This window comes from Notolepis coatsorum (genome assembly GCF_963971535.1).
Source record: "Notolepis coatsorum genome assembly, chromosome: 12".
Taxonomy (NCBI): domain Eukaryota; kingdom Metazoa; phylum Chordata; class Actinopteri; order Aulopiformes; family Paralepididae; genus Notolepis; species Notolepis coatsorum.
In genome coordinates, this window is record NC_140176.1 from 95,506,565 (window position 1) to 95,772,173 (window position 265,609).

At 43.8% G+C, this 265,609-nt stretch overlaps 4 protein-coding genes across 4 annotated transcripts in view; 1 reads left to right on the forward strand and 3 right to left on the reverse strand.

Moving 5' to 3' along the window:
• The window catches only part of ca9 (carbonic anhydrase IX), a gene marked incomplete at its 5' end in the record, with an annotated part of 48,670 nt that extends 48,634 nt beyond the window's left edge, over window positions 1-36 (reverse strand). The window contains one exon of the mRNA XM_084325951.1: window positions 1-36. This exon is cut by the window's left edge and continues 111 nt beyond it. Within this exon, the coding sequence (XP_084182077.1) occupies window positions 1-36 (36 nt within the window).
• A 67,036-nt stretch (window positions 37-67,072) lies between these two features.
• On the reverse strand, window positions 67,073-121,960 carry dcp2 (decapping mRNA 2). Its single transcript, XM_084326518.1, has 11 exons — window positions 121,620-121,960; window positions 120,186-120,333; window positions 117,917-118,048; window positions 117,005-117,103; window positions 110,194-110,346; window positions 108,836-108,948; window positions 92,261-92,365; window positions 82,943-83,123; window positions 72,177-72,290; window positions 71,987-72,038; window positions 67,073-71,181 (listed from the first exon to the last, which is right to left on the reverse strand). Exons 1-11 carry the CDS (start codon window positions 121,670-121,672, stop codon window positions 71,048-71,050), a joined length of 1,284 nt encoding a protein of 427 aa, XP_084182644.1. The 5' UTR covers window positions 121,673-121,960; the 3' UTR covers window positions 67,073-71,047.
• Window positions 121,961-126,961: 5,001 nt separating this feature from the next.
• On the forward strand, window positions 126,962-139,740 carry reep5 (receptor accessory protein 5). The gene is made up of 5 exons (XM_084326608.1): window positions 126,962-127,149; window positions 127,510-127,603; window positions 129,499-129,637; window positions 130,454-130,622; window positions 139,368-139,740. Exons 1-5 carry the CDS (start codon window positions 127,029-127,031, stop codon window positions 139,415-139,417), a joined length of 573 nt encoding a protein of 190 aa, XP_084182734.1. The 5' UTR covers window positions 126,962-127,028; the 3' UTR covers window positions 139,418-139,740.
• Window positions 139,741-141,925: 2,185 nt separating this feature from the next.
• chd1 (chromodomain helicase DNA binding protein 1) lies at window positions 141,926-226,796 on the reverse strand. Its single transcript, XM_084326650.1, has 37 exons — window positions 226,627-226,796; window positions 224,013-224,137; window positions 218,857-219,058; window positions 213,248-213,385; window positions 210,805-210,995; window positions 208,904-209,190; window positions 206,873-207,098; window positions 202,147-202,247; window positions 197,572-197,750; window positions 193,919-194,043; window positions 192,739-192,955; window positions 188,852-188,941; window positions 187,922-188,112; window positions 186,922-187,110; window positions 186,297-186,456; window positions 184,621-184,773; window positions 179,522-179,593; window positions 179,280-179,429; window positions 178,678-178,826; window positions 177,520-177,616; window positions 177,249-177,344; window positions 175,464-175,643; window positions 171,136-171,296; window positions 170,815-170,856; window positions 170,129-170,262; window positions 168,485-168,623; window positions 167,895-168,045; window positions 165,203-165,325; window positions 158,928-159,071; window positions 156,120-156,374; window positions 154,080-154,211; window positions 151,535-151,713; window positions 148,381-148,480; window positions 148,148-148,199; window positions 147,387-147,557; window positions 147,140-147,248; window positions 141,926-143,344 (listed from the first exon to the last, which is right to left on the reverse strand). The coding sequence occupies exons 2-37, from the start codon at window positions 224,063-224,065 to the stop codon at window positions 142,996-142,998; spliced, it is 5,487 nt and encodes a 1,828-aa protein (XP_084182776.1). The 5' UTR covers window positions 224,066-224,137; window positions 226,627-226,796; the 3' UTR covers window positions 141,926-142,995.
• Window positions 226,797-265,609: the final 38,813 nt, after the last annotated feature.

The following is a 265,609-nucleotide window of genomic DNA, read 5'->3' on the forward strand; positions in this document are numbered from 1 at the left end:
GAGGAGGGTGAAGAAGGTCTCCGGTATCACCGTCATGGCAAAGATTCAGGTCTACTGTATAAACTCTTGAGATGAACGGTGTCTTGTAAAGTAAGGGCAGTCTAGTGTGAACTTGAAGTCGCCTGGTCAATATGTCTGACGGTCAGTATACCTCAGAGATCCTCAGTGACGGAGTAGCCAGCTGGAGCAACAGACAAGTTGTCAATATAGAAATATACACTCTTTATAGTCCAAAACAGTTTTGAATCGTCAGTGTGTGTGTGTGTCTCTCTCTCTCTCTCTTGAGTGTGTCGAAGCTGCTCAGTGCTCCAGGTTTGAAAGAGCCAGGCCACCTGGGAAGGGCTTTTATAAAAAAACATGTCTGTGAGGACAGCCCTTCAGCGTCCAATCAGGGCCGTCGGGGCTGCTCAAGGTGCCGGGCACAGAACAGCCCCGCCCCTCTCCCTCCTCAAACCCCCCCCTCCCTCATCAGTACTCCGTGAGAGGAAATTCCCTGTCCCTGTTAACCCTTTCACTACCACCACACTACCAAATGGTTAACCCATTTCACTGCGACAATACAGAAAGGTTAACCCTTTCACTGCCACACGACACAAATGGTTAACCCTTTCACTGCGGCAATGCAGAAAGGTTAACCCTTTCACTGCCACACCACACAAATGTTTAACCCTTTCACTGCCACACCACACAGGAGGTTAACCCTTTCACTACCACACTACAGACGGTTGGGTTAACTGAGGTCTCTCTAATATATATCTAATAGTGCTATTTAATCTAGATCCCTGTTAACTCAGATCTCTCTAATATATACTGTATCTAATAGTGCTATTTAATCTAGATCCCTGTTAACTGAGGTTTCTATAATATATATATATAATATTACTATTTAATGTAGTCCAGTTAACTGAGGTCTCTCTAATATATACTGTATCTAATAGTGTTATTTAATCTAGATCCCTGTTAAGTGAGGTCTCTATAATATATATATAATAGTACTATTTAATGTAGTCCCGTTAACTGAGGTCTCTATAATATATACTGTATCTAATAGTGCTATGTAATCTAGATCCCTGTTAACTGAGGTCTCTATAATATATATAATAGTACTATTTAATGTAGTCCTGTTAACTGAGGTCTCTATAATATATATAATAGTACTATTTAATGTAGTCCTGTTAACTGAGGTCTCTATAATATATATATAATAGTACTATTTAATGTAGTCCTGTTAACTGAGGTCTCTATAATATATATATAATAGTACTATTTAATGTAGTCCTGTTAACTGAGGTCTCTATAATATATATATATATAATAGTACTATTTAATGTAGTCCTGTTAACTGAGGTCTCTATAATATATATATAATAGTACTATTTAATGTAGTCCTGTTAACTGAGGTCTCTATAATATATATATATATAATAGTACTATTTAATGTGGTCCTGTTAACTGAGGTCTCTATAATATATATATCATATATCTAATTGTGCTATTTAATCTAGATCCCTGTTAACGTAAGGTTATGTATATAACCAAGTTCTATGAATACTGGTGACACTCAGCGTCATTCTGCACTAACCTCACTTTGTGCACAGCACTGAATAAAAAACTCCACAATGTACCTTTACATACCGACATCCGTCTGGCCACACCCCATATCCGCTTACCTTCATAAGCAGGTGTGTGGTCACCTACTCGCCTCCTTCCCAAACTTTCACCACAAGGCGAGGTCAAGGGCCGCAGTGGCGTCCTGACGCTGAGCGTCACCAGTATTCATAGAACTTGGTTATATACATAACCTTACGTTCTATTTCATACTGGTTTCCGCTCAGCGTCATTCTGCACAACAGGAGCTGAGCGGAAGCCAGAAGCTCGACAAATGTACCCCGCTGAGGCCCCCCACAACCATCAGACCGGAGAGGACCGAGCCCCCCGACCCTCCCTGATGGAGGGATACCCTCCATATTGGAGGACGGGAGGGAGACGGATCCGACCGTGCGAAGAGGAACTCGAGCAACTCAACGCACAGGGTGAGCAGACCGCGGCTTTACCCCACGACTACGCACACGCACAACCCGCATGCCACCAGGGAACGAACGGAAGGAACAAACCTCGTTACTGCCCCCCAAATCACGGGGTCAAGAGCAAACTCAACCCCGCGGCAAGACCGTAGCAGCGGAGCGCGAAGGAAGACCCAGACCCGCTGAAGGGACTGGATCCCCTGGAAAAAGGGGGGCCCGGAGAGGTCAATGACGCCAAGCATCAAGACCTCACCAGGCGGTCACTTAGTGACACCGCCCCCCACATCGCCAGCATATTCGGACAGGGCCCCTCCAAGAGCGGGCCCTTCCTCCCACTAGTACGCCGCCTGGCACACTGACCCTGCAACACAGGCAGTCAGCATGGCCGTAACTTGAAGCACTCAAAAGGCTAACCATAACGGAAGCAGGCAGCGCACCGGGGAGACGACCCCAGAGGGGTCGATCCCTTAAACCAGGCAGCAGGCTTTAGACCCGAGCCTGGAGCACTGCGGACGAGACAGGCGCCAAAGGGGTCAACTGAAAACAGCACCGGGCGGAAGGGGCATATGCTGGCATTGTTGCGCACCATGACAAAGCCTCCACCAAAAAAAAACCACCCAGAGGGGTCGAGGCAGAGAAGGCTGACACAATTGGCAGACGTCATGAACGTGCAGGGGCACACTCAACCGGGTAACCCGGGAGTTGACTCTGCTCCAACACACCAGGGAATCAACTACCCTCTTGGTACCACATGCGGTGGTTGTTCCTATAAACCTCCAAAACACACCTGCGGGTATATCACCGCAGTACAAGTGTTTCAGTTTTCAAAAAAGGGTTATTCCAGGCCTACAAGTCGACGAAACACAACTTCGGACCGGGCCCGGCGGCTCGGGAAGCACACAGGGCTACCAGAGGAGGTCCAGAAGACCACCCCAACAGCCCCCTCTTCGCCATGCGTGAGAGAAGAGCGAAAAGAATGGAGAACCAGCCCCTTTATGATAGTGCAGAGTACAACATGTACCCAACAAAGGGTCTCCATAACGCCTAACCCTGTGACACCCGGGCCGACCCGGCATTTTCCCCCCGAAAAAAGCACAAGTCCCTCAGGGTACCAGAACAGCAGATCTGCGTCCCCGGTGGACAACGGGTTAACTGACCTGGACCAGTGCGACCAGAACCAGTCCTGTGCCCTAACCACGCCGACATGCCCACTCCAGGAGAGGGGGTAGGTATGCGTGTCGATCTAAAACATGAAAAGAGGGCGCCACCCAGACGGTCCCATTTGTACCGCGCTCAGTGGCCCACCCCAAGGGCGTGAGACCCCTCTACCTATGTTCTGATCTATTCCGTTAACATCCCCCAGATATGAACGAGAATCCGTCGAGACCCAGTAACAGGCGCTCGGAAGAGGAAAAAATCCCCCATCCCAGTTGCCCTATAAAAATGCTGTTTTAATAACGAGCAACCAAGGCGTACTAGCCTCCTGCATGATTCTTATCAGAAAACACCCCGAGCCAGCACTATGTACGCGTCGAGACCTAAACACATCAATGGATAGTCTAACCAGACACCAGACATTGGTCCTTCAAGTCGCCTGGGAGAACGACAAGAAGTTGTCGTGCTTCATATTCTTCACTCTTTTTATTATTAAAAAGAAAGAAACACCGACTGACATGAATCCCACGTGACGCGGCCGAGGGTAAACATTTTTTACATTCTTACATCCCGCCACTCTCACCACAGAGAGGAGACGGGAATCCTCAGAGAGACTTCCCACGTGAGCCATAGATTGAAAAGTCACGGTAACATTGAGTCATGTGACCAACAGACTCAAGTCACACGTATATCGAGCGTAGTAGAACAGTAAGTTCCTACGCTCTGCCCCGACAACTTGACAATAACAGACCCTACATACGGGTCTGAAAAAATTCACGGAAGCCGTCATCCAATAGAAACGTGCCTAGTGACGTTTGCTATGACGGGGGAAACCCCCTGACCAATCAGAAGAGGGAAGGAGGGGTTTATCCGGTACCCCCTCGCAAGCCCAACCCTTGCATACGACAACAACAAACAGCCATATGATACCTTAAGTAGCCAATATGCTAATGAACAGCGCAAGCTAATTCAATGCACGCTAGCCACAGACACATCTGTGAACAGGGTTTATAACAAGGCCAAGTTATATATGTGTGAACCCGACACCCGTATCTATGTTGTAAGACACAGAAAATCTGATAGAGAGAGAGCGGCATGAGCCGCGGTACTTTTTCATACGAGCATTACTGCAGACCAACACAATAGTGTTGCGGCTCAATATCACTGTTTAAGCAACAGAGCACACAACTAACCTCTACCTTTATGTGAAGATTCAGGTCGAGGCAGAAAAAAATACTTTTTCAACCGAGTGAAAGCTGCAGGCCTTGCTTAAGCTCTAACATGAATGTAGCGTCTAGCCCTCCTATCAAACCCATACTAGCGAAAGATTCACACGTCGTATCCCCATCATATGTTTGGTGAATAAACACACAGTTTGTAACAAAAAATACAGTTTTTAGGAGGGACTCTTTATTTTCTATAAACAAATCATATTTGGGCCGGGAAGGGAACAGGGGGGGACCACAGAGGGAAAAAGTCAACTTTTTTCAGCGACGCCTGCCACGAGCCGCTCGGGACTTGCCACCTCGGGGAGCCCCGGAGGGACGGTAAACGATCGGAGGCTGGTCATGACGATCCCTACCGTCACCTCCGGACGTAGATGGGTCGGCTGCAGTGGCGGAGGCGCCCTCTCTCCTCCTGGCCTTCTTTGCCGAAGGTCCAGCAGTGGCGGTGGTAGCAGTGGCGGTGGTAGCAGCGGCGGCTACGGCGGCGGAACCCCCGACGACGAGCCTGCCGTCTGACTCCACCGGCGACATCGGGCGGGGGGAAATGAGGCTGGAGCACGGAACGCTCCTCCTGCATCTCCCTGCAGGTTGAGGTCATCAATTGCATCGGAGAGGGGTGTCGTCAGAAGTGGAGTCCTCTTCTTCTCCGGCACACGCGCCTGCTCCAGCCAAAGGTGGCGCTGTACTAGAGTGGCCAGGGCGCGTACTTTCCCAGCGGCTATGGCCTGCGGCTGGATCAGATGCAGGATGGCTCCTGCCGACTGGGCGAGCTGATCATGTTGCAAATCAGTCAGCTCCGTACCGCCCGTCAGTATCCCGGGCATGAATCTCGCCAGCTGCACGATGTTAGAAGTGGCAGCCAAAAATTGCGTCACGGAGATAAATGACTGGTCATCCAGAAAGCCAACCGCCTCGCCGATTTCCCTTGGGGAACCGGCTTCCGTAACGGCTCCCACACCACCTCAGGACAAAGGAGCGCCGCCATCAGCCTATCAAGCCGAGGCACGCCCTCCTTCATGCCTTCTACCAAACCCACCACCCTCGTGACTTGCACATAGGCGGGGGTAAGGCCCATGATGTGGGAGACCACCTGTCCCTGACGGACGTAGACCTCCATTGAGGGGAAAAATGGACAGACAACGTCCACCCCTCTCACCGGACGGCGTTGCCATAGATGACCTATGAGATCGTCAGGAATAGGAACAGGCAGTGGCAGCGGCACGCCGTTTGCGACTGCCGCCCCCGCCATGAGCTCGGGGAACAAAGCACGCAGTTCCCCCTGCATACTTTCCCCCACCAAGCTCGCGTCCCTCACATGCAGCAGACTACTGGTTAAAGAACCACATTCTGATGTGGCTGATAGCAGGGCATCCCGCCGCCGAGTCGGAGGTTCTAACCCAACATCCGCGTACGAGAAATCCCAAGGAGACATCTCACCCCCCTCCAGTGTTACCTGGACGGGCGGCGGACATGTCTCCACCGGGGCTTCGAACAAGAACCTGTCCGCTTCTACCATGTAGTCCTCTGTTTCCATCGGCCATGGAGAATCAGACGCATCCTCATCCGGCTCCAGCAACTCACCAAAACCAGGCCGTTCGCGTCTACAAGCCACCATCTTGCGACGGGAGCGAGCCGGCGCAAAACGTTTGCGTCTCAAATCCCCCGCAACCAGAGGAGCCGGCCGCCCAACAGCGGACGACTCCCCGGAGGCAGAGGAACCAGAGCCGGAACCAGGCCATCGCACAGGAGACGGCGCTGGTGCACCAGCTCCTTGGAGAGGCAAACTATCCATTGGACGCCTACCGGGCGTGGCTGCCAACCACGAAAGAGGCCTCAACCACGCTCCAAGACGCACGACAGAGGAGGCAATGGAGAACCGCTGGTGAAGGGTGACGTTGCTAGCACGACCCTCCGAGGTAAACATTATGACTTCGCTTTTTTCTTTTTAAATATATGAGAGAAGAAAAAAGCAAGAAAAAATGTAAACACTTTCTTCGCTAAACAACTTCGTCAAGTGGGGTATATACCAAGGCACTTCCTTGTGGTGAAAGTGAAGAAGGAGGCGAGTAGGTGACCACACACCTGCTTATGAAGGTAAGCGGATAGGGGTGTGGCCAGACGGATGTCGGTATGTAAAGGTACATTGTGGAGTTTTTTATTCAGTGCTGTGCACGAAGTGAGGTTAGTGCAGAATGACGCTGAGCGGAAACCAGTATGAAATAGAACTGAGGCCTCTCTTTGCTGACTGTCTCTCTGCACTCTTTCCTTTCCTGTCTTTCTCACACAGACATCCTCACTGGTGTCTCTCTGCGTCTATAGGGACACTGGACAAAGTCCACCTCTGCCAGAGTATAGGAGAAGTGTGCAAGCATTATGTCATACAGCAGATTCGCCACAGTATAGGGAGGTGTAGTGGTTACGTCATTGCTGTTTCCGGCCGGTACACCTTGCCAAATCGCAATGTATTTCCCCATTGCCCATTTCTAAATCGTCTCGTTTAAAACAAATAAAGCATGAACATTTGCATGGTGTACCTTTCTGTGCGTATTCATCCACAATCTATAGATTAGCTCATATGACGCACCAGAGGTTTATCACATAAAGGGAGTCAACACACGTGATAACAATTTAACAAAGAATTTATTTAATCCTATCTAAACAAATAATAATCTAATTAAACAACAATGGTATATATCAGAACTGACAAAGGATCCCAAAGTTGGTTCACTTGGTGGCTGATACAACCTGTCCTGTTTGGTGGGGTAAGCAGATGGGAGAAGCAGATGGGAGAAGCAGACAGAGGGGATTAGACAGGGGAACATATATACTGGTGCTGCAGGCAGCTCTCTGCACTGCCCAGGTGATTCAAATTGGGGTAACGACCTACCCACTCCACCCTGCTCTTTGAGTCAGAAGACTCCCCATTTGCAGGTAGAGTGGGGGTCGTCACACTCAACATGAAAATATTCGCAATTAACACATTCGGGGCCAACCACGTGTTTCGGATCCAATGCTTGACGGCCAATGACGTATATATACGTGGTAAGGTTTTTTGGCTTTTATTCCATTGTAATATCCTACTCAATGTCACAGAGCGGCACTGCAGATTTACCCTACTCTTGGAATTCGGAAAAGTGCATTACCGGCCAGATCCTCGTAGGGGAGCTGTCTCGATAATGCAGTGTTCCCTGTTACTGACCGGTGTTTGTTTTTTTTATTAGTATGAATGGACTTTTCTGTTAGCCTAAAGCTATGCGTGTAGCCGATGGCCTGGAATCGTTTTTGGGACGCTGAATTCAGTATGCAGTAAAGCTATATATCATCAGCCAATGGACATATGGATCCACCAGATGGCGATGGATAACTGGGAAATCCTTTTTGCATTCCAACCGGCCACAGGTAAGAGCTTTTTCATGTAAATTACATGCTGATCAGGCCTTGTTATCATACCCAACCAGCCGATCAGCGAATAAGGCTACTGAGGCTAATGCCGTTATTGGTAATCAATAATCAGAAACGACGTCCCCCCCCCCCTTTCATGCATTCATGGTGGACCATGATACCGACAATATGCATTTTGAGTTTTAGCTCTAGCTTGTCTATAGCCGAAACGCCATTCGATTTAACTAGCTTAGCACCCTATATCTCGCGTTCCAGGAAATACCCCAGAACATTCTGCTATAACGTTCATATTCACAACGCTATAAAATGGGAACGTATTGATGACATTTTTTTTTATTTAAAACATATTGAAGGGACGGTTTATAGTGTCAATTGACAATGAGAATGGACAGATAGCAATAATATAAAGTATAGATTTAGCTCTACAAACAGCCTCACGCACAATGAAAGTTTGTTTTGATATGGTGGCCGTATAGAGTGGGCCCTGTCTAATCCCAATGGCCCCGAATGTGTTAATCGTAAAAAAATTACGTCAAATTTTATTTCAACCAAAAATGCAAATAATGTTAGTGATAGAAGGGAACTCATTTTGTGCAAAAATGGAAAGCTTGCCAATGTTCATGAGGCAGAATTGTTACAATAGCCGATAATACATTTTCCCAATGATAAATCCCTATACGGGTGGACCTCGCGGGCAGTCCAAAGCGACGTCAGACTACACCTCCCTATAGGAGAAGTGTGCAAGCATTATGTCATACAGCAGATTCCACAGAATTGTCAGTCTATGAAAACATGAAACGAAAAAGAGAACTTGCCACAGTGGGCGAGATCAGACCAGGCTGCAGAAACAAATTAGTGGGGGGGCATAAAATGTTCTCGGGGGGGCACAATGGTTTTTCAACACAGGTTCCCTTTTATACGTTTCAGCGGCGCTGTGGCTTGCTTGGCGCTGCCCACGGTGCTGAACTAAACAGCAGAGAGGCAATTGAAAAATCTAATTTCTCTCTATCTTAAGAACATTCACTTATACAAAAACAGACTGAACAGATATATATAACAGACCTGCTGGGGCAGCGGACTGAGAGCAGGGGACACAAACAGGCTGGATAAGATGGTCAGGAAGGCCAGTAGCGTGGTTGGGGTGGAGCTGGACTCCCTAGCGAGGGTGGCGGAGAGGAGGAACCTTGCTAAGCTCCAGGCCATCAGGGAAAACCCCTCCCACCCACTATACACAGACTTGGCTGACAGGAGGAGCATGTTATAGGCTCACACTACCTAAATGCAGCACTGAACGGCACAGGAAGTCCTTCATTCCGACAGCCATCAGACTATACAATGTATCACTGAGCCTCACTGCATCACTGAGCACAGAGTGACAGTTACCATCTTCCTGGACTCTTACTTTTTAAACAGCACTGTGCAATATTACACCTACTGTAGACTTCAGTATATTTTTACTGTATTTATTTACTGTATCTTTTATTCAATTTTTATTCTATTTCATTTTATTCTATTCTTAGGCCATTTGTTTTGTTATTCTTATTCGTGACTTGTTCTGTCTAAATGTATGTTGAGTGATTTGCAGTGTCAAATTTCCCTCAGGATAATACATTTCTATTCTATTCTATTCTATATCTTTGAAAAGTCTCCATTTATTCAACACTTATGAATTCACTGACAAACTGAACTGAACTGACAAAAATAAGGTGCATAAAAAAGCAAATAAAATTCCTCCACAGGCTACTCACCACCATTAGTAGAGCGGCAAGCGGCGTTTGGGGACAGAGTGAAATCTTTTTAAAACACTGCCCCTCCACTCATTCCTGAACTTTTTTGTTAAGTCCTTCTCAAATGCCAACTGAATTAAATTGGCCTTGTGTCGATGAAGCATACATTTACATTTACATTTAGTCATTTAGCTGACGCTTTTATCCAAAGCGACTTACAAGTTCTGTACGACAAGCCATCAGGAAGGGCACAACTCTATCAGCTGGGGTAGAAAACGAATTCTCACAGAGTGCCGTGCTAGCTTCAGTAGTGTTGTTGTTGACATCAGTGCCCACTAGGGCTGTCCCCGACTAAGGATTTGAATAGTCGACTTTGATTGACCAAAAAAGTTTTTTTCTTTTTTTTTTCGTTTTTTTTTTTTTTTTTTAACCAGGGTGGGCACAGCTGACTCAGTGGGCGGGCCCGGCCCCCTAATGCCCGCCCATGGCGCTGGGTCTGGGCGAGATATCACTTCTGTTATATTATATTATACACCATGATACCATGTGAAGGATATGAAAACTAGAAAGATGCGCTCAGTGGAGAGCAAATCTCCGTCAGGTGGCATGCCCTAACAACAAATCGGCAATTCCTGGGATCAAGCCAAAACAGATCATTAAGATTTAAAAATAATTTCCCACACATGGTTCCACAGTGTTATGAAACACATCAGAGTTTTGTAATGATTGGACAAACAATTTTTTATTTATAGTCTGATTTGTGTTATGCCACTACCCTTTTCTTTGAATTCGTAGTGCCCCCAATTTTGAAAGCATTTTGGGGACATGTTTTTCAACAGTTTAATAAAAAATATCCACCAAGTTTGGGGACATTTGGACAGACTGTCATTTAGGGCCAAATTTGCGCCAGGCCCATGTTTGGAACTGGTGGCGCCCCCTATAGGGAGGTGTAGTCTGACGTCGCTTTGGACTGCCCGCGAGGTCCACCCGTATAGGGATTTATCATTGAGGAAATGGATTATCGGCTATTGTAACAATTCTGCCTCATGAACATTGAAAAGCTTTCCATTTCCGACAGGGGGGGGGGGGTACACTTTCAATTAGAGTTAGAGAAGATAATCTCCCAATTCAGGATTTAAAGCAAGACTTTATCATAAACAGTTCCAAAGATATTTAATGTTTTGCAAAACATTGCCACTGCGACAATACACAGAAGGTTAACCCTTTCACTGCCACGCTACAGAAGGTTAACCCTTTACTATCACACTACCGACGGTTACCGTTGGTAGTGTGATAGTAAAGGGTTAACCTTCTGTAGTGTGGCAGTGAAAGGGTTAAGCAGTGTTAAGGGTTAAGCAGGCCCTGTGGCCTTTTCAGGGCGTTTCGCCAACACCAGGGGCCCGGGACCCTCCCTGCACCTCTCCTCAGAGGCCCTCTCTTCCATCACACCAGGGGCCCTTCCTGCACCTCTCCTCAGAGGGCCTCTCTTCCATCACACCAGGGGCCCTGCCTGCACCTCTCCTCAGAGGGCCTCTCTTCCATCAGACCAGGGGCCCTGCCTGCACCTCTCCTCAGAGGGCCTCTCTTCCATCACACCAGGGGCCCTGCCTGCACCTCTCCTCAGAGGGCCTCTCTTCCATCACACCAGGGGCCCTGCCTGCACCTCTCCTCAGAGGGCCTCTCTTCCATCACACCAGGGGCCCTTCCTGCACCTCTCCTCAGAGGGCCTCTCTTCCATCACACCAGGGGCCCTGCCTGCACCTCTCCTCAGAGGGCCTCTCTTCCATCACACCAGGGGCCCTGCCTGCACATCTCCTCAGAGGGCCTCTCTTCCATCACACCAGGGGCCCTGCCTGCACCTCTCCTCAGAGGGCCCTCTCCTCCATCACACCAGGGGCCCTGCCTGCACCTCTCCTCAGAGGGCCTCTCCTCCATCACACCAGGGGCCCTGCCTGCACCTCTCCTCAGAGGGCCTCTCCTCCATCACACCAGGGACCCTGCCTGCACCTCTCCTCAGAGGGCCTCTCTTCCATCACACCAGGGGCCCTGCCTGCACCTCTCCTCAGAGGGCCCTCTCTTCCATCACACCAGGGGCCCTGCCTGCACCTCTCCTCAGAGGGCCCTCTCTTCCATCACACCAGGGGCCCTGCCTGCACCTCTCCTCAGAGGGCCTCTCTTCCATCACACCAGGGGCCCTGCCTGCACCTCTCCTCAGAGGGCCTCTCTTCCATCACACCAGGGGCCCTGCCTGCACCTCTCCTCAGAGGGCCTCTCTTCCATCACACCAGGGGCCCTGCCTGCACCTCTCCTCAGAGGGCCTCTCTTCCATCACACCAGGGGCCCTGCCTGCACCTCTCCTCAGAGGGCCTCTCTTCCATCACACCAGGGGCCCTGCCTGCACCTCTCCTCAGAGGGCCCTCTCTACCATCTAGCAGGCACAAGAAGCGCCCAGCTCTGGGTCTCGGGAGGGGAGGCTACGATCGCCCTGCCTCCACTCTCCGCGCGGAGGGCAACAAGGCCCTCCTCTACAGCGTGGCTCCTCCTCTACAGCGTGGCTCCTCCTCTACAGCGTGGCCCCTCCTCTACAGCGTGGCTCCTCCTCTACAGCGTGGCCCCTCCTCTACAGCGTGGCCCCTCCTCTACAGCGTGGCTCCTCCTCTACAGCGTGGCCCCTCCTCTACAGCGTGGCCCCTCCTCTACACCATGGCCCCTCCTCTACAGCGTGGCCCCTCCTCTACAGCGTGGCCCCTCCTCTACAGCGTGGCTCCTCCTCTACAGCGTGGCCCCTCCTCTACAGCGTGGCTCCTCCTCTACAGCGTGGCTCCTCCTCTACAGCGTGGCCCCTCCTCTACAGCGTGGCTCCTCCTCTACAGCGTGGCCCCTCCTCTACAGCGTGGCTCCTCCTCTACAGCGTGGCCCCTCCTCTACAGCGTGGCCCCTCCTCTACAGCGTGGCTCCTCCTCTACAGCGTGGCCCCTCCTCTACAGCGTGGCTCCTCCTCTACAGCGTGGCCCCTCCTCTACAGCGTGGCCCCTCCTCTACAGCGTGGCTCCTCCTCTACAGCGTGGCCCCTCCTCTACAGCGTGGCCCCTCCTCTACAGCGTGGCTCCTCCTCTACAGCGTGGCCCCTCCTCTACAGCGTGGCTCCTCCTCTACAGCGTGGCCCCTCCTCTACAGCGTGGCTCCTCCTCTACAGCGTGGCCCCTCCTCTACAGCGTGGCTCCTCCTCTACAGCGTGGCTCCTCCTCTACAGCGTGGCCCCTCCTCTACAGCGTGGCTCCTCCTCTACAGCGTGGCCCCTCCTCTACAGCGTGGCCCCTCCTCTACAGCGTGGCCCCTCCTCTACAGCGTGGCTCCTCCTCTACAGCGTGGCTCCTCCTCTACACCGTGGCTCCTCCTCTACAGCGTGGCCCCTCCTCTACAGCGTGGCTCCTCCTCTACAGCGTGGCCCCTCCTCTACAGGAGGCATTGCCCTAAAGCTGGGGTGTCAAACTCAATTATCATGGGGGCTGAAAGGAAAAATGCAGATTGTTTTGCAGGCCGGACACATAATAATACCTCCTGAGGTAACTAGCGCCTGTGCATGTGTGCATACCAGCTCAATAGGTTATTGTAAATGCACTTCTATTCATTCTCTGGTGACTCAATGAATACAAGGATGGCTATTTGTTTCATTAATAGGTGGGTAAGGAGGGGCCATTTTCTGGATATGTTCTTATTATAGATACATTTGTTCAGATTACATTACATATTGGAGAACAAAGTAGAATACACACACACATGCACACAAAACATGTCTCACCTCAGCTTTCACTGGTCTCACGCAAAACCAATTATTTCCACAGCTTTGATTTCAGAGTAGGCATGTGAAATTAATTAAAAATAATGATGCATTTGCAGGCTAATCGTACATATTGGGTTTCAATGAATTATTCACCCACAAGAGGTTGTAAGATTAGCAATTCTAGGTTAAACTGATCCTGGACTTGGAGAACTACAGTAAGTGGAACACACATTCACATGCACGCAACACACACAACGTATTTCTCACCTCGGCATCTCTTTCTATTGAAGCTTTCACTTATCTTGTGCAAAACCAATTATTTCCACAGTTTTGATTTCAGAGTAGGTTTGCTGAATTAGGAATAAAGTCAATTGGATGCAAGCGAAAAATACCACGGCTTGAGTCGAGTGAAAACAGATGATTGATGAGCCTTTAAAAGCAAAAGTAAATACAAACACAAGGTACAACTGAAGGCTACTGGGTCCTTCTCCAATGGCCCAAGAAAGCAGGGTTAGGCTATTGACACAATGCCGGTGCAGATAACACTCATTTGTATTGCAGCACAGTGAGACAGAGGTGCATTTGATTTGTATCACAGGCCAGTTTAATTGTGGCCAGGAGAGACAGTGGGCCAAAATGAATTGATAAGAGAATTCAATCTGGGGGCTGGATGAAAATGCCAGGCAGGTTTTGAGTTTGACACATGTGCCCTAAAGGAACCTGGGCTTGTGGGTCAACTCGTCCGAGCAACACCTTAAAGTGAGAGGGCTCTGAACGGCATGACCAGTGTGTGGAAATCCAACCTCCCCCGACAAATCAAGCTCAGCTTCTTTTATGCAACAGTGGAGTCTGTTCCTCTGTATAGCAGTGAATGCTGGACCCTGAAGCCCACCCTGCAGAAGTCCCTAATGCAAACTTGTATGGAGGGTGCTAAGGGTGAGCGAGAAAGTGGCAGTCAGGAGAATGAGGCTGGCAGGTCACTGCCAGAGACACCATGAGCTGCCAACCAGAAAACTTGTGCTGTGGGAGCCAACACACAGGCATCGATCACGAGGACGTCCCACATTAACATACGTGGACGTACTGAGGAGAGATGCGGGAGCAGAAAGCACCGGCGAGCTAGCCAGATGCATGGAGGATCGGGATGACTGGAAGCACCGATGGAGGGCCCGTCCGAGGACGACCTAGAGCGGTGTGACAGGCAGAAATCCCCAGCAGGTATTACACACACCTGTAGTACATCTTATTAGTCAAAGATTTTAATAATAAAAATCCTTGCAGTTACCTTTGTAATGCACATGGTGCTAATTAGTCACAAGGGGGTGTATATCCTAATTTATCATGTTTAACTGTTTATAAGCGTTACTACATTCTTACATTGCTCTGACCTGTGATTACGTAACAGTATGTTACATCATACTGTCTTCCCACAGATTTCTCATACTTTTGAGATGTCGATTTGAGTCGTGTTACTCGTGTACACCTGACAGTTACTCGTCATGTCTCCAGGTCTGTAAGACGTCATTAAAGTTACTCTCCAGGTCTGTAAGACGTCATTAAAGTTACTCTCCAGGTCTGTAAGACGTCATTAAAGTTACTCTCCAGGTCTGTAAGACGTCATTAAAGTTACTCTCCAGGTCTGTAAGACGTCATTAAAGTTACTCTCCAGGTCTGTAAGACATCACTAAAGTTACTCTCCAGGTATGTAAGACGTCATTAAAGTTACTCTCCAGGTATGTAAGACGTCATTAAAGTTACTCTCCAGGTATGTAAGACATCATTAAAGTTACTCTCCAGGTCTGTAAGACATCATTAAAGTTACTCTCCAGGTATGTAAGACGTCATTAAAGTTACTCTCCAGGTCTGTAAGACATCATTAAAGTTACTCTCCAGGTCTGTAAGACATCATTAAAGTTACTCTCCAGGTCTGTAAGACATCACTAAAGTTACTCTCCAGGTATGTAAGACGTCATTAAAGTTACTCTCCAGGTATGTAAGACGTCATTAAAGTTACTCTCCAGGTATGTAAGACATCATTAAAGTTACTCTCCAGGTCTGTAAGACATCATTAAAGTTACTCTCCAGGTATGTAAGACGTCATTAAAGTTACTCTCCAGGTATGTAAGACATCATTAAAGTTACTCTCCAGGTATGTAAGACATCATTGAAGTTACTCTCCAGGTCTGTAAGACATCATTAAAGTTACTCTCCTGGGCCCTCATTCATCAACGTGTTCTACGCACAGATCTGTGCTTACCCTGTGCGTACGATCATTTCTAAGCAAAGAGTGGGATTCATCAATTTCGATTTGAACTTGACTCCGTGCTTACATCTACGCACAGGTCAGACCAGGCGTACCTGGCGCCCAGTGGTAGAATATCGTTACTACGCATAAGCACTCCTCAGTCCTGCATTAGTTTCAAGGCGGAAATAAGCTTCCGTGCATTAGTGTTCAACTTCTGTATGACCCGTAATTCATTATAGTTCATTGTAAAATAGCGACAGTAGTGTAATTATAACGGGCTCACACGCGAACAAGAGGTTGGCCTGCTTGTTTGGCACGGGGGGCAGACGCAAAACACCAACCTCCAAACGTGATTAGACATTGTTTCAAATAAAAAGCAAATTATTTTGTGTGTCATGTTTCCAAATAAGATTGGTCACGAAATGCTTTCTACTTCAATTTGTTGGTTAGAATAGATGACCTCCGTTGAAACTTCACTGAGACTAACAGTCTATTTGTGAGCTCCCGCACAGATGTGATGATAATAATAATAATAACAATAATAATAATAATAGCTTCATTTTATATAGCGCCTTTCAAGAGACCCAAGGTCGCTTTACATAGATAGGGGGGGGGGGGGGGAATAACAAAGTAACAAACATAGTGGACAGACACACAACATATATATATGATGATGGAATTCATTCAAGATCCTCTCCACCCTCGGGTCTTTGCCACCGCGGCACGGTCCATCGTGATATTGGAGATGGATCGACCAATAGACTGTTACTGTAGCTGTCAAAGCTCCATCACAAATGCAGTTATGTGAATAGAAAGGGATTCCACTCAGTCAATGTTGCGATGCGCATTTGCCTGATACATGTTATTGCTGGATGCCGGGAGGAAGGCGATGCTGAATGTTTTCAATTCATTAAATAAAACTGATACTTTTTGCAAGGGTTTACTGACTGTCATACAAATGATCAACCATGCAACTACATACTGTAACTTTTCAGTGCACGTCCTTATTTACATTGTGACAACAGCCTTGTGAGTTCCCGCAGTGACCCGCACACAGACATGATGGAATTCAAGTTCATGTTTGTATTGATCACATATAGGCAGGCTACACATGGCGTATCTGCTACATCATACATGGCAGTAAGATTCATTGTTCTTGTATAGCTCTCGTATTATTGTTTATGTAGGCTACCCAATACTGACATCAAAATGGATTGTAGTATGCCTCTAGAAATCATATGCAGCAGGTAGAAAATTGACGGGAGATCCATCGCGATTTGGAATCAAATTGAGGAGAACTTTAATCCCTGGGTATTAATCAAACAACACGGGAAAAGGCAGTCATATTCCAGCGCGGTCTTTATTAGCCGACAACAAAATAGATGCCTCTAAAAATCATATAGCCAATCGAACACAACTAATAAAGGCATTCATATTACAGCACGGTTATAATGACACACAACCAACGCCAAACAGTGGTCAACGAACGGTCTTTATTAGTATTTTGAGCTGTCCAGGCAGAATTGCAGCAATGGTCTTAGGGAGCCGTTGATATCTGACATCACCGTTTACAAATCCGCCTTTTATTTATCCCATAATACGCGATAGTGTCTTCTTGATTCGACAGCAGTGAATTCTCCGTGGAGTTTCTCAGAGTACCGCTCGGGTCAGTCCATTATTTCACATCCCATGGGGGGTGTTTCCTCACTTTCATGACCATATATGGATAATCATGCACGAGCATTGACGGTAGAACAAAGTTCTACGGAGGAGCGTAGAGCCTGCGTACGCACCGTGTGATGAATCCCGACTTCCCTGTGCGTACACTAGTTCTACATTCCGTGCTTACGTGTGGAAATAGAACATATTCTACGTCCACGTTGATGAATGAGGGCCCTGGGCCCTCATTCATCAACGTGTTCTACGCACAGATCTGTGCTTACCCTGTGCGTACGATCATTTCTAAGCAAAGAGTGGGATTCATCAATTTCGATTTGAACTTGACTCCGTGCTTACATCTACGCACAGGTCAGACCAGGCGTACCTCGCGCCCAGTGGTAGAATATCGTTACTACGCATAAGCACTCCTCAGTCCTGCATTAGTTTCAAGGCGGAAATAAGCTTCCGTGCATTAGTGTTCAACTTCTGTATGACCCGTAATTCATTATAGTTCATTGTAAAATAGCGACAGTAGTGTAATTATAACGGGCTCACACGCGAACAAGAGGTTGGCCTGCTTGTTTGGCACGGGGGGGCAGACGCAAAACACCAACCTCCAAACGCGATTAGATATTGTTTCAAATAAAAAGCAAATTATTTTGTGTGTCATGTTTCCAAATAAGATTGGTCACGAAATGCTTTCTACTTCAATTTGTTGGTTAGAATAGATGACCTCCGTTGAAACTTCACTGAGACTAACAGTCTATTTGTGAGCTCCCGCACAGATGTGATGATAATAATAATAATAACAATAATAATAATAGCTTCATTTTATATAGCGCCTTTCAAGAGACCCAAGGTCGCTTTACATAGATAGGGGGGGGGGAATAACAAAGTAACAAACATAGTGGACAGACACACAACATATATATATGATGATGGAATTCATTCAAGATCCTCTCCACCCTCGGGTCTTTGCCACCGCGGCACGGTCCATCGTGATATTGGAGATGGATCGACCAATAGACTGTTACTGTAGCTGTCAAAGCTCCATCACAAATGCAGTTATGTGAATAGAAAGGGATTCCACTCAGTCAATGTTGCGATGCGCATTTGCCTGATACATGTTATTGCTGGATGCCGGGAGGAAGGCGATGCTGAATGTTTTCAATTCATTAAATAAAACGGATACTTTTTGCAAGGGTTTACTGACTGTCATACAAATGATCAACCAACTACATACTGTAACTTTTCAGTGCACGTTCTTATTTACATTGTGACAACAGCCTTGTGAGTTCCCGCAGTGACCCGCACACAGACATGATGGAATTCAAGTTCATGTTTGTATTGATCACATATAGGCAGGCTACACATGGCGTATCTGCTACATCATACATGGCAGTAAGATTCATTGTTCTTGTATAGCTCTCGTATTATTGTTTATGTAGGCTACCCAATACTGACATCAAAATGGATTGTAGTATGCCTCTAGAAATCATATGCAGCAGGTAGAAAATTGACGGGAGATCCATCGCGATTTGGAATCAAATTGAGGAGAACTTTAATCCCTGGGTATTAATCAAACAACACGGGAAAAGGCAGTCATATTCCAGCGCTGTCTTTATTAGCCGACAACAAAATAGATGCCTCTAAAAATCATATAGCCAATCGAACACAACTAATAAAGGCATTCATATTACAGCACGGTTATAATGACACACAACCAACGCCAAACAGTGGTCAACGAACGGTCTTTATTAGTATTTTGAGCTGTCCAGGTAGAATTGCAGCAATGGTCTTAGGGAGCCGTTGATATCTGACATCACCGTTTACAAATCCGCCTTTTATTTATCCCATAATACGCGATAGTGTCTTCTTGGTTCGACAGCAGTGAATTCTCCGTGGAGTTTCTCAGAGTACCGCTCGGGTCAGTCCATTATTTCACATCCCATGGGGGGTGTTTCCTCACTTTCATGACCATATATGGATAATCATGCACGAGCATTGACGGTAGAACAAAGTTCTACGGAGGAGCGTAGAGCCTGCGTACGCACCGTGTGATGAATCCCGACTTCCCTGTGCGTACACTAGTTCTACATTCCGTGCTTACGTGTGGAAATAGAACATATTCTACGTCCACGTTGATGAATGAGGGCCCAGGGCCCTCATGCATCAACGTGGACGTAGAACTTGACCTACTTCCACACGTAAGCACGGAATGTAGAACTAGCGTACGCACAGGGAAGTCGGCATTCATCACACGTGCGTACGCAGGCTCTATGCCCTGCCGTGTTGATGAATACCACTTTGTTCTACCGTCAATGCTCGTGCATGATTATCCATATATGGTCATGAAAATGAGGAAACACCCCCCATGGGATGTGAAATAATGGACCGACCCGAGCGGGACTCCGAGAAACTCCACGGAGAATTCACTGCTGTCGAACCAAGAAGACACTATCGCGTATTATGATTTATGGGATAAATAAAAGGCGGACTTGTAAACGGTGATGTCAGATATCAACGGCTCCCTAAGACCATTGCTGCAATTCTGCATGGACAGCTCAAAATACTAATAAAGACCGTTCGTTGACCACTGTTTGGCGTTGGTTGTGTGTCATTATAACCGTGCTGTAATATGAATGCCTTTATTAGTTGTGTTCGATTGGCTATATGATTTTTAGAGGCATCTATTTTGTTGTCGGCTAATAAAGACCGCGCTGGAATATGACTGCCTTTTCCCGTGTTGTTTGATTAATACCCACGGATTAAAGTTCTCCTCAATTCTATTCCAAATCGCGATGGATCTCCCGTCAATTTTCTACCTGCTGCATATGATTTCTAGAGGCATACTACAATCTATTTTGATGTCAGTATTGGGTAGCCTATATAAACAATATAATACGAGAGCATATACAAGAACAATGAATCTCACTGCATGTATGATGTATCCTGCCTTTCAATACATGAACTTGAATTCCATCATGTTTGTGTGCGGGACTCAAGGCTGCTGTCACAATGGGTGGTACCGCCGTACAGTAATAATAACAGTCCACACAATATCACAATCCATGCCATAGCCTATGTTCCATTAGGACATGATCTGTGACGACAAATGTTCTAGAATGTTTGATTAAGATATCATACTCTGACAGCATGCCTATGAGCAACAAAAACGCGAACTTGAATCCCATCATATAGTCTGTCCACTATCTGCATGGTGTCATTGCAATGCGTTTTCTATTCTTTCTTGTACAGTAAAAAGGGGGAAGAACACTATATTCATATGACTTATTCTGCTTACAGCTTCGAAATTCCACTTGTTTCGTTTAACGTAAAGCCTTTTAAATATAATCAAAACGTTCCCGTGTTTCGGCGGTCTGTGCGCAAAATAATAACGAGTTGAGCTTTATGATTTATGATGAATTGAAAATGGGGGACCCTGATGTAAACAGGACGAAAGTTGGTCTGCATCCCCAATTAACAATTGTATGTACTGAGCTGTACTGTACTGTACCCATTCTGCAATCTGTTAATAAACTTTTCAATCAATCAATCAATCAAGCTACGCGGAGCGCAGTCAGTCAGTAGCCTACACCCCGTATATTCCGATAACGCTATATAAACCATGCTGCATTCATTCTGAGAGAAAGATCTATTATTCCAAATGCTATTTATAGGGTTTTGACCATAATTACACTACTGTTGCTATCTTACAATGAACTATAATGAACTACGGTTCATACAGAACATCCAGTGTTATTATGCACAGAAGCTCATTTCCTTGTTGTAATAATATATTCTACCACTGGGAGCTAGGTACGCCAGGTCTGACCTGTGCGTAGATGTACGCACGAAGTCAAGTTCAAGTTCAAATTGATGAATCCCACTCTTTGCTTAGAAATGATCGTACGCACGGGTTACGCACAGATCTGTGCGTAGAACACGTTGATGCATGAGGGCCCAGGTCTGTAAGACACCATTGAAGTTACTCTCTGTCATTAAAGAGGGAAAAAAGATGATATCCATTTGTCATCCTCTTATTTTCAGGTTTTATCGAATTTCATGTTTTTTACTTGAAAGTTCCTATTTTCCACTCCGTTGTGAGCAGGTTTCAGGCCATGATGTTGAACCCCAGCGTAGAATTTATAATAATAATACATGGCTCTGAAAACAAGTTTATTTATTTTATTCCTGAAAGGTTGACCACCCAACAGCATGGATTCCTTCAGCGATGTAAATACTTGAGTAATTGTACTTCATTACAATACTTAAGAACTGTTTTGGGGGATTTCTACTTTACTCTAGTATTATTAGGTTTGTATACTTGTACTTTTACTCAATTACATTTCAGAGAAAAATTTCATTACATTTAATAATAATTACTCCTTACATTTAAAATGCAGACCTACAAAGTACAAAGTACAAATCTCGCAGGTCCAACCATTTTAATTAGTATATTTGTTTCTCTGGCCGAACTAACGTTAACGTTATTAATCCTGCGGCCACTCTTTATTTAAAAACAGCCAATCAAATCCCCATCAATGGAAAATTAACTTAATCAGAAGAATAGACAGTCAGAGTGACAAGCTACAGAAGATGGCCACAAACGATAGTACGAGTGACGAAGAGGATGAAACGGTCTGTCTGGACAAGACGAGCACCCATGGCCCTATCTCCATGAAAAGTTTTTACTTTTACTTTTTAGTACTTAAGTCAAGTGTGTTTTTAGCCAGATACTCTGACTTTTACTTGAGTACGATTTTGAGACGGTACCCATACTTTCACTTAAGTATAATTTCTGGGTACTTTATACACCCCTGTGTATATGTGTATATCTTGTATGGCCATAAATGTCTGGATGTAACAGTACTGTGTACATCTGTATGTCATGTATGTCATAAATGTTATGAATTGAAAATGGGGATCCCTGATGTAAACAAGACGAAAATCTTTTTCTGGTCTGCATCCCCTTAACAATTGTGTGTATTGAGCCGTACTGTATTGTACCCATTCTGCAATCTGTTAATAAAAATGTCAATCAATCAATCAATCAATCAATCAATCAATCAATCAATCAATCAATCAATCAATCAATCAATCAATCAATCAATCAATCAATCAACCCCTTGACTGGTGGCCTCCAAGGTGGGGTTCTGCAGGGGGCGGGGACCCAGACGGGTTCTGCAGGGGGCGGGGGGGGACCCAGACGGGTTCTGCAGGGGGCGGGGGGGGAGGGGGGGGGTCCCAGACGGGTTCTGCAGGGGGCGGGGGGGGGGGGGGGGGGGGGGGGGGGTTCGGCGAGGGTTCAACTGAACAGTTCAATTTGACTACAATTTATTGTGCTTGAAGTTAGTGCTGTGAGAATATGTTTCATTCTGATTGCAGGGTTCACTTTCTCCACTATTATCAACCCATGTAAAGTAGACAGTTGTGCAATTCTGTACCGATTCATATCTCAAAAAAGAAATCTTTGAAACTTAACAAAAAAGGTTTGTGGGTCCTTCTACTGAAGACTTTGTTATATTACGCTCTATTGACTGAACTAAACAGAAGGATTTGTACCAGCGATAACATTTTACACAAAGCTAGTTAAATAGCCTCTGCTGTTTCTCCAGCAGCAGCAGTTTGGAGGAAAGATGCGGTTAGCTGAGCCTGCTATGAACAGGACTAACGGCTACGTTTGACCCTGCGACCTCTCATTAACTTCACACTTTCCTGCAGGAAGTCTTAATGAACAACTCCTGTCTGTTCAATTACACATGGGCTGATAAAGACTCCTGCTTCAGTGAGCAAAGAGCAAATACTGACGCTGGTTATCGTGGTTAATGATCATGAAATAATTGTCATAAATGTGCCGGTAGCCGTCGGCTGCAGCGTCAGTGGCAGGAGATGCCCTTCCAGTTCACACAACCATGAGAGAGATATGAGGCATGTTTAATACTATGCATTAGTAAAAAATATATATATATATCTGCGGGAAAAAGAAAGCAGAAAGGGTACAACTGAACAGGTTTCATGTTTTCAAAAGTTAGTGTTATGGAAAGTGTGGTTTAAGTTTCAAGATAACAAAAATAATATGAATTTATTAAATTGTTGTTTATTATTATTGTTCAAACGATTTATATAATAAAATATCCTTGCAGTTAACTTTGTAATGCACATGGTAACGATAGGTTATGTAGATAACCTAGTTATATTAGTATAGGCTAAGCTCCCGCTCTGAGCCTTACGAGATACTCTATATCGCCTGTGATACCTAATGTATCTCCCACGAACAAAAAACACATGCACCCCACCTGTATGGGGCCCCGCCCCTTATGGTGGCACCACCCATATAATCATGACTCTGGTCATGACACACCCTTCCTCGCCAAAAACCCGTCCCAGGAAAAGATCCCTCAAGAGGGAACTCAGGGCGCGCAGAGCGGGAGCTTAGCCTATACTAATATAACTAGGTTATCTACATAACCTATCGTTATATTTCGTATGGCATCGCTCCCGCTCTGAGCCTTACGAGATAATGGGGAAGAGCGGGTGCGAGACCCGACAGATGTACCCCCTGAGGACCCGTAAGCCCACATCAAGGGGTGCGGGGAGCCCTGTCACCCCATCCTTCCTAACGAAGGGGGGGCGCAGTCAACTCCACCTGAATGCGAACAAGAGGGAGCCAGAACCCCTTGAACACACCGTACAGGCGGAACCACGTGTGACTCAACACACTGCGGCCCATACCCATACACTCCCGCTACCCGACCAAAGGACGGGAAGCAGGAAAGGCCACAGACCCCAGAACCGCCTGGGAGACAGAACCCCCGGTCATGTCCATGAGGTAAAACCTTACAAAGGAGCCCGGGGAGGACCATGAAGCTGCAGCACAGATGTCCTCCACCGAGGCCCCACCCAGGAGAGCGGCAGAGGCAGCCACCCCACGAGTGGAGTGCGCCCTGACGCCCCCAGGGGGATCCTGCCCAGCCAGCGTGTAGCAGAGGGTAACACCCTCGCACAACCAATGGGACAGGCGCTGCTCCGACAGTGCCTTACCAGCACGAGCCCCACCGTAACAGACAAAAAGCTGGTCGGTAACCCTGAAATCCTGAGTACGGCTGAGGTAAATCCCCAAGCACGGACTGGACATGACAGGTGAAGGCCCGCATCTAACTCACCAGTGTGAGGAGGAGGACGAAACGCCTGAACCACAATATCCCGGGAGCGGAAGGAACTCCGGATATTCTCAGGCACGAAAGCAGGATTAGGTCGCAGAGTGACACCGCAATCGGTCCGAAAAGACAGGCACTCTGGACGTACCGAGAGAGCACAGAGCTCACCTACGCGTTTAGCGGAAGTGACAGCCAGAAGGAACGCGGTCCTGAAGGACAGCTGTCCCAACGGCGCCCGCTCGAGCGGCTCAAACGGGGCCAAGGACAACCGACCGAGGACCAATTGAAGACCCCAAGTCGGAGCCAAGGAGCGTTGCACCGGCTTAACGCCGTAAGCGCGACAGTGGAGGGAGCATGCGCATTCCAGATGGTAACACCATCAGGATCAAGAACCTGCACCCCTCAACGTACCCGTCCCAACAACTGACCTAACAGATGTATGGGGAAGAATCCCTGGCGGCACGGCATCGGTCCCAGACCTGCCTGGCCATGTCCAGACGCAATCCTCACCCGTCAGGATGAGGGCCGCCCCGCGACAGTACACCTGCACCCACATTCTCCCTGCCGGGGATGTGGGGAGCCCTTAGGCCGCGCAGATGGAGGACGCCCATAGCCAGCCGCCCGCCGCCTGGTGCAGACAGGGGGAGCGTACTCCTCCCTGTCTGTCGATACACGACACTGACGTCGTATCGTCCGTCCTGATCAACACCATTTGTGGACCAGAAGGACCGCTTTCAACACCAACACATTGAACGTAGCGCAGATCGGGCAGCATGGTTTGCCAGCTGCCCCCTACTGCGTTGGCCCGACGCATCACCAGCGAGGGAGGCGTCGGTGAAAACGCGACGTGAGACAGCGCCGTAACCGTCCTAGGACGGAACCTCCCGAGCGTGTTGACAACACGCTCCGAGATGGATGCCCATAGCCCTCCAACCGTTGACTGGGAAGAGGAATACTCTACATCCAGTCTACAGCAACCCCAGGCTGGTAGAGACCTGCCTGGTACGAGACCTGACGATCCACCTTGACCGCGAAGGACCAGAACGTCATCAGGGCAGAACACTCCGTAACCCCGGATGACGCAGAGGCCCCAGTGCGGCCTCCACGCACTTGGTGAAGATGCGGGGAGCCAGAGAAAACCGAACGGCAGCCTCTGGTACTCATACGCTAACCCTGCAAAGGAAGCGTAGGTAAGCCCTAGGATGGAAGATCGGGGATGCGCATACGCATCCTACAGGTCTATGGAGGAGAACCAGACCCCCACCTGACAGTGTTCAACAGGTAGGAGACGATCCAAAAAATGCTGAACCTTCCCATGGGACAGGTCCAGCCTGGGTCTTACACCCCTCCCTCCCGACTTCTCGGGCAGAGAACACCGGGAGGAGAACGCCACGACGATGGCTTGCTTCGTCCACAGAGATTGGATCTCGTCGACCAGAGCTGTCCCTGCTGGAGACCCCGACAACAGGGTCTGTACCAAACCTGAAAACGGGTGGGGTTGTGTAAACACAAGTCCCCGCCTCACCATTCTCTCCATCTACCTCGACATATGGTACTGCCGTAGTCATATGTGACGACACTCCCAACGCACCCGCCGTCACGTGGCGCAGGTCCGCCAGGAACTGTAGATAGTTGGCCCGGTCCCCCCCGCTGTGCGAAGACAACCCTGGAATCGTGCGAGGAGCGCGTTCCGTGTCGGAACACCTGACCCTGACACCACCCATGAGGCAATCGCACCCAAGGGGGAACCCCGACAGAAAAGGGCCTGTCTGATACGGGGGGCTTCCGATCAAAAAAGCCCCCCCACTGAACACCCCTCCAGAACATGCTGAAGGAGTTGTTCCGCAGCCGGACATGCAAGGTGTAAGGCCCCCATGGGTTCCTACACACCGTAGCCCTGCAGTGATATCACTACCACCCCAAACCATGTGAGCTGCGACCACCTGCCAATATTCCAGGAGTGGGAGCACCAACATGATACCTGGCCTGGCGAAGGCGAGGCCGGGGAAGCCCGCACTGTGTGCCTCAAAAGGTTTCGAGCCCCCCTGCTGACAACACTTAAGTTGACAGACGTAACACCAGGCTCAACCAACACAGTTCAAGGTGTGGGAGCCGCTTGACAGCACAACATTCTCACGGACAGACCCAGGCTCAGCCATCAACTGGGTGTCAGCCCCTGTCTCCATGAGAAGCGAAGAATGGGGCCGCATACGCTTCAATGAAGGTTCGCAGCCCGCAGCCAAAGGAGAATGCTCAGAGCCCCGCCTCTGGGGATACCAGAGAGAGGATTGAACGGGGAGCGGGCTGCTCGCGGCAAAATGACGACGGAGTGGTTTACCAACACCGAAATCACCCAAAATGGCCGATCCCTCGGCCGCCAAGACTGTCGGCCTCGCGATACCCTGTCGATTCTCCAACCAGGGCACCACTGGCGGGGGAAACATGGCCGCCTGTCGAGGGCCCCGTCATCGCCGCTGACGAGGCCGTGCTCTCTCTTCTTCCGGCTGCGCGGTGTGAGGCGGTGTAGGGCCTAGGACAATACCGCCCGCGCTCCAGCAGAAGACCAAAATCCCCTGCGGAGAGGGGAACCCTGAGCGGTTATAGCTTGCGGCTGGGTCAAAGCTAATAACGTCAACATCCTCGACGGAGTGGTTTACCAACACCGTGCGCGATGTGTCGACGTCGGCCGGCCCTCAAGGCCCCTCCACCAGACACCATCTCGCCAGGCCGACCCATGGTGTCGGCCGGGCGGGGCATTGTTTCAATATATCAAAAACAAAGGACTGACGTTAACATGGAGCACCAGTGGTGATTGCAAACAGCACCCTCCACCGTGGTGTGGACCATGAAAAGGTTAAATGAATAAAAAGAGCTAAACCACAAAAACTGTAGAATGAGCAAACCCATACACACAAAGTTTAAGGGGAGACGGACCAGACCCGTCTTCATTCAAAATATTCACAACAGAACACCAGCCCTAGTTTAGCCCATTTACCAAAAAAGGTAAACAAAGCCCCCCCCCCGCACTACTCCCCCAGTATACCGATTGACCGTCAGTATGAATGGTTTGAGAGGAGAGAAAGCTGTAGCAAGACAGACCTTCTCATAGCAGAGTGACAAAATGAAACAATAGCCCCCTACACAGGGCCGCCCCAGGAGATGGGGGGCCTCGCGTCTAAAAACGCACAGGGCCTCACATTTCTCCCAAGCGGCCCTGCCCTTATACTACTGCAGCCTAACGCCAGGCAATGTGGAACCCAAGACAACAATTGCCTGTGCACAGACACGCAACATGTTTACCATGTCGGCTGGACCCATAGCCCCACTACCCGACGCCAACCCAGATGGGAACACCGTTCAACAAACCCCGCCGGAACACAAGGTAATACCTGGCTAGAACCTAGCCACGACCTACCCCGTTGTCAACCCATTTACCCGAAAAAGGTAAATAGAACTCAAAACCCCACAACAGCTACCGACTGACCTTCATTGATGAACCGGGCAAGAGGCGGGAGAGTGACAACATCTCACGGCGGAGACATTAAAACAGCATAGCAATTAGCAGTAGTGATAGCATGCGGCAGTAGCGATAGCATGTTAGCATAGCTTTAGATGTTTTAGCAGCACGCCCAAGACAGCTTGGAAACCGTTCCCTGCAGAGAACGTTCACCAAACCATCTTGCCCCTGGCGCCAACACACAACAAGGTTGTGTTAACAACACAAACCAGCATTACTAACACTAATACCCATGCCTGAAGACACAGGGCCTACCTGAGTACAAGCTGGCCCGACAGCCAGCCTTGTACAGCTGAACCTCGATGTGCAGTCATCAACCGAGGAACATCACAGGCCCGTCGTGTCGCCGAAAACATGCGTCGAAGATGCCAGGGGCCAGCAACCTCCGGTAAGCTTCCAACATTATTAATCTTCCTTAATCTTTTACATTCCGCTAGCTCGCATGGTGCAAGCATCCAGTGCGCTGGGACGAAAATAGAGGAAGGGTGTGTCATGACCAGAGTCATGATTATATGGGTGGTGCCACCATAAGGGGCGGGGCCCCATACAGGTGGGGTGCATGTGTTTTTTGTTCGTGGGAGATACATTAGGTATCACAGGCGATATAGAGTATCTCGTAAGGCTCAGAGCGGGAGCGATGCCATACGAAATATAACTGCCACTAGGGGGGTAGGCCTACATCCTAATTCATCATGCTCAAGTGTGCTGTTGGGTGTTACTACATTCTTACATTGCTTTGACCTGTGATTACACAACATTAAAGTATGTCCCTTAATGTTAACTTAATGATGTCCCTGACAGTGTTGTCATCCCATAGATCCACTAGTGGGTGATGCTTAATGATGTCCCTGACAGTGTTGTCATCCCATAGATCCACTAGTGGGTGATGCTTAATGCTGTCCCTGACAGTGTTGTCATCCCATAGATCCACTAGTGGGTGATGCTTAATGATGTCCCTGACAGTGTTGTCATCCCATAGATCCACTAGTGGGTGATGCTTAATGCTGTCCCTGACAGTGTTGTCATCCCATAGATCCACTAGTGGGTGATGCTTAATGCTGTCCCTGACAGTGTTGTCATCCCATAGATCCACTAGTGGGTGATGCTTAATGCTGTCCCTGACAGTGTTGTCATCCCATAGATCCACTAGTGGGTGATGCTTAATGATGTCCCTGACAGTGTTGTCATCCCATAGATCCACTGGTGGGTGATGCTTAATGATGTCCCTGACAGTGTTGTCATCCCATAGATCCACTGGTGGGTGATGCTTAATGATGTCCCTGACAGTGTTGTCATCCCATAGATCCACTGGTGGGTGATGCTTAATGATGTCCCTGACAGTGTTGTCATCCCATAGATCCACTGGTGGGTGATGCTTATATGTGAGTAAAAAGGGGCCTAAGAAGAATAAATCTAAAAGGCCAGGGTTCACAAACTTTATTGCAGTTGCATAATAGTTCCAAGTTCAAAATGTACATGTGCAAAGTTAAATTGATGTTCTACTTCACTAAAAAAAATTGTAAAAATCCCATTCCGATTTTAGTTTTTCTTGTCTATTAACAGTTTTATACACACCCAAAACATACAGTAAGTTCAAACAATAACAGATATTGAAAGCTGAAGTAGTTCTGAAAAAAGGGTGAAAAGCACTTATACTCACAGCACATTCTCTGACAATTACACAGCAATAACAAGTACATGTACCCAGGCGGACTGTTTCAGGCTTAGGTTTAAAAGGCTAATGATGTTCCTGATTGGAATCTCTCAACATACACATGTCTCACTCCCACAGCAGCCACATGCATGCAGGCCACTTCCTCACTTACGACATTTTAACGTTTGTGGTGATCTATATGGCATTGTTATGTTTGGAGTATATGGTCCATATCAAGGATGCACTATGGCGCCATGACAGCAGCGTGTGTATGTATGGGTACCGTGGGGTCTATATTGGGTTTCTCAGATGTAGTGACTGGGGAGTCTGGGAGAGGTCTGATGGACTTCGTCGAGACATTTCCTGTTATTTAAGCACTTGTGTGCAGACTCCAAGGCAGCCATTTTAATGTGCGGTTTCCTTTCAACTGAAGATTTAACACAAAAGTGACAAATGACCAGGCATTAAGCGTAGATAGGGTCCAAAGGGGCCCCAGCGCCACGGCCCTGCTATACAGGAAGTGTCTTTCATGTTTGTTTGTTTTTGCATAATATATATATTTTTAGCTTTACCATCTTCTCCACTTAAAAGAACACGCCAACATTATAGGAAATGCGCTTACCGTCTTCTCCAGAAGATAGATACCAATTTCCTCTCTGTGCGTTCAGTAGAAAGCTATCCGGCTTAGCCTTGATTGATTGATTGATTGATTTAACAGATTGCAGAATGGGTACAGTACGGCTCAATACACACAATTGTTAAGGGGATGCAGACCAGAGAAAGACTTTCGTCTTGTTTACATCAGGGTCCCCCATTTTCAATTCATCATGACATTTATGACATACACGACATACAGATATACAGTACTGTTACATCCAGAAATGTATGACATACAAGATATACAAATATACAGTACTATTTAAGAGACAGAGATCCTAAAAGAAAATATATACATTTGAGGGGGAAGAAACTGTACAACTGTACGTTTTAGGATTGATTTTAAGGTTTTACTGTTTGCTTTTAAATGTTTGAACGGCTTGGCACCGGGTTACCTCTCGGACCTGCTGGAACCTTATGTTCCTCCAAGGTCCCTCAGGTCCTCTGACCAGCTCCTCTTGGCTGTTCCCAAGTCCAGGCTGAAGCTTAGGGGGGACCGTGCTTTTGCAGTGGCAGCCCCAAAGCTCTGGAATGAGCTGCCACTGCATGTTAGGCAGGCCCCCACTCTGCAGGTGTTCAAATCACGCCTCAAGACACATCTATTTGCTCTGGCTTTCGGTGTTTAAACAGTTTTTGAGAGACCTGCCTTTTTTATGTGACATATTGTATTTGTTTTTATTGTGTGTTTTTATTCAATTTTTTATGTTTTTATGTTTTTATCTTATGTTGTGGGACTTGTACAGCACTTTGGTCAACTTTGTTGTTTTTAAATATGCTCTATAAATAAAGTGGATTGGATTGGATTGGATTGAAGGGGGTTCGGTGGGTGGATGGTGGGGGGGGGGGGTTGGACATTTATCGGGGCCCGTTTCGAATCGCAGCCTCCCGTAGGTGCTCTTTTGAGGGAGCGTTTTAGAGCTTAGAACAAATGGATGGAAGCGGATACGGACCATTAGCCTAGTTCAAAACTCCGGGAGAGGTGTGAGGACAGCTAGCCTAGCTGGTCTGCATCCACTTCCATTCATTTGTTCAAGTCAAGTCAAGAGTCAAGTCAAGAGTTTTATTATCTCTCTACAGCTCCGGAGTAGAAGGAGTGGAGTATCTTCCCAGATACTCTGAACTTCCTTAACTGTCTCAGGTGGTAGAGGCGCTGCTTCGCCTTTTTTACGACTGAGTCTATGTGTGTTGTCCATGTCAGGTCTTCTGAGATGTGGACCCCCAGGTACTTGAAGCTGCTCATCCTGTCCACGGTAGCCCCGTTTATCCTCAGTGGTGTGTGTGTCCCCTGCTGTTTTCTCCTAAAATCCACGATCAGCTCCTTAGTTTTACCAATGTTCAGGAGCAGGCTGTTGTCCTGGCACCAGCGTTCCAGTACCTCAACCTCCTCCCGGTAGGCCTTCTCGTTGTTGTCCGAGATCAGCCCCACCACCACTGTGTCGTCCGCAAACTTCACTATGGAGTTGGAGCTGAACTTGGCCACACAGTCATGTGTGTATAGTGAGTACAGCAGGGGGCTCAGAACACAGCCCTGGGGGGACCCGATGCTCAGGGTGATGGTGTTGGAGGTCTGACCCCCCACCCTGACCGCCTGGGGCCTTTCACTCACACTTGTTCTAAGCTAAGCTAAGCTAAGCTAAGCGCATTTTCCATAATGTTGGCATGTTCCTTGAAATGTGGGCACAATATCCATCAGAAACTGCAAAACTGTTCAGGGGATGTTTGACTTTAAAACATTGCCGGACTGTGTTGAATGTGTGGATTCAATCACTAAAAGCTCCAATGGAACTGATTGGTTAGTAGGGAGAGGCTTGCTGTGAAACTTTAGACAGGATTCTCGCTGCACTGCTCTCACACTGGTCAATGAAACTCACTCTCGGTAGACTGAGATCCAATTAAATTAAATAAAAAGAATCGATGACCGAAAAGCTTACACATTGTATCTTTAGGAAGTATGATATTGAGACTGGGCCTCCAAAATGAATGGATGTGAATGAGGAGTCTGACATCTGGGTGAATGGTGATGTTGACAACAGGGACAGCAGAGGTCGTTAGCTTCTTTGTAGATTAGATAGAAGTGGCGCAGTGGGAAAGGCGCTCGCCACTAACGCAGGAGATGCTTCTCGGCGTTGCTTCCGGCTTGGCTGGTCGTTCATACTAACACAATTGGCAGTATTAGGGGGTGGGAAAGCCGGTGGGTGGGGATTGGACGTTGTGGACAGCGACTCCTACAGGTCGGTTGGTGCGCCTGTACAGCAGAATCAGGAAGTATCGGGGGCAGCGTGAGCCTCCCACGCGTTACTCCTCGCCACTGAGAGATCGTGCTGTACAGGTGAAAAGATGTGACAGTACCGGAGGGGACACGTGATGCAAGGCTTCGTCCACATTGCAGCCGACCAGTGGGAGGCATGGTCTAGCAACGTTCGAGACAGGGGAGGGGAGAAAAATGGGGAGAAAAAGTAGATAAAAAAAGATAGAGGTAAGCATTGTGGGATATTTGTAGATATCCTGATGAAGAATGTGCTCAGTCAACCGAGGCTTGGGTAATAACAAGGGTTTATTAACCAAACAGATAGATTACATAGAGAGAATGGCTGAGGGGCTCTCCCCAGGTAGTCAGCTGAAATGACCCAGGTAAAGCGACCTTGATTGTGGTCGGGAGGAGCCCTTTATAGTTCAACAAAGGGGGTGTGTGGTCCCATTTGATAGGTCAGATGGGGGGGAGGGGGTACAGGTTTGGGGACACAGGGGAGGGGGGTGATTCCACAGAGAGGGGGGGGGGCACAGGTAAGGGGAACATATTTACATGAGGACATATTATACCACAATACTCACTTTTCTTTCTTATAATGTGGGTGAGATTAATGTATAATATACCAGGATTGTTTGGAACAGGTAAAAGTGGGGACCGATGTAATCCATCGGTTATCAGATAATGAAAAAAATAGAAAATAATTAAAATAATGAAAATGTTGGCCAATGTGTTCTGTTGGTTGGCCTAATAATTTAAACTAGTATTATTTATATACATGATTCATGACATGATCGACTGGACTGCGGTCTGTGTTATTTTGATATCAGAGATGTGGGAATAGATGTCACCCTTTTCTTTTATTAATCGCTCAAAATACCTATATCAATGAGTGGTCCTCATCTCTGATATCAAACAACAATTAACATAATCATTTGAAGCTATCGCTGTGCAAATATCTTGGCATACCTTCAGTCGTTCATGTCGTGACTCTGGGGAGCTAATGTGATCGTTGTGCATACAGGCATCGTAATAAACCAATTAAATACATGCACTGTCTGTGTGGTCAGAGTGCACAGGGTGAAAAAACAAAATTGTGTGCATAATTATTAGGAATAGGATTTACACATAAGGCTAATGTGTACAAAAACATTTTAACAACCGTTAACCTGGTGGTTAATAAAACTAACATGATTGATTATGGGAAACTGTTCAAAAATATATATATATATTTTTGCACGTTTTATGATGATTCTTGATGAAATTACTTAGGATCCAGTTGTATTTACCCTGAGTTTGAGTGTCACTTTCATCTGTGATTGCCTCAGTTTTGTTGGTCTTTACTTAGAATCAGGCAATTTTCTCCATTTCTTCTCTATAAATGAGGAGATAAAACGTCTTATGCATCGCTTCTGTATGTAATTCTAGTGCATATACTATCAATGGTTCACCATACAGGTGCAAAACAACGTTACATGTCCTCTTCTATGAGAGAATAAAACAACTGATTCTTTCTTGTCTGACAATACAATTTTGTAACCTAAGCGATTCAAATGTGATGTAATGTGATCATGTGGTCACTTCTTCCTTCAGCAATACATTTTAGCTCATTATTACTAACCATTGTTAATGCTTTCTCATTGATTTCTTTTCATCACATCCCTAGTTCATCGTTTTGCAGATACATACAATTGTGTGAAAAGTTTCCTGCTTGTGAAGGTATTAATCTGAATGATGTTGCGTCGTTGTTGACAAGGTGTTCTCTGTCGGTCGTGTGGCAGGGCCAAACAGTAACACATAAAAATTAAATAAATACATACAATAGACATTACCTTAGTGGCTAATGTGTCAAAATAAAATTGAAAACCGTTAACCTAGTGGTTAATATAAAAGGTGATTATGATAATCGTTATGCATTGTTCTGTGGTGCATACTATCAATGGTCAAAACAAACTTGGTGTCTTGGAACAATCCAACTGGTTCTGCCCTGTTTAACAATACCATTTTGCAATGTGACTCTGTGATCATTTCTCATTGTCATTATAAAATTGGTTAATGCAATCTTACTGATTGTATTTCATCATATTCCTAGTCAATAATTTTCCAGATACATATGAACTCTGTGAAACAGTTCTTGTTTGTGAATCTGACAGTTGCTGTGAAGTGTTGATCATCTGTTCTCGGTCTGTCGTGTGGCAGGGCCAATACATACATAACAATGTGGACAATGTGTGTTCAGAAGTATCTTGTTCCACAGGTCTCTAATGATGTCTCTTCTTGACGATGCAGTCGGGAACATTCACTGGTCGTCGTTCATTCAGAGGGGGCCTACAGGAGGTCGCCGTCCGCTCCCTGTGTACCTTGTCAAGGGTCACCGGTAGCAGTCAACTATAGTGGTCTTTTCCAGCAGCCTATGTTGTTCTCCACCACCATCACATGTCTGCCACTGTGCTCACGCTTGGCCCCTATCAGGCCTAGAGACATGGTGGTCAGGGCGTTCTTGAACGTGCTGTGTGGTGGTTGGTCCCCCCCATTCCTCGTCATTGCGGTACCACTTGATGGAGGGCGAGGGCCCGCCGGTGTAGTGGCTAGTCAGTAGGACGCTCTCTCTCACACGGATGACAATCTTGTCATGGGAATCCACCTTGATGGTCGGGGACTTCAGTTCTCTTTTGCAGATGGTCTGCCGCGGGTCGCTGGGTTGTGTTCCTCCTTGCCTGGTTGCACCGTCGTTCGTGGTTCAGGTCACGCGTCATCTCACTCGTCCTGTCCTCTCACCAATTTATGATCTGAGGATGATGAAAACTGCCTTAGAAAACCTCCTCACATAAATGATTCAACGCCTTTTTGCTAAAGAAGAAAATCATTTAGGGTTAATTCAATTCATAGTTTTTTTATTGTGTAATACCATTATGCATGTTTTTTTATTTTACTTACCATTGAGTCGATGCATCTTCGTACTAACCTGTCCTTAACGGTGTTTGGGTCGTGACCTCTCTGGTTCTCTTTGCAATTTTCTCGCCGCTCTGTAAGCATAGAGAAAAACACACAACAAAAACCTCTAGGCAGCCAGGTATTTTGCATGGAATATACTCATTCATTGTCTCGTCTATCTAAGTAGTATTAATTAATTTAACCTCTAATACACCAAGAATAAAAATCTACCTCTAACTAATCTTATTGTCATGCATTTATCCTAATAAACTAACCTACACTGTGGCACTCAACCTAATAAAACTAACCTACACTGTGGCACTCAACACTTTGATGACCATTGTTACTCAGCTGATAGAGTTGTGCTCTTTTTGATGTCCTGTCATACAGTGTCAGCTAAATGATCAATGTACGTGTATACCTTGTACATTTAGATAATTGTGTTTCAATTTTGTGGTTGATATTTTGCAGTCATGGAAATGTATTAGTTGTTAAAAGAATAGTCTAAGGAATAGTCATGCATGTTATTGGTTATAAACAGAGAATAGAAGGAGGGGATTGTAAGTAGTTGTTTTCATCATTAATATTTCATCTCGGGCACTTCTCTAATTCATGTGCCTCTTGAAAAGAGATGATGAAAACGACTGGTTAGTTATTGTTAGTATGGGAGTTAGGTAGATTTTCATAACTGCAAATTCATCACCGGTGTCTAATTCATGTTAATTAAGTGGTTCTCTGTTGCCATCCACCGCCAGGTGAGTTCATCAAGTCTGTGGTCACGAGTGTAGGCATTTGCATTGCTTTGTCTCCCAAGTGTAAATCTGCATCTAAAGCGATACTTCCTACTATACTAAGTGGAGATACTAAGTTGAGTCTCTATAGGTGTGGTCAGACTGGCTATTTGCATTGTCTTTCACTCCACATCGTCCTCAGCTGGTTTGAGTGTTCAAATGTAGATTACTTTGGGGTCTCAATTTAAATGATTGTAGCTGGTCTCACTTTGTGTCTTGTCTGTGTTCAGATGCAAATCACTGGAGTTTCAACTTTTGTGATACAATGTGTTTACACCCATTCTGCATCTTGACCCAGAGCCAGATCTGTAAATACAAACACATGTTAATTTTCCACTCTTTTCTAAGACCATCTGAGTGGGTTCTCCTTGATTGTCTGTGAGCTTAACAAAACATCAGCTATTTCTCATCCATCCCGTCCTAGGATGTAATGATAGTGTTATCATTTATCAATCATATCGCATATGTACACAAGCATCATATGAATGTGGACCCACACATTTTGAATCATGTTTAAAATGTCTTACAATGGAAAGGGCTAGTTATCTTTCATTGGTTCTTTAGATAAACACATTAACTCAAGTGAATATAACCTAAACATCTTACTTTTAAACATGATTTATGTTGTTTGTGCCCAAATTTTTCAACATTGAAAGCTTATAAAGTCTAATCTAACGCTGTTTATGTGGACAATTCCTGTACTGCCATATACTGGGAACCGGAAGTGTTTGTTTAGCTCCCATGGTCAGTATGACCGGTACGCCCACAGATGTATTATAATTCTGAAACAGACATTGTAATTAGCTTTATGTGACTTATAATATGTAAATTAAAGCACATAAACACTCAAGTGATCTGAGATAGTTGTAATTTACTGTAACTGAGATGATAGTTGTGTATGTACAGTTTCTACGTCAAATGACTCCCTTTTCTTGACTCCTTTTTTATCACAAACAGTACTGAATTTGCAAATCTGGTATGTCATAAATGTATAGTTTAAGGAGTAGCAGTACTGACTATCTGATGAATTGAAAATGGGGGACCCTGATGTAAACAAGACAAAAGTCTTCCTCTGGTCTGCATCCCCTTAACAATTGTGTGTATTGAGCTGTACAGTATTGTACCCATTCTGCAATCTGTTAATAAAGTTTTCAATCAATCAATCAAAGCATCCATATTTATGATTTTCATACTCACCGGGGAAAGCTGCAATGTTCGGTTCGTTTCTCCGGTGGTCTGGGATAATGCAACTCGCATCTCGCCACCGCAGCTCAACATTTTCCAATGGCAGCGCGCACATACATATACAAATAAAACATATACTATACGTGGATTTCATATACCTTCGGCCTTGGGCATATTAAACTTTACGTTTGCCTATGGATAGTTTAATATAAAATCATAGCTTCACGGCGCGCATAGCGTGACGTCATCGCTCCATGCAACGTTTGTGCGTTCTCATTCGCCTCGGAAATAACGCTTTGCAATTCATACAGTATTTTTCCAACGAGCTCTCAATAGCCTGGAATTCCTATACCAGCGTTTTGTTACCGAATGAACGCGCCTGTGCATATGTGAAACGTAAACAAACTGAAACGATAAAACTATACTTCCCCAAATGGTTGTTCCCGTGGGCCGGTTCCGGAAATTACTATCCTAGTTTGTTCCCGTGAACTGCACTTCAATGTTATTATTTGTATAACGGTAACTCGTCTCTCAATGCTCGTCGCGCTATCCGCAGCCGGTTCTTGACTCAATAAAGCAACGCGACGGGTCCTATAATACTTGTGCACATACAAACGAGACTTAAACAGACAAACAAACATTAATACATATAAGTTAACGTGTGTGTATATCTGACTGTATTGGATCGCTGTACGTTTAGTCGGCCAACATCTGTTGCGACAAGGCATTTATACCCTTGATATATAACTACACATCGTTATTAAAATCATAACGACCGAACCTGACTTCGAAATTTACCAGCGATATATTAGATTATATATACCTTTTAATCATACTCTCGGCCTCTTAACCCGCGACTAACGTCCTGTTTAATGTACTTTCCGCGACTGATGTCCCGTTTAATGTACATTTACGTACTCCCGGGACATCGCGTAATCATGTACTAACTAGGACATCGCGTGATCATCTTCCCGCTATCTGTATTGATCAATTGGTTAATTTAATCCAAAATACATCGTTTTCAGGAATGGAAGAGATTGTGAGCTTAGTTTGAGGTTGAAACAATGAATATTATGACGCTACTCTGGTAATTTCTAATTATGATTCCATCAGCTTCTCGGTCCTACTTCCCGCCTCTTTGCAAAGGAATCACAGAACGTTTTTAACAGAGTAGCGTTTTCAAGGATATCACATCATAATAAGCTCACGTATCTTCTTTTGTTGTACTGTGTGCTTTTGGTCGGCTCCGACTCGACCTGGAATAGCACTTCAACCTTTGTGCCTAAACTTTTGGGACTAGCACATATAACCCATCCTTTCAGAACCGCCTGATAAGGACCCAGGTGCACGCACGCCCTGGTAACGATTCTCAATACAGATCAGATATATTAATGCACATTATTCTTACTCAGCCATGATCTCAATATTTGACAACATTCTGTAATGTTCACCTGGCACAGAGAAAAGCGGGAAGATTTTAATTCCTTTCCATACATTTTTGGTCGACCAGTCTATATACTCACTTTTCTCTGTATAGATGAAACGATACAGCATGCCGGGAGGACGCAAAAAGTCCGTCACAAGTTCGTAGACGCCAATTGTGGGATATTTGTAGATATCCTGATGAAGAATGTGCTCAGTCAACCGAGGCTTGGGTAATAACAAGGGTTTATTAACCAAACAGATAGATTACATAGAGAGAATGGCTGAGGGGCTCTCCCCAGGTAGTCAGCTGAAATGACCCAGGTAAAGCGACCTTGATTGTGGTCGGGAGGAGCCCTTTATAGTTCAACAAAGGGGGTGTGTGGTCCCATTTGATAGGTCAGATGGGGGGGAGGGGGTACAGGTTTGGGGACACAGGGGAGGGGGATGATTCCACAGAGAGGGGGGGGGCACAGGTAAGGGGAACATATTTACATGAGGACATATTATACCACAGCATTATACTAAGTGAAATATCCCTTTCAGTCAACTATTATAAAAGTATTCCTGTGTTTCTGTTGTGCACACTATAGAGATTAGCAACAGAAGTACTGTAGTGATTCATAGTAGACTATTCTTGTGCTTTCTTTTCATTTAGAATTTACGACAGAATTACTGTAGTGAGAGAGGGGAGTTCCGGTGTCATGGAGTGAGGACATACAACGCTCTCTCAACTTTTGTACACTTCACGCTTTTATAACCCTCATAACTTTTAGATACCGATTTTCACTTTTTAAAGGAACAGGCCAGTAAAAATATAACTAGGCAGTGTAAACAATATAACAAACTCTTGAGTATGTGCATATGAGCAAGTAGGCAGTGCAAATAAGTCAAGGTGCAGATGAGGGTATGTATGCCCTCTCAGTTATATTTGCATTACAATAAATATATATGCTATGATTAAGTAAGTATACAGTATACACAGGTGCAGTATGCATATTGTACGTATGGCGTGATATACATCATATGTTATACGTTGTCCGTTTAGGTAGTCCATTTAGGTGAGAGTCAGACACACTCAGTGATAGAAGTTTCTAGTAGTTGAATGTAAAGTTGTGATTTATCTAGATACTATTAGCTAGTCTATCTGATGATATCCACTTGTGGGGTTTCTTGATTCAGAACAATTTGATCATGGATGAACAAAACATTCAATGCGAATGGTTGATTTGAATTTCAATTACTTTTTAAGCACCTTGTTAAAAAAAATTCTGTTTTCAAGGAATTCCAGGCCTTGACTTTATTATAATTTTTTTGGTAACACTTTATAATAACACTCAGTTATAAGACCTTTATAAGGTATTTGTAGATAATGAACTAATCATGAACAAATCATTTATATACATTCGTAATTTATTATTAAATAATTTATAACTATATTTGTATAACATTTACAAATTAGTTCTACATTATTTATAACTCATTATCAACATTGTTTGTACTTGATTTGTTCATCATTAAATAATGTTGTTTAATGTGTAGTAACACATTTGTAGCTGCTTTGAAATGGATATGAAAAAACTTCTATACTGTACCTCCATTTATTTGTTCATGTTCAACAAATTATTTGTTAAGACATTCATAAAACATCTATAAATCATTTGCAGATGCTATTGTGCCCTAATCTGAAGTGAAGCCTATTCATCATTAACCCTTTCTCCGCCGATGACGTGTTAAGACGTCATTCCTCGCCATGCGTAATCTGCCAATGACGTTTTACAGCGTCTTTGAGATCAATATTTCAAATTTCTGTCATGGTATTCATATTTCACCCACGGATCCTTGACTGGTGCTGTAGGACTCCGCTCAACTCTCCAACGCTTCAATACCGCCACCTGGTGGCCGATCGGCGAGTTGCCAAACCGGAAGTGGGGCCGGAAGTGCTTGGTGTCCCCCCTATTCCGTCCGCCACTCGCTATCGCTCGCGGGACTCCATCTTGACACACTGGATAATCGATCCGTTGCCCTAACTCAATAAACAACATTATTTGGACGTATATATAGTATTATACAACCTGGAAATGGATCGCATAGATCAACATCCCATAATAGCGATCCTTTTGCTCCAGTATCATCCCCCATCGCTACGAGGAAGCTGCGGTGAGTTTCAGCATTTTTGATTATTATTATCCATACAAACTGCTATGATCTATACTGTATATCACCCATACTACATGAATCATTTAACGTCGGTCATTGCATTATAAACGACCCCCCCCCCCCCCTCCGGTCACCAGCAGATGATGAGTCATGACGTTTAGGACCTTGTACAATAGAAATGTTTTATCTGGCGTCAATCGCTATCAAACTGCATTTGATGATCTAATACCACCGCCTCGCACCACCGCCTACAACCTGGGTAGAGAGTCAGGAAACATGGAGGAGTATAAGGCTTCAGTCTATACTCTACGCAAGGCTGTTAAACTTGCTAAGAGGACATATGCTGACAAACTGGAGACACAAATGGCACAAAACGACACAAGAGGATTATGGCAGGAAGACAATAACTGACTATAAAGTCAGCGCCCCCTCAATGGGGAGCGACGACGCCTCCCTCGCGGACAAGCTCAACACCTTCTACGCTCGGTTTGGTGTAGACAGTGGCGCTGCTGGCTCTCCGGCTAGTGACGTCACTGGCGCGCCGGCTGTTGTGGAGGGGGGGGGGCAACCGCGGGGGGGCGGGGACGCTCTCTCGTTGTCGGAACACAGTGTGAGAAGAGCATTTATGCAGGTGAACACCAGGAAGGCTGCTGGCCCAGATGGCATAACAGGACGCATACTCAAGTCCTGTGCCAACCAGCTTGCCCCGGTGTTCACCGCCATATTTTATCAATCCCTGGCGGAGTCAGTGGTGCCTGCCTGCTTCAAGATGTCTACCATCATCCCTGTACCGAAGAAACCCTCCCCAACATGTCCAAATGACTACAGACCGGTGGCACTCACCTCTGTGGTCATGAAATGTTTCGAGAGGCTGGTCAAGGACCACATTTGTGCCTCCCTCCCCAGTGATATGGACCCTATGCAATTTGCATACAGGACAAACAGGTCCACCGACGACGCGGTCTCCCAGGTACTGCACAGCACCCTCTCGCACCTTGACCGTCAGAAGGGGGGCTATGTGAGACTGTTGTTCATTGACTACAGCTCAGCGTTCAACACCATAGTCCCCACCAGACTGGTGGACAAGCTGATCGAGCTAGGTCTGAGCTCCGCCCTGAGCGCCTGGGTACTGGACTTTCTGAGCGAAAGACCCCAGGCGGTCAGGGTGGGGGGTCAGACCTCCAACACCATCACCCTGAGCATCGGGTCCCCCCAGGGCTGTGTTCTGAGCCCCCTGCTGTACTCACTCTACACACACGATTGTGTGGCCAAGTTCAGCTCCAACTCCATAGTGAAGTTTGCAGACGACACGGTGGTGGTGGGGCTGATCTCGGACAACGACGAGAAGGCCTACCGGGAGGAGGTTGAGGTACTGGAACGCTGGTGCCAGGACAACAGCCTGCTCCTGAACATTGGTAAAACCAAGGAGCTGATCGTGGATTATAGGAGAGGACAGCAGGAGACGCACACACCACTGATGATTAACGGGGCTACCGTGGACAGGGTGAGCAGCTTTAAGTACCTGGGGGTCCACATCTCAGAGGACCTGACATGGTCAACACACATAGACACAGTAGTAAAGAAGGCGAAACAGCGCCTCTACCACCTGAGACAGTTAAGGAAGTTCAGAGTATCGGGGAAGATACTCCAGTCCTTCTACTCAGGAGCTGTAGAGAGCATCCTGACCGGAAACATCACTGCCTGGTATGGAAACAGCACGGCACAGGACAAGAAGGCCCTATAGAGAGTGGTGCGCTCAGCCGAGCGTACCACGGGTATTGCACTACCCCCCCTGCAGGTTCTATACAACAAGAGGTGCAAATCCAGAGCCTGCAGGATAATGAAAGACCCTCACCACCCCAATAACAGCCTGTTCCAGCTGCTGAGGTCAGGCAGACGCCTGCGAACCCCAGCTACTAGGACAGAGCGGCTTAGGCTCAGCTTCTTCCCCCAGGCCATCAGAGCCCTGAACAATGAACATTGAGTGCTCAGAACATTGAACTATCCACACACAAGCACACATGAACACACACACGACACGCACGCTGTGCACGCTCACACACGAGCAGACACTTAACACTTTAACATGAGCGGGCACACACTCATGTCGCACACACGCACACTTATGGCCAAAAGGAAAGGACACTTTAAATTAGAATAACAGGAACAGTGTATTGCACTACCAAAGCTAACTAGCATGTCCCATATGCTCTGTAAATAACTATGTACAGATACCGAGATGTCACTCCATGTTACCTGTTACCTGTTCACTGCACAATGTTCTTATTTTTTTATTTTTTTATTCTATTATATGTTGTACCACTGTATTGCACATCGTTGCGGGCGAGACCACCCGCATTTCATTGTATACCTGTATGCCGTGACAATTAAAACTCTTGACTTGACTTGAATATATGCATAAATGGCTATAACTCACGTTCTATGAAATACTGCAGAAAACGATAAAAACATATTTATACTCTAGACCGTATTTTTGTATGAATGTGTGAATGAAAAAGTAAAACGTTCCTACATCCTGAACGATAGATAATTGATGTTGAATGGGCCATAGTAATGTCAATTTAGCAATACAATTTAAAAAGTTATAGCCCTGAAGAAGAATACAGCCTGAAAATACAAATAATTATTACCCTTGTGTGTCGTGTCATCATCACATACCGCAATATACTGAGCACACATTAGGAACAAACACATAATTCAAATGAAACGTTAGCGCCCACCACATCAAGTATGTCTACACAACATATAAGAGTTGTTTGTAGGTCGGAAATGATGGAATAGATTTACCTGCTTTAACCTGCTCATACCTTATTAAAAGCGTGGGGCAGCACGAATAACTTGGCTCTGCTAGTGTATCGTGCTTCCATTCAAACAGACGGCAACACACGTCGAAGTCAAGTCTCACCTCATGTGAGGAGTAGGGTATATCTGCAGTGCCGCAACCCCATATGTTTGGGCGGGGCTTCGGGGCTTGTACTGTGTGTGAGGCGGGGCTTCGGGGCTTGTACTGTGAGACTTCCTCTAGATACTCTTCGATACCTGGCCAGGGTACTCCTGGGTCCTAGTGCCCCCCAAGTTACACTATATGTCATGCACATGCATTTTATATGTTAATAAAATTGCATTTATCTATAGTCCTAATTCTGTCACTGTTTGATGTCACAAAGAAGGGTGTATCCGAAAGCTGTCTACAACATTTGTAACAGGTGATGAAAAAGCTTTAGCAGAACTTACAAGTTCTGTACGACAAGTCATCAGGAAGGGCACAACTCTATCAGCTGAGTAACAATGTTCATAAAGTGTTGAGTGCTACAGTGTAGGTTAGTTTATTAGGACAAGTGCATGACAGTAAGGTTAGTTAGGGTTAGATTCTTTTTTATTTTTATTTTTTTTATTCAGATAATGGTTGAAGAAGTGCGTCTTTAGTCGACGGCGAAAGATTGGACGGGTTTCGGCTGTCCTAACTGGGGTGGGTAGTTCATTCCACCATTGTGGGGCAAGGACTGAGAATAGGCGACTTCTCTTTGATGACCCTCCCGGAGCTTGGATAGGAGTAGGTCTGAGGCGGCCAGAAGATGCAGAGCGTAGGGGTCTTGCGGGTGTGTAGTTAGAGACCATTGACCGGAGGTAGGTGGGAGCGGTTCCCTTTGCCGCACGGTATGCCAGGTCGAGGGCCTTGAAGCGGATTTGTGCAGCAATGGGGAGCCAGTGCAGGTCCCTAAGAAGTGGGGTGACATGGGCCGACTTCGGTAGGTTTGAGATCAGACGGGCCGCTGCGTTCTGAATGAGTTGAAGAGGCTTAGTGGCAGTGGCCGGGAGGCCAGCGAGCAGTGCGTTGCAGTAGTCGAGGTGGGAGATGACTGTTGATGGACGAGGAGTTGGGTGGCTTCTTTTGTCAGGAAGGGGCGGATCCTTCTGACGTTGCTCAGGAGGAAGAGACTGTTAGAGACTGTGCTAGACAAGATAAGTATGAAATAAAATAGTATAGCATAAAATCTACGCTCTCTCATCCTGCTTTCCACAACGCGACAATATTATTAAACAGCAGCTCTGTCATTGAAGTGGGAAAAGTGAGCCGTATTGTATATTAGTACATTGCATAGTATATTGTATATTGTATGGTAACTCAGTTACTGCTATTCTGCATCGAACATTGTACATATGTCTATACTGAACAGCGTGACCTCTATTTTTACTTCTATTTTACATGCTATACTATTTTATTTCATACTTATCTTGTCTAGCACAGTCTCTAACAGTAACAGTTAGAAGCATTTTGGATAAAAGTATTCTGTACTTCTGTATGACAACAATGTATGTCTTTCAAATGTTAAATGATAAATGATTAAATGATACACACTGAAATCTACGCTCTCTCATCCTGCTTTCCACAACGCGACAATATTATTAAACAGCAGCTCTGTCATTGAAGTGGGAAAAGTGAGCCGTATTGTATATTAGTACATTGCATAGTATATTGTAGCGTAACTCAGTGAGCACTCAGAAGATGGCGCGACAATATTGCTCTGGCGTTGAAGTGGGAAAGCGGCAGTGAAGTCTGCCGCTGCCGCGGGGGCGTGCCACGGCGTGTCACGTGGCCGTCGCGGCCAATCAGGCGAACCCGGAAACCGAAATCCGACTAAATCCGTTGCGGAAGTGATACACGCCTCCAATTCAGCCATTGGGTGGGACGGTCACGTGACCCAAATCAGCCAATGGGAGCGAGGGTCTGGAGAGTGTGGGTCCGCTAAGTGTTGCGGTCCTGAGAGTGTCGGTGCTGTGGTCCTGCAGCTGGATACTATTGCTCGGCTGCGCAATGCATTGGTTTGTGACGTCGCCCGATTTTTTTATTTTAAATATAAGAGGGTATTGGAACGAGGCATTCAATTAACAACATTTAAAAAAAAAATTAATAATAATCTTTGAAAAATTTTAAATTTAAAATTTAAAATTTAAAATAATAATATATTTTTTTTTTATCCTTGAATTGCGGGACATTGTTTTGTTGTAGCGAATCGCGGGACAGGTGGGCACCCTAGTCATGGATCAGCTTCATACCGTCTTCTGTCCGACCTACAATGTCTAAACCATGCCTGTTCTAGTTCATTGCTGGGTTAAGTACTTCTATTCTATTCAGATATATGCTTACTACATGTATCTATTCTATTCACATATATGCTTATTACATGTATCTATTGCTATGTCCACCCATCACAAACACGCAAACTGTCTAACGCCTGTCCCGTCTCCCTGTGAGTGGCTGTCTCGTGGTGATGCGATCCTCTCTACGTCGCCCCCATACCTTAAATGGATCCGTCATAAGCTCTATTCTATTCTCAATCTTTCAAAATGTTCTTATGTACCCCAGTTGCTATTGCATGTCCATATTTGTGTTTCATTACACGTATATGTACATACTTACCAACTGTTTCGCCTGTTTTATAGCTATCACCGACATCTAAGAAGGGAGATCCCCCCTTGAACGGCTCTTCTAAGGTTTCTCCCCTGGTGCTTTTTTTCCTATTGCTAGGTTTTAGTGAGTTTTTCCTTACCTTCGTGTGGGGTATGTCTGGGAGTGTTGCATTTATTTATTTTACATTTTATTTTGGACTTCATGGTGTTTTTTGTTTTGTTCTTGATTTATTGTGATGTTTCTTCTTGACTTGTTTAAAGAGGCCCATGGGGACATTAACGTGTGTTGTCAGGCCTTAAAGAAGACGTCTCCAGCCCATGGGGACATTAACGTGTGTTGTCGGGCCTTAAAGAAGACGTGTCCGGCCCATGCGGACATTAACGTGTGTTGTCGGGCCTTAAAGAAGACGTGTCTGGCCCATGGGGACATTAACGTGTGTTGTCGGGCCTTAAAGAAGACGTGTCCGGCCCATGGGGACATTAACGTGTGTTGTCGGGCCTTAAAGAAGACGTGTCCGGCCCATGGGGACATTAACGTGTGTTGTCGGACCTTAAAGAAGACGTCTCCAGCCCATGGGGACATTAACGTGTGTTGTCGGGCCTTAAAAAAGACGTGTCCAGCCCATGGGGACATTAACGTGTGTTGTCGGGCCTTAAAGAAGACGTGTCCGGCCCATGGGGACATTAACGTGTGTTGTCGGGCCTTAAAGAAGACGTGTCCGGCCCATGGGGACATTAACGTGTGTTGTCGGGCCTTAAAGAAGACGTGTCCGGCCCATGCGGACATTAACGTGTGTTGTCGGGCCTTAAAGAAGACGTGTCCGGCCCATGCGGACATTAACGTGTGTTGTCGGGGCCTTAAAGAAGACGTGTCTGGCCCATGGGGACATTAACGTGTGTTGTCGGGCCTTAAAGAAGACGTGTCCGGCCCATGGGGACATTAACGTGTGTTGTCGGTCCTTAAAGAAGACGTGTCCGGCCCATGGGGACATTAACGAGATCACGAGAAAAGTCGGGTTTTAATCGTTATTTATTTTATTAGCTATATCCATTCATTTTCATCCATCCAGCCTGATGTTATCATTGGGAATGGGTCTGAGCTTGCAAAAGGGCAAATACCGCCGCCTACGCCTTCCAGCCGGTATTGCACTCTATTATAAATGGTGTAGTTTCTTTTCTGGGCCGATCTGAGCTGTGCGGGCGGGGTTTAAATACTCCGGCAGGACTAGCGTTTACAACGTTACATCTGCGATTTGGATTTGCACCTCTTGTTGTATAGAACCTGCAGGGGTGGTAGTGCAATACCCGTGATACGCTCGGCTGAGCGCACCACTCTCTGTAGGGCATTCTTGTCCTGTGCCGTGCTGTTTCCATACCAGGCAGTGATGTTTCCAGTCAATATGCTCTCTACAGCTCCGGAGTAGAAGGACTGGAGTATCTTCCCAGATACTCTGAACTTCCTTAACTGTCTCAGGTGGTAGAGGCGTTGCTTCGCCTTTTTTACGACTGAGTCTATGTGTGTTGTCCATGTCAGATCCTCTGCGATATGGACCCCCAGGTACTTAAAACTGCTCACCCTGTCCACGGTAGCCCCGTTAATCCTCAGTGGTGTGTGTGTCTCCTGCTGTCCTCTCCTATAATCCATGATCAGCTCCTTGGTTTTACCAATGTTCAGGAGCAGGCTGTTGTCCTGGCACCAGCGTTCCAGTACCTCAACCTCCTCCCGGTAGGCCTTCTCGTCGTTGTCCAAGATTAGCCCCACCACCACTGTGTCGTCCGCAAACTTCACTATGGAGTTGGAGCTGAACTTGGCCACACAGTCATGTGTGTATAGTGAGTACAGCAGGGGGCTCAGAACACAGCCCTGGGGGGACCCGATGCTCAGGGTGAAGGTCTGACCCCCCACCCTGACCGCATGGGACCTTTCACTCAGAAAGTCCAGTATCCAGGCGCTCAGAGCGGAGCTCAGACCCAGCTCGATCAGCTTGTCCACCAGTCTGGTGGGGACTATGGTGTTGAACGCTGAGCTGTAGTCAATGAACAACAATCTCACATAGCCCCCCTTCTGACGGTCCAGGTGAGAGAGGGTGCTGTGCAGTACTTGGGAGACCGCATCGTCAGTGGACCTGTTTGGCCTGTATGCAAATTGCATAGGGTACATATCACTGGGGAGGGAGGCACAAATGTGATCCTTGACCAGCCTCTCGAAACATTTCATGGCCACAGAGGTGAGTGCCACCGGTCTGTAGTCATTGAGACCTGCTGGGGAGGGTTTCTTTGGTACCGGGATAATGGTAGACATCTTGAAGCAGGCAGGGACCACTGACTCCTTCAGGGATCAATTAAATATGGTGGAACACAGGGGCTAGCTGGTTAGCACAGGACTTAAGTATGCGTCCTGTTATTCCATCTGGGCCAGCCTCCTTTCTGGTGTTCACCTGCATAAATGCTCTTCTCACACTGTGTACCGTCAATGAGAGAGCGTCCTCGCCCCCCCGCGGATGCCCCCCCCCCCTCCACAACAGGCGGCGCGCCAGTGACGTCACTAGCCGTTGAGCTAGCAGCGCCACTGTTTGCACCAAACCGCGCGTAGAAGGTGTTGAGCTGGTCCGCGAGGGAGGCGTCGTCGCTCCCCATTGAGGGGGCGCTGACTTTGTAGTCAGTTATTGTCTTCAGTCCCTGCCATAAGCCTCTTGTGTCATTCTGTGCCATTTGTGCCTCCATCTTGTCAGCATACGTCCTCTTAGCAAGTTTAACAGCTTTGCGCAGAGTGTAGACTGTTGTCTTGTACTCTTCCATGTTTCCTGACTCTCTGCCAAGGTTATAAGCAGTGGTGCGAGAGTTCAGAGCTGCTCTGATAGTACTGTCCACCCATGGTTTCTGGTTCGGGAACACCCTCGCCTTCTTTGTGGGGACAATACTGTCAGCGAGTGTTGTTATGAAGCTCACAACGGTGTCTGTGAACTCGCTGACGTCACTGGTGCTTTCCTTGAACATTCCCCAGTCGACGTCATCGAGTGCGTCCTGAAGCGTGGCCTCTGATTGGTCGGTCCATCTTTTTACCTCACGTGACACGACGGCGTCACGTGATCTTTGTTTGTAAGCAGGGACCAACAAGATGGCGGCATGATCCGACGTGTTCGTCGTGTTTAGTAGGGGTGTAAAGGTACACGTATCCGTACCGAACCGAATAGTTTCAGTGTGTACCGTACCGAACGGCTGTGTAGTGTACCGAACAAATACAACGGTATGTTAACCACTAACGACCGCCCACCGGGGGCTGTTTTTTTCACAATCTAATATAATTATTATAATTTTTTCTTTTCTTTACAAGTCGATTATTAATTTCAATATAGAATATTCGTTGACAGCCCTACAAGTACAATTAGTTACTGCACACTACATCACCCCTGAGTGGAATATGGAAAGCCAAACTTTCCCCCACTGTACCGAAAACCTGTACCGTGACTTCAAAACAGAGGTACATACCGAACCGTGGTTTTTGTGTCCCGTTACACCCCCAGTGTTTAGTGTATTCCACTAAAGGGCTATTATCGCGTATTTTCCTGGGATTACTAAGAATCACCAAAACTATACTCATATTCAAAACGGTATAAAACGGAAATGTACGGATGAAAAAACAATCTGTTTTGTGCATGTTGACTGGAAGCAACTCACTGACAATCGACGGGTGTATTAGACCCATAGCTATAATATAAGATATATTTTAAGCACTCGCAAATCTCGCAGTCTCCCCATTGATTAAAGCGATGGCATTCTAGCGCCCCATGGCTCATTATGTGAGGATGCTGTGAGGATTGGCCCATTCCCCGCCACACGCTTCTTCAAGGTACTGTGTTGATTGGTGCATTCCCCGCCACACGCTTCAGGAGCGATTACCAATTCCTTCATGCACCTGTCGTAGGTTGTAATTAGCGCTCCAGAGGCTTCATATACTCGGACCTTCTTTTAATCGTGGTCGGGTCGTTTTGATTACTACTGCTACTGCCTGTCTTCCCCCCGTTGTTGTGCCTCGTCTACTTTCCCTCCAGGACATCTTTGGATCGCCGCTGGTGAATATCTTGATCATCCGTTTGGAGCTGCGCCTCGTTGCCCGCTTTACGCGTTTGCGCTTTGGTGAGTTTTGGAAACAAACCTTTTTGGATTATCTGTTTTTGTGTGTTTGGATAACACTGAAGAAATACCATTTTTGTTTTGTACTGGACTCAGCTAAATTGTGTGTTTGGATAACACTGAAGAAGTACCGTTTTGTTTTGTACTGGACTCAGCTAAATTGTGTGTTTGGATAACACTGAAGAAGTACCGTTTTGTTTTGTACTGGACTCAGCTAACTTGTGTGTAGTTTACACCGAAGATCAAGTCACTTGTATTTCATACTGGACTCAGCTAAGGGAGGACTGAACTGCACTGCCTCTGTGTACTGTTGGACTATTGTTGATCTCTCTCTCTCTCCGTTTCCACTCCGAGTTGGATCTGGGAGTATCTGCAGAGCCGCAGCGGCGCCTACGCCGATTCCCCACCTCTAACACCGGGAGGATCTGCAGAGCCGCAGACAACTCTGCCGAAGGCATTCTCCTTTTTGTTGATTCAGATTTGTTATTTGGCTCTTTTTGATTCTGTAATAAATACGCCCTAGTGTTTGGCTAACTCTGAACTACCTGTCTGTGCCGTGCTGTTGAGGTCGGTTTCAAACCCTAACACATTAAGCGATGGCGCTGGATGAGTTAAAGAAGACGTGTCCGGCCCATGGGGCATTAACATGTGTTGTCTGGCCTTAAAGAAGACGTGTCCGGCCCATGGGGACATTAAAGTGTGTTGTCAGGCCTTACAAATAAATTTGATTTGATTTACAATCAAGTCAAAAACGTCTCGTCTCTACAGTGAGCAGCACCTGATTACCTGTGTCTGACTTCCTGATCTCACGGCTGCCACCCAGTGTGCAAAATAGATGCTGCTAGACAAGTGTACCAATAGTAAATCCAAAAACAAATAGACGGCAGGTACAAATGGCTCCAACAACTAGGCTTAAGGCCTAAATTGTATCTGTGAAATTATCTCACAATGTAAGATTTGACCAATTAGGCTCTTTTTCAAGATACAGTACAACAATCCGAGGGGGGAGATCCTGAATTGAAAAGATGCCCCAAACACTGCAAGGACCTCCACTGCCCGTCCTGGAATAGTTCTGCTCGACTCTGTTCCACCTACCAGAGCAGAGCATGGGTCAGAAGAACCCCTTGAGAAAGCCAGCTCACTGTGCAGTTCTCCACGAAGGTTTGCAAACATTCTCTTGGGAAATGCAGATGGGGCTAAAACCTGTTTGTGCATCAAAGGCCTGAATGTTATGATGAATTCAATTTAAGCGATGAATCAAAACGAGTCCCCCCGGCCCCCTCTGATCCGTTTGCGGTGACCGGATACTTGATGCAGATGTTTTGGGTATTCATAATTAATCTCAACATTTTCTGGATTTTCTAGATTAAAAATAGCATTTTTCTACTTAAAACCGAAGCTTGTAACAGATATTTACTTGAGTAAAATCATGGAATTAATGTAAAATCAACACAAAGAAAGTATATTTAGATTCAAAGACTATTTTTTCAAAGACTATTTTAATAGCTTTCTTTGAATAGTTTCTCTCCTGTGAAATACAAATGTTCAACAAAACCATCAACATTGACTCAGCTAGACCTCTTTCTTATATCCGCGGCATTAAGATTGGAGATTTTTCACTCCATAGATTAATCTAGATAAATTTATTTGAATGCTTTAAATAATTTTTATTAATCTTAAAGCATACATTTTGACAGCCCTAAAAATAACACAATATTTGACTACTTCTGTGTTCTTGTGTTTTAGGGTATATAAGAATCTAATTCCCACAACATAGTTGTTTGTGTACCTTGGTTTGCTCACAGGGGGTTCTCCACAGGACGCGTGGCTGCATCAGAAGTCACCTCCCAGGTGGGCGTCCACCTCCACAGTGAGGAACAACAGGACCTCTTTCACGCCTGATTTGAACAGCAACACAACCAGGCTTCATGATGAATAGTTTATTTGATGAATGTTTATTTTCGGTCTTTGTTTACAGATAAATCAAAAACACACATGTGTGGACTTTCAAAAAAAATATTAAAAATAAATAAATATATATATAAATCACAAATACCGGTAAACTCACACACAAAATCCAAACTCAATGACCGAAAAAAGGAATAGGCTGAAGCACATGCTTATTTTTGCCTATCCTTTACAATTCTTAAAAACTAAATATACTTTAATATAAGAAAGAAAAACTTAAAATATGCTGCAAGATATAATTTTTTCTTTTTTTAAGAGGGAAAAAAAGAAGAAAAAAAGTTTGATGTTTTACTCAAAACTGTACTCCCGAATTATTTTATCCTTCAGGGCCTTTTTAAATCTCCCCTGAGAAGTACACAACTTCAACCCGTCACTAAGACTATTCCACAATTTAACTCCCAAAATTGAAACACATCTAGCTTTTACATTAGTTCTTACCTTTTTACATGTTTTAAGAATACATAACCCTCTTAAATTATACTTTCCTTCTCTTGGTTGAAAGTGCAGCTTCATGGAGGAAGTGCAGTTCATCTCTCGTGTTCCATTTCAGGAGGAAGTATCAATGTAATGTGTGTGTGTGTGTGTTCCTGCTCTTTCAAAGCCTATATAAACAGCATGCGTGTGTAACTGTGTATATGGATCCAATGGCTTGTTGTTGATTTAAATTATATTAAAGATGAACCATGTTCTTTTGGTCAGCCATCATGGCCTGGCTGTGCTGTAGAGTTTGTCTTCCTCTCTGGTCCAGTTAAAAACAGATAAAGATGTTATGACATTGTGTATTTTTTTAATACACAATGCCATAACATCTTTATCAACTATTTACTAATATTAGTTAATAGAAATAATGGGGCGGCTAAGTGGCGCAGTGGGCAAGGCGCTCGCCACTAACGCAGGAGATGCTGGGTTCGAGCCCAGCTCTCTGCGTTGCTACCAGCTTGGCTGGTCGTCATACTAACACAATTGGCAGTGTTAGGGGTGGGAAGCTGGTGGGGTGGGGATCGGACGTTGTGGACAGCGACTCCTACAGGTCGGTTGGTGCGCCTGTACAGCAGAGTCAGGAAGTATTGGGGGCAGCGTGAGCCTCCCACGCGTTACTCCTCGCCATTGAGAGATCGCGCTGTACAGGTGAAAAGATGCGACAGCTGCCTCCTCGTGTACCGGAGGGGACACGTGATGCAAGGCTTGGTCCTCACTGCAGCCGACCAGTGGGAGGCATGGTCTAGCAACGTTCAAGACAGGGGAGGGTAGAATTGAAGGGAGAATTGGCGAGGCGAAATTGGGATGGGAGAAAAATAGAAAAATAAGGAGAAAAAGTGGATACAAAAAAAAGAAATAATAATGTTAATGAATGTACTTTTTTTTATATTCTTTCAAGTGTTACCAATATTTCTGTTAACCCAGCGGTGATTATGTTGTCTGTTTTATTATTTCAGTGAAGTGGAGGAATACAATAGACAAACAATTGAGGAAATAAGAGAGACCATTCAATTGGTAGATATAGTTACCTACTTCACAGTCTGGGGTTCTATCGCCCTCTGCTGTCGACCTATAATACAATTAACCCCACATTTATGGCATGTGTCTGTGTGTGTGCAATCGAGATGCTTCCAGCTGCAGCCGTTCAGACCAGCGCTTACAAGCCCCGCACATACAAGCCCCGCACATAGCAACCCCTCGCTTCCATTGGCTGATTTTGGTGACGTGATTTTGGGTCACGTTGCACTGCGGGATTGATTGATTGATTGATTGAAAACTTTATTAACAGATTGCCGTATGATTTGGGTCACGTTGCACTGCGGGATTGATTGATTGATTGATTGATTGATTGATTGATTGATTGATTGAAAACTTTATTAACAGATTGATTGATTGATTGAAAACTTTATTAACAGATTGCCGAATGGGTACACGTGACCACAGGCCCTGATTGATTGATTGAAAACTTTATTAACAGATTGTAGAATGGGTACACGTGACCTGACCGATTGATTGATTGATTGATTGATTGATTGAAAACTTTATTAACAGATTGCAGAATGGGTACAGTGACCGATTGATTGATTGATTGATTGATTTATTGATTGATTGATTGAAAACTTTATTAACAGATTGCAGAATGCAGTACAGCTCAATACACACAATTGTTAAGGGGATGCAGACCATGCAGTACTGTTACATTTGTGACATACAGTAAATATATACAAGGGGGAGGGAACTGTACATTTATGATGAATTGAAAATGGGGGACCCTGATGTAAACAAGACGGAAGTCTTTCTCTGGTCTGGATAATCACTGTTACCACTCATCATGCACTTTATTTAAAATATTCTGTTATGTACAGTGTTATATGTGTTTCATGTATGTATATATTGTACTACGGTCTGTGGGAGCTCCCCTGAAATTTCACTCACGGTCATATAAGAGTTTTAATGTAGAAGGTTTTATTAATGAAATGTTGGGTATAAACTGGGAGGAGGTATGTTGTGAGGATGACCCAGAGGTTGCACTGGACTTATTTATGTCAGAAACAAATCAGCCCCATGGATAGATAGTAGCTTTTAATGAATTTTAATGAATGAGAGAGACATACTGTAGCCAAAAAAGCATCAGTGTGTTCCAGTTCTGCAGATGACAGACAAAAGTACCGTTCCTTACGTAATCAAGTCACAAAGTTAAATAAGGTGAGAAAAAGGGAATATTTTAAACCATGGTTATATGATGTGAGAAATGATGGTAAAAATCTATGGAATGTTTTAAATCAAATTATGGGTAGAAAATCCAATGTCTGTACATGGTACATTAAAACTCTTATATGACCGTGAGTGAAATTTCAGGGGAGCTCCCACAGACCGTAGTACAATATATACATACATGAAACACATATAACACTGTACATAACAGAATATTTTAAATAAAGTGCATGATGAGTGGTAACAGTGATTATCAAGTCCAGGTAAGTGCATGGTGCACGTGAGGGGACAGTCAATGAGCGTTTAACAGTCTGACTGCTTGGGGGAAAAAGCTGTTCTTAAATATTTAACTCTTGGCATGTATGGACCGGTATCTCCTCCCTGAGGGAAGGAGCTGAAAGAGGTGATGTGCTGGGTGAGACTGGTCCTTGATGATACACTTGGAGCGGTGGAGGCAGCGGGAGGTGAAGACGGAGGTGATGTTTGATAGAGGAGTCCCGACAATCCTGCCTGCCGCCTTCACCACCCTCTGTAGAGCCTCTTGCTCTGCCTTTGTGCAGCTGGATAACCACACAAACTTCACACAGACTGTCTGTACAATACTGCTGTAGGCCTATAATACTTATGTAAATAAGTAAGGCAATTGAAATATATCTGCAGTACAGCTCAATACACACAATTGTTAAGGGGATGCAGACCAGAGAAAGACTTCCGTCTTGTTTACATCAGGGTCCCCCATTTTCAATTCATCATAAATGTACAGTTCCCTCCCCCTTGTATATATTTACTGTATGTCACAAATGTAACAGTACTGCATGGTCTGCATCCCCTTAACAATTGTGTGTATTGAGCTGTACAGCATTCTGCAATCTGTTAATAAAGTTTTCAATCAATCAATCAATCAATCAATCAATCAATCAATCAATCAATCAATCAATCGGTCACTGTACCCATTCTGCAATCTGTTAATAAAGTTTTCAATCAATCAATCAATCAATCGGTCAGGTCACGTGTACCCATTCTACAATCTGTTAATAAAGTTTTCAATCAATCAATCAGGGCCTGTGGTCACGTGTACCCATTCGGCAATCTGTTAATAAAGTTTTCAATCAATCAATCAATCTGTTAATAAAGTTTTCAATCAATCAATCAATGAATCAATGAATCAATCAATCAATCAATCCCGCAGTGCAACGTGACCCAAATCATACGGCAATCTGTTAATAAAGTTTTCAATCAATCAATCAATCAATCCCGCAGTGCAACGTGCAACGTGACCCAAAATCACGTCACCAAAATCAGCCAATGGAAGCGAGGGGTTGCTATGTGCGGGGCTTGTATGTGCGGGGCTTGTAAGCGCTGGTCTGAACGGCTGCAGCTGGATACTATTGGTGCAATCAGTTTATATTAGCAAAGAACATAACAAATGTGAATGCAATTATGTACAGCAAAGACAAAGAACTGAACAAAGAAGCAGCCTGGCGGGAGAATACTTTGATACCATTTTCTACACAAGGTTACCTAGATTTAGTTGGTTCTGCCAATATATTACTGTGACATAGTACTGTGTTTTTGTTTTATGAAAGTTGTCTACTCTACGCTATATGTAAACTCTCCAGTTTATATGGACCCATTTACCTAGTAAGTCATATATATGACTGCCAGAGTTGAGTTTACCTGAGCTCAGCGAAATGTCAGGATTTCAGACCGTGGAGCATCTGAGGTCCTGGACAGTCGTACAGCGACACCAGCAGCGCACGCTATCCTCTCAAGTCGTCATTTTGGACCAGATGGAGGCTGCATCTCATCTCTTCATGGTGTTATTGTTGGGAAACGACAATCATTTTATCATAAAAAGTCATTATCAGCTCAGCCCAGTCCATTTGAATTTTTTTTATTTGTATTTCCCTGTGCTGTATTTTAAATCATATACTGCATATCCACAGTATATGGCATATTGAGATCAAATCTCCATTGTTAGACTCATTCTGTCCAGTATGTTGTTTTCCAGAGTGGAGAGCTTGCTGCAACATGCTGCATTATAGGTGCCACTGGAACAGTAGGTTCAACTCTGTTCACTTGTACTGAGGAGATATAAACCGCAGAAATAAATGGTTGATTTAAAAAAAGAAAAGAAAAGCTCAGTCATTTGCATGAAAAATAAATAATACAGAGTTTGTCTTCCTCTCTGGTCCAGTTAAAAACAAATAAAGATGTTATGACATTGTGTATTTTTTAATACACAATGCCATAACATCTTTATCAACTATTTACTAATATTAGTTAATACCTTAATTAAGAAATAATAATGTTAATGAATGTACTTTTTCCCCCCCAAGTGTTACCAATATTTCTGTTAACCCAGCGATGATTATGTTGTCTGTTTTATTATTTCAGTGAAGTGGAGGAATTTAATAGAGGAATAGACAATTGACAACAACAATTGAGGAAATAAGGGAGACCATTCTGTTAACACATCCACCGCCGGAAACGCTTTACAGCGTTATTGCCCGCCATGCGTTGACCGCCAGACCTCGCTGTACAGCGTTATTGAGATCAATATAAATAAATTTCGCCATGGCATTCATAATTCATATATACACCCGCAACGCTCCAGCTGGACCCTATAGGTGACGGCAATGACGGCTCAATACCGCCGCCTGGTGGATGGTCGGGCGAGTTACACTCGCCGACAGGATATGGGGGCTGTGCGTCGATTAAATTCATCCGGCCGTCAGATATAGTTGCATGACTCCCGACAGACACAATGTACATAATGGATCGCTTTCTAAACTTAATAATCAATATGATTTCGGCGTTTATTGCAACATACAAACCGGAAATTGACCTAGGCGATCGGCGTCGTATGCTTGGGATCTTTCACCGCCAGTTTCGGTATGAGGACACTAACGTTATTTTCAACCCAATTGTGAGTTTCCTTGTTTGCAAACCATCGGATCAATATATCCACCCATACTACATAAAGCATTTACTGATGATCGGGGAATTATAAACGACCCCCCCCCCCTTTCCTCCATGCATGATGAAGCATAACGTATACCGATCATATACAGTTTAATTTTTTTATATAGCGTGTATAGGGGGGAAACGGCAATCGATAATCATGCGTTTAGGCCTATAACTCACATTCTAGGAATTACTGCAGAAAACGATAAAAACATACTTATATTCTAGAAGGTATTTTTGTATGAATGTATAAATGAAAAAGTATAACGTTCCCACATCCTGAACGATAGATAATCGATGTTGAATGGGCCATAGTAATGTCAATATAGCAATCAAATTAAAAAAGTTATAGCCCTGCAAAGAAGGTGAGCCACTCCATAGACTTATAGCGCTGGCAGACTGGGTACAATGATGGGTACAATGCCCGGCGGGCAATGTGTTAAGAAAGAGTAAAGGTAAAATGTCCTCAGTTGTGTTATTATGTGCTATATATATATATCAATGTGTTCTCTGTATATATCATAAGTGCAGTAATGTTGTTGTAACGCTATGGGGCGCTCTAACTAAAGGTAGAGGCGCACATCTGTTCCACGTACTGAGCCTATAAAAGGGGTGTGTCCACCTGCTCAGCTCTCTCTCTCATCCTCAGCTGCACCTTGAAGTAGCAGGTGCACGCTGCAACAATGTTTAGGACCAATGTGAAATAAACCAAGCCAAAAAGGCTAAAGAGTTCATCGTCTCTCATCGATTCCTTTCCTCCGAATGCAACGCAAAGATAAGCTGCAGTCATTATCTTAACACATTCTATTCATGCATGAGCCTGGTCTCTTTTGAAAGATAACATTCAGAAGTTTCTGATACAATAAAGAAGATTCACTTTTAGTGCTAATGAAATAGAGTAACATAGGTCTGAACTTGAGTTGTAGAAAAACTTGTTACTCTATCCCACCAGAATTGTACCTCTCATACTGGGATGTAATTGGACCCCTATAACTTAATATGATTTTATACTCAATCAAGGAGGGGAATTTCCATAAGATCGACAATATTGCACTCATATCTGTCCTCCTTAAAAAAGACAAAGACCCCACAGATTGTGGTAGTTATAGACCCTTGAGCCTCCTCGGAACCGATATCAAGCTGTATTCCAAGGTACTAGCCATCAGACTTCAAAAGCATATGACATCTTTAGTTCATCCTGATCAGACTGGCTTCATAAGAGGCCGCCTGATCACGGATAATATAAGACGGTTACTACATGTGCTAGACGCCAGCAAGGATGCCATTCCACCTATAGCGATGTTGTCCTTGGATGCGATGAAAGCCTTTGATAGGTTGGAATGGTCTTATTTATGGGCAGTACTTGAAAGGATGGGGTTAGGAAACGGATTCATTGATATGATAAAAGTATTATACAAAGACCCATCGGCCATGATTATAACAGGTAAAATTACCTCCGAAATCTTTCCTGTATCGCGCTCCTCCAGACAGGGTTGCCCTCTTAGTCCCGGACTATTCGCTTTATCATTAGCCTTTAGCACAGTATATAAGACAATCCCAATCCATAGAACCAATCGCAATTAAGGGCACACAACATCATATTAGTTTATATGCGGACGACGTAATATTGTTCATGAAAAACCCTACCACCTCACTGCCTCATCTTCTCAAGTTGATTGATGATTTTGGCAATCTATCGGGATTTAGGATAAATTGGCCAAAGTCGGCCTTCCTCCCACTTAATGCCCCTGCAAAGGATATATTCCTTCCGGAAAAAATACCAATGGTAAAACACTTTAGATGTCTAGGAGTTGAAATATTCCCTACAATATGCCAAACGGTGAAGTATAATTACACAAAACTCCAAGATAAGATCAAAAATGACTTTGACAGGTGGTCCAAATTTAAAAACTCAGTACAGGCCCGAGTATCAATAGTTAAGATGGATGTTTTACCTAGAATCAACTTCATTAGCTCACTGTTACCGTTACACCCCCCCCCCCCCCCCCCCCCCCTGATGGTTACTGGAAAAAATTACACTCCACCGCATATACATTTATTTGGAACAACAAACCTCCACGAATAAAAAGATCCACCGCACAGAGAAACAAAGCAGACGGAGGTTTAGCATTTCCAGACTTCTACCACTATTTTAAAGCGTACTCTTTAAGACCACTGATAACCTGGTTTGACTCCCAAGCATCTGTATCCTGGAGAAACTTAGAAGAAAATATAGTGGCACCACATAGACTGCAGGACATAGTATACACCATATTATCAATTAAGCAATGCGAATTGAAATTTGGCCCTCTTATTACACATGTGATTCGGATATGGCGTGAAACACAGAAAAAAAAATATTCTAACCAACATAAATGGCATAGCCATTCTCCCCTATTCAATAACAATGCACTCCTTATTGGAAAATGACCTATCAGATATCCCAAATGGGAAAAACAGGGCATACATACATTGGGAGATGTCTTCAACAAACGGGGTTTCTGTAGCTATCAAGAAATACGTAACAAATTTAACCTCACCAGTTCCACATTTAATTTCTACGCACAGTTATTGGAATGTTTGAAGGCTCATGGAGTCCCATTAAAGATACCAATTGAGCACCACAGATATCACAAATTCTTCTATGAAAGAGACACATCGAGAGGCTTTGTATCTGACTTTTATCATCACTTACTAACGTCTTCGTATGGAATCCTTCCCCTAGACTCAGTCTGGAGGAGGGATATACCAGACTTGGAAGTAGATTTTGATTGGCAAGAAGTCTGGGCAAACGTTCGAATTGCGTCACGCAACCCGGATCATCAACAAATTAATCTTAACTATATTCATAGGACATACCTGACTCCTATAAGATTGAACAGAATGGGACTTAGACAAGATTCTCTATGTTCCTTATGTACAAACGGTGATGATGGTACATGTATGCATATGTATTGGGATTGCCCACCGGTTAAGATATTCTGGGAAGAAGTGACCCTGCAATTATCAGAATTTTTATTTCTGAACATACCTGTACAGCCCTCTGTATTGCTGTTGAATGATGTTTCTCAGTTTGCAGCCCCTATACAGCTAAAGAGACTAGTTTTGTCCGGTCTCACAGCTGCTAAAAAGCTGATAGCATCACGATGGATTCAACCGGATAAAATGTGCCGGAAGGTATGGGTTCTTACCTATCTCTATGTGATTTATCTAGAGATATCTACAGCAAGAATTTTAGGTGTCAGTGAAACCAGCATTGCAATCTGGTTAGAAATGGTGGAGAGAATAAAGGCTAGCATATGAATTGTAATTCCTGGTTAAAAACGAATGAAAATGGATGGATTATCCAAGGGGGGGTCCTGGGGGGGGAAGAGCGAGTAAGAGCATATGTATGTATTGGATTGGATTGCAAGTATTAGGTATATATCTCGTAAACTACATTTATATTGAATCAAATGGAATGTATAATCCTGTGACTTACTGTGGATATTTACTGTTAATGCTTGTGTATCTAATTTTATGTCATGTTTAAAAAAAATTATTAAAAAATAAAAATAAAAAAAACTTGTTACTCACGTTTTTCTGTAGTAGTTAGTAGTCCAGAAGTAGCATATCCGAAAAAATTGGTACGGCTGAAAATACACCCTGTGTCCGTAGCCTGAAGTCGTGTATAGTACATGTCCAAATGTCATAAAATAAAAATAAAAATGTCATCCGTTCAGAAATGAGTGATTAGGAGCGATTTTGGTAAAATGTAAAAATAAAAATAAAAAGGTTTGCAGGTTTCCATTTTTTCATAGACTCCAATGCAATCGGCGCATTTTTTACTTCCTGTTTTCGCTCGTGACTTTTCACCTAGATCCCTGATTCTAGGTCGAGATCGCCAAATGATTGACAGAGTTAGAGTGTCGGGAGTGGTATTCGAAAAAGTATCCGCTGAATGGATTTTGACACCCGAAACCGCAATCGACAGGCAACAAATAGGGCTTTAATTCTATCTATATATTGTATAAGAAAATATGCACAACCGAGCTGCTAGAGGTTGCACAAAGTGGCGTCGGGCGCCAGCGGGAAAATCGTCCTCAAGAGGGCCTGGAGCACACTAAGAAATTTGAAACACCCTTACCGTCTTCTCCAGAGTCAGAGACGTGTGATTTTTTTCCGTAGCCTTTGTTTGCAAAGACGCTCTCTGATTGGCTAGCCACTATCCGGCTGCAAGCTAGCCTAGATCAGCAGAAATGAATGTAAGCGGATACGGACCATCTTAAAACCCTTTCACTACCGCACTACCAAAATGGTTAACCCTTTCACTGCAACAATACAGAAGGTTAACCCTTTCACTGCCACCCGACAAAGGGTTAACCCTTTCACTACCACACTACAGAAGGTTAACCCTTTACTATCACACTAAAACTTGGGGAGAGGTGTTTTTAACAGCTATTATGCTAGCTGGTCCGTATCCGCTTCCATTCATTTGGAAGCTTGCAGCCGGATAGCTTTCTTGGAAAAGATGTGTAGAACATGTTTATTAGCCCCCCCAGGGTGCCAGGTCCACACCAAGACTAGGCAAAACCCAGTATCCATAATATGATACCTTTAAAGGGATAGTTCTGGTTGTAACCTTTCCTTTCTCAGCACAATCCATAATAATAATAAATTGTATTTGTAGTGCAATTTTCGTTCACTAGGATCCCAAAGTGATACAGGGTTAAAAACATAGTTAATTATTAATAATAAAATAAAATACGGAATAAAAATGTGTTCCTCATACTAGCTCCGGATAGTTGGCCACAAACCAATGCAAAGTCAATGGGGTCAGGCTCCTGTCTATACAAGCTGACTTCTTTGTGCACAGTGGAGTAGATCTGTTTTCCAGTCAGCTTGTACCAATCTCAGAGCGCATCGGCTATTCTGCCTTTTTCCACTCTCCACGCGGACTGGTCACCTGCAAGCAACCAAAGAAATCGCTGCCTACATTCCAAGTGCCATCATCCCCGCTCAAACGTGACTCATCAATACTATTCAGACGACAAGCGGAAACCAGAACGCTTACAAAATCCTGTACCCTTGCCTACAGATTCCACCTTCACATGCTGATATCTATTTATAGAGATAGCTTGTAAAGAGAGGAGCTCGACCCCATTGACTTTCCCTTGGCTTATGGCTAACTAACCAGAGCTAGTGAGGAACAGCATGGATTGTGCTGAGAAAGGATTCTACTGATCAACACCATTGATCAGACCAGGCTGCAGAAACAAATTAGTGGGGGGGCATAAAATGTTCTCGGGGGGGCACAATGGTTTTTCAACACAGGTTCCCTTTTATACGTTTCAGCTGGGACAACGGCGCTGTGGCTTGCTTGGCGCTGCCCACGGTGCTGAACTAAACAGCAGAGAGGCAATTGAAAAATCTAATTTCTCTCTATCTTAAGAACATTCACTTATACAAAAACAGACTGAACGGATATATATAACAGACCTGCTGGGGCAGCGGACTGAGAGCAGGGGACACAAACAGGCTGGATAAGATGGTCAGGAAGGCCAGTAGCGTGGTTGGGGTGGAGCTGGACTCTAGCGAGGGTGGCGGAGAGGAGGAACCTTGCTAAGCTCCAGGCCATCAGGGAAAACCCCTCCCACCCACTATACACAGACTTGGCTGACAGGAGGAGCACATTGTTATAGGCTCACACTACCTAAATGCAGCACTGAACACAGACTATACAATGCATCACTGAGCCTCACTGCATCACTGAGCACAGAGTGACAGTTACCATCTTCCTGGACTCTTACTTTTTAAACAGCACTGTGCAATATTACACCTACTGTAGACTTCAGTATATTTTTACTGTATTTATTTACTGTATCTTTTATTCTATTTCATTTTATTCTATTCTTAGGCCATTTGTTTTGTTATTCTTATTTGTGACTTGCTCTGTCTAAATGTTTAATGTTGAGTGATTTGCAGTGTCAAATTTCCCTCAGGATAATACATTTTTTTTTTTTTATCCACTTTTTCTCCCATTTTCTATATTTTCTCCCATCCCAATTTCGTATCATCCAATTCAACCCTCCCCTGTCACGGACGCTGTTTCTTGCCTCCCACAAGCCGGCTGCAATGTGGACTAAGTCATACATAGCACAAGTCCCCTCCGGTACTTGAGGTAACAGCAGTCGCATCTTTTCACCTGCGCAGCTCGATCTCTCAGTGGCGAGGAGTAACGCGTGGGAGGCTCACGCTGCCCCCGACACTTCCTGATTCTACTGCGCAGGCGCACCAACCGACCTGTAGGAGTCGCTGTCCACAACGCCCGATCCCCACCCATCAGTTTCCCACCCCCTAATACGGCCAATGTGTATTAGTACGGACGACCAGCTAAACTGAAAGCAAATGTGGAGCGCTGGGCTCGAACTGACGAGCCCAGCGTCTCCAGCATTTCGTGGCGAGTGCCTTGCCCACTACGCCACGTAGCCGCCAGGATAATACATTTCTATTCTATATCTTTGAAAAGTCTCCATTTATTCAACACTTCTGAATTCACTGACAAACTGAACTGAACTGACAAAAATAAGGTGCATAAAAAAGCAAATAAAATTCCTCCACAGGCTACTCACCATCATTAGTAGAGCGGCAAGTGGCGTTTGGGGACAGAGTGAAATCTTCTTAAAACACTGCTCCTCCACTCATTCCTGAACTTTTTTGTTAAGTCCTTCTCAAATGCCAACTGAATTAAATTGGCCTTGCGTCGATGAAGCATACTAAGGCAATGTTCTGTAAAGAAGTTCTTAAACGAATTCTCACAGAGTGCCGTGCTAGCTTCATTAGTGTTGTTGTTGAGACCAGTGCCCACTAGGGCTGTATCCCCGACTAAGGATTTGGATAGTTGCATTTTTTTTTTTTTTTACCAGGGTGGGCATAGCTGACTCAGTGGGCAGGCACGGCCCCCTAATGCCCGCCCATGGCGCCGGGTCTGCCATTGATAAACACCAAAACAGGGCTTAGGGTTCCAAAATGCATGACCATCCCTTTAATGTAACAGTAGTAGAGTGAGGGACCAGCTGTTCTCCCCCCTGCAATCCGGTCGCCGGTACCGCATTATACGAACAAGAGCAGTTTCTACCCACAGGCAGGACGCCTGGTGAACAGCTTCTACCCACAGGCAGTACGCCTGGTGAACAGCTTCTACCCACAGGCAGGACACCTGATGAACAGCTTCTACCCACAGGCAGTACACCTGGTGAACAGTTTCTACCCACAGGCAGTACGCCTGGTGAACAGCTTCAACCCACAGGCAGGACACCTGATGAACAGTTTCTACCCACAGGCAGGACGCCTGGTGAACAGCTTCTACCCACAGGCAGTACGTCTGGTGAACAGTTTCTACCCACAGGCAGGACACCTGATGAACAGCTTCTACCCACAGGGGGTACACCTGGTGAATAGTTTCTACCCACAGGCAGGACACCTGATGAACAGCTTCTACCCACAGGCAGGACACCTGGTGAATAGCTTCTACCCACAGGCAGGACACCTGATGAACAGCTTCTACCCACAGGCAGGACGCCTGGTGAACAGCTTCTACCCACAGGCAGGACGCCTGGTGAACAGCTTCTACCCACAGGCAGTACACCTGGTGAACAGCTTCTACCCACAGGCAGGACACCTGATGAACAGCTTCTACCCACAGGCAGGACACCTGATGAACAGCTTCTACCCACAGGCAGTACGCCTGGTGAACAGCTTCTACCCACAGGCAGGACACCTGATGAACAGCTTCTACCCACAGGCAGTACGTCTGGTGAACAGCTTCTACCCACAGGGGGTACACCTGGTGAACAGTTAATCCGCTCATTACTGGACTCAAATGCTACAATGCTCAGCCACTTTACTGCACCCTCATGCATCAATATAATGTGCAATTATTTTAACTTGTCTGTAGACTTATTTTTATTTATGTATACTTAGTTGTACTTGTACCGCAGACAGTTGATTGATTATTGTATATAAATACTAAGGCTGTCAAAAGTTAATGCGTTAACGCACAATTATTTTAATGCCACTATTTTTTTAACGTAAGATTAACATTTAAATATATTTTCAAACGTTTTTTTTTTTTACTATAGACTTCACAGAGGTGTATTATTGATACTCTCATTGATACCATGTTTGTTTCTGACTCAGTGTGTGTGTGTGAGAGATAGAGAGGGGGGGGGGGTGAGAGATGAGGAAGGGGCAAGAGAGAAAGAGAGCTTGTGTGGGTGAATGTAACAAGTTCCTAACGTTTTCTTTCCCCTATTATTTCATGCACACTTTATTCATTGTTTTAAATTATTATTTTCTTTTAAGTTATTTTGTGCATCAGTTTTGAATTTGATGCAAATTTGCAATGCATGAGGGTCATCCTTTTGTGTTAAATGGCTGCATAAAGCAAGCATTTCTTGACTCTCATGTTGATAAGAGTTGAAGAAGTCAAACTTGAAGAAGATCCGTTTAAGGTAGATTTAGAACAGATTAAAAATATGCAATTAATTAGCGATTAAACTATGGACAATCATGCGATTAATCAGATTAAATATCGATTGACAGCCTTAATAAATACCTACTTTTATTCTGTAAATGGTTGCTTTTCATTCCTCGATGCTGGGGAGCAAACAGAGAGTACGAATTCCACTGTACTTGTTGCATCTGGCAAATAGAAAAATGTGACAGTCACCTTGGAGATTTGGGAGCGCCCTTTTTGTAGCTTGAGCCCCTGCCTCCCAAAATGCCTGTTCACGGCCCTGCAAATGACTGTATAGTGTATATATATTTTTATTGGCTCAATTACAGACAACATCCCCATCAGATGTCAGTAATGAAGCAGGGAAGAAAGAGGGCGTTTTGACCAGAGAAAGAACTACTGTATCTGACAGTGAAGAGAAATGGTTTCCTGGGAGCTGAGGAGAATGAAGCGACTTGCAAGGTGAACAGCTCAACTCTTTAAATTATCAAACTGCGTAAACAGTCCTTCACAATTTTCAGTGCAACGGAACAAGAGACGTTATGTCCGTCATACGTTATGAAGGACAGCGCTCAAATGAACAGAAATACTTTCGTGTATATGAGCAGACATTGAAGTTGAAGGGGGAAAAAAACAACCTTATATATATAAAAAAACAACTATACAACTTCTGATAGGTACAGTATTAAAAAAAAAAAATATCACACAAACAAAAGTAAAAAAGAAATAAAGAAAATAAAAGAAATGTAAATGCAAGACAAACAAACAAGCATGAAACCTTCCAGACCCACAGTGCAACCAGTACAGGCGTGTGTTGCAACTACAAAACATCCCTGTATGAATCTCCACCCGCAGCTCAGTCCTGCGCTCTGGGGAAAATGCTGCAATTATGAGAAATTATGCAATGAAAAGCTAGATAAAAATCTTTCTTATCAAAGATAAGCAAATGTCCCTTGTAATATTGTATATCATATCAGGAAAATCCTGGTTTTCACATAAAACAGTGTGGATAAATGTACTTTTTTTCCCTTTCTTACTTACCGGTAGCCGGTAGGTACTTTATTTCATGGTACAGTTCCCTTGTTATCGATGCTTTGGGTTAAAAGTATTACATTTCTTTTTCTAATCACTAAAATGCAACTGTTAATAATTATAGTTAACATACCATTGTGTTACATGTAGTTATTAAGATGTAAACACGGGCGCCAGGGTGGCACACCACGTAACGCACTTCAGTGCAACACGGCCGTCCCGGGTTCGACTCCCGGACCCAGACCGATTTGCCGAATGTCTCCTCCCCATATCTTCTCCCATCCTTCCTCTCGGTCTATCCAATAAAGCAATAAAAAAATTTCCTTAAAAAAATGTAAACACACTGTAGTTGTTATTGTACCATGAAACAAAGCATCCAGAGTAATATGTCATTTCACATTATGTCCAGGAACAAATTGAAGATGATATATTTAGATGCCACTGAAAAGTGCTTCAACTATATTGTTAAGAGTGAGAAAACCAACCGACAGTCTTCGACCAGTAGCCTCTTTAGAATTAGGTGGTGTTAATACTACACACCGCCCACTCTCTGCCTTAGAGACCACTTATCAATTTATCCATAACTGCGTGAAATCGATAAGTGGCGTCTTTTATCGATTATTTTGCGTAAAAGAAAAGTTTAAAAAAGGTTCTTAAAATAGAAAAAAATATATTATCTAACGTTAGTTTGTGTATCGTGGGCAAACTACAGCATCGCAAAAACTACAGAGTGCACGTGACACACACACAAACTAACGTTAAATACGTTTTTTTATTTTTTAAGAAAAGTATTTTAAACCTTATTTTTTTACACATGCAAAATCGATATTTATCGATAATTTTGTCCCAATTTATCGATTCTTCCAAATGGCATATCGTCTCAGCCTTACCGTCCACCAAGAGATCCAAAACACATGGCTCGAGGTAGAGACGAGGGAACAAGCAGCCCACAAGTCTAGAAAACTATTAACGTCCAGCGTCTCCGAGGACTGCCTCGTCTCTCAAGGCATCGTGGGACACATTTGTGGAAGATATAAGGAACTCGTCTAACAGATAATGACGTTAGTTTCTACGTAGCCAGATATTTCTGTGTAGAGCGATTGGACTCCAATTTTAGGCTCTCGGGTCATAACCTAGTAAAAGCACTAAGAATATTGGACACCCGTATGCTAAATAAATCCTAAAGATGTTTTTAAATGAAGGAAAGTAATGCAGATCGTCCTAGAAGCAGATGGCACCGATATTCTTTTCATTATGATAATTTCTGTGCACCTTCTGGACGACCATGTGGTTCTTATGAAATGTATTTCTATGTCTTTCTGCATCTTGCTGTTTTCCACAGTTTTAAGAGTGAATACTTTTGTTAATTGCTTTATGGGTGGTCCCTGACAGACTACCTACCACCAGGGTGGTCTCTGACAGACTACCAGTGTCTGGGCTCTGACCCTCTTTTCCCTCTCGGATATTCTGAATAAACCGTGGCAACGCAAACCATCGCTTTTTCCGTCGTCGTCACTTTCTCTTTCCAAAATAGCTACACGTACTGATAAGACTCATGGGACATTCTGTGAGAAACGGATTTCAAACCATTTCTACAACCTCCCGAAATAACGAGGCTATTTTTTGACTGGTTTACTGTGTATGATGTGACGGCTGTATGCTAATAAGCCTATTCATAGTTGAATGCCAGTTGGCGGAACACGACAGGGACGCCTCACCCACATACTTGGCTCCCGATTACAAAAGCATCAGCACCTGTTATTTCCAGAAGGCCACGACAGACAAAAACAGACAAAGTTAGAAAACATCTCGCTAACTTTATTTCCATTTCTGCTTTAATACTTTTGAAGCAGAATCATAACTTGAGATCAATAATAAAAAAAATGAAGGAAAATAATAATCACAAACACACAAGTCCCACTGACTTCAATGCATGACAAACATCAGACTTAACACACAGAGATCTCAAGTCAAGATAAACATTTTTTACAGTACATATACTGTAATGTACTGTAAGTATGCATCGATCCCTTGAGAAAATAACAGGTGCTTAATTGCTCACAGGAGAATGAGTTCTAAATCCTGGGTAGGTTGGCCCGTTCTTCTTAGACTCAAGCCTTTAATAAAAACAGTGTTGCACTTATTAAGCCTACCTGTATTCAAAACAGATAGTCAACCATAGGCCTCTTAAAACTGTTACTTTGTCAGTGTTGGAACCGCAACTGCTACAGAAGTCCACCAGAGGGCCCTATTTGAGTAAGCAATGTGTTTTGTTCACAAGGTGGTCTGAGGAATCTTAACAGGAGCTCCTCAGAATCAGATCTGAGACCCCACTGCCAACGCCTCGGCTATAGCTGCTGCACTCTGCTACAGACCCCAGACCAGACGAACATGACGTACAACACAACGAGCAGGGAATCACAGTTAGGAAGAGGACCAGGCGATACTCCCAGCTGACGCAACATTCACAACTGCCTGTGGATGCAAATACCTTATTAAGGACTCACCTCAGAATAGTAACAAGTGTTCCGAATCAGAACAACGCAATGCCGACAGAACGGCTCATGACTTTTAACACATGTCGTCTTCCCACCGAAAGAGCAACCGTATTTGCCTGTTTTTTGTCTCCTGTTAATGTTCTGTCGCTGTACATTCTACGTTCCTGAGTAAAGACCCATCTCTACGCACCGTTTGGGGGATGAGGCACAGCGTACTGTACTCGGTACCTAATGTATCTCCTCAGTTCACAAGCTGCCCTGGAAACAGATAAAGCGGGCACTCCGTCGGTAGAACGGTGAAACTGACCCAAGTCGGGACCATTAAAGTCCTTTTTTTCTCTCTCTCTCCTCCTTCTTAAAAACAAAAAAAAAGATACATGATACACAAAACACTTAACTGATGAAGTTTGAGGGGCCAGATTTAGTAGGATGTCGCACCTGGATATTCCACTAGAGCTAAATCACAAAAACTAAAGTTAGCTTAGACCAAGTAATATCTGTGTCTTCTTTAGACCTTTTTGCCTGCGTTTGATGATCAATTCTCTCTGGAAATAGACAGATGTTTGATCGGAGTAAATCTGGCCCTGGGGGCTGAACTCTAACTTGAGGTGTTTGCAGACAGCAGCCGACATATTCCTCATTTCTCTCTGTCCAATGTATGACTTACTATAAAAGGGCAAAGCTACGCGCAAGTTCCTTTAAGTTAGAATTCAGCCCTGAACTAAAGAAACAGTGCCAACGAATTCACCCTTCTGACTGGATGAAAGAAAGAAAAGAACTTTGACAGGAACAAGATTTTGGGAACACGTCCTCCTACACCTGAAGGTATGTGAAGGCTGAATAGCTAGCATGGTGTAATGGAACAGAGTTGGTTTCAGGAGTCAAAACATTTCATGATGGCTTCCTTGTCGAACTTGAAGTTGAGAAACGACCTGGAGGAGACCAGGCTCTCACAGTCTCCATTCTGGACCGTCTGGTGTCCGTTGGTGGAGTCACAGGGAAGTGCATCTGTGGAGAGTAGAAGAGATCGTTCAGAGCCTAGAAACTTCTCTGTGTGACATGAAGATCATTCAGAGCCTAGAAACTTCTCTCTATGACCCATGAAGATCATTCAGAGCCTAGAAACGTCTCTCTATGACCCATGAAGATCATTCAGAGCCTAGAAACTTCTCTGTGACACATGAAGATCATTCAGAGCCTAGAAACTTCTGTGAAGATCATTCAGAGCCTAGAAACTTCTCTGTGACACATGAAGATCATTCAGAGCCTAGAAACTTCTGTGAAGATCATTCAGAGCCTAGAAACTTCTCTCTATGACCCATGAAGATCATTCAGAGCCTAGAAACTTCTCTCTGTGACCCATGAAGATCATTCAGAGCCTAGAAACTTCTCTATGACCCATGAAGATCATTCAGAGCCTAGAAACTTATCTCTGTGACCCATGAAGATCATTCAGAGCCTAGAAACTTCTCTATGTGACCCATGAAGATCATTCAGAGCCTAGAAACTTCTGTGAAGATCATTCAGAGCCTAGAAACCTTTCTGTAATGCGCCCCATAAAGTGCATCAGATGTTTGACAGACGTGGAAGTGCATCTGCGGAGAGTAGAAGACGTCATTCAGAGCCTAAAAACGTCTGTGACGCGCCACGTGAAGTGGACAGTTTGACAGACATTTTGAAAGTGCCTCCTTATGTTTCCTTCAGTACCCGGCTGCTTACTTTACAACTTGGGCATCATCTGTGGTGAACTGATACACAGAAGCACTGACCTGACGAACCAAATGAAATGTTCTCTGCCTCTCGTTATCTATACCTTTCTCAAAGTTATCCTGGAGTCTTCTCGGCTTAAGTTTCTTCTCCTCTTTCTGTGGGAGTGAATAGAATACATTGTTCAAATCGAGATAACTATGAGCATTCAATTCCCAAATAGAATTCTCAGAATATTCTTTCAGAAGTGCACATTATTATTACCAACACATTGTGATGTAAGAGTGATGTTTCACCTGCTGGTTGCCGACTCCGTTGCCGTTGGCTCCTTTATTCTGGTTAGGAGAGGCTCCTTTATTCTGGTTAGGAGAGTCCTGCTGCTTCCTTCCATTGCCTTTCACATTAGGGGTCTGCAGAAACAACGTATGTATTGGTAACCATGACACCACAGAAACATAACCACAACGCCACAGAAACATAACCATGACACCACATAAACATAACCATGACACCACAGAAACATAACCATGTCACCACAGAAACATAACACCACAGAAACATAAACATGACACCACAGAAACATAACACCACAGACTAGGGATGGGTACCGAATTCGGTAGTTTTAAAAGGTACTTACCGAAACACGTCGGTACTACCGAGTATCGATTCACGTGATACCGTTGTAAAAAATTACATGATTATTATTATTATTCTTTAAAAAAAAAGTATACAATTTATTTTTTTATAGTTTTTTCTTTTTTATATAATTAAGTCCGATGACGCAAATGTTTCGTTTATCGCAAAAAGAAACCGCACGAACGCCATGTGCGCAGTTGTGCACAATACATGTTTACCTAGGATTTGACTATAGGTAAAGCAGTCAGGGCAATATGGCAAGTCGAAAACGGTCGCAAGTGTGGTTACACTTTATGAAAATAGATGCTGACAACGCTCTCTGCAACATTTGTAACACAACGTGCCAAGCAGGGAAGGGTAATACAAGCAATTTGAGGAAACACTTGGTCAAACACAGCATCTTTTTGAAAGCTGAAGATTGTAGCATCTTTGATGCAAAGAAATGCAAGCCTAATGAGCCTCTCTCTTTGGGTGTTTGCAATTCATGGGGACTGGGGAGTATATGTCTGATATCTTGGTAGTGGGCAGGTTGTTAGAAAGTGTACCTCAGTTTCCACATCTGCTCTGTCTGACATGGCTGTTAGCCTAGCCACAGAGAGAGTCTTTAGAGGAGAGGAGATTGAATCCGGGACACAATGGGACACTGGCTCTGTTCATGGTCACGAATGGATTCCAGCTTCATTTATTTACTACAGATGACAAACGTGTTGTTTCTGTTTTTCTTTTTTACATACTTGCGCCACACGGAACAACTGATCACTACAGCCCAGCATCATATTACTGTAGCGGCTAGCCAGTGTCTATCTGTCTATCTCCAAACTTCCACTCCTCTCAAAACGTTCTTTTGTTATGTGCTCTCTCTGCCGCGGTGGGTTTTATTTTTAGCGGTCGGCTTACTCCTTCGATAGTTTCACATATTTGTAACCCGTTTAACGTTCTTAAGCTGACGTTAGCTAACCGTCGGACATAACGTTAGCTCCTAGGGCTACAGTGCAAGCCGGCACAACTCAGGACAGAGAGTAGAGGATGTGACGTCAGTAAACAAGCCACACACACACCGCAGAGCGGGTCTTCTCCAAGCGTGGGAGAAGCACACAGTGAGTGTGGAGCGAAAAGAACTGCTAGAATACTCAATCAGCAGCAGAGTAGTTCATTGCTGCTAGATTGTTTGTTTGTTTGTTTAATCAGTTGTAGAATACTTTACATCAGTAAGATGTAAATAATAATAAAGTAATAATATATTTATTTATAAAATATTAAGTTTGGAATTATTTTTTACAACTGAGGTAGGTAGACACAATTTTTAGAGACTAAAGTACCGAAAAAAGGTACCGTTAGGTACCGGTATCGATTCACAGGTACCGGTACCGTATCGGTTCAAATGTGAACGGTACCCATCCCTACCACAGACACATAACCATGTCACCACAGACACATAACCATGTCACCACAGAAACGTAACACCAATAGAAATGACAATTATGTTTCATACAACAGTTCTGATATCTCTTGACAGTTGGGTTTATCCACAAGCGATTACAAGGCAGGAAACCAAGAAGACACACAAGACAAAGATGGGCGAACAGCACCCTCTGCTGGTCACATGCAATCAATGCAAGATCACAACTCAAATATAGGTCAGCTCACACTAACCACCCAAGCTAAACAACACGCACAGCTCACACTAACCAATACACAGCACCCAAGCTGAACAACAACACGCACAGCTCACTAACCAATACACAGCACCCAAGCTGAACAACAACACGCACAGCTCACACTAACCAATACACAGCACCCAAATATAGGTCAGCTCACACTAACCAATACACAGCACCCAAATATAGGTCAGCTTACACTAACCAATACACGGCACCCAAATATAGGTCAGCTTACACTAACCAATACACAGCACCCAAATATAGGTCAGCTCACACTAACCAATACACAGCACCCAAATATAGGTCAGCTCACACTAACCAATACACAGCACCCAAATATAGGTCAGCTCACACTAACCAATACACAGCACCCAAATATAGGTCAGCTCACACTAACCAATACACATCACCCAAGCTGAACAACAGCACTGCACAGGACTAACAATAGCAGACAGGACTAACAAACACTGTTGACACCAGTGTTACTTAACACATCCTGCGCCAAGAACGAGTTGCGCCGTTTTTGCCCGCCATGCGTTGAACGTCAAGAACGACTTACGCTGTTTTTGGGATCAATATTTCATTTTTTCGCCATGGCATTCATAATTCATCCAGCCAACCTCCGGACTCCAGCGGGACCCTGTATGAGATTGCAACGCCTCAATACCGCCGCCTGGTGGATGGTCGGGCGAGTTACACTCTCGCCAAAACCAGAAGTGCCGATCGGTGCGTCGAGGAAATCCCTCCGGCAGTCACATCTTGTTACGGGACTCCAGACAAACACTATAGTGCATTTGGATAGCTTTCTAAACTTAATAATCGATATGATTTTGGCGTTTATTGCGCCATACAAACCGGAAATTGATGTAGGAGATCGGCCTCAAATAATTGGGATCTTTCTCCTCCAGTCTCATCGGCGACCGGTAAGAGGACACTAACGTTATTTTCAGCCCGATTGTTTATTCATTTCACTGCAAACCATCTGATCAACGTATCAACCCATACTAAATAAAGCCGTTACTGACGATCAAGGAATTATAAACGACCCCCCCCCCTTTCCTTCATGCATGATGAAGCATAATGTATACCAATCATATACATTTGAATTTTTTAATATAGCGTGTATAGGAAAGAAACGCCAATCGATAATCTATCATAATGCATCAGGGCCTATAACTCTCGTTTTTGGAATTACTGCTATACCGTCTAAAACATACTTATATTCTAGACGGTATTAACACTTTGGTTGCCTAAGGTTAAATTAATGATATACCATAGATTGCCAGCGCTATTTGTCTATGGAGAAAGTCCCCTTCTTTGCAGGGCTATAACTTTTTTAATTCTATTGCTACATTGCCATTATTAGGGCCCATTCAAAGTCCTATATGTATTGTTCATTGTGTAGCAACGTTAAACTTTTTCATTCACATATTCATAGTAAAGTATGGTCTAATGTATAAGTATGTTTTCATCTCTTTCTGCAGCTTTCTCCAGAACGTGATATATAGCCCCAAATGCATTATATTGATGATGAAATACAGTTTGATGGCAATCAGCGCGATATAAAAAATTCCAACTAGACGTACTTCTAGAAGTTACTACACGTCATCTGATGTTGACCGGATGGGCGAGGGGGCGTTTATAATTCCGTGGGCAGCGTTATACCAATCATCTAATGTGGGTCAAATGTTGATAATATCAGTTATTATCGAAGACGGTAACGTTACACGCTGAAACTCACCCCAGTCTCCGCGCGCCGTTGGGCGATCATCGTCGAGTAGAAATTTTATCATTATGGGATATATTATTACCCGGTCCATCTCCAGCTTGTATAATGGTATATACGTCCAAATCATGTTGTTTATCGAGTTATTGGCAATCGATCGCTATGTAGTGTGACGAGCTAGAGTGCCGGAACCTATACCGAGTGCCCGGAAGTAATATGGCCGACCAGCAAAACCTCTACTGCGCTTCCTGTTAAGCGGTTGCGCCGATCGGCCACCAGATGGCGCTCCTGAACCACCAGAGAGCTCAGTGGGTCCTGCTGGTGGATCTCAGGCCAGCGGAGGGACATTATGAATCCGATCGCAGATTTTTGAAATATTGATATAAGGACGCTGTACAGCGTCCCCCGGCAACTTTAGCATGGCCAGGAAAGACGTCTAAAGACAGGTCCCGGCAGTCAAAGTGTTAACACAACAATGTATGAATGCAAAATATAACATTCCTACATCCTGAACGATAGATAATCGATGTTGAATGGGCCATAGTAATGTCAATATAGCAATCAAATAAAAAAAGTTATAGCCCTGCAAAGAAGGTAAACATCTCCATAGGCTTTCAACGGTGGCAGACTGGGTATATATTGATGGATATAGCCCATGGCGCCCAATGTGTTAATGGCCGTCTCTGCTGAGTGTATCTGGCCTGTAAGCGGTGTCCTGCTCTGCCTCCTGCCTCTCTGTCTCTGTCTCTAGGTGCTTGGCCTCTGTCTCTGCTCGAGGTGCTTGGCCTCTCTGTCTCTGCTCTGCCCTGTAGTGCCATGTAGTACCCTGTAGTACCCTGTAATGCCATGTAGTACCCTGTAGTGCCATGTAGTACCCTGTAGTGCCATGTGGTACCATGTAGTACCATGTAGTACCCTGTAGTACCCTGTAGTGCCATGTAGTACCATATCCATGTAGTACCATGTAGTACCCTGTAGTACCCTGTAGTGCCATGTAGTACCCTGTAATGCCATGTAGTACCCTGTAGTACCCTGTAGTACCCTGTAGTACGATGTAGTACCCTGTAGTGCCATGTAGTACCCTGTAGTACCCTGTAGTACCCTGTAGTACCCTGTAGTGCCATGTAGTGCCATGTAGTACCATGTAGTACCCTGTAGTACCCTGTAGTGCCATGTAGTACCCTGTAGTACCCTGTAGTACCCTGTAGTGCCATGTAGTGCCATGTAGTACCCTGTAGTACCCTGTAGTGCCATGTAGTACCCTGTAGTACCCTGTAATACCCTGTAGTACCCTGTAGTATCCTGTAGTACCCTGTAGTGCCATGTAGTACCCTGTAGTGCCATGTAGTACCATGTAGTACCATGTAGTACCCTGTAGTACCCTGTAGTGCCATGTAGTACCATATCCATGTAGTACCATGTAGTACCCTGTAGTACCCTGTAGTGCCCTGTAATGCCATGTAGTACCCTGTAGTACCCTGTAGTATCCTGTAGTACGATGTAGTACCCTGTAGTGCCATGTAGTACCCTGTAGTGCCATGTAGTACCCTGTAGTACCCTGTAGTGCCATGTAGTACCCTGTAGTACCCTGTAGTACCCTGTAGTGCCATGTAGTACCATGTAGTACCCTGTAGTACCCTGTAGTGCCATGTAGTACCCTGTAGTACCCTGTAATGCCATGTAGTACCCTGTAGTACCCTGTAGTATCCTGTAGTACCATGTAGTACCCTGTAGTGCCATGTAGTACCCTGTAGTGCCATGTAGTACCCTGTAGTACCCTGTAGTGCCATGTAGTACCATGTAGTACCCTGTAGTACCATGTAGTACCACAGGGCTGTACAGTGCGACGAGCTCGTCGCAAATTGCCCCTTTAATTGGCCGTTGCGATTGGTAAATAATATTTGGGGGCGGGCTTGCGAGTAGGGATTTCAAGCCTTGCATTCGCATTTCACTCCTAAATTATCCAAGCCGTGTGATGACGCCACTCACGCGAGCTGAGCACTCAGGTATGAGAGTGGGGAAAATCGATTGAGCACTCTGATAGACTGGCTGACTGTCTGATTTAGCTATGCCTATGAAGAAAAGTAAAGTTAGTATTGCTTCATATTTTCGACGCGTTCCACCTCCTAGTGAGCCGTCGAATGAAAATGTGACCGTCGAGAACATTGAGCCAGCAGTGGCAGTAGCCACCACCGCAGACCTGCCTTTGTACTAGGGTTGGATGCAGTTCCCTGTTGGTCAGTCTGTGTCTGTTATTCCATCTTCTTCTGCTCTGTTTAACGTTATACACTTCAAATAGTGCAGCATGTTTGAGAGTGCTCCCTTGACTGAGAGGATGGCTAGAGGATGGCCGGAACCACGAGAACTTTTATTAAACATTCTATTAAACATTCTGATATTTCCGCGGGTCTCGTGCAGTGGTCTCGTGCCACTGTCAACTAAAGCGAGCACTCGGAAGACACGCACCGTTTGACAGTGATATGCGCACTGACAGTCGGCGCAGTTGACATTTTCCAAGTGGGGGAAAATAAATCCTCTTCGTCCCGACTGTGTCCCGGCCCCGTGGAGGATTTTTCTTCATCCCAAATACATATTTTATTTCCCCCGGGACGACGGGACGGTGTTAGTCTCAAGCCCTGTCGTCGTATACCATTATCGATCCCCAGGTACTGGTTCAAATGTGAACGGTACCCAACCCTAACTGTTCAAAACAAAACGTCCCATTAAACTAAATAGTTCAGATAGCTCCTGATATCAATGTCTTATAACACTGAGTCGATGCGTATTCGAGCTGAGGGCACGCTGAATATAGTCAATAGGGCCCAGCTGCAGCGCCGGAGAATCCTGGCCGTAGCTGGAGGCTACAGTATAGGGTCCAGCTGCAGCTCCGGAGAATCCTGGCCGTAGCTGGAGGCTACTCGAGTACACACAGACAGTGGAGCTGGTTGCATATAGCGAGCATTTTGACTTGTTGCGTGGTGGCGATGTCTCGCAGATTGTAACTGAGGGGTACAATTCCCTGACTGTATTAATCAAGTACTGATATCATTAAATCACTACCGTCTATGTACTCCTGGCCAATACTGTACATAAGTATTATTAGATTAGAACACTCCCACAATAACACGGTTTTCCACACAAAATACTCGGTTAGAATATTTATTACATAAAGGATTATATTACATGACTTAGTTGCGCTTATAAGGCAAATAGAATGTGCATAGGCGAGTCAATAATGGATGTTAAGGATTATCTCTGGTACTCTGGGATAGGGGTGTACTACCGGTTGTAAGCCAGCAGAGGGGGCCAAAGCTCTATGCAAGTCCAGGGTCCACGGAGCTGTAGCAATGCACCTGGAGACGGTGTATTTACTCCCTGCGTCAGCGGAGAAAGCAGCCTGGTAATCCCAGGGTGCGCTCCGCGCAGATGAAGGTGGAAGCCGTGGGGTCTCCGGTACGACGGAGACGGGCTTGAGTGATGTCCCCACGGGCACGTGGGTCCCACAGCAGTGGGTGTAGACGGTTCTCTGCTTCCAGTAGCTCGGTGAAGAATGAAGAATAATAATCCTTGCCCGGAGAGTGGCACCGCTGGCGGGGTGTAAATCCTCCGTGGTGCTGCTGCTCCGGTGTAAATCCTCCGGTGCGGTAATGCACGGTTAAACTTGACGTTACTATACTATTAGCACGGGCAATAAGTGCTCTATGTCGACGCACAATTACTCACTCCACGTGGTCTTTGACTCGTAATGAAGGTTTACTAATAAATAGAGAACGATACGACAAACAGACGTATTAGGATAACACGAGACTATCTTGGGGCGATGCGAGCCCTGCTCTGCCCACGTTGCGTAGTGGGTGAGACGTTGCTTGGATAACTGAACCAGACTGAACTGAAGGCGAACTGAAAGGGAACTGCAAGGGGAGTTCTGTATTCGCCGCGCTATATTTATATGTGCGGGGGGTAAACGATGGTGCCAGCCTGCTCACTGTCTCGTAGCCGTGGGCGAAAGCGGGCATGTTTGGGCAAGTCCTGGCGGTAGCTTTCAAGTCAGCTCGAGGGGGGTATGGCGCTGGCGCCTAGGGGTCGCTTCCAATAGGAGAACGAATATTATGGTCTGTCCTGCTACCAGGTAAAGGGATATTCCGTATATATTGTACAAGGAATATACAGGGGATATCAAACGATATACAAATGTTATACATGGGATCTCAGGCAATAAATATATATATTCGGTTTAATCTGACCCTTTGTAACACAGATAATACAACTACAAGTATGATTATATAATATATATATTTTATTTAAAAAAAATTATATAAAATTATTTTTTTAATTTTTTTTAAATCAAAAACAATCGATATAAATAATGGTAAAAGTTATTTAAAAATGTGCCCCTAAAAAATATTTGTGTGCCCCTAGTGAAAAAGCTTAGCGTACAGCCCTGATGTAGTACCCTGTAGTGCCATGTAGTACCCTGTAGTGCCATGTAGTACCCTGTAGTGCCCTGTAGTGCCATGTAGTACCCTGTAATGCCCTGTAGTGCCATGTAGTACCCTGTAATGCCCTGTAGTGCCATGTAGTACCCTGTAATGCCCTGTAGTGCCATGTAGTACCCTGTAGTGCCATGTAGTGCCATGTAGTACCCTGTAGTGCCATGTAGTACCATGTAGTACCCTGTAGTGCCATGTAGTGCCATGTAATAATAATAATAATAATTTAGGACCTGCTCAGAGGTCATTAATCGGCATGCATTAATCGTCTCTGCGATTAACCCATCCCGTCGTCCTTCCCCCCCCAAGGGCAGTCGGGAGCAGACAGGCGCAACGTGAGCCGCACCATAAAATTATAATATATATATATAAAATTATTTTTTTAATTTTTTTTAAATCAAAAACAATCGATATAAATAATGGTAAAAGTTATTTAAAAATGTGCCCCTAAAAAATATTTGTGTGCCCCTAGTGAAAAAGCTTAGCGTACAGCCCTGATGTAGTACCCTGTAGTGCCATGTAGTACCCTGTAGTGCCATGTAGTACCCTGTAGTGCCCTGTAGTGCCATGTAGTACCCTGTAATGCCCTGTAGTGCCATGTAGTACCCTGTAATGCCCTGTAGTGCCATGTAGTACCCTGTAATGCCCTGTAGTGCCATGTAGTACCCTGTAGTGCCATGTAGTGCCATGTAGTACCCTGTAGTGCCATGTAGTACCATGTAGTGCCATGTAGTACCCTGTAGTACCCTGTAGTACCCTGTAGTGCCATGTAGTGCCATGTAATAATAATAATAATAATTTAGGACCTGCTCAGAGGTCATTAATCGGCATGCATTAATCGTCTCTGCGATTAACCCATCCCGTCGTCCTTCCCCCCCCAAGGGCAGTCGGGAGCAGACAGGCGCAACGTGAGCCGCACCAGGGGACCAATCCAAGTGCTCCTGTCCGTCTTCGTCAAGGACGCCACAGCGTTAGCGATCTTGTTGTTGTGCCATGTAGTACCATGTAGTACCATGTAGTACCATGTAGTACCCTGTAGTACCATGTAGTACCATGTAGTACCCTGTAGTACCCATGTAGTACCCTGTAGTACCATGTAGTACCATGAAGTATCCTGTAGTACCATGTAGTGCACTACATGGGAATTAGGAATAAGTTTAATGATTAACGCCCAATGTGACATATATGTAACATTTCAGATCTTTGCCATTAGGGGGCGCTATTTTGAAAATACATTCAGAAATGTGTTCTTTGTAGTCTATTTAGTCAGTCTTATGCCCCTCATAATTTTCCTTGAAGTAGAAATGGGTGTGGGTTCTAATGGGTTAACTTATTCTCTTTTTTTTTTACACTGAAATACGAATTCGAACTTGTCTACAATTCTGCAACGAATTTTGAATTAGATTTTTTGTTAAAGTGACAGCCCTACTATATATATACTAGGGCTGACCCCTATTAGTCGACTAATCGGTCGAAAGGAGCCGTAGTCGACTGGCCAACCTCTTCGTCGAATAAAAAAAAATATATATATATATATATATTTATTAGTTATTTTATTTTATTTGTATCATTCTTTCCAAAAGAAAAGAGCCTAGAAGCGTGGCTAACGCTAATGGCGTGCATACCAGAGGCTAACTGCCTACGAAAACAGGCACAGAGGCACTGAAAGAGGATTTCACCCGTCTAATGAACACACTAACGTCACGGTGACCAATTGCAGCCACTCTTATTGTCTGGGACCAAATACGGCCACGCCCCACTCCCAGCAAAAAGTGGGAATCTCTAGAATGGGTTTGGGGCGGCGCTGTATACGGAAGTGCCTCTCAAGGTGACGATTAGACAACACTTTCTTGTTGTCAGTAGATGGCAGCATTGGTTTAAAATTAAAGGCTGAAAATGTTGAGAACTACAACACTGCATTTCCCAAGAGCGTTAGCACAGGTCGCAGGTCACTGGGATGGGTCTATATTCTCCGACGTGATCTGAACAGCGTTAAACTATTACTGCAACCTCGGTATAGCGACCGCGAATGGCCAACTAATTATCTTAACAAAAGTGCGCTGGTAGCATTACATATGTTGTCTAAAGGGGGACATATGGTACAATTTAAGATTCTAATGATAATCGGCATATAAAGGACAAGATAAAGCATCGTTAATTTGTAAGAAACCTCAATGAAAACGGCGCAGGGTGCTATTGTTATGAAAATGTGATAGAATCCTATAAAAATGTGGACGCACTTGGCCTACGTTCCGTTAGACGACAAATATCAAGATGTATCCATCAGTGGACCAATTGCATGCTTTTGCAGAGGACAAGAAGCCTTCAGTCGACTCCTTCAGACATTAAGCACCCCCCACAGCCCAAATGGAATGATAAAAAATTCAAAAAAATAAAACAATTTAAAATTAAAATAAAAAAATATTATGCTTTTTTTTTTTGGACCAATAGTCGACTAACGGCAAATTTTGGCCAATCATAGTCGACCATCCAAATCCTTAGTCGGGCACAGCCCTAATATATACATGCCGCTCCTGAACCCTCGTCACCTTGGCTTTGAGGAGCTCAGTGAGCTCCTGCTGGCTGGGCGCTGCCGGCGGGGCCTTCTGTTTCTGGTGCTCCGTGAGCTCCTGCTGGCTGGGCTGTCCCGGGACCCTCTGCTTCTTGTGCCTGCTGCCCCAGCCCTCTCCTGGAGACGCCTCTGTACCCTGGGCCTGACTGTGCTTGGACCTGCACAGAGGAAACCACAGAGACATCAGACGGAATACAGTATTTTTTATTATTTTTTATTATTATGTTTTTGGTAGATCTTTTATTGTTTTTTTGCTACCGGGCAGTCCGGTAGAGAGAGAGGAAGTATGGGAGATAAGGTTAGACATTCAGCAAAGGTCGCCGGGTCCGGAAGTCGAACCTGGGACGGCAGTGTTGCACCGCAGCACGTGGTGCACCACCCTGGCCGCCCGCAATACAGTATTTCTACTTCATATTCACACGGATATGCTATTTTCCTGATGTTGGAATTTCTTTATATATATATATATATATATATATATATATATATATATATATTAGGGATGCTCGATATTGGCTTTTTTACCGATACCGATATTCCGATATTGTCCAACTCTTAATTTCCGATACCGATATCAACCGATACCGATATATGCAGGGTTTCCCACCCCAAAAAACGGAATAATTTCAGGTAACTAATCATTTCACTGGATATATATATATAACAAATATTGTTATTGTTTTTTTCTTTTTTTAAACCGATACCGATATTTTCCGATATCACATTTTACTGCCGATATCGGCCGGCCGATAATATCGGACATCCCTAATATATATATATATATATATATATATATATATATATATATATATATATATATATATATATTGATATCTTCTATACTATTTCTATCTGTTTATAGTATGGAGTGAATGATATGTTGTACCAATTCTGCAATCTGTTAAAGTTTTCAATCAATAGTATGGAGTGAGTGATATGTCAGGGTATCTGCAGGTTTAGCCCAGTCAGATTTAAGGCTTTTTAATACTTTTTTTTAATGCCACTCAGAATGAAATGTAATACCAATTTCCCAATAACAAAATGGTAGAAATCACGCAACGACACCAATTAGTTTAAGTTTAGGGACACATTTGTCCAAAGATGTTTATAACAAAACATAAAGGAGTAACTGGATTGGATGAAACAAAGGGGTGACAAACATAAATAGCAAATATAGCTGCAAGCAGCAATACCAGGGGCAGCAAGCGCAACAGCCAGATTTGAGCAAACATGCGGTTAATCGGAGTAACCGCAGCCTATTGTGATATATATATTTTTGCCTTATGGACCACTGCATAGGGTCCACTGATGGGCCTAGCATTGAGACTGCCATGTGTAAGTCATTTGGGGGCATGTATCTCAGTTCTGTGGCCCTCTTCTCCAATTCTGCTTCAACCTTTTTGAGTTCTACCATCTTTTCTCTGTGGCGCTTCCTGAGGGTGTTCGATTTTGTGATGAGCTGGGCCATTAACCATTTGGTTACCGAAAACGTAGAACTACGTTTCTGTCGCCCGATAGTTGAGTGCCGGAAACGTAGATCTATGTTTTTCTCACAGTATTTCTTTTATTATCTATTGCCATTCATAATTCAGCGGGGCACCTTGTGCATACTGTTCTGAGTGTGTCTGAGCTGGCAGACGGTCTTATACCGCCCTCGGCCATTATTGCACCCCGTTAGAAACGGGTTAGTTTATTTTCTCTACCGAGCTGCGGCGTGGGGGCGGGTCCTAAACACTCCGGCATAACACACGCTTGTAGGGATGGTTTGGACTACTGACCCCGCCCGCCAGTTGAAGTGCAATGCCCAACAACGTCGGGCACAGGATCGCTGTGGATAACTGGAATGGCGATGAGATTATTGGATTCTTTTTTTTGCATTACATCAGAGACCAGGTATGGACACTATATATGAAAGCTTGCGTTGATCTAAACCACATTGCATGCGTGCACGAGGAAGGATAATAATAATGATCTAGCGTTGATTTCAGGAAGATCCGATAATCAGGCGAAAAATTACAACGTGTTTATTGAATTACACGGTATAAAACGGAAATATACGGATGAAAAAAGAAGCTGTTTTTTGCACGTTGACGAGAAGCAACTCACTGAGACTCGACGGCGTTATTAGACCCATAGATATACTATAAAATATAGGTTTAGCTCTACAAACTACAACTACGTTTACATGGCAAGGAAGGGGTCACTTCCCGGAAGGGGTGTGGCACTCAATGTGTTAAGGTCCCAGCCTTCCCTTCTGCCTTCTCGGCCAGTTGGTCTGCATCCTGGCTGAGGCTGTTGTTTGTGACAGCTATGAGGGTTGCCTTGCTCTTTTTCAACGCTTCTATTTTCTGCTGCTTTTCTTTTCTGGCCCTGTACGTCAGACATCGTCTTCCTCTTCTCCTCCTCCAAGTGCATTCTGTACCTTGACCTTGCTGACGCAGTGGATGCCAGCACAAAGGCACCTTGGACCCTCTCATAGAACATCAACACAAACGTGTCCTTGTTTACATCCGTGATTAGATTATTTTGGAGGTAAGGGGCCAATCCAAACCTGGCTATGTAGGACGTTTTGTCTTTGCCGCATGTGAATGTCTTAGCGATTTCCGAGTCAGGGAACATAGCACGGAATACCTCTCCTAGTCCCTCATTGCCAGTGTAGGACTGGTGCTTTGTGACTGTTCAGAACCCACAGTACCTCAGCTTCAAGCGTTGGCGTGGAGCCGAATGTTATCCGGACTTCTGTTGGTGCAGATGTTATTGGTGTTGCAGGTAGTCCTACCTGAGATGGCACAGCTGAGGTGGAGGCAGCGGCCGAATAGAAATGCGTAATACTAGTAGTTTGCAGGCAGGTTGTCAATCGAGTTATGCTTAGCGCTCTGCATGTGCTGTCTCTCTTCTTTCCTTTCTTTCTAAAACACTTGAACGTGCTGTATCCAACCAACTTACTGCTTATCTCTTACAGAATGACCTCCTAGACCCCAATCAGTCAGGCTTCCGGACTGGCCACTCCACAGAAACGGCCCTCATTGCGGTCACAGAGGCACTTCACTTAGCAAAAGCGAAAGGCCTCTCCTCTGTCCTGATTCTCCTAGATCTATCTGCAGCCTTCGACACAGTCAACCATCAGATCCTCCTCGCGGCCCTCGCAGGAATGGGAGTGGCTGGATCTGCGCTGACATGGCTGACATCATACCTCAACGACCGCTCCTACCAAATGTCATGGAGAGGGACTCTGTCGGCCACCCGCCCCCTCCGGACGGGTGTCCCCCAGGGCTCGGTCCTAGGACCCCTTCTCTTCTCCCTCTACACTAAATCACTGGGTAACATTATCACGTCTCATGGCTTCTCATATCATTGTTATGCCGATGATACTCAACTCTTCCTCTCCTTCCCTCCCTCAGATATCCACGTCTCTGAGCGGATCTCGGCCTGTCTGTCCGACATCTCCGCCTGGATGACGACCAACCACCTCAAACTGAACCTAAGCCAAACAGAATTGCTCCACCTGCCGGCCAAATCCTCCCCCCTGACCGACCTCTCCATCACAGTCGAGAATGCAGCTGTGACCGCGTCCCCGACCGCCAAGAACCTTGGTGTCGTCCTCGACGACCAGTTGAACTTCTCTGCTCACATCGCAGCGACAACCAGAACCTGCAGATTCCTCCTGAGCAACGTCAGAAGGATACGCCCCTTCCTGACAAAAGAAGCCACCCAACTCCTCGTCCAATCAACAGTCATCTCCCGCCTCGACTACTGCAACGCACTGCTAGGTGGCCTCCCGGCCACTGCCACCAAGCCTCTTCAACTCATTCAAAACGCAGCGGCCCGCCTGATCTCAAACCTACCGAAGTCGGCCCATGTCACCCCACTTCTTAGGGACCTGCACTGGCTCCCCATTGCTGCACGTATCCGCTTCAAGGCCCTCGACCTAGCATACCGTGCGGCAAAGGGAACCGCTCCCACCTACCTCCGATCAATGGTCTCTAACTACACACCCTCAAGACCCCTACGCTCTGCATCTTCTGGCCGCCTCAGACCTACTCCTATCCAAGCTCCGGGAGGGTCATCAAAGAGAAGCCGCCTATTCTCAGTCCTTGCCCCACAATGGTGGAATGAACTACCCATCCCAGTTAGGACAGCCGAATCCCGTCCAATCTTTCGCCGTCGACTAAAGACTCACTTCTTCAACCATTATCTGAAATGATTAAAAAAAAAAAAAAAAAAATCTAACCCTGACTAACCTTACTGTCATGCACTTGTCCTAATAAACTAACCTACACACTGTAACACGCAACACTTTGATGAACATTGTTACTCAGCTGATAGAGTTGTACCCTTCTTGCTGTCTTGTCGTACAGAACTTGTAAGTCACTTTGGATAAAAGCGTCAGCTAAGACTAAATGTAAATGTAAATGTGCGACTCGACTGCTTTCACCCCCATCGTCCCGAGTTTAAAATCCTTTTTGCAGTTTGCAGCGGGCCTCATGATCATCTTTGACTGGGACCAACCATGACGCAAACACTGGGTTATCGAGCCAGTTCTCATTAAATTTGCACTTTCCCATAACGAGTGCAAATGCCTGGGGCAGTTCAACTAACGTAACGTTATCGATTGCTAACGTTAGCTATTTTTTTACCTAGCTAGCTGATATCGTAGCTAGCTAACTTGGCTTGTTAGCTATGATCGCTCGCTAGCTTGCTAACTAACTCTTAGCTAGCTAGCTAGCTAGCTAGCTAACATGTATACGGTTTCTTTGTCTAGCTAACCTGTGTCGAACGTATCAGAGATTTTCAAATTTTTCTAAAAAGAAATCTAAGAATTTCAACTTTTTCTACCCTCTCAGTCTGTATCTTGAAGCCAATGTTATCGATTGAACTTGAATATTGTGCTCTCGAGAGTAGACTCCGTTGCTGAAATAGTTCCCCACAAACATAAGGACCTCTGTTGGTTGCACTCATTCCGTACTTATAGCTGTGGAGACAATGGTGTGGCTCATTTGACAGACAATACTTGTAGTGCAACATGGAAAAAAAATGTGTTTCTACACACTGTAGTTTGTAGTTTATTACACGCTAAACATCACGCATTTCCAAGATAATCCAGTATTTTTTCATAGATCGAGAGATAAAACGCGTTATGTACAATAAGCCCGAATCGTTCTGGTTGATTCCCTGAACCCCCAAATCAAAATATAACATGTACATATGTACATTCACAAAATCATCAAGGGGGGTGGGGCGTTTTAACTCAAACTGTGATCATGTTTGCAGAGCATGTTTTATGTCCGGTGAAACACAGAACTGTGATCGTTAGAAAAACACGTTTCAGGTTCGGTAAAATAGACATAGAATATACCTTACCTTAGCCAGAAGGTATTCTAAAAAAGATTTATTCCAAGTGATCGCATCGCCATCGCGATTACCAGTGTTATATGTCTATACAAGTTTCGATGGTAAAATACGCTTAGGCAACGGAATTTCGAGGCGATCAATGTGAATCTGTTCAAGCAGGAGCCCCTACCAAAAAAAAAGAAGGTAACTGTGTATCCACGCCAATGCAATTCCAGTTCAGACATAGACGATACTGCCACCTGGTGATATTCGATCGGCATTGCAATTCCAATGCCGATGGAATCAGAGGGATCAGAGGGAAAAGATCAAAGGATCTAAGCGTAATATTACGTGTTTGGCGCCCAACGGTTGGCGAGCAAACACGTAATATTACGTGATTGGCCGTGAATGAGTTAAGGCCTTTATTTTTTATTTAATACATTCAATACTTTTTAAGAATCCATGTGTAGTATGGAGTGAGTGATATGTGTAGTATGGAGTGAATGATATGTGTAGTATGGAGTGAATGATATGTGTAGTATGGAGTGAATGATATGTGTAGTATGGAGTGATAATTGTGTAGTATGTAGTGAATGATATGTGTAGTATGGAGTGAATGATATGTGTAGTATGGAGTGATAATTGTGTAGTATGTAGTGAATGATATGTGTAGTATGGAGTGAATGATATGTGTAGTATGTAGTGAATGATATGTGTAGTATGGAGTGAATGATATGTGTAGTATGTAGTGAATGATATGTGTAGTATGGAGTGAATGATATGTGTAGTATGGAGTGAATGATATGTGTAGTATGTAGTGAATGATATGTGTAGTATGGAGTGAATGATGTGTGTAGTATGGAGTGAATGATATGTGTAGTATGTAGTGAATGATGTGTGTAGTATGGAGTGAATGATATGTGTAGTATGTAGTGAATGATATGTGTAGTATGGAGTGAATGATATGTGTAGTATGGAGTGAATGATATGTGTAGTATGGAGTGAATGATGTGTGTAGTATGGAGTGAATGATATGTGTAGTATGTAGTGAATGATATGTGTAGTATGGAGTGAATGATATGTGTAGTATGGAGTGAATGATATGTGTAGTATGGAGTGAATGATGTGTGTAGTATGGAGTGAATGATATGTGTAGTATGGAGTGATAATTGTGTAGTATGTAGTGAATGATATGTGTAGTATGGAGTGAATGATATGTGTAGTATGGAGTGAATGATACGTGTAGTATGGTGTGAATGATAAGTGTAGTATGTAGTGAATGATAAGTGTAGTATGGAGTGATAATTGTGTAGTATGTAGTGAATGATATGTGTAGTATGGAGTGATAATTGTGTAGTATGGAGTGAATGATATGTGTAGTATGGAGTGAATGATATGTGTAGTATGTAGTGAATGATAAGTGTAGTATGGAGTGATAATTGTGTAGTATGTAGTGAATGATATGTGTAGTATGTAGTGAATGATATGTGTAGTATGGAGTGAATGATATGTGTAGTATGTAGTGAATGATAAGTGTAGTATGGAGTGATAATTGTGTAGTATGTAGTGAATGATATGTGTAGTATGTAGTGAATGATATGTGTAGTATGGAGTGAATGATATGTGTAGTATGTAGTGAATGATAAGTGTAGTATGGAGTGATAATTGTGTAGTATGTAGTGAATGATATGTGTAGTATGTAGTGAATGATAAGTGTAGTATGGAGTGATAATTGTGTAGTATGTAGTGAATGATATGTGTAGTATGGAGTGATAATTGTGTAGTATGGAGTGAATGATATGTGTAGTATGGAGTGAATGATATGTGTAGTATGGAGTGAATGATAAGTGTAGTATGGAGTGATAATTGTGTAGTATGTAGTGAATGATATGTGTAGTATGGAGTGATAATTGTGTAGTATGGTGTGAATGATATGTGTAGTATGGAGTGATAATTGTGTAGTATGGAGTGAATGATATGTGTAGTATGTAGTGAATGATATGTGTAGTATGGAGTGATAATTGTGTAGTATGTAGTGAATGATATGTGTAGTATGGAGTGAATGATATGTGTAGTATGGAGTGATAATTGTGTAGTATGGAGTGAATGATATGTGTAGTATGTAGTGAATGATATGTGTAGTATGGAGTGATAATTGTGTAGTATGTAGTGAATGATATGTGTAGTATGGAGTGATAATTGTGTAGTATGGAGTGAATGATATGTGTAGTATGGAGTGATAATTGTGTAGTATGGAGTGAATGATATGTGTAGTATGTAGTGAATGATATGTGTAGTATGGAGTGATAATTGTGTAGTATGTAGTGAATGATATGTGTAGTATGGAGTGATAATTGTGTAGTATGTAGTGAATGATATGTGTAGTATGGAGTGATAATTGTGTAGTATGTAGTGAATGATAAGTGTAGTATGGAGTGATAATTGTGTAGTATGGAGTGAATGATATGTGTAGTATGGAGTGATAATTGTGTAGTATGTAGTGAATGATATGTGTAGTATGGAGTGAATGATATGTGTAGTATGTAGTGAATGATATGTGTAGTATGGAGTGATAATTGTGTAGTATGGAGTGAATGATATGTGTAGTATGGAGTGATAATTGTGTAGTATGTAGTGAATGATGTGTGTAGTATGGAGTGAATGATATGTGTAGTATGGTGTGAATGATATGTGTAGTATGGTGTGAATGATAAGTGTAGTATGGAGTGAATGATATGTGTAGTATGGAGTGATAATTGTGTAGTATGTAGTGAATGATATGTGTAGTATGGAGTGAATGATATGTGTAGTATGTAGTGAATGATATGTGTAGTATGGAGTGAATGATAAGTGTAGTATGTAGTGAATGATAAGTGTAGTATGGAGGGATGAATATGTGTAGTATGGTGTGAATGATAGGTGTAGTATGGAGTGAATGATATGTGTAGTAGTTGTCCCGTCTATTTTGTTTTTAACTGCATTGATCAGGAGCAGCACTCCTAATTTCATTGTATTGGTACAATGACCTTTCTATTATTTTCTATTCTGCCTTATATCGATGCTTTTACGCCTATAATAAGAGAGGATTATAATGCAGTGCCAAGCAAGATTCCATAAGAACATCCCAACGGATCTGTTAATATTTAACTGTATAACTAGCTGTCGTTCTACACTCTATGCTATTCTTCTTCCAACTCAGAACACAGGAGTATCATTATAAAGTTATTTGTTTCAGTGATGCAGTTCCAACGAGGTTCTTGCAAATAATGCCAACAAAAGATGTTCCTGGTGCCCTTTTATCGGCGCATCTCTCTACCCGTGCCCAGTTTTTCTTGGTTAAATATGTCGAATGTAAATTAATACAGCCTACTCAAATTCTCAAGGTTGTCCGTCTGTCTGAACCAGGCAGCATGTAAATATCATCCCGGTATCCATCTTGATTAGATCCTAAGGCACCAAATATAGATGTGTGTTTTTTTTACAGGGCAGACGTATCTTCGCGTCACAATGCAACACTATGACCTTCTCTGAAGCAGAAACCGAGACTACCACTCAATAGGGAGGTGTAGTCTGACGTCGCTTTAGTTTCCCACGCGGTACACCCGTATAGGGATTCATCATTGGGAAAATTTATTATCGGCTATTGTAATAATTCTGCCTTATGAACATTGGCAAGCTTTCCATGTTTGCACAAAATGAGTTCCCTTCCATCACTAACATTATTGTTTAAGCATTTTTGGTTGAAATAAAATAAATTTGACGTAATTATTTTACGATTAATTGCGAATTGTTTCATGTTGAGCTATAGATTGTGGATGAATATACACAGAAAGGTACACCAGGCCAATGTTCATGCTTTATATAAGACGATTTAGAAATGTGTACATTGGAAATACATTGCAATTTCAAGCGAGGTGGACTGGCCAGAAACAACAATGACGTAATCCTGCGAAGGTGGACCTACCGGATTTTGTCCAGGATTTTGCACGGAGTGCTGCCATTAGAGGCGAAGTCCTCATCGCTGTCTGTGGACTCTCCCTTCAGCTTGGCTATCCATTCTCGGAGTGGTCTGTGGGCGGGAGAGCAGAGCTTTTCACCGTCGATAACACTGAATAGTTAATGAGTCGTACAGGAGACAACAGCAAGAAGCACAATGCAAGTCCAGACTGAGGAGGCTATGCGTTAGGAAAGTTGAAAATGAATCTATTCTATTATTCAAAACAATACTGAACACTTTGTGTGTGTTATTTAACCCCCATTTAAGAAAAATAAATGAAAAATGTATTGAAATGTCTACAAATTAGAACATACCGTATATTAATATCCCCCGAAATCTTAAGTAAGTTGTAAATCTAGCAAGCAAACATGGCTGGCATTTGATGCGATGTCAAAGGTGAAACGGAGCGTATCGACCTTAGAATAGAGTAACTGTATGATAAAGCTACAGAGGTGCCTAATTCAATTCAAACCACAAGGTAATCAACTCAACATATTGATTATCGATACTACAATACTACTAATCACACCAGAGAGAACAAGATAACAGTAATAGTCAATACTACTAATCACACCAGAGAGAACAAGATAACAGTAATATTGCCAATACTACTAATCACACCAGAGAGAACAAGATAACAGTAATATTGTCAATACTACTAATCACACCAGAGAGAACAAGATAACAGTAATATTGTCAATACTACTAATCACACCAGAGAGAACAAGATAACAGTAATATTGTCAATACTACTAATCACACCAGAGAGAACAAGATAACAGTAATATTGTCAATACTACTAATCACACCAGAGATAACAAGATAACAATATAACAGTAACTAGACAATTCTGCGGAGGAAATTGTGAAAGTGTGGGTGATGCCTGTGCATCGCCAGCCAACGGGAGAGGGTCTTCCAGCCGAGTCCGACGGCGCCTCTCAAGAGTCTCTCTACGACAAACGGTCAAAAGATACAATAAGTGGGCGGGACTTAAGCATAGGGGGTGGGGAAAACATAGACCAATAAAAGGGGATCTCCTTGCAGAGTTCAACGACCCCTCTCGCAAGTCTCTACGACAAATGGTTCACGAGATATGAAATGGTTTATGGGTGTGGCTTCATAAAGGGGGCGTGGTTAACCTAAACCAATGAATGAAGAAGTCTGTACTGAGTTGATTGATTGACACCTCCCTTAAGTCTCTACAACAAGCGAGGGCGGCTACGTGGCGTAGTGGGCAAGGCGCTCGCCACAAAATCTGGAGACGCTGGGCTTGCCTGTTCGAGCCCAGCGCTCCACATTTGCTTTCAGTTTAGCTGGTCGTCCGTACTAATACACATTGGCCGTATTAGGGGGTGGGAAACTGATGGGTGGGGATCGGGCGTTGTGGACAGCGACTCCTACAGGTCGGTTGGTGCGCCTGCACAGTAGAATCAGGAAGTGTCGGGGGCAGCGTGAGCCTCCCACGTGTTACTCCTCGCCACTGAGAGATCGAGCTGCGCAGGTGAAAAGATGCGACTGCTGTTACCTCAAGTACCGGAGGGGACTTGTGCTATGTATGACTTAGTCCACATTGCAGCCGGCTTGTGGGAGGCAAGAAACAGCGTTCGTGACAGGGGAGGGTTGAATTGGATGATACGAAATTGGGATGGGAGAAAATATAGAAAATGGGAGAAAAAGTGGATATAAAAAAAAAAAAGTCTCTACAACAAGCGGTTCTTGAGGTATGAAAGGAGTGAGGCCTGTACAAGGGGGCCGGTCTTATGAAAGGGGCGTGGTTAAAGGCCCACTTGCAGGTTAAACCCTACTCTTCAATTATAGGTAGTTTACATCATTGGTATCTATTTTCATTATTTATTTTTTTCCATTTGACACCGGAAATTCCACTCAGAAAGGGTTAAAAATGTCCACGCACAAATAACATGTATGGAGCCAATCAAAAAGCGTATCAGACGCTATCAGTGCCGTGACGTCACGGCAGGTAACTTTCCCCTATTTCTGATGCACTACAATGGAGTTTGACGAGTGCAGAAAGCTATTTCCTTGATCCAAATGGACGCCTTACAAGACGCAAATGGGTTTAATCGTCGGGAGACTTTGATGGACCAGCTACAACTGCATTTTTGGTTTAAACAAGGTAGTTATAAGGTTTTTAATGTCGTAAAAAAATAACTACATGTACCACTAGGCAGCCTGTTGTTCAGTACAGCAGCGCTATTGGTCTGTTAGGCTGTCGCCTTATGCCCGTCCGGGTCATAGTACCAAGCTGGCTATATGGCTCTGGCTAACGTTACCCCGCTAACGTTAGCATTATGTCTACTGTCGTGAACCATTTTAAATCGGGGCATGTAAAAGAGTTTGGGGAACGAGTAAAATGTGCAGGTCCTCTTCTCAGACCTGTGGGGCAAAGCACTGCACGCATCATGCCGGCTAGCAAGCTACACGTCACGGCATGTTGATACGATAGTAGCCCCTCGGATAGCACTCGGTGCATCACAGACACGAAAGGGGCTACCACGATAGCTAACTAACGTTAACGTTACAAGCTCAAACACCTTATAACTACGGTCGTGGCCATAAGTTCCCTGGCAGAATACTTTGTTTGTGAGGACAAATGTATACAAAGAGGAGAGAACCATTTTAAATCGGGGTGTTGTGAAGGATCAGATTAAACCGAATATATATATTTATTTATGGATATATATTTAATAGTATTTGTATATCGTTTGATATCCCCTGTATATTCCTTGTACAATATGCACTGAATATCCCTTTAGTCTACTAACAGCCCATAATAGTTTCATTCTACCATTGGACGAGAACCTGGCGCCAGCAGCCATGCCCCTTGGTTCAAGTTCAATCGTGCCGACAAACATGTCGTGGCAAGCCCGGTTCCGCGTAGGAATACGTCTGGCGAAATACGAATGGTACTATTTGTTCACAGCGCATATATATATGGCGCAAGTAAAGTAGAACTTTCTTTTTAGTCCATTAGTCCTTTACCCTCCAACCTAGTAACAGACGCGAAGCCTCACCCACGACGCACGTGTGGTGCAGTAAGGCCTACTTGGCCTCAGAATAGGCATTGAGACATCGTGTGGATTAATAGTTGAATTGTCATAGTTTGGCACTATACCGTCGAGTGGGACGTATTTCTATTAAGTTAATAATAGTCTATTATGTATGGTGCATCGTTCGGTTAGAGTTATAAAGTGAGCAGTACCCCCATCGTTCCTGACGTTATCTGGAGTCTTAACCAGGCTGGGCAGACCACGTGTGGTGCTTGCATCCGAGGAGCTCCGGGCCAGGACGAGTGGACCTGTACATTGGATTACTTTACCCGGACGACGGCGAGCCTTCCACGGCTTGGATTATCTACATGCTTTGGGTGCTTTGATTATTCCATGGATAACGGCCAACACTGCTGAGTGTTGGAACTACCCCCCCGAGAGGAGTCCAGGTGAGACGGCGCTCTACCCCGAGTGAGGTCGCCTCACGTCTCTTCGTTGTGGACCGGCAGCTACCGTCCACCAGAGGGTCCAGCTGTATTCATCTGTGGACCGAGGTTCTGTGGGCACCGTGTTCAGCACTCTGAATTCTCCCAAGAAATCGTCGGCCAGATGGGATACCGCCAGCGGTATTAAACATTAGTATTTACAAATATGGTAACGTGGTTGTGGCTTTTACAAATAGTGGTTAGCTTTAGAGATAAATGGCTATGATCACGGAACACTAGTGTTAGGTGAAACAGAGACTAGATCCTCGGCTAGTAGTAGTAACAAGAAGGCTTTGCTTCCTGCCACTACCTGCCTGTGACTCTCAGAGCCCCTGCTGTCCTGTACCTGCTGTGATGTCATCATTAAGATGACACGCGCACGTTATGAACCATGGATTAAAATATCCACGTGTGTGGTGGTTGTGGTTGGGCAGACAAAATGTTTGATAAAAACGCTAAAACTGGGTCAATTTCGATAATTTTTTTCCCCTCTTCATGAAAGTCACCGTTGGCCTAGTCACATTGTTTATTGAACAAAAATACAACATGCAAGTGGGCCTTTAAGATAAACCAATTAATGTATAAGTCTGTACTGAGTTGATTGACACCTTCCATAAGCATAATATTGACCTTCTCTTCTCCCTCTACACCTTCTCTTCTCCCTCTACACTAAATCTCTGGGTAATAGGGATGGGTACCGAATTCGGTACTTTTAAAGGTACTTACCGAAACATGTCGCTACTACCGAGTATCGATTCATGCGAGATACCGTAAAAAAATATATATATATATATTTTTTTTTTAACCTTTTTTCTTTTCATGTCACCATTCACACGCACAATATACGTATCAGGGCCGACGTTCCACTCTACTGGTTAAAGTTGCTTACTCGTGAGTAGTACGTTCGTTGATAAAGAAAAATAAGGTCCACAGCCGCTCCGGTGTAAAACAAAGATATCCAAATGGTTTATTTCTCTTCCACAGCGAAGTCTTTCTTTACAGAAGTGATCCTAAAGCCATTTTCCTAAATATTCACGTCACTACTAGAAGGTAAGAAAACTGTATTTTCCCAGTCTCCAAAATCACTGCTGACTCGACACATGAAAATTCCTCCTCACCTGAAAGCCATAAATCAACTTGCCGGCTCTTTCCACAGCAAAACAGTAGGCTTCAATCTATGTTGTTTAGTCCATCTGTTCAGTACTGCTCAGCACTGTTTCAAGATGCACATTGAGCTCTTCTATTGTTGAATATATACACAAATGTTCTAGAATATTTGATTATGACATCACGAATGGTCTAGAATGTTCCATTATGACAAATTACTACGGTTCAATGACTTTATCTAAATCCAATCAATATTCCTAATGCCGTTTCAATGTAAGGTTATAAAAATAAACATATAAAGATTAATATAATACAATAACATAAATATATAGCTTTGGCTCCTCTACAATACGCTTACCTAGGATTTGACTTGATTCAACAACAAAGCAGTCGGGGCAATGGCAAGCCGAAAACGGTCGAAAGTGTAGTTATTTGAAGTTTGGATTTTCTTTTTTCACAACTGAGGTAGGTAGATTACATTTTTAGAGACTAAAGTACCGAAAAAGGGTACCGTTGGGTACCGGTATCGATTCACAGGTACCGGTACCGTATCGGTTCAAATGTGAACGGTACCCATCCCTACTGGGTAACATTATCACGTCTTATGCCTTCTCGTAACATTGCTATGCCGATGATACTCAACTCTTCCTCTCCTTCCCTCCCTCAGATATCCACGTCTCTGAGCGGATCTCGGCCTGTCTGTCTGACATCTCTGCCTGGATGACGACCAACCAGTGTTAATTTTGTCAACTAAAATGATGACGAAAGATGTTCGTCAACAAAGGTTTTTTTCATGACGACAACGAGACGTGACGTCACGTTATTGAAGACCATGTGACGCTAACGAGACTAAATAGTTTATTAAATATCGTTGACCACAACTGAGGACACAAAAATGTCATTTACAAAAACCAGGATGAAATTTCTCTTCATGTATGTTGATATTGTTGACTAAAACAAGACGAGACAAAATAATTACCGTATAACTTTTCTTAATGCCATTAACATTCCGGTATATAGTTCATATTCACGACGCTATAAAATGGGAACGTATTGATGAAAAAATTATTTGTATAAGGCATATTGAAGGGACAGTTTATAGTGTCAATTGACAATGAGAATGGACAGATAGCAATAATATAAAGTATAGATTTAGCTCTACAAACAGCCTCACGCACAATGAACGTTTATTATGAAATGCTGGCCGTATAGAATGGGATTAGACGGATCCCAATGGCCCTGAATGTGTTAAGAGGGAATGTCGTAGAGTGGAGCGAGTTTGGAGAAAAACCAAGCTCACTGTCCACCTACAGTTTTTAAAGCAAACTACAGTTGCCTACAACAAAGTTGGCAAGACAGACGTATTTCTCAGGCATTATTAATGAGAATAAGACAAATGCCAGAGTTTTATTTTCCACCATTGAAGGTCTCTTAAATCCCCCCCAGTCCTACAAGCAGTCGCTCGCTGCCACTAAAGCTAAGTGTAATGAGTTTGCATCCTTTTTTGATATGTCATAAAAAGGATGTCAGCCGTATGTCAAGAACCTAGGGGTCATTTTTGATCCACAATTTAAATTTGACAGACAAGAAAACTCAGTGGTAAAGGCATGTTTATTCCAACTACGCACCATTGCCAAACTCAAAGCCCTTCTCTCCCCTGCAGACCTTCAGAGAGTCATCCACGCCTTCATTTCATCTAGATTAGACTACTGCAACTCCCTCTATATAGGCATTAACCAGTCTTCCCTGTCCCGCTTACAACTGGTACAAAACGCTGCTGCCAGACTGTTGACCGGAACCCGCAAGAGAGACCACATCACCCCTGTCCTTGCCTCCCTTCATTGGCTCCCAGTACGCTACAGGATAGATTTTAAGGTTCTCCTATTTGTTTTTAAAGCCCTTAATGGTCACACACCCTCCTACATCTCAGACCTCCTATCCCCCTATTCCAACACCAGGTCCCTCAGGTTAGCCGATCAGAGGCTCCTGACAGTCCGGAGGTCTAACCTCAAGCTCAGGGGGGGCCGTGCCTTTGCTATCGCAGCCCCTGAACTGTGGAACAGCATCCCCACCTCCATTAGGCTCGCCCCCTCGATAGATGCCTTCAAATCGAGGCTCAAAACCCACTTGTACCTACTAGCCTTTCCCGTTCACTGACTCATGCCCTGTTTTTCTATGTGTTTGCCTGTGTGCCCTCCCATAAAACGGAGTGTGTTTGTTGTCTATATGTATCTTGTGTATTTACCCTCTGTACAGCACTTTGGTTGACACGCGTCATGTGAAATGTGCTTTATAAATAAATTTGATTGATTGATTGATTGATTGATAATAGAATTCTTAACATTCATGCTAGTATTATGAGTGATGCTCCTAGCACAAACTCTCAAACTGCTAGTGGTGCTATATGCAACAGGATAAATCGCTCCAGGGGAAGTCTAACATTGTGTGCAATTGATGAAGAGGAACTCCGCAAAACCATATCGCAAATGTCATCATCCTCCTGTTCATTGGATGCCATTCCCACCCCCTTCCTCAAAGAGGTTTTAGACAGTGTGATTGGAGATATCCTTACAATTGTAAACAGCTCTGGCGGCTAGGTGGTGTAGTGGGCAAGGCACTCGCCACCAGTGTGGAGACGCTAGGATTCGCGTGTTCGAATCCAGCTCTCCACATTGTTTTTCAGTTTGGCTGGTCGTCCGCAGTAATACACATTGGCCGTATTACGGGGAGGGAAAACTGAAGGGTGGGGATCGAACGTTGTGAACAAGCGACTCCTACAAGTCGGTTGGTGCGCCTGCGCAGTAGAATCAGGAAGTGTCGGGGGCAGCGTGAGCCTCCCACGCGTTACTCCTCGACACTGAGAGATCGAGCTGCGCAGGTGAAAAGATGCGACTGCTGTTACCTCAAGTACCGGAGGGGACTTGTGCTATGTATGACTTAGTCCACATTGCAGCCGGCTTGTGGGAGGCAAGAAACAGCGTTCGTGACAGGGGAGGGTTGAATTGGATGATACGAAAATTGGGATGGGAGAAAAATATGGAAAAAATGGGAGAAAAAGTGGATCAAAAAAAAAAATATTGTAAACAGCTCTCTCCAATCAGGCGTCTTTCCAGACTCACTAAAAATGGCTGTAGTTAGGCCCTTATTAAAGAAACACAACCTTGATCCCTCTGTGTTGAGTAATTATATACCTATCTCTAATCTCCCTTTTCTGGGCAAGGTCTTAGAAAAAACTATTTTTCATCAACTGGATGCGTTTTTACAGAAAAATAAGGTTTATAACAAATTCCAATCTGGCTTCCGGAGGGGCCATAGCACTGAAACAGCACTTGTAAAGGTAATCAATGACCTTGGGGTGTCTGCGGACAATAAAGATGTATCCGTTCTCTTACTCCTAGATTTAACGGCTGAATTTGACACAATTGACCACACAATTTTAATGCACTGTCTCGAGTACTGGATAGGTCTGTCAGGCACGGCCTTGTCCTGGTTTTATTCCTAATTAACAGGTAGAAGCTACTCTGTCAATCTAGCGAAAGGGCTCCATTCTTGGCCCTTTATTGTTCTCCCTGTATATACTGCCGCTGGGTGGACTTATTACCAATCATAGAGTTAACTTCCATTTATATACTGATGATACCCAGCTTTACCTCTCCGTAGCTCCAGACGAGCCCTGTGCTCTAGACCCGCTGTTGACCTGTTTGTCCAGCATAAAAGGCTGGATGAGTGAGAATTTTCTCAAGCTAAATGAGGATAAGACAGAAGTTCTCATAGTGGGGTCTAGTGAGCAGAGAGAATTGATAATAAGTAGACTGGGTAACCTGAATGTAGAAAATAACACTGCAGTAAAGAACCTGTGGGTTATTATTGATTCTGAATTGAATTTTAATACACACATTAATCATGTTACGAAGATTGCCTTCTTTCATCTTCGAAATATTGCACGAATTAGAGCCTATCTGTCCCTGGATGATGCAAAAACGCTAATCCACGCTTTTGTTTTCTCTCGGCTTGATTATTGTAAAGCACTTTATTCTGGCCTGCCAAAGAAAACAACTGACGGATTACAACTTGTCCAAAATTCGGCAGCCAGAATTTTAACTAGAACTAAGATGAGGGAACATATTACTCCAGTTTTAGCTTCACTGCATTGGCTCCCGGTTGTCTTTAGGATTGATTTTAAAAATTCTCTTGCTTGTTTTTAAAGCTCTTAATGGTCTGGCACCGTCCTACCTCTGCCTACATAGATATGTTCCAAACCGCCCCCTCAGGACCTGCTCGAAGTGCCTACAATGAAATATAAAAAATATGGCGAAGCAGCCTCTTGTTTCTATGGGCCGACGGCGTGGAATAATCTCCCACTACATATAAAACAGGCAGCCTCTGTGGATAGCTTTAAAGCACAGCTCAAGACCTATTTTTATACTCTTGCCTTTAACTGATTTTAAAATCCCAATAAAAAAATAAAAATTTGTTTCTGTGACTGACATGCTGCGCGGTAAATTTTTTCAAGCCAGCAGTGTCACTCACCTACAAGGAAACAACTCCTCAAAACGTACAGAAAGCCTCTCATATCCGTACTCTCTGTCTCTGACATGCTGCGCGGTCAGTTTCATCAACCCAGCAGTGTCACTCACCTACAAGGAAACAACTCAAATCCCTGCACGGGTTGGCCCCTTCCTACCGACCAACAACTCCACCCCTACACTCCAGCACGAGGCCTCCGCTCCTCCAACCCGACCTCATCATCATCATCATTTTATTTATCCGTACATGGAATCACCACAGTCCAACAGTACATATTCACATAATTCACAAAAAATACCATGGCCGAAAGGAACAGGAAGAAGAAAAAATCTTATATATACCTGCCCCTACACACGTACAACACACCGATAGACATATTGTGTAAAACCAAACAGAATATACCCATTTTGCAAAAAATAAATAAAAATTTAACATCAACACAACCAAATTAAATCAACATAAATAAACCCATTTTGTCTATCTATCAGTCAAACTACATATTTAGGTTAATTCATTTACACACACACACCCCCACACACACACACTTATATAATGTATTATACTTCTATATACTATCTAATTTCTATTTTATTATAATATAACTAAATCATACTATTTATTCTACACCATATTGGTACAGTATTATACAATATTTTAATATATTATTATTCTATGTTACGCTGCTATATACTATATTACTATACTCATACTGGCCTACACTACAACTCTATGCTACGTCCTGACACGCTAAACTGCAATATTATACTAAACTGTGCTATACTGTCTATGTATCTTTTCTTTGCACAACCTTTTGAAGTGAAATATATTATTGGAACTCTTTTCATCGTTCTGCAAAGAGTTCCATAGTTTGATACCTATAACTGAGGTGCACCTTTGTTTTAAGGTTGTTCGTGCAAATTGGTGTTTAAAATTTAATTTCCTTCTGCTGTCATCTGGACAGGGAACGAACAACCTCTGTATATTTGCTGGTAATACTCTGCATTTTGCTCTAAACAAAACTAATAAAGTCTGTATTTCAGCTAACTCTTTAAGTTTCAATAGTCTGGATTTAATAAATAATTCGTTGGTATGTTCTCTTGAATCTACACACCGAGCTTTTGCTGTAGCTGCCTCCAGACTGTGGAACTCCCTCTCCCCCCTCATCCGAGGCTCTGACACCATCAACCTCTTCAAAACAAAGCTAAAAACCCACCTGTTCACACTTGCCTTCAGGCAACACGGCCCCGCTCCCATGTAGCCCACCCCTGACTCTTTTAAGCCACAGATTCCGGTTTTGTTTAGTTGTTTGTTTGTTTTGTTTGTTAATTTCAACCACTTCATCCAATTGGACAGCACCTTGCTTAATTTCTTTTATCTCTTTTATCTTATTTGTTTTTTTCCTGTTGTTACTATACACAGATATTCATTATTTTTTATCTTTTATTTTTTTTCCAACATTTTTATTTGTCCATCCTTTCCTTGTACAGTGTCCTTGAGTCTGAGAAAGGCGCTTCTCTCTTAAAATCCAATCTATTATTATTATTATTATTATTATTATTATTATTATTATTATTATTATTATTATTATTATTATTATTATTAACTCCTCAAAACTGACTGTTCTATTTTTATTCACATAATATGCTTACTTCATATATCTATTCTATTTACATATATGCCTACCTCTTGTATCTATTGCTATGTTCGCCCATCACAATCACGCGAGCAGTCTAACACCTGTCCCGTCTTCCTGTCTCCCTGTGAGTGGCTGTCCCGGAGGCGTGAATATTAAAGGCAACCAACTTGTGTTCGGCTTTTCTCTGATTGGCCGCGCCCCCACGAGCAGGCAAGCGCAGCCGTCCCACGTCCCAAATGAAATCCAAGGAGCAAGCGCGGCAGCGCGGGCAACCAACTTGTGTACCGTTGGGCTGCTGTTCCAACGCACTTGTGTTGGGCTGCGGTAGCAGTGGAGCGCTGCTGACTGATTATTATGTTTCGCGTTTTTAACAACCAACGGTAGATTCACTCGTCACTGTACATGTATAAACAAAGCCCATACAGTTATGAAATGCGCTGAACTAGAAAATACATCTGGTAGTTCGTTTATGACGTTAATTAATAATAAACACTGTTAGGACTCTTAATAATAAACACTGTTACGACTATCTGACTCTTAATAATAAACACTGTTAGGACTATCTGACTCTTACTAATAAACACTGTGTTAGGACTATAAACACTGTTAGGACTATCTGACTCTTAATAATAAACACTGTTAGGACTATCTGACTCTTACTAATAAACACTGTGTTAGGACTATAAACGCTGTTAGGACTATCTGACTCTTAATAATAAACACTGTGTTAGGACTATAAACACTGTTAGGACTATCTGACTCTTTTTTTTTTTTTTTTTTTTATTGGTCTTTTTCCCCCTCCATTTTCCTCCGATGTTCTCCCATCCCAATGTTAGTCGTATGCCAATTCCCAGTCCCTTCCTGGTCGCTGCGCTTTACCCCCCACAGTCAGATCATTTGGGAGAGTGGAGGCTACCACGTGCTTCCTCCGACACACGTCCAGCCAATCACCGCTTCTTTTCACCTGGCAGCGCGGATTCTCATTGAGAGGGCGTAGCGTGTGGGAGGACCACACTATCCCCCTCACGTCCAATCCGCGCTTAGCAGGCGCCCCGACCGAACTGTAGGAGTCGCTGTTTACAACGACCCGGACCCACCCCGCCAGCTTCTCCCACCCTCTGATACAGCCAATTGTATCAGTGCAGACGGCCAGCCAAGCTGGTGACAACCCCGGAGCTGTGAGCTGGATTCGAACAGGCGAACCAAGCTCACAGCTCCGGGGCTGGTGACGAACGCAATCTCCGCTCGACCACCTAACCGCCCTAGGACTATCTGACTCTTAATAATAAACACTGTTACAGTGTTAGGACTATCTCGATTCGCGCGTCACTACTGTAACTAGAAACTCTGGGTGTCACTGTACATCAGTGTGGAACTGTAAGCTGTAACGTTATTTCGCGTTTTTAACGTCAGCGGGGCGATGCGGTGGTTTGTCCCCGGCTTCCGTGCACCGCCGCCGGCTCTACTCGGTCCAGCTCCAGCAGCAGCGACCGTGCTCCGTTGTAGAACGAAGCCCTTCAATGACAAGCGCTCTCATATTTTGCGAATGCATAAACTATATCTTAAATTATGGCTATGTGTCTAATATGGCTGTCGCTTATCAATGACTTCGCGACAGCCATATTAGACACATCGCCATAATTTAAGATATAGTTTATGCATTCGCAAATATGAGAGCTCTGTCATTGAAGTGGGTGGTGGCAGTGTAACAGCGTTCACCCTGATGTAAAGTAGCGATTTTTATTGTTTTGTCATGACAACCCAATTACATAATCCAACATATGTGTAAAGAAACAACATATTCCAGTTAACGGTATATTTTTTAATGATTCATTACGGTATAAATTAGGTTAACTGGAGCTGTGGAGGCTGCTTGCTGAAGAGCCAGCGGGGCGACGCGGTTGTTTTTTCCCCGGCTTCCGTGCGCCGCCCGCGGCTTGACTCGGTTCAGCTCCAGCAGCAGCAGCGGCCGTTCCTCCGTTGTAGGAAGCCCTTCAATGACAAGCGCTCTCATATTTTGCGAATGCATAAACTATATCTTAAATTATGGCTATGTGTCTAATATGGCTGTCGCTTATCAATGACTTCGCGACAGCCATATTAGACACATCGCCATAATTTAAGATATAGTTTATGCATTCGCAAATATGAGAGCTCTGTCATTGAAGTGGGTGGTGGCAGCTTACTAACAGTAGCGATTTTTATTGTTTTGTCATGACCAAACATAATCCCAACATAGATAGGAGGTGTACTGTATGTCAAATGTCGGTCATGTGGTGGAAGAGTTTAGTACAGTCACACAACAGAACACCGCTGTAGTACAGTCACACAACAGAACACCGCTGGTTCGACCAGCGCTTCTGCCTGCCGCGTCTCTCTTGCCGCAAGGGCGTGTGCTAGTGGATTGATTGATTGGCCGTGTGGCCAATCAGAGAAACGCTGAACGAAAAGCTGAACACAAGTTGGTTGCCTTTAATATTCACGCGTCCCGGAGTGATGACCGGAGTGCTGGATGTCCCGTGATGACACCCACCCAGGATGCGACCCTCTCTGCGTGCCCCCCTGTCTCCCTATCTCCGGCTGTCTCGTAGTGATGACCGGAGTGTTCGACGTCCCGTGATGACCGGGAGGATGCGACCCTCTCTGCGTCGCCCCGTCTCCCTGTCTCCGGCTGTCTCGGAGTGATGACCAGAATGTAGAACGTCCCGGGAGGACGCGCCCCTGTGCCTCAACTAGATCCGCCATCAGTTCTATCTTTAATCTTATAAAATGCTCAGTTGCTATCACTATCAGCTCTATATTTAATTTTTCAAAATGTTCAGTTGCTATCGCATTCACTACACACATGGGTGCATGCTTACCAACTGTTCGCCTGTTTTTTGCAACATACAACACTACTATCACCGACATCTAAGAAGGGAGATCCCCCCCCTTGAATGGCCCTTCTAAGGTTTCTCTCCTCCACATTTTTTCCTATTGTTAGGTTTTAGTGAGTTTTTCCTTACCTTCGCGTGGGGTATGTCTGGGAGTGTTGCATTTATTTATTTTGCATTTATACAAAAAAAATTGGACCTTATGGTATTCTTGTTTTTTTCTTGACTTATTGTGTTGTTTCTTCTTAAATTGTTTAAAGAAGACGTGTCTCTGTTAAGCACTTTGAGCTGCATTCTGTGTATGAAAGGTGCTATATAAATTAAGATTATTATTATTATTAGGGACCTGCACTGGCTCCCCATTGCTGCACGAATCCGCTTCAAGGCCCTCGACCTGGCATACCGTGCGGCAAAGGGAACCGCTCCCGCCTACCTCCGGTCAATGGTCTCTAACTACACACCCTCAAGACCCCTACGCTCTGCATCTTCTGGCCGTCTCAGACCCACTCCTATCCGAGCTCCGGGGGGGTCATCAACAATGGTGGAACGAACTGCCCACCACAGTTAGGACAGCCGAAGCCCGTCCAATCTTTCGCCGTCGACTAAAGACGCACTTCAACCATTATTTGAAATGAAAAATAAAATAAACAATTCTAACCCTAACTAACCTTACTGTCATGCACTTGTCCTAATATACTAACCTACACTGTAGCACTCAACACTTACTCAGCTGATAGAGTTGTACCCTTCCTGGTGACTTGTCGTACAGAACTTGTAAGTCTCTTTGGATAAAAGCGTCAGCTAAATGACTAAATGTAAATGTATCTGATCTGAGTAAGTATCTGGTAATTTAATATTGAGTATCTGATCGGAGTCATTTAATATTGAGTATCTGATCAGTCATTTAATATTGAGTATCTGATCAGTCATTTAATATTGAGTATCTGATCAGTCATTTAATATTGAGTATCTGATCAGAGTCATTTAATATTGAGTATCTGATCAGAGTCATTTAATATTGAGTATCTGATCAGAGTCATTTAATATTGAGTATCTGATCAGAGTCATTTAATATCGAGTATCTGATCAGTCATTTAATATTGAGTATCTGATCAGAGTCATTTAATATTGAGTATCTGCTGATACTGAGTCCTGATGCAAATCCACTAGATCTATAATGTTACCTCCATCTTAGCTCAGTGGATCGAAGCACAAACACACACACAGAGACACACACACAGAGAGACGCACACACACACACAGAGAGACACACACAGAGACACAGACACACAGAGAGAAACACACACACACACACACACAGAGACACACACACAGAGAGACGCACACACACACAGAGACACACACGCACACAGAGACACAGACACACAGAGAGAAACACACACACACACACAGAGACACACACACAGAGAGACGCACACACACACACACAGAGACACACACACAGAGAGACGCACACACACACACAGAGAGACACACACGCACACAGAGACACAGACACAGAGAGAAACACACACACCACACGCACACACACACACACAGAGAGACACACACGCACACACACACAGAGAGAGACACACACACACGCACACACACAGAGAGAGACTCACACGCACACAGAGACACAGACACACAGAGAGAAACACACACACAAGTGCAGCAAACGCCATGTTACTAACGTTGTTTGAAGCCTGTATAAATAATTAACGGCTGCTGCAGCCTATTCTCAGCCGTCTCTCCGCTGACAGCAGGTGTTGTTGTCCAGAGGCCCACCGACCAGCACCGACGCTGAGCTACTGTCAACTAGCATCATGTATAGAAACCTCACCCAATTTAAATATACTGTGTATATATATATATATATATATATATTTTTTAATGTATGACCAGATCTCAGTGTAGGTTTGCTTAAGAATCAATCAAATCTGCCCTAAACTCCCACACAAGACTGGTGGCAGTCGCAGCACCGACACTCTGGAACAAGCTCCCACTCAACTTAGAATCTGCAAGCAAAATCAAATCAAATTTATAAGCACTCTACGGACATTTAAGGCCATGCTCAAAACCCACCTTTTCGCCATAAAAAAAATCCATGAGCTAGTTTTTGTATTGTAGTATGACTGGTGTATTATGTCTGTCTCTTATCTATCTATTATTACGTTCTCTATCTGCTTGGTTGGCCTGCATGTATTTTTTGTTTTCTTATTGTTCCCGTCTTTTTGTTTCTCTTCTCTCCCGGGATGCGCCCCGGGCCGACTATTACTATTACTAATACTATGTGACTATTGGTTGAGGGGCGCAATATAAATAAATGTATCGTATCATATCAAGAACAGCAGACCAGAGGCTCATCGACAACACAAGGTTTTACTCGCATCGTCCCGAAGCGTCCAGGTTCTGCTGCTCACTGGATGTTTTAAATCTGAACCGTCTCCAAATAATAATAATACATTTGGAGCGCAGCTGTCCCTCCATCATGTTGCAGAGGACTTGTGAGCGAGGGGGCGAAGTCGTGAGAGGAGAGACGCAGGCGTCGCACAGGTTATGTATTTATTTTTAACGCAACAGCAAACTATATGGACATAAGTGGTATCATCTCATTCTATATCTCCTTTGAAAATATATCGTAAAAATTCAATATAATAACGCCCAGAGCTAGGCTCACGCATAGCTACGCTCCTGTAGTATGATAGTCTACACATCTAAATATGAGAATATGGATATACATAAAACCAGAATACACAGGTTGTAGGATGCAATATATGCCAGAGGCAACCGCCATTCAATTTTGATATTGACATCTGTTGCTTTTCCTACGAGGACAATTATTTTAGTTTGTTTTTAATAGTTATTTATCGTCTCATCTTCAGTCAGATCTCTGCACTCACCGTACAAATGGAATGGCCATGAAGAACTTGTTTGGGGCGAGTCCCAGTTTGGACTTGGGGGTCATGTCGTTCCTGTGACACGGGAGCTTCACGATGGGGAACCACTCGATGTTCTACAAGAAGAACAGAACAAGGACATGTAGATACAGAGGAGAGGCCTTGCATGTTAGTCAGGGCTCTATGTAGATACAGAGTAGAGGCCTTGCATGTTAGTCAGGGCTCTATGTAGATACAGAGGAGAGGCCTTGCATGTTAGTCAGGGCTCTATGTAGATACAGAGGAGAGGCCTTGCATGTTAGTCAGGGCTCTATTGCTAACTAGAACATGTAGATACAGAGTAGAGGCCTTGCATGTTAGTCAGGGCTCTATGCTAACTAGAACAAGGACATGTAGATACAGAGTAGCATGTTAGTCAGGGCTCTATCCTAACTTTTTTCTAAATGAAAACATTTAGGAGCACACAAAGAAATTTAGGAGCAGTGACATATTTTTGTATCAAGGCTAGGATGACCATATCTTCAAACCCGAACCCCGGTACACTTGAAATATATATATACAGTAGGCTATAGCTCGACATTAGCTTGGTAACGTGAGATACAGTAGGCTATAGCTCGACATTAGCTTGGTAACGTGAGATACAGTAGGCTATAGCTCGACATTAGCTTGGTAACGTGAGATACAGTAGGCTATAGCTCGACATTAGCTTGGTAACGTGAGATACAGTAGGCTATAGCTCGACATTAGCTTGGTAACGTGAGATACAGTAGGCTATAGCTCGACATTAGCTTGGTAACGTGAGATACAGTAGGCTATAGCTCGACATTAGCTTGGTAACGTGAGATACAGTAGGCTATAGCTCGACATTAGCTTGGTAACGTGAGATACAGTAGGGAGTAGGCTATAACAAAACTATTGTGTTTTTGTTGATCGTTATGTTTCTGTTGTCATAGCATGTCATCGTCTGTGCACATAGGGACCGTCGTCTCTTCCGTTGCCATGTTCCTGTGTTACCCGTGTGTGTGACCCATGTTGAAAACTAGAGAAAAAAACACAAACATTTTGTGCAAGGCCTCTATGGTGTCACAGATGACTTTATTTAACCCTTTCACTGCTGCACTACCAAACGGTTAACCCTTTCACTGCGACAATACACAGAAGGTTAACCCTTTCACTGCCACACTACAGAAGGTTAACCCTTTACTATCACACTACCGACGGTAACCGTCGGTAGTGTGATAGTAAAGGGTTAACCTTCTGTAGTGTGGCAGTGAAAGGGTTAAGGGGAAACAAACTTCAGACGTGTTGAACAACAGTTGTACAATAGACTGAGTATGAGAGGAAGTGTAAAGTCACTATACCCTGATCTCCTTCCTCGTTTTGGGGTTAAACTTGGTGTCCTTGGACACCCCTGGTATTATGTACAGTCGGGCCAGCTGGTCGGTGATCTTCTGCTCGATGTACATGTCCTTGGAGATCAGATCTCTGATGTCGAACCCCGTCTCCTCCATAACCTGGAACATGGATTCACAGGGAGTCAGCCGTACACACAAAATTAACTTGTAAAAAAGATCACAAAAGATATCTCACAAGTAATTCTTTGTTAACACTTTAAGTGCCGAAAACGTGTTTAGGCGTCCTTCCCCGCCATGCTCAAGTTGCCGAGGACGCCGTAACTCGTCTTTAATATCAATATTTCAAAAATCTGTGATCAGAATCATATTTTCCATCCGCAGCCTTCACACACAGTTCTGAGCTCCTCTCAATCCTCTAGCGGTTCAAGAGCGCCATCTGGTGGCCGATCGGCAGAAGCGCCAAACAGGAAGTTATGTGGATGAAGTGCTGATCACCCATATTACTTCCGGGCACTCGCTATAGGTCCCGGGACTCCATCTTGATACACTGGACATCGATCGGTTGCAAATAACTCGATAAACAACATGATTTGGACGTATATAGTATTATACAACCTGGAAATGGACCGGGTATTTCGACATCCCATAATGGAAAACTGTCTACCCCACGCTGATCGCCCAACGGCCCGCGGAGACTGGGGTGAGTTTCAGCGTGTAACGTTACCGTCTTCGATACTAACTGCTATGATGAACATTTGACCCACATTAGATGAATGGTATAACGCTGCCCACGGAATTATAAACGCCCCCTCGCCCATCCGGTCAACATCAGATGACGTGTAGTAACTTCCAGAAGTCCGTCCAGTTGGATTTTTTTATATCGCACCGATTGCTATCAAACTGTATTTGATCATCAATATAATGCATTTGGGGCTATAAATCACGTTCTGGAGAAAGCTGCAGAAAGAGATGAAAACATACTTATACTTTAGATCATATTTTAGTATGAATATGTGAATGAAAAAGTTTAACGTTCATACACCCTGAACAATACATATAGGACATTGAATGGGCCCTAATAATGGCAATTTAGCAATAGAATTTAAAAAGTTATAGCCCTGCAAAGAAGGGGAACTTCTCCATAGACAAATAGAGCTGGCAAGGGATGGTATATCATGAATTTAGCCTTAGGCAATCAAAGTGTTAAAAAAAAAAGTGCTATAGATAACATTCAGCCAATCAGGTGCGTTCCGAGATTCAAGAGATTTATTTGTCACATACATACGTACACGAGACATGTAGTAGTGAAATGAAGGTGGCCATGCCAGCCTTGATTGTGCTAAAAAATACAAATAATAATAGAATAAAATAGAATAGATAATAAAATAGACATGATAAAAAGTACTAAGATAAAATACAATACTAAGCTTATGAATTGAAGGTAATGAGTCATATCGCTGCTGTCGGGACAAAACCTCATAACTCCATTTTTTGAATTTTTTTTTTATTATATAAATCAACTCCGTAGATCATCCTCCATATGTGTGTGGGTTTTACAAAGTTTAAACAATGGGAAAGCATTAAACCGATCATCTGTCTAAACCTCCTAACTCTATTCACCCTCAAATCTGTGTTAGTTTTTATCATCTGCTGAAAAGTTGGGTTTTTGGAGTTATGAGGTTTTGTCCCGACAGCAGCGATATATACACGACTATACAATATACTATTATATATAACTATACAAAAACATACCGTATTTTTCGGACTATAAGCCACGACTTTTCCCCCCATTTTTCTACCCTGCGGCTTATATAACGATGTGGCTAATCTATGGATTTTTACAGCTAACTGGGCGCACTCCCTCAGCTCTGTGACCGTCAGATCAGACTCCTAAATCTGCTGCAGCAGTGCACGCCTTGCCCCTCCTCCTCCCCCTCACGTCAACAAACCATTACGGCAAGAGTCTAGTGTATGAGCAGCTCAGGGCTCCTCTTTCAACATGCTGCCTACCTACTGTATCCGGCGCTGCTAACTGGCTAACGTTATGAGAGCTAACGTTGCTACCTACTGTACCCGGTGCTGCTAACTGGCTAACGTTATGAGAGCTAACGTTGCTACCTACTGTATCCGGCGCTGCTAACTGGCTAACGTTATGAGAGCTAACATTGCTACCTACTGTACCCGGTGCTGCTAACTGGCTAACGTTATGAGAGCTAACGTTGCTACCTACTGTACCCGGCGCTGCTAACTGGCTAACGTTATGAGAGCTAACATTGCTACCTATATGTACCTGCAGCTGCTAACTGGCTAACGTTATGAGAGCTAACGTTGCTACCTACTGTACCCGGCGCTGCTAACTGGCTAACGTTATGAGAGCTAACGTTGCTACCTACTGTACCCGGCGCTGCTAACTGGCTATCGTTCCTGTTTAAACAAAAATGTTAATAAATGGGAGCTTCCTCAAACAGCCATCTCTTTCCCGACAATCCCCTCTGTGCACGAACCCTTGCATATGGTAATTAAACATTAAAACACCTGCGGCTTATAGTGCAGTGCGGCTTATATATGTACACATCATTCAATTTAGCTGCTGCGGCTTATATTCAGGTGCGGCTTATAGTGCAAAAAGTACGGTAGTTATGTTTTTTTTAAGTGACCTTTTTTCCACATGGGGAATAGGGAGGGGATACATTCACGCAGCATGTAAACAACAACATTTATTTTGGACCCGAATTTAAAAAAAAAATTTAATGACCAATTCAATCAATCAATAATTTCTTTGGGGGAAAGCAGTACATTTATTCTGCACCTTTCTAAAAGCTCTGTGGATGTTTTATCACATTTGTTTTTATCTAAATGTTATAAAAACTTCTATCTATAGCACCGTTAAAAAGGGGACATCCAACATTAATACCATTAATTAATTCCACTTATTACATGGCGTTTTTGTGATTGGTCAATAGCGCTCGTCAGAGGTCCGTTATTACTCGATAACGGACCTCTGCCGAGCAATAATGACCGCTGTGCGCAGCTGGACCAATCAAGCCCACTGACACACAGATCGCAGTCATGAAAGCTGCTCAGCATATGCACAGCTGCACTCAGTCATCAGTGCAATCAGACCACAGACCTGCCGGCTGCGACAGAACAGAACTGCGTCTGCATTTGATCTCGTCTTGTCGATGGTGTAAAATGAATTAGGTATATTGTTAGTAAGTTATCCATGTAATAAGCGGGATAATGTATAGCTATACTCTGTCATTGTCGCAAAATAATTGACCGACACGGAGTTTAAAATACCGAGGCGCCTCGCCGCTATACATTATCCCTTACATATAGAAGTTTTGATATCCGTGGTCATCATTTCCTATGGACTGTTTTACTTTGATTTGTGTGCAGGAGCACACCATTTTATCATGGATGAACAAAACTTTGATTGATTTGAATTTCAAGGACTTAGAAAAGCACCTTGTTAAAAAAATATTGGCTGTTTTCAAGGAATTCCAGGTCTTGACTTTTTTTGTAATAAATCAAGCACTTTAAGCACTAACAAGGACCTTGTGCGAACCCTGTATTCCGTCTGCAGCATACCTGCCATCAGATGCTAATGCTAATCTAGTAATGAAGGAGTTGCCTGCTGCCATTAGCAACAGAACTCGCACCCAGAGGCGGCCTTTATCGTCACAGGACCTAAAGACTGTGCTCCACAAATCCCATCGGCACGTCTCCTGCCCCACGAGAGGAGACGAGATATTAAACCAGATTTACACCACCTGGGACGAGCAGACCACCTTTCTCTGTTGCTTCTACCCAAGTACAGCCCACTCACCAAACGTGTGAAGGCAGCCCTCGGTTACTCCTGTACCTGTACGACTGTACCTGTATGACTGTACTCCTGTACGACTGTACTCCTGTACGACTGTACTCCTGTATGACTGTACTCCTGTATGGCTGTACTCGGCTCCAACACCATTATCAAGTTTGCAGACGACACAATAGTGAGTAAGCCTGAGTGGGCCTACAGGGAGGAGGTGCAGTATCTGAGTGGGCCTACAGGGGGAGGTGCAGTACCCGAGTGGGCCTACAGGGGGAAGGTGCAGTACCCGAGTGGGCCTACAGGGGTAGCGTTTGAGCATGTGTCCAGCTTCCTGGGAGTCCACATCTCCGAGGACCTCTCTTGGACCCTCAACACCTCGTCACTGGTCAAGAAGGCTCACCAGCGCCTCTTCTTCCTGAGGAGACGGAGGAAAGCCCACCCGTCTCCTCAGATTCTGGTGCACTTCCACCGAGGCGCCATAGAAAGCATCCTCACCAACTGCATCATCACGGTCTGGTACGGCAACTGCACTGGCTCAGACCGGAAAAGCACTGCAGAGGGTGGTGAAAAAACCACCCAACGCATCACCGGTACATCACTCCCTGCAAAACGACGATGTCTGAGGAAGGCACACAGTATCGTCAAGGACACCTCCCACCCCAAACAGACCATTTGCCCTCCTTCCCTCTGGGAGGTGCTATAGGAATATACCTCTCTCTCTAACCTAATGTAAAGATGTTTTGATTAAGCTCAAAGTGGCTGGTGCCTCTGAGAGTCTGTGGAAAGCCTTTGTTGCGCGTGTGTAACGGAGATACCGCGAGTATATTCACAGTCACGATGGAGTGTTGGGAAGTGACTGTGGCAAGTAGCGGTACTGCAAGTTAAACTCACTCCCCCTTAAAAAAAAAGGCATACAGACACGTTACCAAGGAGTGAATTCACCTCTTGGTATAGTGGTCTGCACTCTGGGCAATCCCTTAACAGGGGTCGAACTGTAACACAACGCAGAGATGGCAATACGAGACCGGCTACACGTGCACAGGCTTGGAAAGTGATGCAGAGCTTTGCTCTATTTCTGCCGGGCAGGTAAACACACTCTTTTATCCAAAGTTACCTACTGCAGCTTTACAACTTTTCCCAGCCTCCGATTGTCCAAAAATCATCAGCTTTAAAGCATTAAGTGATTCGCAAACGTTTCTTCATCACCGACCATCATAAATACATGCCGTAGAGTAACGGTAATGACCCGCAGACCGGCTGTCGGAGCCGAGAGACGCTGAATAGGTCACTACAGGAGGAGCCTCTTGCCAATATACTACCGTAAGCAATTGTTTTGACAATTATAAAATAGCCAACGTCTGTTAAAAGGGTTTGCTAGATAGACTGATTGTCGATTAAGTGGGCTTATGTGGGTATCAAACGGGAGGGAAGACTCAAGTTTTAAACTGTGGATACCAAACAGAGAAGGTAAAGACGACTTTCAACTGTTGAACAGTAATCCAGAACAATTTTATAGCACTGTAAAAAACTGATTTTATATGTCTGCACTTTATGTGCTCATTTTATGCCTGGCTTTTTTTCTGTTGTGAAGCACTTTGAGCTGCAGTTTCTGTACGAAAGGTGCCATACAAATAAAGTTAATTATTATTAAGTCAATAGGATTCCGAAAGCTACTATAGCAATAACATTACCGACAGGGAACTACGGTTAATGATTTATATGGTCATGTCATCTAACAAATGCTAGTAACATTATAACGTTGCTGCACTTTTTAGGTGAGCTCGACACGTCAGCATAACGTTTACTTACGTGGTCCTTTTGACGCACAACAACACTTGAAAAGTACCAGTATTTTGATCTTTTAATAATCATAAAGTCCTTGTTGTAGCCGAGTTTTTGGCAGTGAATCGGTGTGGGTGAGTGAGCACTGATCTACGCTCCGATTGGCAGAAGACAGCACGTGAGGGAGGGAGAGAAAGAGGGCAAGTGAGAGAGAGAGAGAAATAGAGGGGGAGAGAGAGAGAGAAAGAGATATAGAGTGTGTAGTCTTGGAGATGGCCTTGCGCACAAGCAGGCCTTTGGTCAACAAGAAATACAGTCTAACTGACTTAGGACTGATGACCCAAACTTTATTTGGATATTTCTACTTTTCTATTCTGGAAGGCATTAGTTATACTTCTATACTTTCTTCTTCATTAGGCCTAATTCATTGGTCTTAGTTAGTCAGCTTTTTCCTCAATTTCAATTGGATATCAATTGGAGAGAGGGGGGAGAGTGAGAGATAGGGAGGGAGAGAGAGGGGGAAGAGGGAGAGAGAGAGGGAGGGAGAGAGAGGGGAGAGCGAGAGAGAGGGGGGGGGAGAGAGCGAGGGGGAGAGAGAGGACAGGGAGGGGGGAGACCTGGACTCACCTCTCTAACACCTGGACTCACCTCTCTAACACCTGGACTCACCTCTCTAACAGGTGACCTGGACTCACCTCTCTAACACCTGGACTCACCTCTCTAACAGGTGACCTGGACTCACCTCTCGAACACCTGGACTCACCTCTCTAACACCTGGACTCACCTCTCTAACACCTGGACTCACCTCTCTAACAGGTGACCTGGACTCACCTCTCTAACACCTGGACTCACCTCTCTAACAGGTGACCTGGACTCACCTCTCTAACACCTGGACTCAGCTCTCTAACACCTGGACTCACCTCTCTAACAGGTGACCTGGACTCACCTCTCTAACACCTGGACTCACCTCTCTAACACCTGGACTCACCTCTCTAACACCTGGACTCACCTCTCTAACACCTGGACTCACCTCTCTAACACCTGGACTCACCTCTCTAACAGGTGACCTGGACTCACCTCTCTAACACCTGGACTCACCTCTCTAACAGGTGACCTGGACTCACCTCTCTAACACCTGGACTCACCTCTCTAACAGGTGACCTGGACTCACCTCTCTAACAGGTGACCTGGACTCACCTCTCTAACACCTGGACTCACCTCTCTAACGGCACAGTCGTGGGGAGCCTCGTCCTCGTTCACCTTCCCCTTAGGAAAGCCCCAGCCCGACTTCGCCAGGTAGCCCTGGACAAGCAACGCCTGGGGGGGGGGGGGGGGGGGTACAACATAGTTATAATGAGTGATGCACGATATATCGGTCCGATATGGGCCTTTATTTTAAAAAAAAAAAGTTTAAAAAAATAAAAATAATTTCTTTTTACATGTTTTGGCCTTAAATAGTTTCAAAATATCAGTCATTTCTGAAAATAAGTTACAAAGGCATTTTGGAAAATAGCTCTTTATTCGATTATCATAAAAAAAAGTGTTTTCTATACAGAGAAATCAACATCGGTAAATATCGGTATCGGCCAGAACAGCAATATTAATAACGGTATCACAATTTTCACATCGGTGCATCACTAGTTATAATAAACATATTTCATATCATAAAATACAAATATATCACATATTACAGTAAACAATACAAAACACATAGGGCGTGACACTTTTGATATGGCAATTCTGATTTGGTTTTCCCCAAAAAATGGTTTGCATAGTTATGTTTGAAGGTTACAAATGTGAATAATTCTTATTGTTATTTTTTTTGTTTATGTTTTGTAGGCTTAATTTTTTATAAGAATATAGGACAGGCATATATAAGCATTGTGCTTCAGGCTGTACCTTTTCAGTCACTGCTGAAATAATCAAAGACCATAGTCTGGAATGATTGTGCATTATTGTATTGTGTGTGATGACTGAATAAAGAACTACTACTAATTAAGTGCTTGAACTTGAAGCCTCTTTTGCCGGTACGAGATTGTGTGGTACGTAACCCAAGTACCTGGCCACAATAGCTCGAACCTGGTCATTTGTGCTTGTACTGCTATCAGTGTATCATCATCAAGTACTCACATTTTCGAGTGTTTCGTCTAGGATAATTGCACCATAGGTCGGGACGCCCATCTTGTATTCCTTCCATTGCTCTATAACCTTCTGTACATCCTGACCGTGAGGCAGCAGGAACGGGCAGTGGTGGAAAAGTGCCTGGCTGTCAAGGACAATAGGTTGCTACATCATCAGTGGACAATAGGTTGCTACATCATCAGTGGACAATAGGTTGCTACATCATCAGAGGACAATAGGTTGCTACATCATCAGAGGACAATAGGTTTCTACATCATCAGAGGACAATAGGTTGCTACATCACCAGAGGACAATAGGTTGCTACATCACCAGAGGACAATAGGTTGCTACATCACCAGTGGACAATAGGTTGCTACATCACCAGAGGACAATAGGTTGCTACATCACCAGAGGACAATAGGTTGCTACATCATCAGAGGACAATAGGTTGCTACATCACCAGAGGACAATAGGTTGCTACATCACCAGACGACAATAGGTTGCTACATCACCAGTGGACAATGGGTTGCTACATCATCAGTGGACAATAGGTTGCTACATCATCAGTGGACAATAGGTTGCTACATCATCAGAGGACAATAGGTTGCTACATCATCAGAGGACAATAGGTTGCTACATCACCAGAGGACAATAGGTTGCTACATCACCAGAGGACAATAGGTTGCTACATCACCAGAGGACAATAGGTTGCTACATCACCAGAGGACAATAGGTTGCTACATCACCAGAGGACAATAGGTTGCTACATCATCAGAGGACAATAGGTTGCTACATCACCAGAGGACAATAGGTTGCTACATCACCAGACGACAATAGGTTGCTACATCACCAGTGGACAATGGGTTGCTACATCATCAGAGGACAATAGGTTGCTACATCATCAGAGGACAATAGGTTGCTACATCATCAGAGGACAATAGGTTGCTACATCACCAGTGGACAATATGTTGCTACATCACCAGAGGACAATAGGTTGCTACATCATTAGAGGACAATAGGTTGCTACATCACCAGAGGACAATAGGTTGCTACATCACCAGACGACAATAGGTTGCTACATCACCAGAGGACAATGGGTTGCTACATCACCAGAGGACAATAGGTTGCTACATCATCAGAGGACAATAGGTTGCTACATCATCAGTGGACAATAGGTTGCTACATCACCAGAGGACAATAGGTTGCTACATCATCAGTGGACAATAGGTTGCTACATCATCAGAGGACACTAGGTTGCTACATCACCAGAGGACAATAGGTTGCTACATCACCAAAGGACAATAGGTTGCTACATCATAAGTGGACAATAGGTTGCTACATCATCAGAGGACACTAGGTTGCTACATCACCAGTGGACAATAGGTTGCTACATCATCAGAGGACACTAGGTTGCTACATCACCAGAGGACAATAGGTTGCTACATCACCAGAGGACAATAGGTTGCTACATCACCAGTGGACAATAGGTTGCTACATCACCAGAGGACAATAGGTTGCTACATCACCAGAGGACAATAGGTTGCTACATCACCAGTGGACAATAGGTTGCTACATCACCAGAGGACAATAGGTTGCTACATCACCAGTGGACAATAGGTTGCTACATCACCAGAGGACAATAGGTTGCTACATCACCAGTGGACAATAGGTTGCTACATCACCAGTGGACAATAGGTTGCTACATCACCAGAGGACAATAGGTTGCTACATCATCAGAGGACAATAGGTTGCTACATCACCAGAGGACAATAGGTTGCTACATCATCAGAGGACAATAGGTTGCTACATCACCAGTGGCTGGTGTAGTAGTTACGTCATTGGTGTTTCCCGCGTGGCCCACCCCTCTTGAAATCGCCATGTATTTCCAATGAACCCATTTCCAAAATCGTCTTGTTTAAAACAAATAAAGCATGAACATTGGCATGGTGTACCATTCTGTGTGTTGTATTCATCCACAATCTACAGCTCAACATGAAAAAATTCGCAATTAATCGTAAAGGTAGCTAAATAACGTTTATGTTTTCGTTTCACTGAGGAACTACACTTCTCTCTGGGGCTGCCGACGGCGACAGCACTGAACTACTGGTAAGTGTAGTTCTTTTTTAACGACAAATTAAAAACCTTAGTTATAACTACCTTTATTTCAACCAAAAATGCTTAAACAATAATGTTAGTGATAGAAGGGGACTCATTTTGTGCAAGGCTTTAAAATGTATTATTATTATTATTATTATAATTAATATGCAAGGATATCAGCCTTGGCGAAATCCCTTATCCCACACTGAGGTAGTCCTGGTGTGTTCTGCATGCAGAAGTCCAGGTAGAACCAGTGGGCCAGCTCGATCTGGAAACAAACACGGATGGCGTTGTCCCTCTCCTCGCTGGGGATGTGGAGGATGAAGCGACTGGGGGGGGGGGCAGGAAAAGGTGTGATTAACACATTGACGTCCATGAAGCGGGGCTGGAAAGAAGCACCAGCTAGCTAACCTGCTTGGTGTTTATTATCGTCCCATCAATATTATGAACACATTCTATATCACAACAAACTAGCTAGCTTTATGGAACCGAGCCTGGCGTCACCTGAGCTAACCTTAACCTGAGACAGACTAACCTTAACCTGAGACAGACTAACCTTAACCTGAGACAGACAGATAAACAGGCTAGATATCACCTGAGTTAACCTTAACCTGAGACAGACAGACAAACCTTAACCTGAGACAGACAGACAAACCTTAACCTGAGACAGACAGACAAACCTTAACCTGAGACAGACAGATAAACAGGCTAGAGATCACCTGAGCTAACATTAACCTGAGACAGACAGACAAACATTAACCTGAGACAGACAGATAAACAGGCTAGAGATCACCTGAGCTTAGTGAGCTAACATTAACCTGAGACAGACAGACAAACATTAACCTGAGACAGACAGATACACAGGCTAGAGATATCACCTGAGCTAACCTTAACCTGAGACAGACAGATAAACAGGCTAGATATCACCTGAGCTAACATTAACCTGAGACAGACAGATAAACAGGCTAGAGATATCACCTGAGCTAACCTTAACCTGAGACAGACAGATAAACAGGCTAGAGATATCACCTGAGCTAACCTTAACCTGAGACAGACAGATAAACCTTAACCTGAGACAGACAAACCTTAACCTGAGACAGACAGACAAACCTTAACCTGAGACAGACAGATAAACAGGCTAGAGATATCACCTGAGCTAACATTAACCAGACAGACAGATAAACAGGCTAGATATCACCTGAGCTAACATTAACCTGAGACAGACAGACAAACATTAACCTGAGACAGACAGATAAACAGGCTAGAGATATCACCTGAGCTAACATTAACCTGAGACAGACAGATAAACCTTAACCTGAGACAGACAGATAAACAGGCTAGAGATATCACCCGAGCTAACATTAACCTGAGACAGACAGATAAACAGGCTAGATATCACCTGGGCTAACATTAACCTGAGACAGACAGATAAACATTAACCCGAGACAGACAGACAGACAAACATTAACCCGAGACAGACACAGATAAACAAGCCAGAGAGATGTTGGGTGATTGTATTGTGGTGTCTGTGTCCAAGGAAGGAAGGGTCATAATAAACCAGAGTAATAATCGTGTCTGGTGTTTTGGGCTTGGGACTCGAACGTGTGATCATCACCTGCAGAGGTCGTCCAGTAGGCTGGAGGGGATCTCCACTCTCTTTGTTTCCATGATGAGGTTAAAAACATCCCGAGCTCAAGGAACTATTTGGCGGAAAAAGCAAAACGACGCAAAGCTTTAAAGCCAGCGAGCTGTTTTTTTCTTCTTCCTTCCTTTCACCTACTATCTCTCGACTCCCCGTTCGAGTTCATGTTTGCCGGCTGTCGGTTGTGGAACACTTGTGTTAACGGGGTTGTGTAAATCACCACAAGTTTACATAAATAAGTATATGTAGCTAAGCGAACTGGCGAAGCTAAAAACAAAAACTCCCCCACCGCGCACTCGAAAAAGGGGGTCGTCGTCGTCGTCTGCTCTGTGCGTTTAATTTGCGGAAAAGTTCTTCAGCCAATCACACGCGACGTGAGGCCGACCGAGTTGACGTTTTTAAAATACCATTCGTCTACTTCGTCTGTCTGTCAAAGTGTCTTATCCTATGGAACTCGCGGACGGACCACTGCACTTCCGCGTTACATGGAGCTCGCGAGGGGGAGGGGATACTGGTTAGACCACTGCACTTCCGCGTTGCATGGAGCTCGCGAGGGGGAGGGGATGCGTGATTACCAAACCTAGCCGCATTTCTGGCAGACGCTCTCTGATTGGCAGTGGCAGTGGCACTGACTGACACTCTCTGATTGGCCACTGACATGTTTGCCCAATCGCGTGACGAGCTGTGTCTTTGCCCATTTCCGCGTCGAACAGCCTGCAAACTACCTTGCGTTCTATCGCCATGCTCTAAGACAAACTCTAACCTTAACCAACTTCGAAGAGTGCCTAAGCTTAACCAGTGTAGAAACAGGCGTCGGCCAATCAGAGAGCGTCTGCCAGAAATGCGGCTAGGTTTGGTAAACACGCGGAGGGGATGGACCACTGCACTTCCGCGTTACCTGGAGCTCGCGAGGGGGAGGGGATGCGTGATTTCGAAACCTAGCCGCATTTCTGGCAGACGCTCTCTGATTGGCACTGACTGGCGCTCTCTGATTGGCCACTGACACGTTTGCCCAATCGCGTGACGAGCTGTGTCTTTGCCCATTTCCACGTCGAACAGCCCGCAAACTACCTGGCGTTCTATCGCCATGCTCTAAGACAAACTCTAACCTTAACCAACTTCGAAAGAGTGCCTAAGCTTAACCGGCGAAAGAACGTGCCGTCACGCTCTAAGACAAACTCTAACCTTAACCAACTTCAAAGAGTGCCTAAGCTTAACCAGTGTAGAAACAGGCGTCGGCCAATCAGAGAGCGTCTTGCCAGAAATGCGGCTAGGTTTCGAAATCACACAGAGGGGATGGACCACTGCACTTCTGCGTTACGTTACATGGAGCTCGCGGGGGGGGGAAGGGATAGACCACTGCACTTCCGCGTTACATGGAGCTTGCGGGGGGAGGGGATAGACCACTGCACTTCCGCGTTACATGGAGCTCGCGGGGGGAGGGGATAGACCACTGCACTTCCACGTTACATGGAGCTCGCGGGGGGGAGGGGATAGACCACTGCACTTCCGCGTTACATGGAGCTCGTGGGGGGGAGGGGATAGACCGCCGCACTTCCGCGTTACATGGAGCTTGTGAGGGGGAGGGGATAGACCACTGCACTTCCGCGTTACATGGAGCTCGTGAGGGGGAAAGAGCGCGGGGGGATAAAATGAATAAATGTTGATCAAATTAATGAATGTTGATTAGAGCCTTAACGTGAGTGGTTGTAGCTACGGCTTCTACAACCACTTACGTCTAGGCTCTAAATAATCAACATTAATTCACGCGCCCCCCGCCTGGTCTGCATCCCCTTAACAATTGTGTGTATTGAGCCGTACTGTATTGTACCCATTCTGCAATCTGTTAAATAAAGTTGTCATTCATTCATTCATTCATTCATTCATTCCCCCACTCTCTCCCATGGGCTCACAATACCGGAAGTGTTGCGGTGGTATATGCTCGAACAAGGGAACAAGTTAGGTTGAGGTTACATTGATCCAAGACCTTCGAGTACCAAGATGACACACTACTGTGACCGGAACAAAGACAGCCTAGAGGTGAGTACCAAGATGACACACTACTGTGACCGGAACAAAGACAGCCTAGAGGTGAGTACCAAGATGACACACTACTGTGACCGGAACAAAGACAGCCTAGAGGTGAGTGAACGCATCCCCTCGACCCTTTTTTTCTCCTCTATATTATGGGGCGGTAATCAATCTAACAAACATACAAAATCTAATCAAATAGGCAAAGTATTTACTTTAATTTGAACAGCTTCACCGCCACAACGTCTCGTCTCTGGTATGATGACAAGCCAACATTTCATCGTCATCATTTCAGTATCATAAATAGCATAAAGCTGAGTCATACAATACAAAAGATAGAATAGACAGAACCAAAAAAAATTACACCTGAAAGCTTTTAATACAACAATCTGTAACATGATATACAAATGTAAAGGGCTCATCATTACACTTGGTCATTGGCCTATCCTTCCTAATGTTGTACCCAGCTTTTTTATTGTCTTAGCTAATTTTACTATCTTATCTAATTGTTTTATTACCATTTGTATCATTTTAATGTCTTATCCTTTCCATCCTTATTTTATGAGTGTGTCTATGTCTATAATTGTTATCCTTTTGTTTAGTTTTCTTTGTGTGTTAAGCACTTTGTGAGCTGCAATCTGTACGAATGGTGATATATAAATAAAGTTATTATCATTATTATTTATTATTATTATTATTATTATTATTATTATTATTATTATTATTATTATTATTATTATTATTATTATTATTATTATTATTATTATTATTATTATTATTATTATTATTATTATTATTATTATTATTATTATTATTATTATATATCAGATTAGGAATATATTTCGCAATGTCATCAAACGAGTAGAGTATATCTGCAGAGCCGCAAGTCCAACGTCTGGCGGGGCTTCGGGGCTTGTACTCGGTTTGACTGTGTGTGGACGGGCGGGCGGGCGGGCGTCAGGGCTTGTACCTTGTTCTGTTTCCTGTAAAACCCGGAAGTAGTCCGTTTGTGCTGTTTATTTTTAACCTTAACCCTAACCTTAACCCTAACCTTAACCTTAACCCTAACCTTAACCCTAACCCTAACCTGCAACACGGAACACAGAAATATTCAGTCGTAAAAAAGGCGAAGCAGCGCCTCTACCACCTGAGACAGTTAAGGAAGTTCAGAGTATCTGGGAAGATACTCCAGTCCTTCTACTCCGGAGCTGTAGAGAGCATCTTGACTGGAAACATCACTGCCTGGTATGGAAACAGCACGGCACAGGACAAGAAGGCCCTACAGAGAGTGGTGCGCTCAGCCGAGCGTACCACGGGTATTGCACTACCACCCCTGCAGGTTCTATTCTCGAAGTCAACTTCCTGTCTGTTGTTGCTAGGCAACTGCAGCGTGGGGGGAAACTGCCCCGCCTGGTACATTGTGTACGGTTCATTTAGTGCAGAAACGGATCGTTAAAGCGTCAAATTAAAGACTATCAAGCGGAATTTTCTTCAGTCCTTCACAATGCCAAAGAGCTGCTGTGTTACGCGTTGTACTAATGACAAAAACAGAAATCCAAATCGCAAGTTTTATACCATCACAGAGGAAAAAGTGGCTGGTGGCTAACGTTCGGCTAACTCGCTCTGTGTTGTGGTTGTGGTAGCTACATGCTAAGCTAACGTTAATTACATAATATCGAACCGATAGGAGCTTATCTTATCTAATCTTACGTGGATGTTTGATCGGGTAGTGGCACACGTGGTACCACCACGTAAGATTAGATAAGATAAGCTCCTATCGGTTCGATATTATGTAATTAACGTTAGCTTAGCATGTAGCTACCATGACCACAACACAGAGCGAGTTAGCCGAACGTTAGCCACCAGCCACTTTTTCCTCCGTGATGCATCAGCTGGTATTATATAAAACTTGCGATTTGGATTTCTGTGTTTGTTACTAGTACAAAACGTAACACAGCAGCTTCAATTTGGGTATTCGAGATGGCCATGTCTGCAGGTGTTTTGTATGGACATTATGTCAAGTCAATCAGGGGGAGATCTTTGACTCATATCTCGCCTTAGAATCACCAGAAAGGCTTTCGAAATAGTGAAATGCCATGTTGGCCTCAATATTTTTAAAACAAATCATATGAAAATGTTATGAAATGAACAAGAATGTGATAAAACATGTAATAAAAACGGACCTCAACGCATGCATTTGATGGTAGAAATCCGTATGGCCCCCCTATACCAAGATGGCGGCGGTCTCGTGACATCAGAGTGTCTTCGAGAATACAACAAGAGGTGCAAATCCAGAGCCTGCAGAATAATGAAAGACCCTCACCACCCCAACAACAGCCTGTTCATGCTGCTCAGGTCAGGCAGACGCCTGCGAACACCAGCTACTAGGACAGAGAGACTTCGGCTCAGCTTCTTCCCCCAGGCCATCAGAGCCCTGAACACTGAACTCTCCACACACAAGCACACATGAGCACACACACAACACACACACTGTACACGCCCACACACTAGCAGCCACTTTAACATGAGCAGACACACACTCATGCTGCACACGCCCACACTTATGGCCACCAAGAAGGGTCACTTTAAAAATAGTATAGTATAACGGTAACCGGAGATTGTATAAATTAGCATGTACAGAAAGACACTACCAAAGGACCTAGTATGTCCTCCATGCTCTGTAAATAACTTATGTATATATACATAAGTATTATATGCCCTAACATGTTACTTGTTTATTGCACAATGTTACTTATTCATTCATTATGATGAATTGAAAATGGAGGACCCTGATGGAAACAAGACGAAAGTCTTTCTCAGGTCTGCATCCTCTTAACAATTGTATGTATTGAGCTGTACTGTACTGTACCCATTCTGCAATCTGTTAATAAACTTTTCAATCATTCAATCAATTCAATCAATCAATCAAACTTGTTTATTGCACAATGTTGATTATATTATGTTATTTGCACATCGTTGCGGGCAAGACCACCCGCATTTCATTGTATACTTGTATGCCGTGACAAATAAATCTCTTGACTTGACTATACAAATGCTGTCGAGTCCTCACTGCTTGTAAAAAATAAACAGCACAAACTGACTACTACACAGTGCACAGTCAAACCGAGTACAAGCCCCGAAGCCCCGCCCAGACGTTGGGCTTGCGGCTCTGCAGATTTACCCTATTCCTATTGCATCAAACAGGGTGTGGCTGCAGGCATATCGCAGTGACGTCACAGGGGGGCAGAGAGGCGCAGCTTGTCGCAGATTCAGCTTCAGAGGAGCGCTGATCATATTCCATATTCCGCTGCTGCTGCCATACTGTCCAGGAGGAAGGAAGGAGCCGCAGCCATGGCACTACAGGGAATAAAGGAACGCTTTGACAAGTTTCTACGCGAGAAGAATTTTATGACAGACCTTTTGGGAAAGATCGAGGATAAAACGGGAGTTAACAGGTCCTATATCGCCCTCGGTAAGTCGTTTAATTATTCCTGATTATTATATTTAATGCGAGAGAGGCTGGTGACGGGGGGCACAAGGGGGCCTTCTTTTTATTGCGAAGGAAAACCAGTGGCATGGTGTTTATGACCGATCTGAGATCTGCCTTCAATTTCTCTCACGGTGAACCTGATTCTCTAGATATGAAGGATTGTTGTTTTTATTATCATTATTATTATCATCATCATTATTTGTAAATCATTGTAGAGCCCGTTACATACGGTTGTTCATTGTGACGACCATGGTAGAATATGTATTTACCGTGTACTGCATTGTAAATATCCTAATAATAAAAATGAAATAAAACATTTTGCATTCTTCTGTGTTCTTCCAGCTATCGTTGGCTTACTCGCAATTTACTTGGTTATTGGGTATGGAGCTTCCCTCCTGTGTAACCTAATCGGATTCGTTTATCCAGCCTACATATCGTAAGTGTATTCCTATATTTATCATGTCAAGTGTTATGTGTCGCCAAGGCCCCCACTCTCCATCACCCCCCCCTTCTTCCCCAAATATACTGTATATTACGTCATACAAATTGGCCCCCTCCCTCCCATACCTCTCAGGAGAGACACACACACACACACACACACACACACACACACACACACACTTGTATACATACACACACTCGCACATACACACAGCATCTACGCTACCTACTGTACTCATAGCTTGAAATGAAAGATCCTATAGTTTAGTCAGTTTATATAGGGCTTAAGTTGCCAGTGCAGGGTGTAACCAGTTCAAAGTTCATGTGTACCTTTACCTTATCATTGGGTCGCTTGTTGAGCTTCAGGCATGATGTGGCAGCTTCGGTAGCCAAGTGTAACTACAGTAGGCCCGTAGCCACATTGATGTCTAGACAGAGGAAGTGTTTGCTCATCCATGTATTTCATTTCCTGGCTTTTGACACAGTTGCAGAGCACAGTACAGAGCACAGATAGATATAATGGTTTATTGATTTAGAATGGAATAACATATATACATTTTTGAACACAAGATGAACAGGTATACATATCACCATTTAACAATAGGATTAAAATAAACACAATAAAGCCATAGGCTTGTTTCCATTGCGGTCCTTCATCATTGGTGTCTGTGGATTTATGTACTGGTGTGTGGACGTGGGTGTTTGTAGTGTCTGTGTGTCAGGATGTGTGGTATAAAAAGAAAAAGAAAAAAACATGGTCAGAGTCTGTGGATACGCATGGGTGAACCTCAGACTAACATCGAACCGTATGCACTATTCTGGCTTGAAATGTTCTAAGTTAACGGTCTTTTCTTCTGAATTGGTTTAGCATAAAATAAAAAAAACAAACGAGAAGACGAGAGAAGTGGTGTTATTTTGTGTAAATATCATGTTAGCTGGTTCTTCCTGTTCCACTGGTGCGATGATGACCACGTAATAGAACGCTTTTAACTCCGGAATGCTATCAAATTACTCATCTGTAGTGTAACGAGACGCCATGGTTCCCATGAGCAGGGTTTGAGTAAAGGGAGTCGGGTACATTGAGGAGGACTTGCAGGCCCAGGGTGTGGAGTTGGAGACGTAGTTTTCGGTTTCAGTTGATATGAGGCAGAAGAGCTCAATGGCTGTTGCGAGAGACTGAGTGAGTGACTGAGTGAGTGAGTGACTGAGTGAGTGAGTGAGCAGTAGCACACAGAGGAGCGTCTCAGGATCCACATGACGCCGCAGACCCAGTGACTCACCCTAGCAAGGCCTCAGCCACCATTTGTAGCTTAGTACTACTGAGTCTGAGCGCCACATGTCCGGAGTAAGTTGATCTTGGTCGGGACCTGGTGTTGTGTAGCCTAGCCCGCGTATGAAAGTTCCTCCGTTGAAGTTCATCGTGATTTTTCTGCAGCTGCTTTGTGAGTACCATGTGTGTGGACTGTGTGCCAGCCCGTTGGCACGGAGATAAGAGCAAAAAGGCTACAGCTGCCTCATTTGGCATTCAAAACATTGACATATGGAAATACTTAGGTCAACCATTTTCACCTCCCCCCACACATACACACACACACAAACACAATGTAGCAAGTCAACATGTTGCCATGGAAACATCTCGGCAAGGATGTAAATGAACCCTGCATGACCGGTTGCATATTTTTATCTTCCATCAGATATAACCAAAAATGTGACTATTCAAGATTGTTTGCGTGCGACTTGTGTGTTTTCTTGATGTCTGAAAAGTAAACGCACAAAAGGTGGGCATAATGCCCAGCAGTCCCGGTGCAAATGGTAGTTTACCACCTCCCCTGCACATCAGTATCATACGTCACGTGTGTTGCTGTTACTCATCCAATCACTCAATTCCAGGATCAAAGCCATCGAGAGTGCGACTAAAGACGACGACACGAAATGGCTGACCTACTGGGTGGTGTATGGAGTGTTCAGCGTGGCAGAGTTCTTCGCCGACATCTTCCTCTCCTGGTTTCCATTCTACTATATGTTAAAGGTAATACAGGTGTCCTGTTCGGTAGAGTTGATGTTTGTAGTAGTAGTAGTAGTAGTTGTATTCAGTCATCATCACACACAATACAATATGCACAATCATTCAACAGTCTTTGATTTGGCAGTGACTGAAAAGGTACAGGCTGAAGCATAATGCTTATACATACCTGTCCTATATTCTTAACAAATTAAGACTCCAAAACAGAAATAAATCTAACAAAATAAGAATGATTCACATTTGTAACCTTCAAAAATAGCTGTACAAACCTTAAACCTAAAGTGAATGACTCATTCTTAAATGTATATCAGCCTTGTTCCACAAGTTAACCCCAACAATATACATTAAATACATCTCCTTTTAATCCCTTTCTTAGCTTTTTGAACAGTACATTTACAAACGTCTCTCAAATCGCATTTCCTTTCATGTATTTCGTCAATATTTCTTCTGTCATGTTCTAATCCTTGCTTCTGCTTGATGAGCTTAATGTGAAGGCGTGCTTAGTGTAGGTTTTCTGTCACCACCCGCGCACACACGGTCGAGTCAATCTTTCAGTGCATCACATGCTTCCTTCCCACGACACGATTGACATTAAGATAGATTGTGATGGGTTGCAATTTTCTATTCTATTGGCGCCGAAAATATCATAAAATAAACAGGAAAAAAGAGCCTATATTTTTTGTTGACTGTTTCATAGCTTTCTTCAGTCGCCACGGCAACCGATCACGAGGCTCGTGTAATTCAATGAGTCTTTTTTTCTCTCTGCCCTGCCGCCCGTGTTTTCCTGGAAGCGGTTGAGAATGACTTGTGGTTTGTCCCCAGTGCTCCTTCTTGGTGTGGTGCATGGCTCCCACCCCCTCCAACGGCTCCGTCCTCATCTACACACGGATCATCCGCCCCTTCTTCCTCAAGAACGAGGGCAAGATTGACACTGTGATGAAGGACATCAAGGACCAAGCTACTGATGCTGCGGACAAGTTTAAAGATGAGGGTAAGCGCTCCGCCATTTTATAATAATAATAGTAAACGTATTACTTATTATATATGAATAGTTTGTAATTATTACTTATTACAAACTATTTATAGAGCACCTTTCATGCCAGAATTGCAGCTCAAAGTGCTTCACAGCATAAAATTTGGGCAAAATTGGCAGCAGATCAAGAGCAATTGTGCAAAAGTGCAGACATAAAATAAGTATAAAACAAGCATAAAATAGACTGCAGCAAAAATAGACAAGGTCAAGGTAAGGTATAGAACATTAAATCATATAGTTTTTCATATTAGGATCTAACATCCTAATAGGCCTCTTTGTTTACGGTTTGATTCTATGGCTATTTTAAAATAGACAGTAATAATAGACAGAGTAAAATGGTGCAATAGTGCAGTGCAATAAAATTGTTAGTAAAATAGAATAAATAGACAAGAGTAAAATGATGCAGTAGTGCAGTGCAATTTGGTTGGAATTGACTGACATTGACACATGATGAGGTCAATGGTGTAATACGCCTATGATACATTAAACAATAGTTATCTAATGTAAGGACATTGTGAATTAATTTGTTACCAAAATATTCCAAAGATGGCAACATGGTAAAAAAAATTATCTTAATTCACTTGTTATTTGATAATCATGTTGAAAACAGGTGACTAGACGGTGCTCCTATGCCTGCCTGCTTTGAATTTCATTCATATTCATATTTCATTATGATTATACATTTCCTTTAATGCCTGGAATTTAAAAGTGACCTTCCTAGAGGTCACAGACGTTTCAGCTGTAAATAGGCCTGGTGATACTGGAAGGTCACTTCTAAATTCCAGTGGCCTTCTCTTTAATTGAACAGCTCGGCTTAAAACAATAGTTTTTTTGTAGGCTATGGATATACCTTAGTCCCCCGACTCTATTATTGATTTCAGAGCCGTTGATGAAATGTCAGCCTTTTTTTGTATCAGGAAAGTTGACGAGACATTTAGTGAATATTCTTCATATTTCTGTGTTTTAAAGGAACACGGCAACATTTTGGGAAATTAGCTTTTTCAGTGTTCTCATTTGGACGCACATATTTTCTTGAAACGATTTTGTGTTTACGGAAAACTTTTTTTTAAATGAAAACGAAAAAGATCGGATCCATCTTTGTCTGGACAAGGCCTAAGGCCATGTCCAGATTAAAACGATTTTGGTCATTTTAGGCAAAGTATTTGATCGTTTGCATCTTTCTGCCACACGGAACTGCGTTCTGGCAGCCTGAAGACGCTACTTTCTGATACCAGCTTCCAGAGTGCGCAATTCTGAAGACGCCTCCCATTGCGTCACCATCTTTACAAGCGATACGCGTCTTCTCCTGAACCGATGACACAATAGCCCACCTCTCCCTTACCCCGCATAACTATGCTCCTAAATGTGAACTATTGTCTGGATACATACACTGGGCAGGGTTTCCATTATCCGGTAATTTTTTTTACCAGAAGAAAATCTGTTGATATTTAAATCTCTGGTCATAATGCCCTGTGGAAATTATTCATTCTTATTTTCCCCCCGTCGACAACAGATTGACATCTCCCTTAATCCGCATGCAAAACCCAGCCAACAAAAAAATAAACATGATGCATATATGTCCAGATATGTCCTGGCTAGAAGTGTTTATTAAACACAACACCGGGAGTTATTATTAAACAACAATGGCATGTACAGAGTAGTTGCGTGTTGATCGGGATGATGCAACTCTGTGATGCAATACACGATACTAGCGTCACATAGCTGGCCTTTTTCTGAAAACCCTAGTAGCCAAGCACATATTGTTCCATAGCATACCCCTTCAGTTGATCATGACAAATCCTCTCTTACCTTGACGATTAAAAAGCCTCCATAATTTAGTAAATAGTATTCCCATGGCTGGTGTAGCCAGCTAGCGTTGATGCTATCCAATGCTACCAACATTAGCTAAATAGCTAACCAACTAAATACAATAGACAGTTTGCTAGTCAAAAGGACTGGACACAGGTACAAGTTAAACATCAATCAATTACTTTATTAATACAACACAGGTAGTTTGAGCCGCGGTCTCTCTCTCTCTCCACTCCCGAACGTACGTTGCGCTTCTTCTTCTTCTTCTTCAATGGGTTTAATGGCAGATCGCGACCACAAAAGGCGCATACCGCCACCGCGTATTTACCAAAGGTAGCCGCATTTCTGGCAGACGCTCTCTGATTGGCCGACGTCAGTTTCTACACTGGTTAAGCTTAGGCACTCTTCGAAGTTGGTTAAGGTTAGGCAAGTTCTTTCGACGGTTAAGCTTAGGCACTCTTTCGAAGTTGGTTAAGGTTAGAGTTTGTCTTAGAGCATGGCGATAGAACGCCAGGTAGTTTGCAGGCTGTTTGACGTGGAAATGGGCAAAGACACAGCTCGTCACGCTATTGGGCGCACATGTCACATGACCAGAAACGTCTGCCAGAAATGCGGCTACCTTTGGTATGGACGCACCGCCACCTATTGTACAATCCATTTTACAATGTCTTCTTCTTCTTCTTCTTCTTTGGAATTAATGTCGGGTCGCAATCACAAAAAAGGCGCATACCGCCACCTACTGTACATCCCAGCAACTGGCCGGATAAACAAGACCCGGCAAATAAAAGAAAACGATAAAGAAAACCAATAAACCCCATAACACACAAAACAAAAAACCCATCCCTAACATCGCCACCCTATCCAAACCTAATCTATGAGTGACTCATTGCCTCCTGTGGGCTGACTGTGGCCTTCTTGATCACTCACCACCCCCTTCCCTAACTCTCTTACTTGATCACTCACAACAACCCCCTTCTCTAACTCTCTTACTACTTCCCCGATGTCAACCCCTTCATACCCATCTGTTGTACTGCTACTTTAACTATTAACTTTATCCTATCTGTTTTACTGCTAACCATCATTGTTGCATTTACTACTCCTGCCACAAAGGCCACTATTCAACTTCTCCCCCCACACCCTCTCTTTCTCCTCCTGTACTTCCTCTACTGACAAATGCCCTTTTCTAAAACCCTGTTCCCTATCTTGCTTTCCCTGATCCTCCTGCACTACCCTTACTGCCAAATGCCCTTCTCTAAACCCCTGTCCCTTATCTTGCTTTCCCTGTCCTACCTTCCTAGCTGCCTCTGCATACGATATCCTATCTATCTTCCTCTCTCACCTGCTGGACCAGGACCACTACCTCTCGTTTTCATCGCCTCACAACCCCAATACGCTACACTATGCTTCCCACCACAACTACAACACCTCGGCTCCACTCCCTGTTCACATTTCCCATAGTCATGCCCCCCACCACATCTAGCACATCTCTGCTCCTTCCTGCATGTCTTGGCTATATGTCCAAACTCCTGGCACCTGTAACACCTCAGCGGTTTCGGCACAAACTCCCTAACCCTATATGCCATATACCCTAAAAATACCTCTTTCGGACTAACCTCACCCTCAAACTGAATAACTACTGTCTCCGTCTCTATCTTATCGTTGCGCTGCTGTGTTTGTCTCTGGAAACTAGGTCAGCTCAAAACAACGACAACACTTCCGGTCGGGGGTTTTCAAAATAAAAGAAACAGGAAAGACATTTACTTTGTAAATTTGTGGCACGCACTTATTATCTTGAGACGTTTTCGTTTTTACGGAAACCTTAAAACGAAACGAAAAACGAAAAAGATCAAAATCGTTTTAGTCTGGACAAGGCCTAAGACTTTAATCTTATCAGCTTGCTCTTATCAGACACCCGAGACGTTTCCATGCTGTGGTAAAACCATTACCACTTCCTTAAAATGATACCCTTAATGAGAGACAAGAAGATAGATACCAGGCAGTTTCCTCTCGGTGCGTTCAGTAGAAAGCTATCTGGCTGCATGTTAGCCTAGCTTAGCACAATGAATGGAAGCAGACATGACCGTTTAGCCTTCGGGAGAGGTGTTAGTTGGACAATGCCTAGGCTAACCTGTCATGTCCGCTTCCATTCATTGTGCTAAGCTAGGCTAACATGGAGCCAGATAGCTGCATTTTCTTTTAAGTACCATTAAGGCCCTTGAATGGCCCTTCTAAGGTTTCTCTCCTCCACACTGCCTGTGGAGCTTTTTTCCCTATTGTTAGGTTTTAGTGAGTTTTTCCTTACCTTCGCGTGGGGTATGTCTGGGAGTGCTTGCATTCTTTCATTTATTTGCATTCATCTAAAAATGTTTGGACCTTATGGTGTTCTTGTTCTGTTCTTGACTTATTGTTATGTTTTCTTCTTGACTTGTTTAAAGAAGACCTGTACGGCCCATGGGGACATTAACGTGTGTTGTCGGGCCCTATAAATAAATTTGATTTGATTTGATTTAAGGGTATCATTTTAAGGAAGTGGTAATGGTTTTACCACAGCATGGAAACGTCTCGGGTGTCTGATAAGAGCAAGCTGATAAGATTAAAGTCTCAGGCCTTGTCCAGACGAAGATGGATCAGATCTTTTTCGTTTATTAAAAAAAAAGTTTTCCGTAAACACAAAATCATTTCAAGAAAATATGTGCGTCCAAATGAGAACACTGAAAATGCTGAAACGCTGCCGCAAATGTACAAAATAAAAGTCTTTCGGGTGTTTTAGACGTCACTCTTTTATTTCGAAACCCCCCGACCGGAAGTGTTATCGTTGTTTTCGCTAGCGGAACAACTTGTGTCATCCGGTTCTATGCTTTTGAGCTAATGCTAGTTTCCAAAGGAGAGGCTCACATGCACAAATGCAGCTACGGGCAATCGATGATGATGAGGAGGAAGAGCTGCTGATTTTAATTGACAGGAGAGCGAGAGCGTGTCAAAGCCGTATATAATATGGTGCGGTCGTAGGCACGACAGTGCAGCTCGAACTACCTATTGTATTAAATTAATTGATTGATGTTTAACTTGTCCCTGTGTCCAGTCCTTTCGACTAGCCCCACCCGTTCATTGTAGACAATGATGCATGTAATTGTATTAACGTTACTGTGTGTTGTAGCTATGTTAATAAATTCTGAATGGCATTAACGTTAGTTGGGTTGTCACAACCGTTACATATGTATCATGTTTATTTTTTGTTGGCTGGGTTTACTTTGCGCATGCAGATTAAGGGAGAGGTGGGCTATCGCGTCACCGGTTCAGGAAAGATGCGTATAGGCTTGTAAAGACGGGAACACAAGGGTCGCGTTGATTGATTGATTTATTGCGTCTTCAGATTTGTCCTCTCTGGGACCTGTTCTCAGAAAATAGCGTATTCAGGCTCCCAGAACACGGTTCTGTGTGGATGAAATGTGCATACGATAAAATACTTTGACGGATACAACCGAAATCGTCTTCGTCTGGACATGGCCTTTGTTTACAAGCAACAGAACAGCTCAGTTTCCTGACACGGAAAAGCAGGAGTGAGATGTTCCGTCTCATATTTCAGTGAGATGTTCTGTCGATCATATTTCAGTGTGATGTTCCGTCTCATATTTCAGTGAGATGTTCTGTCGATCATATTTCAGTGAGATGTTCTGTCGATCATATTTCAGTGTGATGTTCCGTCTCGTATTTCAGTGAGATGTTCTGTCGATCATATTTCAGTGAGATGTTCTGTCGATCATATTTCAGTGAGATGTTCTGTCTCATATTTCAGTGAGATGTTCTGTCTCATTTCAGTGAGATGTTCTGTCTCATATTTCAGTGAGATGTTCTGTCTCATATTTCAGTGAGATGTTCTGTCGATCATATTTCAGTGAGATGTTCTGTCTCATTTCAGTGAGATGTTCTGTCTCATATTTCAGTGAGATGTTCTGTCTCATATTTCAGTGAGATGTTCTGTCGATCATATTTCAGTGTGGTTTCAGTCTGAATACATCAGACTTGTCATCCGCACTGAGTTTTGATCACCACGCCTCTTCTTGGAGGAAAACAACTGACAGGGATTAGACTGTTTGTTCATGAACTACTTTAGGACAAAACACACAGATATAACTCACGCCAAAGACTATCAAGGCCCAGAAATAGTCATTACCTCTTAGTTTTAGGTCACTTGGAGATTCATAAGTGTAATATTAAATATCTTGCAGCTGGCTGGGGAAATATGATAGTGAAGAGACTAAACTGAACATGGATCAAACCTACCTTTTCACAACGGCACAAACGCTCAGCGGTGACCAGTGTTGGAAATTAATTGCTCGACATAACTTGATGCATGAACAAAACAAATGAATAACAAAACAATGTAAAGTGTTCTACCCATAGTTTTTATATGGGCCAAATACAAGAGTAACCAATAGGAATGGTGTCTTGTGTTTTGCACCAAAAGTAGGCGTGGCCGCGGAAAAAGGCAAAGTACCAGGAATGTCTGATGTATTGTCGCTTGCCAATCAAAACACTGTATACAATAATATATTTATTTATTATAATAAATAAAATATTATTTAAATAAATCAAATCAAATCAAATCAAATGTATTTGTAAGGCCCGACAACACACGTTAATGTCCCCATGGGCCGGACGCGTCTTCTTTAACACTTTAACTGTCGAAAACGCCGGAACTCGTCATTCCCCGCCATGCTCAAGTTGCCGAGGACGCCGGAACTCGTCTTTGATATCAATATTTCAAAAATCTGTGATCGGAATCATATTTCCCCTCTGCAGCCTTGACACACAGTTCTGATCTCCTCTCAATCCTCTAGCGGTTCAAGAGCGCCATCTGGTGGCCGATCGGCAGATCGAAAAACCGGATGTCAACCTTTAACCCGGCAGGACTCACTCCATATGTGGTCCGGGCACTCGCTAATGTTAGAGAGACTCAGTATTCACACAGTGAACATCGATCGGTGGAAATAACTCGAAAAAACAACATGATTTGGACGTATATACTATTATACAACCTGGAAATAGATCCGGTATTTCGACATCCCATAATTGAAAACTGTCTACTCCACGCTGATCGCCCAACGGCCCGAGGAGACTGGGGTGAGTTTTAGCGTTATATTCTAACGTGTTCTTTACTAACTGCTATGATGAACATATGACCCACATTAGATGAATGGTATAACGTTGCCCACGGAATTATAAACGCCCCCTCGCCCATCCGGTCAACATCAGATGACGTGTAGTAAATTCTAGAAGTACGTCCAATTGAAATTTTTTATCTCGCACAGATTCCTACCAAACTGTATTTCATCATCAATATAATGCATTTGGGGCTATAAATCACGTTCTGGAGAAAGCTGCAGAAAGAGATGAAAACATACTTATACTTTAGACCATATTTTAGTATGAATATGTGAATGAAAAAGTTTAACGTTGCTACACCATGAACAATACATATAGGACCTTGAATGGGCCCTAATAATGGCAATCTAGCAATAGAATTTAAAAAGTTATAATTATAGCCCTGCAAAGAAGGGGAACTTCTCCATGTTAAATAGAGCTGGCAACAGATGGTATATCATGAATTTAACCTTAGGCAATCAAAGTGTTAAACAAGTCAAGAAGAAACATAACAATAAGTCAAGAACAAAACAAGAACACCATAAGGTCCAACAAATTTAAAATAAATGCAAATAAATGAATGAATGCAAGCACTCCCAGACATACCCCACGCGAAGGTAAGGAAAAACTCACTAAAACCTAACAATAGGGAAAAATGCACCACAGGCAGTGTGGAGGAGAGAAACCTTAGAAGGGCCATTCAAGGGGGGATCTCCCTTCTTAGATGTCGGTGATAGTAGTTCAAGTTCAAGTTCAAGTTCTTTAATAGTTGTCATACAGAAGTACAGAATACTTTCATACAAAATGCTTCTTACTGTTACGCTCCAGAGACTGTGCTAGACAAGATAGTATCAAATAACATAATATAGCATGTAATTTAGAAGAAGAAAAATGAGGTCACAGTGTTCGGTATAGACATATGTACAATGTTCTGAGTTACCATATAATATACAATACTATGCAGTGTACTAATGTACAGTACTATCTAGTGCAAAGCAGAAATGGGATGAGGTACAATTTACAGTAAGGTGTACGAGTTGTAGTGCAATCCTTCATCCATAAATATAAAGTGTGGGGAGTGGGTGCTACAGTGTGTTTGTTTAAAGTGGGTGTGTGCTATAAAGTGTGTGGAGTGGGTGCTACAGTGTGTTTGTTTAAAGTGAGTGTGTGCGTGTGGATGTGTGTGCTATGTGCGTTTGGTGGTTGTTGTTGTGTAGTGTTCATTCATTGTTCGTTTAGCAGCCTGATGGCCTGGGGATAGAAGCTTCTTCGGAGTCTTTCTGTGCTCGCCTTGAGACTCCGGTATCGCTTGCCTGACCGCAGCAGTTCAAAGAGGCAGTTGTTCGGGTGACTGGAGTCTTTAATGATTCTCTTAGCCTTGCCCTTGCAACGCTTGTTGTAAATGTTCTGGAGGGTGGGGAGCCCCCCTCCAATTGTGCGTTCGGCTGAACGTGTCACTCTTTGTAGTCTGCTTCGGTCTAACAGACTTGCAGACTAACAGTATAATAATAATAATAATAATACTATACTGTATATAATAATAAAATATACATAATTATTTTTTAATATTAACAAATACAATTCTATTATTCAATTTATTATCAAATAATTAAAGGTGACCAGGAATATCCTGGTCAGATACTACCATCGGTGTGTAATGTATGAGGAGTGATGCAGCCTTGGACAAGAAGCTTGACGTTTTGTTGACATTGGCCCGTCACATCTAAGTGTAACTTCTTGGTTCCACAGCCAAGCGGGCCACAGCCAACATGATGTTCGAGGAGAAGAAGAGCACCTAGACCTGGAGGACGGAGATCCTTCCCACAGCATCATCATCTCTGGGGTGGATGGTGTTACACAGCTGAATAAATGTTGCCTTGGAAATTCATTTTTTTATTGTTTGTTTTGTAAATTATCCTGAAGCGTTAGTATGTTTTGAGTCTTGCACATTTCGTCTGTAAAAAGCTGTGATCGGTGGTAATGTTTTCAAGTGAAGGAAAGCCATGTCACCCCGGAGACGATTCAAACCTTTAACTCTGCGCACCGTTTGGCTACCAGCCTGTGACATGTTCTAACCCTGCTATGCTTTATGTACCCAAATAAAAAAACAAACTGGCCGTTATATTCCATGGTGTCTTTCAGTCCATTGTGTACGAGGTAGACTCATTGATGAGTTTCCCATCTTTTAGCATGAATACTACTAACCAGAGAGACGGATTAGCCTAGATTTGTATTATGTTCAGATTTGAGAGCTCTTATATACCCCTCATCAAATCGTTGGATCTGTATTGAATGGTGGATGTGTTTGCAATAATTCCCCTGCATCAGTAATATCAAACTGCAAAACTGTCGTCACACTTATTTCCCTGAACTGTGTCGGGATACGTTCAAAATAGAAGCTCTTTTCATTGAAGCCTCTCCACCACAGTACACTATCTTACATTAACCTTGCCTGATATTTGTCCTAAAACAGTGCTGTGCTTTTTTTTTTAAACTTTTTATATTAGCTTTAATCCTAGTCCTATTTTTCTGTTTCTTTTCTGGCTTAAACATCTAGCCCAGAGACTACAACTGAAAACTAGCACAACCCTGCTAATGTTGGCATATTTACAGTTTTTAATTTGTATTCATTTATAAATGATTGATATGCACTGTCCCTGATCAAATAAACTGAGTAAACTAAACTTTTCAACATTCAACCATAAATATAACTGGATTTTCTTTTATCCATATAAAAAAAAAAGCCTTTGTTTTTAGCAATCAGTTGAGATGTTCTGGCCCTTTAGCTATCCTTACTTCACCTTCTGGCTGGGCTGACTTAACTTTTACTCTATCCTGACCTCTGGGCCTTAGCCCAGCCAGAAGGTGAAGTAAGGATAGCAAACTATACATTACTGTTTACTTAGCCTTCTGTTGCCGCACCCACCCTCTGGAACTCCCTCTCTCCAAACAAAGTGCTACATCCCTGCACTCTTTCAAATCCCAACTCAAAACTCACCTCTTCAGCAAATTTATAAATGACTGATTTCCCTTTTTCTTACTTTGTTGTTCCCCTGATGATCCACTTCCCCTAGCTGCCCCCTACTGTTGAGCACCTTGGGTCTCCTGAAAGGCGCTATATAAATCCAAGATATTATTATTACTCTACCCCGACCTATTAAAGTAAGGATAGCCAACTATAACTTTACTCTACTGTGACCTATTAAGGAAGTAGATTGAGGAAGATACGTGTTCTGGGTTAAAGATGACTCCATTGTTCCACGAGGAAACCTTGGTTACCGTTACCTTGGAGACAAAATAATTTCAACAGAAAGCTGAAACGGGATATTTCTCAGCACGCCACACAGATACAGCAGGAAGACCGTCACCATGGAGACGTCACGCGGATACAGCAGCACGGCTTGTTTGCGCCACAACAGGTGTTACCATGGAGACCACACGGATACAGCAGCAGCACGGCTTGTTTGCGCCACAACAGGTGTTACCATGGAGACCACACGGATACAGCAGCACGGCTTGTTTGCGCCACAACAGGTGTTACCATGGAGACCACACGGATACAGCAGCACGGCTTGTTTGCGCCACAACAGGTGTTACCATGGAGACCACACGGATACAGCAGCAGCACGGCTTGTTTGCGCCACAACAGGTGTTACCATGGAGACCACACGGATACAGCAGCACGGCTTGTTTGCGTCACAACAGGTGTTACCATGGAGACCACACGGATACAGCAGCACGGCTTGTTTGCGTCACAACAGGAAGACCATGCAGACGCTGGGTTTACAAGTGAGTACAGTGATTGAGTTTAATGACTTTATAAACAACTATATAAAACAATTATCTTAAAAATCCATGCATTTTTCAGTGTAAATTCATTTTGAAATATAGAGGAAATCTATGTACAACAGTGTGCCCTGTAACAGCAACTTCACTCGCGGCTGTTCACCAGAAATACACTTGGCTGCATAGAAGATTTTTTTTGACATTATTGCCTACATAGAAAACAGAACAAAAGAGGAAAAGATAAAGAAAAGGGCTCTGTAAAAAAACAAGAAAAAAAAAAGTTTATTTTATTTAGAGATCTGTTCCAAAAGACCCATCTGTTTTTACAGATCCTGATTTTTAGTAAAAAAAACTAAATTCAGAGTGCTTTCCTATTCATGGTTTCAGACACACATCGTTGAGGAAACAGAGCTAACTGAGCTAACCGACAATCCGCCCCCCCCCCCCCCCCCTCCTCCCCCCAGAAGTACAGCTAAGAAATAGACCCATGGAATAGACCCCCCCCCCCACCCCCCCAAAAAAAGAATTACATTCTGAAATAGCATTATCATTTTTAAGAAGTGTTGTTGTAGAAAACTCATATTAATATAACTTGACAAAAAAGCCTGAGTCGATGGGGGAAAGGTAGAGAGTCATAACAACAAACCCAAAAGCCTGAGAAGAGAAAGCCCATTGATTTACTATATTACAATAATTTACAGTAGTATAATCCATAAAAAAGAAAGACATCAGTTGCTCACAAAAAAAAAATCAATCCAGGTTGTTATTATTATTTTTTTTTACAGCTGAGACAGGAAATTAAATAATTCAAGCATGATGCGAGGGGGAGGGGAGAGAAAGATGAAGAGAGATGGGCGAGGTGGAGAACACTGTAAACGAGGTGCTTTGGAAGGCGAGGCCAAACCCTTCAGACACGTCGGTTTGCTTTACACCACAATCCCCCCTTTTTATCACCAACGACAGCTCATGATTAACATGAAAAAAAAAGAAAAAAAAACATCGTTGTTAACTTTTCTTCTTGATTTAACACTTCATTAAATAAAAACTCTCGACAACCACATGAAGCATGACGAGAGGAGGAGCACGAGGAGAAGAACAAAAAGTCCAGATGCACAGGATCCAGTGTGGTGGGTCGGTGAGGATGCAGAGGGGGGGGGGGGGGGGGGGGGGAACTCAAGGTCAATTGTGTCCGTTTTTGCAGAGTAAAAAAAAAAACAAGAAAGAAAGAAAAGCGTTCATTTTCTTTATAAAAATAATAAAAGAAACTATGCTGCGACACCTTATAGTACAGCAGCTTTAAACTCTTTTAAATACAAAAATATGCATTTTCATCCCCCCCCGCCCCCGCCCCATCCCATCCCTGCTCGTCCCGCCCCCATGGTTCCTGGGATATGTGGCGCCCCGTCGGGAGAGTGGAGACCACCGCCGCGCTGAGGCCACAGATACACAGTGCTTTTTAATACAGCTTCTCCTTTTGTCCACAGTCTCCCCCATAAGGCATTTCCTGTGTTTGTTGTGTGTCTATGGCTGATAACCGTGGGGCCTCCAGGGTGGAGGCGAGAGCGCCCCCCAGAGGCCCCGGCGGGTCCTGTTATGTCTTGCGGCCGCTCCAGATCTGCTCCGGCGTGCTCTTGTGGTCCGACGAGTACTCGAAGGGCGACCGGTGGCCCAGGGGCGAGCGCGAGTCGTACGGAGAACGCTGGTCGCCACGCGGCGATCGGGGCCCGCTGGCCGACCCCCGGTGCTCCGTCTGCCAGTCCGAGTGGTAGCGGTACGACGAGTCGCGTTGCGACGACGACTTGTGGTAGTCCGAGCCGGAGCGGTGGTCGGAGTGGGAGCGGTGGTCGGAGTGGGAGCGCTCCTTGCTGTCCCGGTCCAGCCGGTGGTCTCTGCTGGAGCGGTGCTCGTCCAGCTTCCTGTGCTTACTGTCGCTGTAGTATCTGGACAGGCGAGAAGAAACCAGACATGAGTGTGACTGTGACAACTACACAACAAGACATGAGTGTGACTGTAACAACTACACAACAAGACATGAGTGTGACTGTAACAACTACACAACAAGACATGAGTGTGACTGTAACAACAAGACATGAGTGTGACTGTAACAACAAGACAAGACATGAGTGACTAACAACTACACAACAAGACATGAGTGTGACTGTAACAACTACACAAGACATGAGTGTGACTGTAACAACTACACAACAATACATGAGTGTGACTGTAACAACAAGACATGAGTGTGACTGTAACAACTACACAGGACATGAGTGTGACTGTAACAACTACACAACAATACATGAGTGTGACTGTAACAACAAGACAAGACATGAGTGTGACTGTAACAACTACACAAGACATGAGTGTGACTAACAACTACACAACAATACATGAGTGTGACTGTAACAACTACACAACAATACATGAGTGTGACTGTAACAACAAGACAAGACATGAGTGTGACTGTGACAACTACTAGGGATGCACGATAATTATCGGGCAATTATGACGTCATCCCGATAAACTCGATAACGTTATTAATAGCTCCGATAATATAATATATTTTTTGGTAAAAAAAAATGCGGTGTGGGTGAATTGGAATGAAGTGCGTTTGTTTTGACTAAAGGCTCCTCCCGTTTTGTCAGTACTGTGCTACGACTGACAGCGTGTGGTTTAGGAACAGAGCGTTTTACACAAATCCAGCGCTCCCTTACTTGGCTGTGACGTAGCCACGCAAGTTAACAACAAAGATGGCCGCGTCGGTACTCGGAGTTTCAGAGTAAAAAGATCGCTTGCTATTTGTAATAAATGCAATGCAGACGTTCCAGAAGGAGGGAAAAGGGCAACAACTTGCAATACATCCAGCCCGACAGGTCATCTGCGGCATCACCACCGCCACGACGGACAGACAGACCGGCGCATGCAGTTCAGCGTCGCGGAGCATTTAGCCTGCTGGCTACCTAGCTCCACTTCAACCAGCATCGGGAGATCCAGCAGCTTGTCGATGTGCTAATAGCCTCAGCAAGCTAACGTTAGCTGGCTCCAGCAGCTTGTCGATCTGCTGGAGCCAGCTAACGTTAGGTTGCTGAGGCTATTAGCACATCGACAAGCTGCTGGATCTCCCGAATGCTAACGTTAGCTTGACTGGTTGCTGGCTAACTAATGAAGCTACTCGTCCCGGGAGATAACGGCGTTGCCTGGCTGGTTGTTGGCTAACTAATGTAGCTACTCGTCCCGTGAGATAACGGCGCTGCCTGGCTGGTTGCCCTTCTGTCAAACTTCTTTAATTTAGCAAACGATGCTAATGATGGTGATGCCGCAGGTGACCCGTTGTTGTGGTGGTGATGTGTCCACTCAAAGCCTCTTTATCAAGGCTCCGCTTTGAAAAAAGAAGAACAAAAAGCTTCGAGCGTCTTAGGTTGGATGCACCACAAGCTGTTGACGGATTGTGAATTTTCATTTGGAAAAATAAATATGGTCACTTTATCAGTCAAAACTGTTGTCTTGGCTTTTGTTTCTGTTGTCTGGTTAGGTCACATTTAAGTTGGTGTTAAGTTATTGTCCTGGGAAGTCTTTTTATGTATTATTATTGTATTGTGATATGTTTTGTTTCATGTTAAAAAAAAAAATTTTTATAAAAAAAAACACACATTAAAAATGTTTTATAATACAATAAATATCGGTTATCGATATCGGTTATCGGCTTGAGGAGCATAAAGTTATCGGTATCGGTGTCAAAAAAGCAATATCGTGCATCCCTAACAACTACACAACAAGACATGAGTGTGACTGTAACAACAAGACAAGACATAAGTGTGACTGTAACAACAAGACAAGACATGAGTGTGACTGTAACAACTACACAACCAGACATGAGTGTGACTGTAACAACAAGACAAGACATGAGTGTGACTGTAACAACAAGACATGAGTGTGACTGTAACAACAAGACAAGACATAAGTGTGACTGTAACAACAAGACAAGACATGAGTGTGACTGTAACAACAAGACATGAGTGTGACTGTAACAACAAGACAAGACATGAGTGTGACTGTAACAACAAGACATGAGTGTGACTGTAACAACAAGACAAGACATGAGTGTGACTGTAACAACAAGACAAGACATGAGTGTGACTGTAACAACAAGACAAGACATGAGTGTGACTGTAACAACTACACAACAGATAAAGAATGTTAAAACACAAAATGTCCTTACAGAGGGGCGCCCAAGTGGCGAACCATGCAACACGCTGCATCGCGGCACGGCCGACCCGGGTTAGATTCCCGGACCCGGCGTCATTTGCCGAATGTCTTCCCCCCACTCTGTCTCCCGCTCTTCCCCTCTCTCTCTCTCTCTCTCTCTACTGGACTGCCCAGTAGCAAAAAGCGATAAACGCTAAAAAAAAAAATCTAAAAAAAATAAATAAAAATGTCCTTACAGAGTCAGAAAGATGTTTTTGAGGACGTGTTTCTGAACGTGGCCCGGCTGCCCAGATGGATTGAGCTGCAGCTGGGAGAGCTGCTAGGCAACTAGAGCGCTCAGACAAAAACAGTGTGCTTATTCATGGTCCAATTCTGGTCATTATGATGCCATATAATAAATAGATCAATTAAAAAAATAAAAAAAGCTCTGGGTTGAAAATAACTGGAATTATACCATCACACCTCTCAAACAAAAATGTACTTGCAACCAATCTATGGATCTCATGGAATGTATTCCCAGTGTCAGAAATATTGTGTCCGTTACTAGGCTTGAGTAAATCGTGATGAAACTAAGGAGAATATAAATTATGATTTTTCTTTGCATCTTTGACAGTGAATAACACCATGCTAATAATGACCAGACATGAAAAACTACAACTGAGCTCGTTCAGCATTTTCTTGAGATCTTGTGTACAAAAAATCTAAGCAAATGAATAAAGGGAAGATGATTAAACATAATATTTTGTAGATACAGTACTGAATTCTGCCATCCGGACACATGCATTTTGAAATATTATTATAGAATACCAGGCCTATAAATGACCTTATTATAGCCAACTCGCACATCTATGGATCGGGCCAAATCTCCTCTTTCAAATGGCAGAGTTCAATTTGGATTTAGTATCTCCATGCGTGCACTGAAGAACCGTGCATGAAATCTACTACAGTTCCATTCTTATAATGGATATGGCTCCGCCATTTTGGATCGGATTGCAACGGGATTGTTGCTAAATGTTCATAGAAGGTAGACACACTAACTGCGCTCCAATCTATGCCAATAACGTTCAGTTTTGTGATAATCCAAAAAATAAAAAATAAAAAAGATCATACAGAAGTAATTTGCTTGCAGGAAGCTGGAATCGGCTGGGAAAGGTAGTTTCAATTTCAATGCTCATTGAGAGATTTGGATGCCCTCTCCTCATATGACTACAACTGGCGATGCGCCGCTAATTCAAAATGGAGGATATTCGCAAAATTATTAAGACATTCCATGAACTAACATCTCACCAATAACACTTTAACCTATTGGTAAACAAACGTATTGCTGAAAATATACACTATGACTGCTGTTGTGACATTGTTAGGGTCTTTACTCTTGGATACATTTGAAGAAAAAAACGCTACTAAATGTCATACAGTCTGGAGAGATTGATTTATGAGGTAATTTGCAGTCCGCCGATGGACCGCTCAGCTAAAGAGGTTAAGCACTTCCAAGGACCTTGGGCGAACCCTGCTCCCGTCCCTCTCACCTGTCCTGTCGGTCTCTGTCCCTGCTGTCATGACGCTCTGACCGGTAGTGGTCCCTGTCCCGGTGGTCTTTTCCGTTGCTGAAGGAGGGGTACGGTCTTTTCCTGGAGTCTCCCGCACCTCCCACACCACCACCACCAACACCAACACCTCCTGCACCTCCTCCTCCTCCACCACCACCAACACCTCCTCCACCTCCTCCGCCTCCCCCAACACCTCCTCCACCACCACCACCAACACCTCCTCCACCGCCTCCTCCGCCTCCCCCCCCTCCGGCCTTCCTGTAGGAGTCGGAGATGTGTCTGTCCTTGCTGCTGCTGCGTTCGTGGTAGCGCGAGGAGGGCGGGTGGTGTCTCTCCGAGCTGTAGCTGTCTCTGCTGCTGTCGTCCTGGTGAGAGTTGTCTTTTAGTCTCTCCATATCTGGGGACGAGGACGGAGGACGGCCGGTTACTAATCAAGTCAGTGCAGACACAACAGTTCAGTGCAGACACAGACACAACAGTTCAGTGCAGACACAACAGTTCAGTGCAGACACAGACACAACAGTTCAGTACAGACACAGACACAACAGTTCAGTGCAGACACAGCAGTTCAGTACAGACACAGACACAACAGTTCAGTACAGACACAGACACAACAGTTCAGTGCAGACACAGACACAACAGTTCAGTGCAGACACAGACACAACAGTTCAGTGCAGACACAACAGTTCAGTGCAGACACAGACACAACAGTTCAGTGCAGACACAGACACAACAGTTCAGTGCAGACACAACAGTTCAGTGCAGACACAGACACAACAGTTCAGTGCAGACACAGACACAACAGTTCAGTGCAGACACAGACACAACAGTTCAGTGCAGACACAGACACAACAGTTCAGCTTCGATCAAGTTGTCGTTTCCTGTTCAGAGCCACGAGCGCCAGCGAGAACATGGAGACGTCACACTGACAGAATGCCTCTGGCTTGTTGACATTATCATCTTTTGAGTAGGAATAGAAGTACGTACCTGCGTGTTTAAAGCCATGGGTATTTACAATGCTAGTGTTCTGGTCCGCTGCCTGTGGAGAAACAACAGAAACAACACTCATCATAAAACCTAGGAGACCATAAACGCATCATCAACCATAAAACATGAATACAGGACATAAACTGGATGCTTATTACTTCATTGCTTGATGTGAGGAAACGGTTAGTTCGTTCATAATTCAAAGTCACAAACCGCTACGTGTGGTTACGTACCTGAGCATTCTCTTGCCTTTTCTTGATTGCGTGCTTATACAGTTTATGCAATTTTCTTGCATCAAATTCTGTGAATTTAGAAACGAATATCCACAGGTTTCTGTAGAAAAGAAGACAGTGAATTTAAAGTGGAATGAAAATGGAATTAAAGTCAGCAATGTAGTCAAGGATATTCTGTTTAGAGTAGTGATGAACCCAGAAAGAAGATGGAATTATTGAAACACTACTATGACAGTCAATAGTCACTTATCATTGGCAAGGCTGTATAGTGTGTCAACGGCTTTTTCACAGTTATGGTGTGAGGAACAATGTGCTTTGAGCCCCTAGAGCAGTGGTTCTCAAACTACGGGGTGCGACCCAAAATGGGGTCAGTGGGTAGGTGACAGTGGGGCAAGTAAGCATTGGCAAGTAAAAAAAATTTAATACAAAAAATCTATAATTAGATTAGGCTAAATATGCCTTGTTTTATAAATGTGTATTGATAACATAGTGCTGTAGGGGGGGCAGGTGGCGCACGGAGATTACGTCCGTCACCAACACCGGGAGACACTAGGATTCGCCTGTTCGAATCCAGCTCCCGGCGTTGCTATCAGCTTGGCTGGCCCCTCACACTGATACAATTGGCCGTATCAGAGGGTGGGAAAGCTGAAGGGTGGGTCCTGGGGGTTGTGGACAGCGACCCCTACAGTTCGGTCGGGGCGCCTGCTCAGCGAGGGCTGGAACTGAGGAGAGATAGTGTGGCCTCCCACACGCTACACTCTCCCCGGTGAGAACCTGCGCGGCCAGGTTGGCCTGCCCCAGGCTGCACATGCGTCGGAGGAAAGCATGTGACAGTCTCCGGTCTCCCGGACCAACAGTAGGGGAAAGTACGCAACAACCAGGAAGGGTGGGATGGGGAGAGAAAAATCGGGAAAAAAGGAGGGGAAGAAAGATAATAAAAAAAAAAAAAAACATAGTGCTGTAATTACATTTTCTAATAAATATGCACGATCAAGTTCAACAACGTGTGCTTTTATTTTGATATTCCTTAATTCCACGTTGAAATTACACGACACATTAACACATTGAGTGCCACGCCCCTTTGACCAATATATGGGCTAGAGTGCCAGCGCTTTAGTCAATGGGAGGTCTGGGATATTTGCGAACGCTTAAACTATATCTTAAATTATGGCTATGGGTCTAAAGCACCCCTCGCTTATCAATGACTTGCTTGCAGTCAACATGTACGAAACGGATTGTTTTTTCATTGGTACATTTCCGTTTTATACCGTTTTGAATACGAGTATAGTTTTGGAGAGTTCTAGTAATTCCAGAGAAATTCCACGATAATAGCTCTTTAGTGGAATACACAAAACACGTTGTCATTTTTTGGCTGATTTATGAATCGTTTTCAAATAAACGCTAGATTATCGATAGTATATGTGTACTTATTCACGCTAGCGAAGCGGGCTGAAAAATCTATTATCCATGACCTGGTCAGCGCTAACATCATACACACACACACACAGACACGCAGACACGCTGCGATGGCTGAGAAAAGAATACTAAATAAAATGGGGTGGTGGTATACACAAGTTTGAGAACCCCTGCCCTAGAGCAATCCGCTTACACACAAAGACACAACCCTCTCTGACGACAACACAGGTGGTCATTGCATACTAGGGATCGGCACAACGGGAAAAAGCAATACTTTTCTATCACTGGTAAACGCAGACCAACACTAGGGGCTGTTGTTAATAATATTAATAATAATGCAGGACCTCTTTAGGGGTCTTTATTCGGCATGCAACGACTAACATGCGGGGACATGCAATGGGGAACAATGGTTAACAACAGTGCAAAGATACAGCCGTGAGTCCTGCGTGCTTCTTATGCCTAATGAAACAGACCAGTGTTGTTATCAAATCCCCCCAAAAATGTACCCCATGCCCTTAGCTAGAAAACATGTAATGAAAGAAGCTTTGAGCCTGAGGTGCTGCGAGCGCAGCACATGATCAAGTTAAACCCCAACAAAGGCTTGGGGAGAGGAACAGGAACAAGAGGCTCATGTCTGCTTCCAGGGGAGAGGAACACCAACAAGAGGCTCATGTCTGCTTCCAGGGGAGAGGAACACCAACAAGAGGCTCATGTCTGCTTCCAGGGGAGAGGAACAGGAACAAGAGGCTCATGTCTGCTTCCAGGGGAGAGGAACAGGAACAAGAGGCTCATGTCTGCTTCCAGGGGAGAGGAACACCAACAAGAGGCTCATGTCTGCTTCCAGGGGAGAGGAACACCAACAAGAGGCTCATGTCTGCCTCCAGGGGAGAGGAACACCAACAAGAGGCTCATGTCTGCCTCCAGGGGAGAGGAACACCAACAAGAGGCTCATGTCTGCCTCCAGGGGAGAGGAACACCAACAAGAGGCTCATGTCTGCCTCCAGGGGAGAGGAACACCAACAAGAGGCTCATGTCTGCCTCCAGGGGAGAGGAACAGGAACAAGAGGCTCATGTCTGCCTCCAGGGGAGAGGAACACCAACAAGAGGCTCATGTCTGCTTCCAGGGGAGAGGAACACCAACAAGAGGCTCATGTCTGCCTCCAGGGGAGAGGAACACCAACAAGAGGCTCATGTCTGCCTCCAGGGGAGAGGAACACCAACAAGAGGCTCATGTCTGCCTCCAGGGGAGAGGAACACCAACAAGAGGCTCATGTCTGCCTCCAGGGGAGAGGAACACCAACAAGAGGCTCATGTCTGCCTCCAGGGGAGAGGAACAGGAACAAGAGGCTCATGTCTGCCTCCAGGGGAGAGGAACACCAACAAGAGGCTCATGTCTGCTTCCAGGACTTCATTCTTTTTGACAACCATCCTGGAACCGGCTCATACTATAGTTTTAATTGCCCCAAACGGAATAGGAACCGTCGCAAAGCTCAAAAATAGGGTTGTATATGATCTACCGTCCTGGGACCATCCCTTTCATTTCGTTTATATTACATTTGATCTTATTCTACCATAATTGTCTGTCCGTTAATGTCGCACCAAACGACCAAATTAAATTCCTTGTACGTGTGAACCACTTGGCATTAAAGACCTTTCCGATTGTGAAATCCGTTTTGTCCGATCTCTCCCTGAGCAGAGGTTCATTAGTCAGGCAGACGGGTACGACGTCATTACTCACTTCCTCCACTGCTTGATGTGCTCTGGGTTGGAGTACTCCTTGAGACACTCCGTGATGTGGTCCCCGATCTTGATGAGGCACTGTCTGGTGTGCTCCAGCTGCTGGCGCTCCGAGAGGCCCTTCTCCGGCCGGTCCAGCTGCTTGAGAGCCGCCTTCACGGGCCGCATCCTCTCCTTACACTGGAGCACAGGGGACAGACGCTCCGCTCACATGACTGCTGCTGCTGCCTTCCTAATTACACTTCCCCTTTGATCCCTGTATGCTTTCATTCACTAAAGATCTTCGTAGGACATTTTAACAACTAAGAAAAGTCTTACTTGACCAACAGCCATGGAATTTCATTGACTAATCTTACAGTCCATTTACTCAAGAAAAAACAAGACATTTCCTGACAAATCTTACAACCTATTTAATCAACACATCTATCAAATGTATATTTCCCCACCTTATTGTCCTTTAAACAAATGTGACCGTGCAGAGGGGACCTCTTTAAATCAAATGATTATTAAAGAGCAAAGCACATTTGTGAATGTTATTGTGACGCTGAAGATATGCTCATCCTTTTCCAGTAATGATTAATAACTCATTCAGGAGTAAATAGAATATCGTATAAGATTTAATTAGTAGGGCTGGAACAATCTCAATACAGAATCAGAAATGCTGTATTATAGTTGAGTTACAGATATTATTAGTTATGGACAAGGCAAAAAGCTGAGTACTCCCTCCCCCCCGACATCAGGAACATTGACTCCATCATTCCATTTAAAACCCACCTCAAAACCCACCTGTTTAGGCAGGCGTATGTCTGATTTTAATTTTGTCTGATTTTATATTTTTATTTTATATTTTAATGATTGTGATTGAGAATTTAACTGTTTTTAAATTGTTGTACGGCGACCTTGAGTGCCTTGAAAGGCGCCTTATAAATAGAATGCATTATTATTATTATTATTATTATTATTATTATTATTATTATTATTATTATTGCCAGAAAGCTTGCAGAAGTTGTTGGTTTCTAGTTCCGAGGACAAAAACCATAGAAGGAAATGTAACTTTAAAGCATCAGTATGTAGGACGACATTAAAGCAGATGTATTTCAGTATGTGGCGTGAAACTATGGAATTCTCTACAGAATGATTTAAAGAGCCGTACAAATATCTTTCAGTTCAAGAAAAAGAAAGAACAATTCGATTTTATGAAGTTGAGGTAACAGCTTTCCCTATGACTATTCTTTTTCTTACGTTATAGTTAATTGTTAATTCATTGTTATAGTATTGATTGTTAAATATGTGTAATTGACAGACCATCTATTTATATTGTGTATTTATTGATTTGAGTAAGGGGGCAGGCTAGATAATATTTTCTTCTCCCTGCTCCCAGGGATTAAAGCAAAAAAAAAGATCTCCTTACTGAACCTTTTTTCAGGCCAAGTCATATTCTTATTTTAACCTCCACCTCCACTGTATTTTTTTTAATAGCGTTAGCGTTTTAAGGGAGCCTACTTGTAGAGCCTACTGTCCTGACTGTGACTATAGACCCTACTGTTGTGGTTGTTGTGCCAGGCAGGGAGGCTGTGTGCTGGAGAGCGTGAATGCAAGTCTTGTGGCTAGCTTCTGATTGATGGCGAGCTAGCACCCCTTTTCCCATTACTTTGAACCATGAACTAAAAGGCTTGTTATCATACAAACAAGGGACTAAACACGTTTCGCAATTATGCCACAACAATGCGGAACGCCCTACCCACAGCCGTAAAAAAAATTGAATCCTCAGTGTTTCCCACAGGATTTAGTGAGACTGTGGTGGTGGGTGAACCTCGGCCCCTCTAGGGGGGTCCGGGTTAAAGTTAAAGTTAAATGCATCAATCTGGTGCACTTTGAGAGCAAAATTAAGAGGCTAGATCTATGATGAACGTTGTGCTCAAAACACAAAATCGACTAGACACTAGAGCAGACATTTGAGCCATCAAAGAAATTAAGCAAAAGTGGTTACCTGTGTTGAACTAGTTTATTTTTTAGAAAATAACAAAATAGACTGGTTTACTATTACGACTACTACCACTGCCAATACTACTGATACATCCCTATTGGCAAACTATATATATATATAAAGTAAACATTTTTTTTAATTTTTTTTTAATATAAATCAAAATATTATATAAAAATAATCAAATTGACGGAAATCCGTCTCAAGACGGAACGCTTTAATGCCTGTGCTCCTTTTCGCTCATGGAATGTGCAAATTGAGAGGTGCGTTTCTTTCTTTTTTCTATATTCTATACTCTTCTGACCAAATAAAAGCTCTCTCTCTCAGGTCAGATCAGCAGACCGCTCCAGTACATTCTACAGGGGGGCGTAATGAAATTACAATAAGTGGTCATTCAGTGTTAGCAATTTGTCTCTGGTTAGCAAATCATATGAATCATCACATTTACCTCAGCCCACATGCGGTTTACTGGTAAACGGGAAAGAAAACGGTTTATTTTTGCCATGGGTGATTTTTCTTTTGGTGATTTTTTTTAAACCACACTGGTCTCAGGAAGACCTACCACACTGAAGGTCTTCTGGTCCAGCTCCTCGGATTCCTCTGAGATGGGCACGGGCTCTCCACTGGCCGTTATGTGCACCGGCGTGTCGGAGGCTTTCTTGGCCTTCTCTCGTACCTCAGCTTTCACCTCGATCTGTTGAGCAAGACATGGGGATGAGTCACAGCACCAATACACCCTCAAACAATCATCTACAATGACCTTTGGTTTTATCAGGAGGGTTGGGTACCGACCTCTGTACTTTTAAGGGTACCGACCTAAACTAACGTTAGCTGTTAGCCTTAACTAAGCGGGTCCCAAAACAGTTAAACTAACCCTGGAAACTCTCACAGCGGAGAAATACTCTGGGCGAGATAAGTTTTGTTTTCAACGTTACACTATAAAAACGAACTGGATAGTTGATGATAAACATTTAACTTTGCTGAAATATTCTAAAATCATTAAGTCTGCTATAAGCCATTCTCCCTTTCTGCGTTTGTGTGTAATATGCATATACATTTTTTTTGAGGTAGACGGAGGGAGAGAGGAAGAACGGGAGACAGAGCAGGGGGAAGACATTCGGCAAAGGACGCCGGGTCCGGGAATCGAACCCGGGTCGGCCGCAGCGTGTTACATGGGTCGCCACTTGGGTGCCCAGTAATATGCATATTACTGTCCCAACTCTTGGAAAGACCAGATGAGGTCAGAGGCTTGATGATGATGGCCAGATAATGTTGATATTTAACATAAATTAAATAATAATAATACATAAATGTATACATGATCATGCAACGTTAAAAGATGTTTGTAGGAATGGTTTGGGAGAGGAAAAGGAGGTAGGTAGGGGTTTTAGTTTGTGTGGCGTGTTACAAGAATAAATAACATGTTCTAAATAAATAATAACAATGTTGAAATTGATAAGTTTGGACCTTGTTTTTTCTTTTTACAACAAAAATAAAAATGTTATTACAGAGAGAGTCAAGTACCAAAAGAAGGTACCGTTGGGTACTGGTACCAGTATCGATTCAAATGTGAACGGTACCCAACCATAGTCATCGGAGAGTCTTAGGGGGCTTTCACACTCAGCCTTTTGTATCGAATCACCGTCCCGGAGCACGGGGGGAAGTGTTCTCACTCACCCCTTTTGGGGTGCGAGACGGCGCTGAATCGTTTCACCCCCCGCTGAACGGGATCAGCTGGCAGAGGTGGTCTCGGGGTCGGTCCCGGGAGAACGGGGGGTGTGGCTTTGCGAGCTTGTACCTTTTCACAGGCGTGGCGCCTGGTGCTGACATAACGTCATACATTTTGTTTGCCATTGCTATGTCTATACATTGTTCGAATGCATTTATTTCTATTAGACCAGTGGTGCCCAACCAGTCGGCCGTGGTCGACCAGTAGATCGCTCAAAACGCTCAAAAGCGGACTCTACAACACCATCCATTCGTGATAAAATGGGGTGGGTTATATTGACAACAGAGGTTCAAATATAACTTCATATTTATTGGCAATTTGTTCATTTTATATCAACATCCAGAGTCCGCAGTCGTGTTAAGACATTCCCGTTTACATTTTCGGTCGACCAGTAGATCAATGACATTCAATATAATCGATGCGAGCAATGTTACTAGTATGTTGCATGTAGTAACGTTAGCGTTAGCCGTTAGCTTAGCGTTATTGTTAACCCTGCAAAATGATCAAAAGCGGACTCTACAACAGAGTTCCATTCGTGAGAAAAGGGGGGTGGGTTATATTGACAAGGCTTGACAACAGAGGTTCAAATATAACTTCATATTTATTAGTTATTTGTTTCTTTATATCAACATCCATTCTCCAGTCTCCGTGTTAGCACTTCCTGTGTTTACATTTCGAGCGTGACATCATCGACTACGGCAAGCTTACAAGCTCAAAACGCAAACCGTAAACAAAACCCAGAGCGCACCCAGACTGAAGTGTGTACACAAACTAGAGGGGGGAGAGGGGGGGGGGGGGGTTCGAATCAGATCTCGGAACGGGCAGAACGGAACGAAATAGAAACGAATAGGGTGAGTGAGAAAAGGCCCTTACTTTTTCCGAGATCTCCTCCTGTTTAATTACTGGCTCAGGAGGCTTGACCTCCTTCTTCTCCTTGGGCTCCTTCTTCTCCTTCACCTCCCGACTCTCCTCCTTCTTCTCCTTTTTGACCTCCTTCTTGATCTCCCTCTCTTTGAGATCCTTGTCCTCCGGCGGCGAGGGCACCTCCTCGGGCTCGGGGTCCTCCTCCTTCACAGCCACCCGCTCCGCCCGGGCCCTCCTGGGTGGAGGCTTGGCTGGTGCCACCTCCTGACGGGAGAGAGGCTGGTTAGAGACCGGACTGAACACAACGTACACCCTGGAGCAGGCCACCATTCTTACAAAGTGTTTTTGTTGTATTTGACACCACACAAGGCACATACAATTACCAATACGATGCGTCGATCGCGAATATGCAAATCGACTAAATTTGGACTTTGGACTTATTTTACAACTGAAATGAATTATTTAGTTATTACAGAGAGAGTTAAGTACCAAAAAAAAGGTACCGTTGGGTACCGATACCGAATTCCAGGAACTGGTATCGGTTCAAAAGTGAACAGTACCCAACCCTAGGTGCAGCAATGCATCATTGATCGAAATTAATGTGTTTTGTACATGGTCCCTGACAATATAGAAAACAAACATAATAATCTAAACGTTGCCGTTGTCATTGTTGAGATGCAGGAAGGAAGGAGCAGCCTTAACATGTCTCAACAGGTCTGCTGTAGACATAAGGCTTGGCTTTCATACTCTGTCTTCTGTATGAATTACAATAGAAATATATTTGGTAATACTTTACAACAGAATTCTTGCAGTGTAATAAACTGTAACTTTAAAACAGAATTCTTGCAGTGTAATAAACTAACTTTAAACTGGAGATTTAAAGTTTTAAATTAAAACACGCTTTGGCAACAAACTCAATAGAATATAGTTGGGTTGGCTTGATATTATAATTGTATTCAAATTTAGTGTATATATTCTACAACAATCCTGCACAACTGTACAGCCCTGTCCTATATTATATTGTATTTCTATTCTAATTTAGTTTAGATATTCCATTTTATTCTATTCTACTTTAACCCTTTATCTGCCACAGATTATTCTGATCTTAATCCACTCTCTGCCACCACTATAAGTCTATGGAGATGTTCCCCTTCTTTGCAGGGCTATAACTTTTTAAATTGTATTGCTAAATTGACATTACTATGGCCCATTCAACGTCAAGTATCTATCGTTTAGGATGTAGGAACGTTCTACTTTTTCATTCAAATATTCATACTAAAATACGGTCTAAAGTATAAATATGTTTTTATCGTTTTCTGCAGCATTCTGCAGAACTCGAGTTATAGCCATAAATACATATATTACATCATCAAATGTAGTTTGATACCGATTGACGTCAGATAAAAAATGTCAATTGTACAAGGTCCTAAACGTCATGCCTCATCATCTGCTGGTGACCGGAGGGGGGGTTTATAAGTCCGTGGCCGACGTTAAATGATTCATGTAGTATGGGCGATATATATATCAGAGCAGATTATACGTTTAATAATAATCAAACACGCTGAAACTCACCGCGGCTTCCTCTGACCGTTGGGTGATCAGCGTGGAGCAGAAATATCGCTATTATGGGATGTTGATATATGCGATCCATTTCCAGGTTGTATAATACTATATGCGTCCAAATCATGTTGTTTATCGAGTTATTTGCAACCGATCGCTGTCCAGTGTATCAAGATGGAGTCCCGCTAACGATAGCGAGTGCCCGGACGAAATATGGTTGAGCACCACTTCCGGCGCGTCACTTCCGGTTTTGGCGATTCGCCGATCGGCCACCAGATGGCGGTCTTGAACCGTTGGAGAGTTGAGAGGAGATCAACAGCAAGTCTCAAGTCTCCGTGGGTGAAATATGATTGCCATCACAGATTTTTGAAATATTGATCTCAAAGACGCCTTACGGCGTCATTGGCAGATTACGCATGGCGAGCAATGACGTAGTAACACGTTCTTGGCGAGAAAAGGGTTAATTAAACAATATATATACTAATAATAATTGACTCCTCCTTGATTTGTAAGTGTTGATATTGTCTGTTAATTAGGGCTGCATGATTAATCAATTTTTAAACCGAAAACGCGATTTGGAATGATGCAATTATCAAAAAAAAAAAAAAAAAAAAAATCGTTTTTTTTTAACTCTTTTTGTTAACTCTTTTTTTTTTAAATTTGTTTAACCAGGAAGTCCCATTGAGATACCAGATCGGTTTGGGAGAGGGAGGTAAGGGGTTTTAGATTGTGTGTTGTGAAGTTTAGACTTCAGAGAGGGAGAGTAAAGAACAGAAAAAAAGGTACCGTTGGGTACCGGTATCGATTCCCAGGTAAAAAGAAACATTTTCAGGCTTGGTGTCCCGAAAAGACCCACCGCGTAGGCCAGATGCAAGCCGCATTTTACAATAAACCTCTGTGGGGCTGCTTTTTTTTTTTTTATTATTATAATAACAAATTTTATCGCAATCGCAATATCTGTCAGAAAAATCGCAATTCGATTATTTTCCAAAATCGTGCAGCCCTACTGTTAAATTAATGTTGATGCACCAAATGACCAAGACAAATTCCTTGTATGTGCAAACTTACTTGGCAATAAAGACCTTTCTGATTCTGATTAAGTAGAGAAAAACTAAAAGTTATTGATAGAAAGTAGTCAATCTTTTCAAAACAGCAGGAGAAAAAAAAAGATAAAAAAAAGAAGAAAAAAAACACCAGGCGGTTGATGTGACTGAAATACTGGAGCGAGCCACACGGGGCAGCAGTGTAATAGTTCACCTTCTCGTCCTCCGCCTCGTCCTCGTCCTCCGAGCTCTTCTCTGATGGGGCGTCTGAGGACGGACTCTTGGTCACCTCGTCCACCTTGGTCGGCTTCACAGCTTTGGTCTTCTTGCTCCGCGGCTTCCGCTTCCGCGAGTTGGCCTGCGGACAACCCAGAGAGGCCAGTGAGCATCACAGGTGCCCCGGTGTACAGGTGGTGCGCACCAGGTGGGAGGTGCACCTGTTACTACATTACAGAGGGTGAGGAGTGGGGGAGGGGCTGCTAGGGTCTGTATGTGGAGGATGAGACGTGGGATTCAGGTTTAATGACTGAAAGTGGTGCCTATATTTGGGGGGAAATCAGACTGAAACTATAAACGAATGTACCTTGGTGTGATGAACATGCATCTAGGTGGGATCTGCTCAAGTCAATTCTACAGGGTTCCCACAGACATTGCAAAATGAAATTCAAGGACTTTCAAGTACTTTCCTAAGCACTATTTTTCATTTTAAAAGGGCATTTAAAAGGATACAATTCACTTTTAAACACTTTTTTATTTAAAAAAAATCTGATCCAATATGTATGGCTTAAAACCAATTTCCGACAGTTACACTTAAAATATATTTAAAAAAACGTCTTGATTCAGAACAATTTGATCATGGATGAACAAAACTTTCAATGCAAATGGTTGATTTGAATTTCAAGGACTTTTAACACTTTAACTGCCACACACGAGATATCTCGGGTTTATTAATATGTGGTTGAAAGCCACTCACGAGATTTCTGATTTTTTTTTTTAGCGATCTGAAATCATATTGCATCACGCGAGCCTACCCGAGTATACACGAGCACCGCCGGCGATCATATGTGGAAAAAAGCGCCCCCTATCGTCTCCCAGATGACATAAGGGATTTTGGAATGGACTCAATGAAAATGGATGGGGAAAAAAATCCGGTACTCCACATTTTCCAGTCCACTGATCCAGCCGGGGTTACCACAGTTCATTCTGGAGCCTCTGAGACGTGCGGAATCATGTACTGCACTGTACACACGGTGGATCTATACACTTATCGATTTTTTCGAATGGTGATCAGGAATTGGAATATACCAGTTGGATACCATCTGATGTCAGGTAAGGAATCTATGTTATCAGTGTTAGGATAATCAGACAAATTTTGATGAAGTTATAAGCTGTTTTGTGAAATGGGCTCTTTCGGTTTCACTGTAAAAGTCCAAGAGGAAATCAACGCAGCGATTATCCGTGCGCGGCCCGAATGTGCTTGCGTGCACGTATAATATTGATCATCTAGCGTTTATTTAAAAACGATTTATAAATAGGCCGACGAATATCAACGTTGTGGAATATTCCAGTAAAAGACGATTTTCATAGAATGGTCCAGAATGAACTGTTTTTTATCTCAAAACGGGTGCTTTTCTAAATGCTCTGAAACGTAAATGAAGCGATAAAAAACCAATCTGCCTTGACAGCACTGACTGGAAAATAGTCTTTGATAAGCGACAGGCAGATTAGACACATAGCCATAATTTAAAACATAGATTTGGCGATATTAACGTTAACATTGAAGTGGATGGTGGCATCAAGGGGGTAAAAAGGAAAACCCGGCGTGGCACTCAAAGTGTTAAAGCACCTTGTTAAAGAAATGTGCTGTTTTCAAGGAATTCCAGACCTTGACTTTTTTTTGTCATAAATCAAGCACTTTAAGCACTTCAAGGACCTTGTGCGATTCTCTGGAACACTGGGAGTAATGAGCGCTTGAAGCGTGAAACTGATGTCAGGAGTTGGTTCGCCAGTCTCTCCACGCATGTTCAGAAAACAAAATATGCCCAGCCTGAGAACGGGACACTTCCGGCGATCAAAGCAAGTGAGCTTTACTTTACCGACTTAACGCTTCATAGACTAAAAGCACGGTCCACGGAATTCTTATCTCCCGTTACTTGGCAGACGAGCGACAGCTTTGTGACAACTTGCAACGCTCCGGGGCGAAGCGACAAAGCAGCAGCAGAGTCTGGTCGACAGACACGCTTCTCTTCACGCTTCATTTGACGACACGTCTGCAGTGAAATTGAGCCCGGCGGCATTCCTCAGGCTAGAGAAACATCCTCGTCCTACACCGTGCTTAACAGGTGGAGGAGAATGTTGCCCGACAAGACGTCTGTGGCAACTGGTAAAGCGTGCTGGAACACACACATTCCTATGCTGTGTTGCACAATGTGTACCAGTAAGTAAGTAATGATTATTTATATAGCACCTTCACACAGACCAGGGTCAATAAAGTGCAAAGATAGCAGCACGGGAAAATAAAAGTAATTAAAAACGTGAAAGAACAGGAAAAACAAAAACAGATAAAAAAGACATAAAAGATTTACAGAGATAGTTAGCCAAACGCCTGTTTGAATAGCACAGTCTTTAGCTGCTTTTTAACACTTTGAGTGCCAGGGACGCGATTTGTGGTTAGTTCATGCCGCCAGTTGAGTGCCACCAACGACATATAGCGTTTGTTTGTCGTATTTTTTTTTATTAGCGATTTGAATTCATATTTCATCAATCGAGCCTCACGCTAGTGTTGCAGACTCTCTCTGAGCTCAATTGGGAAAATACCGCCCCCTATCGTATCTCCCTGTGTAACTGCACCCCATTGGTTTAGACTGATGGAGGGGGGGGGGGGGGGATCCAGCCTCCTCATGTTACTTCTCCGGCGAGGCATCTGAAGATGTCAGGAAGGCAGCAGGTCCGGACGGCATCCCCGGCCGCGTCCTAAAAGTCTGTGCCGACCAACTGGCCCCAGTATTCACTGACATATTTAACCTGTCCTTAGAACAGGCTGTCATCCCCACCTGCCTGAAGAAGTCCACTATTATCCCTGTACCCAAAAAATCCAAGCCTGCTTGCCTCAACGACTACCGCCCTGTAGCTCTCACCTCCATAGCCATGAAGTGCTTTGAGAAGCTAGTAAAGGGCTACATCTGCTCCTCCCTCCCCATCAACATGGACCCCCTGCAATTTGCATACCGCCCCAACAGGTCCACGGAGGACGCCATAGCCCATGTGCTGCACACAGCAGCATCACACCTGGACAAGAGGCAGGGGAACTATGTGAGAATGCTATTCATCGACTACAGCTCGGCATTCAATACCATAGTCCCCTCCATACTCATAGCCAAGCTCAGGGACCTGGGCTTGGGCTATGACCTCTGCCAGTGGGTCTTGGACTTCCTGACTGGCAGACCCCAGGTGGTGAGAGCAGGCAACTGCACCTCCTCATCCATCACCCTCAACATAGGGGCCCCCCAGGGCTGTGTTCTGAGTCCCCTCCTCTACTCCCTGTACACACACGACTGTGTGGCTCAGCGGAGTAGCAATACAATCATCAAATTTGCTGACGACACAGTGGTGGTGGGCCTGATCTCTGCAAACGACGAGAGGGCCTACCTGGAAGAGGTCAAGGTCCTGGCGGGATGGTGCCAGGAAAACAGCCTCTCCCTGAACGTCAGCAAAACAAAGGAGATGATTGTGGACTTCAGGAGGTCGGGGGTCAAGGACTACAGCCCCCTCAGCATCGACGGGGCACCGGTTGAGAGAGTCAACAGCTTTAAGTACCTCGGAGCCTACATATCCGAGGACTTGACATGGACCACACACATTGACAGTGTTGTGAAGAAGGCACGACAACGCCTCTACTTCCTCAGGCGCCTAAGGAAGTTCCAAGTCAGTCAGAAGATCCTTAAGAACTTCTACTCATGTACAATTGAGAGCATCTTGACCGGCAACATCACCTCCTGGTTTGGGAATAGCACTGCACAAGACCGAAGCAGACTACAAAGAGTGACACGTTCAGCCGAACGCACAATTGGAGGGGGGCTCCCCACCCTCCAGAACATTTACAACAAGCGTTGCACGGGCAAGGCTAAGAGAATCATTAAAGACTCCAGTCACCCGAACAACTGCCTCTTTGAACTGCTGCGGTCAGGCAAGCGATACCGGAGTCTCAAGGCGAGCACAGAAAGACTCAGAAGAAGCTTCTATCCCCAGGCCATCAGGCTGCTAAACGAACAATGAACGAACACTACACAACAACAACCACCAAACGCACATAGCACACACATCCACACGCACACACTCACTTTAAACAAACACACTGTAGGACCCACTCCACACACTTTATAGCACACACCCACTTTAAACAAACACACTGTAGCACCCACTCCCCACACTTTATATTTATTGATGAAGGATTGCACTACAACTCGTACACCTTACTGTAAATTGTACCTAAAATTGTACCTCATCCCATTTCTGCTTTGCACTAGATAGTACTGTACATTAGTACACTGCATAGTATTGTATATTATATGGTAACTCAGAACATTGTACATATGTCTATACCGAACACTGTGACCTCATTTTTCTTCTTCTAAATTACATGCTATATTATGTTATTTGATACTATCTTGTCTAGCACAGTCTCTGGAGCGTAACAGTAAGAAGCATTTTGTATGAAAGTATTCTGTACTTCTGTATGACAACTATTAAAGAACTTGAACTTAACATCTGATCTGAGGTAAGCAATTTATTTTACCAGTCTTGGGGTAATCGGATCTGTTTTGACCTATATATCAACGTGTGCCCTATGTAGGGCTTTTCAAAATGCTATCAAACGGAAATAAACAGATTAAAATAAAAATAAAAAATTGTTTCGACAATGTTGACTGCAAACAAGTCATTGATAAACGACGGGCAGATTAGACACATAGCCATAATTTAAGACAGAGATTATGCGTTTAGAGTAGAGATGTTCCGATACCATTTTTTCCTTTCCGATCCGATTCCGATACCTAAGCTTTGGGTATCGGCCGATACCGATACTTATCCGATACCAGTGCATACATAAAAAAAAAAAAACGATATTATATAAATTTTTTATAAATATAATTTTTTTTTTTTTAACAAATACTGTTTTATATATACTGTTTTTTAGTCATAACTAGAAAGTAATGGTATTTATTCAACAACAGGTGATTGTATAGATTTGTATTAGTATCATTAATCAATGAGTATGGGGCTTCAGCACTGCAGATATACCCTACTCCAATGATCCACACGGACATTATACGTTGCTGCACTCGCTACCCACTGGCTCTGCAGATATACCCTACTCAGTCTGTCTACAAGGCTCCGTTCAGTAGCAGTCGGATCTGTTGTGATTTTTGCACAATAAATATTCAACATTCTCTTTTGAGACTCCGCCTCAGACTCTTATCATTTGGCACTAAAAGCTAAACATTGTCGCCGATATGGCTGTCCGCAACATGTCATTAATTGTGTACGCGACGTGCAATTGTGCAATGACGACGTTACCGTTAGCTAGCATGAGCTACCGGTATATGGGAAGACCATAGAAGACTGTAACGTTACTGGTGACATTGTGATTTAACTTGGAATACTCCTTTGCCAACTTGCTGTACTTTGCTTGCAGGTCTGCAGCCATTATTGCTGGATTATATGAATAGCCCCAACTTTAGCCAAGGTAATGTTAAAGCTAGCTTTCGGTTAGCCATTCAATGCTAATAACACCAGCCACCAAGCGAACCCATGAGCTCGCCGTCAACACCGCTCTGTCGGGACGATGACATTTAAGAAAGTATCTGCTGTTAAAATGACAAATGGCATTGACACTTTAATCGATTAAGCACACGTTTGTTTTATAATGCTTACTCAACAGACCACAGTGTTGTTGATAAATTACGTCATATGGTATCGGAGCGCAGCATTAGAGGGTACTCGCCGATACCGATACCAGCATTTTAGCCAGTATCGGCGGCTTTTCCGATACCAGTATCGGTATCGGAACAACTCTAGTTTAGAGCGCTATCATTGAAGTGGGTGGTGGCATCCAACGATAAATAGTGCACGCCACGCTGGCAATCAAAGTGTTAAAGGTGTTTACCGAGACCACCGATCGTAGGTCCAAAGGCAGAGCATTCCAGAGCCTGGGGGCCACAGGTTCGAATGTGTTTTCCATACAGACTTCAAAAGGTTTTCCGGTAATATACGTCACAATATCTGCTTAGGTATGGACAATCACATGTTGGATAATCCAGTTGATGGTCATCATATTGGATTGTATGGTAATAGGAAGTGAGATACAGTATCAAAATGAACCGAATGTATATTATACGTACGGTATATTGCCCAACTGAATATGGGAGGTGCAGGCTAGACTGTAGGTTATGCAAGTTAATTACAGTGAGGAGTACAGGCTATAATCCCTACCGTTCCTGCCTGTCTCTGGGCCTCCTTCTTGGCCAGGTCCTTGCTTAGTAACTTGATGAGGTAGTCTGCTCTGGTTTGCAGTTGTTTGGCCTGTGGCTTCTTGTCGGGGTCATCTGGTAGGAGCTGGCGGATGGAAAGGACAGATGCAGCATGAGGACAAATCACAACGAGAGGGTTTCCGTTATCTTCTCCTGACATTTCTACAGGGTTCCCACAGACATTGCAAAATGAAATTCAATGACTTTCAAGTACATTCCTAAGCACTATTTTCATTTTTAAAGGGACATTTAAAAGAATACAATTCACTGTTTTTTTATAGAAAAAAAAATCTGATCCAATATTTATGGCATAAAACCAATTTCCAACAATTAGTTAAACTTTAAATACAAATAAAAAAAAATCTTGATTCAGAACAATTTTATCATGGATGAACATAACTTTCAATGTGAATGGTTGATTTGAATTCCAATTAGTTTTTAAGCACCTTGTTAAAAAATGGGCTGTTTTCAAGGAATTCCAGGCCTGGACCTTTTTTGGCCCAAAATCAAGCACTTTAAGCAGCACTTCAAGGACCTTGTGCGAACCCTGTTTCTACATCGCCCAGGTTAAGAGAAGCCGGGACTTTGAACCTACTAGGGTTATATACCGTGATGATTCCTTGACCTTCCACGACTATGATGGAGCATTTCAATGACCTGAATGTTTTAATTCCTTCCCGGTTTGTGTACGATGTTTTTCAGCTCAGAAAGGTTATTGTGGGATACAACAGCCTGGTTTCCACTAGGGCTGGGCGATTAATACAATTTCAATTTTAATTATTATGCCACAGCTCACCCTTCCTTCACTGTGGTGCGCTGTGCCCCTCAAGCCCAACTTTTAGATTGAGCTTGTGTTGAGAGAGAGAGGAGGAGCCACGGATCGTTTCTCGAGAAGAAAAGGTAAAATGAAGGGCGTTTTCTCATTAGGAACGGTTGCCTCCGTTCCGTTCTGTCCCTGTGAGCGATAGTCCCCGCTCCCCCGCTGGCCAGCTCTCACACTACCAATCTGGTTTAGTTCCCGAGCACACTTGAGGGAGCAACACCCCGATGTTGGTAAAGCTGACACTGCCACAGACACGCTATACACTGTTAAAACTGAGCGTCATCTGGACATTTTTAACTATCAGCTCATTTTATTCAACCAAAACTGTAAAATGCAATTCATAAATGGTTCAAATTCATTGCATTCAGCTCAATTCGATTTCAAATGGCACACAAGTCTTTTTTATTATGTATAGGTTACTAATAATTATTTAATAAATATTAATGAACCCCAATTCCAGTTTTACAGTGTAGCATGGCGCTACAACCCTTCTTTGCTCTCGGAGAAAGCATTTTGGGATCAGATGAGATAGAATAGAATAGATAGAATAGAAATACTTTATTCATCCCGAGGGAAATTTGACACTACAAATCGCTCACAGTAACCAGTAAACATTTAGGGAGACAAAAACAATGACATCTCGACTCATTGAGTTTATGGAAACGAATGATACCGGTGACGTCTCTGACGCTACATCGTGGGAGTCTGATCATGGCAGAGGAGAGGCTGATTCTTGCGGTGTCCGACAACCCAGTAATATACGACCTAAGGTATATATATACGACCTATAACGCAGATGACACAACGATAAGTGCTCCCTGCGCTTTGGAAGCGCTCTGGGCATTCATATTTTTTATATCCAACGCTTTATACGTGCATAACGTTAAGTGGCTGGAGCAGTCATCATAACTCGGCAGTGGAAATACGGGTTTGTAACGTTAGCGTTATAATAGAACTCCAAAATTACGCAATGAATCAACACAGTACTATAAGTATAACGGCGCTGTTAAGGTGGTATTGAGAGGGCACATTATATCTTATGAAGCCTCTGAAAAGAGAGAAAGACGTAAGCGCTTGGCTGAAATTGAAACACAGCTTCCCTCGTTGGGGCAGGTTTACAGACTCTCACAATCCCAAACGGACCTAAATAATATTTTAAAATTGAAGTATGAATACAACTCTATTCTGGGCAAGCAGGTTAGCACCCTCCTCCTTAAACTCAGACAGAAGCACTTGTTACAGCAAGCCTCTTCCGTGTTTTGGTACAGTTGTGTCCACACTTGAATCGTCCCGTTCCGTGCCCGGGGACGCCTGAATCGTTCCCCAGACCACCTTTTCAAGTGGTCCCGGGGACGGAGCGGTTATCTGCTCCCGGGGACAGAACGCAGCGTTCTCATTACACTACTTTTGGGGCAATCGTGCCTCGGAAACGGGCCCGGATGCCTAGTGAGAAAGTACCCTAATTCAGTCGTCATCGTCGTCATATGAGGTTATCAAATCAATGAGTAATCGTGTTTAATAATCGTGATTTCACCATCAATCAAAACAATCGTGAACAATCAATCAATCACAACAATCGTGCTTTTTGCCATAATCAGGCAGCCGTAGCTGGTCTTGCTGTGGCAACGTGGTCATATGCTATGTGAAAATGGCTGATAGCACCAATCTGACACGATAGATGTGTGAGAAACAAGTTGTAAATATACAGTACCTGTACAGTACTTTACATGTAGATTCCGGATTTCCCCAGAGAATTTATTACAATCCCAAGATGACTTTCCCTGTCTGGAATAACACCCCCCACGATATTCCAGAATTCCCAGCGACTCACTTTGTGTGTGAGGCTGAGGTCTGGATCCATCTTGATCATCTCCCAGCTGCCGTAGCCGTACTCGTAGATTCCTATGAGCAGACTGGAGTCGTCCTCCTTCCCCCAGTCGATGTCAAAGTGCGCCGCCTTGGAGTGGCAAGGAATCATGTACCTGTGGAGACAGAGAGAGGGAGTCAGAGACGGAGAGACAGAGAGAGGGAGTCAGAGATGGAGAGACAGAGAGTCAGAGTCAGAGAGTCAGAGATGGAGAGACAGAGAGGGAGTCAGAGATGGAGAGACAGAGAGTCAGAGAGACAGAGACAGTCACGTTGTATTCAATACCGACTGAGCAGAACCCTTCAGCCGCTTCTGAAAGCAGGTGAAGCAGCTCTCCAGAGGCAGCTCTCCAGAAGCAGCTCTCCAGAGGCAGCTCTCCAGAGGCAGCTCTCCAGAAGCAGCTCTCCAGAAGCAGCTCTCCAGAAGCAGCTCTCCAGAAGCAGCTCTCCAGAAGCAGCTCTCCAGAGGCAGCTCTCCAGAGGCAGCTCTCCAGAAGCAGCAGCTCTCCAGAAGCAGCAGCTCTCCAGAAGCAGCTCTCTCTCCAGAAGCCTCACCTCTTCCTCTCCTCGGCGTCTGCAGGGATGGCCTTGTGAAGCGGAGCCAGTTCCTCTTCGTGGGAGATGACCAGCTTGGCGTTCACCTGGACGCCCGAGATCCTGAACGTGGGGCCTTTTACCTTCCCTCTTCTGCCCCCTGGTGGTGAAAGGGGAGGAAATGTATACAATTTTATTTTTTATTATTATTACAAATGGGGATCATGATCATGAAAATGAATCAATCTGCTTTCATGGACCATTGGAGGAGGAGCCAATATTTAGCCTTCAGTTGTACCATGTGTTTATATATCTACTTTTACTCTCTTTTAAAAGCTCGTTAGTCATCCGATTTCACTTAACTTGCCATTGTGGTTATTTTGTATAGACAAGCGTTTTATTGAATTGACAGAAATGTATTGCTAACTAGCGGTAGCTTGGCTGGTAGTCCCTGGTGCTGGCTGGTAGCGCCTGGTGCTAACTAGCAGTAGCTTGGCTGGTAGCGCCTGGTGCTAACTAGCAGTAGCTTGGCCGGTAGCGCCTGGTGCTAACTAGCAGTAGCTTGGCCGGTAGCGCCTGGTGCTAACTAGCAGCAGCTTAGCCGGTAGAGCCTGGTGCTAACTAGCAGTAGCTTGGCCGGTAGCGCCTGGTGCTAACTAGAAGTAGCTTGGCTGGTAGCGCCTGGTGCTAACTAGCAGTAGCTTGGCTGGTAGCGCCTGGTGCTAACTAGCAGTAGCTTGGCTGGTAGCGCCTGGTGCTAACTAGCAGTAGCTTGGCCGGTAGCGCCTGGTGCTAACTAGCAGTAGCTTGGCTGGTAGCGCCTGGTGCTAACTAGCGGTAGCTTGGCCGGTAGCGCCTGGTGCTAACTAGCAGTAGCTTGGCTGGTAGCGCCTGGTGCTAACTAGCGGTAGCTTGGCCGGTAGCACCTGGTGCTAACTAGCGGTAGCTTGGCCGGTAGCGCCTGGTGCTAACTAGCAGTAGCTTGGCTGGTAGCGCCTGGTGCTAACTAGCGGTAGCTTGGCCGGTAGCGCCTGGTGCTAACTAGCAGTAGCTTGGCCGGTAGCGCCTGGTGCTAACTAGCAGTAGCTTGGCCGGTAGCGCCTGGTGCTAACTAGCGGTAGCTTGGCCGGTAGCGCCTGGTGCTAACTAGCGATAGCTTGGGTAGGTTGGCTGGTAGCGCCTGGTGCTAACTAGCAGTAGCTTGGCCAGTAGCGCCTGGTGCTAACTAGCAGTAGCTTGGCCGGTAGCGCCTGGTGCTAACTAGCGGTAGCTTGGTAGGTTGGCTGGTAGCGCCTGGTGCTAACTAGCAGTAGCTTGGCTGGTAGCGCCTGGTGCTAACTAGCGGTAGCTTGGCCGGTAGCGCCTGGTGCTAACTAGCAGTAGCTTGGCCGGTAGCGCCTGGTGCTAACTAGCGGTAGCTTGGCCGGTAGCGCCTGGTGCTAACTAGCGGTAGCTTGGGTAGGTTGGCTGGTAGCGCCTGGTGCTAACTAGCAGTAGCTTGGCCGGTAGCGCCTGGTGCTAACTAGCAGTAGCTTGGCCGGTAGCGCCTGGTGCTAACTAGCGGTAGCTTGGCTGGTAGCGCCTGGTGCTAACTAGCAGCAGCTTGGCTGGTAGCGCCTGGAGCTAACTAGCGGTAGCTTGGCTGGAGGTGTTTGTTGTGGTCACCTGAGGTCTTCTCCGGCCCACAGGGGTTCTCCCTCAGCGTCCTCACGCAGCCGTTATGAACCGTCTCCGCCAAGCGCTTCAGGTCGGGTTCAGCCTTGTCCACCAGCTCTGCGTCGCGGGCAATAGCGTCCAATCTGAGCAGAAATAGGAGACGTTCATCAGCAAAGTAGTAAAAATGTAGTACAAATGTGTAGTTCGCTACATAATTACTCAATTACTCAAATATAAGGTGATACGTAAATATAAAATCTCATTATTATCCTAGTTATATTTGATCTATAACATAGCTGTGTTCAAATAGTGACAAAGGGGAAAAGAAAAAAGAAAAACTATATATAGAAAAAGTAGTATTTATATATAATAAAAAAAAAATTTATACGTTTTGTACATAAAACTATGAAACGTTTCTAACCTTTGCTAAATGATATACTGAATTATGTTTCTTTTTTGTATATATTTTTTTGTGTAAATAGTGTAATGTAAAAAGGGTAGGCAATTATAAGCCTCGGCTTCAGCCTACACCTTTTCGGTCTATGCTTTGTAAATTATTATTATAATTTTTTTTTTTTTTTAAGATAAATAAAATCAATCATTCATTCATTAATTCATTCAAAGTGGCCCCCGGACCGGTGCGTCGTGATGCCCGATGACACAGAGTAACTCCGACGGCTATAACGGCTACTCACCGCTCAAGTGGTCCGCCAAATTTTTTGTAGCTCTTGACGAATCTGTGAGAATGGGGAGAAATATTATGTGAGTAAAGTGTGAATTGGGTAAAAGGCTGGGAAATGTATCCCGACACTGAAGAACAGCCAAAACGGTGAATCAAGATACAGCTAATTACATTTTGTGAGAAGTCTGGCGATTTCCCCAGATGTGTACCGGTATATGAATTGTAAAAATCTGAAAAATCTAAAGTAAGGTCAAACAAAAAGTGAAACATTGGGAAGTGGGTTTTCTGTGAACCAGTTTGAACAAACTAGATGAACATTGGTCCGACAACTCGCCTCCGGATCTCGGCGTCGCTGAAGCCCTTGATGTTCTCTCGTGGGATGGTCCGAGGACGTCCGCGCTTCTTGGGCCTCTTGCGGTCCGACGTGGAGTCGCTGTCTGAACCCGAGTACCGCCGGTTCCTACTGCGCCGGCCCTCGTTACCGTTAAAGCTGCTCTGTGGGACGCAACGGCAGGGATCAATCAATCAATCAAATGTATTCAGGGCTGTACACTGCGACGAGGTTATCACAAATTGCCCCTTAATTTGGCCCATGCAAGTGGAAAATAATATTTGGGGGCAACCTTGCGAGTAGTGATTTCAACCCTTCATTCGCATTTCACTCCTAAATTAATCCATACAAATTGGATAATTTTTTTTAAAAAACATTAGCCTACAACCAGGGCTGTACAGTGCGACATAATGTCGCGCGGTGCTATGAAAAAATCTGTCGGCGATGAATGAATTTACTGCGTAGCCCCCGTGCGATAATATTTGCGTGTGAAGTGAATCTGGGCTACGCTATTCTACTTTGTAGTTGTAGTCTATTGTGCGATTAAATACCATGTCCCCAGTCCATACATCCAACACCAAATCCCATAATTCCTAGCGAACAATCGAATCGAAACTGAATGTGGCCTATTGCATCGCCAAAGAAGAACTTCCTTTCAATAAGTTTAAGCCGCTAATTTTGCTCTGCAAGAAGAACATCTTATGATAACCACGTCCGATGTGGAGAGGTGATAAGAGACCATAGCCGATTAAATTAAGTGGGATCTGGCAGTGATGATTGACGGGGACACACTTCTAACGTTCACCCATGCATTAGGTGAGTAGCCCACTATTAGGACGTTTTTCAATACTTAAATACTGTCTACTTAAATCTCCCTCCGGGGATTAATAAAGTATCAACCTATCTATCCATCTAATAATGAGACAATTATGCAAATAAGATAATACTAATAATTGTCACGGTTCCCCGTATGAAAGTGGCTTGCAACTTACTGCTGGTAAAATCACTGTTTATTTCTCGTTTTGCATAGTATTACATTCCTCTTCTATAAACAATCAAAGTCCTACCGTAAGAGCCTCATACGGGTCAATTAAACCTTTTTGATTAGAGTCTTTCCTTTGAGCTAAGTTGAACTGAACATTTCACTGTCAAAAGCACAAACTTAAACAAGGTTGCGTCGCAACATGGTTTTCAAAATAAAGGTCACATATACACATACCGTAGTAGGCCTCTCAATTCTTATAAAGAAAAGTCCCGGATATACATAAACATTAATTGGCATAGATCTCTATAAACCGCCCAACACATTGATCACTTTAGGCACAACCTGAAACCAGTAACACCACAAATATGAAGTGGGTAATTACCCATAAAAATAATAAACCTTTCATGGGGTTATTTACAATATAATAATTGATTTTATTTATAAAGCACTTTTCATTGTGAAACAAAGGTATGCAGAGTTTCTTGTCCTGATTAATGCAATGGTGTGTGTGTTGATTTCATTCAAGGAGCACTACAAGCGCGCACACACACACACACACACAGTTTGTTGTTTTTGTTCTATTAGTGATTTACACACTTTCTCAGTTGGTTCATTATAAAAGATACAAACCTGAAAATAAAAGCATGTAGATGTTAAATAAAAGGACCACAGTAATGAGGCAGGAGAAACATATTTTTTGCACTATAATGGTAAAATTGTTATTTAAAAATGTGCCCCTAAAAAATATTCTGTGCCCCTAAATTTCTCATTTAGGGGCAACTGTGCCCCTAGTGAAAAAGCTTAGCGTACAGCCCTAGTATTTGTATAGCACATTTAGACATGATGACACATGTCAACCAAAGTGCTTCACAGTAAGTCGCATAGCTAAAAACAAAGAAAAGTGTAGGATAAACAGAAAATATAAACAACCAACGGACAGACAAGGAAACAAAACAAAACGTCAACAAACAAGGCAAGAGTCAGTGAGTCAGGAAAGGCCAGGCGGTATATAGGTGGGTTTTGAGTTTAGATTTAAAAGACTCGATGGAGGGGGCAGATTTGATGGACGTGGGTATGCTGTTCCAGAGGTCAGGGGCTGCGACAGCAAACGCATTGTCAGCCGATCTGAGGGCCCTGACGTTGGTATAGGGGGTGAGGATGTCTGTCTGTACATTACATTTTACTGTATTTTATTCTCATTTCTTGATTTTTGACTACCTAAATGTTTACTGTGAGCGATCTGTGGTGCTGAATTTCCCTCTGGATCAATAAAGTACTTCTATTCTATTCTATTTAGTTTAAATTCAAATCATTTAAAAAAGGGGGTAGGGTTGCAAATTGTAAGCACATTCCTAACTCGACCATTGATAACGTTAACGATCAATTAATCGATTAATTGTAACAAAAAATACCCAATTTACCAAACAATAACAAATGTATTTGTTTCCTGAATCAAAAGGTTTATTTCCGCAGCAGCGGCATATTGCATTCTCGCAACATTGCATGGCATATGAAACATAGAAATGTAGAGGCCTAGACATATTAAAACACATTTGTGAGGTATTTAAGCAGGAGAGCTTCATATGTGCCACAAAAAATAAAATAAAAAATTGCCAAAAATCTAAAGCATGTTTAACAAACTCAACAATGTTCTAAACACGGTTTTATATTAAGAAAAATCTACTTATGTCGACGAAAATGTCCAATAGGCCTAGGTTAACTAAATAACAGATTACACGCATAAAACGCTGAAAACAACCTAACGAAGCAACAATAGTATTTTTAATGAGGCTATTATTATTATTATTATTATTATTATTATTATTATTATTATTATTATTATTATTATTATTATTATTATTATTATGCAACAAGATAGCCTACATAGAACATAAATAGACTGACTCTCATACCCGATTCCAGCCTGGGGAATCTCCCCGCATTGACTTTCCACCAGTCAGTTGGATTTGTATCCAGGGATGGGGAATGGCTTCTTTTAACCGTTACGGGAGGTGGTCTGCCATATGCCGATCCGGTAAACTTCTAGTTAGCAACACAGCAGTGGTGACTCGCCAGTCCTCGTTATGTAGTCGCTTTCGGTCGTCAGGGCAGTCCAGCTGTCTGTCGTCAATGCAACCTTGCAAGCACCTGTAACGTTAGCTAGCCGCGCATGCAACTCCAAACTTTGCATCGATGTAGCTCTCCTCGATGCGCGAGGTGGTTGTGCCTCAGGATGAGATATGGGACGATGGCTCAAGCAGGTGTATCATTTGCCGAAATCCTTCGCTGTCAACCATATCGATCATGCCGTTTTCAATAAATGCGCAGACTGGCTTGGGTTATTTTTTTTTAAATCAACACTTCTCTTAGCCTGCTTAATTTTGCAAGTTGCCGTCACTCGTGTTTTTCCCCCCCTCGCTTATTTTCCTGACACATGAGGTAGTCGCCTCCTCGTCAGTTATATTGCGCCCTCTTATCTGTTCATTAAAACATGCTTTGAAAATACACCGTTCTACTGACGGCTACAATGTAATGAGAGACAGAGAACATTGTAACATATCATTGTTTGATCGAGTAAATGTCATGTGTTCCAAGTAAATCCTTAACGATCAATCAATCGAGACAAACAATATTTTTTTTTTTTTTTTATTGATCTTTTTCCCCCTCCATTTTCCTCCGATTTTCTCCCATCCCAATGTTAGTCGTATGCCAATTCCCAGTCCCTTCCTGGTCGCTGCGCACTTACCCCCCACAGTCAGATCATCTGGGAGAGTGGAGGCTACCACGTGCTTCCTCCGACACACGTCCAGCCAATCACCGCTTCTTTTCACCTGGCAGCGCGGATTCTCATCGAGAGGGCGTAGCGTGTGGGAGGACCACACTATCCCCCTCAAGTCCTATCCGCGCTTAGCAGGCGCCCCGACCGAACTGTAGGAGTCGCTGTTTACAACGACCCGGACCCACCCCGCCAGCTTCTCCCACCCTCTAATACAGCCAATTGTATTAGTGCAGACGGCCAGCCAAGCTGGTGACAACCCCGGAGCTGTGAGCTGGATTCGAACAGGCGAATCCAGCTCACAGCTCCGGGGTTGGTGACGAACGCAATCTCCGCTCGGCCACCTAACCGCCCTGAGACAAACAATATTGTAACATATCATTGTTTGATCGAGTAAATGTCATGTTGTTCGAGTAAATCAATCGACCTTCGATTCATTGTTAACATCCCTAGCAGGGGGTGACGGTCATTTAAAACAATATTACAATATAAAGTCATATCCGACTCATTTAGAAATAATTAAGAACAAACTCTAGGTAAGTGTGAGTGAACGTGTGACAGCCCCAGTACCTGCTTGGCACAGTTCCTCATGCGTGGCAGCAGGTAGATGTCATTCAGCTCCTTCTGCCTCTCCTCCTCCTCCATCCTCATGCGCTGCTCCTCCGGGATGATGTCGTCCCAGCCCAGCCGGTGGCTCCGCCCCGGGTCCATGTCCATCTCCTCCTCCTCCATCATGGTGAAGTTTGCCACCTGTATGGGTTCAGGAAGGAGGGCTGTTAAGTTAACCCTTTCACTGCCACACGACAGCCGCTTAACCCTTTCACTGTGACAATACAAAGGTTAGCCCTTTACTATCACACAACCGACGGCGATGCTCCATCATTAGCATCATTAGCTCCGCGGATTAAAGGGCTAACCTTCTGTATTGTCACAGTGAAAGGGTTAAGAGGATGATGGATGCGCGGACTATAATCGGGGTTCCCACAGACATTGCTAAATGAAATTCAAGGACGTTCAAGTACTTTCCCAAGCACTATTTATTTTTATTTTAAAAGGGCATTTCAAAGGATATACAATTCACTTTTAAATTATGTTTTTAAAGGAAAAAATCTGATCCAATATTTATGGCTTAAAACCCTATTTCCGACAATTAGTTACACTTTAAATTAAAAAGAATATTTCAATAAATGTCTTGATTCAGAACAATTTTTATCATGGATGAACAAAATGTTCAATGCGAATGGTTGATTTGAATTTCAATGACTTTTTAAGCACCTTAAAACAAAATTTCAGGGAATTCCAGGCCTTGACTTTTGTGGTAAAAAATCAAGCACTTTAAGGACCTTGTGCGAACCCTGTATAATGTATAACGAATGACGTACATCACGTCAGTGAGGGTACCTTATGTATACTGCACCTGTGTATACTGTATACTTTACTTACTCAATAGTATATATTTAGATTCTAGTGTTTTTTTGTAACAATATTTATCATCATTTATAATATACCTGATAGGGCATACAGACCCTCATTTGCACCTTTGATTACACCGTTTACTTTCTCATATTCAAAGTTAATTATATTGTTTACACTGCTTATTTTTTTTTTTATCTTTACTAAAATTGTATTGCTATGCATGTCTTTCTACTATTACCCTGCCCATACCTGTACCTCCCCTCCCCCCCTTCCTGCCTGAATTTCCCCCATGGGGATCAATAAAGGAATACCTTATCTTATTTTTCACTCATCCTTTCATGTGGAATATTTAAACCCTCTGCCTTCTTTATTGTTACAACAAGCTCTCCTCGCTTATGGTCCTAAATATCAAGTGCATGGAGGGAAAGAAGGACAACGATGGTTCCCAGCACATAGTCAGGTCCATAAATATGTGGACATCAACACACTTCTCATCATTTTGTCTCTGTACACCGCCACACTGGATCAGAGATGAACGCGTGAAACAAGAGGTGCTTGGAGTGCAGACTCCAGCTTTAATCCGAGAGTATTTACATCCAGATCAGGTTAACGGTGTAGGAATTACAACAGTTTCTATACGTGCCTCCTCTTTTTTAAGGGACCAAATGCTTATTGGACAATTGGCTGCTCAGCTGTTCTATAGCCAGGTGTGTGTTATTCACTCGTAATTTCATTTACAAGGAGCAGATAAAAAGGTCTAGAGTTCATTTCAAGTGTGGTATTTGCACTAAAACCACACTGTGGTTGTTTCATTTCAAGTTCATTATGGCGTACAGAGACAGAATTGTGAAAATTGTGCCAACGTCCAAATATCTATGGACCCGACTGGACATCTCAGTCATCGTTAGGGCACAGATGGTGGGGAATGGAGGTGGTCACCTTGAACTGAGACAGCAGTTCTTCCCCCACTGTGGAAGGTCCAGGGTCGTTGTCTCTGGTCTCTGCTCTCTTCAGGATTTCATCTATGTCCATTTCCTGCAAAACATAATAATAATAATAATAATAATAATAATAATAATAATAATAATAATAATAATAATAATAATAATAATAATAATAATAATAATAATAATAATAATAATAATAATAATAATAGGAACATAATATGCTTCATAAAGAAGGGTGATGCATCATCAGATTTCCTGCCAACCTGAGGTTCCTGCTCCTCTCCCTCTGGCTCTTTGAAGAGCTCCTCTGCACCAAACTTCAGGATGGCGGACAGCTCCTCCTTGTTGAATGGAGTGGAACTGCACATGATGTAACAGAGAAGAAATTAAATATCCAAACCAGAACGAGCAGTATAATTATATGTATACAGGTATTACGCCACTGAGTAGAAAGTAAATACAAATAAAGTATAACTGAGGCTAAATACTGGGTCCTCCTCCGATCCACAAAAGTAAGAGTATTACATGTTTGTCATTCGAGTCATTTTAAAGCTTCTTATGTTTGGATTGTGTAAAAGGTGAGCCTTCTAACAGGAGTACCCGGCTTTAGACAAAGCCATTTTTGGGACCATAGCAGATGATTCCTAGCAAGTTGGCAATGGTTTCTAGCTGAGAAAGGTTCTCAAAAACAACAAAATTATGTAAATACAGCTAGTGGCCACAATATGATGCAATAAGTAGCGTGAAGAAGAGGCTGGGGAATACTAATTTATAGTGACACTAATGGATGTCATTTGTGGTAAAGTTCCTTGACATTTGGTGCCCGGTGGGGGTGTAGTCTTTTACCAACGGAGTTGCAGTTTTCCGCGATCTGATTGGCCACTGACGCTTCTCTCAGCGCCAATCGCGTGACGCCTAGTTCTATCACTGGTTAAGCCTGGCGACTCTTTCGAAGTTGGTTACGGTTAGAGTTTGTTTTAGAGCAGGGCGATAGAACACCAGCCCTGATTCCAAACTCTAACCTTAACCAACTTCAAAAGAGTCGCCAAGCTTAACCAGTGATAGAACTAGGCGTCAGCTAGCTAGCAGGCTGTTAGAGGCAGAAATAGGCATAACACGATTGGTGCATGACAGAAACTTACTGTCATGCACTTGTCCTAATAAACTAACCTACACTGTAACACGCAACACTTGATGAACATTGTTACTCAGCTGATAGAGTTGTACCCTTCTTGCTGTCTTGTCATACAGAACTTGTAAGTCGCTTTGGATAAAAGCGTCAGCTAAATGACTAAATGTAAATGTAAATGTAACATCAGTGGCCAATCAGATCGCGGAACCCGAACGCGGAACTGCAACTCCGTTGGTAAAAGACTACACGCGCCCGGTGGCCTTGTGTGACTGAAGTGTCTCCTCCTCACCTGGAGGGGGCAGAACCCGTGTGGAGGACGGTCTTCCCCGTGGTGTCCATCCTCTGGATGACCAGGTGGTCCAGCACCATCTTCTTCTTGGCTCGCTCAATGATGTCCTCCTCCACCGAATTCTTGGTCACCAGGCGGTAGATGTTCACCTGAGAGACCACACACACACGTCATTCTAGGGCTGTCTTATGAAAATTAAATTCGAATATATATAAAAAAAAAAATTAAAATTATTATAATTTTCTTTTTGTGCAAAATCAACTCTGCCTCTCTTTGTTACTACAACAAGCAATGCTGTTTGTTATTTAAGATGAGGTCGGACTCGGCACCGACAGATTTGTGTTCATTGTGCTGCTTTTATAAAGCCTCAAATGATGGCTTACAATATTTCATGAAAGCAAACTGTTTAGTTTGTTTAAGATTTATAAAGGTTCAACTTTACAGCACTGACAAAGTTGAACAAAGTGCTGTACAAGTCCATTTTAAATCTCGAAGCTTCGATTAAAATCGAATCTCGGCCCCGAAGCTTAGAATTCCAAAAATTAGACTACAGTAATAAGGAACAGAGGAAGAAGGAGGAAGAGACTTGTCGTTGTGTTCACCTGTCTCTTCTGTCCGATCCTGTGCGCTCTGGCCTGGGCCTGCAGGTCGTTCTGAGGGTTCCAGTCCGAGTCGAAGATGACGACGGTGTCTGCAGACGCCAGGTTGATGCCCAGACCGCCGGCGCGCGTCGACAACAGGAAGCAGAAGTCCTGAGAGAGCGGGCAGAGGGGGTTAATCGTGATTCAGACGAGGAGCCAGGTTGAGACATCATGCTCAGTGCCGTGTGGTGTGTGAGACTCACCTCCGAGCCCTCAGCGTTGAAATGGTCCAGCGCCTGCTTCCTCATCTCTCCCTTGATGGAGCCGTCTAATCGCTACACAGAGACACGGTTAAAGGATGGAGACAGCATCGTTAGTTAAACAGCCCTGAAGTACAACCATTAGTGCAAAGTAAGGCTGAGACCACTTATCGATAACTCGTGAAAGTGGCGTTACTTATCGTTCTTTTTTCATGTGTAAATATTTTCTTTTTTAAGTGTGTCATGGGTAGGGATGCCCCCCGGACCCCGGTTTTAAACGGGAACCGGTTCTATATTAGAAAATACCGGAGTATTTATAAGCTCTGACGTCCTCGGTACTGCTATCGATACTCTAGAGAAATTATTATTATTATTATTATTATTATTATTATTATTTAAAAGTTGCGAACGATCCTCTCTCTGTCTCTGCACGAGAAGCGAGCCGCAGCCAGCGAGTCTCCTCGCGAGTCGCTCGCTAGTGCTACACATAGACATACGGGTCCTACATACGGGTACTCCTTAATGAAAGTGTCCCCGACGCCCCGTGCTATAGCGCTCTGCACACAGACAGCAGCTCTGCATGCACTGAGTCGTGATCGTGGCGGATAGAGCGAAGCGTTCTAAAGTATGGATATACTTTACAAGGGTCAATGCCGACAATGCACGTTGCCACAAGTGCAACAAAACATTTGCCAGTAAGGGTGGCAATACGAGCAAATCAATTTATCAAAACATCTGTTGGCAAAACATGATATTAGTGTGCAGAAATGCGCGTATTCGACTGCCTTGCGCGCAGTGTTCCATCTGCATCCACTGCAGCCGTAACCGTAAGCCAAGATACGGAGTTGCCTAGGCTAATAACGAATTATTACAAATAGGCTAATAAACAAAACAATTGTTTAGCTACAAATACTACAATCTAAACTTTTTATAGATCGTCAAGCTGAGGCGTCAGCCACTATGTCCCAGGCCAGTGAGCCCAGGGCCACCACACATCCTCCTCCTCTACCTCCCTCCACCACCCAAAGTCCTTTCTCCCTAGCAGCTAGAGGAAGGATGACAGAGGATAGGGTGAACGAGTGTCACAGTTCTGTTAGCCTTTTGCATTTGTTGTTTATTATAAAAAGTCTATAATTCAGAGTCAGACACATTTAAAACATTGTTGCTGCTGTTGCTGAAGAAATTATATTAATTTATTATATTTATTTATAAAGTTATATAAAAGAACATTGCTGTTGCTGAAGAAATTATATTTATTTATAATACTTATTTATAAAGTTGTATTTATAAATAATAAAGCAATGTTGATTCTGTTCTTAATTAATTGTCTTTTTTTCTTGCAAAAAAAGAACCAAAAAGAACCGATAAGAGTATCGATAAAGTACCGAACCGTTAAGCAGTATCGATAAGAGTAGTAGTATCGATAAAATCCTAACGATACCCATCCCTGGTCATGGGGCAACTACAGCATCGCAAAAACTACAGTGAGTGCACACACACAAACTAAAGTTTTTTTTTGCATGGATTTTTTTTATTTATTTTTTTATTATTAATCTATATTTATCGATAATTTTGTTCCGATTTATCTATTCTTCCAAATGGCATATCGTCTCAGCCTTAGTGCAAAGACCCTGTTACAGAAATGTGATGCACTTGCACTTGTCCTAATAAACTAACCTACACTGTAGCACTCAACACTTTGATGAACATTGTTGCTCAGCTGATAGAGTTGTACCCTTCCTGATGACTTGTCGTACAGAACTTGTAAGTCGCTTTGGATAAAAGCATCAGCTAAATGACTAAATGTAAATGTAAATGTAAATGTGATGGACGTGCAACAAGAGTTACAAATCCTAACTTGGGTCACACCGTGGTTGTGCATAACAACACCTGTCCTTCCTAGGCAATAACAAGGACACTATAAAAGAAGGAAGGGTCATCACGTCACTGAACACACGTGATGAATGGGATCAGCCATCAACCTCGTTTATGAACCGTCAACAGGTTATTACCTCGGATGTCAGAATCATCTGCAATGTGTTGCATTCTTAACTATCCAACGTTTGATATGTTGGTTGTCACCAGCTTGGCTGGCCGTTCACACTAATACAATTGGCAGTATTAGAGGGTGGGAAAGCTGGCGGGTGGGTCCTGGGCGTTGTGGACAGCGACCCCTACAGTTCGGTCGGGGCGCCTGCTCAGCGAGGGTAGGATCTGGAGAGAGGTAGTGCGGCCTCCCACACGTTACACTCTCCCGGTGAGAATCTGCGCGGCCAGGCTGGCTGCCGGCTGGCTGCACATGCGTCGGAGGAAAGCATGCGACAGTCTCCGGTCTCTCGGACCAACAGTAGGGGAAAGTGTGCAAGTAACAACCAGGAAGGGTGGGATGGGAGAAAAATCGAAAAAAAGGAGAAAAAAAAATGAATACAGGCTTCAATAGAACTGGCACCAAAGTCCAGCACCAAGCAGAGCATAGAACACTGACGTGACAACCCTTCCCTCTTTTATAGTTTCCTTGGGTAATAATTACAAGTAGGGGTGGGACGATACATCGATCTAATTATCAATGATCCAATAGGATCGATGCAACGTAAAAAGATCGGTTCATATCGATACTCTTATTTTGAAAATCCTGTGGGAAGTCTCATTTACGCACAAGCGCAGCTCGGGCAGTTGGAGCGAGCGAGACAGCGACGCGTCAGATTTGATTAAAACAGACAAAACAAATAGATTTCTTGATTCAGAACAATTTGATCATGGATGAACAAAACTTTCTATGGTTGATTTGAATTTCAAGGACTTTTTATGCACCTTGTTAAAAGGTTGTCCGTTTTCAAGAAATTCCAGGCCTTGGCTTTTATTTGGTCAGAAATCAAGTACTTTAAGCACTTGCAAGGACCTTGTGCGAACTCTGCCATTCTCTGTGTGTGTGTGTGTGTGTGTGTGTGTGTGTGTGTGTGTGTGTGTGTGTGTGTGTGTGTGCGTGCGTGTGTGTGTGTGTGTGTGTGCGTTCGCGTCCCAGACCAAATGAGGTCAGAGGAGTTTGATAGTATTTACTGAGGATGGCCAAATAATGTTGATATTTAAATGTAAAAATATAATACATGAAATATTGTTGTGGGAACGGTTTGGGAGAGGAAGGTAGGGAGGGGTTTTAGGTTCCAAAAAACAGAACTTAAAAGTTACTTCATTAACACTTTCAGAGCCGGCCGTGTTTTCCTTTTTACCCCCTTGAATGCCCAGCAACCACTTCAATGTTAACGTTAATATCGCCTAATCTATGTTTTAAATTATGGCTATGTGTCTAATCTGCCCGTCGCATTATCAATGACCCATTTCCAGTCAACATTGTCGAAGCAGATTGTTTTTTTATCGGTTCATTTCCGTTTGATAGCATTTTGAAAAGCCCTCGTTTTCAAGAAGAAAAAAGAAATCCCTGATAAACGCTGATGTAATATTCTAGAACGTTGTCATTGTTCGGCCTATTTATGAATCGTTTTCAAATAAACGCTAGATTATCGATAGTATATGTGTATGTGTGCACGCTGGTGCCGCAAGCTGTAAATCGATTCTCTTATTTCCTGATCACTCGCAGTCAAAACAGCCATATCACATATAGGGGGAAAGCTTATATCTCCGTGAAAACAGGTCTGATTATCCTAAGACTGGTCATCAGATGGTATCCAAATGGATTATTCCAATTCCTGATCGACCATTCCAAAAATCGATCCTTTTATTGATCCCACGCGTATACTGTAAAACAGCGTTTACACGTTGTGCTGAGGGTCCAGCATGAAGCTGATCGGCCCCGGTTACATGTGTGAAAAGTTAAATGTGGAGTCCGGGTTTTTTTTCCCCATGCATTTTCATTGAGTCCAATCCAAATGGGTGAATTACCATCTGGGAGACGATAGGGGGCGCTTTTTCACATCTGAGCGCCTGGGGTGGCTGATTTACCAACGGTAGACTCGGTTGATGAAATATGAATTCAGATCGCTAATAAAAATAAAAAAACGAATATTCTCGTTATGGGCATTCAACCCGCGGGGGGTAAACCCGAGAAAACTCGGGTTGGGCATTCAAAGTAGGGCTGGGCGATATAACGATAACGATAAATATCGCGATATATTTTAATAAACGATATAGGGAAAAAAAACGAAAAGAAATAATATCAATTTTCTTGTGTGACCTGCAACAGGGCAGTTTTAAAACCAGAGACAGTGGACAGACTTTTCTTTCTTGCCTGCAACTTAAAGTAATGGCTTTGCTTGTCCAAATGACAATACTGACCAAATTGAGATTTATTTTTCTCTTGTCCATTTATTTTGTTTGCTTTCCAATTTAAAATACAGTTTGAAACTGTCTGTACACAGTAGGCTATGTGTGCTAGCAGAGCTAGTCTCCAGTCACCAGTCACGGTGCACATGTGCGGTGGTTTGTCCACCAAAAAAGCGCCAAAAGATAGAAAAGAAACTAGTAGAGCCACAACTGTTCAACTCCCCTGGAGCCACAGCCAGCAGAGAAGCCAGTTTACTTTCACTTTCAAACCAGCTGCAGCCTGAGAACTGGTGTGAGGGGATGTAACACTAAAGATGGCGGCAACGACAAATAATTGCTGCAAAATACACACATTTTATATATATATATATATTTTTTTTACTTATAACAATTTCGATAATTATCGATATCGAGTGATATGATAACATTATCATATCGTTATCGCGATATGCTTTTTTGCCATATCGCCCAGCCCTAATTCAAAGTGTTAATAGGATGTGAAGATTTTAAAGCTCAATATATCAAAACGTGGCACTTTACAGCGAGGTCTATTTGTATTAAAAACAATAGATTGTTTTTCATTTAAATGTCTGGAAGAGCTAAAAAAAGAACAAAAAGAAATGTCAAATGATATTTTCGTTGCCTTTTTTGAGTTGATCTAAATGTTACCGATTGTGTTAAATGGGCATATGATATCATCTCCTATGGATCGCAGGCACCTGAATCGTATCGTATCGTGGCAGACTTTGGGATACCCGTGTTCTACGGTAGCAAGCGTGCTCTCTCTCAAGAGCGTGTGGCGACACACAGTGCCCCCTACTGACCTGGAAGAGGAACTGCCGGCTCCTCAGGTAGTCGGCCAGGATGTCCAGCATCCGGACCATCTGGGAGAAGATGAGGACGCGGTGGCCGTCCTCCTTCAGACGCAGCAGCAGCTTGTCCAGGAGAACCAGCTTGCCGCTGCTGCGGATCAGGTGCTGAGAGAGTGGAAGGGAGCCGTTAGCCAGGCGGAGATCAGAGCAGACGTTGACTAATGAAATTCAAGGACTTTCAAGTACTTTTCCAAACACTTTTTCATTTTAAAAAGGGCATTTAAAAAGGATACAATTCACTTTTAAATGCCGTTTTTATATAAAAAGAAATCGGATGCAATATTTATGGCTTAAAACCAATTTCCGACATTTAGATACACTTTAAATAAATAAAAACTCTTGATTTAGATTTTTTTTTTTATCATGGATGAACAAAACTGATTGATTTGAATTCCAATGACTTTTTAAGCACCTTGTTAAGAAATTTGCCGTTTAAGGAATTCCAGGCCTCGACTTTTTTTGGTAAAAAAATCAAGCACTTTAAGCACTTCAAGGACCTTGTGCCTGTGTCAATATTAAAAACCACGGTCACGAGTTTTTGCCTTAATAATCAGAAACAAATTGTTGGATTGAATCGTTACACCCCTAGTAATATTCATTATGGTGCAAATCTATGAACATCGTAACCGTGCAAGTGAGCCTTAACTTAAGATGCTGTTCATCTTACACCATGCATTCTTACACAACAGACAACAAAGTGGCCCATTTTCCGATGGATTTAAGACCTCAGTAGGGAAACCTGCTATTAGATAGTCACTGGGAGCTATTCAAAGACTAATCTAAAATCGAACATGAGATAATCAAATAAGCGAGCGTGCCGGCTGCCGTCATTGCAAACAGCTAGATATGTAGGAGTCGCAGCAGGCTAACCTTATTTCCAGGAACAAAAGCATGAATTGAGAAAGTTACATCATTGATGCTTGAAAACATCTGAGCTTCCATGTTAATGTATGGTTAATAGCGAATGTGAGATCATCCAACGAGCGAGCTGGCTGCTGTCGTGGCTAACGGTTAACTCCAGCGGTACAGGTGAACGACGTAAAGCATTCATGAACGTTACATCACTTATGCTTGAAATGTGTGAACTTAGTGAAACAACATGGCAAACGTACAAAACGTTGCTACCAGGGAACACCTCCGGTCTCTCTTTCTTCATCTTCTTTTCTGTTCTCCCAGCTGTTAACACTGTTATGCTAACTAGTGGCTAGCTAGCGAGCTGTACCCAGCATGCCATTCAGTGGTGTAACAGTTAATAGGGTCCCCTCTCGATACACTATACAGTGTAGGTGCCGGTAAAAACAAGGGGAAATACATCCGACAGATAAAACGATCGCATAAACTTTTTTTTTTTTTTTACAATTTAATGACTATTTGAATTCTCGAAAATGTATGCCCATCCCTAAACCCCATATCCTTTAATAAGTCACCCAAGAACACGGCCAGTGCAACAACCGTTACTACAACCCCACGCAACTGTGGCCTCTGTGTAAGCTCAACGCGACGGCTAGAAAACCTCAGAGAGAGATGGCACAGAGACACACGCCCTCTTACACACTGACCCCTCGACCCCTGACAAACCTGTAAGGCCTCTTACACCCTGACCCCTCGACCCCTGACCCCACACCGACCTGCAGGGCCTCCGCTCGACTGTAGAACTCGTGGTCCTCCGGGCCCTTGATGAGGTAGCAGTGGTTGCAGCACTTCTTCAGCTCCATCATGATGTTGAGGAAGCCGGACGTGCTGCCCTTGCCTTTAGAGAGAGCCTTGTAGTTCCTCGTCAGGATCCACCTGGGGGGGGGGGGGGGGGGGGGAGAGAGAGAGGCGGGGGGGGGGGAGACAGAGAGAGAGAGGGAAGGAAAATTGGTTTCAATGTGGATACTGTACTGACATCCTAGGAGCTCAGGTCTTATATTGGGACCAGTACAGTACATCCTAGGAGCTCTGGTCTTATATTGGGACCAGTACAGTACATCCTAGGAGCGCGGGTCTTATATTGGGACAAGTACAGTACATCCTAGGAGCGCGGGTCTTATATTGGGACCAGTCAGTACATCCTAGGAGCTCGGGTCTTATATTGGGACCAGTACAGTACATCCTAGGAGCGCGGGTCTTATATTGGGACCAGTCAGTACATCCTAGGAGCTGGGGTCTTACTTGTAGTACTGCTTCTAGGAGCTGGGGTCTTACTTGTAGTACTGCTTCTAGGAGCTGGGGTCTTACTTGTAGTACTGCTTCTAGGAGCTGGGGTCTTACTTGTAGTACTGCTTCTGGATGGCGCTCATCTCCACCCGCAGGATCTGCTCCACCTTGGCGGGCAGCGACTTCTCCACGTCCTTCTTGACCCTGCGCAGGAGGAAGGGCTCCAGCTCCTTGTGGAGGCTGCTGTAGCCAGTGTCCCGGCCCTTCCCGTGGTCCTCCTCGAAGACGTCCCACGAGTGGAACCTGGACGCACAGGTACAACAATTATCGATAATTATCACTTATCGATTTTTTAGCATGTGTAAAAAAATACTTTATACTATAGTAAAATACTAGGTCTTGTGGCATGTTTTAGTTAAAACATCCCCATTTCGTGTAAATTCAGTTGAATTGCAACTCTGCAAATATGCAGTGCACTCCTCCATCACATCCAGAGACCACCGACTGTAAGATGAGAAGGATCACTGTGGTCGTTTTGAATGGGGAAATCTGTAACGCTAAAGAAGATGGCGGCAACGACAAAGAATTGCTGCAAAATAAACATTTTTTTTTAAATAATAATAATAATACAAATCTAAAGTAGGTAATTTTGGTACCTACTATGGAACCTGTTCTAGTGACTGACTGTTCCTTAATTTAAGGTCCCTCTAGTTTGCTTTGAACAGGATAAATCTGCATGTTGCTATGATGCCCCTCTAGCTCATGGAACGAACTCCAACAGACCATAAAGCTTGAGATTCTCCCTTTTGTTGCCGTGTTTAAAACCTTGATCTCCAACCTTTTTTAATCAAGTTGTACATGTTTTAATTGATTGTTATGCTTACTCGTCTTATTGCTATGACTTTATATTCGGTGTGATTTTATATGCTATGTGATTTTATATGCCAATATAACATTTTTATTTAATTTTCTTTTATAAATATCTTGTAAATGAGGGGAAACCTCAGTCGCCTTTCGAGTTTAAATAAAGGTTTGAAATGAAATCGTCTAAGGAGGGAAAGACTTTCCAGTAGAAGCAAATGGACCGCTGTATCCGAGATATGCATGGACTTACTTCTCAGGCATGATGAAGTGCAGCAGCGACCAGAGCTCCTTGAGGGAGTTCTGGAGCGGCGTGCCCGTGATCAGCAACCGGTGGTTGGACTTGAAGTCCATCATGGTCTTGTAGAGGAGCGAGTCGTCGTTCTTCAGCCGGTGGGCCTCGTCCACGCCGATGAAGGCCCAGCTGACGTTGCCCAGGAATGACTAGGAGACAAACACCAGAGTACGTTAGACGAGTCGACAAACACCAGAGTACGTTAGACGAGTCGACAAACACCAGAGTACGTTAGACGAGTCGACAAACACCAGAGTACGTTAGACGAGTCGACAAACACCAGAGTACGTTAGACGAGTCGACAAACACCAGAGTACGTTAGACGAGTCGACAAACACCAGAGTACGTTAGACGAGTCGACAAACACCAGAGTACGTTAGACGAGTCGACAAACACCAGAGTACGTTAGACGAGTCGACAAACACCAGAGTACGTTAGATGAGTCGACAAACATTAGAGTACGTTAGAGTCAAACGTACGTGAACAAAGGTGTACTTCATCCACCATTGACTGGGTTCATACTACTTCACCACCACCAGGGCTGTACCTTAGCTTTTCTTTGCACATAGCACTGGTGATAGTTTTGTAGCACAGGCCAAAAAAACTAGCACGAGTATAAAACGACAAATCTTCATCAGGGTTACGATTATGACACCGCTAGCCAGCTCCTGGTGAGAGGCAGCTCCTTTGACAAACACGAAAATCTTAGCGACACAAAGAAGATATTAGTCTGAAAAACCGACTTTGAACTTCCAACTTTAAAGTGATTGTAAATTGGGATCTTGTGAGATCACACCACGAGATACTAGATTCATACAGATCCCTACAGAACACACAAATATCACGGCATGCTGTTTTACGGTGTGGCTTGAAGGAGCTACTGCTGACCTTGTCTTTGAGGAGGATCTCATAAGTGGTGAGCAGGATGTTCAGCTTCAGCCTCTTGTTCTGCGTGTGCATCCACTCATGGGTCCGGATCTGTACAAAGAAAACGGGACAAATCAAAACCGTGTGTGCTGCACGTCATGTCAAATGAAACCTCTTCATTGAGAAACAGGACATCTAAACGATCAATGCTCCATGGACAAGCGCAGGCAGAGACGGCATGAATAAACCTTCTGTTTATTCCCCCCCCCAATAATAATACAATTCTACTCTGCACTTCCACGGCTTCTCTCATAGTCACTTAGTAGTAGTACAAAACTGTGAAAATGTATCATCTGATGTAATCTTTTATATGCGTGTATGTTAGGGTTGACCTCGACTAGTCGAATAGTCGACTAATCGATCGAAAGGAGCCGTAGTCGACTGCCAACCTCTTAGTCGAATTGCAAAAACAATTATAATAATAATGTTAAGTATATTTATTTATTTTGCATCGTTCTTTCCAAAAGCAAAGAGGCCTAGAAGCGTGACTAAGTCTAATGGCGTGCATACCAGCGAGGCTAAGAAAACGGGCACAGAGGCACTGAAAGAGGATGTCACCCGTCTAATGAACACACTAGACTAGACAAATATCAAGATGTATCCATCAGTGGACCAATTGCATGCTTTCGCAGAGGACAAGAAGCCTTCCGTCAGACATTAAGCACCCCCACAGCCCAAATGGAATGATAAAAAAAAAAATATATATATATATATATATATTTTTTTTTTATGTTTTAGCATTCAGGGGTAGTCTGCAAATTTTGGCCAATCAAAGTCGACTACACAAATCCTTAGTCGGGGACAGGCCTACTTAGTAGTGTAGTAGTAGTACAAAACTGTGAAAATGTGTCATCTGATGTCATTTTTTATAGCCCAAAACAGGAAAATCATATATTATGATATAATATCTAAATGAGTACTTTTAAAACTTTAATAATTGTACATCCACAGGGCTTTTAAAAAGGTGTGGAATAAAATATTGCCCCCCCCCCCCCCCCCACCCACCCCCAAAAGATTATTGATTAATTTATCATTTAGAAAATGTCTGTGGGTTCAAAATGAATGTTGTTGTTGACATGTTAAATGCACCCGATTGGATAAATGACATGCTGGTGTGCTCTAGTGCGACATCTAGTGGCTGTTATCTATAGGAATAAGCACGTAATGTAGTGGGTTGAATCTACACGGTCCTCATTGCTGGCGCGATGGAATAAGAACCATGTAGACTTAAATCACTACATTACACACTTTTGCATTATTATTATTATTATTATTATTATTATTATTATTATTCCATGGAACAGAGTCTGCACAGTGGATGGATACGATGGATCAACCCTGGTCTCAGAGGTGATTGATACGATGGATCAAAATGTATTCTAAAGCCCTGGGTCTCTTCTCTCAAAAGACTACACTCAAGTTAGGTTGCACCAAATCCTCGCGTCAATATGTGCCTTCTTCCGACTCGATGCGCTAAGATTTCTATAAACTCATATTAACACTTAAAATCATTGGTAAACAAACGTAGTGCTGAAAAAACTTTTTTTTTTTTGCCGTTGACAGGGTTAGGGTCTTTACTCTTGGCTACATTTGAAAAATAAACACAACATTAATTAATACGTACTGTATTGATGGATTTATGGCGTGATATCAATCTCGTACCGGTACCGGACCGCTCGGGCTTAAGAGGTTAATGTTCTATGCCTTACCGTTTTCTATTTAGCTGCTATCTATTTTATAAACATTTTATGTCTGCACCATTTTGTTCAAATTTTATGCCAATTTTGTGTTAATTTTAATTTAATTTCTTTTTTACTGCTGTGAAGCACTTTGAGCTGCAATTCTTGGATGAAAGGCGCTATACAAATCAAGTTTATTATTATTATAAATATATTATTACGCTGAAAAGCACGTGCATATCCGTTTGTGGAGTGAAGTTGTGGAATAATTTACCTGAATACATCAAACTGAGTAAACATATGGCACAATTTAAAAAGCAGCTTAAAAAATACACATTAGAGAAATATAGAAATGAGTAATGAGGAAAGTTATGTTATATTGTGTTATGTAGTGCTGTACTGTATTCACTGCCGTCAAGCGATTAAATTTTTTTTCTTTTCGTACTATAAGTAAAAGTATATTCTATATTGTATTATACTAAATTATGTTATATCTAGTCAAATTAATGGAAGAACAAATGTAAATGTAAGGGGGTAGGGATCAATAAGCTTAGCTTCCCTCTACTCCTTTTTGGACATGTCTGCTAACTAAATACATTGTTCTTGACTTTTTGTTTATAAATATATTTAAAAAAAAAATTGTTATGATTGTTCTGTTTGACGGAGCTAGATACCGTGATTTGTTTGGAGGAATATGGAGAATACATGTTCAAAAATAAACTTTCATTAACACTTTGGTCGCCAGGCTTATATTCTTAATATACCGTAATTCCTCTAATAGTGACCCGGGCTTGTATTTGCTTAAACTGTAGCGGGTACCAGGCTTTTATTAAGAGGAGGCATGTATAAGAGAGAGGCCTATATTTCTAATTTTCAAACGGATCATAATGAATAAATCAACATTTTGTGTCAGTTTGAACCCAGTAAAATGTACTGGGTTCATTTATTGAAACCAAGTACTGTATGAAATAGTAAACAGTGCAATTACAGGTGGTCACTGGTCATTTCAACGTTTTCAAAGTGAAATCAAGTAACTTTACCGTAGCAGCTCAGTATGCAGCTCAGTATATTAGTAACCCGGCTTGTATTAGGAGGTCGGCTTATAATTGCTTAGCTCAAGAGCGCACCCGGCCATTAATAGAGACCCGGTTTGTAATTGAATACCGGTTACTATTAGAGGAATTACGGTACCATCCTCCGCCAGCTCTATTTGTCTATGGAGAAGTTCCCCTTCTTTGCAGGGCTATAACTTTTTAAATTGTATTGCTAAATTGACATTACTATGGCCCATTCAACATCAAGTATCTATTGTTCAGGGTGTAGCAACGTTATACTTTTTCATTCACATATTCATACTAAAATACGGTCTAAAGTATAAGTATGTTTTTATCGTTTTCTGCAGCTTTCTCCAGAACGTGATTTATAGCCCCAAATGCATTATATTGATGATCAAATACAGTTTGATAGGAATCTGCGCGAGATAAAAAATTTCAAATGGACGTGCTTCTAGAAGTTACTACTGATCATCTGATGTTGACCGGATTGGGGGGGGGGGGTCGTTTATAATTCCGTGGCCAACGTTAGATGATTCATCTAGTGTGGGTGATATGATCATTAGAGCAGTTAGTATCGAACACGTTAAAAAATAACGCTGAATCTTACCGTAGCTTCCTCATAGCGTTGGGCGATGAGCGTGGAACAGAAATATTCCTATTATGGGATGTAGAAATATGCGATCCATTTCCAGGTTGTATAATAGTATATACGTCCAAATCATGTTGTTTATCGAGTTATTGGTAACGGATTGCTATCCGTTGTGTCTAGCTCGAGTCCTGGGACTATTAGCGAGTGATCGGACCGAATTGGAATGAGCACCAGCTTCCATTTCCTGTTTCCGCTCTGGGCGATCCACCGATCGGCCACCAGATGGCGCTCTTGAACCGTTGGAGTTGAGAGGGGATCAACAGTAGATCTCAAGTCTCCGGGGGAGAAATATGATTTCGATCACAGATTTTTGAAATATTGATATCAAAGACGTGGTACGGCGTCTTTGGCAGAATGAGCATGGCGGGGAATGACGTGGTACGGCGTTTTTGGCGACCATAGTGTTAATTCATTCATTATTATCTTATCATGTTAAATTCATAGTGCGTGGAGGTCTCCAGGTACCATGTTCCTGCTGCTGATGTCCCCCAGGTAGACCACAATGTTCATCAGCGGGGCCCAGAGCTGGACCTCCCTCTGCCAGGAGGTGAGCGTGGACAGGGGCACCACCAGCAGGAAGGGCCCGTACAGCTGGTGGTCGTGGAACAGGTAGTTCAGGAAGCTGATGGTCTGGATGGTCTTCCCCAGGCCCATCTCATCTGCTAGGATACAGCTGTTACCTCTGGAGACGTGGGGGGGGGGGGGGTAGAGAGAGATGAGATGAGAGAGAGATGAGAGGGTGAGAGAGAGAGGAGAGAGAGGGATGAGAGAGATAAGAGATTAGAGAGAGAGGGTGAGAGAGATGAGAGGGTGAGAGAGATGAGAGAGCGGGATGAGAGAGAGAGAGATGAGAGAGAGATAAGAGATTAGAGAGAGAGGGTGAGAGAGAGATGAGGGTGAGAGAGATTAGAGAGAGAGAGAGGGTGAGAGAGATGAGAGATAAGATATTAGAGAGGAGAGGGTGAGAGAGAGAGAGAGAGAGTGATAGAGGGATGAGAGATATAAGAGATGAGAGAGAGATAAGAGTAGAAAGAGAAGAGGGTGAGAAGTAGATAAGAGAGTGTAGTAGAGTGATAAGAAAGAGAGAGTTAAGAGTTAGGGGGCGACAGTCATTTAAATAGACTGTTAAATAGGTTCGTTTACATTTGCTAATTTATAAACATTGGCATAAAACAGGCTTTTATTTTGAGCTAAAATTCCCCGCTCCCCTCCAAATGAACAATGCAATGTCTTCCAGAAAATATGTGAATAATATACCCATAATTTGGATTGGTAAAAAAAAATTGCGTTTGGCATCTTCGCTCCACCAGCCCTTTATGACAACAAATAGGCAGAATGACTGATACAAGCAGTGGATGGTGTGACTCATTAGCAGACGTACTTGCACCAGGAGTGGGCAGAATGACTGATACAAGCAGTGGATGATGTGACTCATTAGCAGACGTACTTGCACCAGGAGTGGGCAGAATGACTGATACAAGCAGTGGATGATGTGACTCATTAGCAGACGTACTTGCACCAGGAGTGGGCAGAATGACTGATACAAGCAGTGGATGATGTGACTCATTAGCAGACGTACTTGCACCAGGAGTGGGCAGAATGACTGATACAAGCAGTGGATGATGTGACTCATTAGCAGACGTACTTGCACCAGGAGTGGGCCATCCAGTTCAGACTGTCCAGCTGGTAGTCCCGGAGCTCCAGGCCCTCTCCTCCGATGTAGGTCGGCTGCTTCTTCATGGGCTGAAACCTGGGTCTCTGCTTCAGCACCTGAGGAGGAGAACGACGGGGTGTCAGGCTCAGTAGCAGGGAATCTAGAGTCATTTCACCAATGATTCTGGTAGGGCTGTGACCCCGACTAGTCGAGTAGTCGACTCATCGATCAAAAGGAGGAGTAGTCGACTGCCAACCTCTTAGTCAAATGCAAAAAAATAATATTGATATATTTTTTTTGGTTCATTCTTTCCAAAAGCAAAGAGGCCTAGAAGCGTGGCTAACGCTAATGGCGCGCATACCAGTGAGGCTAACTGCCTAAGAAAACGGGCACAGAGGCACTGAAAGAGGATTTCACCTGTCTAATGAACACACTAGACTAGACAAATATCAAGATGTATCCATCAGTGGACCAATCGCATGATTTTGCAGAGGACAAGAAGCCTTCAGTCGACTCCTTCAGACAATAAGCACCCCCACAGCCCAAATGGAATGATACATATTTTATATATATTTATAGTTACATTTTTTATTTGTAAAACATTTTTGCACTAGAGGGTAGTGTATCGGCACATTTTGGCCAATCATTCTAGTTACATCACCAGCCAAGTGTTCTCATGTTAGAGGCGTATGATCATAAAACCATATTACAGGAGAGCGACAGGGGCTCAGGAGGTCGTCTGGTAATCGCGAGGTTCCCGGTTCGATTCCCACTCCTCCCGGGCAGTGTGTCGAAGTGTCCTTGAGCAAGACACTTAACCCATAGCTGTCAACATTGGGATGTGAAAAAACTGGATATTTCACCCCGCCCCGCCCCCTCCCAATGTAGTCTCCTCCCCCTCGTATGTATAAATATATATATATATATATATATATATATATATATATATATATATATATATATATATATATATATAGTCTGCACTGCACAGCCGTGGAATCGCGAGGCCATAGATTTAGAATACGGTAGATAGAAAGGGCACATTGTGGTGTATCATAATTAATTTGGATTTTTATAACGTTGACACAAATTAAAGTATATTTACACTAAGTTCTCTTTTACCTCTTATTTAATTCATTCATTAATTTAATTGTAGGCACTGTTTATATTGTACATAGTCCTGTGTGTTGTATATTGTGTCCTATGTTACTTTTGTGTTTATGGTCTCTTTCTATATACACAGTAGGAAGGGGGGCACGTAATTGAATTTTTCTGTATGTCTTGCACAAATTGGAAAATGACAAAGTTGACTTTGACTTTTAACATGTGTCTATAGTGTCTGTGTCAGACAGTTAAAAACGGATACTGCTGTAATATAAAGTGAAATTCTACCATGCCTCAATGTATCAACTTTAAACATACACTAAATGTTAATGTTAGAAATGTTGATTTCCATTATTTCCACCATGTGCAACATTTCCTAAGAACAGCAATGTCCATTCTATCAACTCCAAATCTGTGCTATGAGGTCAATTCTCCCGGTGCATGCAGAAGTAGAATTGCTGTCTTGTTTTGGATGAATGAGTAGAAATGAAAAACGGAAATCTTCTTTTATTAAAGTAGTTTTGACATGTGATATAGATAAAGATATTGTTTCATTGTGTATTGATTAACTTTACATTTGCTCTTCATTCATATTACAAAAGTTATACTGGTACGTCTAATACAGCAATGGATTATGGGTATATGCAACGTTAAATCAGTGTGAATGTAAGACTGACTTTACATTAAACTACTGACAATAATATAGTATAAAGTAGGGTATTAGTTGGACTAAAGAATGGTGTTGTCTCACCCTACTCGCATGTTGAGGGAGAGCACCATACATTATACACTGAGAAACCACGGCCGAGAGTGAGCTCTCCGGGAACAACCCCACTTTGCCGGTAGGAGGGTAGGACAGGGAAGTCAAGATAGGGTCCACGGGTTTGGAGAAGGGCATGTTGCAGAAAGGGTGTGGCCTTCGTTGCAGGGGTAGTTAATACTGTGGCAGAGATTGAGGGTAGAAATGATAGAGTAAAGATGATTGTTAGGATAGCGGTTCAACATTTGGGAATGGAAGGTCTGAAATGGGACGAGGTGGCTTGGGAATTAGATAGGGGGGCTGTGAGTGACCAAGGAGTCCAGAGTCAGCCAGCAGGGGGCAAGGAGTGTCTCGCAGAGGGGGGCTCAGTCAGGAAGTAGCAGCATTAGCTGCACTCCATGAAGGTGAGAGGAATTGGATATTGTAGGAGGTAAAGGATACCAGAAGATGGCGGTAAATGCCCTAACAAGTGGCCGGCCGCCGTTAAACCTCAAAAAGAAGAAGAGAAGAAGAAGAAGCTTCTCTGCCTTTCTCATGTTTGAGAAATGTCGGGGTGTATGATAGGGTTTGAGGGAAAGGGTCAGAGGTGGAAGTTAGATAGAAAGTTGAATTATACGTGATTCAGAGAGTGGGGTATATAGTATAATGTAGATGGAGGTTGACAGGGATGGGGACCAGTGTGGCTGTAGGAAGTTGTTTTGTAGGTTAGGTAGTTAGAGTAGGGGTTAGAGAGGGGGGACTGGAAGACTGGCCCGATCCCCGGGTCGGTAGGTGGCGGTCCGCCGTAAAACTCCAAAAAGAAGAAGAAGAAGAAGAAGCTTCTCTGCCTTTTGTAGCAGAGCCGTTTTGTAGGTAGGTAGTTGTAGAATGTAATACATTTCGCGCTAAACCACTCCTTTATCCGGTCGCTGTTCTTCTTCTTCATGGTGGCAACCGTCTTCCGGTCTGACTTCCTGTGCTAACGTTCTAATCTACACTGCTGCCACCTGTCGTCACGGAGGGGAAATGCAGCCATTTTGTACAAATTAAATAAAAAATTTTAAACTGGAAAAATACGGGAACGGGATGGCGGCGGGGAGGAAGGTTGAAATACGTGACAATCCCGGGAAAAGCAGGATGGTTGACAGCTATGACTTAACCCCCTCACTACTCCCGATGAGCAGGTCGGCACCTTCCACGGTTGCCTCCGCCGTCGGTGTGTGAATGTGTGAGTGAACGGGTAAAACTGCGCAAATGTTCATTTGTAACTATGAAAATGCACTCGAATGCAGGTTTTGAAAAATATTTATCTAAATCTTTCAAGGGGGGGGGGGGCAGTTTTTCTTGGAACTGTACATAGCCATCTTTGTTATTTAAAATGTATATAGTATAATATCTACACCCTGACACAGAACTGTATATAGTAATCTTTATTTTAGTCATCTTATTTTATCTGCACTGCACACTTTTAGAACTGTATATAGTCATCTTATTTTATTCTATGCTACATTTATTGTATTTGTATCTTATTTTATCTGCACTGCACACTTTTAGAACTGTATATAGTCATCTTTATTTTAGTAATCTTATTTTATTCTATGCTACATTTATTGTATTTTAAATTTTTTTATCTTATTTATTATCAAGAATCTTATTAAGATAGAAGCTGCTATGGTCGAGGGACCACAATAAATAGAATGTCACTGTTCTTGCTGTAAAGTACAGTGAAATAAGTGACAATAATAAAGGAACCTGAATGTGAACCCCAGGCAGGAGCAGAGCAGAGGAGGGGAGCAGCTACCTTGCAGTCTCTGGAGGGGATGCTCTTGGACTGGTTCCTGCTCATGTAGTCGTCGATGCACCGCTGGAACTTCCTGCTCAGCAGGGCGCCGTCCTCCCAGCTGCACTCCGAGTAGGGCAGGCCCTGCCACTTGCACAGGTAGTCCGGGAACCCTGCCGCCGACTTCTGGTTCGAATGCCCTGCGAGGAGGAAAGGAACGCGGGTCACATATATGCGCGTGTTTTTTTCCCATACTATTCACATTGTCAGTTGACTTGATACAGTTTAATTTGGTTGCTGTACTGTAACTAGGGTATTAATTAACAAAGTACATTTATTTTTTTAAGAATCTAAATTAACCCTTTCACTGCCACACGACAGCCGGTTAACCCTTTCACTGTGACAATACAGAAGGTTAGCCCTTTACTATCACGGAGCTATCACCGGTTCCTATTAGAACCGTTTCTCGGTGCCCAACCCTATATACGTGTGTCCGAGGCCCAGCGGTTCGTCGTGGCACAAGTCTCCCTCAAGATTATAATAATTAACCCTTTCACCGACACACTACAGAAGAGTAACCCTTTACAGTGTGATGGTAAAGGGTTAACCATTTGTCGTGCAGCAGTGAAAGGGTTAACCCGTTTGGTAGTGTGGCAGTGAAAGGGTTAACCCGTTTGGTAGTGTGGCAGTGAAAGCGTTAAGGTGATTACAGAAAGTACAGAATGCAAAGCTTTCGAACAACGTGTCGTACATTGAAATCGGAATATATTTGAAGAAGATATAGATTATTTGAACCTGGTTTGAACCTCAAGTCTCAGAGCAGAGAAAAACTGAAAAGTGTGGCTGCATATTTAAGGCCTTGGCAAGCAGGTACTACAGTCACGGTGAACAAATGCGTCCACATTTTTATAGGATTCTATCACATTTTCATAACAATAGCGAATATAACTTACCCTGCGCCGTTTTCATTGAGGTTTCTTACAAATTAACGATGTTTTATTTGTCCTTTATATGCGGATAACATTCTAATCTTAAATTGTACCATTATGTTCCCGTTTAGACAACAAACATAATGCTAATGATGCACTTTTGCTAAGATAATTAGGTGACCATTCTCGATCACTGTACTCAGGTCCCATTAATAGTTTAACGCTGTTCAGATCGCGTCAAAGAATAGACGCGTCCCAGTGACCTGTGCTAAAGGTCTTGGGAATTGGATTCATGTTGTAGTTTTCACATTTTCACCTTTTAATTTTAAACCAATGCTGCCATCTACTGACAACAGAAAGTGTTGTGTATAGTCTACTTGAAAGGCTACCCCCGCACTTCCGTAAACACCGTCGCCCAAAACACATTCTAGAGATTCCCACTTTTTACTGGTACATAGGTTCATATCTAATAGTCTTTAGATGACTAAATATAGATGAATACTCATGAAATTTGATATATATATATTCTAAAATAAGTATAATTTCACTTCATCTACCTGTCGACATGAAATTCCCAAACACTGACGGTAAAAAAAAGCCTGGATGTCGCGCAAAATGGGGCGTGGCCGAATTTGGTCCCAGACAATAAGAGTGACTGAGATTGGTCTACGTTCCGTTAGGTGTCACAAACTGACTGGTTTTTTTAACAAAGGTTTTTACTATTTAGAGATATTATAACTGTTAATAGTTACAGTAAATACCGTATTTCCTCTAATATTGGACGGGTCTTGTATTTACCTCAGCTGCAAAGAGCACCAGGCCTTTATTAGAGAGAGGCTTATATGTGACTCGGCGTTACCAAACCCGACTTGGTGCGGTGAGATGGCCGGGGGCAGCTCCTTGAACTTGCGAGGCCCGGGAGAGTGCTTAAGATTGGGCACACCGGGACGAGTGGAGGGCCTGGAGCTCAACACTTAGCCTGATTTCCATTTAGGGGGCCAGAAAATGCTGCGAACCGGGCTCTGGGTGGGTCCCCGGACGTCCCGGGGCTCTCAAGTCAAGTCAAGAGTTTTAATTGTCACGGCATACAAGTATACAATGAAATGCGGGTGGTCTTGCCCGCAACGATGTGCAATACAGTGGTACAACATATAATAGAATCCAATAAAAAAACAACATTGTGCAATAAACGGGTAACAGGTAACATGGTGTGACATCTCGGTATCTGTACATAGTTATTTACAGAGCATATAGGACATGCTAGGTAGCTTTGGTAGTGCAATACACTGTTCCTGTTATTCTAATTTAAAGTGGCCTTTCCTTTTGGCCATAAGTGTGCGTGTGTACTTGACTTGACTTGAGAGCTCACCTATGATTCTCTCTACAAACTGATACTGTAGGTGTCTGAGAGCTCACCTATGATTCTCTAACTGATACTGTAGGTGTCTGAGAGCTCACCTATGATTCTCTAACTGATACTGTAGGTGTCTGAGAGCTCACCTATGATTCTCTAACTGATACTGTAGGTGTCTGAGAGCTCACCTATGATTCTCTAACTGATACTGTAGGTGTCTGAGAGCTCACCTATGATTCTCTCTACAAACTGATACTGTAGGTGTCTGAGAGCTCACCTATGATTCTCTAACTGATACTGTAGGTGTCTCAGAGCTCACCTATGATTCTCTAACTGATACTGTAGGTGTCTGAGGGGCCTTTCTCACTCACGTTTGGGGATCGAATCACTGCTCCCGGGAACGCTGGGGAGTGTTCTCACTCACCCCTTTTGCGATGCGAAACGGCGCTGATTCGTTTTACCTCCCGCTGAACGGGATCAGTTGGATTAGGTGGTCTCGGAATCGGGCCGTGCGGGTGCGGGGGACGTGACACACACAACGTCGTTACTGTCATGCTTGCTTGAATTTTGGGCAGATAACACCACACACAGCAACAACTGGAGAATACCCACAAAAACTATATTTATGGGCAATTTGAGAGTTCAGACCTCAACCAAAAACAAGTGGATGAAAACATGAAGTTATTGTTATAAGGACCCCAGTCCAAGCTACAACAGTCTGCATTCCCTTAACAATTGTTTGTATTGAGCCGTATTGTACCCATATGCAATATGTTAAATAAAGTTTACATCCATTCATTCTGCTAGCATTACCGATTCGGCGATTGCATAAGCAGCTGGCTAACGTTAGCTATCAGACCCTGTTAGCTCAGAGCTCCTCTTTCAATCTTAACAAGCATTAAACAAATGGCCCAGCCATCTATTCACCGTTGTTTAATACACACAGTGTTGTCTCTAATGTTATCTAGCTACTGATGGCTCCCGATATCATCAGTTTGGTGCTGGCTAACTAGCGTGAGCTAACGTTAGCTTCTAGCCACAATGCTATACTGTTATAATGGCATCTTCCATTCACGTTAGCATGCAGCTAACAATGTAGCTAACAAAAGTCACCGATCTTTTTTGAGACTAAACTATCCGCTCTTGGTGGTCACTTGTGTTGATGTTAGTTTTGTTTCATCAACAAATGACAGGCAGAACACACAGTGAATGTATCCGTTTTGTTTATTGCACGTTCTTTGCTGAAAAGAAAGTCCTACAGGCTATACTAGACTAGGCTAAGCTAACTAGCGTTAACCGTTAGCTTAGCGTTAGCCCTGGGAAACGCTCAAAAGCGAACTCTACAACACCATCCATTCGTGATAAAATGGGGTGGGTTATATTGACAAGGCTTGACAACAGAGGTTCAAATATAACTTCATATTTATTGCTTATTTATTCATTTTATATCAGCATTCAGTCTCCAGCGCCATGTTAACACTTCCTGTGTTTACATTTTCGAACGTGACATCACCTACGGCAAGCGTAAACGCTCAAAAGGCAAACCGTAAACAGAACCCGGAACGAAACAAGACTGCAGTGTGTACGCAAACTAGAGGGGGGAGAGGGGGGGGAGTTCGCATCAGATCTCGGAACGGGCCAGAACGGAACGAAATAGAAACAAATAGGGTGAGTGAGAAAGGGCCCTGAGAGCTCACCTATGATTCTCTAACTGATACTGTAGGTGTTAGAGAGAGCTCACCTATGATTCTCTAACTGATACTGTAGGTGTTAGAGAGAGCTCACCTATGATTCTCTAACTGATACTGTAGGTGTTAGAGAGAGCTCACCTATGATTCTCTAACTGATACTGTAGGTGTTAGAGAGAGCTCACCTATGATTCTCTAACTGATACTGTAGGTGTTAGAGAGAGCTCACCTATGATTCTCTAACTGATACTGTAGGTGTTAGAGAGAGCTCACCTATGATTCTCTAACTGATACTGTAGGTGTTAGAGAGAGCTCACCTATGATTCTCTAACTGATACTGTAGGTGTTAGAGAGAGCTCACCTATGATTCTCTAACTGATACTGTAGGTGTTAGAGAGAGCTCACCTATGATTCTCTAACTGATACTGTAGGTGTTAGAGAGAGCTCACCTATGATTCTCTAACTGATACTGTAGGTGTTAGAGAGAGCTCACCTATGATTCTCTAACTGATACTGTAGGTGTTAGAGAGAGCTCACCTATGATTCTCTAACTGATACTGTAGGTGTTAGAGAGAGCTCACCTATGATTCTCTAACTGATACTGTAGGTGTTAGAGAGAGCTCACCTATGATTCTCTCTACAAACTGATACTGTAGGTGGAGGTCGTCCATCAGTTCCTCTTGACAGTTGAAGTATTCCACATCCTCTGGTGATGCCGCCTTCAGCCTATGGAGTAAACAATTATTATATACATTATAATAATATATTATTATATATGAAATATCATAATAAAGAACAACAACCACACATTCCTTGCAAATCCTATCCGTGTCAAATGAAACTTCTCAAAAAGCTACCAATACAGAGGGGCGGCTGGGTGGCGCAGCGGACTAAGCACTCGTCACCAACGCGAGAGACACTGGTATCGAATCCGGCTGTCAGCGTTGCCTCCGGCTTGGCCGGCCGTCATACTGGCTCAATTGGCAGAGTCAGCGGGAGGGAAGCCGGTGGAGTGGTATTCTGGTCGTTGTAAACAGCGACTCCTACAGGTCGGTCAGGGCGCCTGCACAGCGAGGGAGGGAGATGGCGAGGGTAGTGTGACCTCCCACACGTTACACCTCGCCAATGAGAGTCCGCGTTGGCAGGTGAAAAGATGCTGCTGGCTGTCTTCTATGTCTCGGAGGAAGCATCTGATAGACTTCAGGGCTCCCTAGACCGACCAGTGGGGGGCACATGCGAGCAACAACCAGGAAGGGGAGGGGGGAATTGGCATAACAACTAAATTGGGATGGGAGAAAAACACAGAAAAACAGGAGGCGAAAAAGTAGATGTAAAAAAAAGCTACCAATACATAAAAGATGCAGAGACCTTTAATCGGCTTTGACAAATCTGGTTTTCTACAACATTTCAAGTCATAAAATAACAAAGAACTAAACAATAGAAACTCACAAAACTACTATTAGATACTGTAGAGCCATATGAAATCCGTTTTATTATTTTCCAAATTCCGTTTTTATATTTGAGAATTCTGTATTTTGCTTTTTATGCTCATTTTACCATCAGAAATAGTGTCTAATAAGTTGGAATGAATAAATGTCAACAATTGAATAAGATATAACAGTCCATTTAATGTTTTTAAGTGCTGCAACTCAGAAATACAGTTCAATTTTACACAATATTTTTCAAATAATATTGTGACAAAATTAAAATACACATTTCTGTAAACAATAGATAATCATACAGCTAGCTACTGCTGACATTATCACAATGACAATGTCAGTAGCCTAGCTATATCTATTATATTGTGATGAAATATAGTAATGCATAATTTAGGCACCTTTAGTTTATTTCGTTTATAAAGGACAGTGTATAATGACACTCGTTTGCATTAAACAAATGGATGGGTGCACTAGATTTAGCTAGAAGCTATCATTTCCAATAGTCCTATGTCCTAACGTTACATAGCTATTTAATCACAATAGTGTTGCACGTGTTTTTGCGGGTCCAGTCCACGGAACGTGGACAGAATTTGCAAAACACCTTATCGCCGGAGGCATAAAAGTCATTTGGATACTGTTCTGCTCTGAATTTAGGGCTTATTGACGACGTTAACATCAAAGCAGCCAGACGCTTGAGCACTGCTGCTTGTTGTGTGTAACCCGCTGTAGCGTCCCCGGTCATGTTTGCTTTGCACCAAACGTTCCACCCAAAAACGGAATTTCAGTTGAGATTATGCCAAATTCTGCAATATTCCACGTTTTGCATTTTTATTGGTGAATTCCGCGATTCCGTCCGCGATTCCGTGAACGCGGATTTCATATGGCTCTAAATAGATAGTCACTGGGAACTAGGGGTGTAAATATTACACCAAACGATTCAATGCATCATGAAATCTCTTCATTTGACCACGATTCGATTTGATCAGATTAATTTTCGATCAGTTAATTAATTCCCCCATTTTGAATACACAAATGTGGCTGGGGGAACTGATTCACTCAGCATGAATGGACTATAGGTCAATAATAGGGGTGTAAATATTTGACCCCACAACGATTCGATTACGATTCTTCAGGCAACGATTCAATATTAACTTGACCACGATTAGATCTTAGGATCGATGCATTGTTACACCCCTACTGGGAACCATTCCATTACTAATCGACCTCCCCCCACACCCACGTTAACATCATGTCATGTGATTTTCTTTTTAACTTCATAGCGAACGTGACATAAATCAAACAAGCACACTAGCTGGCTGCAGTCATGTCGCGTTGTTTCCAGGAACAAAAGCATTCATTCTTGAAAAGCATTCATGAAAGTTACATCACTGATGCTTGAAATGTGTGAACTTAGTGAAACAACATGGCAAACGTACAAAACGTTGCTACCATGTAACAACTACGGCCTCTTTCTTTTCTGTTCTCCCAGTTGTTAACACATTGGTCGCCATAAACGAGTTACGCCGTTTTTGGCCGCCATGCGTTGTCCAACCGGAAGTTGTGATCGGTGCGTTGAGGAAATTGCTCCGGCAGTAATATCTTGTTACGTGGGTCCAGACAAACACTGGCGTGCATATGGATCGCTTCCATAACGCAATAATCGATATGATTTGGGCGTTTATTGCGCCATACAAACCAGAAATGGATCTAGGCGATCTGCGTCAAATAATTGGGATCTTTTTCTTCTAGTCTCATCGGCGAAGGGTAAGAGGACAGTAACGTTATTTTCAGCCCGATTGTGCGTTTCTTTGTTTGCAAACAGTCTGATCAATATATCAACCCATACTACATAAAGCCGTTACTGACGATAAAGGAATTATAGACGAATTATAGACGACCCCCCCCCCCCCCCCCTTTCCTCCACGCATGATGAAGCATAATGTATACCGATCATATACATTTGAATTTTTTAATATAGCGTGTATAGGAAAGAAACAGCAATCGATAATCTATATGCGTTTGGGCCTATAACTAGCATTTTTGGAATTACAGCAGAAAAGCGTATAAACATACTTATATTCTCGACGGTATTAACACAACAATGTATGAATGAAAAATATAACGTTCCCACATCCGGAACGATAGATAATCGATGTTGAATGGGCCATAGTAATGTCAATATAGCAATACAATTTTAAAAGTTATAGCCCTGCAAAGAAGGTAAACAGGGGAGGAAATTAGGCCACTTTACTCGCCAAATGCGAGTATTTTTTACATTTGGCGAGTAATTCATGAAGAGCACTCGCCAGTCTGGCGAGTACTAGTAATTACAAAACAAAACAAAAAAATCATTCTGCAATCTGCTGATTCGCTCACTGGCACAAGCCGAACTCTGACTCCCCCCTTGATTCCTCCCATTTGCGCCTCATAATAATCCAACCATAACCAATGAACATCATCGTTGTACAGATGCGCTCTAAGCTCCTCCAATGAACACTAATTTTCTAGAAGATGCCGCCCATCTAGGGGAAGTGGACAGATCACTGCGCGCGGACCTACAGACTCCTGCCACCGGCTTGACAACGTAGACAAACTTAGACAAAAACACATCAGTGGATGAAAATAATTGCATGTAGAGTCGTCGCTTTCGGATATCAGTGCGGTCGGACATGGGGGCGAACAACAGCATGCGACGCGTCTCCTTCGAGTCGGATGAGAATGACAAGTCAACCAGCATTAGCCGGCTAGCTACCTAGCATGTAACAAGCTACCATAACGCGCGTTCAACATAGTGGACGACTATACTGAGCGGCTTTGCTTAAATGCAGCCGAGTGACATTTTATTATTACCGGGTTTCCCCCCATATCACCACTCGCCCATATGCCCTTCACAACGGTGATGTTGTCATACTTGGCATTCAGAATACACCTGCTGAACCCCTAGCGTTGTCGATTCGGTTCCAATGTATTGTCATCTTACAGCACAAGTACAGTACAACCAGAATACATTTGGCATACAACCAGAGTGCAAATGTAACAAGTCAAGTTGTTTTATTTAGCTATTACATTACAGTGAAATGCTTGGTTCTTTCACTGCCCAACTCAGTCCAACCTAGACCAGCCCAACCCAGTCCAACCTAGTCCAGCCCAGCATCTTTCCCTGCCCAGTTCAGCCCAACCCAGTCCAGAATAGTTCCCTCTTTCATGTTAATATGTGATATCCTAATATTTTGAAGAGTAGAGACAGTGTGATTAATACATGTTGTATGATAATATTGTGAAGAGTAGAGACTGTTATTAATGTTTTATGCTAATAAATATTTTAAAGAGTAGAGACACGGTGTGATTTTTACTATGATTGAAAATCAATTTAGACGAAGACATACAAAGAAGTAATTATCACAATTAGCGATTTTTTTGGCTGGTAAAAAATCAGTTTGTCTGGTAAAAAAAATCAGATACTCGCCAGTTGGCTGGTAAGCCAAAAAGTTAGTTTCCTCCCCTGAAGGTAAACATCTCCATAGAGTTACAGTGCTGGCAGACTGGCTATATTGATGGATATAACCCATGGCGGACAATGTGTTAACAGACTGTTATGCTAACTGGCTAGCTAGCGAGCTGTACCCAGCATGCAGTTCAGCGGTGTAACAGTTGTAGGGTCCCCTCTAGGTGCCAGTAAAAACAGGGGGGAAATATTTTTTTGGAGACTAAACGATATTCGCATAAACGAAATAATTTATTTTGTATAATTTAACGACTATTCTAATAACCGAAAACCTATGCCCATCGCTAACCCAGACCAGCATGATGTCCCCCGCACTCAAAATCAGACCCCCCCCCCCATAGCATTACTGGAACATGTCATTCCAGGACAATCACCAACAACAGGTCTTTCCCCCCAGAGATCCTCACCACTTCTTCTTCTCGCCCTCCTTCTTCTTGAAGTTGTCCAGCTTCTTCATGCCCCTGACGTTCTGCAGCTTGAGGCTGTCCTCCGTCTCCCAGGTGTTGTGGATGTGGGACCAGTTCTTCCACTTGATCAGGTACTGCGTCTCGCCCACCTCCTTCTGGGGGTTGAAGGTGCCGTTGGGGTCGCCGTCGGCCTCCACCGCGTACACCGTGGTGGTGCCTCCCGTCGCTGTGGGGGACACGCGGTGAAGATGAGAGCAACGCCCGCTTTCTCCTCCCAACTAGCAACTTCATTTTGAGGTATACTGTATAATACGCTCCTAACAGTGGCCCCAAAATACACCTTTGCTAGGGGTGTACCGATACTGATGCACACTGAGATCTGATACAAGAACCACGCGCAGCAGACAAGACACAGAGCTGCGCGACAGAACAACGGTAGATCTCAAAGAGCTACGTTCACACTGACTCAATTATCATGTATTGCTCAGGTCAGATTTCTCTCTCATGTGGCTGTTCACATTATTATTATAAATTATTATTTTGTTCACATTATTATTATAAATTATTATTTTGTTCACATTATTATTATAATTATTATTATTTTGTTCACATTATTATTATTATTATTATTTAGTTCACATTATTATAATTATTATTATTTTGTTCACATTATTATTATTATTATTTTGTTCACATTATTATTATTTAGTTCACATTATTATTATAATTATTATTATTTTGTTCACATTATTATTATTATTATTATTATTATTTTGTTCACATTATTATTATAATTATTATTTTGTTCACATTACCGGTATTATTATAATTATTATTATTTTGTTCACATTATTATTATAATTATTATTATTATTCTGTTCACATTATTATTATAATTTTTTTTTTTTTCTTTTTTAAACATGGCCAATATCAGATTCCAGTGTGAACCGGTCACATAACCGACCCGCATGCGCAAATAAACAATAACGAAGCAGTGCGTAAATGTGGAGGACACTGAAGTCACGGTTTATGGTTTAATGCAGGGGTGCACACTTCAAGTATAATAGTTAGTGAAACCATTTCAAAGTAGGCAAGATATGCTTGGTAATTGAATAGTTCTGCTAGAAAGATAAAAAAAAAATTGTATTGCCTACATCGCAGCCTTCCCTTAACTCATTCAGTTTACTCGTTATTGGGAGCCGACGCTTGAACGCCAACGAGTGTACTCGTTATTGGATTGTTTCCCCTTTTTTTCCCGATATTTATATTCATTATTATTCCAGGGACCTTGGTGTTACCATAGGGAATGAGTCTGAGGTCGCCAAAGTGCAATACCGGCCGCATCCAGCTAGACGGCGGTATCGAGCACCCTTTGTAACCTTATATCTTGGCCTGTGTAACGGCCAAATGTCTCCGGTCTCACTTTTCCTTGTCGGCCGAGTGGAGCGGTTCTCGTCTGTAGTCAATTTTAGCTTGATCGTGCAATGCTTTTATACCGATCGGGATGATAAGCGTTTTTTTTGTTGAATACGAATGCGTTACTGACAATCAAATAATCAGAAACGACCCCCCACCCCCCCCTTTCATGCATTCATGATGGAACATAATACCTATGATATAGATTTGATTTCGGGATAATAGTGTATACAGGCAAGAAATGGCAACGTCTATAGTGGAATCGACGTATAGGGCTTTAACTCAGCATTTCATGAACTACCCTAGACCGCTCTAAAACCATACTTATATTCACCACGGTATAACACGGGAACGTATGGATGGAAACATTTATTATTTTTCACATATTGAACGATAGATGGGTGATGTCAAATGGGCCATAGTATTGTATCCATAGCTATAATATAGAATATAGTTATAGCTCTACAAACAAGGTGACTCAGTCCTATCGTTTAAAGCGCTAACTAACCAATAGCTGGCGCCGAATGAGTTAATACACACGATACCGAATACGGCTAAATAAAAAAATAAATGCCGCGATCGGCCCCCAGAGACGTCCCCGACCTCCGTCCTCACCTCCCTTCCTCGCCGTCCTGCTCTCCATCACGCGCTCCAGGGTCTCGAACTCGTCCTCCTCCGGCTGCGGCACGTCCTCGCCCAGCACCTCCACCAGGTCGTCCGAGTCCGTCTTCAGCTCCTCGTCCTCCTTGTACGAGACGTTGACCGTGGCCTGCCGCCGGGGCCCCCCCGCCGCGCCCTTCTTGTAGTCGTCGTCGTCCGACGAGGAGCCGCCGCCGCCGCCGCGCTGGGCCTTCTTCTTCCTCTGGGCGCTGCTCTTCTTCTTCCCGTTCCTGGCGTTTGTCCTGAGGAGAGGATGAGGGTGTAGTCGATAAGAAACAGGCTATTGTTATATACAAGACCCTACATGGTCCCGCCCCCTCTGAGGGAATTCATAGAAAGGAAGCCCGATGGAGGACTCAGCACTAGGGCAACCACTAGAGGGGATTACGAAGTGCCCGGCCGGCAAACCGCCTTCGGTAAAAACACCCTCTCAGTCCAGGGCTGTTTAATCTGGAATGATCGGACCACTGACCATACGACATTGTACATCATTTCCATCTTTTAAGTTCAATCTAAAAGGAAAGAAATTGTTACTCGACAACCAAACCTGTGACCATGTATAGTCGAATAGTATAGTAAGTGCACCCCGACAACATCCTACAACTTTATACCTTGTACTTTGTTTTTTTGTATGTATGTTTTTATGCTTTGTCTCGTAGCATGTTATGCTTCACTGCCTATTAATTAAGCCTGTTTCATTTTTATGCTTTGTGTGGGGACTGCGGATGAAAAATAGCATCCTTGCTAAATCCGGTGTATTTACACTGCATTTATTTGTAGTGTCCAGTAATATGCTCTGTCCCGTCTAAATAAACTAATAAATAAATAAGACATGAAGACGGGTGTTTTTTTTATTTGATTGGTTTGATTTAGGGATGGATATCGATTCAAGATCTTTGTCTTAAATTATTATTTTTTTTAATCCTTGTTTTTACCGGCACCTACACAGACAGTGTCGTGTATTGAGAGGGGTTTTCTACAACACAGCACTTGAGAAAATACAAAGAGAGCAGAGTGAGGCCACAGATAAATTACTTAAGTGGCTTATCCTTTAATTGGGACTAATTGGGCGGTAGCAGCAATAGTGTCAGCGTGCAACACAACTGCTGAGATCGTTTAGTCTTGCGTGTAGCTAACCACCCAAAGTGAGATCGTTTAGTCTTGCGTGTAGCTAACCACCCAAAGTGAGATCGTTTAGTCTTGCGTGTAGCTAACCACCCAAAGCTATAAAAAGGACTAAATGCCAACTAATCTCCCAGATGCCATCGTTGTTAAGACTTGTAATCGGGTCAATTACCCATGTTTTTTTTTTGGAATGCAGAAAACGAAAATGTTTTTTGGACAGTGACTAGACTACTAAAGTCTTGGACATTTCCGTTGGACATCACACCTGTACGGTATCTCTCGGTACTGAATTAGACGAGACATTAGATCCCGTATCTGTGAAGAGAATAATCCTATATACAGGTTAACCCTCTCACTACCACACTACAGACGGTTAACCGGCTGCAGTGTGGCAGTGAAAGGGTTAACCATTTGGTAGTGAAAAAGGGTTCAAAAGATTCTCCTTCCACTTTGCAACTGGAACAGCGTACATGTACTTTGAAGAACAAGGAGGACGTCTTTCTCAGAACTTGGGAACCCCTCAGGGAACCCCTCATGGACCTCTGAACGTCCACCGGCCTCGGTGTGTTGTGCCTCAATTGCTTGTGCTGAGATGTGGTGTTTTATATAGATGTTTTGTTTTATTCTATTTATACATTTTTGATTGAATTTATATTTCTTGTATTATTGTAAAAAAAAATCAATAAAGAGGAGAATTGGAAAATAGAAAAAGGATTGGAGGTTCTGCTCACTTGGTCGGAGGCTTCCTGCTCTTGACTTTGTGGCTCGGCTCATAGTCGGAAGCCGTCTCGTCGCTGTGCCCCTCCTCCGCTGAAGAGTCTGACCCGGAGCCGCTCCCGGACCCCGACCCGGATCCAGAATCTGACGAGCCTCTCTTCTTGGATCCACTTGACGAGTCGGAGTCATCGCTGCTCGATGAATCCTTATACAAGCAAACCAGAACACGGTCAACATTTCAAACGGCAAACATCGAAGTCGCCGTGGGCATGAGAACTAAAATATCTTCTTAAGAGTTTGGGAAGCGGTAATCCGCAAAAAGTTTGCGACCTCTATTGGTGATCAGTGATACGGTAATTGGGTGCATTTTTGCAATGTATTGACTTGCTGTCAGTTTTGAAAATGGATGCCAACTACAGAGTTAGGTCTTCTATTCATTCATGCCAACTAATCAGTTAGGTCCTCTATTCACTAGGGCTGTCCCCAAGCCCGTTTTTGGGATTCAAACATTCGCCAGGGTTTTTCCGAACGGACGTTCGAACCATCGTTTTTAATCATGCAAATAAATTGCTCCTAAATACTTTTTCTGGTTCAGTACTGTCGAGTATTAGCGCACATTTATGCATATAACGTAGCGCATATGTGCACATTGCTGCGGTTATTAACAATACTGACTACGTACTGGTCACAGGAGGCTTCAATAACGTTTGGATGATAATCCATTTTGTGAATACACTTGTTGAAACAACATCGGTGTTGGCCGACGGCTCCTGCCATCTTAACGTTAGCAAGCTAAAGGGCTGCGCTCTGCAGTGCATAGCTGAATTAACGCGCATAACATAACGGGTAGTGTAACGTTAAGTAACTTGTGCTCCGCTGGGAAAGCATCAGCATCACTGCACACTTGGTTTAATCCAAACGTCCATTCGGAAACGTATTATGAAATAAGACAGAAAGACAGACAATCAAACATGCAAAAAAGAGTTTAGTGACTCACACTCACCTGTGTGAGTCACTAAACTCTTTTTTGCATGTTTGATTCATTTCCCGATATGACAGGGAGTCGGGGACCCCTCCTCATCTCACTAGACTATGTTGTTGTGACCCGTGTTCGGGTGTGACTGTCGAATTATTGTAAACACAACATAGTACTGTGATATTCTGATATATATCACATTCTGATATATTTTTTGTGTAAAATAAATAGAAACATTTAGAATAGAACGTGTGGGCTCAGCCCTTCTATTCATTCATGCCAACTAGTCAGTCAGGTCTTCTATTCATTCATGCCAACTAGTCAGTCAGGTCTTCTATTCATTCCAAATAAGAGTTGCTGGTGACGGAAAATGCCAAATATTTCCCCAGGAATGTCCTCCAGAGACCAGTCTTTAGCAAATGTAAAATAAAAAACATTAATGAACTGGGTATACGTAGGAATCAATATTGTGTTATAATCATGATTATTTTGATTGATATTGAAATCACAATTATTTAACACGACTCCTCATTGATTTGAGATCACCACAGGGCTTGATGCTTACTTCCATCAGTAGGGTTGGGTTATCCTTTGGATTTTATCGATTTTTCGGTTCTGCTTCTGCTTATCAAGTCTGGTTCTTACCGAGTTCAGGTTCTAATACGTGTGTGGTGGGGAAGAAATTAATATCTTAATATATATAATTAAATACAAGAAGCAAAACAGCAACGTTGTTGTAACATTAACGCTAACCGCGGGAGAACAAGCTGCAAGCAGTGCACACTGCACAGAGGGGAGAACGCAACAAGCTGCAAGCGGTGCAGAGAGGGGAGAACGCAACAAGCTGCAAGCGGTGCAGAGGGGAGAACGCAACAAGCTGCAAGCGGTGCAGAGGGGGGAGAACGCAACAAGCTGCAAGCGGTGCAGAGAGGGGAGAACGCAACAAGCTGCAATCGGTGCAGAGGGGGGAGAACGCAACAAGCTGCAAGCGGTGCAGAGGGTTGCAGCAGATGCTTCGCCGTGTTGGAGGAGCCTCCTTGTTGCACAAAACACTCTTGCTGCAGGTTTTGCGGTTTGCTGTATTCCATCTTTTTTTGTTAGGCTCAACCAAACGTTCAAGCGTTTGCTGCCGTTAGCCATTTTCCAGGAAAAGTAAACAAGAGTCTCTGCTCAGCCGACGCGACAACGTTAGTCGTAAATTTGCGAGTGAAACGCTCGCACTGTCGAGCCCTGCGTCATAAGACGCCGACTGAATTAGGTTGGGCTCGAGGGGAAGGGGGCGGAGCGCACAGCTGTGACAGCAGGGTGCGCTGCATTTACAACACGGGGCAAAAAGAGAGTAACACGGCATTCAGATTAATCGCACAGCCATACAAAATAGACATTTATTTACATGTTTAAAAGCCCAGTCCGTGATAAGTCGAAAGGGTTAACAACTTTCCATTGGGTTCCGACGTTGAAACAAGTGAAAAGCTACCGACCTCGTCAGATCCACTGTTTGAGGAGCTTTGTTGTTGTTGCTGTTGTTGTTGTTGTTGCTGCTGCTGCTGTTGGAGCTGTTGTTTCCTCAGCATCGCCGACCTCTGAACCGCAAGGATACTGGGGTTGGACTTCCAGAACTGGAATCAATACAGAGCAAAAATCAGGGAGGGCAAACAAATTTATATCCTCAAACAAAATCCTCAATTTGAATAAAGTGATTCATCTGATTAAAATAATTTTTTTTATTAAATTAACTTTCTTTAATGAATATACTCGTCAGTTTCGTCAACATGGGCACGGTTGGTGATGAAAGTGATGGTGACATCTTGATGGAGCGCCAAGCGGATGCAGATAGGCTACATCATTTATTATTTAAATGTTTATGATGAGTCATATACTATACTAGTATAATACTATATAATATAATATTAGTGTAGCCTAATCTTTATCGGCAACTGTGAAGAAAAACCCCATTGGTTTAAACAAATGAATAGACATAGAAAAATTATAATAAATAAATAAATTCAAATGTTGATTTAGAAATCGAATGTCAACCTTATGAATGAAGCTTCGAACTATTCGGTGCGGCCCTAGTCTTATCTCATCACAATCCACGCTGTGCTTCACACCGGACACTCCGGCTCATCTTTGGTTATCCGCAGAACTAACGTCAAAAATAAAAAGGCACTTTTTTTCTTTCTTTTTTTATCCTCTCTTTCTCCGTTTTTTGCCCCGTCCCAATTTAGTCGTTGTGCCAATTTCCCCCCTCCCCTACCTGGTTGTTGTGCGCATGTTCTCCTACCGGTCGGTCGGTCGGTACAAGGGAACCCTGAAGTCATCCGCACGCTTCCTCCGACACACGAGGCGACAGCCAGTGACTCTTTTTTCACCTGGCAGCGAGGACTCATTGGTGAAGTGTAACGCGTGGGAGGTCACGCTGCCTCCATCAAGTCCTGCCTCCGCTGAGCAAGCGCCCAGACCTGACCTGTAGGCATCGCTGTCCACAACGCCAGATTCCCACCCATGACTTGCCCTCCCCCTAACCCAGCCAAACGAGATAGTATGACAATCTGCCCAAGCCGCAGGAAATGCTGACTCCGGGAGTCGAGACCGCAGCCTCTTGCATTGGTGACGAGCGCAATCTCCGCTACGCCACCTGACCGCCTAAAAAGGCACTTTTGACAGTGTGGTAGTGAAAGGTTAACCTTCTGTAGTGTGGTAGTGAAAGGTTAACCTTCTGTAGTGTGGTAGTGAAAGGGTTAACCTTCTGTAGTGTGGTAGTGAAAGGTTAACCTTCTTTAGTGTGGTAGTGAAAGGTTAACCTTCTGTAGTGTGTGGTAGTGAAAGTGGTAACCTTCTGTAGTGTGGTAGTGAAAGGTTAACCTTCTGTAGTGGTAGTGTAGTGTGGTAGTGAAAGGTTAACCTTCTGTAGTGTGGTAGTGAAAGGTTAACCTTCTGTAGTGTGGTAGTGTAGTGTGGTAGTGAAAGGTTAACCTTCTGTAGTGTGACAGTGAAAGGTTAACCTTCTGCAGTGTGGTAGTGAAAGTGTTTCCGTGTCTGATTGGCCAGGTCGCGTGTATCGCTTCCGCAACGGAATTCGGTTTCCGGGTTCGCCTGATTGGCCGCGACCGCCACGTGACCCACGCCGCTACCCGCCTCTCCCGCTGCCTGTGTGTTGACGCTTTCCCACTTCAACGCCAGAGCGCTCGTTTAATAATATTGTCGCGCCATCTTCTGAGTGCAGAAACGCTGCTGTTTAATGCTGCTGTCGCTTTTCACATAGTCATCTTGAGTCAAGAATCACTTTTCCCACTTCAATGACAGAGCGCTCTTGTTTAATAATATTGTCGCGTTGTGGAAAGCAGGATGAGAGAGCGTAGATTTCAGTGTGTATCATTTAATCATTTATCATTTAACATTTGAAAGGCATACATTGTTGTCATACAGAAGTACAGAATACTTTTATCCAAAATGCTTCTTACTGTTAGAGACTGTGCTAGACAAGATAAGTATGAAATAAAATAGTATAGCATGTAAAATAGAAGTAAAAATAGAGGTCACAGTGTTCAGTATAGACACATGTACAGAGAGGAAGTATAGAAAGTCACGCCTCACTGCTGACATCGACACATATCACAACCTCTTGTTAACATTCTCCAAAACCATTACTAATGCCAAAGCTTCTTTCTTTCACCATAGGATCGAGGCCTCTGCCAAGAATCTTCGCAAACTGCATGCTACCATGTCCTCCCTCCTCACTCCCCCCCCACCTCCTCCTCCCTCATCTTTTTCTGCCGAAGACTTTGCGATCTTCTTTGAGGAAAAAGTGGAGAACATCCGCAGCTCCTTCTCCCAACCCCCACCCATTCCAAACGCTGAATCGAGAACCTCATCCTTCACTCTGTCATCTTTCTCTCCCATTACAGAAGCCGAGACCCTGACACTGGTAACGTCGAACCGTCCGACTACATGCCAGCTGGACCAGCTACCCTCCCCACTCCTCCAGACCATAGCACCGGACATCCTCCCATTCCTAACTGCAACCATCAACTCCTCACTCAACTCGGGGGTGGTCCCCACCTCCCTAAAACAAGCCAGAGTCACGCCCCTCATAAAAAAACCAACCCTGAACCCCACCGTCATAGCCAACTATCGCCCTGTCTCTCTTCTCTCCTTCCTTTCTAAAACACTTGAACGTGCTGTATCCAACCAACTTACTGCTTATCTCTTACAGAATGACCTCCTAGACCCCAATCAGTCTGGCTTCCGGACTGGCCACTCCACAGAAACGGCCCTCATTGCGGTCACAGAGGCACTTCACTTAGCAAAAGCGAAAGGCCTCTCCTCTGTCCTGATTCTCCTAGATCTATCTGCAGCCTTCGACACAGTCAACCATCAGATCCTCCTCGCGGCCCTCGCAGGAATGGGAGTGGCTGGATCTGCGCTGACATGGCTGACATCATACCTCAATGACCGCTCCTACCAAGTGTCATGGAGAGGGACTCTGTCGGCCACCCGCCCCCTCCGGACGGGTGTCCCCCAGGGCTCGGTCCTAGGACCCCTTCTCTTCTCCCTCTACACTAAATCACTGGGTAACATTATCACATCTCATGGCTTCTCATATCATTGTTATGCCGATGATACTCAACTCTTCCTCTCCTTCCCTCCCTCAGATATCCACGTCTCTGAGCGGATCTCGGCCTGTCTGTCCGACATCTCCGCCTGGATGACGACCAACCACCTCAAACTGAACCTAAGCAAAACAGAATTGCTCCACCTGCCGGCCAAATCCTCCCCCCTGACCGACCTCTCCATCACAGTCGAGAATGCAGCCGTGACCGCGTCGCCGACCGCCAAGAACCTTGGTGTTGTCCTCGACGACCAGTTGAACTTCTCTGCTCACATCGCAGCGACAACCAGAACCTGCAGATTCCTCCTGAGCAACGTCAGAAGGATACGCCCCTTCCTGACAAAAGAAGCCACCCAACTCCTCGTCCAATCAACAGTCATCTCCCGCCTCGACTACTGCAACGCACTGCTAGCTGGCCTCCCGGCCACTGCCACCAAGCCTCTTCAACTCATTCAAAATGCAGCGGCCCGCCTGATCTCAAACCTACCGAAGTCAGCCCATGTCACCCCACTTCTTAGGGACCTGCACTGGCTCCCCATTGCTGCACGTATCCGCTTCAAGGCCCTCGACCTAGCATACCGTGCGGCAAAGGGAACCGCTCCCGCCTACCTCCGGTCAATGGTCTCTAACTACACACCCTCAAGACCCCTACGCTCTGCGTCTTCTGGCCGCCTCAGATCTACTCCTATCCAAGCTCCCGGAGGGTCATCAAAGAGAAGCCGCCTATTCTCAGTCCTTGCCCCACAATGGTGGAATGAACTACCCATCCCAGTTAGGACAGCCGAATCCCGTCCAATCTTTCGCCGTCGACTAAAGACTCACTTCTTCAACCATTATCTGAAATGATAAAAAAAAAAAAAAAAAAAAAAAAAAAAAAAATCTAACCCCGACTAACCTTAATGTCATGCACTTGTCCTAATAAACTAACCTACACTGTAACACGCAACACTTTGATGAACATTGTTACTCAGCTGATAGAGTTATACCCTTCTTGCTGTCTTGTCGCACAGAACTTGTAAGTCGCTTTGGATAAAAGCGTCAGCTAAATGACTAAATGTAAATGTAAATGTAAATGTACAATGTTCGATGCAGAATAGAAGTAACTGAGTTACCATACAATATACAATATACTATGCAATGTACTAATATACAATACGCTATAGTGCAAAGCAGAAATGGGATGAGTAAGAAGCATTTGCACTGCAACTCGTACACCTTACTGTAAATTGTACCTCATCCCATTTCTGCTTTGCACTATAGCGTATTGTATATTAGTACATTGCATAGTAAGGCTCTATGGTTCTCTACCTACGGTGCTATGGTTCTCTACCCAAGGTTCTATGGTTCTCTACCCAAGGTTCTAAGGTTCTCTACCCAAGGCTCTACGGTTCTCTACCCAAGGTTCTAAGGTTCTCTACCCAAGGCTCTATGGTTCTCTACCCAAGGTTCTACGGTTCTCTACCCAAGGCTCTAAGGTTCTCTACCCAAGGTTCTAAGGTTCTCTACCCAAGGCTCTATGGTTCTCTACCCAAGGCTCTATGGTTCTCTACCCAAGGCTCTACGGTTCTCTACCCAAGGCTCTACGGTTCTCTACCCAAGGCTCTACGGTTCTCTATGGTTCTCTACCCAAGGCTCTAAGGTTCTCTACCCAAGGCTCTAAGGCTCTAAGGTTCTCTACCCAAGGCTCTAAGGCTCTATGGTTCTCTACCCAATGCTCTATGGTTCTCTTCCCAAGGCTCTAGGGTTCTCTACCCAAGGTTCTAAGGTTCTCTACCTAAGGCTCTAAGGTTCTCTACCCAAGGCTCTATGGTTCTCTACCCAAGGCTCTATGGTTCTCTACCCAAGGCTCTATGGTTCTCTACCCAAGGCTCTATGGTTCTCTACCCAAGGCTCTATGGTTCTCTACCCAAGGCTCTATGGTTCTCTACCCAAGGCTCTAAGGTTCTCTACCCAAGGCTCTAAGGTTCTCTACACAAGGCTCTACGGTTCTCTACCCAAGGCTCTATGGTTCTCTACCCAAGGCTCTAAGGTTCTCTACCCAAGGCTCTACGGTTCTCTACCCAAGGCTCTAAGGTTCTCTACCCAAGGCTCTATGGTTCTCTACCCAAGGCTCTATGGTTCTCTACCCAAGGCTCTAAGGTTCTCTACCCAAGGCTCTAAGGTTCTCTACACAAGGCTCTACGGTTCTCTACCCAAGGCTCTAAGGTTCTCTACACAAGGCTCTACGGTTCTCTACCCAAGGCTCTACGGTTCTCTACACAATGCTCTATGGTTCTCTACCCAAGGCTCTATGGTTCTCTACCCAAGGCTCTATGGTTCTCTACCCAAGGCTCTATGGTTCTCTACCCAAGGCTCTAAGGTTCTCTACCCAAGGCTCTACGGTTCTCTACACAAGGCTCTACGGTTCTCTACCCAAGGCTCTAAGGTTCTCTACACAAGGCTCTACGGTTCTCTACACAAGGCTCTACGGTTCTCTACCTCGGCACCGTCGATGTTGGACTTGTTGGGCGGCTCCATCTTCTCCTTGGACTTCTCCGAGTTAGAATCCGATTGGCTCCCGGAGTCGGAGCCGCTGCCTGAGCCGCTGCTCCCCGATTGGCTGCTGCTGCTGCTGCTGCTGGAGCTGGACCCTGAGCCGGACCCCGAGCCGGACCCTGAGCCCGACTCATCGTCAGAGTTACTGTGGAACACAGGGAGGGCACACGCGTGTTAGAACGCTCGGGCGGTTCCCCCGACAAGAGAACCCATTAACCCTTTGAATGCCGACGACGTGTATTGTCGTCTTATCAGACCCCTCGTTGAGTGCCGACGACGTGTATTGTCGTTTGATTTTTTTATTAGCAATCTGAATTCATATTTAATCAACCGAGTCTCCCGTTGGTACAGCAGACCCTCCAGGAGCTCAGATGGGAAAATACCGCCCCATATCGCCTAGGCCTGCCGCGATAAGCAATAAATCGATTAATTGCCGCGATAATTAAAATTAATGCAATGATTTTGACGGGCGCGATTAATTGCTATTTGCGCGTTTGTTTTAATGAGGCGGAACCAGTGCCCCTTGTCAGTCACTGTCCGTGTTGGGAGGCGGGCCGCTGGCTTTACTACAGAGCAGAGAGCACAGCACAGGAGCTCCGTGGGGCAACACCACATAGCTTAACTACATTTCTCAATAGTGTTGCTCCTTTTAACCAAGTAGCGTTATTTGTAGTGTAACGTTAGCGTTTTAACGTTAGTAGCTAACGTTAAAACTAACTTAAAGTTAGTTGTTCACCAACAATCTCAACATTTGTTTTATCATTAGCTCATGTCGATCTACTAGTAGCATCAGCAAGCTAACGTTAGCTGGCCCCAGTCCACTAGCAGCATGTCGATCTACCAGCAGCATCAGCACGCTAACGTTAGCTGGCCCCAGTCCATTAGCAGCATGTCGAAGTAGTAGTAGCATCAGCAAGCTAACGTTAGCTGGCCCCAGTCCACCAGCAGCATCAGCAAGCTAGGATAATAACAACAATACTTCCGGTCCGGTCGGTGGGCTTCAAAATAAAAGTCTAAAACACCGGAAAAGACGGAGCGGTGGGCTTCAAAATAAAAGTTTTGGGAAATAAATTTCTCAAAAAAAAATTCTCTAACCGGTCGCAATAATATCGCTTATCGCGATATTTTCGGGGGCAATTAATCGCCCAGCAAAATGTGTTATCGTGGCAGGCCTAATATCGCCTATCCCTGTGTAACTGCAGGTCAGTCGATTATACTGGGAGATCCCTGTGGGGGTGGCCAACTGGCTCCATTGTGCTGGCGAGCCGTCTGATGATGAGGGATCTGATCGCAAGTTGGAAAGCAGCCTGCAATATATATTTACAGCAGCCAATAATCAATCAATAAACACGATCGATATTTGGAATGGCGATCAGGAATTGGAATAATCTTTTTGGAGAACATCTGATCTAAGGTAAGTAGTCTATGTTACCAGTTTTAGGATAATCAGAGCTGTTTTCACTGAGATATCAGCAGGTGCCGTGTGTGTATGTGTGTGATCTTGAGGAAATTAATAGATTTTTCAGCCCGCCTCTATAGCGTGCATAAGTACACATATACTATCGATAATCTAGCGTTTATTTGAAAACTATTCATAAATAGGCCGACAAATGACAACGTGTCTAGTGTATTTGAGAATATTCCAATAAATGCCGCTTATGGGGGAATCTTTAAATTTTCCGGAAATTTTCGAGAGAACGATAGCTTTTCGAAATGCTATAAAAAGGATATGAACCGATTAAAAAACAATCGGTTTCGACAATGTTGACTGCAAACAAGTCATTGATAAGCGACGGGCAGATTAGACACATAGCCATAATTTAAAACATAAATTATGCGTTTTTAACGCTAACATTGAAGTGGATGATGGCATTCAACGGGGTAAAAAGGTAAACAAGGCCGGCACTGATAGTGTTAATGTGTACGTTCCATTGTGGAGACTAGTAGTGTGGTTCTGCATTATGTTGCAAAACCTCTAAATGTACCACAAGAGACGACACACTGGGAACATTTCTTCACTTCACACATGACTCCCAGCTTTGGCTTCTATGCCAGAATGTGCCCGTTTCACTGGGCCTCGTAAAATAACAACAAAAAGCATATGTGGTGCCCCTCGAGGAGAACACACTGAGACTTTAGGATAGGGCCCGTATATTGGCCTTATATACATACTAACACACTAGGAACGATGTGGTTCCCTGCACTTTGATTTTTCTTTCTCCGATTTTTTCCTCCGTTTTTCTCCCCGTCCCAATGTAGTCGTTGTGCCAATCCCCCCTTCATCAAGTCCTGCCTCCGCTGAGCAAGCGCCCAGACCCGACCTGTACAGCCTGTACCTGTACACAACGCCAGATTCCCACCCACGACTTCCGCCCCGCTAACTCAGCCAAACGAGTTAGTATGACGATCAGCCCAAGCCTCAAGCAATGCTGACTCCGGGAGTCGAGACCGCAGCCTCTTGCATTGGTGACGAGCGCAATCTCCGCTACGCCACCTGACCGCCCCTCACTTTAAACACTTTAACACACTTTATATTAACAAAGAGATTTGCACTACAACTCATACCTCATTGCACCTTACCCTAAGTTGTACCTGATCCCATTGCTGCATTGTACCTCACTGTTACTCTTTTTACTCTATATTGTATATATGTATATTGATTGACTGAACACTTTTTGTTTACGTACTCTTGACTTTTTCTATTTTATACTTTTTAACTATTTTATCTAGCACACTCAGGAGCTCATACAGAAACAAGCATTTCATGGAAAAATATTCTGTATTTTTTACTCTTGACAACTATTAAAGAAACTTGAGAAACTTGAAACTCAAGGAGAACACACTGAGACTTTAGGATAGGGCCCGGCCCGTATTATCATCAGTATATCAGATACTGTATCGGTCCCTAACTGGATTTTTTTCAGCGTAGAAAAAAATAAGAAGTTATAAATATTGACAAGTCTATCCTGAACTATCACACAAATGCTTGTAGCTACACTTTGGGCCTCATGCCGAATGCAAATGTTTTTTTTTAACGCCGCTGGTCATTCAGAAAAGCGTGTGTGAAAAACGTTGACCTTTGACTAAATAAAAAGACAACAGTATTGCATGTTTCACAGGTTGAGCATGATGCTTTTTAGATGGCTATCTTAAGCAAAGTGCATCCATAGTATACGAATGCATTATAAAAAATAAAAAAACTGTGCCCAATTTAAGAATTCATACATGTTATTTCTATGGCCTTAAGACGGTCCAACGATATTTGTGAACAACTCCCGTCCCAAAAAAAATAAATAAATAATAGCGATTCAACTCAAATATGTGATGTCATCTGGTTGGTATCAAGTCTGCAGCTGCTCCATAGACAGTGAATTGGGAAAGATGGTAAAAGGTGACACGGCGAACACCCAGGGAAAAGTTCTGAACACCCAGGGAAAAGTTCTGAACACCCAGGGAAAAGGTAGATTTTCCATCTCTCAGGCCAGCCGAGAAGAAAATACAGCTCATTTAGGTATAAAGAAGAAAACACACATTCTTTGTGTCCACAAAACTAGTCTGTCAACAGAGGGGCTGCAGCTTTTATACCTGATGATGACATCATCACAAAACTAGTCTCCCAACAGTCTGTCAACAGAGGGGCTGCAGCTTTTATACCTGATGATGACATCATCACAAAACTAGTCTCCCAACAGTCTGTCAACAGAGGGGCTTGCAGCTTTTATACCTGATGATGACATCACAAAACTAGTCTCCCAACAGTCTGTCAACAGAGGGGCTTGCAGCCTTTATACCTGATGATGACATCACTAGTTTGAATCTTATGTCTCTGGGTGCTGGCTTTGGGCAATAGTAGCTCATGTTCACAAATATTGATTGAACTTTATTCCCGGAGGCCACGGAAATAATATATTGTAATATTCTTACATTTGTGTGGTTTTTCCACTTTAACGGCTCAGTAGTCGTTTAACCCTTTCACTACCACACTACAGGAGGTTAACCTTTCACTACCACACTGACTAGACGGTTAACAGTCTGTACTAGTGTGGTAGTGAAAGGGTTAACCTTCTGTAGTGTGGCAGTGAAAGGGTTAACCTGCTGTATTGTCTCAGTGAAAGGGTTTTACCATTTGGTAGTGTGGTAGTGAAAGGGTTACGGCGTATCCGATTGGTTGGTAGACACTAAAGGTTGTGCTACTGGTATTGGAAATTAAGTAGTACATGGAGCCATCCCTCTAACACACAACTGGTTCAGAAACTTCAGACTCTACAGTAACATATAAGTAATGCTCCAATAATTGCATACTTGCCAACAGTAATGTTTTGTCAAGGTTCAGCAAGATGGAACCACTCATATACATGAATGTAGAATGTAGATAGTTGAATACAGGGAGACATATGTATCCTCCTAGCACTTACACAACCAGCCATACTTGTACACCACAAACTCCCCCCTTCACACCATGAAAACACTCTGCGAGGAACTCATTGCGTAAAAGCTTGTACAGGGTCCGGGGACCAACGCCGCTCCCTGGGATGTCACCAGAGCGGTCCATGAGCTGGTGATCTGCTTTAGAAATGGTCTGCTTTCTAGTATTAGTTTCAGTGGAATCTGGCCCTGTATATTAGTGCTTGCTGGTCCCTAAGACTTAAAGACAACGGGTTACCGGTCTGGAAGCGCAAAAAGGTTTGAGACACCCTGTAGCCTGATCAAGAATCCCCTTTTGTCTCGATTCTAACCTCGACTTTCTGCGATGACAAAATATTTGACCGATGACAAGGCGAGGACAACTAGGACTTGCTTGAACAACGAGCAAGCAAAAAAAAAAATTTAACTTAAATCTCACCAGCTGCTCTTAAAAGTATGTGCGTGGCTCTTATCGCTCTTATTCCCACAATATGACTAAATCTGTCTTTTCAGTGTCACATCACAGCTCAAAGTAATGGCAGACTCCAACTCATCTTTAGCCAAGTATGTGATCCAATATCCGGCCAAAGTATAAAGCATCACGTAGCAGTTTGTTCAGCGGGAACCTGTTCGATCTCACTAATTGATTAGTATTATTAACATAATAATCAAAAAGACATAAAAGGTTCCATCACCTTGATTCTCCGCTGCTGTTGCTCGCACTCTCTTCTTCACTGCGCGCAGCCATGTTCACGTCCAAAATATAGGATTCACAATAACGAGTGAGCAAAAGGTGAGCCCTATATCCAAAGCGAATAACCTGTGAAAGAAAATGCAGATATTATCAATTTGAAAAAGATATCGCAGTATACAACAATACTATTATGGAGTAAACCATCACTAAACCATCTTTGAGCTCAAGAACACTTGTTCCAATATTGAGCAAGATAAGTTGGGTAAATGAATTGATTGATTGCACATTTTATTAACAGATTGCAGAATGGGTACAGACAGTACAGTACGGCTCAATACACAAAATTGTTAAGGGGATGCAGACCAGAGAAAGACTTTCGTCTTGTTTACATCAGGGTGCCCCATTTTCAATTCATCATGACATTTATGACATACAGATAGACTGTTACATCTATAAAGTAGAAACTGTACATGGAGGAAAACTCGCTACATGAATAATAACAACCCAATTTCAGCACCATAGAGCAAACTAGTAACATTTGGAGAAAACAACACCAGCACTTTACTACAAATTCGATGCAAGTTATGGGGTATATATATATTCATGTTGTGCAGGTTCACTAGGGAATCTGACAGCTCGGTGGAGGAGTAGTGGACTGAAGAAATCCGTGGGCTCTGCTCTGTTTTGATCACAGTGATCGGATGTTCTGAGACACCTAGTAAAAAAAATAAGCCAAATGTTTTGATGATATGTAATAATAATAATAATAATAATGTGGTACGTTTTCATTCCCCTGTCAAATCAGCCGATTATATATCCCCCCTGACGACCGCAAAGGCCTGGTGGGGCCCTGCAGCACAGCATGCAGAATAATGTCCTGCTGGACACAATGACCCTAGCAGTCAACACAGAGGAGATGATGTTAGTTACCAACCATTTGGCTCCAACAAATGCAGTTAAAACGAGCAGGCTTTAATGTCACTGCTCTTCAAGTTGGCAGATCCAGATGTATGACTGTAGCTACAGTTCAGTTAGCCTCCAGCTCACTGTATAGCCCATGTTAGCTTATTGGCGGGGTGGTAAAGTTTTAGCTAGCTTTACATTTACAGAGAAAGCCAGCTGGAATATAATAATATAACACGGATGATTAACTCATTAGAACATATTCTAACGGGTTTCACTTGTGACCCAAGTTATTATAGTAATGTTAGTAACTGTTTTAACAACGTAGCAGCAGCTGCTGTTAGCTTCCAGTACAAGTTTGGGGCTACTTCTCGTTCATCTAATAAAACAACACCATCATTAGCTTATTATTACATTATTAATTTGAGATATACTTCTGAAATTAGATGCATCGTGCATGCCCCCCAGACTACATCATCGTCCGTGGAAATACAAGCTCGTTTCAGTTCGAGAAGAAACAATAAAAGCCAGTTTATTCACGATTACAAAAAGCCCCAAAACGTGCTCAGCAAGAGCAGATTTCACTTAATCGAATCCGATGTAGCTGGATACTGGCTATGTGTGTCGAGCGTTGTGTGTGTGTTGTGTATTTATTTAGCAAATAATAACCAACTCAGCTAACGTTAGAAGCTAAACACTTGACAGGAATATGCTACAGCAGGGAGCTAAAGCAGGTCAAGCAGAAGGGAAATCTAGCCCCTTCCGTGACTGTGATGCACCGAGTGAAGCCACGGTCACTTGCTCCTCAATAGCAAACCAACCTAGATTCACCCTGAAGGACTGGTTGTAACTGAGCCGTTCGTTATACAAGAATCACAGACATTTCAAAGGTCCTCACAGCTGCACGAGGGTTTCAGACAGAGATACGGGCTGGTTTTAAACCTCGGCGTTGCTAATAAACGTTTTAAATATTGTTTATAAACGGGTCAACGCTGCATTATTTCCGTATTTGGCTGCCTGGTGCGCCTGCGCTGTGATCACAGCGCATGCGCATCATGCACCCAACGCCGGAAATAATGCCGTTTTGACCAGTTTATAAACAATATTTAAAACGTTTATTAGCAACGCCGAGGTTTAAAACCAGCCCGTATCTCTGTCTGAAACCCTCGTGCAGCTGTGAGGACCTTTGAAATGTCTCTGTGATTCTTGTATAACGAACGGTTCGGTTAGAACCAGTCCTTCATGGTCAACATACCGTTGGTTTCCTATTGAGGAGCAAGTGACCGTGGCTTCACTCGGTGCATCAGTCACGGAAGGGGCTAGCTAGGGTGAAAGCTATGTAGCAACGCTAAGCTAACGAGGCGATAAAAACATGCGATCAGTGAAACATCCCATTTGTTTAAATCTGAAATCACAGAACAAGAGGAAGCTCAAATACAACCCCTGCGACAACTCCTTCGAGAATCAGACACGCGTTTTTAACCGTTCCCCGATTCATTTATCGGGTTTTCCCGCACTCTCTGACCCCCTCCTCAACAACATCAACACGTTAGCTAGCTGTTAGCCGAGGTTAGCCAGCCCGTTAGCCTCCGAGCTAAGCTAACGATAGATAGCTAGCTAACATGTAACGTTAAAATAGCCAGTGTGTTAATTATCTTATGTGTTTGGGATTGTGGAAGTAGACACGGTTTAATAAAAGTGTTCATGTTTACCTGGGTAACTACGATGGATCGCCGGTCAGAACGCCCGCAGTCTTCAGTTTAGATCCTTTTTATTTTTCTTTGGCTAGCAGCTAACACGGTTAGCTCCTCGGCTAGCCAGCCAGCCCCCAGCCAGGGCTCAGTCCCGGAGAGTGATCCCTGAACAAGTGGAGATCCGTGCTGCCCCGACTTTCTTCTGGATCTATTCCCCCTTCCCCCCCGTCCCCCGAACGTCTTGTATACGCTTCCCGTTTGATCCCCCCCCCTGAGTAAACAAAGACTTAGCGTGCGTTATTATTCAAACGCGATTGTTGTTGAAAAAGACAGCATTTCTTCATCAGCCGAGGATCCTAAAACAACCACCGGCCTCCTCCGCCATGATGCCGTCGAGTTCACTCTCTGTGGTGGAAACCCCGGGCAGTGACGTCACGGCGAGGCTTTACTACTCTGCTGGCTCCCACTAAAACATAATACATATAAACAGATCATATCGATGATGTAAACACAGGCGAAAGTCTTTCTCTGGTCTGCATCCCCTTATTAACAATTGTGTGTATTGAGCCGTACTAGACCCCTAGAAGAACCCACCTCACCCCTGCCCACTTTGACAACCTAGGATGGTACCAAAGCACCTCAAAGGCACTAAAAAACCAAATTACAAACATCTCAAAACAAACTGGTCAGACTACTGCTTGACCTTACTCCTAGAACCCACCTCACCCCTGCCCACTTTGACAACCTAGGATGGCTTAGAGTAGACGACAGAGTACAGCAACTTGCAATGGGCCTGGTCTACAAGATACACTACACCACTCGGGTACCCATGTACATGTCAAAATACTTCCCAAAGGTCAGTGAATACCATGACCACAACACCAGAGGGAGCTCCACAAATCATGTTAAACCCAGATTCGGCTCAAACAAGGGACTAAACACGTTTCGCAATTATGCCACATCAATGTGGCACTCCCTACCCAAAGCTGTAAAGGAATATGAATGAATGAAAACTTTATTTAACAGATTGCAGAATGGGTACAATACAGTACGGCTCAATACACACAATTGTTAAGGGGATGCAGACCTGAGAAAGACGTTTGTCTTGTTTCCATCAGGGTCCCCCATTTTCAATTCATATAGACATTTATGACATACACAACATACATGACATTTATGGCATAGGGACATATAGGTATTTAGTACTGATACATTTGTGACAAACGGTATTCAAATATACAGTACTGTTACCCCTAGATCCTGACAGAGTATATACATATGATGGGGAGGGGACTGTACATTAGGAGGGGGTGGGTGGGTGGGATAGAAATATACATACGGCGGGGAGGGAATATATACATGCGGTGGGGAGGAGACTGTCTATTAGGAGGTGGTGGGGGTTTTGGGCATTTACGGTGGCCAGTTTCGAATTGCAGCCTCCCGTAGGTGCTCTTTAAGAGCGGTTTTGAATGTGGGTAGGGATTCACATTCCTTTACAGCTTTGGGTAGGGCGTTCCACATTAATGTGGCATAATTGCGAAACGTGTTTAGTCCCTTGTTTGAGCCGAATCTGGGTTTAACATGATTTGTTGAGCTTCCTCTGGTGTAGTGGTTGTGGTATTCACTGACCTTTGGGAAGTATTTTGACATGTACATGGGTACCTTAGTCGTATAGTGTATCTTGTAGACCAGGCCCATTGCAAGTTGCTGTACTCTGTCGTCTACTCTAAGCCATCCTAGGTTGTCAAAGTGGGCAGGGGTGAGGTGGGTTCTAGGGGTAAGGTCAAGTCTGACCAGTTTGTTTTGTGATGTTTGTAATCTTGTTTTTAGCGCCTTTGAGGTGCTTTGGTACCATGAGGTGCAAGCATAGTCGTAGTACCCTTGAATGAGTGCTCCTGCCAGAGTCTTCAGGGTATTCTTGTTTACCAGAGAGGAGATCCGGTACAAGAATCTAGTTCGTTGGTTGACTTTTTTTATTACATTGGATGCCATTTTGTCACAGGAAAGATTTGCCTCTAGGATGGAACCCAGGTAGGTAATTTCGTCTTTCCTTGTGACAATATTGTCACCCACTGCAACTGAGAAGCCGTCGGTCTTGCTGAGTTTGTTATTTGAACCGAAGAGAATGGACTCTGTTTTGCCCATGTGTAATGATAGTTTGTTATCAGCGAGCCATATGCAGATTTTGCCTAGTTCCGAGCTGAGGGTTTTTTCAACCTGCAACTTGTTCTTGTCAGAGACCAGCAGGGCTGAGTCGTCCGCAAACAGGAACAAGTTGCAGTCACAGGCTGACGACATGTCATTTGCATAAATTAGGAAGAGTAGCGGTCCTAGTATGCTTCCTTGTGGAACACCACAGCTCACTGTGAGGGGGGGGGATAGAGTACCGTTTACCTCTACCATCTGTTCTCTCCCCTCCAGGTAGGATTGCATCCAGCTCACTGATAAGCTATCAAAACCAATTGCTTTTAGCTTGTCAATCAGAATGGAGTGATTGACAGTGTCGAAGGCCTTTTGTAGGTCCAGCATGACCATGCCTCAGTATTTGCCCGCGTCCACCTCTTGTTTGATGTGGTCGTTCAAATAGAGGAGGCATGTGTCAATGGAGTGGGGCGTTCTGAAGCCAGATTGGAATTCGTAGATTAGATTTTTTTCCGCCAGGTACTTTTCGACCTGTTCGTAGACTATTTTCTCCATGACTTTCGAGATGGAGGTAAGAATAGAAACAGGGCGGTAGTTGCCTGGGTCTAATTTGCTGCCCTTTTTGTGCAGAGGGGTCACTCTCGCAATTTTGAAGTTCTTGGGGACGTGTCCCTGTTTTATGGAGAGGTTTATTATGTGTGTGATGACTGGGGTGATGGCGGCTGCTGCGTCTCTGAGGAATTTGGAGGGGATGTTGTCATGGCCAGTGGCCTTGTTAGGTTGGAGGGCGCTAAATTTTTTGAGTACCTCATTGGTTACCATTTCAAGTTTGAAGTCGTCTTTGTGGACCCCTAGGTTTTTGTAGTATGCTACTATGTGTTCTACCCCATAATGCCCTGAGTGGGAGGGTAGTTTGTTTACCAGTGTTGTGGCTATGTTTGTGAAGAAGATGTTTAAGTAATTGGCTACATCCAGCTTGTCTGTGATGAGCGTGTTGTCCGTCTTTATGTTTATGTTTGAGAATCTGGTTTTAAGTTTTTTACTGCAGCCTAGTTGATTATTGAGTAATTTCCAAAGTTCGCTGGGTTTGTTTTTGTTTTCCTCAGTTTTGTCGTTGATGAAATTTCTTTTTGCGGTTCTGATCATGGTGTTTACGTCATTTCTTAGTCTGTTTCTTTGAATTTTTAGTTCAACCACGTGGGCTTGGAGTTCACTGGAATCACTACCCACTTTCAAAACCACTCTCAAAGAGCACCTATGGGAGGCTGCAATTCGAAACTGGCCACCGTAAATGTCCATACCTCCCCCACCCCCACCTAATAGACAGTCTCCTCCCCACCGTATGTATTCTCTCCCCACCGTATGTATATATTCTCTCCCCACCGTATGTATATTTCTCTCCCACCCACCCACCCCCTCCTAATGTACAGTCTCCTCCCCACCGTATGTATATTTCCCTCCCACCCACCCATCATATGTATACTCTGTCAGGATCTATGGGTAACAGTACTGTATATTTGCATATCGTATATGTCACAAATGTAACTGTACTAAATACCTGTATGTCATGTATATCCCTATGCCATAAATGTCATGTATGTTGTGTATGTCATAAATGTCACTATGAATTGAAAATGGGGGACCCTGATGAAAACAAGACGAAAGTCTTTCTCTGGTCTGCATCCCCTTAACAATTGTGTGTATTGAGCCGTACTGTATTGTACCCATTCTGCAATCTGTTAATACAATTTTCAATCAATCAATCAATCAAATCACACATGGGGGTCATCTTTGTGTGTGAATGACAATGTGTGTCAATAACATCTGAGCTCCGTTTGGACTTGTGAATAGTATGGATACAGAATTGTAACACATTTTTCAGTGAAACAACCTTGCATTCGTTTCAGCTATTATCACTTTTAAGTGTGTCGACTAATCTGAGAAGATAAAACATGTCAAAAGCAATAAAGAGTCACTACAGAGGGAGTTAAAACTTTTTACACAATTAAAATTCTCCCATTGAGTAAAATTCTCAAGATATGGTGCAGATAGATATACCAGATGGTAACACTTGAAACCAGTGTGCCCACATGCAGTACAGAGGCCCAGCCTTTATGGCTGTCAACGTACATTATATTTTGGGGAGTAATCAAAGTTATAAAAGAAAACAAATACAATGATAACAGGACTGCATGCCTTGTTCTCTCCGGTCCTCTATATACTATTGTTATTCAAACAACAGGTCACTCGACATCACCCAGATCTCCCCTGCGGCTTTTGTGATGGTTTGGCCTCTTGGGGAACCGTTATAAAGTCAGCTCAGTTTGATTAATAAGGAGTAACAAATACATAGGACTAGGTATGTCTCACACATTGGGCAAATTAATACCTGATTGATTGATTGAACATTTTATTAACAGATTGCAGAATGGGTACAATACAGTATGGCTCAATACACACAATTGTTAAGGGGATGCAGACCAGAGAAAGACGTTTGTCTTGTTTACATCAGGGTCCCCCATTTTCAATTCATATCAACATTTATGACATACACAACATACATGACATTTATGGCATAGGGACATACAGGTATTTAGTACTGATACATTTGTGACATAAACTGTATTCAAATATACAGTACTGTTACCCATAGATCCTGACAGAGTATATACATATGATGGGGAGGGGACTGTACATTAGGAGGGGGTGGGTGGGTGGGTGGGAGAGAAATATACATACGGCGGGGAGAGAATATATACATGCGGTGGGGAGGAGACTGTCTATTAGGAGGTGGTGGGGGGTTTGGGCATTTGCGGTGGGCAGTTTCGAATTGCAGCCTCCCGTAGGTGCTCTTTAAGAGCGGTTTTGAATGTGGGTAGGGATTCACATTCCTTTACAGCTTTGGGTAGGGCGTTCCACACTTGATGTGGCATAATTGCGAAACGTGTTTAGTCCCTTGTTTGAGCCGAATCTGGGTTTAACATGATTTGTTGAGCTTCCAATGGTGTTGTGGTCGTGGTATTCACTGACCTTTGGGAAGTATTTTGACATGTACATGGGTACCTTAGTGGTGTAGTGTATCTTGTAGACCAGGCCCATTGCAAGTTGCTGTACTCTGTCGTCTACTCTAAGCCATCCTAGGTTGTCAAAGTAGGCAGGGGTGAGGTGGGTTCTAGGGGTAAGGTCAAGTAGAAGTCTGACCAGTTTGTTTTGTGAAGTTTGTAATCTTGTTTTTAGCGCCTTTGAGGTGCTTTGGTACCATGAGGTGCAAGCATAGTCGCAGTACCCTTGAATGAGTGCTCCTGCCAGAGTCTTCAGTGTATTCTTGTTTACCAGAGAGGAGATCCGGTACAAGAATCTAGTTCGTTGGTTGACTTTTTTTATTACCTTGGATGCCATTTTGTCACAGGAAAGATTTGCCTCTATGTAATTTCATCTTTCCTTGCGACAATATTGTCACCCAGTGTAACTGAGAAGCCGTCGGTCTTGCTGAGTTTGTTATTTGAACCGAAGAGAATGGACTGTGTTTTGCCCATGTGTAATGATAGTTTGTTATCAACTGGCATGGCTTTTGTTTGACTAAGTGTGTACTGTAGTCAAAAGCCCTGTTAAAACAAGACTAGTCAGGCTGGTAACTTGGATCCATCCTTCATGCTCCCGGATACATCTAAAAATGGACACAATCAAAGTGTAGCCCATATAAAAGGAATACTGGGTCCATTCTGATTGACAAGCTAAAAGCAATTGGTTTTGATAGTCTATCAGTGAGCTGGATGCAATCCTACCTTGAGGGGAGGGAACAGATGGTGGAGGTAAACGGTACCCTATCCCCCCCCCTCACAGTGAGCTGTGGTGTTCCACAAGGAAGCATACTAGGACCGCTACTGTTCCTAATTTATGCAAATGACATGTCGTCAGCTTGTGACTGCAACTTGTTCCTGTTTGCGGACGACTCAGCCCTGCTGGTCTCTGACAAGAACAAGTTACAGGTTGAAAAAACCCTCAGCTCGGAACTAGGCAGAATCTGCATATGGCTCGCTGATAACAAACTATCATTACACATGGGCAAAACAGAGTCCATTCTCTTCGGTTCAAATAACAAACTCAGCAAGACCGACGGCTTCTCAGTTACAGTGGGTGACAATATTGTCACAAGGAAAGATGAAATTACCTACCTGGGTTCCATCCTAGAGGCTAATCTCTCCTGTGACAAAATGGCATCCAATGTAATAAAAAAAGTCAACCAACGAACTCGATTCTTGTACCGGATCTCCTCTCTGGTAAACAAGAACACCCTGAAGACTCTGGCAGGAGCACTCATTCAGGGGTACTACGACTATGCTTGCACCTCATGGTACCAAAGCACCTCAAAGGCGCTAAAAACAAAATTACAAACATCTCAAAACAAACTGGTCAGACTACTGCTTGACCTTACTCCTAGAACCCACCTCACCCCTGCCCACTTTGACAACCTAGGATGGCTTAGAGTAGACGACAGAGTACAACAACTTGCAATGGGCCTGGTCTACAAGATACACTACACGACCAAGGTACCCATGTACATGTCAAAATACTTCCCAAAGGTCAGTGAATACCACGATCACAACACCAGAGGGAGCTCCACAAATCATGTTAAACCCAGATTCGGCTCAAATAAGGGACTAAACACGTTTCGCAATTATGCCACATCAATGTGGAACGCCCTACCCAAAGCTGTAAAGGAATGTGGATCACTACCCACTTTCAAAACCTCTCTCAAGGGACACCTACGGGAGACTGCAATTCAACACTGGCCCCTGTAAATATCCTAACCCAACCCCCTCCAATGTACAGTCATTTACCTAGTATGGTTGTCAATAGTTCAATGTACAATTTTGTTTGTTTGTACAGTGTCTCCTCCCCCCCCCCCCCTCAATGTACAGTATTACTTGTTTATACAGTGTGCCCCCCGCCCCCCCCCCCCCCAACCACCTCCAATGTAAATTACCCAGTATGGTTGTCAATATCCCAATGTACCCAACCCCCCCCACACAACCTCCTCCAATGTACAGTTTCTACGTCAAATGTATATACTCCCTTTTCTTGACTCCTTCTGTATCACAAACAGTACTGTATTTGCAAATCTGGTATGTCATAAATGTATAGATGTAGCAGTACTGACTATCTGTATGTCATGTATGTCATATATGTCCTGATGAATTGAAAATGGGGGACCCTGATGTAAACAAGACGAAAGTCTTTCTCTGGTCTGCATCCCCTTAACAATTGTGTGTATTGAGCTGTACTGTATTGTACCCATTCTACAATCTGTTAATAAAGTTTTCAATCAGGGTAGAAAAAGGTAGAATTGTTGGTGGCTGTAATGTTCACTAGAGGGAGCCATTGTCGCATGTATACAACTATTTCCTCCTTGTATTGCACAAAGGAAGAGAGTTCAGACACCAAGAGAGAGGAGAGAGCAAGGCCCAAGTCACGAGCTTCACAGCATGGCTGAAAGGTGAAGCAGATGTTATTCATGTGAAGTTCTCTCCACCTAGTGTGAATCATTCCTCTTTTTTAATGGAAACATTAGCAATTGAATGGAAAAATGGGGGACCCTGATGTAAACAAGACGAAAAGTCTTTCTCTGGTCTGCATCCCCCAATTGTGTGTATTGAGCTGTACTATACTGTACCCATTCTGCAATCTGTTAATAACGTTTTCAATCAATCAATCAATCAATGTGTAGGGCAGATTTCACTCTGTCTCTCAACCCAGATCGATTTGCAATTGAAACGCAGTTGTTGTGGCACAATGGGTTGTTGGGTTCCAGAGTTAATGGCTCAGTCCTGTAGTATTAAGCATTATGTAAATTTGGTTAAGGCCAGGGTGCTTGATAGAGCCAGACTCATATCAGTCAATAAAGTATTTGATTGATTGATTGATTTAAAGATGGCTCATCAACCAGTATCAGCAATCAATCAAATACTTTATTTAACCAGATAAGCATCATTGAGATTAAAATATCTTTTTCAAGAGCGATCTGGCCAAGCAAGGCAGCAGAAAGTTTCAACATAAAAAAGAACATCACAATAAAATACAGATAAAACATTCACAGCAAGATCCAATTTCAGGCAAGTTATCAAAAACAGTCGCACTGTCCGAGGGAACTGAATTAATAGGTTTTTAAGATGGTTTTAAATTCTTCTCAGAGGGTGACCAGTCCTGGCAATTTTAGGTCCTCCTGTAGCTTGTTCCAGGATTTGATTGATTGATTGAAAACTTTATTAACAGATTGCAGAATGGGTACAATACAGTACAGCTCAATACACACAATTGTTAAGGGGATGCAGACCAGAGAAAGACTTTCGTCTTGTTTACATCAGGGTCCCCCATTTTCAATTCATCAGGAATTCCATTAGGAACATCCAACTTCAGAGCATCTTGGGAACGAAGGGCATACTTGTTTTGCTTAGTGCACAGAAACACACGTAGGTATGAGGGAATCAGTCTAAGCAGAGCTTTGTGCACAAACGCCTCTATAGTGCGCCCATTTTTTTAAGCTAGCGCCAATATATGCTGGTATCAGGGGCGGATTTAGGATTGTAGGAGATCCGGGGCTTAGCCCAGATAGGAATTGTTTTACTTCGACACCACAACCTTTAACTTATACCACCACCTTAAAGCGGACAAAAGGCATTAGCGAACCCATAAATTCACACCCTTTAATTAATGAAGCAAACAATAATATTAATAATTAATAATAATAATAATACACTGTATTTGTATAGCACCTTTCATACAAGAATTGCAGCTCAAAGTGCTTCACAGCAGTAAAAAAAGACAGGCATAAAATGAGCACAACATTGGCAGATCAAGAGCAATGCATAAAGTGCAGACATAAAGCATGAAATAGATAGCAGCAAAATAGACAAAGTCAAGGTAAGACATAGAACATTAAATCACATCGTTTTTCATATTAGGATCTAAGATCTAGGGTTAACTCGCTGAACGTTGAGCGCCAGGACCCCCGAAAACCAGAGTATAGTCGGGTTTTCATCGTTGTTTCTTTTATTCGATATTCCCATTCATGAAGACATGCCGGCAGCCTGTGTTAGTGGGGATGGGTCTGAGATCTCAAAAGTCCAATACCTCCGCCTAACGCCTTGCGGCCGCTATTGCACTCCATTTGAAACGATGTGGCTTGGTGTCTGGGCCGAGCTGCGGCCTGCGGGCGGGGTCTAACTACTCGGTCAAGCCAGGGTCGGGTTCATGTTCAATGCTGGATTATGTTGGCACCTTGATCGACATCAGTACTTGGAATGGTGATCAGATAATTGGAATATTCTTTTCGGGACAGATCCTGGTCAAGGTAAGGACTATATGGTATCAATATTGCGTTGATCCAAAAATTCCTTCATGCTGATCGGGGCGTGTGTGTGTGGCGTGTTCCGTTGGTTGCAATCAAAGCACGGAGGGGCGCCCCCCCCCCCCCCTTCATGCATCCACAATGAAACATAATACCGATAATCTAAATTTGATTTGAGAACAGTAGCTAGTCCAGGGAAGAAACGATAACGCGTTTACTAGAATACACGTTGCCGGCCATTACGAAGCATTTTGGAAATGACACCAGACCACCCTGAAACTACACTCATATTCACGACGGTATAAAACGGAAATGTATGGATGGAAAAATGATCTGTTTTTTGCATCTTGACCGGAAGAAACTCAATGACAATCGACTATATTATTAGATCCATAGCCATAATATATAATATAGCTTTAGGCCTGCAAACAGCCACGTATCCCCATGTTAAAAGGCGCTGGCCTTTCAACAGTAACAGTAAACAGCGCCATCTGGCGCTGAAAGTATTAATAGGCGTCTTTGTTTACGGTTTGATTATCACTGATACAAAGTAAAATAGTGCAGTGCAATAAAATAGTTAGTAAAATAGAATAAAATAATGCAATAGTGCATTGCAATAAAATAGTTATCATCGTATTTTTTTGGGAGGCCGGTAAGGAGTGCATTACAGTAGTCGAGTCGGCTTGAGATAAAGGCATGGATCTGGTTTTCAGCGTCCTTTTGATTTATAAATGGCCGTACTTTAGCTATGTTTCTAAGGTGGAAGAATTATGTTTTTGTCAACTTGTTGATTGTGATTTAAAGCTTAGGTCTGAGTCTACCATAACACCAAGACTTAACTCACTCAAATACAGTTAGCAGCTGGATAGACTACAGATGGAAATTAGCTTCTGCTCAATCTGGTGCAAACATATTTTCATGTAACAATGATTAATTGTCAAAAAAGTTTTTTTTTTTTTTTAAAGTAGATTCGGGGCTTTTCAGAAAAAATTCGGGGCTTGAGCCCAAGTAGCCACCTCCTAGCCCCGCCCCTGGCTGGTATCATATGAAAATAGAGATCTTGGGGTATCCAGTGCAAGGTTCGAAGGGTCAAAGTGGGTATAAAACAGGAGGGAAGACTGTCAAGTTTTAAACTGTGGATACCAAACAGAGAAGGTAAAGACGACTTTGAACTGTTGGAACAGTAATCCAGAACTATTTTATTTCACTGTAAAAAAATATTTTATCTATTCTATTCTACTATTTTATTGCACTGCACTATTTTACCCTGTCTATTTTTATCTTACTCTTTTTATTATTGTCTATTTAAAACTGAATCAAACAATAAACAAGATGGCCTGTTGGGATGTTAGATCCTAATGTGAAAAACTGTGATTTTATATGTCTGCACTTTATGTGCTCATTTTATGTGTCTTTTTTTCTGTTGTGAAGCACTTCGAGCTGCAGTTTCTGTATGAAAGGTGCTATACAAATAAAGTTTATTATTATTATTATTATTATTATTATTATTATTATTATTATTATTATTATTATTATTATTATTATTATTATTATTATTATTATTATTATTATTATTATTATTATTATTATTATTATTATCATCATCCATGTCATTCTAGCTCACTGGCAAATGGGGTAGATATAGCTCCAAAGTTAAACTAGCTTACATTTGATGGGAGGAAAATGCCACGGGCATGGCCATTTTCAAAAGGGTCCCTTGACTTCTCACCTCAAGATATTCAAATGAGTCACCTACTAGCTATGAAGATACGATCCAATGCACAATTTGCTGATATACCCGCTTTTTCTTTTTTTTTTTTACTTCATTTTTTAGCGTTTATCGCTTTTCTGGTCAAGCATGACCAACAGTTGTAGGGTGAAACGGGAGAGAGAGCAGGGGAAGACATTCGGCAAATGACGGCTAGTCCGGGAATCGAACTCGGAGTCAACCAGATCCGTGACGCAGCACGGTATTCCGCGACGCAGCGCGGTACATGGTGTGCTACTGGAGCACCCCTGATATACCCGCTATTAAGGACCAACAGGGACTTGTTACAGACCCCAAGAAAATCAACGAGACATTTAGTGCGTTTTACTCTAACCTATACAAGTCAGAAGTGGTATTCGATCATAATAAACTGGATTCATTTCTTGATCAAATTAACCTACCTAAAATTTCAGAGGAAGACGCTAAACAGTTACACTAGACTAGAGGAACTTAGGGAGGCTATATCTGAATTGCAAAGTGGTAAGGCCCCTGGATGGGATGGTATCCCACCAGAACTGTACCTCTCATGTTGGGATGTAATCGGACCCCTATTACTTGACATGATTTTATATTTAATCAAAGAGGGGAACTTCTCCAGGGACGTTAATATGGCACTTATAACTGTCCTCCTTAAAAAAGACAAAGACCCCACAGACTGTGGTAGTTATAGACCCTTAAGCCTCCTCGGAACCGATATTAAGCTGTACGCTAAGGTACTAGCCATCAGACTTCAAAAGCATGACATCTTTAGTTCATCCTGATCAGACAGGCTTCATAAGAGGCCGCCTGATCACGGATAATATTAGACGGTTACTGCATGTGAAGCCAGCAAAGAAGCTGTACTTCCTGTAGCTGTATTATCCTTGGATGCGATGAAGGCCTTTGATAGGTTGGAATGGTCTTATTTATGGGCAGTACTTGGAAGGATGGGGTTAGGAGATGGATTTATTAATATGATCAAAGTACTATACACAGATCCGTCTGCCATGATTATAACAGGGAAATTCACCTCCCCAAACTTCCCTGTGTCGCACTCGTCCAGACAGGGTTGTCCTCTTAGTCCCGGACTGTTTGCTCTATCTCTAGAACCTCTGGCACAGTATATAAGACAATCCCAATCCATAGAGCCGATCTCAATTAAGGGCACACAGCATCATATCAGTTTATATGCGGACGATGTAATAATGTTCATGCAAAACCCTACCACCTCACTACCTCATCTTTTCAAGGTAATAGATGATTTTGGCAATCTATCGGGATTTAAGATAAACTGGCCAAAATCGGCCTTCCTTCCACTTAATGTGACTGCGAAGGCTACCTCACTCCCAGTAAATATACCAATGGTAGAACACTTTAGATGTCTTGGAGTTGAGATATTTCCCACAATTTGCCAAACGGTAAAGTATAATTATACCGGATTCCTAGATAGGATCACAAACGACTTCGGCAGGTGGTCAAAACTAAAAAACTCAGTACAGGCCCGAGCATCAATAGTTAAGATGGATGTTTTGCCTAGAATCAACTTTTTCAGTTCAATGTTGCCGTTACCCCCCCCCTCCACGAATAAAAAGATCCACTGCACATAGAAATAAAGCCGACGGGGGTTTAGCATTCCCAGACTTCAGCTACTATTTTAAAGCGTTCTCTTTAAGACCACTGATCACCTGGTTTGATTCTCAAGCATCTGTATCCTGGAGACCATTAGAGGAGAACATAGTGGAACCACATAGACTGCAGGATATAGTATACACCAACTTATCAATTAAGCAATGCAACTTGAAATTTGGCCGTCTTATTACACATGTGATTCGGATATGGTGTGACACACAGAAACACAACCTATCAGATTCACCAAATGGGAAAAGAAGGGCATACATACATTGGGGGATGTTTTCAACGACCGGGTTTTTTGCAGCTTTAAAGATATATCTAACAAATTTAACCTCACCAAATCCACTTTTTATTTCTATCTACAATTAAGAGCAGCTTTAAAGGCTCATGGAGTTCCATTAAAGGTGCCACTTGAACACCACAGATATCACAAATTCTTTTATGGAAAGGAGACATCGAGAGGCTTCGTATCTGAGTTTTATTGTCACTTACTTACGTCCTCATATGAGGTCCTTCCTCTAGACTTAGTCTGGAGGAAGGATATACCAAACTTGGAAGTAGATTTTGATTGGGATGAAGTTTGGGCAAACGTACGGCTTTCATCACGCAACCCGGATCATCAACAGATTAATCTTAATTTTATTCATAGGACTTACTTAACTCCTAGACATTTGTACCTAATGGGGCTTAAACAAGACTCTCGATGCTCCTTATGTTTAAACGGTGATATTGGTACATTTATGCATATGTATTGGGAATGCCCTCCGGTTAAGACATTCTGGGAAGAAGTAACCACGCAATTATCAGAATTTCTATTTCTGACCATACCTGTACTGCCTTCTATATTGATGTTGAATGATGTTTCTCAGTTAGCAGCCTCTATACAGGTAAAGAGACTAATTTTGTCCGGTCTTACGGCTGCTAAAAAGCTGATAGCATCACGCTGGATTCAACCGGATAAAATGTGCCGGAAGGTATGGGTTCTTACCTATCTCGATGTGATTTATCTAGAGATATCTAACGCACGAATTTCAGGTGTTAGTGAAGCCAGCATAGCAATCTGGTTAGAGGTGGTGGAGAGGATAAAGGTTAGTATATGAATTTGTAATTCCTGGTGTTAAACAGAATAATGGATGGATTGTCCAAGAGGGGGTCCTGAGGGGGGGGGGGGGGGGGGAGAGCGAGCAAGAGCATAGGTATTGTATTGCATTTATTATGGGTAAATCTTTTAATCTACATTTATTTTGATTTAAGTACTGGACTGTCATTATTGTTATTATTGTGTCAATCATAGTCCTGTGATTTATTGTGGATTTCCATTGTTTATGTATTGTGTGTCTGGTTTTATGTAAAAAAAGGGGAAAATAAAGAACATTTGTTAAAAAAAAAAGGGATATTCAAATGAAAATGGGCTCAATATAGAACTACAAGACTCCTCTTTACAGCCAGGTTAATGTATTTGATTGATTGATTGATTGATTGAAAAGTTTATTAACAGATTGCAGAATGGGTACAGTACAGTACGGCTCAATACACACAATTGTTAAGGGGATGCAGACCAGAGAAAGACTTTTGTCTTGTTTACATCAGGGTCCCCCGTTTTCAATTCATCATATATTCGTATGCAGGTCACATGCAGAATTAGGCCCAAACCAGGCCGTTTTTTTAGCATGCAGTATAAATAGGTTACTTTAGGAGTGGAATGAGTTGCCTTTGACCATCAAACAGGACTCCAACCTGTACAGTTTCAAAGTGAACGGTAGGAAACGGCTCCTGGAAGATGTTCCAGAGTAATTCAGGAGACGGACGGTGGAGGGAGGCTTCCTGCTTCAGTGGATGAGATCTGTACATTTTGTACATAATTTATTAATAATGTTGTATTTTACATTTTAATTAGATTTTTAGCAATATACTGTAGGCTGATATAATAATGTTTATGTATATCCTATGCACTGCTGAGACCAAGGACCACAATGGAAATAAGTGTGACCTTTTTGTGCTATCCTTGATCATTTTAGGATGTATGACTACATGTACTGTATTTCAATAATTGTCAAATAAACTAAAGCCTTTTTTTTTTGTATTTTGGGGAGGTATCTGTATTTCGGGGGGGGGGGGGGTCTGTATTTTGTCACACAGATGGGTATGAAGTTGGATTAATATTTATTTGAGTCACTCACTACCAGCAAATGTGTCCTTGGATTTTCAGCATATCAATAGATTTAAATCATTATGTATTATCAAGGAAAGGTCCATAGTATACTGCATTATTTAAGCGTGTGTCAGGCAGAGTTATTAAAGGGATATTTCACTTCAGTAAAACATGCCAAGTGTCAGCAGTTTTACCTCTATGTAAGTGCATCTGAAACTAAACAGCGTGGTGTTCGGTGAATAACCTAGCACTGAACACCACAAAAACCAAGGAACTCATCTTTGACTTCAGGAAGAACAGTGCAGACCCCACCCCCCTCTGCATCAACGGTGAGGATGTGGAGAGTCAGCTCCTTCAAGTTCCTCGGAACCCTCATATCCGCTGACCTCTCCTGGAGCGCAAACACAACCGCGGTCATCAAGAAGGCCCAGCAGAGACGTCACTTCCTGAGGGGGCTGAGGAAGAACAGACTGGAGGAGCAGCTGATGGTGACCTTCCATCGCTCTGCTGTTGAGAGTCTGCTGACGTGCTGCATAACAGTGTGGTGCGCCAGCTGCATTCAGAGGGTCATAAACTCGGCACAGAGAATCATCGGCTGCCCCCTCCCCTCCCTGAAGGACTTGCACAACTCCCACTGCCTCAACAGAGCAAAAAACATTACGAAGGACAGCTCACACCCTGGCTTCCACCTGTTCGACCTGTTGCAATCGGGCAGGTGTTACAGGTGCATCAGAGCCAGAACAAACCGGCTCAGAGACAGTTTCTTCCCCAGAGCCATCACCACCTTGAACTCTAACATGCACCAATAACTCACCCCTTCTCCCTCCTCCCACACTGTGCAACATCCACCCACTACCGTCTGACACTGATTGTTATTTTGTATATTGTTGTTATTTTGTATATTGTATTGTAACTTATGTTTCTGTATAGTATTTTATGTTTCTGTACAGTATTTTATGTTTCTCTTTTATTACCTGTGTCATTTTATTTTCCACTACTGCACCTTAAATTTGAGTCCCAAATCTCGTTGTATGCAAATATAATAAAGTACAATCTAATGTAATGTAATCTACATGAACTAGTGACCACTGCTGTCCCTGTCGTCTGCTGTCAACACCACCGCTCCTCCCAGGCGTCAGGCTCCTCATTCACCTCCATTCATTTTGGGGATTTAGTCTAATTCTGATGTATAAACAAACTACAGAAATATACAGACATAATCCAGAGAGTATGACATCATCCAGAATGTATGACATCATCCAGAGTATGACATCATCCAGAATGTATGACATAATCCAGAGTGTATGACATCATCCAGAATGTATGACATAATCCAGAGTGTATGACATCATCCAGAATGTATGACAATCCAGAGTACATAATCCAGAGTGTATGACATCATCCAAAATGTATGACATCATCCAGAGTGTATGACATCATCCAGAATGTATGACATCATCCAGAGTGTATGACATCATCGAGAATGTATGACATCATCCAGAGTGTATGACATCATCGAGAATGTATGACATCATCGAGAATGTATGACATCATCGAGAATGTATGACATAATCCAGAATGTATGACATCATCCAGAATGTATGACATGATCCAGGGCGGGACATAATCCAGATTGTATGACATCATCCAGAATGTATGACATAATCCAGAATGTATGACATCATCCAGAATATATGACATCCACAGCGGGACATAATCCAGAATGTGACATAATCCAGAATGTATGACATCATCCAGAATGTATGACATAATCCAGAATGTATGCCATAATCCAGAATGTATGCCATAATCCAGAATGTATGACATCATCCAGAATGTATGAGAAGTGAACGGTCAGCTGGCTCCCGATGACACTGGCAGCAGCTTGGATCAACACCTACGGAAATTCTGGATCGTCTGCATTTTGTCCAGTGTACCCTGTGAAAAATCTTACATTGTATCACCCCATAGCACAGAGAGATGAGTGATAATAATAATTCATTACATTTATATAGTGCTTTTCTAGACACTCAAAGCGTTCCCCACAATGTAGGGTGGAAATTGCCTCCTTCACCACCACTGGTAGCACCCAACCTTGGGCTACGCAAGCTCAATGGCTGCCATACACTGGCACCAGGCACACATAACACTACACAATGGCTGAACGGCTCAGGAGACAGGGATTGATATCAGCCAATTAAGAGGGGAATGAAAATGAATGAAAAACTTTATTTAACAGATTGCAGAATGGGTACAATACAGTACGGCTCAATACACACAATTGTTAAGGGGATGCAGACCAGAGAAAGACGTTTGTCTTGTTTACATCAGGGTCCCCCATTTTCAATTCATAGTGACATTTAGTGACGCTATGTAGTGACATACACAACATACATGACATTTATGGCATAGGGACATACATGACATACTGGTATTTAGTACTGTTACTTTTGTGACATATACGATATGCATTGATGTGGCATAATTGCGAAACGTGTTTAGTTGTTTGAGCCGAATCTGGGTTTAACATGATTTGTTGAGCTTCCTCTGGTGTTGTGGTTGTGGTATTCACTGACCTTTGGGAAGTATTTTGACATGTACATGGGTACCTTAGTCGTATAGTGTATCTTGTAGACCAGGCCCATTGCAAGTTGCTGTACTCTGTCGTCTACTCTAAGCCATCCTAGGTTGTCAAAGTGGGCAGGGGTGAGGTGGGTTCTAGGGGTAAGGTCAAGTAGAAGTCTGACCAGTTTGTTTTGTGATGTTTGTAATCTTGTTTTTAGCGCCTTTGAGGTGTTTTGGTACCATGAGGTGCAAGCATAGTCGTAGTACCCTTGAATGAGTGCTCCTGCCAGAGTCTTCAGGGTATTCTTGTTTACCAGAGAGGAGATCCGGTACAAGAATCTAGTTCGTTGGTTGACTTTTTTTATTACCTTGGATGCCATTTTGTCACAGGAAAGATTTGCCTCTATGTAATTTCATCTTTCCTTGCGACAATATTGTCACCCACTGTAACTGAGAAGCCGTCGGTCTTGCTGAGTTTGTTATTTGATCCAAAGAGAATGGACTCTGTTTTACCCAGGTGTAATAATAGTTTGTTATCAGCGAGCCAGGTGCAGATTCTGCAGAGTTCAGAGCTGAGGGTTTTTTCAACCTGTAACTTGTTCTTGTCAGAGACCAGCAGGGCTGAGTCGTCTGCGAACAAGAACAAGTTGCAGTCACAAGCTGACGACATGTCATTTGCATAAATTAGGAACAGTAGCGGTCCTAGTATGCTTCCTTGTGGAACACCACAGCTCACTGTGAGGGGGGGGGGGGGGTAGAGTACCGTTTACCTCCACCATCTGTTCTCTCCACTCCAGGTAGGATTGCATCCTAACCATCAAAACCAATTGCTTTTAGCTTGTCAATCAGAATGGAGTGATTGACAGTGTCGAAGGCCTTTTGTAGGTCCAGCATGACCATGCCGCAGTATTTGCCCACGTCCACCTCATTTGATGTGGTCGTTCAAATAGAGAAGGCATGCGTCAGTGGAGTGGGATGTTCTGAAGCCAGATTGGAATTCGTAGATTCGATTTTTTTCCGCCAGGTACTTTTCAACCTGTTCGTAGACAATTTTCTCCATGACTTTCAAGATGGAGGTAAGAATAGAAACAGGGCGGTAGTTGCCTGGGTCTAATTTGCTGCCCTTTTTGTGCAGAGGGGTCACTCTCGCAATTTTGAAGTCCTTAGGGGCGTGTCCCTGTTTTACGGAGAGGTTTATTATGTGTGTGATGACTGGGGTGATGGCGGCTGCTGAGTCTGAGGAATTTGGAGGGGATGTTGTCATGGCCAGTGGCCTTGTTAGGTTGGAGGGCGCTCAGTTTTTTTGAGTACCTCATCGGTTGTTACCATTTCTAGTTTGAAGTCGTCTTTGCGGACCCCTAGGTTTTTGTAGTATGCTACTATGTGTTCTACCCCATAATGCCCTGAGTGGGAGGGTAGTTTGTTTACCAGTGTTGTGGCTATGTTTGTGAAGAAGATGTTTAAGTAATTGGCTACATCCAGCTTGTCTGTGATGAGCGTGTTGTCCGTCTTTATGTTTATGTTTGAGAATCTGGTTTTAAGTTTTTTACTGCAGCCTAGTTGATTATTGAGTAATTTCCAAAGTTCACATGGTTTGTTTTTGTTTCTCAGTTTTGTCATTGATGAATTATTTTTTTGCGGTTTCGATCATGGTGTTTACGTCTGTTTCTTTTAATTTTTTGTTCAACCACGTGGGCTTGGAGTTCACTGTTTGAGCTTTTGGAAAGCATTTTTTGTCTCTGGTTTTCATAGCGGTCAGGGGAGGGATTATTAGGTGGCCTTGATGTCACAGATTAATTGGAATTTGGCCAGGAACAACGGGGAACCCCCTACTCTTTGCGATAAGAGTGATAAGAGTGATGTACTCTATCCAAAATAATATCCTATCATCAATCTCCTCATCTATGTCCTTAGACCACATTATATGTATAGAGTCAGTTGTAAGTGTATGTCTGATGTGCAAACAGCTTGTGGTACAGCACTGAAACAGTTCCCTTTTAACACATTTTAAAACTTCAGGAATAGGAATAATTGGGAAGTCTGCAAACTCCTGGCTAACAAAGTCTTGCACCTTAAAGTATAAAAAAAAAGAAAACGTGTTAGTGGGAGTTGTCACTGACTAGCTGAACAGAGGTGTCATTGATACATACATCTGTAATTGTAACAGCACCATGCCTAGACCAAAGAGGAACAGACTGGAAAAACACGTATAAACATTTTGGAACAACAGTCATTTTAACACAATGCGTTCACTCAGCCAGGGAGGGAGAAGAGACCAGCGATGGACATCTAGAGATAAGCAAGTTAGTAAGGAAGTACAATTCTTCTCAAATAGAGAGGCAAACCATCAGGTCACACAGACACCCAGATAAGTAAAACTATCTACATTAACAATAGGGCAACCTAGCCACAGGGGGCAACCTACATTTTAGGGAGATGTAGATAAAGATGATTTAGGGAGATGTGGAGAAAGATGATTTAGGGAGAGGTAGAGAAAGATGATTTAGAGAGATGTAGAGAAAGATGATTTAGGGAGATGTAGAGAAAGATGATTTAGGGAGAGATAGAGAAAGATGATTTAGGGAGACGTAGATAAATATGATTTAGGGAGACGTAGATAAAGATGATTTAGGGAGATGTAGATAAAGATGATTTAGGGAGATGTAGATAAAGATGATTTAGGGAGCTGTAGATAAAGATGATTTAGGGAGAGGTAGAGAAAAATGATTTAGGGAGATGTAGATAAAGATGATTTAGGGAGATGTGGAGAAAGATGATTTAGGGAGATGTGGAGAAAGATGATTTAGGGAGATGTGGAGAAAGATGATTTAGGGAGAGGTAGAGAAAGATGATTTAGGGAGAGGTAGAGAAAGATGATTTAGGGAGATGTAGATAAAGATGATTTAGGGAGATATAGATAAAGATGATTTAGGAAGATATAGATAAAGATGATCTAGGGAGAGGTAGAGAAAGATGATTTAGGGAGATGTAGAAAAAATATGATTTAGGGAGATGTGGAGAAAGATGATTTAGGGAGATGTGGAGAAAGATGATTTAGGGAGATGTGGAGAAAGATGATTTAGGGAGATGTGGAGAAAGATGATTTAGGGAGTGAAGTGTTATCGAGACAATGAAGACACCGAGTTGCAGACTGGACTCAAGTTTACTTGGTTGACATAGCGACCTCATACATACTGGTGCACTCTTATATATCGTCCGGGTTGCACACCGGCATTATATGGTACCTACTGCATATCACTACATCCCCCTTGTTTAGCAGCATCGCCCCATATAATTAGCGGAACACTCTTATGTCAATAGTCCACTGAAATCACATCACCAAGTGCAAATCCTCCCCCTTATTTAGGTTTACATTCACCCCCCAAGACCATAATGATAACAAAGCACCAGAGTCCCCATGATGACCCAGCCTTGTGCTCCTGGTGTTGTTCTGGCCCTCTGTAGTGGGCATCTTCCGTGCAATAATGTGTGCTCAGGTCACAGTCTTTGTAAAAATCTGGTCTGTTCACAACCCTCCCACATCTTGTGCGTCTTGGTCCTGGGCTATTGGGCACCTGTGTAGTACAGGGTGACATCGTAGGTGTTTCCGGTGGGTCACTCTGCATTGTAGGTGTTTCCGGTGGGCCCTCGTGGGTGTCCTCTTGAAGCTGTGGCACAGCAAAGTGTGTCTGTGTTGAACTTCTCTGCATCTGTGGGATGTATAGCTCACGCAGGTGGCTCCTGCACCGCCTGACCTGGTTGCCATTTGGTGTTTGTACAACATAGCTTCTTGGCTCATTGCATTTTTGTACAATGATAGCTGGATGCCATGTCCCTCTATCCTTGTTCAGCACAGTCACATGCTGTCCGGGGCAGAGTGGGGGTAATTCTCTGCGGCAGCTGCGGTCGTGATGCTCTTTTAGGTCCGCTGTTCTCTGTTCCATGTGAACCCTATGCTCCTCCCTGCCTGGCTCTGCCCGACTTGGCAGCAGGGTGGTGACAGGTCTCCCAAATATCAATTCTGCTGGTGATGGCAGTTTACTGTCGATGGGCGTCGCTCTGACCTGTAGTAATGCCATCTGTAGATTGCCTCCCTGTTCCAGGGTTTTGGTCACAATTGATTTGATGTGTCTCACGTGCCTTTCAATGAACCCATTGCTCTTTGGGTAATGGGGAGAGCTTGTGATGCGTTTGACTCCCCAGTCTGTTACAAACCTTTGGAAGGCCTGCCCTGTGTACTGTGGCCCATTATCTGTTAGGATCTCGTCTACTCGGCCAAACAGTGACAGGTACATCTGCATTTTTTGTGCGACTGCATGGCTAGACACATTAGGCATTTCATCCACCAGTGGATATTTGGAATACCTGTCCACAGTCAGAAGGAACTGGCGACCTTTGACCTCAAATAGGTCAGAAGCGATAGACTGCCATGGTTTGGATGGTATGTGGTGTGGGTGGAGAGGTTCTTTTGGGTTTGCATCTTGATGTTCCACACACACTCTGCAGGATCTGCACACCCTTTCGATGTCATCATTCATTTTGATCCAATAGACACTTTCTCTGGCAAGGCGACGCGTTTTCTCAATCCCTTGGTGGCCCACATGTAACTGTTTCAGGATGTCCTCAGTCATGGAGTCTGGGATGAGTACCTGTCTACCTTTGAATATGACTCCTGCTTCCATTGCGAGCTCATCCCTGAAGGACCAGTAAGCATGCAGGTCCTTCGGCAGGTCTTTGATGTGCTCTGGCCATCCTAGGTGAATGACTTCTTTGAGGGCATTAAGTTTGAGATCCCTCACTGTTTCTGTACGGAGAGCGTCCTGTTTCTCAGGGGAGAAGTTTTTTAATGCAATGGTATATTGCTTCTGATCCTCGATCTCCATATAAACTCCATCAATGCGCTCATCTAGCTCTATGTCCCCATGGTTTTCTGGGTTTGGCAACCGGCTGAGGGTGTCTGCCAGGATCATTTGAGTACCGGGTCGGTACATGACTTCATAATTGTACCCTTGTGTCTTTATCAGCATGCGCTGGAGTCGTGGTGGTGCAGCATGCAGTGGTTTTGCACATATGGTCACGAGTGGTTTGTGGTCTGTTACCACGAGAAACGATTTCCCATATAGGTACGTGTGGTATCGCTGCATCCCATATACAATGGCTAGCATCTCTTGCTCTATATTGCTGTATCTTGACTGGCAGTCAGTCAGTGTCTTTGAGCCAAAGGCGATGGGTCTGTTGTTCTGCACCAAAGCAATGCCCAATCCCTTCTGTGATGCATCCACTTCAAGGGTTAAAGGTGTGTTTGGGTCATAGTACTTCAGACATGCATGCTCGGTGACTGTTGACTTCAGGTCCTCGAAGCATTTCTGGTGGTCAGTGTCCCATATCCATGGAGCTTCGTTTTTTAGCAGCCCCCTCAAGGTGTGAGCCTTATCTGCAAACTTTGGTATATAGGGGGACAGGTATGTTAGCATTCCCATGAATCTGTGCAGATCATCTTTGTTTTGGGGTGTTGGCATGTGTTGTATGTCCCTGATCTTATCTGGGTCTGGCATGATGCCTTTGCCTGTGTACAGGTTGCCGAAGAAGGAAATGCTGCTTTGTTTTATGGTGCACTTGTCGCTGTTGAAAACAACACCTGCCTCGCCAGCTCGTTGCATCAGGTTGGTCAGGTTCTTGTCATGCTCTTCCTCGTTTGCTCCATATACTGCTATGTCATCAGCTATGCTGACCACACCTTGGAGCCCCTCTAGGATCTGGTCCATCTTGGCCTGGAAGAGGTCTTGAGAGACACTCAGACCGAATGGTAAGCGCTTCCAGCAGTACCGGCCAAATGGAGTCCGGAATGTTGTTAGGAGTTGTGAGTCTTTATCCAGGTGTATAGACCAATACCCTGCTTTTGCGTCAAGCTTGCTAAATATTTTGGCATTAGCAAATTCTGGGTTTAATTCCTCCACAGTTGGAATTTTGTGTGGGCATCTCCTAAGGCTGGCATTCAGTTTTAGAGGATCTAGGCATAGCCTAAGGGAGCCGTCTTTCTTCGTGCCGTACGTCAGACTGGAGCACCAGTCTGTGTGTTCTTCCACCTTCCTTATCACCTCTTGCTCCACCATTTTATCCAGCTCTGATTTTAGCTTGTCTTTGATGTGAATACTGCATTTCCGTGGTGGGTCAATGAAAGGTTCAGCATCCTTTTTCAAAAAGAGCTTAGCGGTTCCACTAAAATTGCCTAATTTATCAAACTGGTCTGGGTAAGCTTTCTTTAGCTCCGCAATGTTTGATATCCTCTTAAGTGGTCTCTGGCTGTTGTTAACCTTCTTGTTTACTGTATCAACATTGACAGTTACCAGGTTTAACAGCTCACTGGTTGGCAGTCCAACTACAGCTGGACCTGGCACATCCACAACATAGAACCTGGCATTGATCCATTGTGAGTCTTTGTACTGGCATGGAATGTCGATAGTACCCATACAGGGAATCTGATGACCACTGTATGCCGATAGCCTCCTGTAATTTTTCCTCAGCTTTTCCTGCGCACACGCATCTGTCTGAAGGTGCGTAGTGGAAGAGTATTGCCTGATGCCCCTGTGTCTATTTTTAGACGGAGTGTATGTCTGTGGCCTGGTAGGTCAGGTGGTCTCACGTTCAGTGTTGTGTATGCCTCTTCTCTGGGTGGCTTGCTCTCAATGCTGTGCATGCACTTCTCACTGATGGTGATTGAGTAGAATTTTGTTTGGTACTCCCCTTCTTCATCAGCCTCTGTGCTGTCTATAGCATTGATATGGGACTCACCCCGCTGTCTGTGGTAACTCCTGGAGGCCTGTTGTCTGTCCTGTCTTTGTGGTGGTGGTGGAGACTTGCTTCTTTGGCTTTGACCGAAGCGTCGTTGTCCCTGCCGCCTGCTTTTCCTACAGCACTTCGCCCAGTGGCCTCTGGTACCACAGGCAGAGCATTCATCGTTGAATGCAGGACATTGACAGGGTTTATGCAGGACATTGACAGGGTTTATGGCTCCTGCCACAGTTTTGGCATATTCGCCCTCTGTCCACTGCATGTATTTTCTCACCATGTGACATACCCAGTTGGTGTAACTGTTCATTGCCTGCGGATAGGGCTTCATATTTCCGCCCCTCTTGTAGCACCTCTTGTAGAGGATGGCCTTTGGGTTTGCTGTACAGGTCATTCCTCAGAGCATCGTGGGGTGTGCTGGCAATGATCAGCTCCATTAAACGTTCATTGAGCTCTTCATCAATAAACTGGCATTTTTGAGCTAATGTTCTGGCTCTGGTCACAAAATCATCAATGCTTTAGTCTGTTTTTTGTCTATATTGCATTAATTGGAGCCTATGGATTCTAAAGTTAACATTCAATTTTAACTGACCTTCATAGAATTCCCGTAGTTTGGCTGGCTTTTTCTTGTCAGCCTCACTGAGTCCACTAGCATTCAGCCGTTTCAGTCCTTCATCTCCAATGCCACGACATATTTTTCGTGCCTGTTTAGCATCGTCCTCTATTTCCTCATCTTCCAGGTAAAGAGAAATTTTTTGTTTAAACAATGAAATAGCCTCACCCTGATCCGGGTCGGCCCAATTCATTGTTGACAAATGTGATGCCATGACGTCTTCTCATTCGGGTTGCGCTTCCAGCGTGTGGACTGCTGCTGTCAGTTGTCAGCTGTCAGATTGCTTCATTAGCGCCGAGTTAGCGCTGACGGAGTGACGGGTTTCCTACGTGCCGATGCAGAATTATCCTCAGACAATCTCCCGTCCTGCTTGTAGCAATCCACTACTGTTACCGCTGTCACCATGAAGTGTTATCGAGACAATGAAGACACCGAGTTGCAGACTGGACTCAAGTTTACTTGGTTGACATAGCGACCTCATACATACTGGTGCACTCTTATATATCGTCCGGGTTGCACACCGGCATTATATGGTACCTACTGCATATCACTACAGGGAGATGTGGAGAAAGATTGTCATGTACAAAGGTCTAAGGACCACACAGAATAATAGCTGGAGCCGGCTGCACATGAGCAAAAACAGCCTTTCTCAGTAAATGCTTTCAAAACAGTCCCGGGCAGGTAAGAAACGTACACAAGGCGCCTTTCCAAAATAGTAAATTATATTTATTGTATAGGGTAGGAATTCAAACCTCCACTGATTTATTATTCTAAGGAGGGGAAGTAATCCCACAAACATATAAACAAACAGGGAAAAAGGTAATTGGAGACCAGACAAAGTAAGGTATAATAATAAACAAGTCAAACACTAAACACACAACCACATGCCACGTGGTTGGCAATCTGGGAACCACCCAGCAATAAGATAATTAGGGCTATTTACAAATAACCATAAGTGCCATAGGACACAGTCAAGCTTACCTGGTTATACAAAGAAACACCACTCTAACCATGTAGCTCACAGTGTAGGATGAATCTAAAATGGCCAACAATCTACATACCCCACACAGGGTTTGGTCCACGCAGGCAGCACATAACTAATAGTCCACACACAGTGGCAATTGGCATAAACAAGCACAACAATAATCCCACACAATAGTGGCAAACAGAGGCAACCTCACTCCACTTGGTCACTGGCAAATGACACAGTGAGGCGCCCCGATGTGTGTGTGCTGTCAGGTATTTGTCCACCCGTCCCTCTTGAGGTGATTGCCAACAGCTGTCACTCATTAGGCAATCAGCACTCTTCAGTGTAGGGACGGGCAGCACCTGACAGGAAGAGAAGAAGAGACAGCATTAGCTCTCATGTTCACACACACACATCACATACAAAACATAACATAACACATACTAATTATACTAACCTGATGTTCACATGGTCTTCCAAATACAGTAATGATAATGACCAACCCACGTACATCACACCTCCCCCATAAGAGCGAACCTGCAGGGTTAGCAAAACATTATCACTTATTATTAACCAACATCAGATTAGCACCAACAGAACAAAAATAAATAAAAATCACCCTCCATATAGGCCACATGCCCCTATTTTGGGCCCACACGGTCAACCACCACATCACCCAAAACACATATACCGGCCTTAGGCACACCTCCCAATACCAGATGCATCAGCCGTCGGACGTGGCTGGTGCATTCCTCATACCGAGGCCATGACGGTATACTGTAGTCAACCATACGCGAATTGCTCAATGGGGTTCGCACTCCCAACATCAACACTGTGCATCCTGTAAGGCACATTAGAACACAACACAGCATGTGAAACAACAGTCCTGTCACATCTCAACTCCGACGAGACACGGGCAGGACTTTTCATTAGCCTATTCACATGACACCAGCGTGTCCTTCTCCGCCGCTCAGGCGTACACAACTTATACTTAGTGGCAGACACCCTTCTCTTTACCACATAAGGTCCTGAGAACCGGGCAGTGAGCACAGTACCAGGCGTGGGCAGCACAATAAACACCTCATCCCCCGCCTCAAATTGTTGCTCCACCGCCAATTTGCAAAACTCACCACAGACAGAGTCACCCAATGCTAGACCTCGGTCTCGCTTCCGCTCCTGTGCCCTAGTGACAGCACAAATGGAAGAAACATTGGGGTGATTATCAATCAACGCATCACACAATGAGTCAGTAAATGGAGCGTTTTCAACCTCCAACACAGGGACGACTTTACCCCCAGCGATATCATTCCCCATGACGAAATCCACGCCCTTTACGGGAAAACATGGGCGAACCGCGACCGGAAAACAACCTGTGATCAGTGCAGACTGTACATGCACCTTATGCAACGGCACGCGCACACACCCCATGTCAATACCTCTCACCAATTCACTCGACTGACAGGAGTCCACATCCAATGGTAATACATCAGTCAGGATGAACGATTGAGAGGCTCCTGTATCACGGAGTATCCTCACCCGTTGGTAGTCCCCAACTTTACCCGACAGGGACACATAACCATCAAACAAAAAGGGTTCAAAAGAGCTATTCTGGTCAGGACATGACACTGTACCAATCAACCCCACCCCTTTCGGTTCCTGGGCTGACTCCCTGGTCTCCTGTCGATCCCTTAGCGCATGACAGTCCCTCATAAAATGCCCTTCTTTCTTACAATAATGACACACAAAGGTGGCCTTTTCAGACGGCGGTGAGCGTGGTCGGAATGCTCGCTCGTCACCCAAGGCATTTCGAGACGGCGGTGAGCGAGGCCGGAATGCTCGCTCGTCACCTCCCCGATACGGCGACTCAGAAGGAGAGAACGCACCACCTCCTACATACACATTATTTCGCACAGCAATATTTTTGTGGATCAATGCGAACTCGTCTGCCAAAACTGCAGCTTCCTGGAGGGTAGAAACTTTGCGCTCCTCTAAGTACACTATAATGCGTTCGGGCACGCATTTCTTAAATTGCTCAATGAGGACTAACTCGCTCAACGCTTCGACACCATCCACGTTACATGCTTCACACCAACGAGTAAACATAGTCCGTTGTTCACGGGAAAATGCAACATGTGTTTGGAGGGAGCTTTACTTAGTGCCCTAAATCGTTGCCTATACGCTTCCGGCACCAGTTCATATACGCGCAAGACAGCACTCTTCACTTTCTCATATACCACGCTGTCCTCATTCGATAATGACTGGCATGCCTCCTGAGCCCTACCAGTGAGTCTGTATCGCAATAAAATCGCCCACTGGTCCTTTGGCCAATGCAAAGCCCACGCTATTTGCTCAAAAAGAGAGAAATATGATTCCACCTCAGACTCCCGAAAGACGGAAACTAAAGAAATATGCTGCCCAATATTAAAAAGGCCCTGGGAGACTTCAGTTGAGGAGGAGGAAGAGCCACCACTCTCCAACTCCATCCTTCTTATAGTCACCTGGAGCACTCTGTCCATCTCCTCCTTTTCCCTCAGCAGCGCCCTGTCCTTCTCCTCCTTTTCCCTCAGCAGCGCCCTGTCCTTCTCCTCCTTTTCCCTCAGCAGCGCCCTGTCCTTCTCCTCCTTTTCCCTCAGCATCTCTCTTTCTTCCCTCAGCATCTCTCTTTCTTCCCTTCTCTCTTCCCTGTCTCTCTCTTCCTTCCTCTCTTCTTTCCTCTCCTCCCTGACTCGCATAGCCTCTCTTTCCTCCATCTGGAGACGGGCCAAACGTCTACTTGATTTACGAGTGGAAGAAGAAACAGAGGCATGCCCTGAGTGTACAGAGTCATCACTATCATTCTCCTCCCCCTTGGAAATGCCACCTCTCCGCTTTTGTACCGCACCAGCGTTTCGATCTAAACCACCAGTGTCCTCACTAGACTTGCCAGCCGCCTCGCCGTGTGCAACGTTCTCAGAGACATTTCCCTGGGCTATGGGCAAACTAAATATATTTTTATCCAACAACCCAGCCAGCACGATCGCTTTCAACTCCTTTACTTTTCGAACTTTGGACAGTAATGCCATAATGTTTGGCGACACTACACAAATCTATCTTTGTGCAGCCATCAATTTGATCCCTCGTAGGGTCCGTCAAAAAAATGTCCAAAGTAAAAGCTGCCCCAGCCATAGCCCTTGCAGAATATGACTATGCCACAAATAACATATGTATAATTACCCTGTGCTCCCGTAGCAACCCGCGTTACCATCAAACGAATAACAGGCACCAGGAAATAGCCACTCACCTACTCCCCAATATCCGTGTGTAACACCTTTAATCGCCACATTCCGCAGTATACATTTCAACCAATCTGATTTAATGCCCACATCTACCATTCATGAAAACAATAAACGTTGGTCCTAACCATCTAACTAGGATCACCTGTGTCACTCTAGCATATCCCCAGCTAAACTACTCCCCTAGCGGGATGAGGCCTACACATATCTTCAGTCGCTTACCGATTTCATTGCGCGCTCCACCGGAATTACGACGCGTGCCCCCCACCCACTAACCAGGTAGGTGATCCCCGTTACCTATGTGGCAGAAAAAAGATTAGTTTAAGAGCATTACATACAAGAACGGTTTACACCAATCAAACTGTGTAGCACGGACAATGGAAACACAATAATATAACTTACCAAAAGGAAAAAAAAAAAAAAAAAACTCTATCTTACCTGACATGCTCCAATGGACAAGTTACAATGTTACATAACAAACAAGGAACCATACAATTGTGCAAACTAACGAGCCCCCATGTCATGTACAAAGGTCTAAGGACCACACAGAATAATAGCTGGAGCCGGCTGCACATGAGCAAAAACAGCCTCTCTCAGTAAATGCTTTCAAAACAGTCCCAGGCAGGTAAGAAACGTACACAAGGCGCCTTTCCAAAATAGTAAATTATATTTATTGTATAGGGTAGGAATTCAAACCTCCACTGATTTATTATTCTAAGGAGGGGAAGTAATCCCACAAACATATAAACAAACAGGGAAAAAGGTAATTGGAGAACAGACAAAGTAAGGTATAATAATAAACAAGTCAAACACTAAACACACAACCACATGCCACGTGGTTGGCAATCTGGGAACCACCCAGCAATAAGATAATTAGGGCTATTTACAAATAACCATAAGTGCCATAGGACACAGTCAAGCTTACCTGGTTATACAAAGAAACACCACTCTAACCATGTAGCTCACAGTGTAGGATTAATCTAAAATGGCCAACAATCTACATACCCCACACAGGGTTTGGTCCACGCAGGCAGCACATAACTAATAGTCCACACACAGTGGCAATTGGCATAAACAAGCACAACAATAATCCCACACAATAGTGGCAAACAGAGGCAACCTCACTCCACTTGGTCACTGGCAAATGACACAGTGAGGCGCCCCGATGTGTGTGTGCTGTCAGGTATTTGTCCACCCGTCCCTCTTGAGGTGATTGCCATCAGCTGTCACTCATTAGGCAATCAGCACTCTTCAGTGTAGGGACGGGCAGCACCTGACAGGAAGAGAAGAAGAGACAGCATTAGCTCTCATGTTCACACACACACACATCACATACAAAACATAACATAACACATACTAATTATACTAACCTGATGTTCACATGGTCTTCCAAATACAGTAATAATGATAATGACCAACCCACGTACGTCACAAAGATGATTTAGGGAGATGTGGAGAAAGGCACCTACATGACCTTCACACCATGTAAGAATGTTGAGTCAGTTTGGACACGTAACACGTAACTTAGTAGAACAGTCGTCTGGTAATCTGGAGATTGACATTCATCACAATTCTGCGCTGGCGGGAGACAAAAAAACAAACATGGAAGACCGCTGTGATGGAGGTGGTCAGTGGAGGGACCACCTCCTTCTGTACAAGCAAAACCTGAGAGGTAACCGGTCCGTGTTTAAAAGCATATTGAAAGAAGAAATGACTCTTTCCCAGTCAAGTTCTGCATCTCTTTCAAACTCCTGCTCCTCACCTACAAGTCTGCCCCCCCTGTCAATGCCCTCGCCCCCCGATACCGGTCTGATCTCCTCCACCAGCACACTCCATCTATCACTATCCCTACAATCCTCTGATCTGGGTCTCCTCTCCATCCCTCGCACCAGGTTACGGACTTTCGGTGTGGCGTCCCCTACCCTCTGGAACTCTCCCCCCCCTGAAATCCGCAACGCCCCAACCCCTGGACACCTTCAAAACTGCTCTCAAAACACACCTCTTCACCAAGGCTTTTCCCCATTAGTTAGTTTAGATTAGATTAGGTTCATTATCCCTTACCTGCCCTTGTAACGGAGGTACCGCGTGTCTATCCAGTCACGATGGACAGTGTAGTGAAGTGGCTGTGGACGATAAGCGGTACTGCAAGTAAACTCACTCCCCAAAGGCATCCAGACCCATTACTAAGAAGTGAATTCACCTCTTGGTATAGTGGTCTGTGATGCCGCCCGCGGCGCGGGAGACCGTGGTTCAATTCCCACTCAGGGCATGTCAAATGAAACCAGTTAGACCATCATCCCCCCCCTTTTCCCCCTAGCCCTATTTTTTGTTGTGATTGTGAAGCAACCTTGGGTTTCATGAAAGGCGCTATAGAAATTGGATCTATTATTATTATTTTCTCTCATTATCTTCTGCACGTGATTTAGCTGGCCACCACTTCACATCAACTTGTACATTTAACCATGAATTGTGACTTCAGTGTCCTCCGTGCTTACTTCCATCATCGTTACTGTTCATTTGAGCCAAACATAGGAAAACTGATCTGAGCAATAGATCAGAATTGAGCACTATAAGAGCACTGAGCATTTGTAACAGCCCGCCCCCCTGTCAATCAACAGAATCAACATCAGCTGTGCAGTACAGCAACCTTGAGACTGTGTATGTTATTATGAAAATAAACTGAATGGACAGAAAACATAAAATTATGAATAGTTATATAATAAATTAGGTACTGCATTTACATATATGAAATGGAAAGGTGTACACATTTCTGCCACTGTAGGCCTACTTTAGCTTCATGGGAGATGATATTATAAGTACAACTACGCATTGGGACGATGTCGACGCGACTGTGGTTACCTAGTGATTGGTGAAGGACCTCTCTATGATGGAATATAATTTAATTTGACAAACATTTACGTTTTATACAGAATAATACAGTAGAACCCCTTTTTTTGTTTGAATATATCTTTTCCCCCCTCCTTTTTCCTCCGATTTTCTCCCATCCCAATGTTAGTCGTTATGCCAATTCCCAATCCCCTTCCTGGTCGCTGCGCACTTACACACACACACAGTCGGTCTGGGAGAGTGGAGGCTATCACGTGCTTCCTCCGACACACGTCTAGCCAATCAACCGCTTCTTTTCACCTGGCAGCACGGACTCTCACTGAGAGGGTGTAACGTGTGGAAGGATCACACTACCCCCTTAGGTCCTATCCGCGCTGAGCAGGCGCCCCAACCGAACTGTAGGAGTCGCTGTTTACAACGACCCGGACCACCCCGCCAGCTTCTCCCACCCTCTAATACTGCCAATTGTATTAGTGTGAACGGCCAGCCAAGCTGGTGACACGCCGGGAGCTCCAGCATCTCCGGCGTTGGTGACGAACGCAATCTCCGCTACGCCACCTGACCGCCCCCAGTAGAACCTTTCTTAATCTGAGCCGGTAAAGCGAGCAGGCATGAGCAAAATGTTTAATGTTTTCTATCGATTGATCAATTATTAAGAATTTTCTTTCTTCTTCTCAGTATGCCTTTTTTATATTTCTTTTAACATTTAGTAATTTCAGTTCATTAAAATGTACGTTGCCTAGATCCACTGTATTGAATAAAGCTTGGACACAATGAAGGCTTCCTTTCTCTCTTGGCCATGGTGCTCGCGCTGTGGTTTAAAAGGTGGTTTGGAATATTCAAGGATGGTCCAGGATTGACAGGAATTCATTGACACACAGGGCACGATACATATTCACGGTATTATGCGTGTCAGAATCTAAAGCAACTACATACTGTAAATGTCCCAGGGGTGCCATCCCTGCTTCAAAATAATCTTCTGATATTCTCATTTGTGGTTCACCCCCCACTGTGCTAATCTTCACCCGAAGAACTGCCGGTACTTCCATTGCCTCTATAGGGAGGTGTAGTCTCGCATCACTGGTTGTTCCACCCGTAGGCCTATTCTCGAAGACACTCTGATGTCACGAGACCGCCGCCATCTTGGTATAGGGGGACCATACGGATTTCTACCATCAAATGCATGCGTTGAGGTCCATTTTTATTACATGTTTTATCACATTCTTGTTCATTTCATAACATTTTCATACGATTTGTTTTGAAAATATTGAGGCCAACATGGCATTTCACTATTTCGAAAGCCTTTCTGGTGATTCTAAGGCGAGATATGAGTCAAAGATCTCCCCCTGATTGACTTGACATAATGTCCATACAAAACACCAAATTGAAGCTGCTGTGTTACGTTTTGTACTAATAACAAACACAGAAATCCAAATCGCAAGTTTTATATAATACCAGCTGATGCATCACGGAGGAAAAGGTGGCTGGTGGCTAACGTTCGGCTAACTCGCTCCGTGTTGTGGTCATGGTAGCTACATGCTAAGCTAACGTTAATTACATAATATCGAACCGATAGGAGCTTATCTTATCTAATCTTACGTGGTGGTACCACGTGTGCCACTACCCGATCAAACATCCACGTAAGATTAGATAAGATAAGCTCCTATCGGTTCGATATTATGTAATTAACGTTAGCTTAGCATGTAGCTACCACGACCACAACACAGAGCGAGTTAGCCGAACGTTAGCCACCAGCCACTTTTTCCTCCGTGATGGTATAAAACTTGCGATTTGGATTTCTGTTTTTGTCATTAGTACAACGCGTAACACAGCAGCTCTTTGGCATTGTGAAGGACTGAAGAAAATTCCGCTTGATAGTCTTTAATTTGACGCTTTAACGATCCGTTTCTGCACTAAATTAACCGTACACAATGTACCAGGCGGGGCAGTTTCCCCCCACGCTGCAGTTGCCTAGCAACAACAGACAGGAAGTTGACTTCGAGAATAGGGATTCATCATTGGGAAAATGGATCATCGGCTATTGTAACAATTCTGCGGCATGGAAATTGAAAAGCTTTCCATTTTTGCACAAAACGAGTTCCCTTCTATCACTAACATTATTGTTTAAGCATTTTTGGTTGAAATACAATTCGTGATATTTCTTTTATGATTAATTGCGAATATTTCCATGTTGAGCTATAGATTGTGGATGAATACACACAGAAAGGTACACCATGCAAATGTGAATGCTTTATTTGTTTTAAACGAGACTATTTAGAAATGGGCAAATACATTGCGTTGGACAGAGGGTGGAACACGAAAAACGGCAATGACGTAACCACTACACCTCCCTATTGGACACACGCCTCTGATGAGGAGCTTGCCGTCTGAACCAATAGGGGATATCTGCAGAGCCGCAAGCCCAACGTCTGGGCGAGGCTTCGTGGCTTGTACTCGGTTTGACTGTGCATTCGGGCTTGTACTCGGTTTGACTGCAGTAGTCAGTTTGTGCTGTTTATTTTTACAAGCAGTGAAGACTCGACACCATTTGCATTTCTGTGTTCCGTGTTGCAGGTTAGGGTTAGGGTTAGGGTTAAAAATAAACAGCACAAACTGACTACTTCCGGGTTTTACAGGAAACAAAACAAGGTACAAGCCATGACGCCCCGCCCACGCACAGTCAAACCTAGTCCAAGCCACGAAGCCCCGCCCAGACGTTGGGCGGATATACCCTACTCGTCTGAACAGCAGAGGACCTTGGAATCCCAGAGACCTTGGGACGTCAGACCTCTCGGTTCCTTGGGTGTTTCTTCTTCTTCTCCGCTTCAGTATTCGTGTTCATCTCCCGCCGCCTGCGTTCTCCACGATGTTCTGCCTCAAGCTGTCTCTCTCTCTGTCTCTCTGTCTCTCTCTCTCAGCTGTCTCTCTCTCCATCTGTCTCTCTCTCTCCAGCTGTCTCTCTCTCTCCAGCTGTCTCTCTCTCTCTCAGCTGTCTCTCTCTCTCCAGCTGTCTCTCTCTCTCCATCTGTCTCTCTCTCCAGCTGTCTCTCTCTCCATCTGTCTCTCTCTCCATCTGTCTCTCTCTCCAGCTGTCTCTCTCTCAGCTGTCTCTCTCTCCATCTGTCTCTCTCTCTCCAGCTGTCTCTCTCTCAGCTGTCTCTCTCTCCATCTGTCTCTCTCTCCAGCTGTCTCTCTCTCTCAGCTGTCTCTCTCCAGCTGTCTCTCACTCCAGCTGTCTCTCTCTCTCCAGATGTCTCTCTCTCTCTCTCTCTCTCTCAGCTGTCTCTCTCTCTCAGCTGTCTCTCTCTCCATCTGTCTCTCTCAGCTGTCTCTCTCTCCAGCTGTCTCTCTCTCCATCTGTCTCTCTCTCTCCAGATGTGTCTCTCTCCAGCTGTGTCTCTCTCCAGATGTCTCTCTCTCCATCTGTCTCTCTCTCTCCAGATGTCTCTCTCTCCAGATGTCTCTCTCTCCAGATGTCTCTCTCTCAGCTGTCTCTCTCTCCAGCTGTCTCTCTCTCCAGCTGTCTCTCTCTCCATCTGTCTCTCTCTCAGCTGTCTCTCTCTCCAGCTGTCTCTCTCTCCAGCTGTCTCTCTCTCCAGCTGTCTCTCTCTCTCCAGCTGTCTCTCTCTCCAGCTGTCTCTCTCTCTCCAGCTGTCTCTCTCTCTCAGCTGTCTCTCTCTCCAGCTGTCTCTCTCTCCAGCTGTCTCTCTCTCTCCAGCTGTCTCTCTCTCCAGCTGTCTCTCTCTCCAGCTGTCTCTCTCTCTCCAGCTGTCTCTCTCTCCAGCTGTCTCTCTCTCAGCTGTCTCTCTCTCAGCTGTCTCTCTCTCCAGCTGTCTCTCTCTCTCCAGCTGTCTCTCTCTCTCCAGCTGTCTCTCTCTCCAGCTGTCTCTCTCTCTCCAGCTGTCTCTCTCTCAGATGTCTCTCTCTCAGCTGTCTCTCTCTCAGCTGTCTCTCTCTCAGCTGTCTCTCTCTCTCAGCTGTCTCTCTCTCAGCTGTCTCTCTCTCCAGCTGTCTCTCTCTCAGCTGTCTCTCTCTCTCAGCTGTCTCTCTCTCAGCTGTCTCTCTCTCAGCTGTCTCTCTCTCAGCTGTCTCTCTCTCTCAGCTGTCTCTCTCTCTCAGCTGTCTCTCTCTCAGCTGTCTCTCTCCCCAGCTGTCTCTCTCTCCAGCTGTCTCTCTCTCTCAGCTGTCTCTCTCTCAGCTGTCTCTCTCTCTCAGCTGTCTCTCTCTCAGCTGTCTCTCTCTCAGCTGTCTCTCTCTCTCAGCTGTCTCTCTCTCCAGCTGTCTCTCTCCATCTGTCTCTCTCTCAGCTGTCTCTCTCTCCAGCTGTCTCTCTCTCTCAGCTGTCTCTCTCCATCTGTCTCTCTCTCCAGATGTCTCTCTCTCCATCTGTCTCTCTCTCTCTCAGCTGTCTCTCTCTCCAGCTGTCTCTCTCTCCAGCTGTCTCTCTCTCTCAGCTGTCTCTCTCTCCAGATGTCTCTCTCTCCATCTGTCTCTCTCTCTCCATCTGTCTCTCTCTCCAGCTGTCTCTCTCTCTCCATCTGTCTCTCTCTCTCCATCTGTCTCTCTCTCCAGCTGTCTCTCTCTCTCCATCTGTCTCTCTCTCCAGCTGTCTCTCTCTCTCCAGCTGTCTCTCTCTCTCCAGCTGTCTCTCTCTCTCCAGCTGTCTCTCTCTCTCCAGCTGTCTCTCTCTCTCCAGCTGTCTCTCTCTCTCCAGCTGTCTCTCTCTCTCTCCATCTGTCTCTCTCTCCATCTGTCTCTCTCTCCAGATGTCTCTCTCTCTCCAGCTGTCTCTCTCTCTCCAGCTGTCTCTCTCTCTCCAGCTGTCTCTCTCTCTCCATCTGTCTCTCTCTCCAGCTGTCTCTCTCTCCATCTGTCTCTCTCTCCAGATGTCTCTCTCTCTCCAGCTGTCTCTCTCTCTCCAGCTGTCTCTCCCTCTCCAGCTGTACCGACACATCCTGGTAGTTCCCCCGCTCACCTCACCACGTCTGTTCTTCACCTCCCTGCTGTCTTCACCTCACTGCACGACAGCGAGGTGAGCGGCCCGGTGGTTAAGAGACCGTCCCGTTAACGGGGAGGTCACGGGTTCGATCCCCCTGTGCGACCCGACCGTGCACTCTGGTGAAACGCCTACTCGTGCTTCAGAGGGGTTTTACGCCAAGAAACAAAGTAAGAACGAGCGACACGGCGTGTAGAACGGGGTGGTTGAGCACTCCGGATCCTATAAATAAATTAATATCCATCAATCAAGCATCCCGTCCTTCCGACGTTCCGTCTCCCCTGAGTATTTAACCCTTTCACTACCACACTACAGAAGGCTAACCCTTTACTATCACACTACCGACGGTTAACCGTCGGTCGTGTGATAGTAAAGGGTTAACCTTCTGTAGTGTGGTAGTGAAAGGGTTAACCCTTTGTCATGTGGCAGTGAAAAGGGTTAACCTTCTGTATCGTCGCAGTGAAAGGGTTAACCGTTTGGTAGTGCGGCAGTGAAAGGGTTAACATGTGAACTCCCTGTAAACCGATCCTTCATGCTCCCTACCAGGAAGCACTTTCACACACACACACAGTTCACTTAGTATGTGCATTTCACATGACGGTACGCAAGGCCTACTCTTTCCACCTCTGGGTACCATATAATGAAGGCTCATAATGGATACTACCGGCCAAATAGTATGCAGTGAGAATATACACATCGTTACAAAGGGTCAGATTAAACCGAATATATATATTTATTACTTGAGATATATTGTATAATATTTGTATATCGTTTGATATCCCTTGTATATTCTTTGTACATATACACGGAATATCCCTTTACCTAGGTACAGGCCAGACCATAATATTCGCTCTCCTATTGGACAGCGACACCTAGGCGCCAACGGCCATACCCCCAATGTCGAGTTCAAAGCCACCGCTAAGACATGTCTCAACATATCCAGGTTTGCGCAGTAATACGAGACAGAACTGAGGTTGGCACTAGATTATTCACCTTACGTATAAATACGGCGCAGGTGGAAACAGCAGCAGTCCGTTCATTACTAGTAAAGCCTTCACCACGAGTCAACGACCAAGTGAAGTGAGCAAAAAATAGAGCACTTAGAACCGCGTGCGAATAGGATAGTAAAAGTGTCAGAGCTTAGTGAAATAACGTCAAGTTCGACCTAGTTAATGTGAAGTACCGTGCACAGGAGAATCTACACCGGCGAATGCAGAGCCTTTTCCGGCTGGATTATATTGCTTTTGGTACTGTGGCTGCTGGAGCAGAGAACCGTCTACCCCACTGCTGTGTGGGATCTACCCGTGAGGAGCATCACTCGAGCCCGTCTCTAGGAAGAGGCTGGCTGGCTTTCATCCATGCTGTCGCGCCTACTGGATTATAGCTGCTGCTTTTGTCTGCCGATCGAGGGGAGTATACAGTATGTACCGCCTCCCTAGCTGGAGCTTATTGATTCCTCGTTGATCCAGACTTTTGCATCCGAACATTCCTCTCCCCTGCTGGCTTACAACCGGAGGGAACCCCCTTAGTATCTCCAGCTGACTACCATTGTGCCTTATATAATTCTTATGCTACAGGTGGTATTCAATTATACCCATCTTATTATGCTCATGGACTTACGCTCTTGACCTACTTAAGTGTTCTTCGCCATATAAGCGCATTCATAATTCTCATTCTGTAACCTATCGTTGCTATAATAATAAATCCCTCTCACTAGAACTTTAGGTGTCATTGTTGTATTCTTGTGTGGGTGTTCACCATATATACCGTGTACTGTATGGCCAGTAATTAAAGTACATAACTAAGTAGTGGTTTAATAATACCATACTCTCAATACAGTCAGGGAATTGTACCCCTCAGTTACACACATCCTACCGGCTAAATAGTACGGTGAGAATATACACATCCTACCAACACATTAATCTCAATGC

Excerpts from the sequence above, each read along its gene's own strand:
- dcp2 (XM_084326518.1), bottom strand. The coding sequence starts at position 121,672 with ATGGAAACAAAGAGAGTGGAGATCCCCTCCAGCCTACTGGACGACCTC. Across the intron at positions 92,366-108,835 it reads ATGGCCATTCCATTTGTACG|ACCACTCCGAGAATGGATAG; the intron begins GTGAGTGCAGAG and ends TCCCGCCCACAG. Across the intron at positions 83,124-92,260 it reads AAAATCCTGGACAAAATCCG|GTCCAAGCACAGTCAGGCCC; the intron begins GTAGGTCCACCT and ends TCCTCTGTGCAG.
- reep5 (XM_084326608.1), top strand. The coding sequence starts at position 127,029 with ATGGCACTACAGGGAATAAAGGAACGCTTTGACAAGTTTCTACGCGAG. Across the intron at positions 127,150-127,509 it reads CAGGTCCTATATCGCCCTCG|CTATCGTTGGCTTACTCGCA; the intron begins GTAAGTCGTTTA and ends GTGTTCTTCCAG. Across the intron at positions 127,604-129,498 it reads GTTTATCCAGCCTACATATC|GATCAAAGCCATCGAGAGTG; the intron begins GTAAGTGTATTC and ends ACTCAATTCCAG.
- chd1 (XM_084326650.1), bottom strand. The coding sequence starts at position 224,065 with ATGGCTGCGCGCAGTGAAGAAGAGAGTGCGAGCAACAGCAGCGGAGAA. Across the intron at positions 179,430-179,521 it reads TCAACGCTGAGGGCTCGGAG|GACTTCTGCTTCCTGTTGTC; the intron begins GTGAGTCTCACA and ends CCGCTCTCTCAG. Across the intron at positions 177,345-177,519 it reads GAGAGGAGCAGGAACCTCAG|GAAATGGACATAGATGAAAT; the intron begins GTTGGCAGGAAA and ends TATGTTTTGCAG.